The sequence below is a fragment of the Lycorma delicatula genome, chromosome 3 (assembly GCF_047948215.1).
Source record: "Lycorma delicatula isolate Av1 chromosome 3, ASM4794821v1, whole genome shotgun sequence".
Lineage (NCBI taxonomy): Eukaryota > Metazoa > Arthropoda > Insecta > Hemiptera > Fulgoridae > Lycorma > Lycorma delicatula.
In genome coordinates this window covers 168160728-168437572 of record NC_134457.1, presented here as the reverse complement: position 1 = coordinate 168437572, position 276845 = coordinate 168160728, and the positions used below count along the sequence as shown (strand labels likewise).

The 276845-nt window shown below is 30.7% G+C and overlaps 3 protein-coding genes across 7 annotated transcripts; 2 read left to right on the top strand and 1 right to left on the bottom strand.

Moving 5' to 3' along the window:
* The first annotated feature begins 818 nt into the window (after positions 1-818).
* Positions 819-9721, top strand: slim (scruin like at the midline). The gene is made up of 2 exons (XM_075360977.1): positions 819-2236; positions 4771-9721. Exons 1-2 carry the CDS (start codon positions 1463-1465, stop codon positions 5272-5274), a joined length of 1278 nt encoding a protein of 425 aa, XP_075217092.1. The 5' UTR covers positions 819-1462; the 3' UTR covers positions 5275-9721.
* A 126808-nt stretch (positions 9722-136529) lies between these two features.
* Positions 136530-252181, bottom strand: Ocrl (Oculocerebrorenal syndrome of Lowe). Of its 3 annotated transcripts, none has more exons than XM_075360974.1 (20): positions 252046-252181; positions 248839-248925; positions 243727-243907; positions 216717-216851; positions 213753-213910; positions 197311-197450; positions 196445-196615; positions 189917-190079; positions 188196-188374; positions 185884-186105; positions 180950-181085; positions 176199-176378; positions 168518-168614; positions 160310-160447; positions 157675-157772; positions 156682-156862; positions 150801-150928; positions 148542-148653; positions 145916-146117; positions 136530-144839 (listed from the first exon to the last, which is right to left on the bottom strand). In XM_075360974.1, the coding sequence occupies exons 2-19, from the start codon at positions 248902-248904 to the stop codon at positions 145954-145956; spliced, it is 2649 nt and encodes an 882-aa protein (XP_075217089.1). In that variant the 5' UTR covers positions 248905-248925; positions 252046-252181; the 3' UTR covers positions 136530-144839; positions 145916-145953. The 3 variants fall into 3 exon arrangements, with proteins under 3 accessions (XP_075217089.1, XP_075217091.1, XP_075217090.1); XM_075360976.1 differs by having other exon boundaries at positions 136530-137175; XM_075360975.1 differs by having other exon boundaries at positions 145953-146117.
* A 271-nt stretch (positions 252182-252452) lies between these two features.
* Positions 252453-275570, top strand: LOC142322186 (thymidine kinase 2, mitochondrial-like). Of its 3 annotated transcripts, none has more exons than XM_075360972.1 (5): positions 252453-252591; positions 259716-259890; positions 262689-262867; positions 266233-266351; positions 273420-275569. In XM_075360972.1, the coding sequence occupies exons 2-5, from the start codon at positions 259756-259758 to the stop codon at positions 273713-273715; spliced, it is 729 nt and encodes a 242-aa protein (XP_075217087.1). In that variant the 5' UTR covers positions 252453-252591; positions 259716-259755; the 3' UTR covers positions 273716-275569. The 3 variants fall into 3 exon arrangements, with proteins under 3 accessions (XP_075217087.1, XP_075217086.1, XP_075217088.1); XM_075360971.1 differs by having other exon boundaries at positions 252570-252697; positions 273420-275570; XM_075360973.1 differs by lacking the exon at positions 252453-252591 and adding an exon at positions 252652-252668.
* Positions 275571-276845: the final 1275 nt, after the last annotated feature.

The following is a 276845-nucleotide window of genomic DNA, read 5'->3' as shown; positions in this document are numbered from 1 at the left end:
TGTTCGGAGGACTATGCCGTGAAACGGGGAATGTTCCATATTTGCAATAGATAATCGTTTTGCAGATATGTTATTGACGATTATAGTAGAATACATTGCATGGATTCCTTAACAATTCCATAAAAATGGTATATGTAATTTTAACAGGAATTTTGTACATTACAATGTGAACCATTCGCAGAATTTCATTGATTTAGTTACAGGGACTGAGCAGCCAAAAACAAAATGCGCTGTAAATCAGACATAACAAGGAAATTTCAACGAAATCCGCTATTGCGAATTCTTATGAAAAAAGTGAAAATGGATGATCGCAATCTGTTTCAAGCAATTTTGTAAGATACTACCGGTTTTTGGCTTAAGCAATAAATATTTGTGTTCGTATTTTAGTAATCAATATTTCAAATATTATTATCGGTTTCAGCTTTCATTAATTTGTACTTAATAATTTCAATTTGCAAAATTTCTGTAATTTAAAAAAAAACTTTTTTTGAGCATTTTTTATTAATCTGATTCAAATGTACCGTAATAATCTTGGAATTTTAAAAATATTTTTCACTGCAATTTTCTGCCTGAAAAACGCACAAAATAAATCGGGGTAGGATGATGGCTGACAACCTACGAAAGTGGTATAAACAGTTATGAGCAATTTTGTAAAACGGGTATAGGAAAGCAAAATAGATCACATACTCTTACTACAACCGTTGTGAACTCTTGCTACTTTCGACTCCTGTTCCATTGACTATCCCCTCCACAGTACTTTTAACAGTGGTAACACTACTACAGACAAATTTATGTACTTACGATTTCTAAACTTTGAAGAGATATACATTTGTTTTTATATTCTTATTATTCTGCAGGTGCATTCTTGAGCTTTCTGATACAGCCTAATTCTTTTGCGAACGACTAAACCTGAACTACAATGTGAAACTAAATTACTAAATCACTTGATAAAAATGCCAGCTTACTATATTCCAAGTAAAATTTAACCGCGTATAATAATAATTATAAATAAATTATCAATTAGTATTTTACAAATTTTGAAAGTTCTAAGTATGTCAATAGACGTCATTAGTGACAATATTTCACTCTTATGCATATAGCAATCAGGTGTAGGCACGCAGAAGGTAGACGAAACCAGGTGTTATCGTAGAAGTTGTGAACTAGGATTACTGCTTCGGTTGATTTAAGTGTTAGTTTTTTGAAACAGATGGTTTTGTATATTTCATCACTTGTATTTTGTGCTGATACTGATTAAAATGGTGGCTGTTCCGATTTTAATGGAAAAGCGGACAAAATATTGTTTCAATGAATATCAGCAAGACTAACATTACTTTCATTCTTAACCTCACTTTTTTCTGATTGTTCCTAATTTTGCTTAAACTTATGAACAGAATTTATTGTCTAGGTGCTTAATACATAAAAATTATTACTCTTTTTACTGTATATCTGTAAAAACCGAAAGATGGAGAACAGTGAAAAGGATGTAAAATATAATTCGAACTGTTATTTTTCTAAAGGTTTTACGTTTCCCAAAGTTATTTACAGTTTCAAACCATATAAGTTTGTAAAATGTCTGCCAGTTACTTCTAGAAGTAACAATAACGGACAACAAATTCCAATTCCTAGAAGTGGCCATAGAATCGCGTGTGACAATGTGAATTTGTATTCTTATGGTGGTTTTAATCCAAAGGTTTCTCCTGGCGATCGTCGCACGGAAAATGATGAAGATTGGGATAATTATAAACCATTATTTAGAGAAGTTTGGAAATTAAATCTTGCTAGTAGAATTTGGACTAAATTAAGTTGTGCCCACATACCAGATGTTTTGGCTTCAAATGCTGTCACATTGGCTGGTAATGTTTTAATGGTGTTTGGTGGAACAGGTGTACCATTTGGAGCACATTGTAGCAATGATTTATATCTTTGTGACTTATCTAAGCAGAATAATCTTTCTTTTACATTTGTAAAGGCTTCAGGAGATGTACCATCACCTAGGTATGGACAAGCAATAGTATTTCATAATAAATATCTATATACAGTTGGTGGAACTACAGGTTACGAGTACTCATTAGACATTCATTGTCTAGACTTACAGAGCAAAGTGTGGGAACAAATTTATGTGTGTAATACAGGATGTGAAGAACCTCCTGGCCGATATCGTCACGAACTTGCATTTGATGGTAATAGAATATTTGTTTTAGGAGGAGGCACAGCAGAAGTTGCTTACGGATTTGAGGTAAGTATTAAGTGTGTGTTATTTTAAACTTTGCTATTTTAAAAATGTAATGTAAAGTTGTGTAAAATTTATATTCCTCTTAAAAAGTTACAACAAAGTAGTGTAAGGTAATTGTATACATAGATAGAATATACAATACAAATTTAAAAATGCAGTGAGTGATGTGCTTTTATTATTTATATTTATATATAATTGATAATAAAATTATATAAAATCAAAACCACCAAATAGAGTACATTAAAAAGTAACAACTTAGTGCTTTTGTAGTCAATACTTCATTGTCAGTAGTTAAAATTATATATACAAAAAATATGCATATATAGAGCATAGAATGTTAAATGCTCTATGCTTATTTGTATTTTTAGATTTTATATATACAAATAAGAATGGGAAGAAAATTGAATAAAGAAATCAGATATATAAAGGAAGCTACAAAAATGGTTATAACAATGATTTCATTGATAAATTATATGTCTGAAAAAACCTCACTTAAAATCACAAATAATCATAATAATAATGATAACTGTAAAAATGTTTTAAGTTTCAAGTTTTGTAAAAATAAATATAACATTTCTTATAAAATGTCTTTCAAAATAAAGTTGAACTTTGTGGCATACATAAAATTAAATGCCATGATTATGACCATTATATGTATATATATAAAAATCACCAGATCTTCAATAATAATTTTTCAGAGTAACTAAATATAAACTAACACAATACAACGGTTCTTTATAAAGAACCAGTTTAAATATAAATAAAATATATTGATATTTATATATCAATTTATATATAAATTGATAGAATTGATAACATGGTACATAATATTTCAATAAAATGTATCACTCATGTCATGGTATGGTAAAGGATAGAGGTTTTGATATTAAATGACAGAGCACCATAAACAGATTTATATGTAATTTATAATTTTAAACTGCTGATGATGAAATATTGACTTTGAAAGTGCTAAAATTGGTTCTTTTTAGTGTACTTTATTTGGTGGTTTTGATTTATAATTAATTAAATACAATGGGAAAAATAAATCAAAACACAGACCCTTTTTGATAGGCCTCTAAATAATAGTAATTTATAAATGATAATTAACTTATAATACAATAGTAATTTACTTATAAATATGAAATTGATTGCCTTAGATGATAGTATTTTATATCTTCTGGCAAATAATTATTTGCCATATTCCCGGAAAATAATTATTTATTTGCTGTAACCTACTGATTCTATGAGTTTCAAAGAGGCTTAGAAGGACATCATATTCGGTAATAAATTTAAGAGAAAAAAAATCTATATATTGCCTTGTTACTAAAAACATTAATACTGTAAACAATATTACATCTTACGTGTGCATCTCTTATTTGTGGAATACCACCCTTTATTAGGTTTTTGCGTAGTGCCATTTATTGGTTGCTTTTTCCTTGTTTCACTATTGTTAGTAGTACCTGTCTTAAAAGATTAGGAAAATTATCTTAAGTATCACCAAACAGATTAAACGTCACAGTTGCAAACAAAATGCAACTGCAACCTAAAAGTATATTAAATAACCTGCTTTGGTAACACTGAATAGATTGTTAGATAGGCTGAATGACATTTACAAATAGATATAAGGCACTTGAGCACTTATACAGACACTTGCCATCAAAATCAAATTCCATAAATCATATCATTAAAAAGGAAACTGATAAAAAACGTGTATTACAGCATGCAATTTTTATAAACATATAAAAATAAACCTCAGCACATATGAAATAATATTAAATTTGATAAAAACAACATATTAGACAAATACAACATATAGGTGGTCCTTTTAATCCTGCCCTTAACCTTTTATTGGTTTTAGATGAAAAATTAAAAATTCTCATAGCACTAAGGTGACAGCAACTATCCAATATATAATTTTCCTAGCTTTTGATGGCAACAGGGTAAGTTTAAAAATGTTAAATGTCAGAATAGAATGTACAGCATTGTTACTCGAAGTTTAGAAAGCATAAATACGTAGATCCAAAGTAGTTCTATCTAGAATATGAATTGCTAAAAATAATAGTACAATGGAAGGGATGATATATACTGGCAGCAAGAAGTCAGTCGAGCAGTCCATCCCCCATTATTCTTTAACTGAGCTTTCAAAACTTTGATAAGTAATACATTTTTTAGTATTTTTAAATAAAAGAAAATGGTGGATGGTAAGTTTGAACTTTCATCTTTTTATATGAGAAATGTCACAGAAGTAGCTTGCTTATTGCTTTATATGGATAATATCACAGATTAATTAAATATTATTTATTGTTGTAGGCTCAGTAGGCAGTGAACATCTCTAAGTTATTTGAACAATAATTTTGTTAACATTCAAGGATTTATAAATGTGTAGGAAAAACTCTTAGCATTCTCTAATATAAAAATATTTGAAGGATCTATTCAATGAATAAGTAACTTTTTTTTATCTTTAGATATTGGTGATTTTTACCTCATTTTCTATGTTGTGAAATTAATGATTTTTGTTCTGTATTTTTAATTTGCAGGTAATTCCATCTTTCAATCTGATGATTAGGGGTTGGGAAAGCATCAAGACTGTACCGGATTCTGAACACAAATATCCACTGGCAAGACGATGTCATAGCTGTGTACAGTTTAGTGATATCGATGATAAACTTTATGCATATATTATTGGCGGGTATAATAAGTATATGGTATTTAAAGATGTTTGGCGTCTGGATTTGACAACGTTTCAGTGGAACAAACTGTGTGATAGTTATCCATATCCTATATATTTTCATACTAGTGCTATAACACCTAATGGTAAGGTGTATACGTTTGGTGGCAATGCAAATTTTAATCCATCTGATTCAGTTTCTTGTCGTACAGCTGATGTTTATGCTATGTGGGTTACGATTCCAAAATTGAAAGAAATATGTTGGGAAGCTTTGTTGTTTTACAGTAATAATTTACATATGTATTCAGATTCTTTTCTTTTTAATTCTGGAATACCTAGTGAATTTATTCAAAGGATAAACAACAGCAGGTAAATTTAAAAAAAATTATTCTTTTATAAATATTGTATTTATCTAATATTATGTCATTCTGTTGCATTAAAATATAATAATTGTAACTTTTGCAGTAGTCAAACAATCCGATTGCACATTTGTCAACTTTTTAAATCTTTACAGAAGATTCTACAAAGTTCTTAAATTATTTTTATGAATTACGATTCTTTTCTTGATATATCAAAATCTAATCCGTATGAACTGTGAATTTTTTTTTTAAACTTGAGTTAATAAAATTTTGTTCTGGTGAAATCTGCATTACATGCTCTTTCTTTTCTTATGTAGCAAGTTTTTTTGTTGTTCTATTACACTATTTCTTATCAGAAGCAGAAGTTATGTGGAATTGGACCCCAAAAATATAAAAAAATACAGTAATTTACCTTAGAAAATATTACTAACATATATTTCACTTGAAATATTGTTTATGATCTATCTGTGAAACGTTTATACTGAGTTTTATCTTTTCGTTTTGAGAGGAGAAAATCTTCTGGATTTTAATTTAAAAATTTGACAGGTGTGCTGTAGTTTTGAACATTTCACTATTAATTACTATTTTACATTAATCAAGTAGGGCAAAATTTAATGGCAGAAAGCTTTCAGATTCATTGTATTATAATGAGTATATGTTTTCAATATCATCAAAGTTAGAAATTTGTATTTTTGTTAGAGGGTGTAACCTTTTTTTAAAAAAAATTGTAAATTTTATTAAAAATTTACAAAATCTGTGAACACAGTACTCCACAGTTGTGCGGTAATGAATTGTTGGCTGAATCATGTTTTATGCTGAGATCATAATCTAAAGTTATGCTTATAAAATTACAGTTCAGCTTCTCTTAATTGAGATTGATGCTGTATCAGCCTAAGTTTTTTTGTTGAAAAACTGTACTTTGGAGCAATGATTTAGCGAGAAAAAATATTTACTGAACTCACCTTATCAGTTTAGCAGTCTCCATTTGAACTTGTACTGAGTGTCAACATTGGCATCCTTGTGTTTCTGGTGTATTGTTTAATCAGCTGAACGTCTCCCCTTTTGCAGCCTTATATAAGAAACTGGATTAAACATGCACACAGGAGGTCCAATGCTGCTGATGAAAATAAGTCCACATGACCTTGAAATCATTAACTTATTTCTCTTTTCAGTGTGTATCTCATTCATTGTACTAAAAGCTTGTTCACTTTCTGCTGTTGAAATGGGAACGGGTTAATAGTCTTGATAAAAGACTTCAGCTCAAGTAAAATTTCTCCAGTCTCTATATATGTAACAATATCATTTATGTTTCTCCTCTTATCAAAACTGTGGAAAAAATCGCAAAGGCTTCCACTACTCTCATCATTATAGATGATATCCAAAACAGAGGCAGAGGGTCAATTATTTCTGTACGGTACCTCTCCATCATTGATATTTTTGCTCTTCTTTCAATTTTATTCTGGCTGGAACTGACACTTTCAGAAAATCCTCATTTGTGCCATAAGAGTTAAGGTTTAACACTTTCTTCTATAACATCTGTTGTTTGCATTAAGTTTCGTTACTTCCCAAAAAAAGAAAATAACTTAGGAATCTTCTGTAAAGAACAACACATAAACATATTAATAAAACATGTTTTACACAAACACTGTGGTTGCTTGATTCATCAATAATAATGCTGACTTTCCTCACATTTTTATTATTGCTTGTTCTGTTTTATTTCTCATTTCATGTGAAGTATGGACAATAATATTAGCATAACTAAAATTTGTATGTAAGTAAATTTGTAAATACCCTTGGATACAAAGAGTGGTTAGGCAATATATAAGCTCATAATCAAGAAAATGGTGGGATAATGAATACCGTTGCTACATTGTCAATGTGACTGTGGATAGAGTTCTATACTAGTCTGCAGGATAGTTGCTCATCATGAATATTAACCACTTTGCAGCTATGTTTTGATTCAAAGCCAATTTTTTTATAGAAGTGCAGAATATCTAAGATAAATATTTTCCACAACGGCATTTTGGTCCAACTAAACCACCGTTTGTAGTCAGATTTAACAAATATTTCTAACAAAAGAAAAATATGAAAGTAAAATATCCAAAATAAATATGAATAAAACATTTATTTCAAGTTCTGAATTTCCTTTAATATAATAATTCTTGTTGAGTATTTGTGAACTTTTTTATTCTTAAAGTTTTCTACATAGAATCCTATAATCTTACATTAAAAAAAAGGTTTGTTAAAGTAATGTGTTGACAGTATTTTATTAGCTTGTTAGTACATTAACTTGACAGATTTTGACAATATTTCATTATCAGAACCTTGTAAGGAGTTCGTTATTAACAGCATTATTGTTGATTTAAAAACTTTGCAAAGTGCAATAGACAAATAACAAGGATCTGTCATTTGAGTCATTGACAAAGTGAAGTCAGAAAAGTTGGTCATATGGAAGTCCCCTGCCAATAAATCTTTTTTTTCTTTATAAAAGCTATATTTTGGATAATGCAATGTACCATTGCAATTTTTTTGGGTCTTTAATTAGTCCGTCTCTACCAGTAATCAATTCTCCATTAACTTATTTTCTTATTATATAAGTAAAGTAGTTTTCTGTTATACAACTAAAATTATTAGAATTATTATTATGTGGCTCAGCTGATAAATTTTGCACATATACGCGTAGCACAGGAATGAAAAGAGATTGGAATGAAATAAAAGTACAATACCTTAGCAATATAATCCCTATTTACATTGATACACTTTCCCTAACATGTGACAAGTTTTTGTATACTGTCACTGAAAAATTCTGGCTGACTTTCTCAGATCCAAGTGGCCACAGCTTCCTTCAACTCATTGTCGGTGGTGTAATGATTACCTTTGAAATCCCTCTTTAGATGAGGGAAGAACTGAAAGTCACACAGAATGCAAAATAGGCCAAACTTAAGCTTGCAGAGAGCCATCAGAGAGTTTGCATGTACCCATCATGCACATTTTTTACAGTACCCAATTGCTTGATAATATGGCCTACTTGTTTTTTTAGATGTGCCTGATGAATAGCGATGTATTGCTGAGTGATTCGCCAGTCACTTTGAAGCAAATCATCCACCTCCTTTCGTTGTTTCTTGTCAGTCATAGAAACTGATCATTAGCTGTGAGGTGTGTCCTCAGTTGTCACATTACCAGCTTCCTATTTGTGAAATTTCAATGCCCACATATTCACAGTACTCCTGTTAACAATTTCACTACCATAAACCACTTTTAAATGAAAAAAAATATTTGTAGAATTTACATTTTCTGCTGTTAAAAATTTAATCACTGTGGCTGTTTTAACCGTGTTGAAATATTGGCTGTACTCTGCTCCATTTTAACTGCTACTGAAAACAAACTGGTAAACGGATTTCAACACATTATCGCAGGTTTGTAGAGGTGGATTTTAGCTATCATGTGCTGCCACACCCAACTCAATAGTACCTTTTGTCTCCGTGTAGCACACTAATGTGCAAAATTTATCAGCCAAGCCTCATTTGGTTCAGAAGTCATTATCAATTAAAAATATCCCCTACAATGATTCTTTTTAAGGAATTATAAATACATTAGATAAAAGGAAATAATGAAAATTATTTCTCTCTTAAGGTAAGATAATGTTTATTTTATCTTTACCAACGAGGAATTCTTAGTAGAAAGTTGCATGAGGATACTGACTGGTATGTGTATAGTAGGTGGTATTGAGTTAGGCACACAATTTCAGCTTTCAAAATCAACTTAAAAAACTTTTTGACCCCAAAATTAATGTATGTGGGCAATATTGAATTACCATAATTAGAAATAATTCAGCATAAGTAAACAAATATTGGATATAACATTTATTCTAGATAATAGGTCAAGTGTAAAAAGAATTTTTTCCTAAAACAGTTGATAAGATGTTAAACTGTATCCCGTACAACTATGGTTCTGGGAAGACCTCTCCTCAGGATGTCATGTCGCACAAATTTAAGGGTTTAAAAACACTCAAACTGAAACAATGTTTAAAAACCTTGTTCTCATAGATGGAAATTAAACAACCCTGGGTGTAGTTTCAAGGTATTCTGTTCAGATTTATAAGAGGGTAATAACCATAGCTGTAAATGCTTGTGAGAATTCATTTTAAAAAAATTTCAAGCTCTACTAATTTTGGTAAGTTTATTCATGAGAATAGAATTGGTTTGTTGGGACCGTAATAATGAAAATTATTAAGGAAACATTTAATTTGCCTTCTGTTTATGCTAAATTAAGTAATTATAGACAAATGTGCACTGTTTGCATCGAATTTATTAAAATAATAATAGTATTGTAAATTCTGTATTGTAATTATGTATTTATATTGTATATTTTAATATAATTTTGCGACGTAATCTAACTAGCGAACTATTCACATTAACATATTTTGTGCTGTAAGAATTAAAGTTTATAATGAAATATAATTATTTACATGATAGTTGTTTTTTAAATTTATCCTTTATACTGTTTTCAGATTTATGTAGTCAACAGTAATATTTTTTTCTACAATCTAATTTTTAAAAAAACTGGCTCATGCAGATACCACTTTTAATGTCTTTTCAAAGTTAATTAAATATATTATGAATCTTTAAATTTTCAAGTTTAACAATCAATATTTCAAACAATTCTTCTCGTAATTTTACAATTGTCATCATCTCAGTTCTGTTTTATGTCTTCCATTATTTGTATTCTTTGTCTGGCATTGAATCTTCAAACATGTTAACCAAAACTTGCTTGCCTAGACATTCTTGACATTTACCATCGTACACAATTATAATTATCTGTTTTGCATACCAGAACTTCCAACAGATTTTTATAATCAACTTCAAGATTGGAACCATCAATCATTGACTTTATGTTCTAGTGGTATAAACATTTTGATCTTAACTAGCACAATGTCAATTTGGATCAGAAGTACGAATTTTGAAATGAAACTTACAAAGTTTTTCAGTTTTTGTTTTCAAGGCTACAGATCTTTTTTCATCACTAAATTCCTAATTTTACAAGCAGGCGATAAACCTAGAATACCACAAACTGAATCTACCTTTTTTATAGTTTCTGGTAAATCATAACATCCTTTATTTGAACTTTCACCATACCTTTCTTTGTCCACAGCAAATATTTTAGAGTTATCATGTTGGATACAATGATCTTCCTGGTAAAATATTGACAGGAATGCTTATAATCATAGACTAATAATCCAAAGTTATCTCTATTGAGATAACTTTGGATAACTTTGAGATAACCTTTTGTTATAGGCATTTTACTTCTTTTTTTGTTGAAAGGATCCAAACAAGACAAGGCCAAACTTCAAACATTTTATTTCATGATAAAATGAAATAAAGTAAAAGTAAATAAAAGTAACCTCTGAGTTTATTCGTAAAGAAAACAACACTTTTTCTTCTTCACTATAAACTTAAATTGATTTATGTCTTTAGGAAAAACTCCATACACAGTTTTATGACAACTTCATTAGTAAAGAGCAGACAGTAAAGTGGGACAAATATTTGTCAAGGGGGAAGAAAACACAGGTTGCAGATGCTTCAGTGAGCCTGTGTAATCCTGTGTACCTATCTAAGAGAAATTGTGGCTCATTAGCACTGTTAACTAACAAATAACTGTTAACAATATAGATTGTGTACAATACACACAATGAATACTGTATATATAGGTATAGTGCAGATACATTTATGCATGGAATTTTCAGATTTTTATGAGGTCTCCCAACACAGATATTGCAGCTGAAAATTGAAAAAAAATACAATTTTTAAAAGAGAGTAATTTTTAAAGGGTAAGGCAACTTACCTTTGAATTTTATGTAAAATAACTATACTGTTATGTTTAAAAGCCCAGAAAAAAAATTAAGGCTGAGAAACTGTTCAATTTTTAAGAAATTACCCTACAAAAATTTTTTCTATTCATATTCAATAACTTTGGGATACAAAGTGTACATGAAAAAGATCATATTAGCTAGGTAAACAGGCTTTGATTTGTATGCCAGAATGTACTGAACACATTGTAGTTTATTTGAAATGTCTAGGATAACCCAGTGCTGAGTAATTTAGAAAATCATACATGCCTGGAACACAAAAAACAGCATGACGCTTAAAACAAAAATGGTCGCAATTTTTAACAAGTTGCATCTTAACCAGGGAATGCATCTATGAAATATGATATATATATATAATATTTATATATATAAATATATTATATATATATATATAATATATATATTTTTTCCGAGATGGTCAAGCAATCAATAATTTTTTTCTTCACTATTTGGTGTGGATTGACCTAATTTTGTCTTAATCATTGTGACTGACTTCTGAAAAACATTGTTGATTAATTCAGTTCAGTTGTCCATGAAATATACAACTGGGTTGATCAACAGTCTTTTGAGAAGCCAGTCACATAAATCATGAAGATTTCATGTTTAACAGGACATTGTTTTATTTATCTGGGCTGTGAATTTGCTCAACATCAAATGTATTGAATGACTGAAAATCCTCACTGGATGTTTGAGGGTCTACTTCAAGAAGAGAAAATCTGTGTGTAGCATGCTGTTTCTGATAATCATAAGTGTCGGTGGGGGCAATATATTTTGGTTGGGCTGCCGATACAAAGTACACTATGAATTTTAGAAGAATTTTTTGCTTAGTTAACAGATTGTAAAAAATCTGATGTGAACATGATTTTATTGTATGCCTGTTAAATTACATATACACATTTTTTGCTGTACTTTAATAAACATATTTCATTTAAAGGTTAGGTACGAGCCTCCAAGTCTTTAATAAAGTGGGTAGTTACACAATTTCTGAAATATTAGTTTTTATTAACATCAAATATTTATACAATTATTAATTCAACAATCTTACATGAAATATTAGAGGCCCTTTGTTACTCATATTACTAGATAAGTATTATTCATATCTTGTGAGTTGCCGATTAAAAAAAGTTTCAGATTTCTGGTGTCATATAAGTAAAAGTTAATAATAATTAAACTATTCTGTTTAGTGAACTCTGTATACTGATTACAAATGTTAATTTCAACCTTACGGTGTAAAATATTCAGTTTTTATTATTAAATTATTTGGTGAATAATCAAAAATGAAAAAGAAAGAAAACATGAAATATATCTAAAAAAATGAAAAGAAGATTGAAGAGGAAGAATAAAAAGATTACGAGAAGATGATAAATATAAAGAGGAAGGAAATGTTAAAAACAAATAAAGAACAAAAAGATTAAGAGAGGAAATCAGAAGAATTATACCAAACCAAAGGGTGATGATTGGCAGCAACAAAATGATGATCAACTCTGATCAATCGGGTCGGAGTTGCCTCTGAGGCATGTATGCCTCAGTGTAATGTTGTTCTTGTGAGGGTCTATTTTTTGGTCACTCTGTCATTAACTGTAATGTAGATTAAATTAAACGGAAATCTGAGAATAACTAAAGAAAATTAAACTAGAAAATCCAAAAATAATACGATACATACACACATATGTAATAATGCCTATTACATTGTATATACACATTTTTAAAAGTATATTAAACTATTTCACTAATAACTTTTGATTTTTTTATTGTTATTAATTATTGTAAAAATAAATTTAAAAAAATAAAGGAGATGAAGTCTGATTCTTCTAACCGATGTTCCTTCCCCTTCTAAGATCCAAATATTTCATTTGGCTATAACTCTGGAACCAATGAAAATACCACCTTTTCAACGATTTATCATAATACCACCTATGATAAATCATTGAAAAGCTCTCGATGATGGCTTATTATTGCAGTTAAGGTCCATAATCCAGAAAAATTGAATTTTGGACACTTTTGGTTCAGTCAATTGCAATCAAAAAGGGAGATGTACAACTAGGTGTTACAACATTTCTAAATACAAAATGTCAACATCCTATGGCTAATAATCATTTTTGAGTTATGTGATACGTACGTACATACAGACGTCACGCCGAAACTAGTCAAAATGAATTCAGGGATTGTCAAAATGGATACATCATTGAAATCTGAAAACCGAAATTTTTCGCAATCACAATACTTCCTTTACTTCATTTAAGGAAGTAAAAAGATGAAATCTGACTTTGACCGATGTGCCTTCTTTGGTAAGATCCAGATATTTCTTTAATTAATTAAAATTTTATTTGGCTATAACTCTGGAACTATTTTCTGGAATGAAAATAAGTACCACTTATGATATATCCTTGAAAAGCTCTCAATGATGGCTTATTACTGCAGTTAAGAAAAAGTTCAAAATCAAAATTCTTTGGGATTTTGAGCTATTTTTGGATGCTTGATTTAGTCGATTGCAGTCAAAAAGGGAGGTGCACAACTAGATGTTACTACAGTCCTAAATTTAAAATTTCAACATCCTACGGCTAATTAATTGCTTTTGAGTTATACAAGATGCATATGTACAACCTAAATTTTTTGCGATCACAATAGTGCTTTTGCTTCATATAAGGAAGTAAAAAGAGTTGCACAGCTTCTTGCCCTCAACCTCAACACGCAGTGATATACCACAATCAAATGATTCACTAACACGCATTCATATGGCTTTTTACTGAAGAATGAATTGTCAGCAGCAGGTGGTGACCTCACACTCCTTGAATCCTGCTCTATCGATGGACTTACAGTGAACAAATAATCAACAGCATATTACTTTAGAACTTATATACTTTACTTATACAACTTTTGCAAATGTAAATACAGAATTTAAGTTTTCATTTCAGTAATAAAATGTTGCATGTTGCAACTGTATAGTCTAAGCGGTTCAGTTTCAAGTCATCCGGCATTAAGTGAGTGTGTGTGCATGTGCACACATGCACAAACACACTTTTGAATACTGATTTGACCTCTATAATTTTACGAAGTCTTGGAAGCAACTAAAAATTAGTACTTAGTAGCAGCCAGTTACTAACATTAACAACACATGAAAAGGGGGTCCTAGATTTTAGGTAATACCTGGAATGTTGCGAGAGAAATATCTATGAAATTAATGGATATTGAAGTAAGGCTAAAAGCCAGCAAGACAGGTTTCTTGATCATCAAAATTATACATTGCTTCTTTCTATAAACATACATTTATTTAAATAGTAACCCTGTTTTTAGTTTAAGGTATTACAACTTCATACATATTTTATTTCCAAATTTTCCAATAGAGTAAAGTTGGAAGTAGCCACCATCTTCACTGTGCTTCCACCCTTTTCACTGTGTTTCTTGCAACTGTTTTCAGATTTTGTGGGTTAATATTTAAAACAGCTTGTTCGATATTGACCATCAGTTGTGGCTTGTTGCTGTAGGCTTTTTCTTTCAGGTAACCTCAAAGAAACAATTCTGGAGCTAAGACCAATAAAGCGATCACCAAAAGGTTTGTTAACGAAATGAGAAGTTGAATGTGTGTAGTGTGATATTGCACTGTTATGTTGGAACCAGCAGTATTGATCTTCCTCTTCTGAAGAATGTAATGAATTGCAATAAAATATTCTTATATCTTCTGCAGTAATGGTTTACTCGAAGAAAAGAGAACCAATAGTTTTTTTTTTGTTTTATCACACACACTACATGCCCATCTTCAGTGGGTGCAATTATTTTTCTTGATACATGTGGGGATTTTCAAGGCTCCAAATCCTACTGTAATGGTTGTTTACGTAGCCGTTAAGATGTAGCCATGCCTTGTGTGTGAAAATATTGATTCCATAACATGAATACACTCACGCCACCAATCTACCTGTAGGCTATTGCATTGATATGATGTTCACTTTTTGGACAAATCCATTCCCGTAAACACAGGGAAGTTGAGCAGTCAATTCAAATATAGAAGGTGGTAGTGTTTTAAATGGAACACTGTATTTCAAAATAATTAACATATAATTATGATCTGTGAGGCAGCATTTAGTTACACTGCTAAACTATAGAAAATTTAAAATGGAAACTATATTCAAGTAACATATTATTTCAATTGTCTTGGCAAGACAAAATATTAGAATAAAAACATCAGCACTCTGCTAATTCTAACCAAAATGATGGCAGGTTAAATACTAACATAAAAGTATCTTGGGATTCATTACACTGTAATAATATTAAAAACTGATAATATTAAATTTTAATTACAGAAACTTGAAATTTCTTTGACTAGTTAAAAACTTAAAAAGTCTAAAATATTTATAAACCTATGTATTTTTTTATGAAAAATATCATTGTTCAAGTTGCAGGATATTTTTTCATCGTAAGAAATTAATCAGAACTAATTAATATTTAGTATTAAATTTTTTACAAACACATTAATAATAAGAAAAAAATTAATTTACAAAATGTAAATTATCAGTTCGAATTAAGAAATTTGAAGCTTCATGAGTTATAGTAGAAAAATTAAGTTAACTTTTATACGTTTTAATGTTTAAGAGATTGCAGCTCCTTTGGTATTTCGTAGGAAATACTTGCAAACAATTAGGGGTATCTATTTTTAAAAAAAGTCAGCGCCGCTATTAGACTATTTTTAAAAAAAGTTAGCGCTGCTATTGGAACAACTGAAATTATTTGAAAAATTACATTATTGTAATTTTAATGCTCAGGGGAAAATAAGTGAAGGTTTCTAAATTAAAGTTTTTTGTAGCTCTTATAGTTTTCTTTGATGTTAATGGTAGACTACATAAAATGAACACTACATACGATTAAGCCTAAAAAACCTTTTAACCTTATCTATTTTTGTCAGATCCCAATTTTTATGCAGAATTATGCTGGAAGTACATAAACCTCAGCAAGAAGTGATATTAAAGAAATTTCCAGAATATGACCTTCAGTAAAGTCATATTAGATATTACTTAGTAATTATTATTTAGTAATCTACAAATAATAAATTTGCAAATCCATGTTAGCTGTAGCATCATTAAATTCCTTGGCTTGGACATTGTCAAAATATATTAGTTACATTATTTATAACTATAATTTAGTTATAGTTATATTATTAGTTATTATCATAAAAATGATCAGTTATTTAGAGTACAGTAAATCACATTATGTAATCAGAAAACTAGCTTTATATATTTTTTGCTGAATCCAGCACAATCAATTTATTTATTAGTTATTATCATAAAAATGATCAATTATTTGAGTACAGTAAATCACATTATGTAATCAGAAAATTAGTTTTATATATTTTTTGCTGAATCCAGCATAATCAATTTATTTAAGTATGAACCACTTCATAAAAAAATTTACTGGTTAGATGTGAATGATTAAATTTTTTATTAATTCCTCTTTCCTTGCCTTAATGATTCTCATAAAGGGTTTTAATACAATTTTTAAAAAATGCAGTAAAAAAAAACTAAATCTCTGTTTTCTTCTTTTTTACTTCCATTCTTTTGTACTTAACATTTTGATATTTCTTAACAGTATCTTCCATGCTAAAAAAAAAACAATATAAATGAAATCTAACTAATGTTGCAAATCACATAAAGTACACTTGTTTTAAGATTTTTAATTTTTAAATTGTAGTAAACAAACATAGAAATGGTCATTGCAATTGTATATCATAATCACTAAGTACTGAGAAAACAGTAAACAGTTAAATCAAAACTCTAATGTTACTATGATTGTATCTAGATAATTAGCTTCTGCCCTAGGAAATGTTAAAGATAAAATTACACTTCAAAAAGGAAGGCATAAATTGATTTGTATAGATGATAATTGCAATGATGGGGCAGAAAGATTCAAAACAGAAAACTAGTGAAACCTGTGGTAGAACTAGAAACTGTCGCAGATTAGTTTTTAAAAATGAATATATTTAAAAAATGGTAAAAAACAGGAAAAAATCCTTTAAAAGAAAGGAAAATATTAGGCTTAAAATGTAATAAGGTCAAATGAAAATCTATACAGTCTATAAGAAACAAAGAGTTATGTGTGCGCACATGTTTCATTAGACATTTAAACAAACAAGTGAAAATAAATTAACCAAGAAAATTCTTAATAGGTTTAAAGGATGGAAGAATTAAAAGAACCAGACAAGAAGGAAGGGATATAATGAAGAAAAACATTTAGAAACAAAATTTATAGTTTCTAAGAAGCAAGGGAAGATGATTTTTTTTTGGGAGGGCGATAAACGCTTCTGCATTTTCACCGCCTGGAACAAACATAATACAAAAAACATATATTTCAATAATTATTAAATAGTTGAATACAGATGCACAGCCTTAAGAAACAGCAAGGTATTCGATAGCATTATCATGAAACAATACAATAATTGTTAGCTTCTAATTGAAGCTTGGATGTTAGCGCCTAATCTAAATTTACAACGCAATGCCACGTAACACACTCAGTCCATAAGGATGTATTGTTGTTATTTGGCAGCCACAGGGAATCAAGAAGTAAACTTAAAACATAACAAAAATTACTCAAAGTGAAAAAATGAAAACAGTATTAACATAACATAACATAACATCAAAGTCAATATCTAATACTTTCAGAATTTTAAAGTCATTCTCCTTCCCTTAAAATTTTGTTCACAGAAGGGATATCTATTTGATTGGTTAAAGGTTCGTTTTATTTTGCTTTTTTTTTGAGGGTGAAAAATGTCTGTACGTTATCATCGCCCGAATTTTTTTTTTAGGAAAAAATAAATAAAAGTAATTAAAGCTATTACATAAAATTAAAACTTGAAACTACTATCACAGGTAAAAAAAATAAAAGAAAATATAATTTAACAAAATCCGGAATGAGTATAAAAAAGGCCCATTCTCGGATAACAAAAACACTAAAAAAAAGAAAAAAAACACTAACTTAAAACTAGGTTAAAAACTATTTTTTTATATTTAGAGTTAATGATGTTTAGAGCCTTATTTATAGCGTATAGTTCAGCGGTAAACACACTCGTATACCGGGTTGATCAAACATATAAGTTTTTTCATTGACAACAAAATGCACAACCAACGGTATCGTTTTGTTTCGATCCATCAGTGTATACCACCGCATCTGGTTTCATCTTGGAGAGAACACACTGAAACATTTGCTGGAAGACAATAGGTATTGTTGATTGTTTATTGTATGTCATAAGGTCAAAAGTAAAATTTATAAGGTTTATTCTCCACGGAGGATATGAGTAAGGATACGTAGGAAAGAATGACGGTGTGTCAACATTTATATGCTGCAGCAGACGTCGGGTACGGACACCTACAGGTGCAGTACAACGTGGATGGTCCTCATACTTTCCTAGATTAGGATTTCTGAAAACTGAGTCAAGAGCCGGGTGATTTGGCTGTCCTCGGAGACGAGCAAAATAAGATAATAAAAGCTGGTCTCGTCTATCCTAAAGTGATGGTTCACCACAGTCTACAAGTAAGCTTGCGACAGGACTTGATCTAAACGCGCCTGTGGCAAGCCGAAGGAAAGCATGATGTACACCATCCAGCATTTTAAGCATGGTTTAACGAGCTGAAGAGTAGGCAACACAACCATAAAATAAATGGGAGGGAACAAAGGAATAGTAAAAACGTATCATACATGACTTTCGGCTCCCCAGTTGATGTTAGTAAGGACTCGCATCATATCTAGAAGTTTGGAACATTTTGTTTTTAATTATTTTATGTGTTTGATCCAAGTAAGACGGCTATCAAAAAATAAACCTAAAAACTTGACGTAAGTAGAGATAGTAATAATCTTTCCGTTCAGAAAAACTTGCGGAATAGAAGGGTTTCGTAAACGAGAAAATACTACACATTTTGTTTTTTCGGATGAAAATGTGAAATCAGTAATCCTGGACCAAGCTTCAAGGTGAGATAAGTGTTCTGCAGTAGTCTCTCTGCTGTGGGTGTTGAACGGCTTGCAATGTAAATAGCAAAATCGTCAGCAAATAGAGAACATGAGACAGGAGCCTAGACACATTTGGTAATACTGTTTATGGCTACAGAAAATAAGGTGGCACTTAATACACTACCTTGAGGCATTCCATTCTCGAAGATGACACTACCTGAGAGTGAATCGTCCACACCAACACGAGCCGTTCGGTGATTTAAGAATCCCCGGATAAAAGCAAGCATATTGCCCTTGATTCCCCATCTTTGAGGGTGTTAAGAATACCACGTAGCCAGGCTGTGTCATACGCCTTTTTTTATATCAAAGAAGACAGCGATGAGGTGCTGGCGATTAAGAAAAGCGTTTTGCATGGCTGCTTCTATTGACACTAGATGGTCAATGGAAGATCATCCTTGTCGGAAACCACACTGTTCTGGAGATAGAAAACCATGTAAGCCTGCAGTTTACCATTCTCTCCATTATTACACAAAACGCTTGTTAATGAAATAGGGCGGTAGCTTGAGGGGTTGGTTTGGTCTTTGGTATAATAAATGCTTCTGACCAGTCGGGTGGGAAGACTTGTTCGGAGAATAAACCGTTGAAAATATTCAAAAATTGTTGTAGTGCCGAATTAGGAAGGTGTGAAAGCATGGAAAGATGAATGTTGTCCGGTCCAGGGGAAATGTCACGTGAGTTTTTTTAAGTGCATGTAACAATTCTTTAAATACGAATGGGGTGTTTAATTCACCAATGTTTAACGATAATATTTCTATCTGTATCTTGAACCTTTGAAAATCGTTATTATAGGATGAGGTGAGAGACACCGAGCGTAAAGCTTTTGCTAGAGTATTTGCCACAGCCGAATGTAATGAAAAGAGTTCTCCTTCATCAATAAGACCGAGAATAGATTGTTTCGGTGATCCGAAAATTGCACGGATTTTTTTCCACAAAGTAGACGTGGGAGTAGTGCTCACGTATTTTGTCCATTAACTCCTCTCAGCGTTTAAGAATACCCGACGGCATACCGCTCTAACCCTGTGGTATACATTTACATATTCAGCTGTAGGCCTACGATTAAATTTGCGTAGTGCCTGCCGTTGATTCCTAATAGCATATTTGCAATCATCGTTCCACCGTGGAACGAAAGGACGTCTAGGATTACCCGATGTTTGTGGGATATATCTGTTGGCATTCTCAAGTATCATGGACGTAAAAGAGGAATATTGGTCAAGGATGTTCGTACCATCGTCATACTGTGATTGGAAGGATTTATGGTATCCATTCCAATCTGCCTTATCAATAATCCATCTCCAAGGTCTTCTTTTAATCTCGCAGTCTACATCGAAACCAATAATAATTGGTCTGTGATCACTGCCGTGAAAGTCATCACAAACAGACCAATTAAGATGAGGGAGTAAATTCGGTGAGCATATGGAGAGATCGATGTTAGATACAGTACCAGATGATAAGGACATGGATGTGTATGATCCATTAGTCAGTAGACAAATGTCCAAGTCTTGTCTCACTCTGTTTATCATATTTCCTCGAGTGGAGCAGAAGGTTGAGCCCCAGGAAATATGGTGGGCGTTGAAGTCTCCTACTATTAACGATGGAGATGGTATTTGCGCGAGGAGATTTGATACATCTAAAGCACTGAACGCAGTGATCGGTGAGAGATACAGATTGCAGATATGCAATTTGAAGGGGAATAGAGACCTTTATTGCAATAGCAGGAATGAGAGTGGTTAGTTGAATCCGGGTAGCCGACACCCCATTCTTCATGAAAATAGCCACTCCACCACTCTCCCTACTGTCTACTAGGCAATCGTATCTCTCACAGAAGTATCCTCTGAGTGTAATTGGGTCATGTTGTAGAAGGTGAGTTTCTTGGAAACACATGATTAGTGGATCATGTGCGTGCGCCAGTACTCTAATATCTTCAATGCGGGAACGAATACCTCTAACATTCCACTCAATAATGTTCATAAGTATAAAAAAATTAAATAAATAAATTGCGGAAATTATATAAAAATTAGCTGTACGTGATTCGGTTTTTATTTTTTGTTTTAAAGAACTACGATGCCCTAGGGTCGGGTGGTTCTTCAACCATATCCTCCAGTATATGAGGTGATGGTGGAGGAGATTTATTTGAATGGGATGCTGCAGTTGACACCCCAGAAGGGGTGGTTATGTGGGTTCCCTTTACGGGGAGCTTATTAGGTGGCTTACTGCCAGCTGTGATAGTCGCTACTCGTGCCGGTACGACTTTGGGAACAGGAACTTTCGTATGTATCACACTGTTGGATTCACTAACTGCGACGAAGGACTTTTTATTCATTTTTGTCAGCTCTGAGATAGTGACTGTAAGTGAAGCTACTTGATCAGAAAGCATCTGAACAAGTTTTTTTAAGCTCATTGCAGGATCCGCACTGCTGATTATAAACATTTGTACGAGTTTGTTTCGATGTAGCGGTGGCAAAAGATACATCTGGTTTAACCAGATTCCGTGAGTTATTTAACTTTTTGTATTCTCTTCGTGCGGCCGGGAAAGATAGCTTTTGCTCCGTACAGATTTTGAGAATTGCCTTTTCTTCTTTAAAGGTTGGGCAATCTTCGGAGCGGGCTGTATGTGGACCACTGCAGTTTGCACATTTTTCACTGTCTTCGCAGTTAGTGTCATTGTGACCTTCTTTAGCACATCGAGCACAGATCTCATTTTTCGTGCAAGATGTTGTAGTGTGACCAAAACCTTGGCATATGAAACATCGCCGTGGGTTGGGTATGAATGGTCGTACCCGAACCGAGAGGTAACCCACTTTAATCTTCTCTGGTGGAACAGGGATATTGAATGTTAGTATAAGAGACGGTGTCGGCCGTTTCACTTCAACAACAACTTGGTGGCAAAGCTGATCAACTATTTCAGTGATATCTATATCTAAAAGGTCTTGACAAAAAATTCTACCCCGGCTCGTATTTAACGTTTTGTGGCTTTCTGCACTTATATTTATACCACCCATATTACGGAGACGTAAGATAGATCGACTCTGTTCATCGTTGAATGTTTCGATCAGAATCGATCCGTCAGGTAAATTCCTGATATTCTTCGGGGAGCCACTTGCCACTTGCAAGTGGCTCCCCGAACTACCTGTTAACTATAAACTATAAACTACCTGTTATAGTTTTGTTTATTAAGAAAGGTGAAACCTTTTGGAGGGAGCCACCTTCCTGACTATTTCGGAGAACAAAGAATCTAATATTTTTAGAATTCAAGTCTAAAGATTTGCAGTTTTCTTCAGTAGGACTTTTATCCTCGTCAGACAAAGCTGATCGAGGTCTCTTCACAAGGCTAGATTTGGTGGATTTTCAGATGGACCACCAACCATCATTGTTTTTAATATTGGAACTGAAATTTTGGTCCCACGAGTACCGGCGAAAAATGGACCACTCCAGCACGCGTACTGGAGCTAGAGCTAAGTACAACTGGGTTCGCCCTGGTGCTCAGAGGACATCGTTCAAGACTCACTACGTGGAGCCATTCACCCATCGGCACGATTTGTTCCCACCTTGGGTTACGGTTGCGTTTCATAAGATGTCGCAGCACCATCGAATGTAAATGTAAGAAATATCAGTGTAGGATGTTGTTGTATAATTGTGTAAGTGTGTATGTTGTAATTTATGTAGTGTTCTTGGTGTAGTATATGTGTATAATGTAAAGTGTTCTGCAGCTCACTGTAGTGGGAAGAAAAGCTGCAGAGGCTAGGCCCGTGGGGACGCCAACCCCCAAAGTCTTAAAGAATAAGACTCCCAGTCGGGGGTTAAAGGTTCGTGCTAACTCCATCTTTCTTAAGGTAAATTTTTATTTTATCCAGTTCTTGGCTCCACTATTTAACTTTGATTTTTTTAACCTTTTCACAGTAAGGTTTACAGTGTTCATTGCTCGTTGAATTTATTTTATTTTCACACAGTTTCTACACTTCTGACATCTTAAACGTTGTGTTGTGCCTCGCAACATGTCATTTTACCTCTGATCATACTACCTCAATTGGACTTAAATCAGGATGGTAAGGGGAAAGCCACAGAACTTGATGCCCACTTCTTTCCAACAATTTGTCAAATTGGTATCATTTTCTGTTACTTTTGTTTAACTTAATTAGTTCATATAATTAGGGTTTAAGCATGAGATGAAAATGGAATATGATGTTTCTGTAGCCAAACAGTTCCCTTGCTTGTTGTTTCTTGCTTGATGACACTAGGTTTTTAAGAAACAGTATTATGATACAGAGCATTGTCAATAACTAGTACAGACTCAGGAGAAAGGATAGGAACCAATTTTTCTTCAGCTCATTTCAAATAATTTTTATTCATGCTATCAAGGTAATCGTCACTTTCTGATTTCGCTGTCCAAGTTAACATTGCATTTGGAATAAAGCCAATTTGGTATGAATTATGGACCTTTATTTATTGGTAAATGAAGTCTGCACTGCGCCATCGGCCCATGATCTTGCTAAATATAAATAGGATTCATCTAAATATATGATCACCCAGTTACATTTTTTAAAATCACTGATTGTCTGCAAATATGAAATCCTTCTCTGCCTGAAATCCTGTTTCTCAATTAAAATTTTCCTTTTGTATTCTATTTTGTGCCACTTAAAACTAGTTTTACTTCTTAAAACTAGTTTCACTGTCATTAAAGTTAATTTAAATTTTCAATTCTTTACAGAGTTTGTGAACTGTTGGTAGTTCCTCTACCTTTGAGCAAAATTCATTCACAGTTCACATAACCACACCTTTATCAAAATCACCAAATCCGATAACTGGTTTAGAACACTTCTTTTTCTTTTTTGGGGTGATGAACGGCCATTTTGACTCAAATTGAGAAGTTTTATTTTTCTTTTTCTAAGGGTTTAAACCTGAGTTCAAACTTTAAAAAGTTTAAATTGTAAACCATGATAAAAACTTTATATATTAATTGACTATTTAACAAAATATATGACACATGCTAAAAGAACTGTACCCAGATAGATGCAGAACCACAGAACTGAACTTAATATATAAGAAAAGCAAAAGAGAGACAAAAATAAAATAAAATAAAAATAATTGTATTGTATTTGAAATATGGTGTCATTTCTTAATACTGTAAACACAAAAACACATTTGTTTATAAACAGTAGTTGCATCATGTTTATGCCATTAAGAGATGACTAATCATGGTGTGCCAATGTTTCAGGAAACAATAGTATAGCAATAGTACAGCTTGGGCTGATCATCCAAGCTTGCTTTACATGACAGCTACTGTAAATAATGAATTTTTCTTGCTTTAAAAGAAAACTTCATTACCTCACACAACATGAAACAACTATTGGTACCGCTGGTGATGTACAGCAGTAACCATTATCATTATTTGTCATGCTTTTGTACAGTTTCTGTAATCTAAGTCATCTACTTTTGTAGCTTCTCATTAGATTTTGCAAGGTACTGAAAAATGTCTTCCACAATCGAGCACATTGTACAATATTGAAGGAAATGGAATTGGCATGAAATGAGCTTAACAGAGAGTTTGTTGCTTGCAATGCCACACTACTGCTTGAGGAGTTATGATAGCCTTGTCACGTTATGATTGAAACAAGATGCCTATGGTGAAAAGTTGTAATTACTAAGTTTAATAAAATCGGTAGTAAATAAATAAGATCAAAACCAATAAAGTCCTGAAAATGAAAAGGGAATTACATTAAGATTGGAGTCATAAATTATTCACATACACACTGGGAAAGTAGGGCAGCAAATGATAAGGAGAATTTTGGAGGCTGCATATAATGTAGGTCAAGAAAAATCTTGAGGTAGGTGGTGTTATAAGAAAAATATTACAAAAGAATGTGATTGAGACAGAAATAATGGGAAGAGATAGCTTTGTTTCACACACACCTTGTCAGAGGCAGAAAACTAGTTTTTAAACTAAGTAAAATGGGACAATGTCCCATAAGTAATATTTTGAGAGAGCAAAGAGAAGTAACAGATCAGTCCTTGTGGAAGGATATGATGAATTCAGTTTGTTGAAAACATAGTTTTGGTAAAGTGTGGACAAATGATAGATGTGGTGCTGAAAAACTAAATGAACCATGTAAGGAATTTTAGATAAGAATTAATTAGGAAAAGACTGTAGAATACTGGAATAAAGGGAAAGAGGCCAATATCAAGGCAAGTCAAGAGGAACTAGATAAGTTGTAATGAAACTTCTTGCTTGTTAGAAGATGATTAAGGGAATATCTATTTAAGGGGGATGGGTTGAAAATATGAGGCTGAGGAGGTGTTTAATGAAAGAAAGTAACATCTCAGAAAGCAGTATTCAGATTTTGAAAATTGCAAAGTTAAGCTAAAATGCCGACCGCTAAAGCCACATCAAATAAACTATCATCAGCAGATTATCTAACATTAGAGCAGTTTCACTGCTTGCTGAACTGAAAAGACAGAACAGAAAAACTCTTTTGGTTAAGAAATAGGAAGATAAGTATCACATAGGATTCTTCTTGACCTGAAATAACTTTTTTTATTAATAAGGGCTGCTGTTGGAAGGGGTGATAGAAGGAAGCAAAGGGAAGGACAAATAGTGAACATCAGATTGGATATAGATTAAGAACTAAAAAAAACACATTGACATTAAAAATTGTAGAGTAAGACACAAAAGCATCCACTACTTTTGCTTTGTGAAGACCTCCTTGATAATAAATTTGTTACTTTACTGAAATTAATTTTTTTTAAATTAATATTAAAAAGCTTTTCATATTATCCCTTTGCACTGTTAAATTATATTTACATTTTGTTAAATATAAATCACCTAGTATGGAATTTACAAATTTACGCAAGTAACCATTTTATGTTGTTTCATTTTTAAGTCTATTTGGATCTTGCAATGTCTACTGATTAATGTCTATTTAGATCTATCTTATGATAGAGGTGATGTGAAGGCATAAAAGATAATTTTAGCAAAGGACAACAAAATATGTATGTATGCATATTAATCTTCTGCTGTTAGCTACTTCTCTTCATAATACCATAATACATTCAAACTTAAGGCGGATTGAGTTAAAAAATTACTATAATTTTTAGTAATCAAACATTAAGAACATTATAAGATAAAATGTACATCATAAGACTGAACATTATGATCAATTATTATTGTTGAAAATTAAATATTATTATGTTTGGTTGAATAATAAACTACTTACCATGTAAATGAATAAACTAACAATACAATCACAAATATAATAATAAAAAATGCGATGAACATAATCACAGGGATTAACAGCTTTAAAAATGATTTGATGTGCTTGATTATGAGATTCATATTGATGTACTCCACTAAATTTGTTATAATTGGTGGTGTATTTGTCACTGCAATCAAACCAAATATTCTATACTTCAAGGATTCTAATTTTAAATATTTTTTATTAAATAAAAAACAAAATCTACAATACTTTAAAAATAATTATGTTTTCTTTGTTTCAGTTAACCTCACAAACCACCAAACCAATTTGACTGATTAAAAGCTTACTTTTCTGTAATGACATAATTTATGACATAATTCATGTAATGAAAAAATGCAGTTGTTATTACACCATACCACTGTAGGTATTTGGTAGAATTTTAGAGTGAGGTTGGACTGTATGTTCGTAGGTGATCAATGATGAACAATGCTTTATTGCTAGTTGAATAATGGTTTAATGAATTGTCGTCTTGACAGTTAATGAAATGAATTGTAACATAACTTTACATATAAAAATAAAAAATATAAAATTAAATACAAAATTAAAGCTATGTTCATCCGAACAAAGAATGGAGTCCATCCGGACTAAGCGTATGATGTGACCGCCTTGGATCAGATTCGAGCGCTGAATACTATGAGTAACACTGATTGTCCATATGGATGAAAAGAAAAATGCGACCACACTGGGCGGGATTCTAACATAGAATGTTAGTACAGCTTAATTTTCCAGTGAGTGCTAGCACCCACTAGATTGCAACACCAGATGGCTCGACGTGGAATGGAACAGAATTAAAGAGTTGAAAATGAGTGAATAACATTTGTTTTATATTTTTCTTCATTCCTTTTTCCTCAAAATTGCCACCAGAAATTTTAAAACTATGGCCTACACCAATCTGTTTGTGAGGAAACTGTTTTTTATTAGCTCCACTGAATTCAGGAATCTGATTCTTTAAAAGTACCCCTAAGGTTTAGTGAATTTGCAGACTCTCATAACCCCAGGAATCATGTAGAGAAAATTTGAAGTATTCCATTATTAAACTGTTCTTTTCTAATCTACCTTGAAGAAGTGAGAAGCTACACAGTTGCAACAAGATCCAGACTTCTTAGCAATTAAATAAGCTTGAAATACTGTGATCAAGCAATCATTTTTCTTTTAAATATTCTGATTCTGAGATCAGTAAACAAACTAGTGTTATTATAGAAATTCATGTCCTGATTTAACAAAATTTAGAGTTTATTAATAAAGACATAAAACTGAATTCTCACTTATATATTCACAATAATCTTCCGATATGTTAGCAAACATAATCTTATAACCCTTAACTGGTCTTTTTCTTAGCTCATCATGCAGCAGCAGTAAAAAGATTTTAATGAAAAGTGGAATGATTGATAAATATTTTTTATAAATTATTTATACTAGGTCCTTTTTTATTTCTCTTTTTAATTTAATGATTTAGGATACATCAGCATTATGCTAAAGTATTTGCTACATTTGAAAACAAATGTTTCAAATTTCAAGCAGACTTCTGCACTCTTTTAAGTGAAACAGTTTCTTTTGTAGTTCTCCTGACCAGGTTGCAATTTAGCAAAAAGTTCCAAGAGAAAAATGGGACAAAATTTGAATATAATATTAGAAAAAAGATTTTTTTTAGAATATTTTTCAGGAAACTATCCTGTCTGAAGGATAACCTCCTACGAATAATAAACATTTAACAAAACTGCATTACAAATCCAGTTATTCTTAAAAATGTTTTGGTTGTATTTTAGTAATACACAAGGTATGATAAAAAAATAAGAGAATTTTAATTTTTATGGAAAAAACTTACTTATTTTTCTGTATTGATATTGTCTACTTCAAAGTAATCATTTAGAGAAGCATTTTCTTCCAATTTTCAAAACATTTGTGAAAAGCATTTTTTTTATATTGCCTAAGTTCACTGTGTGATTTTTTCTTTATTTCAGCAACTTCTCAAACCATTGCCCTTTAATGTTGTTCTTTTTAATCACTGGAAAAAAAGAAAAAGTTGTAGGGTGCCATGTCTAGAGAACACAGAGGCTGTGGTATCAGTATGGTGATATATTTTTGGCTAATCACAAGTTAACAGTAAGGTGTGAACTTGAACATTATTGTGATGAAAAATTCAAGAACTGTTTACCCACATTCATGGTCATTTTCTTTTGACTTCTTCACAGGAACAGGGTAAAACTGCTAAGTAATAGTATTTGATGACCATATAGCTGTGTTAAGAATTCAAAATGTGTCATTGTAATTAAAAAAAAAAATAGTAGTAGAACCTTAAAATTTGATCAAATTTTGCATGCTTTTCACCTTGGTTCTATAGGAATATAAATAAATCATCCAGTGGAATGATTAGACCTTTGTTTCAATATCATGATCCATATTCTGTTATCTGTTATGAGATGTCTGAGTAATTCTGAGTCATCCAGTAACACCAGTTAATTAAACTTAATTGAATAGTAGGCAAAATTAAAAAGTACCTGTTATTTTTTATCCAAACAAAATATTAAGCATGACCAACAGCATTACTGCAGTGTATCCGTACAGTTTGACAGATATCCAGATAGGTAGGCAGATTTTTCTAGAAAATAACTTCAGAGACTTTTTAGTCAGCGTAGGCTATCTTATGGAAGCGTTCAGACAGAGAAAAAACTGTTAAAGCTCCAGCCATACTAGATTCACATAATGAGTAATTTACAAGAATCAGAGAAGGACAAATGACTACAGCATATTTACTCGTTTCATTAAAAAAGTTTATGGCTATTTTAGATAAAGTTTATTTTAAGACTGCTTTTGTTTTATTCGGTTGCATAAACTACTTGTTCCGTTTCACATCGAGCCATCCGGTGCTGCAATCTAGTGGGTGCTAGCACTCACCGGCGAGCTAAGTCGTATGATCATTCTACATCATGATCCCACGCAGTGCGGTCGTGTTTTCATTTCAGTCTAAGTGGACTCGTAGTTTGATAATGTCAAGTTCAATTATGACTAAAGTGTCATATATTCTTAAGTTTAATGTAACTACTGTAATTCAATCAAAATGTCAAGGGTGACAAGAAATTAAATATAACGATTCAAGAACATAGCGATGCTTCATTTCATCATCTACCATCTCATCAAAAATACAGTCTACATTAGCTCTAAATTCTACCATTACTTTTATTACACATAAATTACTTACTACCTTTAGTGCACATAAATTTAATATTTTCTTGAGTTACCGTGCACACTCAATTTCCTAACACTGAGGAAGAGAATACTCTCCACCACCACCACCACCACTAATCTACTCCAAATCCTTTAATTTCCAAGGGCAAACTCCCTGAGATATTGCAGGAATTACAGTATTATCAGGCTGAAAGATAATCCTTTTACCCACACCCAGCTGCATTAATTTTTCATATAATTTAAAAATTGGAATAAAAATTAATTAATTAGACGCATCAAATTAAACATTTCTTTCTGTGTCAGTTGATTATTCAAAGTGAATAAATTACTTAGATTAGGCTATTGATAGGAGCTAGAAAAAGGTCTTTTAGTAATCACTGAAAAAGAAGACATTCAAATTGTATATATATATATATATATATATAAATTATTGAAAATAATATCAGTGTGACTTGAACTTTATATAAAAGTCCTGCAGAATTAAAATACCAGGGAAAAATTTTCATGTGACAGTGGAATACCATTTAAGGCTTGATGAGTAAAAACAGTGACTCAACTGATTTTAAAGAACTTTTAAATTGATGTCTCATTACATAGACCAGGCGGGGATAGTAGCTTATCAAAATGATACTTTTAATCTGTATGTGAGTGTAGCATATGTTAAGTACAAATCCAATGTATTATAAATTTTATAATGATCACTATTTTACACCAATATAATAACAAGACTTATCAAGCATATTAGAATTACATTACCTTCAAGAAATATCCATTTAGTTTTCCAAGATAAATTTAAGGCTTTTTGTTCTACTACACATTCCCATATTCCTGAATAAGTTTCATTTAAAGGACCAATATTTTCTTTATCAACCTGAAAAAATTATATTAATGTAAATAGGTAAAAGAGGTCAAGTAAGAAGAAAACTAACAATAAATTTTTACTATTCTCTAAACTTCAATATTTAAAAGTAACATTAAACTACAAGGATGAAAACAAACCAGCTTATTGCATCATCTGATCACATATGATTTTATAAATTTCATGTTTATATCTTAAAAATAGTTCAAATATAGTATCTACTTTAAAGATAATTAAAAATCAGGACTAATAACTGAACCACCTTCGTAATAATACATAATTCATTGTTGCAGAAATGTTTTACAGTTCTCAGACCATCTTCAATCTTGATTTCTAATAAAAATTAAATTAAGTGCTGTAACTTGTAAAATTGATACAATGCGATCTATTGTTTTATTGGCTCATATTGTTTTAATTATACTGTAAATTAAATTATATTGTAATGTTATATTATATGTTATCCTATGCTATGTTATATTATATTGTTTTAATAATTTTTTAGGAAGTTAATTTCTTAATACTGATGTAAATAATCAATTAAATACAAAAGAGCGTGTTTAAAATATTTAAAAACCTTATACTAATGCCAAAGAAAGGTACCAGAACACATAAATGTTACCTCAGATAAAGCAGCTGCAGAATAAGTTTTCCAAATCTTATCATTATGCATCCATATTAAATCTAAATTACCATAAATGTAACTGAGTAAAATACTTTGACATTTAAAAGTAATATATTTTGATACAATAGCATGTTTGGTATATTTATAATCTTTAACAGTAACAGCTGTTATTTTAATTATAGACTTCATCTGTTTATTCTGTGACTGTACAATACACAAATATAATCCTGAATCTGTAAGACTAGCAGATTGTATATCTGTAATGAATAAATTACAGAAAAATAAATCAATGTAAATTTAATTAAAAATTAAATATGAATAAATAAAAACTACCATTGATGCTGCTGAAAAGAAAATGTGGAATTATATATAAAATGTCCATATTACACAGTTAACAAAAAAAAAAAAAAAAAATATATATAGCAAACTTTTTAATGTGAATGAATGAGAGATTTATTATAGGTAGTGCTAGCTGTTAATTTTATCCTTACTTCACAATCTTTTAATTCTAATGAATGTTATACACTTTAGGGAATAGCATTTTCATAACATTTCTAGGTGTTATGAGACCATCAGGTTGTAAGGACATTACAGTATACTTGTTAAATTTAGGAAGCAGTAGGAGGTGGTCATTCTACCAGCTACAATTTAACCTTCAGAAATACAAATATTTTTAATATAGTTATAATATAGATGTATTTTGTACAAAATACGTTAATTTAAAATGGAAATAACAAAGTATTTAATTTTTCCTTAGGAAAATCAGAAGAATGTAACTTCTTTTCTCTTAAATGGCAATTATTATTGGTAACTCATAACTAAAGGAATATGTGTAATTTAGGGTTTTTCTATTAATATCTGAAGAATTTTTATATGTTATATAATGAGGATTTTTTTTTTATTACAACTTCTTTTTTGCGGATATTAGTTCAATGTAGAATTGTGGTGCCAAAAGGAATGTAGGCAATACTAAGTCAGAATGGCTTGATTATTTAAAAAAAAACCAGAACCAGCACAAGGAAAAAAGAATAAGTATCGGAAATTCAAAGTAATAAAAACTATAATCACAGATTGGTGGATCCAGTTTTATAACCATTTGGAAGTACAGACTTTGTTAAGAAATGGTCTTCAAAACTGAAATTACACAAATAGGATCAGGATTTTTAAAGAACTGGTTTTCAGGAAGTGAACTTTGGTTTCTTATTTAAAGTTACTATGTACCCACTCATAGAGAAGCTATTTCTTTTTTTTTAGGGGCTGGGCTTCTAAGAAATGCCTCTGCAAATGACCTAAAACTTGGGCAATGTTAAGAGATAGTATGATACTAAAACAAAATTCAGTGAAATTTTGAACATCATTATACTGAAACATCTGTCAGTAAGTAATGCATTAATGTTTAAGATTATAGTTATTAATATGTAATTAGTCTTCTGAATATAAATATTTTGTAACTGATAATGCAGTTTTATGTCCACTTTATTCGCCTCATAAATATATTTTTAACAAAAAGAATGTAAAAAAGTATTAATGCTGTTCTGAAAAGTGTTCTGTATATTTTTGTTCAGATAACCTAAAGCCACACATCAATATTTCCTGTGTAAGAGAAAGAATTGTTTATACTAAAGAAAATATATACATACTTCTGACATGGTCAGCATGGCATATTTACTAATTCAAGTCTTCTATGCAGCAGCTGCATCTCACTCTGCATGTTACTCTTTCACATTATGTTATTATATTTACAATTCAATCTTTTTTTTGTTAAATTATATTGAAGTATTTTGTTTTCAGAAAAATAATTTAAAATTAATACTTTTTATAGTCCAATTAAATTCCTTTTCAATTACTGTATATAAAATAAAACTGTTTTATAAATCACTTTTATTTATTAATAACTAGAAATATTAAAAAAAAAAAAACTGTAATAAAACTAGATCATGGGCAAGACGATTCATTTCTTTTTGAAGTCCTTGATCCCTTCTTTCCTATTATCAGTTTTTAAAACTGATAACAATTAGTTATTAGTTTATCAGTTTCCTATTATCCTATTATCAGTTTTTAAAACTAATAACAAGTAAAGTTATAGTTTACAACTTGTAGGTGAACAAGTGGACAGGTCTGACCCTGCTAGGTTCTCCAAGCTGAGGATGCCAGAACCTGAAAAATCAGGGCATCCTTGGTGTCTGGTAGGGCTGACTGTGGACTGACAGGGGAGAATTCTGTCCTTTTATCTGCAGTGGCTGCATAATAAACTTAATGATTGAAGTGCCTATTGGATATAATTCAGCTTCTTAAATCTCCTTTCCAAAAAAAAATAAATAAACTTACTAATTACTTCTTTTTCAGGAACAATAAATTTTAGCTGTTTCTCAGTTTTAAGCGATTTGTCATTTTTTTGCCAAAATAAAAATGACTCCGGTGATTCTTTTTTAATTATAGTTAATAATTGGCTGGAGCAGGCAACAGTAAATGTATGGCCAATCAACACTTCAACATTATAGCTTTGATGTTTCAGTTCTTTTAAAATCACTGAAAGTGTACCTTTAAAAATAAAAATTATACATTTAATATCTGTTCTATATCATTATAAATAAAAATTAAGTACTTTTTCAAAATAAGTATCAACAAGAAAAAACTTAACACCTATACTGTCAATATCACTTGCTTAACAGCAGATTTTCAAAGTCAAATTTCCTGAGTTCTTAGTTACTTTTATACAGATCTGAATATACAGTGGATATCAGTGTACTTTGGTGGTAGGGTTCAACTAACCACATATCTTTGGAATGGTTGGCCTGAATCTGTACAAGACTACACTTCATTTACGTGTCAATACAACCATTCTCATCTCATTGGGCCATGGGTAGGGTTGCTAATGTTCACTAGTTGAACAAATTAGAATGTACACATTAGAAATAATAAAGCTACACAGCGTAATAATTTTTTTTTTCTTTTGAGCACAATCACATAACAGATGTTACAATATGTTCCAAACTAGAACAGACTAACTAAACAGAACAATAACTTAAAATGTTAACTATCATGGTGATGGGTAGATTATACAAGGTCATTGTAAATCAGAGTGAATCCGTTCATATATAAGCCATACAACAGAAATATGAACAGTACTACAATTGTTGTTTGATAGCCAATATTTATGGGCTATTTCATTTCAGTTTTGGTTGTTATATAATTCAATGACTGATGTTCTAGTCAAAACCTTAAAGATGGTGCAAATCCTTAAAGAGATGCCCAATAGAATTTTCAAGAACAGTTAGTATATTGTAAACCCACCGGGTTGGTCTAGTGGTTAACGCGTCTTCCCAAATCAGCTGATTTGGAAGTCGAGAGTTATAACGTTCAAGTCCTAGTAAAGCCAGATATTTTTACATGGATTTGAATACTAGATCGTGGATACCGGTGTTCTTTGGTGGTTGGGTTTCAATTAACCACACATCTCAGGAACTGAGAGTGTACAAGACTACACTTCATTTACACACTCATACATATCATCCTCATTCATCCTCTGAAGAATTATCTAAACGGTAGTTACTGGAGGCTAAACAGGAAAAAGAAAGAAAGAAAAGGTAGTATATTGTAAAGATGAGACCATAATTAGTTTGTTTTTTTAAAAATAATTTGTCATAAAAATGAATAAAATTTGATAGATCTTTAAAAGGTGAAAAATATTAACAAAATCCATATTTATGGCAAACCTAATATAATCGATTTGGTAAAAAACCAATCCTCCAATAACAGTGAAATTTTCTGTACAATCACTTGAATCAATGTACTAATGAAATATGGAAAGAAAACAGCTACAGTATATGATTAGTGTGAATCATATCTCAAAGTTAGAAAAGCAAACACAAATTAATTTTCCCATTTACAGTGATATTCCTATCATCATGGAAATCATGAAAAGGTCACAGCATGATAAGGTGCAAGGTGATAAAAATCATGGAAGGGCATAAGCCCAACATCAGTCCATCTTTGCCCACATTTGGACAACCAGATTCAGTACATCTTTGTCCACATATACTAAATCTGCAGCAATAGTTTAACTGGCAATATTTTCAAAGTATGAAACCATGTACACATTTATAATGGATGGGAGCAGCTCTTGATTTTGATTCTTGCTCTTGACAGTTTAATAAGGACAGCTTCAGAAATTAATTCTTCTCCAGAAAAATTCTTGAGTAGAAAACTAATTTTTGTGCTACGTGTGCAAGTGTCCTAAAGAATAATCTGTTCAGCAGATCACTCAATGAAGGTAATAATCTGATCTTATAACTGGATATCAAGAAATAGGATAATATAATAGTTTGAACTATTGAATAGTAATTGTGATAGAAGTGATATACAAAGATATAACATCAAAATTCAGTTTATTGTATTCTATTCCTACCCAAGATTCACAGTTATATTAACATAAAACAAGATACAATTTTCACCTAACTTTGTATCAAAATCAGGTGAAAATTATAACTTATTAATATTGTAACTTATAAATATTTAGATAGAGGTATGAGATTAATAGTAATTAATTAAACACATGTTTAAAATATTTTCTTCTGTTGAAAAAATAACATATAGAACATTTATACAAAATACATTTAACATATATATATATATATATATATCACATTATATGTGATATAGATTGCAAGCTATAGATGTGCAAGCTAGATTGTAAGTTAGAAATGTCAACTTGAAGAACGTGTACATACAGATTAAAAAAAATACATCATCTGCAGAAAGGAATTTTTTAAAAACTACAGTTACATCAGTTTACTAAATATTTAATAAATTAATAATTACCAGGCGATAGTGATCCGCAGGGAAAAGAGTTGCATAAGCCAGAGCTGGTTGCAGAACCACTACAAAATTGACCAAATACTGAAGGTTTTGGATTTGTACATGAACGAGTACGTATACCAAGTCCACCTCCACAAGATACACTACAGTCCCACGAAGACCAACCAGCCCAGCCACCATTAACTTTTCCAAGTTCACCTCTATATATTTCTAAATAATAAAAAAGTTGAGTGCAATAAAAATATAATATGCAATAAGTACAAGAATGAAGTATAAACAGAATTAATGAAAAAATTTTACTGTTGTAGTTTAATTTTTCTCAAATTATGCTCAAGTTGATATATATTTTTTTGAATACCATTTCCTATGGGTCTCTCATGAAGTACTTAGTGAGTTGCAAAATTTATTGAGTTAATTTAAATTTATTTTAATAACTTATTACCAGATATAAAACTGAATTCTTCTATAAAGACCAAACAAATCACATATATGTACAAACTGTTTAGTTTGTTCTTCATGAAACGGTGAAAGTGTATTAATTTTGTTGCATGAATTTTTTCCCACCAGCTGTATTAATCTTTATTCAACAGTATCCTACTCCGGTTGGGAAAGAATTGATCATTCTACCTCATAACTTTAGATCTAGTTCACTTGGCAGTGTTTAGCAGACTTTGCACAAAAACTCATGGGTTACATTGGTGAGGCTCAAACTAGCATAAGTCTCAATCACTTATACATATACTTTTGATTAACATGAACTAATAATTATTGATAAAGAAGCTAAGATTAATAGAAATATGAAAAAATTGGCATCTCAATGAATAATTATTATTAAAAGCTCTGGGTAAGATAATAAATTACACCTTCACAACTGCAAATCATCACAACCTGTGTGTTGTGATGAACAGTGATATATAAAATATGGGCAAGTAACTGAGAATTACAAACTTGAAGCTCCCAACTAAATAATTCCTGATCAGATAAAGAAAAAATGTAAATTAAATTTGATTACTTATCTGAAAACCTTTAGAAGTAGGGATGGCCCTTATTAGGCATGCAATTGCCTTTCTTTTTCTACGTAAACTAAATATAAACATTATGACTTAAATTTTTTTGTTATATTTACCTGGTGGGATACAATTGGAAGTCCATATCAGTTCACCGACTTTAACACTTATGGAAAAATAATAAATCAAAAATAATGGCTCATCCAAAGTATTAGAAATATCATACATGAATACATCATTTCCATTAACTGATAGTTTAATAACGTAATCTGTCCAACTGCAACACAAAAACCAAAACTAAACAGTTTTTATAATAATAATTAAAAGAAAAAAATTTTCTGCCTAAAATTATTTTATAATCACAAAAATAAATAATTAGAATGTACATTCTAATTGTTAACACTTCTTTTTGTCTTCATCCTTTTCATGAAGGAACTATTTTGTAGTTCCTCTTTTATTATACACAACTAAAACTGCAACTGTTATGTTGCCTTTAGCTTGCGATCTGTCTACTAAATGTTCACCTACATCTATAGTATCCTGACATGAGACGCAGTCATCTACATCAAATGTGGCCTTACATGAGACACATGTCACTTCAAATAAGCACCTTACTGTATACTAGTTAAGGAAGATGAGGATGACTGAATAACCATATACTGCATTACATCAATATGCCAAGCTCAGCCTGAATTATCAGCAGCATGCAAATGAACATGATATTCATCCCTACAAAATGAGTAACATCTTAACTTTACTGGGACTGCTGCACAGTTTACAGCATTACTCTCAGGAAAAAAGCAATTCTTATTAGTCTTTATAAACTACAAATACCTGAAGAAACCTATTTCATAAACTGAATACAACTTACAGATCAAGGATCAAATTTTTTTGATCCTTGATCCTTCTTCAAATAAGTGCCTTATTTGAAGAAAAGATTTTCAGACAGCATTTTCAATTCTGTAATGAATTTTCTCATTTTATAAGATTTTTGGAAGAATTACACAATTAAATTGGCTAAAATATCATTGTAAGTGCTTAGAATAAGATAAATAAAAAACTAGTTATCCGATTTAAAAAATCAACAAAAAGTTAATGATTTATATACTAACTTAATAGAAACTCAATATTAACTTTATATGAATATATTCTATAGATCATAGCCCATATTTTGCTTTATTAAACAAATAAACATCTGGCTAGTATATGAATGTACAAAATTAAATACTGTCCATTATAAAAATCCATTATTAAATGTCTAAAAGAAAATTACCTCTCCTCTTCTTCTCCTACTGCTTTAATATAAAGAAAAAAGGACAACAGAGTAAGAGAATATCACAAAAAATAAAGTATTAATATTACTCTTAAAAAAAAATCATTAATTGTGCAAATGTCAATAGAAAAAGAATGACTATCTTTGAAAAAAATACCGTAAATAAAGGGATGATGTTAGAGAATGCAATAAGATTTGGATTTGTAAATGAACGAGTACGTATACCAAGACCACCTCCACAAGATACACTACAGTCCCACTAAAACTTATGGAAGGGTATAATTAAAGCAAAGAATCGCAAGCAAGTTAAAATGCAGTAATAAAAATGAAATAATATTATTATTATTTTCTACAAAGTTTATGTAATGTACAAAATTACAAATTTTCAGAGTATAAGTTAATTAACACAATACTATCAGCAGGATATTTTACAAACCATATTTACTCACATAATTTGAAATTTCACTAGGTAGGGTTTTACCAATTTAGAAATATAGAACTACTTTTCCTTCTATTGTTTATATTTAGAAAAAAAAAATACAGAATGACTTATTAAAATATAGGTCACACTGGTTTTATTCCTAACCAGTGGTTGCAGTGAGTGGGCTATTAGATATCTAAGCGGTTAATCACTAAATAAATAAATATGAATCCAAGTAAATCATAGTATAATAATTTTAGATTAGCATTTAAAGTTTGTACAACATGTAACACATTATTTATTAGAAATAAATGGCATCCCAGCATAAATTTTTACGCTGGGATAGAATATTGAATAACAGATTTATTGTGGGCAAAAGCAAAAGGATAAACAGGGCTTTACAAGGATCAAAAGATGGGAAAATACCCTTATTTAGATAAAGAACTTGTAAAATACATTCAAGAATTGCCAAATTAATATTGTACAATCACTCATATTATGCTACTACCGAGGGATTGCACAGATTACATTATTAAACTTTTAACATAGTAAAAAGAAAAATACATATATAAAGAGTGAGTCAGGAAAAAAGGGAAATAATTTGGAAACTGATTCTAGAGCTTAGAATAAGGAAAAAAGTTCATACAAACATATGTTCAAAAGCGCTTTATCAATTTACAATTAGTGAAAAATTTCACCCGGATTTCAGTATATGGTAATGAAAAGGAAAACATTCTTCAGGTGGTATAGCTTAGTTCTAAAATGAGCACACAAAGAATTTCTACACAGCATTCCACAAAGTACAGTATGGAGAACATTACAAGCTGCATGCATTCTTATGTTCAGAAAGTTCAATACCTCTAGCTTGATGACCATATCTGAAAACTGCAGTTTGTCAGTAGGTTTACAATAATTATCATAATTACCAGTTAATTTCTTGATAATATTTTCAGACAAAGCTACTTACACATAATTGCATAAAAACAAAGAATTCAATAGATGGGCTGAAGAAAACACATACTGTAGTTAAATTAAATTTTCAGCAATATTTTTCAGTGAATGTTTGGTGTGGCATGATTGACCAACAATTTATAGCCCTTTTGACACTAGAAAGTGGCACTGAGAGAAATTATCTGGAATGTTTAAACAATGAATTTCTTACATGCTTGAAGATTTCTTTTTGGCAAAACAAAGTGTATTATTACCAGTTTGATGGAGCACCAACAAATTTCAGTAATGAAGTAAGACAATACTTAGATGAAAAATTTACTGGCAAATGGATTGGATGTAGAGGGTAAATTGAACAATTAGATCACTGGACCTTACTCCCTTAGATTATTGATTATGGATGAAAAGCGAGGTTTACAAACAAAAGGTAGACACACGTGATGTACTGGTTGCTTGCATTCTTAATGCTGCTGCCCTCATCAAGGAACGCAAAGATGGAGAAAGAAAATGTAAGGAAATGAGCTGAAAAGTGCATCCGATGTCAATAGTGGAATTTTCAAACATTTATTATAAACTCATACAGAATAAACCACAGTGATTTTTTTTAAAAGTAAATTAAAAGTATTTTAATTTTCCGAAGTTCTAAATTTATTGTACTAAAAACAGTTGTTTTTAATTTTTACAAATTCATACCATTTTATTCTGTTTTATTTTTAATAATAAGGGTTGATTTTTTTTTGTTTTTCATAGACTTTTGTTATATCAATTTTCTCAGAATTAAATTCGCTACAAGTTTTAATAAAAAAATTTATGCATTTATTACCAAATCAACAAAGTTATTTTACTTCAAACCTAGAAATTTGTTTCTTGGCAGTGAATTTTTCTGTTTTACTTTAGATATCATGAAAACTACAAGCGATACAGTCCCTGTTTTATTTGATTTTTCAGGTTAAAAAAGACACAAAACCATCATTAACTTTACTTCCTATATAATCCCTTAAAAGTTTCAGTATGATCTCATCTCAACAGCAGAACTGAAGCTGGGAGAAATCTGTCACTAGCCATAACTTGATAAAGTGTTTTAAGAGACATGTTTGTATGACCTTTTTTCCTTATTTCAAACACTACAATCAGTTCCCAAATTATTTCCCTTTCCTTCTGAATTGTTCTGTATATAAAGTATAAGGAATCAATCAAATTGAAATTTCTATTCCTTTATAGAATTCACTTACCCTGCTGTGGACTGGATTAAAATTATTAAAAATAATAATTCTTTTCATGAAATCAGTTACTAATTTCAATTTTTCTTAATTTCACAACTGTCCAAATAAATGAATATTTTTGAAAATATAATTTTTGTTTCACATTTTTATTAATTGTTTACTTTAAAGAGAATCTGTATAAAACCAGTAAATAAAATTTATCATATAACTTATTCATCTTGAATTTTATTATGAAAGTTGATTAAAAATGTGTGAAAATTACTCTTAATAAATATGGTAATACACAAATCATCAACATTTTTCATCAGTGACATTTTTTAATTATTATTAAATTAAAATCTATACCGTCAATAATCTATACTTCATTATTCAATTAAAATCAAATTTATGGGTATTCAAATAGAATGATTGCATTTGATAAGGTATTTGTCAGGAACAAATTAATTGTATTAAACAGGTTATTTTTATTTATACTATATTTACTACCTTTTATTATCAAGAAAACTATGAAAACGTATGTTAAATAACAGAATTAAATTGTTTTGATTGTTTTGCTAACTATAAACCTGAAAAATTGAATTCAAATTGAGAAGAAATAAACACAGAGTAAAACCATTAAACTAATTAATTAGGTGTCATTTGCAGTGCTGCATTCATACATACAAGAAAAAAATTCCTGATGAAGCAGAAATTCCAGTAGCATTTTTTAAAATGACACTTCATAAAGACTCATTTATTCCATGTTATAGAATATCATAAATTAATTTGATCACAAATATGCATTTACTTTTATAATGTACTTTAAACAGCATAAACTATGAACTTAATTTTAATGTGTAGAAGCTAAATGAACAAATAAATCAAATATTCAATGAACTAAAATGAAGTGTGAGGGTCACATGCATATTCAAACTTACTGCAATGTATCTCACAGGATAAAATAAATTCTGTGAAATACTCCCAAGATATCTAATTGTGTTATAAAACAGATTGTCTTCTGTGGTACTGAATAAAATGTGCTCAAACTGAAAGAAATATTTTAAGAATAATATTACAAACTGAATAAATAATAAATTCTTACACAAAACAGTTTCTTACCTTATTGAAATGTTAGACCATGAAAAACTATTAACCAAACTATAATCTATCTTGGTTTTAAGTTTTTCTTGGCTCCCCCTTATAAAATAAATATAAGTATTAGAATTATTCTGTATAAAATTTATTTTTATATTACTACTATCTGCATACAATTTAGATTCAAGTAAAGTGTAAAATAATATGCTGGCATTTATTTCAGGCTCTGTAAAAAAATTCATAATATACATACATTATATACAACCTTAATCAACATATTGTCCAGTGTGCTACAATAAATAGTTAATAAGAGCCTCTTATAAAGAAACCAAAATAACAAACTTAATACAAAACTTACTAAGCTAATCAATAAGTTTTTAAAATTCATGCATACATCATCAGTTATAAAATTCCATGATGTCAAGTAATGGATGAAAAATAAGACACTATACTATAATGCCTCCTCTATGAATCATGAGACCTTGCCGTTGGTGAGGGGGCTTGAGTGCTCAGGGATACAGAGTAGCTGGACCGAAGGTGCAACCATATCGGAGAGGTATCTGTTGAGAGCCAGACTAAGGAATGATTCCTGAAAGAGGGCAGCAGCTCTTTCAGTAGTTGTTAGGGGCGTGAGTCAGGACGACTTAAACGGCCGTATCAACATCACTCAGTCCTCTGAGTACTGCGCAGCTGAAAGCAATGGAAAACTACAGCTGCTTTTTTTCCAAGAAAATGTGGCTCTCTGCATTTTCACATAGCAATAATGGAGGCGCCTTCCTTGGTAAAATATTCCGGAGGTAAAATAGTCCCCCGTTCGGATCTCCGGGTGGGGACTACTAAGGAAGGGGTCACCAGAAAATTAAAAAATAACATTCTACGAGTCGGAGCGTGGAATGTTAGAAGCTTGAAAAAGGTTGGTAGGCTAGAAAATTTAAAAAGGGAAATGGGTAGGACAAATGTGGATATAGTAGGAATTAGTGAGGTTCGGTGGGAAGAGGAAGGCGACTTTTGGTCAGGTGATTTTAGAGTAATTAACTCAGCATCAAATAATGGGCAGGCAGGAGTAGGTTTCGTGATGAACAAGAAGATAGGGAGGAGAGTGGAGTATTTCAAAACGCATAGCGATAGAATCATTGTAATAAGGATAAAATCAAAACCTAAACCGACAACGATTGTTAACGTCTATATGCCTACAAGCGCCCATGATGATGATGAGGTAGAGTGTGTATACGAAGAGATTGATGAAGCAATTAAGGAAGCAAGGAAGGAAATATAGTGGGTGAATACGGGCTGGGCAAAAGGAATGAAAGAGGGGACCGACTTAAAGAATTTTGCACGAAGTATAATTTAGTAATTGCCAACACCCAATTTAAAAATCATAATAGAAGAATATACACTTGGAAAAAGCCAGGCGATACTGGAAGGTATTAGATAGATTATATCATGGTTAAGCAAAGATTTAGAAATCAACTCGTTGACTGCAAAACTTACCCTGGAGCAGACATTGATAGCGACCATAATTTGGTGATAATGAAATGTAGATTGGGGTTTAAAAACCTGAAGAAAAGGTGTCAGATGAATCGGTGGAATTTAGAGAAGCTTGAGGAAGAGGAGGTAAAGAAGATTTTTGAGGAGGACATCGCAAGAGGTCTGAGTAAAAAAGATAAGGTAGAAAATGTAGAAGAAGAATGGGAAAATGTTAAAAAGGAAATTCTTAAATCAGCAGAAGCAAACTTAGGCGGAATAAAGAGAACCGGTAGAAAACCTTGGGTTTCAGACGATATATTGCAGCTGATGGATGAACGTAGAAAATATAAGAATGCTAGTGATGAAGAAAGTAAAAGGAACTATCGGAAATTAAGAAATGCTATAAACAGGAAGTGCAAACTGGTGAAAGAAGAGTGGAGCATACAGGAAAGTTAAGGAAAATTTTGGGGTACATAAATTAAAATCTAATAATGTGTTAAACAAAGATGGTACACCAACATATAATACGAAAGGTAAAGTCGATAGATGGGTGGAATATATTGAAGAGTTATATGGAGGAAATGAATTAGAAAATGGTGTTATAGAGGAAGAAGAGGAAGTTGAAGAGAATGAAATGGGAGAAACAATACTGAGATCTGAATTTAAGAGAGCATTAAAAGATTTAAATGGCAGAAAGGCTCCTGGAATAGACGGAATACCTGTAGAATTACTGCGCAGTGCAGGTGAGGAAGCGATTGATAGATTATACAAACTGGTGTGTAATATTTATGAAAATGGGGAATTTCCATCAGACTTCAAAAAAAGTGTTATAGTTATGATACCAAAGAAAGCAGGGGCAGATAAATGTGAAGAATACAGGACAATTAGTTTAATTAGTCATGCATCAAAAATCTTAACTAGAATTTTATACAGAAGAATTGAGAGGAGAGTGGAAGAAGTGTTTAGTAACCCTAAAAATTAGGGTTCAAATACAGAGATAGAAGAACAATTGCTAACATGTACAGGAACCAAACAGCAACAGTAATAATTGAAGAACATAAGAAAGAAGCCGTAATAAGAAAGGGAGTCCGACAAGGATGTTCCCTATCTCCGTTACTTTTTAATCTTTACATGGAACTAGCAGTTAATGATGTTAAAGAACAATTTAGATTCGGAGTAACAGTACAAGGTGAAAAGATAAAGATGCTACGATTTGCTGATGATATAGTAATTCTAGCCGAGAGTAAAAAGGATTTAGAAGAAACAATGAACGGCATAGATGAAGTCCTACGCAAGAACTATCGCATGAAAATAAACAAGAACAAAACAAAAGTAATGAAATGTAGTAGAAATAACAAAGATGAATGTGAAAATAGGAGGAGAAAAGATTATGGAGGTAGAAGAATTTTGTTATTTGGGAAGTAAAATTACTAAAGATGAACGAAGCAGGAGCGATATAAAATGCCGAATAGCACAAGCTAAACGAGCCTTCAGTAAGAAATATAATTTGTTTACATCAAAAATTAATTTAAATGTCAGGAAAAGATTTTTGAAAGTGTATGTTTGGAGTGTCGCTTTATATGGAAGTGAAACTTGGACAATCGGAGTATCTGAGAAGAAAAGATTAGAAGCTTTTGAAATGTGGTGCTATAGGAGAATGTTAAAAATCAGATGGGTGGATAAAGTGACAAATGAAGAGGTATTGCGGCAAATAGATGAAGAAAGAAGCATTTGGAAAAATATAGTTAAAAGAAGAGACAGACTTATAGGCCACATACTAAGGCATCCTGGAATAGTCACTTTAATATTGGAAGGACAGGTAGAAGGAAAAAATTGTGTACGCAGGCCACATTTGGAGTATGTAAAACAAATTGTTGGGGATGTAGGATGTAGAGGGTATACTGAAATGAAACGACTAGCACTAGATAGGGAATCTTGGAGAGCTGCATCAAACCAGTCAAATGACTGAAGACAAAAAAAAAAAAAAAAAAAAACTATAATGATCGAATCGAACCAGAAAGGATATTTGGAGTAAATGCATATCCCTAAATAATAAAAGTCTGCAAGAAGAACTAGAAAAAAAGGAGAGGAAGATCCTCAGAAATATCATAGGGCCAAAAAGAGATCAAAAGAATGTGTATTAGGATCCAAAGGGCTATACCAGACAACAGATAAACTCACAACCACTTTTAGAAAAAGTACGGTATGCTTCTATGGTCACATAAAAAAAATGCCCACAGAGAGGCTAGCTACAAGAATATTAGAATTTATAGAAAATAGAAAGACACAAATAAACTGTGGTCGAGGACATGAAAGTTAACAGATAAAATTGCAGGGGAATGTTCCAGGATGTCAAGAGGTACCAAGACTGCACAAAGAGAAAGATAACAGAATTGAACACAAGGTCAGAATGAAAAAATACCTAATCCAGGAGGATGAAGAAACATTAAGAAGAGAAGAAAAAGAGATGGCATGGTCTGTTACAGTCTGTAATGAACAAGAAAAACTGAACCATCTTGTAAACATTGTAATGGTGAAAACTTCCATATACCTGCTGCTAGTGAAATCCTTTACAAATGAATTTTGTATTCTGCTGTGTTATTCTACTCCACATAGAGTCAGACCACAGACCAGCGTCTTCCACACAAACTAGTATTTATCCGTTTATAACATCTGTATCAGTCAATTGAAATATACATTCCCTTTTTGTTGAAATGTAATCCATGTCTTGTAGGTTATTTGTTGGTTGGGCAGTTAAAGTCTAAAACCTTTCTAACTCCCATTCCATGCCTGCTCTTTAATTTCTATATTTATTTTTCTGATTACTTTATTTATTATCTACAAGTAATACTTCTGAAGTGCATACGTTTGTGCTATGCTATGCGAGTGTCAGGAAGCTGGTAAAACTTGTCCAGAACCAATAGATGAGGTTCAGCTTCTGCTTGGGAAAAAACTGGGAGACATTATTTGTTCCATACACAACAGATATAAAAAGATTATTTACTGCATCACAGTCTTTTTCAGAAAACAGGTTTTAAATTATTTTATCAATCATATCATCTACAGAGAGACTGAGATACACTAATCGCTCTATATTTCTTAGTTACATGTAACCATTATTTCATGACTGGAAAAAGTAGTCATTATTTTTTTTTAAGCCACTACAGCTGAGAAATATTTATGTTTTTTTTATTTTAGAATTATTTATCCATAAATCTGTATCTTCAGTAATTAAGGATTTGTATAGTAAGTCTGTTCTTGTAGATCAAATTAACTATTCCCATAGTCATCTTTTTGCAACCACATAAAAACTAAAATCTCGGTATTCTTAAATAAGATGAAATTTACAACCATCAAAATCTTTGAAAATGAAGATACAATTATTATTAAAAAAAAAAACTACTAATTAGTTTCTAATTTCCTCAATCATTTTTGGTGTACTTTTGTAGTAATCCAGTTTTGTGTAGTTTTTTCCATGAATTCATCAATTTATGCTAAGATAGATTATTTAATAATGTTGCCTTTGTGCATGAACTGATATTTTTTTCTGTGAGGAATTTGTTTTTTCCTTTACCAACAGAGTTCAGATTACAATTAAGACAACTATAATTAAAACTTATATAGTAACACCTGTTTATACAATGTTTCTTTGTTTGTAACGCATTAATTTTTCCAGTAATCTACACAAACTGTAATTTTTCTGATAAATCTATTTTGGAATCTCAGACCTCATTTTAAGTTTGTTAAACTATACTATCTCTTTTTTTTTTAATTGCGTATAAATTATTTAAATGAAACAGAGTTTTTGTTTAGACAAAATTATACAGTAAAGGATGTGATGTCCAATTAAGAGAATTAAATAAATTGGCAATCAACTTCAGAAAAGTACAATGTTTGATTTTTTTTTTTTACAAATATTTTAATGAAATAAAAGATAAAATTTTAAATCAAAGTAGTTTAAAACTTTAAGAAAATTGATAACATTTTGTACTTATATATTTTAAAAATATATAAATACAGTAAACTTCCTTTAATGCAGCATGTTTAAGACTTAGTATGTTGGATTACAAAATGTTTTGGATTATAGGATGAATGTCAAAAAAAGGGGAGGAATTAGAACTACACAAAAAAATGACAATATATCACGATTTTTATTATGTATTAAAACAGCTAAAATAGCATAAAAAATTCTTCAATACAGAATATACAATAAAACCAAACAGTGCATTGTACGCCTTGAACAAAATGAAAACATCATTTTAATTCTTTAAACGGTTTAAATACAGTAGCATAAAAAATTACAGCATTCAATACAGCACAGTAAAGTGCACTGTACAAAGAAAAATGAAAATGATTGTCTTTCTAATACGAAATTGTGCAAGAAGGCTTATCTAAGTCTGTGGGGTTGTTCTTGTTGGTAGAATCAATCTTAAACAAATGTTGAATATCAGTTTGCTTTTTTAGACTTTCTCTTCGTTTTCTTCTTCGTATAATGTGCAGTTTCATTATTTCAGCATCACTGAACAAACTGTTACATTCAAAAAATTTAATAAACATGTTCAAGGCATCAATTCCTTGATTCTAAGTGATGTTATTTGATTCGTCCACATCATCTTCATCTGAGTCTTTGGGAGCTGTTGGATTGATCACACACTGAATGATTGCCTAATCTGTCAGAATTTCCTTTGTTGTCTCATTTTTATTTTTGCTTGAACCCACTCTAATTTCTTCTTGAGTCAGTTGTGACATAGGGTTCACTAAAAAACATAAAACCTCTTCTAATTCATCATCAACAGTTTCACTTTCAGTAATTTTGACGTTACTTCAGGCCAAAGTTAACGCCATGACTTTTTCAAAGTTTTCTGTTTTACCCCACCCCAAGTCAAAACAGTAGCAAAGGTAGCATTTTATTAGAGAACTGTCCTTGAAAATCCTTAACATCCTGGCATTGCAGTTCAATGCCAGTAAATTCAGTACAAAGTAATGTCTGCAGTGACAAAGTTCTGAATCATCCCTTGATCCATTGGTTGAAACAAAGATATAACATTGGGAGGAAGATACACAACTGAAATATTATTACCAGACACTAATTCTTCCTCATCTGAATGAGTTTTGGAGTTGTCTAAAAAGTAAAATAGCCTTACTGTTTTCAGACATTTTCAATTTTTCAAAATTGCTTTTAACAGGTGGCACGAAGTCTTTGAAGAACCAGTTTTTAAACAATTCTTGATTCATCAATGCACTTGAATGTGCTCCATATATCACACGTAAGGGTTTCACGCCTTTTAGGGTGCTAAGCCTCATTGACTTCCCTATCACAAAAGGTTTTAGTTTGTTAATAAATTAGACAGAGCAGTACTGTTAATTGATCTCTATTTTTCTTAAAACCTTTTACACATTTTTCGTCACCACCAGCTGGGGTAGAATTTGGTAAGCAATGTCGCAAAAGACCAGTCTAATTTGCATTATACATTTGACAAGTTGTCAGTTAGAATTTAATTTTAAACTCTTCACCCCGATCTGAGATTTCAGCTTGTCAGAAACAACTGATTTCCTGATACCATGACAAGTCTTAAAATTATTTAGCCAGCCTTCATAAAATTTACAGTCCACATTTATAATGTTCAAATCTTGTTGAAATTGTTTTGCTTTTTCACTAAGCATACGAGCTTGGACCAGACGTGATTGCTTGTTATGTGATCAATTATTTTTTTCCGAAAATCATGTTGAACTATAGGATGCCAGATTAAAGGAAGTTTACTGTATTAATTAATGTAAATCCTAAATATATTAAATTCATATAATTTTCACAATCTATTAAACATATAATAAGTACTAACCATTTGATAAAAAATGTAACATTATTTTGTTAGTCTGAAACTTTTTCGACCAGATTGATGCAGGATAAAAACTTACAACATTAGCAGCATTTGTCACTTCTATTTGACATGCTGAAATATACATTAATAATAAAAGAATTAATAATAATAATTTGTTTATTATTTTGTTGAAGATACCAACTAATTGATGCTTAATATGATCTCAATAACAAAAGCATAGTTTACTAGGCTCAAAGTACTATACAGCTTAAAGTAATGGAAAACTACAGTTGTATTTTCTATATTTGTAGAGGAATACCTATTCTCTCTTTATACTATTCCTCTGACATGATACCATCCTCTTCGACAGAATATTCCAGAAACAGATAGAGATGTAATTGTTTTGTTTAAAATTTTGTAATATAAATTCATGTTGATAAATAATTTTTTACAATGTGGTGCTGAAAGCATTATATTTTAAACGTTAACTGAATACATACATAATGTTCATAAAAATAAAAAAAATACACAATTGTTGTAACATATGTGAACGCTTGTCTCCATAACTGTTGCCTCCCATAAGCCACCCATACGAGGGGATCGTGGAGGTATAAATGTCCTTTAACAAGAAATCATTAACCTTGTCGCAATGTTCCCTCGATCTGAACAGGTCATTCAATTCCTTTAATTCACGCCTTGCGCTTACAAAATTGCTAGCATTGTCTGAATATATTTGATGACACCTTCCACAACGAGCAATGAATCTCTTCAAGATGCCAATAAATGCTTCGGCTGTCAAGTCACTGACAAGCTATAAGTGAATTGCTCCTGTTCCTTACAAAGATTTTTGTATCTTTTTCATAAATTGGGGGATGGCTACTGACATTAAGCTTAAGGATTATATATTGTACAAGTATAAAGAAAGAATTAAAGAAAAATGGACTCATTATATTAAATGTTATCGATAATATAAAGTGAAAATAGGGAGTGCTACAGTTCCACAGTACCTGTACGCAAGCTGCCACTGTTTCATAACACTGAAAATTACAACGCTAGAATTTATCCAATGTTTATCTTTTATTGATTTATTTTTGTCTATTGTTTTCTAATCTCAAACAAGTATTGTTTTAAAATAAAAACATTGTGTTGTAAAATCTTTTAAAAATAAATAAGTCCACTATTGACAAAATTTAAATTAAAATTTTTCTTTACTAGCATATATTTCATATTTCTAAATTTGTATTTTGGTATATGCGATTTAAATATGTCATTCTTATTAAGTATTTAAAATTTGATAATTTATAGGGCTCATTAACTATCTGTACCTCCTTTTTTTGGGATTTGGATTTATACTTCGGTACATTAAATTGGTTTTACATCTGTGAAAACAAAACATTAATTTTGAATCAAAAGATAAACACTCAAATAAAGGATAAAACCAATTATTAAAAATAATTATACATGTTCTATGAAAATTAGATACTATTTTAGTCTCAAAAAAATTGGCATAAGTGGTCAGAAACTAGAACGGAATGAAGTGGTCAGAAACCAGGAATGTACAATATAAGAAGTATGTTATGAAGGGTTTTGTAGATGGAAATTTAATAATCCAATAAATTTTGTGTGATTCAAGCCATGGCTCATGGGATTCAAACTAATAATTTTTGTTATAAATAATGCTGAGTAGAAAATTTCATGATTAATGAATGAGCTCTTTGATCATTTTTGTGTAAGTGGCCAGATAAACAGAAGCAAATCTTTTATGTATTAATTTTTTGTGTATATAAAAAAAATATACCATTACCTTTACAACTGAAATTAATTCCAATGACATTAGTAGATGAAAATGATATATAATCAAATGACCAGTTATTTAACAGCTGATAATGAAAAACATTTAATGGAGTCCATAAAAAGAATGGTTTAGTACTTACTTCACGAGTAAGTGATATACCATCATTAAATAACTTTAACTTAAAGCCTTTGTAACTTCCATATCTTACAGTATTTGGAAGAATACGTTCCTTAAGAATAACCGATTCACCTAAAAAAAACATAATTAATTAAAATAGCCCAATAAAAAAAAAAAAAATGCACAATAAAAATATGATTTAAATTTAAAAAGTTAGTAAGAAGTGTAGAATCTCATTTTGGCTAGTCTTCCATACTTATTTTCTATTAATTTTTTATTTATTTTACTTTTATGTTTTAACCATCAATAAAAAAATATAAAGGTCAATTGTTTTTTTTTTTTCAATAATAATTTGGTCAAATTGTATCTACCAAAATTTTTAAACACTCATAACTCTCGAACCTGTGAAGTGATTTTAGAAATTCAAATTTACTTTTTTCTTTTAAGATACATACTTGCCCATTATGTGGTTAAATTTTCAAATTTATCATTTTTAGGGCTTCTAAATTTTTTCTTTAGGAAAAGAAAGAAAGAGGTTGTGAACTGCTTCTTCCCATATAGGTAGAATGTTTCTTCATATGATTTTATATTTTACTGTTTCAAAATGGTAATAATTACAATTAAGATTTTATTTACTTCTTATTCTAATAAATTATAAACTCAAATTTTATTTACTTTTTATTCTAATAAATTGTAAACTCAAATTTTATTTACTTTAAAATTCTTTGTAGATTAGTTTGATTAATATCATTTTTCAGTAAGTTCAATTTTAAAACTTAACAAAATTTGTATTATAAAATTAATTAATAAAAAATAAAAATAAAAACAGAATTCAACAAATTAAACATAAAGTTAGTACCTCAACCAACTGCTAGGCAGCTTAATGAGATTCCCATATGTAAAATGGGATCTCAAGAGCATTTAAGAAAATTGTCTCATGATCATACTTCATCTTGAGTTTTCTGAAGCATATACTTTGTGATAATATAGGTACCTAAGCCTAAGATAATATATATATAGGTACCTAATATATGCAGCTATAAAATATTTTTATATCTTATTTTTATATGTCGCATTTTATTGTTGTATTATATTTTTGTAGATCTTATTTTATTTTAGTAAAACTTCTATTACCAATTTTGCATTCATGAAGTAGGATTTGTATTATATAGATCGTAGGATTCTTTTTTTTTAAACTTGTGTTGGCTGGCACAGACTACAAAAATAGTTATTTGTTGTAAATATATTTACTCTAGTTATTAAATAAAAATAAAATTATTTGTAACTTTTTAGTACTATTATTTGTTTAAGTCAGTTTTTATTTTTATACTTTCTTTATAAATTATTTTATTTCACAATTTTTAGTGGTGTTTAGAACCTAAATACTAAAATAAATAAATGCATTATATATATATATATATATATATATATATATATATTATTATTATGCTTTTACAGCCAACATGGGACCACTTAAGTCAATTTTAGTTGGATCTTTTCTGAGAAAAGCGTGTTATTTTACTCTTTCGAGCTGCCCAGTATTTCTTCATCCGTTCAGATCTTGCTTTCTTTTCTTCATCCGTAAACACCCTCTTCGATGTATTTTGTCGTTTGTCTGTCTTTTGTTTAAATCTAATGCTTTTATCTTTTAGCTTTGTAATTTTTCCAGTTTTATTATGTAGGTCAGCCAGGGAAATTCCCAATTCTTTCATATCTTCTCTAATTTCTTTGATCCATCCTACTTCTGGCTTTTGGAACCAGAGCTTTTCAATGATATTTCTTGACAGTCTTGTTTGCGGTGTCCTTATGAGATGACCGAAGAAAGAGATTCTTTTTTTCCGCATAGTATCAGTAACAGGCTCTATTTCTCGATACACCACCTCATTTGGCACAATCCACCATTGGCCTTCTTTTTGGTGTTTTTTATTGATACACGTTCTGACAATTCTCCTCTCTATTTTCAGAATTTTTTCAATTCGGTTTTTCTGAGTGATTTTGAAAAGGGTCTCGCTTCCGTAGGTGACTTCTGGCTGTACTACAGTTTTATAATTTTTAAGTTTTGTTTTAGCAGAAAGGCATTTTTTGTTATATGTTGACCAAGTTAATTTTTGGGATTTAATCATTTTATTTGTCCTGTTTTGCCATGTCACTTTTTCATTTAAATTATAAGTTATTATTTCCCCTAGATATTTAAATTGTTTTACTATTTTAATTTTCTGATTGTTTACCGTAATGTGCTCTATTACCAGAGGATCTATGGCCATTAGTTCAGTTTTTTCGAAAGAGATATGAAGCCCTATCTTTTGTGCTAGGTTTTGAAGGCTCATGATTTGTGTTTTGGCTTCTTGAATATTATTTGCTAAAAGAGCGAGGTCATCTGCAAATCCTAGGCAATTTAGTGTGATGGAGTTTTTCTTAGTACCCATTTTTATATTTTTGGGATTTATTTCATACCATTTTCTCATGACAAATTCAAGGGCGCAGTTAAAAAGGAGTGGTGAGAGGCCGTCTCCTTGCCTCAATCCAGTTTTTATGTAGAAGGGTTGACAGAGTTCACCTCTGAATTTCACTCTGGACTGGGTATTGGTTAAGGTTAATTTTATCATGTTTACGAGTTTAGGGTGAAGGCCCAGGTTTCTCAGAATATTCAGCATGGATGGTCGGTGTATACAATCATAGGCCCTTTTAAAGTCGACGAAGGTGATTATTAGTTGTTTTTTCCGTCTTTTATATAAGTCCATCATAAGTTTTAGGGATATTATTTGCTCCGGGCAACCTCTCCATGGCCTAAATCCCCCTTGGTATTCCCCAAGTTCCAGTTCAAGTTGGTCTTTGCATCGGTTGTATATGATTCTCGACAGGATTTTGTATGTGCAATCCAGGAGAGATATGCCTCTTTAGTTTTCAGGATTAGTTTTATCCCCTTTTTTATGTAATGGATGGATGAGGGCTGTGGTCCAGTGTTCTGGAAGTTTTTCTTCGTTCCATATTTTCACGAGGCATAGATGTAGGGAAGTTTTGACTGAATAAACTGATGAGTGTTTCCAGAGTTCTGCGAAAAGCTGGTCTTCTCCGCTTGCTTTGTAGTTTTTTATTTCATTTAAGGCTGCGAGAACTTCTTGAATTGTTGGCGGGTTGATATTTACTGGTGAAGTTTTAACTGGAGTTTCAGTGTCAATCTCAAAAAGCTCTGGGGGGTCGTCACAGTTGAGGAGTCTATTGAAGGTTTCTGCCAAAATTTCAGCATTTTCTTTATTGGTGTGGGCCATATTTCCTTTTTTTCCTCTCAGCATAAGGGTGGGTGGTTCATATCTTTGAAGAGCCTGACCAAAAATTTTATAATAGTCTCGGAAATTAGTTTTCTTGGAACTTTCTTCTATTTGCTGAATCAAGTTTTTTTGGGCTTGTCGTTTGGTTCCTCTTATAATTTTGTGAGTTATTTTCCTTTGTTTGGTGAATTCATGGTTAGATTCTTCAGTTTTCTGGGTTTGGTGGTTGATCCAAGCCCGGTGTCGGTCTTTGACTGCTTTGTCACATTCTTCCTTCCACCATTGGTGTTTTTTTCTTGGGTTTATAGAGGCTAGTTCTTCAGCTATTTCTTTCAGTTGGGATGTCAGTTCTTTTAAATTATTAGTTAATTTGATTTTTTTTGTTGTTTCTTCAAAGATGGCATTGTTTATTAATTTATGTGGATCATAAGCTCTTTTGTTTTTAGGTTGGGATTTTTTCTTTTTATGCGGGGTGAATTTTATTTTAACTTTAATTAAGTAATGGTCCGATCCAGTATCTGTTCCTCTCAAGACTTTAACATTATAAATCTCCTTGTGATAATTCCGGTCCATGCAAACATGATCCAGTTGCCATTCTCCTTTTTTCCAATCTGGGTGTTTCCAAGTCTTCAATTTGTTTGGTTTTCTCATAAAATAGGTGGATTTTGAGATCATATTATGGTTTCTGCAAAATTCGACAAGTCTTTGGCCGTTCTTGTTAGTTTTCTTTTGGGCAGGCCATTTTCCGATAATATCACGATATCTTCGTTCTTTACCAAGTTGGGGCATTAAAGTCCCCTATTAAAATCTTTGTGTGGGTCTTATTTATGTTGTTTGCAGTTTGGTCAAGAAGTTCCCAGAATCTGTCCATCTCTTCTCTATCTTTTTTAAGATTGTTTTTGTCATTGGTGGGAGCAAGGACATTTATTATGGTGTAGAATTTATTGGCTGATTTTAGGGTTAAGGTTGAAATCCTGGGGGAGTAAGACTTAAATTCTATGACTGAGTCAATTATTTTAAGATTGATTGCAAATCCTGTTCCGAACTGTGGGCAATTCTTCATCACACGTTTCCCGGGGATTCCTTTGTAAATTCTGTAACCCTGAGATTCAAACGGCTCTCGATCGGTGTTTCTCATTTCTTGAAGTCCTGTGATTAGGATATTTTGTTTGTCCATTATGTCTGTTACAGTTTTTAGTTTGCCGGGTTGAGTTAGAGAATTAATGTTGTGAGTGGCAATGTAGTTTATTTGCTTGTGTCTTATCCTCAATTTTGAAGTTGTGTTGTTTTTGGGTGTTTCCAAACGCTCCGATTCATTGTTATCTTTTAAGCAGCTGCCCACCGGATCCGAGTGCAGCCTTCTCTGGTATTTACCAAACGGTGGATTTTTTCTTAAAAGACCTTCCATATTTGACTTTCAAAGGCAAGTCAGCCTTGGGTGGGAATAAATTCCCGAGTTACAACTCTGGATGTGATCCAGAGAGGTGATTCCGATTTAGTTCACCAGTAGAAATCTCCACGTTTCTAACTGGTTATCCAGACGAACCAACGTGGAGGCGCAAACCGATTTTTTTAATTGAGATTTTAAGTATGGAGAAAGTTTAAATCGGTTCCGGAATCATTTCGTCCAATATAGTACCTATATATATATATATATATATATATATATATATAGGTACAACTAAAAATTGTGAATTAAAATAATTATATATATATATATATATATATATATATATATATTATTAAAATACAAATAGGTCTACTTAACGTACTGCTCAAATGAGACAATGTTTAAAGGAAAGTTGCCAAGAAATAAATGATCGTTTAAGGAAAATAAAGAAAAATGCCATAACTATTTTTATGAAAACTAAACAATGATAATATAAACTGTTATTAATATCCTAGTCACACAGGGAACAGAGCAAAAGGTACTGGTGTGAGTGGTCAACAGCAAGTGTGTTGAGCCATTTGTTTTTTTTGTATTTTTCCTAAGATTATCATTGAATTTGGTTAAAATTTATATGGAACCATTTTGAAGGTACTTTTACAATTAAAAAAAAAAATTATCAAAATCAGTTTGCTAATGTCAGATATTATTGCCTTAACATACATTAAAAAAAAAAAAATTGAATTGATAAACTACTTTTTTTTTAAGTATGTTTATAAAAAAATGTTTAAATTAGATAAAAAGATCATTAGCATTTATTTTTATTCTGAAATCAATGTTTAGATCATTACTAATGACCTAATGATAATTATGGTAATAATTAATTATAATAATAATAATTATGCTAATGATGCCACTAATAAGCACAAATGGTCTAGTTTTCTGAATCATCGATAAATCTTAAATTTTATATTTTACTATTTATTATTACACAGGTGTACAACAAACAACACTGGGGTTTTAAAATTATTTAATATCTCTATACATTGACTTACAGTAATGAATCATAAATATAAACAAAGTGGACTCTTAAATGTTTTCTCTAATAGTGTTCAAAGTAGCACAAACCCAACCGATAAGTTCATCTCATTCTTTAACCTGCATGTCTGTAGTAATGGAAATGATAGCTTCTCCAATCCTGTACTTGAAAGGGATACATCAGTAGGTAATGAAGGTACACAAACAAGATCCTTTATAAAACCACAAAGAAAAAGATTGACATGGGGTCAGATCGAGTGCCCTTGGAGGCCACTGTAAATAAGCTTTGCCATCAGGTGCATGCTGACTGATTCAGCGGTTGGAGAAAACTTTATTCAACCATACCAATCCCGTAGGGGGAAGATATCAATCTTGTGATGTTACCAGTTGCAACACCACCCCGTTCGTTTCAAGCCCTGAGGAGCTTTACCAGAGGTCGTCTTTAGACCCTCCAACTGATTAGATCTTAGATCAAACTGATTAGATCTGATTAGTCATCAGCCAGGCCTCGGTTGGGATGCCACTGATGTAAACGCCTCAGCGGACATTTGTATCAATAAATACATATCAAATTTCGCCTTCACGTAGGCCTCAAATGGACATCTTCACATCCAACCTAATATGATACCCTTAAACTAACTAACTGAAACCGCGGAAGCGTGAACCCCGAGCCTAGTACAGATTTGATAACACCATTCGTGACTGTGAATGCCTCAGAAAATGAACGAGTTTAAAATTAAATCAGTGTTACACTCATACCAATCGAAATTATTGCAAAATTATACAACATAGAAATTCAGACTTACACCCAAATAAATCTACCAATTTAGATCACCTAACAAGGGGAACGTAACCTCATTCCAGTCCGTGCAGGAACCGGGGACAAACCCCGCACCACCACCCGATCCCATCATGGTGTCTTGTGTGGCATAACAAAGTTACAATCAGGACCGTCACCGGCAGAGTGAAGCCACGCCCCCGGTCTCATGGGTTACCATACCCCGGCAACACAGCCACCCCCACCAGCAGGAGCCCCAAATGGAATCAAAAACAATACCAGTATAACTGTGGCATGATGCCAATGCGCCTACCTCCAACCAATCCAGTGCCTAATCCAGAACCCTAGCCACCTGGGATCATTCCATGATTGAGTACCTAGATCAAACTCTGTCTGCAGACCTACACATCGCAAGGGTGCAAAGAAACCAGCCGATATAGACCATTCCTCGTGGAGACTCCACAGTCTGAGTGTCTCACAAGCATGAGCAGCTCGGAATTCTACCTCGTTACGCAAATCCCCTTCATTCAGTAGCAGCGCGTCGTCGGCATAAATGATGACACGACAACTACATGGCAACCTTAAACACAACATGTAATCTAATTCTATGATCCAAAAAAGGGGACTCAGAACACTGCCCTGAGGGCATGCTTTATTTAAGGTTTTACGAACCTCCGAGCCGCCATCACGCAGGAAAACGTCTCGATGGCTGAAATAACTTGAGAGCACTTCAAATCCATTTCGTGTACACCTATGCTTCTGCATCTGAAACAGGGCGGAGGGCCACCGTAAGTTATTAAATGCCCTGGATATGTCCAGAAAAATCTCTAATACATATTTACATGGACTGGAGGAAGCTATATCCATCACCTTTAGAATGGCATCCTCAGTGCTCTTGCCTGGTCAGAAACCATACTGGTTGTCAATGATCAGTGGCCAATCTAACATTAATACACAAATATAGGACCTTCAGTTTATTCAACCAGCTTCATACAGAGATTTATCAGTGAGAAGATACAGTCTTGTTGCCAAATAAAATTCTCTGATTCACCTTGTAGTTGAGGAAAGAGCTGTCTGTGCAGCATATTCGAATAAGCAACTCTTTACCCTTGCTTCGACAAAAAATATGGCTGTAAACTTGTCATTGGGATATTGCAGAGAAAAAAATTAATTTTGAGCAGTCCCTTTGTCATTGAAAGAATTTTTAGAGATTTTCTGACCCCAGGTGTATTATGTGCGTTAACTTTTCCACTAGGAAAAAATGTTGAATCATGACTGAACACAATATGATCATGTTGCAACATTTAGATCGTGAAGTTGGCATGCGCAATGTAGTGGGTAAACTTTGAAGTCTATAACAGCTGTAAAATTGGTATGCAAGCATATGCAAGCTTTTTTTTAAAACATTTCACATTGTCATTACCAGCACTGTTAACACACAGCTAGTTTCTTAACAAATATTATAGGACTATGCAGGAAAGATTCCCTTACACATTCAACATTTCCTTCAGTTGACTCAAACTGTTCCATTTACACAGATATCCGGTTGTTTCGAAGTGATTATGCCATTGACGAATATTACTGTCATTTGTAGGATCACAATTAAACTTTCCACAGTTTTCACACAGTGCATTGTAACTACAAATTTGCATTTAGTAAACTGTAGTACACAGAAGGCTTTCTGTTTAGGAGTCACTAACTTTACAAGAATTTAAAACCTTTCTTCTCTTTTTTTTTTAACTTGATGATTTTTGAAATCTGAAGTACACTCTCAAAAAGTACAGTATTCAAGCTTTAATTTTTTTAATTTGTCTCTAAGCCTCTTGGTTGCAAAATTAAAGTAGTTTGAATACAATTATTTTTTATCATAAAATTCAGGTGTCCCTTTAATTTTTTGTACTAATGTAGTATATATTTAATTTTAGTTTAGTTTGAAATATCAGATCATAATTTTTGCCTTTCTTTTAATCAGCCAACGCCTTACTAGACCGCCTGAGCACTCCCAATTTTCTGTGGGCCTTCTACCACCCCCCCTGAAGATCTACAGTGCCCACAAGGGGGCATTATCGCCCATGTTGAGAACGTTTGGTCTATAGCCATGCATACAACTAAAACTGTCCTTTTTCCTCTTTGATTCCAGCTTCAAATTAGCACTATACACTTTATCCAAGAAATATTATAAAAAATTACCTGATATTCTTTTTTTTACACCTAGTACTTTATTTTGATCCATTATCACATAGTACGTCAAAAACATTTTTTTTAATTGAGTATATTTACTTCTCTTCAGATTCTTTTTCTAAAGTAGGTAATTTTTTACTTCAAATATGAGTTTTATATTGAATATTTTTGCTAGTTTTCCAGTTTCATGATTAATGATTATGTTTGTTGACTCAACATGATGATTTCTTAAAATCCTGAATGTTCTATGGTTCCTTTAGTGTAAAATTTTGCCTTCAAATTTCCACAAATGAACAACATCAGCAGATGTTAGATATTAAGGACTCACAGCTGAATTTACCCAAATCTTGAGATCCTGGAAAAGTTCTTGAAAAATTTGCTTCAAAACTCAAAATATGTGTCATATCACCTGCAGAAATCAGAGTTCACAATGTTTCTCAAAATGAGGAAATTCCCACAATTTAAGTAATCTCTTTGCTCAGTAACTTCATGTGGTAACCTCCTATTACTGTCAAAAACCAATTATGCTCATAAAATTAGAAGTCAGTAAAACTAATGCTGATATCCCATAAAAAAACTGACACAGGAGGACTATGTACTGTTTATTTTTAAACTTTAAAATTGTGTACATATAAGTAATTATACTTCAATTTATTTACATATGCCAATAAGTGGAAGGTCATCATCCTCTCATCAGACAAGCTAAGTCTATAAACAATTTTTATCACTATTTAAGATGCATAATTAGAAATACGGAAGTATCTTTATCAGCCGGCTTCAAAGATTGGAAGATATGAATTTTATAAGGATGAATCACGATACCAAAATGAAATAAACTATAAAAATACCCTGCAACTGTTCAGAGTGACTAGTTGTTATGTGGTTGACCACATTGGACTTCAACTTCTCTGTCTCTCAATCATCTACCATTTTTTTTTTCCACGTACCATCATCATTTGATGATACTCACATGATGTTACACCTCTGGTGCCTCCATCCCTTTCCCTAGTCTTCTCTTTTGTCCCTTAGATTTTACAATAACATTTGTTTGTTTCAAAGGTGTTGAGATCTTGATTTTTGGGAGATATTTGTAAAATAAGCATTTATGGTTAATGTCATAGTATGAATGTTCTGTTTCTATGATGTGGTGCTATTAACAACACTTCTGCCAAATATTCCAACATTGAGTTGATAATTACTTCTGAAAGGCCTTAGGAAAAAATTCCTAATAATTGGAAAGCGAATCATTCACTATTTAATAATTTCAATCAAATAAACTGTATATTCAAAAGCAAACAAATAATTATCTTACATTACGTTTGACTATATCCAAACACATGAATACACAATAACAGTATTTGTAAGTAGTGAAATATATATACATAGTTAAATTCAAAAATAACTTCTAAAACATTTGCATTAATTTACTACCAGAAAGTAAATTTAAAACTTTTCATGAAGTTTAGGAAATTGGTTAAGCATGTAATGAACTATAAATATAACATTTTGGAATTGTGTATAAGAGAATGAATAAAGAAAAAGGATAAGCTTTTAACCTTATCTATTAACTTCATCCTTCTTCTTCCTTGCTTCCTTTTTCCTTCTTCTGACCTCTCCAATGCAGTTGTTAAGATTCCACTTTCTCTAATCACTTGTCCTAACCAGTTTTTTTTTCTTTGTACTTCCTGCATAATTGCTCTTACTTCTTTAATCCTGTTCATTATTTCCTCATCTTGGAATATACTCTTATATGAATTGTCAACAGATCTATCTTATTTGAAGCATTTACCTTTTTCCATCTACTTCTTGATTAGTGTTTTTTAACAGAAAGAACCACGTAAAGCTACTTGAAAATGTAATCCAAACCTGTAAAATTTTTAGAAAACTTAATACTTAACAACTAAAGAACAGAGACAATAATTATTATTTTTTTTTTTTTTTGCTTGATGATTTCACCATATAAAGCTTGAAGCTTGTGCATGGGAATTGAATATTAGTAACACATGAAAAGTGCCATGTCTGACCGGTATTTGAACCCAGGACCTCTAGATGAATGGCTGAGACGCTACCAAAATAAATAATAAATAAATAAATAAAGTTGATAACTACTTACCTTCTGTACTAAAGTGTACTAATCTCACACTATCATTAATGCCACCAATATAAAAAGTAAAAAAATTACTAGAATTCCTTGATTTAAGTGTAATAGCAATAACTTCATGGTTAAAATTCCACGGGTTCCATTTTTTCATCCAAAAATAAACACCAAATATCTTTTGGTCTGGCAGGACTATAAATTTTTGTTCCAATTTGCTATTTTCTTTTATAATTATTGTACACTGCACTGAAAATAAATCAATGAACAAACTGGTTCAATAGTATACCAAACATGATTAAACTTCAAAATTATTAACAGACTTGCCTTTAAATTAATCAAGCTTTTCCTTCCAAAGGCCTTTGGAAGCTAAAATCAGCTCCTTTTTCAATTGAGTCTCCATAACAGTTTTGTTGATTGCATATGTCTTAAAAAGGTAAAGAAATCCTTTAAATTCACAATCAAATATTATAGTTGATATTTTATCAACTATTGATATGTTACAAATCACAGTTAATATGTTGTCAACTTTTGTCTTAAATTTCACATTGTTTAAGGGTGTTGATGAGATCTTGATTTTTAGGAGATATTGGTAAAATAAGCATTTATGGTTAATGTCATAGTATGAATGTTCTGTTTCTATGATGTGGCGCTATTAACAATACTTCTGCCAAATAGTTCAACACTGAGTTGATAATTACTTCTGAAAGGCCTTAGGAAAAAATTTCTAATAATTGGAAAGTGAATCATTCACTATTTAATAATTTCAATCAAATAAACTGTATATTCAAAAGCAAACAAATAATTATCTTACATTAAGTTTGACTATATCCAAACACATGAATACACAATAACAGTATTTGTAAGTAGTAAAATATATATACATAGTTAATTCAAAAATAACTTCTAAAACAATTGCATTAATTTACTGAAAGTAAATTTAAAACTTTTCATGAAGTTTAGGAAATTGGTTAAGCATGTAATGAACTGTAAATATAACATTTTGGAATTGTATATAAGAGAATGAATAAAGAAAAAGAAGAAGCTTTTAGAAATAGCAGTAAATATAAAACAGCTTTAACAGTGGAAGTAGAAGAGCAGCTGCCGTCTTACAATCAAGACAAGTATCATCAATGGTTTGCTAAATTAAGAGAAGTAATGCAATTAAAGGCCATATAAATAGTGAACAAATTTCAAATACTGAATGAAAATTTTAAAAGAGGGCAAGGATGACAATGTTTTTTCATGAAAGGGCATAGACTACTCAAGAGAAAACATAAATTTGTTTGCCAACATTTGCCAGATTCCTATCAGGAAAAATTATGGCCTGTCAGAACCATACGTCAGAAATGAGAAGAAAATATTTTTAATAGGGCAAATAGGAAATGCCAATCAAACTATATTATATTATAGTTTATATATATATATATAATTTAATAGAAAAACTCTTCCAAAGCGTGTGAATTTATCAGTTGGTAAAATTGCATGGTCTAAAAAAAGGATGGATGGGTGGACAATGCACTATTATTACTAGTAAAATGTGTATGGGAATGCATATCTGTATGCTTCCAGAGAGCAACAGTGTTTTTTAAAATTACTTCAATATGAAATGTCTCGAAGAAGATAAAACAGAGCAAGTTTGTATTCATGGTGGAATGACATCTTTACTTCAGTTAATTGAAGTTTCTCTGGATTGCCCTTTCAAAGCGCATGTAAAACGTTTTTATTTGAAGTGGATGTCTATTATAATCCGTGAACAATTGCTACAGGAACACTGAAAAATTTTAGTCTCACCTTAATGTGCAAGTTGATTTTGGCTTCATGGGACTTTTATTTTAAAATCTGATTGTGAAGAGCATCAACAACTGCTGCATTTCTAATCTAGGCTTGATGTTAATAAAGATTGTGTCACATGGGATGTTTAAGACAATCACAACATTTCTGAAGAAAAGGAAAATGCTTGCAGGTATGTGGGAAAAATGAGTGCTTATCACAGCTACATTTTTTTTTATACTAGAATCATTAAATGCTTCCTTACACTGACAAACTGCCATAGCCTCTGCACTATCGAAGTCATTTACTACACCTTTGATGACCTCAAAATGTTCATTGAAAAACAGCACAGCTTCAATCCACATTCCCTACCGAGTTATCAGTGGTTCGGGAGGTAAAGACACATTTGGCAGTTTTTCTTTAGAGGCTGAATTGCAAGCAGGTGCCTTACAAAACTTTGTTGATCTACCTTTCTTTGTTGATGTAACCAGTTTTCTTACATTCCCAAATGTAGATTGTATGTTTTCAGAAAGTCGATGTACTCCGTGAGCAAAGCATGCTACATGAATCAAATTAGGATAAAATACTGGGAGAGCTTTGGCTGCCTCGATCATATAGGGAGCAGCATCTGAGAGAAATATAACACTCTTTCAATGGCAGAAGATTCAGGAAATATTTTTTTAATACCCTCATTCACAAATCTGGCGATCATAGAATGATGTCTTTTCAAGGTGTTTGCAGGCCACCAAGTAGGAACAAGAGGCCTCTAGTTTTAATGCACTGACAATTAAATTCGCAATGTAATGGCCACAAGTGTCAGCTGTAGTTTCGTCAGCTGAATTCCAAATAATGCTATCCTTGAGTTCATTTCATATTTCTTCCAGAACATGCAGCTAAATTGTCGGTATGTAATTTTTACAAAATGTTGATTCATCTGGTATATTTTGATTCAAGCAATATTTTCGCAGAAAATTTTTGAAGGTAGGATTTGTAAGTCTGTGAAGAGGAGTATTACTTGTAAGCAATGCTTCACACAAATCCATACTAAGTGGTTTTTTTTTTGTTTACCTTCGGAAGTGAAATCACTGCTACGTGCTGCTGTTACAAGTTTTTGCGTGGGCATTTCTTTTGCAATCCTGTGATATGAAGACTTGTCTTGACATGCTGGTCTATTTGAAACTTTTCTGTGCATGAAATATTTTTCTCGCATACTCAACAATTTAAAACATTTCCATCGTACATAAATGTTCCAGGATATTCAGCTATCCAGAAAGACACTTTTTTTTTGGGAGCATGGTACACATTAAACGTTTCACAAACAAATAAAAAACTAAACTGATGCAATAAACGCATCAACAATAAAATGCATAATTTAATTACCTCGTGGGAGGAGTGCTGCAATAGGCATGCACGAATCAAAATGGTATCGTCCGTCCTTGTCTCGTGTGAGTCTGTGTTTTACTTTGCCTCATAATAATATTATCCTACCAAAACAATAGATGCGTGGCTGCTAAGTGTGTTCTAAGAACCGTGTGGCTAATAGGTTTGGTCAGCTGCAACGTAAGATTTCATTTATTAAGTAGGTACACTACTGAAAAATATTGTAAATATAGCGAAAATATGCATATCACTAGATTTTAAGGAAAATATGCAATAACCAGTGAAAATGGGCTTAATATGCAAATACATATAATCTGGTTTCTATACATAATTGTTGATAGTTCACCACATTTATACTTGTGAATGCATTTATTATATCTTCAAAGAAAAGTTACAATAGAGGTAAGCATATTTGTGATTGAATAATTAATTTGTCAAATTAATTAAAGAGAACAATTAAACCTAAAGATGAGAGGCAACCAAGAATAAAAATGAATGAAGATTTGCAAAAAAAAGCAGATCAACCATAATAATTAATTTTACTATGGAAATTTTTTTTGGGGTATTTTCTAAGAAATTCAGTTGCCTCAAGCTAATGGATCGGTTTGTCAATTTGTGAAGCAAGTTGACTATGATTCTCAAATTAGTTTATTAATTTTGAATGATGAATGAATAAAAAATGGCAATTTTTATAATTAATAAATAAATTTATCTCCATGGCGGAGATCGGAGTGATAGCATCTCGGCCTTTCATCCACAGGTCCTGGGTCCAAATCCCAGTCAGACATGGCATTTTTCATATGCTACAAAATTTCCATTTCATATTCCCATGCACAAGCTTTCAAGCTTACGTGGTAAATTAACTGTAAAACAAAAAAAAAACTACAAAGAATTAGATTACAAAACCTACTCTCAACAACTGATCATTCCTTTTTTCTTTATTTTAAACACTTATTTTCACTGATAAGAAATGATAATTACATGGTTTTTCACAATCAGGCACAGAACACAAGTCTACAGGTGAGCGTTTATCTATTGTATAACACCATGGTCCAGCAATGCTCAAGGATGGATTGCGACAAAAATTTGAAGCGTTAACAAATGAATTTTCAGGATAAAGTGGATTCATTCTAAAATTGTTTGGTATCTGAAACAAGTGATTTCATATAAATTTTGTTGTTGAAAAATTGTAATGTGTAAAATAAAAATAAAATGCTTGCAGCTGAAAGCACATTTAATAATGTGGTTTCTGCTGACACTAGATGACTTTTTGAACATCACTGGCACTCATTAGCAAGTGATGATATTATTAATTAATATGTTTTAAAAGAATATGCTCCAGTTTATAACAAAACCCATTTTTGAAAACGGGTTTAAAATCATTCAACAGAGCAGATATTTTCTGTAATCTCATGTTTTTATTTGTAATATATCCATTTCAATTAAATCTTTTAATTACAAGAAGAATATTTTCTTTCACCTTTTTTAAATTTTAATTAAAAATACAAGGTGTGTTCAAAAAGTAACAAGAATTTTTGTTTTTCGGAAATAATTTTACGTATTCTTCTACATTAATGTTATCCCCTTCAAAGTAGTTCCCATTAGATATTATACACTTATGTCAATGCTTTTTCCAATCCCCGAAATACTTCTGGAACTTGATCTTTGAAATAGTGTTAAGCTCTTTCAGCTATCTGCTTTTAATCTCATCTATGGTTGTAAAATGATGGCCCTTTAAGGTACTCTTTGTTTTTGGGAATAGAAAAAAGTCACACAGGGCCACGTCTGGCGAATATAGCAACTGGGGGTATCATTAAAGTGTTTTTTTTTGGCTAAAAATTGACGAATAAACAATGAAATGTGAGCAGGTGCATTATTGTGGTGTAAAAGTCATAAATTGTTTCGCCACAAATCCAGGAATTGTTTTTAGATTACTTCATGCAAACAGTGTTGAACTTGTAGGTAATACTCCTTATTGATTGTTTGACCTTGTAGCAAGAACTCATGATGCGCTATGCCATTCAAATCGAAGAACATGTTGAGCATAACCTTCACATTCGACCATACTTGTCAAGCTTTTTTCGGTCTTGGTGATACAGAATGCCTCCACAGGGACGACTGAGCCTTAGTTTCAACATCATATTAACCCATGTTTCATCACCTGCTATGAGACATTTCAGTAGTTCTGCATCATTGTTGACTTCATTTAGCGACTCCTGAGTAACTTCCATTTGCTGCTGTTTTTGTTTGAAATTCAATTTTGGAACAAATTTTGCTGTCACACAATTCAAACCCAAAACATCTGAAAAAATTTCATGACATGAGCCAATTGATATCCTAACATCATCAGCAACTTCTCTGATTGTGATTTGGCGATCATTCATAATCATTTCTTTTACTTTTTCCATGTTTTCATTGGTTGCTGATATGCTGGGACGTCTGGGGAGCTAGTCATCTTCAACGTCTTCACGACCTTGGAAACACTTATACCATTTGTAACCCTTGCTTTAATCACAGCAGACTCACCAAAAGCAATATTTAACATTTTTAAAACATTGCTACATTTCATTCCATTCTTATAGAAAAATTTAATACAAATTCTCTGATCCATTTTTTATACAAATAAAAAATTGCAGATCGTACCAAAACACATGTTATCCTTTTAACTGCTGACAACAGACTAAACATCCAATATGGCTAAAAATGTACAGATACTTTTCAGATATTTTTACCAATACAACAATGAAAAAATCCTTAGAATTGGACTAATTCAACCCGCGAAATTTCAAAATTCTCGTTACTTTTTGAACACACCTTGTATACATTACAAAAATGTTTGTATGAAACATGGCTATAAAAAATATATTATCTCACTCAATTTGATTCTGATCTGCAACATCAGCACAAAAAATTTAAAAGTAAACCAAGTAGAGAAAAATTTATATATAAAACATAAAATTCAACATTCTAAAGCAGAGATTATATCTGTAAAAGGTCTTTTACAAATATAAACCAACAAATCATTAATTAAATATTTTAATCAATCTTAACAGTAATTGGGTTAAGTTTGAACACGTACCCAAAGCCCTCATCAGGGCCCTTCAGAGGTATTTATTGTTCAGGTTTTTTGAAGGGTGCATGGTGAATCCAATACTGAGCACAGAGGATGATTACACCTACTACACCTAACTTATTAATTTATCAAGTAATTAAAGTATTACACTATGCTGCTAGATAGGAATAGGTTAATATGCTAATAGTGAGCTAAATGTACAAAATAGTAATAATAAATAACCTGGGTGTGAACAGACAACTTTCTAAAACCTGGGATGTTTTAAGAAATAGTTTCTTGAAAATAAAAAGGTATGAAATAAAGAAAAATTGACAATAATTAAAAATAGAGTAAGTAAACTTGGTTTTCCCTTTTATTAATACACTAATTTCAGCTGGTCTGAATAAATTTCTGATAAAATTTTGGGATTTAATTTTTTTTTATTCAGCAAAAGGAAAATAGGTTTATACAAAGAAAAGAGGTCCCATATAATTAAGAATATCTAGTAATGTACAAGGCTTATCAAGTTAAACAATTTCGCTTATGAAATAAATGGTCATAATGTTTATTATTAAAAAATGCTCCTTTTTTTTTTGTAAAGATGTAGCACCATTTTTAAAAAAAATGAATAAGTTATTTCTGGCCACAATTGCTATAGCAATGATTGCTGTAGTCTGTATCATTTGCTAATGTACAACCAGTATGGTTTCCGACCAGGCAAGAGTACTGAGGATGCCATACTAAAGGTGATGGATATAGCTTCCTCTAGTCCATGTAAATATGTATTAGGGATTTTTCTGGACATATCCAGGACATTTAACAACTTAAGATGGCCCTCCATCCTGTTTCACATGCAGAAGCACAGATGGTACACAAAATGAATTAGAAGTGCTCTCAAGTTATTTCAGCCATCGGACAGTTTCCCTGTATGATTGTGGCTCGGAGGTTCATAAGACCTTAACTAAAGCATGCCCTCGGGGCAGTGTTCTGAGTCCCCTTCTTTGGATCATATAAATTGATTCCATGTTGCGTTTAAGGTTACCATGTGGTTGTTATGCTTATGATGACGACGCGCTGCTACTGAAATAAGGGGATTTGCGTAACGAGGTAGAGTTCCAAGCTGTTCATTCTTGTAAGACACTCCAACTGTGGAGTCTCCAACATAAGATGATTTTCATCCCAGATAAAACCACAGTGATGTTGCTTAAGAGCCGATTGGCTGCTTCCTGACGAATCCAGGTTTGGATGGCTGGTCTCCCCATTCGGTACGTTACGACTCAAAAATACCAGGTTGTTATACATGATGAGAATTTTCGGTTCGAGGAACATCTACAGATCTACAGTATGTAGTAAAAAAGGCCGCTGATGTTTTTTATGGAATCCATAGTCATTCACCCCGATTGGGGGTTGAATTACCGTACCATGGGTATCCTTTACAAAGGATACTTGCTGGTGTCAGCAAAGCTATTATGCTGTATGCTGCACCTGTCTGGGCTCACTTCATGGCTTTTAGGTATTGCATGGACATTTTGCTGTGGGCCCTGCAACTCCTCTTTGCTGGCTGTTATAGGCGGTTATGGAACATTCTCGCGAGAGGCAGTCTGTGTTATAGCCGGAGTCAAACCAATAGATATCTTGGCTAATGAGCGTAAGTAACGCTACATTTCCAAGATAAATATCCTATTGACGTCAGAACGAAAGCAGGTGATTGAAGACCGGGGCCTTGCGTCTTGGCAGGTCAGGTCGGACAAATCCCTCACAGGTCGCTACACACATGGTATGTTTCTTATAGTGTCTGATTTAGGTGCAATTGGATGGGTCTCCCCCAATCTGTATATCACACAGTTTCTCTCCGAGCGAGTTTGGCTAGGTTTTGTTTGAGTCAATGCCTGGATTGCGGGACTGATGATATGTTAGGGAACTTGAGAGAATACACTCCTTTCTGGATCTCCGTATTAACTGGATGGTCCGCGAGGAGTGATCTATAGTGGCTGGTTTTCTTTGCGCCCTTGGAGTGTGAAGTCTGCAGAGGTGGTTTAATCGAAGTACTTGAATGCGGTAGGATCCCGAGTGGCTAGGGTTCTGGCTTAGGCATTAGATTGGTTGGAGGTAGGCGCATTGGCATCACGCCACTGTTATTTTGGTATTATTTGTGATTTGATTTGGGGCTCTTGCTGGTAGGGGTGGCCGCGCCGCCTGGGTATGTTAACCCGTGTGACCAGGGGTGTGGCTTCACTCCGCTGGTGGCGGTCTTGATTGTGACTTGGTAATGCCACACAAGACACCATGATGGACCAGGTGGGGTGCAGGGTTATCCCCGGCTCCTGCGCAAACCGGAATGAGGTTACGTTCCCCATATTAGGTGACATAAATTGGTTGACTTACTTGGGTATAGGTTTGAATTTCTATTTTGCATAAGACATAATTTTGATTGGTATGAGTGTAGCACAAAAACTTTAAACTCGTTTGTTTTTTGAAGCATACACAGTCATGAATGTTGCTGTCAAATCTGTACTAGGCACAGGGTTCACGCTTCTGTGGTTTCGGTCAGTTAGTTTGGATATGAAGCTATCCGTTTGAGGCCTACGTGAAGGCGAAATTTTATTTGTATTTTACTGATGTAATGTCTGCCAAGGCATTTACATCGGTGGCATCCCGACCGAAGCCTGGCTGATAACTATGAGATGTAATCAGTTAGAGGGTCTAAAGACAACCTCCGGTAAAGCCCCCCCAGGGCTTGGGGGTGGTGTGTCAACCGGTAACATCACAAGATGGGTGTCTTCCCTCTACGGGATTGGGATGTAGTCTGATTACTGTCTCTGGTCTTTCTGATATGTCTAGAGTTTGTTGTTGCACTGAACCTCCTTTGGGCCATCCTTTGAGCTAGCGGTTACATACAGCCATTAATATTGAACATTGTGTTAGTCTTAAGTATTGCAACATCCATATTATACTAATTAAACAAGACTCATTATTTGTTCTTCTCAGTCGAAGGGTGCATGGTGAAAGAGTGGCAATGACTACTGCTGATCTGCTTACATCCCTTGGGAGGTGCGTGCTGTAATCTGTGGTATTGCGCAATTGCTTACTCAGCTGATCCAACAGCGGAAAAGAGGTGTGAGTGACAGGAAAATTAATAGGCCTCTGACTATCTGTAGCTCGCTGCAGGCAGTCTGTTTTAGGTTCACCCATTTGAGTTAGTAGATAGATAGCGAGCTTTGTTAGATTTTTATTTCTTTAGGCGGCAATGTCAGAAGGCAAATCTAAGAAGCAACCCAAGCCTAAGCAGGTTAGGACTGTTGAGGTAAGGACTGATGACTCATCAGCCTCCTCTGGTTATGAAGAAAGTCAGGCAGGTACTCCCACCCAGGTAAAGGAAGATGTTGTGGCTGATTTTCTGAAATCAAAAGATAAATCTGGTAGCTCCATTCCTTTTTTTTTTTGAGGGATTTTAGTGAGCAGTGTGAGATTCTGATGACCTTTCTGAAGAATCCCAGAAGTCCTCAGCTAATGTAAAGTCAAAATTGGCCACAAAATTGAAAGAATTCAAAGTTTTAAGTCTGCATTGGCAGAAAGATATGAGGCATAGCTTCTAAGCCAGTCCAGATGAAGGAAGTAAGTGGTGCTTAAAGATATTGTTCCTCTGCCGGTAACTGAGCCTCCATAGGCCCAGCAAAAATGTTATGCAGGATGTTATCAAGGATAAGCAAGAGGCCAGTTTGTCTCAAAAACAACCAGAGGTACTGTTCTTTAATATGAAAGAGGAACATGCCAAAACTAGTAAAGAGATGAGGGACAAATTTCAAGTTTTTCTTTTATCAAAGAGGTTGAACCTGAGAGAAACTATGAAGGGGGCCTGTTGTGGTTGCTAATAACAAGGAGACAGTCAAAATTGTATTGGACTCGTTAAAGGACAAGAAAAGTGACATGAGAGTTGATCCAAAAAGAAAGGGGTGTCCAAGAATGATAGTTTATGCTATTGACTGGCATCTAGCTGAGGATGAGGTGATGTCTGTCATTATAGAGCAGAACACACTGTTGGATGAGGTTGTATTTAAATCCAAGTGTCTGCATTTATTTAAAATGACTAGGCGCAATGCAGAGCGCTACCAGAGGGTGTTTGAGATGGGTCTTTCATTGTTGAAGACCTTCCTCGCTGAAGAGAGACTGTTCATTGATTTTACTTCTTTCAGAGTCAAGGAGTACATTGATGTTCAACTGTATTTTAAGTGCTGTTGGCATTGTCACAGGGCTAAGTTCAGTGATCTGCCTGTTACCTGAGCTCACTGGTATGAGAAGATACATAAGCATGAGGATTGTCCCAATGGTCATCCATTGCGTATAAATTGTGAAACGTTGAGGAAAGATCATAAGTACTCTGTTGATAACAAGGAGTGTGGATCATATTTGAGAAAGAGATGTATTTTAATTCTCTTTATGGTTTGTTATGGTCAGCTGAATGTACAGGATGCTTATATTGTTCAAATCAAGCTAGGTGAAGTGGCCTTACATTGTAAGCTAGATTTTATATTGCTGCAGCATCCATATATTATATCTGGTAACCTGCCGGGTTTTGTGGGATGGAAGTGATTTTATTGTGGTTCTGACAGCATGTCTGCTGTTTTGTGCAGAAGAGAAATAAGTTGTCATTTTGCAGCAGCTCCCTAACAATCATGTTGTTGTTAGGGTTGATATTCAGAACTTACATCTATCTGTTGTAAGTTCATATTTCCAGTACCAAGACACTGCTGAGCATCATCTTGAGGTCTGGGAGAAAATTCTTCAGTTTTCAGAGTATAATTCTATTGTTATTGGCGCTGATATTAATGCTAAATCTCTTATGTGGCATATTGATACCAATGAGAGTGGTGAAGTGGTTGAAGGTTTTATTGTCCAACATGACTTAGAGGAATTTAATGATTCTGGTGAGCTCCAACATATACTGGTATGGTGGATGGTAGGAGGCAATTTGTTAGCACCAATATTGATGTTGCAGTTGGAAGATACATTCCTGCATGTGTCTGTGGTTGGAAGGTTGTCGGTGACTGCTCCAGCAACCATCGACTTGATTGTCTTCAAGATCACTGGTGGCCTGAATGGTAGTGATTAATAGGTGTAATTTCCAGTTCAGTAGGGGTGTTTTCTTCACAGGAACACCAATTGGTAGAGGTTTCTCACAACTCTTTTGGCCAGGCTCTGTGTCTTGGACAGGGGTCAAGATGGTCTTGATCTTGAGTAACTCGAAGGTCAAATTTCAGCTTTCATCGATGTTGCCAAGCGTTCCATTCCCTGCAGGGAATGGAATGCTCTCTCCTGGGTCGTAGAGAGGGTGCACGGGAACTTACTGAGCTGAAGTAATCTGTTCTCCATTTACGGAGTCCTCTCAAACTGAGAGTAACCCTGAGCAGTAATCAGATTTGACTTCGAGGTATAGGTAGCTCAAATGTTATTATCACAAGGTAAGACAGGTCAAACATGATTCTTGATGTTCCTTTGTTTAGGAACAAGGTAACAAAGACCTGTAGGGCATTGTTTACTGAGTGCTAGGGAATAAATGAAAGAAGGACATTCTTCTGTCTGTTCTCTCAACCAGACAAGAAGTAATCTCACATAAAACTAACATCCTATATGTACTTTGTTAGATTTTTTCCGGACAATAATTTAGCTGTAGAAACTGCTTATCAACATCATGTTCAAAACAATGTTGATTCTCATCATGTGGATGTTTTGTCTTCAGAAGTTACTGAGGTGGAGGTGCATGAAATAATCTGTAGCTTTGGTAGAGGTAAAGCTACTGGCTTTGATGTAATAATGGTGCAGCTTCTTGCTCATTCAGTGAACGTTTGTGTGGGAATATTCACTAAAGTATTTAACAAAATGTTATTCCTGGGCTATTTTCCAATCTGTTGGAAAAAGGGGATAGTTGAACTGTTGTTTAAGGGTAGCGGCAAGGATCTCACTGATAGTTCCTCAAATCTGTCTCTTACATTATTGCTGGTTATTGGTAAGGTTTTCGAGAAAATACTAGAGCTGCATGCATATTAATGAGAGGTTGACATCGCAATGGTTATTGATGGAGGAACAGTATGGCTTTCAACCTGGTAAGGGGACAGAAGTTGTTATTTTATGAGTTAAGCACTGACAAGAATAATATTACTGGGTATGTCTTGGGAGTTTTCCTTGACATATTCGAGGCATTTATCAATCTGTGGTGGCCTTCTGCTTTATTTCAATTATAAAGATGTGGGGGTACCGAAAATGAATAGCTTCTTTTGGCATCCAGACATTCTATTTCGTGCTGGATGCCATGAAATGGAGAAGACACTGTCTGTGGGTAGTCCCCAAGGCAGTGTGCTGGGGCCCTTATTGTGGGTTGTGGAGTTTGATTGTTTGATGCAGCTGAGATTGCTTTGTGACTGCTGTGTTGTTGCTTATGCTGGTGACAGGCTGCTGCTGGTCAAAGGATGTTTGCAGAATGAGGTTGAACTATGCGCCTCTCTGGTATGCAGGATACTTGAACTGTAAAGTCTTTAACTTAAGATGGCATTCAGCACAAATAAAACCAAGATGATGCTGCTGAAGGGTCATTTGGCTATGACACGGCGAGTCTGTGTTTCAGGTTCAGAAGTACCTCATCAAATTTGGTATGTTCAGGTTCCAGAAGTACCTCATCAAATTTGGTATGTTCAAGTTCAGAAGTACCTCATCAAATTTGGTATGTTCAGGTTCAGAAGTATTTCGGGGTGCTCCTTGATGAAAATGTTCATTTTAAGGAGCACTTACAGTACACTGCAAAGAAGGTGTCTTCTTTGGTATTTGACATGGTTAATCAGGATTGGGGTCTGAATTAAGATTATGAGTATCATCTATAAGGGTGTGTGTGAGGCATTTATATTGTATGCCACACCTGTTTGGGTGAATAGGCTTAAATTTAAAACTTATAGGTACATTCTATTGAGGGCCCAGTGACTTTTGCCATTAACGGTGACAGGTGGTTACTGTACAATTTCTTGTGAGGCTGTCCTGGTGATTGCTAGAGTAAAATGTATTGATGTTCTTGCGCTTGAGCATCAACAACACTATTTCACAAAGAAGTTGAAGAACTAACTTCTGCTAAAATTAGAAATTGAGAATGATGGATTTCAGTTGTGGCAGACCGGTGGGATGAGATGGCTGATGGGCATTACACGCATGGTCTTTTCCCTGATGTATGAAGTCTGTGGGGCAACTCTTGGGTGTCTCCTAACAAGTATATAACTCAGTTACTTTCAGACCATGGTGCTTTTAGGGATAGATTAGCTCATTTCAGCCTGGCTGATTTGGGTCTATACCCATGGTGTGGCATATTAGATAATGCCTTCATGTTTTATATGTCTGTCATCAGTATGATGGAAGATGATTAGAGGTAGTGGGCTAGCTCGGGGCTATTGGTCTATTTTAGATTTAGATGTTAACTGAAAAAGCTGGGCTGAATGGTCAATTGGGGAGAACTTCATGAAATATTTGGTTCTTCAGTGAGTTGTAGAGGGCGTGTAGGATGGGGAGTTCGAGTTACTTGGGTGGTTAGGACTGCTTGGTGTTGTTCTCTTGTTGTCAAGATAGATGCTCCATAGTTTATTTTTGTTTTGTTCGAACAAAAACAAAACTATGTGTTCCTTTTATTTTGCTAATAGGAGTATAGCTCAAAATTTAAATATTTTATTTCTACTCAGTTCTGTTCATTTGAGTAATTTGTTTTTGGTTTTGTTTTGCGTTTATTGATAGTATGTTCTTTCACCGATGGAAATGTCATTTGCTATTTACATCAATGGCATCCTGATGGAGGCCAAGCAGTTAACTGAGAGATGTTATTCAGTCTGTGGATTAAGATGACCTCTGGCAAAGCCCATCAGGGTCAAGTATGGAGGGTGGCATGGTGACTGGAATTGTCACATGGTGGGATCTTTCCCTTTGGGGTCAGGATGTAGTCTGATTACTTGAGATCAAAAAAATTTTATTTACAAAAGTATAAGAAAAAGCCGGTTTTTCTTAAACAAATTTTCTCTTTTACAATACTAATTTCACTGGATAAACGCAATAAATTCATAACTCGGAGAGTATATTGTATTCTTTACAATAGTAATAAATCCATTAATGACTTGCTTTTAAATTGTAAGGAAACTGTTCTTCCAGAAACCATCAGTAATTCAGTATAGGAGCCACAAATAAACATTTTCTGGAAAAACAATTTCGTATGGAATTTGAAAGCAAGTCATAAATAATTCTTAATTAAAAAAAAAGAAGTGTTATGTTTGATCAAGGTAATAGAAAAGAATGTGTTTTTCACAAATGAAGTGAATCTTGCACAGTGAATTCACAAATCCATTTATGAATTCACTAAATAAAAGACACCCTCATTGAAAAGAATAGATTTCTCTGATAAAAAGGCAGAAAATTCATTTTAGATAAATGGTAACAAAATTATAAAAAAAAAAACCATTTAAAAAAATATGAAAAAAATAAACTGTACTGTGGCATCAAATTTTAAGCCACAATTTTTTTTTAACACCAATTTGATAAATTATTTATTATTATAAATCAGTAAAAATAATAAAAACTTTAAGTATATTTATACAAACTTTGTTAGGAACATCAATGGACCAGTTTTGACAAGTCTTATTGCTAATAGTTGTCTGTAATTCTCCCATGAAATCCATGCCGTTTCCTGATTTACGACATCCTGTAAATTAAAAACAGTATTCTTGAACTGGATTTAAAGATATTAATATACAATAGAAGCTATTAATATACAAAATCTTATTTAGAAGCCGTACCCTTCAGCTTCATTTATGCTCCCAAATCTTATATTCTTAAGGGGTCCTTAGCATTTTTATGTTATGCATATGATGTAAGAACTAGTCCATTATCTAAACATTCAGTCTTTGCTGAATATTAATAACTAACATAAAAAAGGTGAAAATCAACTTAGTTACATAACAGAGCAAAATTAAAATGGAAATCTAATACATATTTGATGAAATAACAGAAAAACATGTTTTACATGAATTGCAAAATAATGCAATAATGCACAGACATATTAGAAAATATGATTAATTAGAAAATGAAAACTTTAATATTTCCATGCATTTATGTTTTTTAATTTGCTGTATGTGAATGTGATTATAAAATATTAAAAATAATATCCACCTCTATAAAACTAATATCTATTTTACAAGCTGTCACAATAATTCTTAAGTCTACATGAAAGGAATTTAAAATGCCTCCATTTATATCGTAAATAACTTGCATCGTTACCAGACAACTTATTTGTAATTAAACTGGAAGATTTTCTGTTAAAAAAATAATATCATTCTGATAATGTTTTAAAGGAGTAATTAAATAAACCTGAATTTTATGCATCTTCTTTTAATAATCAAATATTTTCCAATTAATGCCATAGAATCTGTTATTTATTCTGTACTGAAATATAATTTTACATACGTAGGTCTGTATCCTCTTTAAAATTATAATTTATGTATTAATATCAGCTATTAACAATTACATCCAAATTTATCTGAATAGTGGTGGTTTTCTTCTTTTTTTTTACAAAAAACCAATATGAATAACTGTATTTCTTTATTCAAAGGTTTAATGGGAAGTAGATGGACTGGGATGAAAGAAAATCTGAATATCCTCAATACCATTAAGTTTTTTAATTTCCACTGAATATAAAACATAGTTTGAAAAAATAGTTATTGTATGGGAATAATTAAATTTCTGTTAAACTATAAGAGCAGATGAATATCTATGATGCCATGGGACAAGAATGGAAATGAAGAAGAACAATTTTTTAAAAACAAAAATTTGAATGTCCCTATAAACTTAAGAGGGCTATGAAGTTAGATAGTCTGGGTTTAAGAAGCCTGAAAATATTTGAAACCATTGTACATTTTTCCCTCAAATTAGAACAAATAATACTGCAGTGGAGTGATAACATCTCAGTCTTTCATCTGGAAGGTCCTGTGTTTGAATTCTGGGCAGACATGGTATTTTTCATATCCTAAATTTCCATTCTCAACAATACAACAATATTTAACTTTTTATTAAAATTTACAAATATCAGGTACCATAGGTGTTGAGGCGCCCAACTGAAGATGAAAATGTTTTCAATCTTCATTAATACAACTTTGCAGTCTTTTGGAAACACTTACACACTCTGCGGCAAAGTTCTCTATCACTGTCCAAATCATAGGCGGCATCGTAAATGTAACCTTTCAGTTCATTAATAGCATGAGGCTTTCTAGAATAGACTTCTTGATGACACCACATATGAAAAAATCCATTGGCGTAATATCTGGTGAATGTGTAGGCATGTCAATATCTGCCTGTCGACAAATCACTCTTCTGCCAAATATTTCATTCAAATAATCGTGGACTGCAGTGCCATAATGTAGTGAAGTGCCATCATGTTGAAATTTTTTCATATGCCACGAGTCCTGGACCAAATAATTTTTAGCATGTCCAAGTATTTATCTCCTGTCACTGTTCCTTCAGAAAAGTATGGCCTGATTACACCAAAAGATGATATTGCCCCCCAAGCACTCACACCTGGTTGATTGAGATGTTGCTCTAACAGAAGATGTTGGTATTCAGTATGACAGTAAGTGCAGTTATATCTATAAACTTGTCCACTTAAATTAAAATTGGCCTCATCAGACTACACTATTTTAATGAATAACTACGGATCTTGTTTCTGTTCATTAAGCATCGATTCACAAAACTGAAGACGTTACTCTGGGCCATTTTCAAATAGCCCATGAAGTAAATGTGGAATGTAGACTTTAAATTTATGTTTGAGTAACATTCTTTGTATGGACTTTGTGATAACTACAGCTAATCATCTCACTGATTTTCGTGGACTTTGCCTAAGTGCTAATCATACGCGCAATTCATTTTCCTCTGTTGTGAATATTATTGGGCAGCCGGATCTTTGTGCATTCATAACAGATCCATGTTGTTCATATTTATATTATATGTTGTACACTGTTTGTTTAGAGGGAGGGTTTGTTAATAACTGCAGCAGCACAATTTTTATAAAAGTTTTTAAAGTGAAAATCCTTTCTTCTTTCGTTAACTTCGTAACAACTACTTAAAACCGAATACCAAATCAGACACTAAAGCTCAATTCAATACAATGAGATACAGATCTAGACAGTTAGTCGTCTTTGTCATTGTATTGCCAATTTGACAATACAATTAAAAAAAAAAATTATTTTTATATTTATATTTTTATTTTTATTTTATTTTATTTATATAAAAAAATAGTTATATTATATTTATTTTTTACAACATTTTTAATTAAAAAAAAATTTTTTTTCTATTCATAATTATTTTTTACCTCGTGTCAAGTGACTTTTGCACCACCTGTATTTTTCACAAGGACTGATGAAATAGTGTATGATAAGTATTTCAACAGAAGATAGCATAGTAGAGTAATTATTTAAAAGATTCATGTTAATAAGGGAAAGATGGCTTGTTTTATATTGAATTGTACAAAAATATAATTTTATCAATCAACATAACCCAGAAATATTATCAAATTAAACAATTTAAGGACGAAAACAGTATTGCAAATAAAAAAGTTAAAATGATACAATACATTAAAAACAAAATAAAAGTATCAATTGCAAAAAAAAAAATTACTTTCAAAGCGGCATTTCCGTAAATCACATGACGCAATACTAATCTTAAAGTCTAATGTTGCATCCACTGCATAACAATACACATCTTTTTCTCCTGGCTCCATCTGGCGGCAATAATTCATTGCTTCAATTTTTGAAAATTCACCATATATCTAAAAGAAAATTAAATAACAAATTTCACTGAGTGTAGTGTATTCTCATTTGATAAACTGAGTACATAAAAAATATCTTTGACCATATTTTAATTTTCACATGTTAATTTTCTGTCCTACATGAGCCTGTTTTATTCATAACCTATGGTTTCTCTAAATCTTCGCAAGGTCATTGGCTTCAGAAGAAAATAATTCACACAGAAATATGTAAAGTGGTATTAGCCATAATTCACACTTTTTTTTTTTTTTTTGTCTTCAGTCATTTGACTGGTTTGATGCAGCTCTCCAAGATTCCCTATCTAGTGCTAGTCGTTTCATTTCAGTATACCCTCTACATCCTACATCCCCAACAATTTGTTTTACATACTCCAAACGTGGCCTGCCTACACAATTTTTCCCTTCTACCTGTCCTTCCAATATTAAAGCTACTATTTCAGGATGCCTTAGTATGTGGCCTATAAGTCTGTCTCTTCTTTTAACTATATTTTTCCAAATGCTTCTTTCTTCATCTATTTGCCGCAATACCTCTTCATTTGTCACTTTATCCACCCATCTGATTTTTAACATTCTCCTATAGCACCACATTTCAAAAGCTTCTAATCTTTTCTTCTCAGATACTCCGATTGTCCAAGTTTCACTTCCATATAATTCACACAAAAATAAATAATTTAACAAGTAAATTGTAAAAGAAAATTATAAATAGTAAAGAAAATGTATATATAAATAAAAGTAATTCAGACATAAGTACTGAAATTTCTCATCTGAATATTAATTTAAAACTAGCTTGTATAAAAATTACAATTCATATTAGTCAAACTGACAACAAAAAGTAAAAATAATTTATCTACTTCAACCATATCATTTAACATACTGCCAGTCTGCCAGTTCTGTGCAGCAATTCCATTTTTGATTGTATATATAAGCATCACAATGATGCTTATATATGAGTAAACATTAGTTATATGACTTATAATATCGACAATCTGCAGTAGAAATACACGACAAGAGAAATCTACTGTGGCTCGTGTGAAATTGATAGGCTATTGGGGCCAATATTTTCACTGAGACTTCATGGACGTTTGTCACTAGTGGAACATGGGTGGCTATAACAATTTCCTTTAGGAAAACGCCCACACCCTCATGTCCTCTTCCCCCGGTTTAACAGTCACATCTTTTGTAAACGTATCCATGAAAAGGACACATCATTCTGGGGACGGGGAGGAGTCTTCTATGTTAGAGGATTTTCTTCCTTTATTTGGATTTCAATATCTTCACGGCGAGAACGGAGACTCCAAAGATTCCATTGAATAATTTTTGCACCCATAGAAAAATACTTTTTCCTGTTGTATTTTAAAAAATCTGCATGGAGATTTCTTATCAAATACTATTCAGGTTTTCTTTTTCTATTTTTGGCTTCTTTTCCATTTTGCTTCTACGAACACTTTACTGGCCCCTATAGCCTCGAGATGGTGGTGGGGGCGTAGAAGCCTGGGAGGCCAGAGATACCATACCAGGTGACGAGGTTTTAGTAGATCCCTTCATAGGGATCTTGGTAGTTTGCTGCACTATTGGTGAAGCAAACATTTTCTTTGATGGTGGATTTTTTGAAGTGGTTTTCAGTAGACCACTTTTAGACGTTTTCGCAGAAGTAACCTTCTTACTTGTACTCAGTGCTGTAACAGCAGATGTGAGCAATTTTACTTGGTCTCACAAGGTCTCTATCATGTTTGTTAATTCTTTGCATTATCCACATTCATTATCTTGTAATTTTTTTGAGAGAGCTTGTACAAAACTAACACTCAGTTGTACTGAATTCCTCTTGTTGAGTGATTTTTTATATTCCCAACGAGTCTCATGAAAGGACACTTTCTGCTTGGTAAAGATTTTTAATACAGCCTTTTCTTCCTTATTTAGGGGGTATTACAGAGACCTAGCTGACCTTCACAGTTAACACAGTTTTCTATTTCAGTTTTCACAAACTTGTTCCTCCATGCAATGATCTTTGTTGTGACCAAAACCTTGGCACTGAAAGCAGCATCTTGGGTTCGGTATAAATGGTTGCACACGGACAGATAGATAGCCAATTCTTATTCAATCAGCAACAGTTAGAGAGTCGAGAGGTTAAGATAAGTGATAATGATGGCACATCAACACCATTCTCTTTTCTCATGATCCTCTGCACAGATGAAACAGACTGCATAATAACATTTCAGATATTTCTGATGAATCAATATACGCCAAGTTACAGCAAAAGATCACTCCCTTACTGGAATTCAGTGTATAGTGGGGCTGAACTTTCACTTCGTCCTTTCCTACATATCTAAGAGATAGGAGTTTCCAACTCTGTTCATTATTGTTAACCTCAATCAGAAGGGCGCCATTCCTAAGCTTTTTGATGGATTTTGTTAAGCCACAAGTTGCTACTACACACTTATTTAAAGAAATGGAGAAACTTTAATAAAGGATCTATCTACCTTCCTCTTTATATCTAACCACAAGGAAACGTACATTAGATATTTTATCTTTCTCTGTTACATTTCTAATTTCTTTGTCGTTTGTTACATCTTTGGCTGACAAGGTCGGTCGAAGTCATCACTATGCAAATTATCCCAAGAATCTCGTGTTAAATACACATCTTGTTAAAACTGTGCAACTGAAGGAGACATACAAACCAAAATGACTTGATTACTGCAACCGGCTTCTCGAAAACATTGTTGTGGATAGATAGACCCAGTGTTGTATTTCATTTCAGGCAAGGCATGGTTTCATTTATTTGGCTATGTTAATTTGCAGAACACCAGGTATTCGATGGCGAGGAATCCTGATGAGATATTAGAGTGTGCACTTCACAATGAGAAAATTGGTGTTTGGTGTGCCGTTTCCGGTAATTGTATAGTGGAACCAATATTTTTTTTAGTTTAACTCACAATTTTTGAAGATTTCTATGCATAATTAACCAATAATGAAAAAGAATACAGCTTCTTCCAACAAGACAGAGCAACATCTCGCACATCAAACATTTCACTGAATCGTGTTCATGCAGCTTTCAAAAATGAAAGCTGACGCTGTCAGCAAAGGCCTCCACATTCCCCAGAGTTGTCTACTTGCGATTTTTTCCTTTGGGGCTAATTAAAGGAAAAAATTTATGCATCTAATCCTCACAATATTATGAAATGATGGTGAACATTCAATGAAAAATCAACAAAACAGACAATATTTTGCATCAGACGACTTTCAATAGGACCAATCGAGCACAAATGTGCATTGATGCCCAGGGTGGTCATTATGAACATCTTTTGTAACAATAAGGTAAATAAATGCAACATTTAAATTGTATTTTATGTTTTTCTTATTAAATTTATCCATATCATTCATAAAATTTCATTCCTACATAACCTACCAATCCTGCAGAAGTTACATTATGGGTTCAGTTTTATGTTGCTCACAACAAAGTACCCTGTATTTCCAATATGGAGACTTTTATGTCCAATAATTAACTTGACTTAACTTCTCATGTAGCAATAATTGTTGGAAACATCTTGCACTCATTTTTATTGACAAGTCCATATGGACTTAAAATACAGTTAATCCAGTATTAACATTGTGTTCAGTGTAATACAGGAAGCAATTCTACAGTTTCAACACTTCTGTAGCTTGCAAGTAGTGCTGTATCATCAGCAAATGCCAACTATGATGACTAATTTTCTGGGAGGTTCATTTGCAGAGGGCAATAGAACTGGGCCTGGTACTGAGATGAAGAACTTCTCTTTGTGTAGTCATTGGGTTTGATCTCACAAAATTATCATTCCTTTTACAGTTTGCCTGAATTCTAGAATACATTCTTATAAGCATTTCTTTACTGGGTTATTTGTTATGGAAGACATGCCCAGATGAAACTGTGCATCAATGTTTATTAATATTTAAATTATTATAATCAATAACTATGATAGAAACAGTGATAATACTAATTAAGATGATTATATGATGATTTTAGAGAAGGCCACAATTTGCCTCCAGGCATGCCTGAATATGTTTCAGCATGCTTGAAAATATACACACACCAAAGGAGTGACTGCATTCACAAATTTTATGTTATTTTTCAGTTTGTCCAGGGTATGAGGAATGTTCTTGTAAACAATCTCAAAAAACTGAATAATTATCCACTTACTTGATATAGCATATCAAACTTCAATCTTTTCATCATGTAAATGATCATTTGGTGTTCAAAATCTCATGAGAAATATTCACAAACCAAACCCTACTACTGATATATCCCGAAAATGTAATCACGATTCTTCTGAAAAAAAATTTCTCATTTATAAAATGCAAAATTTATAAAAATCCAACTCACAAAAAATCTTTTTTTATTTATAAAACCACTGACATTAATAAACATGCTTAGGAAAATCAATATTGTGTAACTGCATGTATGTATGTAAAGTGATCAGTATGCAATACTTTCTTAAAAAATGTTTGCATTTTAAGCACTGCACTTTGAAAAGTTATAAAATTTAAGAAAAGGCAATATCAAAATATTGCTAACTAAAAGTATTCATTAAAATGCATAAATGTCACTATCATAACGCAACAAAATCTAAAAAAAATAGGTCCATCTCAACCTATTTATATGTAAAGATAATTTATATGTAAACATATACTATATAATAATATCTTACAAAGTAATCAGGAATTCCAACCCATGGTACACAAGGAAGTCCAGAATTTGAAATCCATTCAGTTCCATTATAAACTTCATTTCTACGAAAACACTCTGGTGGCAAAGGTTCTGGTATTGGATACTGAGCTGTAACATAGTTAAGATAGATTTGAAAGAAAAATCATTAATTTTTAACAAATAGTTTATTGAATCAGAGGGCAAAATAAGTGCTATTTGAGAGGTCCCAGAAAATGAAAATTTATCATAGCATATGCTCTTACCTCTAAAAAACTACAAAATTATACTCATTGTAACCAAGCAAATAATCAGTAAGTAAGATAATGATCAAAGGCTTTAGAACCCATACAATAATAAAAAAAATTTTTTTTTTTTTTTTTAACTATGCTTAATAAATGATAAAGAAGGAAATAATGCAGCCTTGTAACTTCAATATAATGTTTGTAGATGATGTAATAATCTAGGAATAGATTTCTTCATTGGTGGGCAGCAGATCGAGGGACACTAGAGGCGGATCTCGGAGCACTGAGCCCCCACAATGTGGTTGCGATGATGCTCCGTAATCTGAGCAGCTCGGAAAGTGTAGCCCGATTCGTCTGCAACATTCTCAGGACCAAAAAGTTGACCTGGATAGTCCTGAAAATTAGGTAGCACCTAATCAGGCTAGTGTATTAGGACTCGACCGTAAGTAATGTGTTAAACGGTTCCGGGTCGAGTCCTGGTAGAAAGGGGGCTGGTTTTAGTCGGTAGTCTGCTGATAGTGATTGGATAATACCATCAGCGGGAGCCCAAAACTCCGTGCGTAAATGCGACGCCCAGCAAATGCGTACACCCGACAGGGTATATGCAAAAAAAATAAAAAACCATATGATTGGAGTTTTATTTCTTTGAAATTATGCTTGTTTTATGGATATGTCATCAAATATAAACTAAAAGAGTAAAATGATAATTTCTGGATTTTTGTTAGTATATGTGTAAATAACTACAACAAATAAAAAACCTATGTATTTTGGCAGCCATTGTGAATGTGTTACAAATACATTCTTTTATTATGGCAATCATCAATAAAAATGCGTTTCACCATTTTTCATTAAGTTGTTTACATTTATTTGTTTTCATTAATTTACTATAAAAAAACTCATGAAAATCAGTTTTCATACTTGTCTATATAAAGTGTATCAGTTGAATTTTGTAGGGTAAAAGCATACATTTTTATGTAAACTCTGTTCAGCACTGGCTTCAGACAACCAGAGTGGTAACATAAATCTCATTCAATGGATTATCATTCTCTGTCACTATATCTTCTTATTTTTATGTGTTCAGTTTTCTTTTTTAATGTATATCCAGTAACTTTGAAATTTTTAAACCAAGTTTTGACTAATGGAAAAAGAATATTGCAATTAATACCAAACACTTTGAACTTATGCTGGACAATCATAAAACTGTGACCGTTATTATGAAAGAATTTCATATGAAAAAAGCACACTGAACTACTGAAGTCCATAACTTCATTACAACTAAATATTTTGCAATGAGCTATAGGCTAACAGTAAGCATGTCATTCCCACTCATACCAAACCAGTTAGAATTCTTGTTAAATCATCTGATTCCCTGAAGCTTTTAATTATTTTTTTATTTTGTAAGAAGACATTTAAGAGGACATCTATATCATCCATCAGTCCTTTTCTTCTATTAAAAATTAATTAACACAAAGTTTAAAATACCACAAAACTTATAAAATAAAAAACTAAAATAAAAAATAAAATTGATCATGGAAAAACAGCTTAAAGAACAGATTAAAAAGTAAAAAGAAATATGTTTTCAATTTTTCTTTAAGTTTTAGCTTTTTGAAGTTAACACAAAATTAAAAACATCATACTAACCCTTAATTTGGCACTGACTTCATTCTAATTATTACTAAGGATTACTTTTTACATTTTAGTCCAGTAAAAAATAAATAAAATTAAAAAAGTTGGACTAAAAAAAGTTAAGCCTGTTTTATTTGTTGTAAGTAATTTAAATTATTTTATATTTTAATTTTATAATTTAAAATACGAATTGGTCTGTAAAAAAAAATTCTAGCTGCATGAAAAAAAAAAATATCAAGAAACCTCCATATGTATAACATGAAAAGGAATTCAAAGAAAAAAGAAAATAGACTGCTGCTAAGCATAAGCTTAAAATTGTTTCCTTGCAAACAAATATTTTTCTTAATTTTGCCCAAAGAGTCTTTAACAGTTATACACATGCCTCCAATATTATTTACTACAAATTAATATATAAAAAAAAATTTCCTTAATAAATTCTACATATAGTAGAATTTATTAAGTCATGATGTCATCTAAACTTCATACCTTCAGCAGAACAAAAAAATGTCCAATGAGCAACAGTATTATAAGTGCCAACAGCAAACCATCGTAACAGCTTAAATTCTTTTTGAGATAATTTCACAAGATTGAATGTTCCTTCTTTTCCAAAATATTTTATAAAAAATGAACAACCTTCTACACTATAACAAAAAAAGGGATAAATAAATATATCTGATTGATTTTAAACAAAAATCCACATTTGTGGAATATTAGGAATATACAAAGGATATTTTTAAAATGTCTGATGACTTATTTAGTAAAAATTAGTTAAAATAAAAAATCATCAGGTTTCTTTTTAAACAGTCAGAATTAAGATAAATATTAAGTTAACAGATCGATCTTGGTTAAAAAATTACTATCTTATTTTAAATGATGCACAATAAAATTTTCCCTAAGATTAAGCATTAAAATAATTGTTAGAAGTAGTAATACAGTCCTGATTTTCTACTCTTCCATGAAATTCCTTATTTCCTCAAATAATTATCTGATGATAATACTTTTTATTATTATTATTATTATTATTATACTATTCATAAATAGTAGCATTTCATGATCAAAATTACCAAACTGTTCTAAATTCAAATTAATTTAGAATAAATTAATTACTTTAAATTCATTATTTATTATAGTATAATAATTATTCACACACATTATAAAAATTTTTCAGATTAAAAATTGTATTAGAAAAGAAAGAAACTCAGAGTACGTTAAATTAGTTGACAAAAAAAGAAGAAATTAAATGACCAACAAATGAAACTTAACTTTTACACAACAAAAGTAAAAGTTTATATGGTTCTACCTAAAGAAGAAGACACAACAGGTAATGTGGAACAAAGATTTATTAGATGAAGAATTTTAGTTTACAGTTGTAGGTATCTGAAACATGAAACATCTAGTTATGAAATAACTATCTTTATATCTGAATGCAGATCCTTTTTAAGATGCCATAATAGTTTCATCTTTCTAGGTGATGCATTTAAAGTCTTGAACATACCAAATACTTTAAAAAACAGAAAGCTGATATTCTTGCAGGTTTGTAATAAAAACAGAAATGCACAGCATTTTAAGATTCAATAAAAAAAAACATACATACGTTAATTTATAATTACTCCACACCCAGTATGAAACTGAGTACTCAATCATTTGTTTGAATAAAATTTTCTCATTAGCATCTTTTGATGTCTGTATGATAACAGCCAACTCATTAATTTCAACAGTGAAAGAGACCTGTAAAAAATGTATATATCTTTTAATAAAAAAAAACATAAAAGTAATGTAAAAGAAATACTCTCAATTAAATCAGCATTTGAAAATATTAAGCGTACAATAACTATAAAAAAAATACTATCTATTTCTACTTTTAAAAGAAAACGTAACATGTACTTATTTCCTCCCTTAGTGAGTGGAAACATATTTTGTTAAGTCCATAAAAAGGATTCCCTTGTTCAGTTTCATGTCCTTCTTATTAATGATAAACAAACTATGTAACTCTTTTCTTCTTACTTATGTAAGGCATATAAATATGTTAGTTAATCTAGTTGAGTTCAACAGCTGTTTTATAATATATATTTTGTCTCTATAATACTATTGTTAATTAATTCAGTTCAGTTAAAAATGTATTAATAGTCAGTTCCATACAGTTAAAGATGTAGCTGAAGTTAAATCAATTAAATAAAATATATTTTCAAAGTTAATTCAGTTCTGTTAAAGATGTAACTTAAATGGAATCTAAATAAAATACTTTAATATTGTTACCACATATATGCCTTATTTAATATCGGCAGATGAACATGGTGTAGCGCCTCAGATGTGAGCTGGCGCACAGTATAAGGACGCGCTAATACAAGCAACACTACTACTGTGCAGATGATCGCGCAGTTCTCCCACCATAGTGGCGTTGCAGCCCCACCACTCTCAGGCTCCAATAAATGAGCATGCATGAGAGTGAATTTTCAATTCATCATTGACCACCACCTGGAGAAGACCAAGAAGAAGAAGATGGAAGAAGACAGAAGAAGTTCCCTGGCCGGCTCAACGTGGGACCTCCCGGTGGATGCCAACATCCCTGCAGAAGCAGCAGACATGGCCGGTCCGCCGAGGGAGCCACTGGATGCAGACGCTACCTTCCCGCTCCAGCTCCAGCTCAATCGCCCTGGCCGAGGCAGACTCAGCAGCAGGAGTCCGGCCCAGTGTGGAATCGCTCGGGGAGAACCGCCTCGGCTGTGCCGACAAAGGGTGACAAACGTCGACCTGACACTGTGGGGCTGTGGGGGCCACCACTGCCACGCTGTAGTGGGGACCCAACTGTCACTGAGGGAAAGCCCGGTCTGACTTCAATGGACGAGCCGCAACTCCCCGACTTTGCCAGAGACCAGCTGCTGGACCCAACAGCTCTTCTCAGAGCTAACGCAAAAATCGGCTATTTTTAGGGCCACCACAAGGTTATGAGTTATGAACTGTCGAAGCCATTTAACGACAACAGCCCTTCTCAGGGCTACCATAAGGTTAATAATTACAATGAGCCGTCGAAGCTAATCACCGACAAAACAGGCCCTTATCAGGGCTCCCATAAGCTTAGTAAGTACCATGTGCCGTCGAAGCCATTCGGCGAAAATATAATACTTCTCAAAATATAAATATTGTACATATTAATTAACATCAACAATGTGAAATAAGTTACTAATAATACAATATTAAAATAAATGAAATGTATCTAAATCTATTATAAATTACATATAATAAAAATATAATTGATCACACTAACAAGGTATTTATTGAAAAACATTAATGATTCAGCAACATAAGTTCTGAATACTGGAAGGTGCATTTAGGCACAGTTATTCGAACACCCTTAGTTTGTTCCTCTACACTATCTGCACATTATTTCTTTTGGCTATGAAGCTGTAAAGCATCTGAGGTATAGCAGCAAAATGTCACTTTCTCTGAGAGTAGCGGTGTTCATAATGCAGCCAGTTTATGTGATGCATTTCACATAAACATTTGTAGTACTGAATATCAACTGCATTTCTGTGAATTTGAATGTTGATGTATAATGTTGGATGAAGAAGATGATAGGACACAATTTCATTCCTTACTTTCTTTAGTAAGCAAGACGAAAGTTTGTTATTCCTGAGAGTTATGCTATTGCTAGGAGTTATTTATGATTCATGTCAGGACATTTACAACTGTTTGGTAATGGCTTATACTGAGGGAGTATGCCAGCATTATTTATTTTATTAATTTAATAAAGTTCATCATTAAATAAATAAAATATAAATATACACATCACAGGAGTTTCTAACATGCACAACCCAATGATTGCTAATTAATCTGACTATTTTTAAATCAAAAACAACGGGTCCTTTCTCTTTACTTTATCACTAGAAAATTCTACCACACCTACTTTTTTCTCAGTGTTTCAAGAATATTTTTTTATCTAAAGTTAAGTCCTAGAAATTTCAAAAAGCATAGAAACAGTAAAAAGATTTACATACTTTATATTAGACTTTATTGTTCAAATGTATTAAAAAAACAATTTTAAATTATTAAAAGAGAATAAATTTTATAAGTATATTATTTAATAGTACAGGATAGAAGATAGAAAGGGAAATGGAACTAACCTTTACCAAAGGGTAATCAATTAAAGCTCCTGGTGTCATTTGTATAGAAGCAAAATGAGTGGCTCTTACTGAAAGTACAATTTCATGACCGGATGAAGTTTTTTTCATTAACATTTTTTTAGAATAACAAAAACCAGTTGTGACAGTCTCTTCACAAAAATCATCTGTAAATTAGATAATTAATTCATACAAAACAGAAGAAAACATTTACAGTGCAACTAATCAAAGAAAAGTACTAAAAATATTGCAATATAAAGTAGTAACACAAAAAATAATGTGTAATAAAAACATTTATCAGTAAGTTCAGTAATTATAGAACAGAAAATTTATTGCACAGCTAATGATTAATGTCTACAATAATAATAATTATGCAGTAATAACTATTATTTACTTTACCTCCAAATAAAGTTTATTACAGGCATTTTATTACACTCGTACAATAAAATATTATAAATATATATACGAGGTGTGTGAGAAAAGTAATGAGATTGTTAACACTGCGAGCAATCTGGCAACGCCGTGTCTACTGGTCTGTGCTAGACGGGTTTGTTCATCCTTTCCACATGCTCAGTACGAGTTTCAACTCCGTTCAGCCAACACATTATTTTTGACAGCGCCATCAGTGAAGTTCTGTTTTTGTTGTGTGTTACGAAAATGGACGTTGTACAATCAAGTTTTGTGTTAAACTTGGGGAATCCGCGAGTGTGACCTTTGAAAAGTTGAAACAGGCCTATGGGGAACATTGCTTATCAAGAGCACAAGTTTTCCACCGGCACAAATCATTTATGGAAGGCCGAGAACACGTTGAAGATCAACATCGCTCAAGGAGACCTTCAACTTCAAAATGTGATGAAAACATTGAGCATGTGAGGGTTCTTGTGAGATCAGACCGTCGTTTAACGATAAGGATGATGAGTGAACAGTTAAATTTAAACACTTTCATCATACATGAAATTTTGACGGACATGCAAACGGTTTGTGCGAAATCGATGCCGAAAAACCTCACAATGGAACAAAAGGACAATTGAAGAAACGTGTGCGTTTATCTTCTTGAGAGGATTGACAATGACCAAGAATTCTTCAGTTCAATTTCTTCAGTGTGAACACAGGTGATGAATTCTGGACATTTGAGTACGATCCTGAAACAAAGCGGTAAAGAGAAGAGTGGCACACTCCGTCATCTACTCGACCGAAAAAATGTCAAATGAGCAAATCAAAGATCAAAAAACCATGCTGATTTGCTTTTTTGACAGTAGGGGTATCGTGCATAAAGAATTTGTTCCTCCAGGTCAAACTGTCAATCAAGTGTTTTACAAAGGGGTCCTTGAAAGGCTCAGGAAAAGAGTGATTCGCGTGAGACCAGACACTGCAGACAAGTGGATGCATCATGACAATGCCGTGTGTCACACGGCCATTTCCATCAGGGAATTTTTTACCTCAAAACGCTTCCTCAACCCTTCTATTCACCTGATTGAGTTCTTGTAACTTTTCCTTTTCCCGAAATTGAAACACGTCTAAAAGGACGTCATTTTGGAACTCTGGAGAAAATTCAAAAGACTGTGACCGATCAGTTAAAAATCTTAACAGTTGAACCCTTCTAATGCTGCTACCAGGAGTGGAAACAACAACTCCACCGATGTATAGCTGCCCAAGGGAATTACTTTGAATACTGTTGTTTGAAAAAAATAAAAACTTTGTTAAGTAAAAAGTCAGTCTCATTACTTTTCTCATACACCTTGTATTTAATTACCCATTTTATAAGTTAGAATTATTTTTATGATAATTATTATTACGTATAATATGCACATAAATGAACATCACTAATTTTGAAACCAGTCAGTTAAAATAATAGCAAACTTTAATAAAGAGTGTATAAATACATGTTAATGAACAGTTATACAGTGTTCAGTTTTAATCAGCTCTTCTAGTATAACATTTATAAAAATTTCAATTAAAAATCCAATCACTAGTATTAGTGCAGAGGAGCAGTTAAAAATGTGTCACAGACCAACACTCATTTAAATTTTTTAGTTTAATTTATTGTATAGCCTCATATTAAACATTATATATCTTTTTACAAAACTGATGGTTTTTTATCCTGTAGCAATGATGATACACTATAAAAAAAACAAGTCTAAAATAACAAAAATTTAGCTTTTAAATAAATTTATTTTCAAATTTATTTTCATTTATAAAGAGCAGATTTTTTAACAGACAACTGACAAAATAAAAAATAAGAACTTACTATTAATACTCAATGGAAAATTCCAGACAACCTGTGATGAAATAATACTGTAGTATAAATATTTATTCATACTTGTTGCATTCTGTTTAATTTCATTAGTAAAAAATTGATGAACAAATAATAATTCAGTTTTATCTTTCATCTTGAGACAAACATGTTTATTATCCCATTCTAATATTAACTTTAACCATTTCACATATTCTAATAATAAACCAGAATGATACTTCCATAATGGTTCCTGAAAAAATTTATTTCATTAAAAAATAAAAAAATAAAAATATTTATGTAATTTAAAAACTTACTTAACCCTTAACAAGGTTTGGGATTGAGTTATTATTGTTGGCAGCCAATTAGTGAGCTGTGTACTGATATCTATAACTCAGTGTGATATCTACTAGATTGTGGATATTGGTGTCCTTTGATGGTTGGGGTTTCAATTAACCACACAGTAATATTCAGTATAACCACACAGTAATATTCAATTCTCAGTAATATTCGACCTGAGACTGTACAAGACTACACTTCATTTACATTCATACATATTCTTATTCATCCTCTAAAGTTATACCTTACGGTGCTTCTGGAGGCTAAAACAGAAGAAAAGGTGAAAGTATGTTATCTACTGAGGAGGATTAAATACAAATCAGATCAAGAAACACATTAGAATATTTTCAACACTGTATTCAATTAAAGTGCCATAGCAGCAATGAGGAATACCACTTACACTTGCAAAAAGATATAAGTTCACATTTAAGCCAGTGACTGCATCACCCTGTCTGATATCTACTTAGGCCCTAAGTTCCTTTAGTATAGTATTACTGAAACTCTTACGTAAAAGAAAAGACATTAAAAAATGTTCCATTCATTCTCCACTACTTCATATCATGAAACATATAAAAATCAATGAACAATATAGAAACTTTTTATTACCTTACAGATTAGGTAATAACCATTTTTAAAAGTAGATTAAAATTGCCAGATTTTACATTATTTAGTGCTACCATTATAACATGTATGACAAGAATGATTTCCATATCACAATGCTGCTAAAATGTAATGGGAGTGATGCTTCGATGACTATGCTGCTAGATAAGCTATACTATGGTAGGAATATTTTTTAAACTGTGGTGGGAATAAGCAAACTGAAAAAAGAAATACACTACATTTAACACTCAGATGAATCTAAAATTATTTTAGTGTGAGTATAGAGTAAAATAGAGTAAATTGGGAATTACCAATTTTTTACTACGTATGATGTTAACTTCTCAGAAGAAAGATTTTTTTTACTTCATTTAACAATGCATGATACATTTATAATAAACTCATTTCATGCTCGACAGCTTGTAATTTTAATCTGATCAACTCATAATATTTTTTAATTTTTCACTATTATAAAACAAGTAAAAGTGTTTTTCACAGAAAGGCTTCAACAACTGTCTCTGAGAGTAAAGATTTTATTGGGTACAGAAGTACCCAATAGCCACTGGCTTAAAAACCCCATTAATAGAACAGTTACTTGATATTTAGTAGAACAGTATAACCATATCCTTACTGGTGACATTTATTATAAAGTATATATTTATTTTATAGACTGAGAACATTAATAATCTTATTAATAACTTACAAAAATAATAATTAAGAAATAAATTTAGAAAATTCATACTTCATTTTTCCCAGGCACAATTCCAACTTTGCGATTAGTAATAATCATTTCAAAACCTACATTCCATTTTCTCAGTTGTTCACCAGATATGGGAACAGGGAATTCAGACAATGCTATTTTTAACTTTGCAGTATTCCACTGATCAGGATGCCACAGTTTAACTGCAAACTCCAAACTAGTCACATTATCTGGTAAACGATTAAATTGATTAAAGTAAATTGAATTATCATTGTCATTTGTAACTACCACAACACCAACTGAAAAAAAAAAAATAATAATAAAAATATATATATAAATATGTAAACAAATTTATTAGAATGTCAATTTAAAAACCATGTATAATGATATTCATAAAACAAAACACATATCCTCAATTAGAAAAAAAATTATGTATATCACAAAAAAATTACAATTAAAAAAGTATTGTTTAGGCTTATCTTAACCATATATAACAAATTTCATCATTTTTCTTATTTTACATCTACCTGTCCACAAGTCCTTCATAGGTTAGAGAAGAAGAATTAAGTGGATATTTTAATGGCAGATATAAAATAAACAAGAATTTTATGACGATATAATTTGCTCTTTTAACTACTTTTACTAAAACAACTTTAACTCTTTTAACCATTTTAAAATTTAAAAACCAATTTAATTCTTTATAAACATTAAGTAAACATTAGTTTTTTTGTGATTTTTTTAATGATAATGGTTTATTCAAGGAAATGAAAACAAAATACTGTTAAAACATTTTTTCAACTTTAACATCACACTTACTTGGAGTATCACAAAATGGTATATCACAATATTGTTTGCTGTAAACTGTACTTTCATTATCAGTTTCAATACCCTCAGTTAACTGGATAACACACCAAGGTCCAGCTGGATCAGCATTAGGATTTCTACAATTGTTACTGTTCAAACCATCACCACCATCAGGAAATATTTTCTATCAAATCATAAAAAAGATTAATACAATAAATAATTGCCAGATCAAGATAAGTTATATAAAATTCAACAAACAAAATACATCATTACAGCAGATATTAGAAGAAAATACCTTACATCAACATTCTGTGTAATTGATAAAGTATGATTTTCAAAACATAAAGTTGCAACCTGTAATTCGTAATGTGGTTCTTCCAATACAGATTCTCTTTGACATGGATATAGAGTGAGGGAGGACAAATTTTGAATATTTTGTGGCTTTTTCAGATGAGGAACAAGCTTTTTATCTGCATTGCTTATAATAAAAATTTAAAATTCACACTGCAATAAGTTACAGAAAATTTAGCTTATGTGGAATGAATGAATCGTATAATTTTACACCAAATTATATATAAAAAAAATAATTCTTTTATAATAATTTTATTATAATTATATATTTATATGTCAATGATATAGTATTATATAGATCTTTATTACATAGATTTTTTTCTATGAATCATGAGACCTTGCCTACGGTGAGGGGTCTTGAGTGCTCAGTGATACAGAGTAGCTGGACCAAAGGTGCAACCATATCAGAGAGGTATCTGTTGAGAGCCAGACTAAGGAATGATTCCTAAAAGAGGGCAGCTCTACTTTCAGTAGTTGTTAAGGGTGTAGGTCAGGACGACTTAAACGGCCATTCAACATCACTCAATCCTCTGAGTACTGCGCAGCTGAAAGCAATGGAAAATTACAGCTGCTTTTTTTCCAAGAAAATGTAGCTCTCTACATTTTCATTTAACAAAGATGGAGGCACCTTCCTTGGTAAAATATTCCAGAGGTAGACTAGTCCCCCGTTTGGATCTCCAGGTGAGGACTACTAAGGAAGGAGTCACCAGAAAATAATTAACATTCTACGAGTCGGTGCGTGGAATTTTAGAAGTCTAAAAAAGGTTGGTAGGTTAGAAAATTCAAGGAGGGAAATGGATAGGATAAATGTAGATGTAGTAGGAATTAGCAAGGTTCAGTGGGATGAGGAAAACGACTTTTGGTCAGGTGATTTTAGAATAATTAACTCAGCTTCAAATAATGGGCAGGCAGGAGTAGGTTTCATAATGAACAAGAAGACAGGAAAGAGAGTAGAGAATATCAAAATATGTAGAATAGAATCATTGTAATAAGGATAAAATCAAAACCTAAACCGACTACAATTGTTAACGTTTATGTGCCTACAAGCGCCCATGATGATGATGATGAGGTATAGTATGTATACGAAGAAATTGACGAAGCAATTAAATAAAAGGGGATGAAAATTTAATAATAGTTGGAAATTGGAATGCAAGCATTGGAAAATGCAAGAAGGAATTACAGTGGGTGAATACGGGCTGGACAAGAGGAATGAAAAAGGGGACTGACTTATAGCGTTCTGCACGAAGTATAATTTAATAATTGCCAACACATAGTTTAAAAATCATAATAGAAGAATGTACACATGGAGAAAGCCAGGTGATACCGTAAGATATCAGATAGATTATACCATGGTTGAGCAAAACTTACCCTGGAGCAGACATTGATAGCGACCATAATCTAGTGATAATGAAATGTAGATTGGGGCTTAAAAAAAGGTGTCAGATAAATTGGTGGAATCTAGAGAAACTTGAGGAAGAGGAGGTAAAGAATATTTTTGAGGAGGACATCGCAAGAGGTCTGAGTAAAAAAGATATGATAGAAAATGTAGAAGAATAATGGGAGAATGTTAAAAAGGAAATTCTTAAATCAGCAAAAGCAAACTTAGGCAGAACAAAGAGAACTGGTAGAAAAACCTTTGATTTCAGATGATATTGCAGCTGTTGGATGAACGTAGAAAATATAAGAATGCTAGTGATGAAGAAAGTAAAAGGGACTATCGACAATTAAGAAATACTATAAACAGGAAGTGCAAACTAGTGAAAAAAGAGTGGATTAAAGAAAAGTGTTCAGAAGTGGAAAGAGAAATGAACATTGGTAAATTGATGGAGCATACAGGAAAGTTTTATTATACAATATTTGAAAGTATTATAGTTCATGGGGTATATTGGGTACACACCAAGTGCTATTATGGGGTAAGATATGTAGAAGATATTTGATCATATTTAATCCAGTTATAAATAATGAAAATTTTATCATTTTAAATTGACTTAATAATTGTAATGATAATTTAAAATTTACATGTGAAGTGGAAAAGAAAAGAAAAATACATTTTTTAGATATCGAGACTGAAATAAACATAAAGAATGTTATAGAAACATCAGTTTAAACATAACCCATAACTAATAGCATTACTATACATGTAAATTCAAATCACCCGTGGTCACAAAAGGTTAGTAGATATAAAACTCTGATTTTTAATGCTGTACATTATACAGGAACAATGAAAACAAACTCAAGAAAGAAATAGATGAAATAAAACAAGTAGCGGTATTTAATAGTTTTGATAGTGAAATCATAGAAAAGAAATATAAAAAGTAGAGAATAAAGTAACATGACACTTTTACAAAATTGCAACAAGTAAATAACACAGAGATTATTAATAGTTTTTTTTAGAATACAATTATACAAATAAAACAACACAAAGGATTACTAATTCTTATGATAAAAATAAATGTAAAAAAGCTTACAAATCAAATAACCATATTATAGGAATAACAATAAAAATGGTGGAGAGGATTTAAAGGGAATATATAAAGTTTACCGTAATGAATGTAATAAAATTTATCTTTATGAAACTAACAGCTTTGTTAAAAAAAGATTTATGGAACATTACAATGTTTACAGAAACAGAAAAAGAGGTGTGTCTACTATGGTCAACCATTTGTTGCAATATAAGCATAATATTACTGATAAGAATAATTTAGAAATTTTGAAAATTTATAACAATAAAAAAAATTTGATGTGGACACCACACAACTTCTTTGTACGCCTATTAAATTACACAAACATTTTTTGCTATACTCACTTCAACTTATTTTATTTGAAAGTGAGATACGATCCTCCAGTTCTTTAATAAAGTGGACAGTTACACAATTGCTGAAACTAGAGAATGGATACACAAATTAAGATCAGAAGAATTATATCAAACTAAGGAGCAATTAATGATTGGCAACAAAAAAAATAAACAAAATGATGATAGACTCCGACTTAGGGAGTATATTGTCTGACAAAATCAGAGGAGGAATGAACTAAAAGATAAGAATTTTTTTGCAATTTATTAAAAATCAGTCGTGTATGCCTCAGTGTGTATGTTGTTCTTGTGAGGGTCTATTTTTCAGTCATTCTGTAGTTAGCTTTAATGTAGATAAAGTAAAACGGAAATTCCAGAATAAATAAATAGAACTAAACAGAAATTAAACAAGAAAATCCAAAAATAGTACAATTCTAAATTATAATTTTCAATTAATATAAAATAATCAGATGTTTCACCAAATCTATTACATATACACATATGTAATAATGCCTAATGCCTATTAAATTACATATACACATTTTTAAAAGCATAATTTTTTTTTTCACTAAAAACTTCTGATTTTGTTCACACTTTTTTATTATTATTATTGAATAATTATTTGTTGTAAAAATGTTTTTACTACGGGTTATTATTAATAAATCAATATATTTAAATAAAAACAAGTTAAAAAAAAGGATATGAAGTTTGATTTGAACCGATGTGCCTTAACTTGTAAGATCCAAACATTTAATTAATTAAAATCTGATTTAGCTATAACTCTGGAACCAATGAAAATAAGTACCAATTATAATATGTCGTTGAAAAGATCTCAATGAGGACTTATTACTGCAGTTAAGAAAAATTAAAAAATCTAGAGTAGTTTGGATTTTGGGCTTTTTTGAACACTTTTGGTTCAGTCGATTGCAATCAAAATGGGAGGTGCACAACTAGATGTTATAACAATCCTAATATCCAAAATTTCAACATCCTACCCCTAATCGTTTTTGAGTTAGGCGAGATACGTATATATGTATGTACAGACGTCACGCCGAAACTAGTCAAATTGAATTCAGGGATGGTCAAAATGGATATTTCCGTTGAAATCTGAAAATCTAAATTTTTCGTGATCACAATACTTCCTTTACTTCGTACAAGGAAGTAAAAATGACTATACTTAAAAAATATTCTATTTATACATTAAACAAAAATAATAAATGTTTAACCAACAGATTGTTTTTGAAGATGATGTTTTAATTAAAGATGATGTAGTGGGTTGTAGCAGTTGGCAACAGTATTTACGAACATAGTTGTGTGAAGTTTTAAATTTACATATTTCCAGTAGTGAAGTTTTGTAGTTACAAATTTTGTGGTTGTTAATGTTTTGTAAATTTTTAAGATTTTATTTCTTTGTTGTTTTTGTTATTTGTTGATGTAATGGTAGAATTATGTGTATCAACTGATGATGTGGGATTCCGTGAAAGTCGACTATTGGTATTAATATTTTTAGGTTTTTCTCTTAGTGCGTTTGGTGGCTAAATTGTAGTTTTTTGAGTTTGATTGGCACAGTGGTTAGTGGATGAATTACTTGAATTTTCATAAATAAAATCTAATAATACATGTAAATTACCTCTCCAATAAAGATATTTTTCCAGGGTATCCGAGTATCCGACCAATTTAAGCAATTTACATCAGAAATTGTTTTATAATTTAAACCTACATATTCGACTCCTGGGCCAGACATTTTACATCCTGAAAAAAATTACAATAGCTGTTATAAAAGCATTTTACCTGTGAAAAAAACTATTTTTTTTATTTAAAAAAAAATTTAATTTCAAAATTCCATTCACAATTTTTTTTATATATTTTACAATTTATATCTATGAGTAAAAATATAAAAGGTTTTCCTTAATCTGTACAACAGTTTATATTATAAAAAACATTTTATCCTGTTAAATTCTAAATTATATTTATGTATTATGACTCTCATTTACATTACTTGTTGTATTCTGATATTTACTTTTGTGAAAATCAGGAGAGGTGAAAACTAAAAGATAGCCATTTGTTTTCAAAAACAGAAATAATCCAAGACCAAAATCTATAATTGGTTTTTTCTCTCTCTCTCTCTCTCTTTCTTATTAAAAAACTTTAGTTATTTTCTGAACAGACTTCATATTAATTCAAAGCCAGTCAGGAACTAAAGTGCAGAGATGATTTTGGCATGAATTTAATAGGAAATGACGTTGAAGAGTTCCTCGTGAAATATTATTTTGAAGCGAGTTGATATTGGAATAACATGGGAAAAGTTTTTGATAAATTTGCTGGTGGTAAGTGAACAGAAGAGAATTTGAGAGAGTAAAGTCAGCAGATATTGAAAGTCCAAATCGTTCGCGTAGACATCAATCAGAATAAACATATCAGCAAAAGTGTTTTATGTATTCTACACTGTGACCACAAATTTCACACGTATAAAATTCAATTTGGTAATAAACCTTTTGATATTAATTAAGAAAAACAATTAGAATTATATGTTTGATTTAATAAAACTCTAAATACAAATCACATTTGATCAGCATAATTTTTATCTTAGCACTAGTGTTAAACAAAATTTTTATTACTGGAATGATGAAAATCCAAGGCAAAGAAAGGACACTAATAATAACTGCTACATAGTGCCAAAATTTCTGTATGATATAGTATATCTTCATTTGGAATTACTGATCAATACTTTTTTGAAGAACACAGTACTTGTTACTTCTGAATGATACCAAGAAACGTTTGTAGTGATAGAGATGCCTAATAAGATTCGTAGTGGATTCTGATTCCAACAGGATGATACCACAGTAAAAACTGCTCGAGAAACAATGAACATTCTGAGAAACATGTTTCCTGGACATCTCATTTCCTGTTATGGAGATATAATTGACAGTGTGTATCTCCAGATCTAACTTCTGCAGACTTCTTTGAGGGTACTTCAAATCTGAAGTGTTTATAAATGTACCATGTATCAATTAAGATTTGAAAAAGATACAGGAAAGGAATTCAAGAAATTAGAAAAATTGATAATGCACTGTTAAGAAAAGTTATAAGCAATTTTTGGACACAACTTAATGAATGTGCTCTACATCAGGGAGATCACTTAAAAAAAAAAAAAACAGTCTTTAGAAAGTATGTGAGATTTGATAAACTGTATATAACTACTGTACTTTACATAAAAGTATCTTATTTGTATTACACCTAATTCCCTCATGGGATCACTATAAACAATGTCACATTCCCACTCCTGCACCCATATGTAATTCTATATATATTTTATGTTATTATTTTATATAACAAAAAACTCCCTCTATGAATCATGAGACCTTGCCATTGGTGAGGGGGCTTGAGTGCTTAGTGATACAGAGTAGCTGGACCGAAGGTGCAATTATATCAGTGAGGTATCTGTTGAGAGCCAGACTAAGGAATGATTCCTGAAAGAGGGCAGCTCTACTTTCAGTAGTTGTTAAGGGTGTAGGTCAGGACGACTTAAACGGCAATTCAACATCACTCAATCCTCTGAGTACTGCGCAGCTGAAAGCAATGGAAAACACCTGTTTTTTTTCCAAGAAAATGTAGCTCTCTGCATTTTCATTTAACAAAGATGGAGGCGCCTTCCTTGGTAAAATAATCCAGAGGTAAACTAGTCCCCCGTTTGGATCTCCAGGTGGGGACTACTATGGAAGGGGTCATCAGAAATTTAAAAAATAGCATTCTACGAGTCGGTGTGTGGAATTTTAGAAGTCTAAAAAAGGTTGGTAGGTTAGAAAATTCAAAGAGGGAAATGGATAGGATAAATGTAGATGTAGTAGGAATTGGCAAGGTTGGTGGGATGAGGAAAACGACTTTTGGTCAGGCGATTTTAGAATAATTAACTCAGCTTCAAATAATGGGCAGGCAGGAGTAGGTTTCATAATGAACAAGAAGACAGGAAAGAGAGTAGAGAATTTCAAAATACATAGAATAGAATCATTGTAATAAGGATAAAATCAAAACCTAAACCGACTACGATTGTTAACGTTCATGTGCCTACAAGCGCCCATAATGATGATGAGGTAGAGTGTGTTTACAAAGAAATTGATGAAGCAATAAAATGCATAAAAGGGGATGAAAATTTAATAATAGTTGGAGATTGGAATGCAAGCATTGGAAAAGGTAAGGAAGAAAATATAATGGGTGAATACGAACTGGGCAAAATGAATGAAAGAGGGGACCGACTTATAGCGTTTTGCACGAAGTATAATTTAATAATTGCCAACACATAGTTTAAAAATCATAACAGAAGAATATACACATGGAAAAAGCCAGGTGATACTGTAAGATATCAGATAGATTACATCATGTTTAAGCAAAGATTTAGAAATCAACTCGTCAACTGCAAACCTTACCCTGGAGCAAACATTGATAGCGACCATAATCTAGTGATAATGAAATGTAGATTGGGGTTTAAAAACCTAAAGAAAAGGTGTCAGATGAATCGGTGGAATTTAGAGAAGCTTGAGGAAGAAGAGGTAAAGAATATTTTTGAGGAGGACATCGCAAGAGGTCTGAGTAAAAAAGATAAGATTGAAAATGTAGAAGAAGAATGGGAGAATGTTAAAGAGGGAATTCCTAAATCAGCAGAAGCGAACTTAGGCGGAACAAAGAGAACTGGTAGAAAACCTTGGATTTCAGACGATATATTGCAGCTGATGGATGAACGTAGAAAATATAAGAATGCTAGTGATGAAGAAGTAAAAGAAACGAACAACAATTAAAAAATACTACAAACAGGAAGTGCAAACTAGTGAAAGAAGAGTGGATTAAAGAAAAGTGTTCAGAAGTGAAAAGAGAAATGAACATTGGAAAAATAGCTAGAGCACTCAGGAAAGTTAAGGAAAATTTTGGGGTACATAAATTAAAATCTAATAATGTGTTAAACAAAGATGGTACACCAATTTATAATACGAAAGGCAAAGTCGATAGGTGGGTGGAATATATTGTAGAGTCATAAGGAAGAAATAAATTAGAAAATGGTGTTATAGAGGAACAAGAGGAAGTTGAAGAGGATGAAAGGGGAGAAACAATACTGAGAACTTAATTTAAATTACAAGATTTGAATGGTAGAAAGGCTCCTGGAATAGACGGAATACTTGTAGAATTACTGCGCAGTGCAGGTGAGGAAACGATCGATACATTACACAAACTGGTGTGTAATATTTATGAAAAAGGGGAATTTCTGTCAGACTTCAAACAAAAGATGGATGAAGCAGGAGCGATATAAAATTCCGAATAGCACAGGCAAAACGCCTATCAGTCAGAAATATAATTTGTTTACATCAAAAATTTATTTAAACGTCAGGAAAAGATTTTTGAAAGTATATGTTTGGAGCGTAGCTTTATATGAAAGTGAAACTTGAACTATTGGAGTACCTGAGAAGAAAAGATTAGAAGCTTTTGAGAATTTTAAAAATCAGATGGGTTGATAAAGTGACAAATGAAGAGGTATTGCGGCAAATCAATGAAGAAAGAAGCATTTGGAAAAATATGATTAAAAAGAGAGACTTATAGGCCACATATTAAGGCATCCTGGAATAGTCACTTTAATATTGGAGGGACAGGTAGAAGGAAAAAATCGTACAGGCAGGCAATGTTTGGAACATATAAAACAAATTGTTAGGGATGTAGGATGTAGGGATTATACTGAAATGAAACGACTAGCACTAGATGGGGAATCTTGGAGCTGCATCAAACCAATCAAATGGCTGAAGACAAAAAAAAAAATAACAAAAAACTAGTAAAAAGTTTCAAAAAAGAGGACTACAACTTTTTCCATACTTCTGAAACCAGATTAAATGCTAAAGAATTATTATATTTAGAAAACCAGGTGTGATATAGAGACAATTATTTGTCATATTATAGAGATTATGATTTTTATGTCAATCTTCTGAGAAAAAGTATCATTAGATTCCAAATTTTACAAATAGTCATTTAAGATAAAAAAAAAAATATATAATAAATTTTTACTGTAACCCCAATATTAATGCGAATAGCAAGATGTCTGTTAACTAGTTATTGTTTCTGTAGACAATATTTTAAATCACTTTTCTCCCAGTGGTTTTATTTTTGAAGCTGGTTTATCAGATCACTCAAGATGGTGGGTTTTAAGTTTTAATAAAACTGAATAGTTTTTATTATATATATTTAAAGTCAAGGAGAATACATTTATTTAATGCAACCATATTTTAATGAGTTTTGTTGTTGCTGGATTCATGGAATATACATGTTATCTTAATATAATATTCAGAATTTGAAAAAAAGTCTATTTTCAAATTAAAATTTCCCATTCTATATTCAACCTCTCTAACTTGAAGGAAATTTTTGTAAGTTAGTTTCCTCTTTATTAAAACATCCTGTTTGTTAGCTTGTATGTGGATTGCCCATCTATAGTTCGGGTTACATGTATCAATTTATTAATTTCTTTCATTTTTTTGCTAATATAATAGGTTTTTCCATTCATTTTTCTTTGCCACCCCTGAGGTCAATTTTCAAATGGAACAATTTGCTGCTACTCTAATTAAGTATGTTTGAGACCTCATGTACTGAAAAGCTTTTGAACTTTACTTTTTGGTAGAATATGAGAACTTCCTGTTTTGTGCTATTTTATTAAACAATCAGTGAATTTATGACAAACTTTGTATTAATTTTTTTTAATACAAAGTTTAATGTAGTTTATTATAAGTTTATTATAGTTTAGTGTTTTATAAAGTAAGATTCAGTCATATGTCAATTATCAGAACGCAGATTTCCTGGATGTCCAATTATCTAAACTGCTTATATATGCACTAGGTAATTTAAAAAAGTAATACTATTTAAAAAGTCTGAAATACTATACTAAAATATGCTTTTGCTTCAACGGGTAATGTATTTTATATCTTTGGTTTTGGTAATGTATCTTTGTTTTTGGTTAGTTTGTTATTGACTTTTTTCAATTCATAAAGCAATAAACATATATAAATTTAGGCTTATGTTAAGCTAATTATAATTAACTTCTGAAATGATTGATGGAAACATATTAGTAGGTCAGCAAGAATTATGATGTAATGATGTTTGTTTTTATTCTGTATATTCTATACATATTACAACAGATAAAAACAAATGACATCATTATTATAAATCTTAAGCTGCGTATTTTTCATAATGTCATGATGAAATCCTACACTCACTGGGATATTTAATCCTATACTGTTAAACCTTTATAAATTCAGTGATCATAAGTCCCATATGCAAAATTAATTTAACTCAAAATGGGAATTGCAGTGCTGCTAACAAAGTGTTGATATCGTTAGGATTCTTTAACATCATGTCTACAACAAAACAAAAACTAGTTGTTTTATCAATGAAAGAAAAGTAAAAAGAAAAATTAAACTGGTTTATCGGGTAAATCATTAGCAGATGAATATTGTGTAGGCACATCAACTATTTCAGGCAAGAAGAAAAATGAAGACCCCATTATGAATAATGTGTCACAACTTGGAAAAGAAGGGCAAAGTTTTTCCAGAAAGACAATGAAGAGAGCATCAAATGAGAGGTAGATCCAGTACTTTTCTTGTTGTTTATTAATCTGATACACTCCCACAATACCCCTTTAGAAAATCTGGCTGGGTGCAGCAGCAATTTCTACAAGTTCTTTGGAAATCAACTAAAAAACATTTATTGTATTATTTTGTAATTATTTAGTTTCTCGGTTAAGATATCGACACTTAAACAAAAAGTATATCTACTGGCATTTAATTTAGTATTATAATATATTTAAATATTACCTATAACAGTATGAATAAAAGTATTTTATATGCTTCACCAGTGCTACAAAGGCTTTGTATAGAACAGTTAATAAACATCAACCAGTTTATTTCTTAAAATGATTTATTCTTAAAAAATAAAAATAAATATAAAAAAATTGCACCTAGTAGAACAAAAAAAGCTAAAAATGTACCCAAAAACCCTGTTCTTTTGGCTCTGGTCATGTTCATTTTCAGTCACAGTCATGTTCAGAATTAGTCTAAAAATTTCAGAATCACAATCTAAAAAAAAATTGGGTGTATGACAGGGCTCCTTGCAGTATGCTATCCCAACTACTTGGATGCATGTCCAGTGGTATACACTCTTTTATAATTAATCTCTACTCGAATCTTTTTCTTCAATGTCCATCACACATCATAATCTGCCAAACCTGTTCTATAGAGATTTTGTTATTTTTAACAAAGCATTTGTAACTTTCCTTACTAAGGTTTGGGTTTATAACATAAAAATGTTCTTTTTATCCAACAGTTTGAATTGTTCATAAACAGGAATAATGATACCACCACTGATATCTCTTTTATGAAGAACTACTATACTATCGTACTATAGATTCACATGATCATATGAATATATTTGGCTGGAAAATCAGTTTAGAAATAGTAGAAAATATAAATAAATAATCTTAAAAAAAATAATGACAAATGTCAACTCACTATGGTACTGACATATTGGCACTGAACAAACTTCTTGAACAACTTCAGAATTTACTATGTAACACCATGGGTTAATCATCTTTTGTTTTGGATTACGGCAATAATTTTTGGCGTTCTTTGCAGAACCATCAGGAAAATCTGCATCCACAATATCTGATAAAATCTACAAACATAAAAATTATGTAATTTTTTAAAAAAAAGGTGTATACTCTTTATTTTAATAATTTTTTTACATATAAAATTTGTTACTAAAAGACAAACTGATCCACAAATAATTAAAAAAAGAGATCTATTTCTCCAAACACAATAGCACATCTTAACATACTAACTTATTAAATAAATTTAATGAAGCTAGGAATGAGTTTTTTATTTTAATGTCAAGAAGCCCTTCATCTGCTCCTTAAATATGTCAATTTCCAACTTGAACATCAAAAATAAAAAGTTTTTTTGATCAGATAATCTTTCAACTTATAAACATGTGATTGGCACTTGTTGGTAGATATATGGTATGTTAAGGATGGATGGAAATTTTCTATTTGGATTTTTTTTCTGAATGAAAAGCACTTTGGCATTATCATTACCAGAACACAATGCATATGTTTTAAAAAACTAAATGTTAAAAATTCACAATTAAAGGATAAATAAAAACAGAACATTTTAAAAACAATTAAAATACATCTTAAAATGAAAAAAGCCTTTATCATATTCTAAAATCAAAATAAAAACACAAAGATATATCACATTACATATCTGATTAAAATAATAAAATTACAATCTGCTTTATGGCAGATGACGTAAATAACTGAAACACAGTAATTAAAATATTAGAATATAGACTGATGGCCCTAAGGAACCATAAAACATAAGATAACTTCATAGAATAGTTTGAATCTTAGCCCTCAGCTTAAACTTGCAACATAATGCCGCATAACAGATACAACCCACAAGGATGTAGTGCACTGTCTGTTGGAATTCGCAGCAAGCATAAATTGGTGCATCTGTTTCAGTCATCAAATATCCATGAGTGAGCCTAGTGTGTCCTATTCGCAAACAGCAGATAATAACCTTCTCTCAATGGTGATTCCTATATGAGGAACTCCAAGGTAATATGGTGTTTTTAATTGGGCAAAGTTTATTGTTCGTGGTAGCATCCCACTCACTTTCCCACACATCATGAACCACCCTATTCAGTAAACAGGCAAGATCGTGAGAAGAAATGAACCTGGTAAAAAAAAGGCTGAAGACAAGCCTCTTTTGCCACACTCTCTGCAGACTCATTGCCTGAAATTCCTGTACAGCTGGGGATCCAGCAGAAACTTACTGTTGTGTTACAACTCTTCATCTGTGAAATTACATACTGAACCTCACAAACAGGGTGTCTGGAGTATATGTCACTAATTGCCTGTAAGGAAGTCATGGAATCTCAGCAAACTTGAACATGTCAAAATTTTGGGCTAAGGCCTTATTAATGGTGTACAGATCTACAATGAAAATACTGGTGATGCTGGGAAGGCCAAATATGTATGTTCTGTTGCCAACCACAAAACCACAACCAATGGAAAATTAACGTTTCTAAAGACGTCTGTATAAACTGTAACATCAGAATTCATGCTATTTATAATATTATAAAATTCATTTTGCACAATGACCAGACTTGTGTTCTATTTATTACATTGAAAAACATCAAAGCAGTAATTAATGAGAGAAGGCTGCCAAGGTGGGTAATAACATATGGAGCAACATTAAGGACTGTGAGGTAACTGTATATTTGGAGCTGAGAAAAGGCAGTGAGCTCAGATACTTAATGGAGCAGTAGATCTTGGCTGTTTTTTGTATCGAATCAGATATTGGTTAGAGAACATTACATTAAATATTGGATGAATTCATGGGCTCTAATATGAGCTACGTAAATGTAAATCATTTGATTACATTTATTCGAAAGGGATTGCTCACCACTTTTCACCAGTAGACTTACCACAGGGATTGAACAAAAAGCACCTGTTGCAAGACGGATGAATGGATGATGGACGGAATCTAGCATTCTAAGAGCGATGGACACATCCTAAGAGCGATGGCATGCAGATGAATAGTCCACATAGCCGTAGTCCAAGTGGGAACAGACTAGAGCTCGATAGAGGTGCAACATGCATACTCGATCAGCTCCCCATCGAGTATTAGATAAGACCCTCTCATGTCCATTCAGAAATGGTTGACCTGAGACTACAAGACCATACTTCACTTACGCTCATACATATCATCCTCATTCATACTCTGAAGTAATACCTGATGGTAATTCCCAGAGGCTAGATAGGAAAAACGTAGATACACTGAGCAGGTGTAGGTACATTTAGTATGTTAGATACACTAACCTGTTGTACATTAAGCAGGTATAGATGCATTAGCAGGTTACCTGATTTTCTAAAAACAATATTAAAATATTGCATACACTTATTTGTTATAAGTGAATTATTGCTTATAAGCAATATTGTATCTAAGCTCTATAATTGTTATTATTATTCATTACTATTTGTAGTTGTATAATGTATAACAGATGTGATAATAATTTTAAAATGTAACTGTAAACTATATATATAATTCTTTTTGCTGGTATCATATTTTATAAAGAATCATTCTTTCATTATTATCTTATAATTATACATTATTATACAACATCTTAAATCACCTTACTTTGCATGTTACATATTTATATTGTTAAATTTGTTAAGATTACAAATAAAAGATTATTAAAATTATCTCATTTAAATTTATGAAGGAAAAATCCTTGGGATTTTGATGGGCAGTTATGTTCACTCTCATGTTCTCATCATTTATAATAAAAAAATCATATGTCTTTCTTCTTACTTCTGTAAGATATATTATATATGTTAATCTAGTTCTACAGCTGCTTTATAATAAGAAAAGATACATATATATCTATTGTAAAAATAGACTTCTTTTTATGTAATTATTAAAGCTTTTTTAGTCTAATACAAAATGTTATATAGTAAACAATTCAGTTCTTAAGTTGTAAAACTAATAAGTACTTAAATATATTAAAATAATTCACTTCTTATAAAATGTTAAAGTAAATGTATATAAAAGGACTTCTTCAATCATATTATAAAATGTAACTTAAACTGTGAATACATAATAATAATTATAACCTAACGATATAAAAGTTTTTAATACTATAAAATATAAAATAAATAAAATGTATTTAATTCTACTACAATAAAAATATAATTAATCACAGTAACGGGTATTTATTTGAAAGTATTATTAAACCAGTGATATATGCTTCAAATACTGAAAGGTGCATTAAGGCACGTGTTTGAACAAGACTTCTTTGCATGTGTTCTTCTCCTGCCCCAGATTTGAGAATGCGAGAGTGGAATTGCTGAGTAAAATCCATAGAGAGACTATGTTCATGCCTGAGGAAGTCCAGGCTGCGCTACTAGAATCTGAGAGTAACTAGAAGGTGATGTCTGGAATTACAAACAAGGTCATGGAAGAAATAAGGGTCTGGGAGGAGTCTTGGTCAAGAATGAGGCGTCAAAGGGTGCAGGGGTGGACAGGGCCTCAGCTGAGTGCCTAGGGGGTTCCCCATGCATGTGGGGATTGCCTGGATGTGATGAGGCTGGGGCACTCAAGTGTGTACAAGTGGCACTCAAGCAATTGTGTACTCAAGTGGCCTCCAAGCAAGTAGTGTGAAAGACTTGTGTGCTTGATGTGTATGATGGGTGTTTGTTGATCTGTTGTGGTGTTTTTGTGGCATGATTCTTGTTTTTCCTGCTCTATGCATGATTGTGTGTGAGAGCATATCACCCCTCTTGTTGATGAAATGTTACCTTAAGCTGTTTCAGGAAGGGTGGGGAGCCAGGGGTGGAGGTTTAGTTGGTAGTGTGCAAGCATACATATGCACTTAATAACACCTTGAGGAACCTGTTAGCGAGCCCGACATTGCCTAAGCGCAAGTTACTGAACACAAGAACAGATCGATTCATGAAAATGTACCCGATGAAGATGATAAACGTGTACAATCCATCGTTCAATAAGGAGAGATCTAGTTCTGCTTCAGTCAATCAATATTGACTTGCAGAGAACATGATGATGAGCCCCAAGAACGGTGATGGGCGTTGAAACTGCCAGTTATTAAGCAAGGTGTAGGAATTTGGAAACCAGACTGGATAGATCATCCTCATTGATATCAAAATTTGGAGGAAGGTATAAGTTGCAAATATTAATTTTGAATGGTACCAAAATCTTCACTGAGCCTGCAGTGATGTTTGTATGCAGTTTATATGGCTAACACTATTTGCTTTAGAAAAACAGCCACACCTTCTCATCCACTGCCCTCAGTTTGATAGTCGTATCTTTTGCAAAAGAATCTGTGAAAGGATACATCAACCTGCAGACGGAGTTGAGTCTCCTGCAGACAACAACTTTCCTGTTATATACAACTAAGTGTAGATTATTTGTCAAACACTATCCGGTTTTTCTTTTTGCTATTAATAATTTTTGGAAGTGCTGTGTGCTTCAGACACTTCATCTGCCTACATATTCTCAAAGAGACCTTGAGATGAAGGTGGCAACTTGGAAGCCTGGGAGGACAGAGGTTCCATACCAGGCAATGATTTTTTTGTAGATCCTTTAATTGGAATCTTACTGGGTGATGTAGTGACTGAAGTGGTTTTCGTGGCCTTTCCACCAAAAATATCTTTCTTCTTACATGCACCCAACAATGTAATAGCAGAAGTGAGAGCTTTCACCAGGTTTCACAAAGCTTGGATCAACTTGGTCAGTTCCTTGCACGATGCATGCACTACCGTCATGTCCTGTATGTCTACAACACGCACAAACTTGCTCTTTGGTGCAACCAATTTTGTTATGCTCAAACCCTGACAATGAGCCGGCCTCCGTGGCGCGAGTGGTAGCGTCTCGGCTTTTCACCCAGAGGTCCCGGGTTTCACCCAGAGGAATCCCGGTCAGGCATGGCATTTTTCACACACACTACAAATCATTCATCTCATCCTCTGTGCATTAATGCTTAACTGCAAACCCAGAGGTTAAACAAAATAAAAAAAAAAAAAACCCTGACAATGAAAGCAGCATCTTGGGTTAGGTATGTATGGCTGCATGTGGACAGGGAGGTAGCCAATTTTTATTTTCTCAGGAACAGTTTGTGCAGAAAGAATTAGGATAAGTGAGGATCAGCACCATTCTCCTTCGTCGTGATCCTCTGTGCAGAATTCACAGATTGTGGTGAACTCTTCTGATATCTCTGATAGTTCAATATCAGCCAAGTTATGGCAAAAGATCACTCCCCTGCTGGAGTTATATGGAGTTGTGTGTGTTATGGATGGTATGTGGCTCCACTATCATTTCCTCTTTTCCTACATACCTAAAGTTTCTCGTTCTGTTCACCATTATTCACCTCAATCAATAGAGCGTCACTCCTAAACTTTTTTTTATTGATTTCAAGACACTACATAGAGCCATCCACCCATCTGTACAATAGTTTCCACCTTGGGTTACGAATGCGTTTCACAAGGTGTTGCAACATCACCGAGTGTAGGTGCAAGAAGAAATGGTGTATGATTTGTTATGTAGAGGGTATATGTTGTAGTTTGAGTAGTGTACTTGGTGTACTGTATGTGTGTATTGTAAATTATTCTGCAGCTCTGTGTAGTGGGAAGAAAAGCTGCACAGGCTAGGGCCGTGGGAATGCCATCCCCCAAAGCCTTAAAGAATAGACTCCTCATCGGAGACTGGATGTAGTAATGAGAAAAGCCCCTCGGAGCCAAAGACAGGCAGAAGAAAAGAAATTTATATTTGTTGAAAATTGAATCATAAATGACAAAACTCTCAGAAAATTACAAATAAAGAAACTTGATTAGGAACTCTATATGTAATTTCTTCCATTAATTGCAATGAATGAAGTAAAAATTACTGTTACATGACAAAAATCATTTCATAAAAAATATATTTGTATAATGAGTTGTATAATTTATTGAATAATATAAAAGTAAGCAATTAATTAAATATATCACACTAAATAGAAATACCTGTTTCACTGAATCTGTTGAGTTCCAGTACTGACATGGTATACCAGAAAGAGTTTCAGATATATCACCCATATACTCAGTACCAGCATGTGACAACTTGCATCTTTGAACATGCCCTTCTATTAAAAACAAAAAATTTTAATTCATCCTTTAAAAGAAATAGAACACAATAGATGAGAATTTATGTGGGACCTGCAACCTCAGTCATGATTGAAATAATTCTGTTATTGCACAATAAAAATTTTAAAATAAAAATATTAAAATAATAAAGTTGTGTATTAATTTATAAGAGTGTTGCTCTCTGTTGCCATTTTTATAAGACCGTCTGCCTCAAACAGTGTCTGATGATTTATCAAATTGAAATTTTGTTTGTATTTATATATGTAACATTTTACTAATATATCTAATTTTATGTCACCTTCATTAATTTCTAATATGTCTAAATTTGTATTGCTTATATAAATACAAACAAAAACAGTGTTTGAGGAAGACGGTCATATAAAAACTGTATAAATTAATACGCAATTTTCATTTTTAATTTTTATTACGCGTAATGAAATTATTTCAATTGTGACTGAGGATGCAGGATCTCAAGAAAGAACTTTCATGAAAAATTAACATAAGCTATGTCTTGTCTCAATATTCTGTACTAGTTCGTTTTTTTTATCTTTTATGAACCCACAGGATCACTTCAGTCAGTCCAACATCAAAGTCTCTTCGAAGGAATTGTTTGGGCCTTGCGGTCCTCCCACTACTTTTTCATACATTCCTATCTCCATGCCCTTTCTGGAGTTGAAAATGTTCATGTTGTATTTCTTGCTGATTGTGAAGCGAGTGTATTTTTCCTTGATTTTTTTGTTTAACTTTATCTTGTCTGTGGTATCTTCTGGTGTAAGGTCAATTTCTTTCAGATCCTCTCTTATTTCTCTGATCGATCTGCATCCTGGTGTTTTTCGAGTTGAGATTGTGCAGCACTAGCTGTTTCAGAAGTCTCAAATCTTGCGTCCTCATGATGCGGCCAAAGAATTCTAATGTCCTCTTACAGATAATATCAATGATAGGTTCTAACTCTATGTACACAACTTGTTGGGTATGGGTCTACTTCTGCCCGTCTTTCTGGTACTTTTTATTGATGCAGGTTCTTCCAATTCTTTCGATTTTCTGGAGCTGTCAGTCTTGGCTTGTTCATTCAGATAGAAGAGTACTTCTGTGGCATATGTGGCTTCCAGTTTTATAACTGGGTTGTAATATCTTATTTTTGTATTTATGGATAGACATTTTTTACTGTATGAGTGCCAAGTTAATTTTTATGTTTTAGTTTGTGATTTCTTGTTTGGATTGAGAGTTTTTTGTTTAGGTTGTCTGTTATTATTTCTCCAAGGGATTTAAATTGGTTACTATTTTTGATTTTATTAACGTTTATGTTTACTTCTTTTAATTGTGTTGGTTTTTGGGGCATAATTTCTGTCTTTTGAATAATACTTCAAGGCCAATTTTATTTGCAATGTTTTGAAGTTCTAATAACTGTGTTTTAACTTCATTGATGTTGTTTGCTAGCAGTGCCAAGTTGTTGGTGAAACCATAGTGCAGTCCTGTTTTGATCTCAAATGGTTCTCAGAGTTTGCCTCTGAATTTCACTTTTGACTTAGTGTTTGTGATCATGTTTATTCATTTAGGATGTAGTCCGAGGTGTCATAGAAGTTTTTGTAGGAATTATCTATGGATGCAATTGTACGCTTTCTTGAAGTCTACAAATGTTATCACCAGGTCTCTGCTTCTTTTTCTGTTGTAATCCATTATTACCTTGAGATTCACGATCTGGTTTGGACAGCTACTGCAGGGTCTAGGCAGTTTATATAACAGAATTTAAATATAATTTAACAATATAGAAGAATAATATGAACCTTGAAAATATTAATTTCAGTAAAACACACACAAACACATACAAAAAAATTATAATATGTATTAATTACTGGATGATTATGATTTTAGGTTCAACATAAAAGGACTAATGAAATGATATTCCACATTTTCAGTGTTTTGCTTAGAATTTCCTGAGATTTATCAATCTATCTGTAAGAGATGTTGTATATCATTCAAATTATCAAAACTTGCATGTCCACAGGGTGTCCAGAATGCTTATAAAGCAGGATGAGAAGAAATACCATACAGGTGCTTGGAAATATCTGACAAGTTGTCAGGAAGTTGAGATACTGAATCACTTTGTGAGATGATCTCAGTAATAAAAATTGCATCAGATCAGATCATTTGATTATAAGCAATTGGATCATTCCCATACTCCACAGCTTTGTGTATTTATGATGGAATGGCAAGATAATAAAAAATGGTTGTTGGTGCAAACATTAGATTTCTACATAAACATACACAAATATTTATCCTGTGCTTTAATAGTGGTTCATTAATGATGGCAGCTAAGTTGAAATGTTTAAAGTTTATAAAATATGATTCAAATATTTTCCACTTAACTTTCTGGACAAACCTCAAATATATTTATAATAATGAATGAATTACAAAATAAAGTATGAACAGAACACAACAGTTTGTTTTTTAAATTATTTTATATTTTATGAGTAAAAAATAATTTTTCTATTAGTGATATACAAATTTTATTAACATAAATATTATATATGTCTTCCCCAATCTGTTTCAGAAAATTGTGAAACACTTTTAAAATTCTTTGATTTAAAAGGTTACTTCTGACTGAGTGACACAGACTACAGAGTAATTACATCATTCCACCTTTCGATATACACCACTAATTCACCCCCTTCAGAGCCTCATCCCCTTAATAAGATTCATAATAAATAAATAATTAAGAACATCAGATTGCTAGAATCTGTTTAACCACAGGTTCACCAAACACTTTGATAAATAACGCTTGTTAAGGATGCATACTCCTGTAACTCTTTGTAAGTGTTCTCCCACTAATTCGCATAGGAAAAATAAAATGTCAAAACATATTTTAACTTTTGGGACAAGTAAACTAAATAATGTACTTAGATGAGGTCTAACCTTCCTTGATTCCTCAATTAAAAAAAACTACAGTTTTGAAATATTCAAGCAAAGCTTTTAATAGAAATATTCTCTATCTGCCATGCCTCTACCTGAATCCAAGTAGAAATATAGATTTTGATGTATTATGATGCTAGAATAAGAACGATAATTAATGTTAAATATATAGTAAATAGAAAAGTGCATTGTTTCTTACAAAATATTTTATCAATTTGTTAACAGAAAAACATCAAACACTTCAAAACAACAACCTCAGAAATTACCAACATTTAGCTACATAAGTAGAAGATGAAATGGGGGAAAATAGGAAATATTTGCTTAAATAAAAGATAGTGAAAAACTAATAGTAATCAAAGATGAAATGTCACAGTAGGATAAGGAAAGGAAGTAAAAATAATTATGGTGTTTGGATTGGTCATAGAAACATAAAAATGGGCAAACTTTTAAAATTCTAAACAAAATATAAACCAATGATTAGATTCTATAAAGAGCTCAGTAGGAAGCTCAGCTCTACATACAAAGATACTTCGGGTCCCAATTCAGCTTTACCCTTCCTGACAGGATTGAACCTGTTTGCAATGAACACTTAAAAAAGTCATTCACAGCATCATAGATTCATTTTCTAACCATCTTATAAATACATATTACAAATCCTCTTAACATTGATAACAATCTAATATTCTACAGATACACAAAAAGAAAGAGCATCCCTCAACACAAGTCAAATCAGGCACAATTTTTTACCATATTCTTAATATATTTGGCTACTTCAACAAACTGCCAGCAATAACATCAGTTGATAGTAACAGTCATTAAGGGTTGTTGCAAAGACAACTAAAAAATTTTTGAGGTTTTTCTAAAAAAATATGTATTAAAAATTCTATTATATAATTTGGCTGTTTGTCACTCAAAAAGTATTTTTTTAATAACAAATAAACTGAAATAAAATTCACACCAAATCTTTCAATGAAAAAAAAATATCATGTAAAGCAAAAATAACCTTTAATGTTATGATCAAACTAAAACAATTTTTCTAGGGGAGATTTCTCCAGAAAAAAAATTACTAGGGAAAAATTTAGTTTAAGAATATCACGAAAGTAAAGAATATGACTGAAAAATAAATTATAATTAGTAAAATTAAGAAAATGTAATACAACAGTAGCGGTAAAATTATTATCATGGTCAAAAATAATCATCACAAACCCATGTTACGACATACCAATATTATTTTAGTTTATTGAACAATTAAACTTACAATAAAAATCGGAAAAAGAAATTGTGAAACTACTAATAAATGTATATTATTGGCCCTCTGCCCTTGGTTAATAAAAAAATATTTAAATTCATTCAAGCAAGTTTAATAAATAAGATGAATTTGAGTTATAGATAAAAAAAAAACAGAAAAATGTGCCTACTCATTAGGATAACAGAGAAATATATTTTATTGATGTTTGTAGTTAAAGAAAATAACAGAATCACTAATTCTCAAAATTGAAGATTGATTCTGGAAAGTTTGTAAGGAAACTACAGTAGTTGTATTAATAATCTAACTGTTACTTGACCTTCACCTATTACTCATTACTTCACCTATTTACTCATTCTTGTAGCTGCAGGTATAACATCAAAACCTACTATTATAAATAATATTTTGCATATTTGAAAAATATCTAGCAGTAGGTTGGTAAAGACATTAACTTGGTAAATCATTAGGTTTGGTAAATCATTAACTTAATTTTTAAGGTAATTATTTAGTTGAGATGCCTCACCCCGAAATCACACAAAAAAACATATCAAATTCATTCAAAATGAATATTTATTCATTTAATGATGTATTTTGGGTGTAGGGAAATAGAAAATTGGTAAAAATGTACAGTGATACAAAAAAAAACGAAAACTCAACAAAAACGCAACAGAACTACCAAAAACGAAAAAGTAACTGAACTATTAACGAAAACTGCAACATTAACCACGAATACTCGAAACAAGAAAAACGCAATCATCAAGTATTAAAGCATCGAACCTAACCTAATTAATTATTTATTACTTCCTGGTAATCTTCTGTTTTTTTTTTGTTTAACCTCCGAGTCCACAGTTAAGCATTACTTCAGAGGATGAGATGAATGATTTGTAGCGTGTGTGAAAAATGTCATGCCTGACCGCGAGCGTAGGTTAAGTTTGGTTAGATTATATTATCTATTTTCACGTTTATATCTTTAGATATAATGTTTCACTATGATATAAGTATTTTTTCGATGTTCATTGTGTTATGTGTTATTTGTATCACTATGAAAATTTTTACTAATTTTCTTCCGACACCCAAAATACATCATTAAATAAATAAATATTAATTTTGAATGAATTTGATGTTTTTTTGTGATTTCGGGGTGAAGCACCTCAACTAAATAATTACCATAATTAACTTACTACTTTGTTTTAAAATCAGTATCACAGGCAGGATAATTAATTCAGATAATAAAATATGTAACATTTTTCTCATGAAGCTGTAAAAGTTGTATTCAAGACCGATTGATAACGCACTTTTAACAATTAAATTGTTAAATAAAAATCCAGGGTCCAAAATTTCACAGAATACTTGATAAATATTATGTATCGATACGAATCTTCACACAAGTCACACACTTAACAAATGAAATTAAAAGTAAATGTTAGAAAAGCGAACAAATGCCGGTAGGTAACACGATCGTGTAATTAATTTAATAAATATAAAATTATTTTAAAAACATGTTTACTCATACTCAGTTTAAAAATAAAATAATCTAAAAAACAAATTGATAGATATTTTTTATAAGGTGCCAATATTTATAACCTGAAAATTCTAATATATTATCTTCTTTCACGGGTTCATCAAACTGAACATACATATCCAGACAACTCATACGATTCAAATGCTGTTAAGAATGTAGTTCTTACTGTGACCGCAAACAACGCTGTTTGCACTCTGGAAAAACTATTAACGGTCACTATTAAGGGCCAAACAACCTTCACAGCCAAAAACAATTTTACTGCAAACTCGTGCGTAACGAAAATATTTACTGGAAGCACGTTTCCATCTACTAATAATTAAATTTTTCCTATGTTGACTTCGTAGTAATAAAACAGTTCAACGAATTCTTTGCAAAGATTGGCTTCATTAAAAAAAAAACAAAGACAGAAAAGATTTATTTCCAAGAAGTATTACGTTAAGGAAAAAATTATACAGTACTTATTCTACCTCTGGCAGTTAAACTGTAATTTTTACTTTGTGCAGTTTCATCCCACCTCTTAACTTGCCACCACACATTGTTAAAACATTTTCGTAACTACTGACTATTTCATTGTAACCCTTTGTTCTCTTTTAAGCGTTTTTTCATTAGTTAAAGGAAGTTTCACAAATATTTAAATATTTGCTTTATGTACTCATGAAGCAAATATTTGTTTTGATTTCAAAGTTTGTAGAAGGGGTAAGATAAGAAATAGTTGTCAAAATGTAGAATGGTTTTTGGTTTCTGTACATGTACACAGCAAGTTCCAGAGTGACAGCAGCACCCAAACCAAAATTCATCTTCTGATACAGTTTTTTCAACTGGAAATTCATTACATGGTGTCATAAAGGCGATGCAGTTACCAGAATGTATCGCTGTATTGTTCACTCATTTGTTGGGTGGCCTTTTATTGTCAACATCATTTTCTTGTATTCGCCATTGTGATGGTACATCAAAATTATTTATCAGGTGCAAATTGTTACTCAATTAAAATTCATTGTTACTCAATTTAAAAACCACTCCGACATTCCAGAATCATGAATTAGACGTATTTTTACTGTCGGATCCCAACATAACTGTACCCTTCTGATAGAAAGTATACTGATAAGTTATGTGAAGGGCTTCTAAACTTTCAGTTTCAGAAGCATCAGATTTACATTTTTCAATGCAAAATGACCTGTTTATTAGGTCATTATTTATTTAGCATTATTTGATCAATATTCTTCTATGTAGACTCTGAAAGCTCAGTTTGAATTTCAGGACAAAGCACGGAAGATGTCCATTGATTGGAACTTTCAGAATCCATTACAGGTCTTCATGTGATATATGAAATTAAACAGTATTATAAGTTAAGGAATTCACATATCTCTTTGGAAGATTTTTTTTTAATCTAGCTCTTCAACCTCTGCTTTGACTGGAAGATTACAATTTATTTTATTTTTTTTTATAAATTTGTTCTTTCATTTTCTAGGATGCTAACAAAAAATATAAACACACCAGTCCATATGATTAAGGCTCTGCACTGGGTACTCCCTAAATTTTGAATAAGTGCTAGATTTCTTTCCAACCTATGCACCCAAACGGACGCAGCATAAGAGGTCATACCTTTGAAGACACCTCGGTACACCATGTACAAATGACGACCCAACAGCCCGTAATATTTCCGAGCAATCCTTCTAAGCTTGAGCATCACAGTGATGGCGTCTGCCGCTACTTGCCTAATGTAGTTGCTAAACAGCAACTTCTCATCAAATAAAACACGTAGGTACTTATGAACTCGAACTCGGCTGATAACACAGCCTTTATACTTAATATGGGGGTTACGACTGTACGATAATTTGTCTGCACACTTGAGAAGCATAAACATCGCCTTAGGCACAGAAATCTTTAGATATTGCATGTCCATCAAGACCTCTGCAATTGACAAAACCGCCTGCGCCCGGTAGTCTAGCTGTAGTCGTGAATTACCACTAACTAAAAGTAGACAGTCATCAGCGCAAGCCTAGGCCGTGACCACTTCCGAGAATGTCAATCCCAGAAATCCGTCGAATACCAGCTTCTACAGCAAGGGACCGAGAACAGAGCCCTGGGGCTTCCCCTGGTGACCCGACTATTCTAGAACTAGGTGCGTATCTTTAAACAGAGACGTGCGATCAGACAAGTAGTCACGCACTACGGCCTGCAGGGCTACGGGAACATTGCGGCGTTCCAGATCATAGAGGACAGAACTCCCGCAAGGAAGGAAATGCTGCCTGTGTCAATAAAAATTGCCAAACATTTTTACAGCCGGCCCCTTCCTCTTCGGCAAGAGCAATTTAAAATGCAATCTTCGGTGCCAACTTCTTTCATGAAGTCATACTGGCCTCGATTTAGAAGTGTGTTCATATCGATGTTTTCCCGGGGCCGTTCCACAACCAGCCTTTCCAGCAACTTGCCATTTACCGGCAAAGGACTATGGATCGATAACTGCTGATCTCACTTGGATCCTTTCCTGATTTTAAGAGCTCCCTCACCGAAGCTCCTTCCATCAAGCTGGAAAGCAACCCCAGCTTAGGCACCCCGAGAACAGTCTCCCAAGCTTCTCTCTTATGACAGGCAGCAGATGATAGAAAATATCCGGGTCAATTTGATCAGTCCCCGGTGCCTTTCTCTGAGCCTACCTATGAGATTCTTCCTCTGGACTCAGTATTTCTTGTTCTCCTCTCGTGGGCGATTTTCCTAACGCCTTACTGGGCTTGAAAGGATCAGATCGTTGATCCATTCCTTTTTTGTCTGTATCTCTTCAACAAAGAAAATTCCAAATCTGGTATCAGAATCGAGTTCAGGGCCAAAAATCCAGTAATTTGGTACCCCACTTGCCAATGCTGAAGGGGTCCTTTTTTAAAAAGCTATTATCTTTTTTCGGATTTTACCTAAGATATTAAATTGATAAGGTTTTTATACAAACAACCGAACAAACACATCGAATGACTCTTGATATAAAACTACCCTAATTTTACTACGTGATTATTTTAATAAAGAACTTTTTTTATACATTTTCTTGTTATTTATTCCAAAATTATGAATTGTATGATTTATGATTATAGTATTTATAACAAAAATATACCACCTTAACGTTTAGATTGATTTTTTTAATTTTGTTATACTAAAACACCTTTGTATTTTTGTGATCACCCGTATTATCGAGGTACATAATAAAAAGCAATATTGTTAAACACCATACAACCCAAAATTTAAAATAAAAATTTCTGTGCAAAAACAAATTATTTCTACAAAAAGCATTCATTGAGATGAATTTTATTCTTATGTTAATGGCTAAAAAATAATAGATTGTTATTGTAGCGTAATATTATTGCGTATTACTACTTAGTCTACCAAACTTTGTCGATAGGAAGGAGTCAGGAGACTCCTGGGACTATCATGGTTTACCCCAGATAACTAAGTAAATTACATGCTCCGAGAAGACGGCAATGGGCAGAGGTTGCATCACTGGCCTCCCGCATCTTAACTGCGAAAGCGAGAGAGACAGAATTATGGGGAGAGGACTGACGGGCAGAACATCTGACTGCAAGACAACCATCAAGTCTGCCAGGTACTCGGATTGATTAACTTGTAAATAATGACTTCGTCCATGTGTATTTTATAATTTTGTATATTAATTCTCGTAACATATCTTCTTGTATCTTGTAATTCGTATGTTTATTAGATCTACTACTGTTTGTATTGTGTATAAAAATGCACTGTCGCGTTTTGGTAAAATGAAGCTAACTAAACTTGGAATAAGGACCTCTATACTTTGCTATGAAATGTATATATTGTGCCGCAACTTGTTGGGCACTTTCTATCACGTTACGTGTGTTATTGTTATGTTTAGTGTAAGATCGGGTAATGTATACATATATGCGTTCTTCGATTTGTTGTAGTTTTAAGGATCCTATTCATTTTGTTACAGATGTTTTGTACTCTTTGTCATATGGTCATTGGAATTTGTTGCTGTATATATTACACATAAATGATGTGCTGTTGCATCCTGACGAGATGAAGCTCACACTGAAAAATGCTTCATGGGTAGGCGCAGACGTATGAATCAGGGACGAGGGCCCCTACACTTTATACTTTGTAATGAAGATGTTATGTATTGTATTTTACCTTGTTTATTGATTTTTTATCATGCATTATTATGTTTCTTACAAGTTGTATAGTGCTTGTTGGCGAGTAATTAGGGTTCACTGTTTGGGCTGGTCAGGTACCTAGCATTGTTTATTAATGTTGCTGTTGTTTTATTATTATTTGTATCATCATTACATTGTACTGTTATTATATTGTTTTATTGTGCAACATATGTTGGTGTACACCATTTACGGTGCAAACTCATTACTACATGTGTTGCAGTATGACCTACTAATAGAGCTGTATTATTGTAAATATGTATAATAAATTTAATAATTGTATTTCATCCCTTTTGTAATGTTAAGTGACTTGGTTAAATGTATACTGAATTGTGTCGGTAAATAAATCTTGCTACAGATACATATAAGTGTGAGGTACTATACCTTATCTCACTGAAGGGCAATGACATATATCTTTGACTGACTGGAGCTAATGAAAGTATATTGTGTGGATGTCAAACTCCACTAATGTGAATTTAAAAAAAAATTCGAGAGGAACTGGCGAAAAAGATTCTGACACCAGGGGGTTGAATAATGGACACGTGCAGGGCCAGGCAGGCAGCCTCTTTGCTGAGGACGTTCGGGTCCAGCAGATGGCTGCATTAGTACGTTATGATGACGCATTGAGGACCCTCATGGTTTGTGAGGTGGGCGTACAATTCAAGGGGGGGGTTGCGTGAGGTGGACTAAGACTAAGTGATAGGGAAGGGAAGGGTAGCCCTCTTGAGGAGAGTCACCATGGCAACCGGGAGGTTGCTATTACAAAACTTTAATTTGGTGATTAATAATTTTTTTAATTTTATTTATAAATTTTAATTTTTTTATTTAATCGTTGGAAACAGAATAAATGCTATTTGTTCATCATTTAAAAAAAAAAAATTAATAATCGGTTCGTTTGAAAATTTAAAGCAAGTTTAATAAAAAAATTTAATTTAAATTCGGTTTTGATTCAAAGTAAATAAATAAAATACTTAATGATCTTTAGTTATTATATAATTATCTTAAAATATAATAATTATATATATATTATAATTATTTAAATCTTAATTTAATTTAATAAATTTTAAAAAATTGGTAAAAAACCCGGCCAATAAGATAATAAAAAATAAGCCAATAAAATAATTGCAATGCTGTTTTAAAAAAATAAAGTGCAAATGGAAAATGTCTGAAACGGTTTACCTTCAACCAGGTGACAATAAAATATTCAGTACATAAAACACATTTTCAATAATTTTCCGTTTAATAAATATGCAGGTTTTTTAATTTTTTTTTCAAAATTATAAATTTGCATTTAATACAATAAAACCTAACAATTACACATTTTATCATTCACCTAATTACGATAGGAGAGAGCGTAAGTCTGTGATTAATATGTAAATAAATAAATTTTATCATAGGCTACACTACAATATGAAACCACAAAACTACAAGACCGTAATAACAATTTAAATTGTTCTAAAGCAATTAAATTTTTGCTAAAATTTGTTAATTTTTATTTTAATCTTTAAGATTAAACCAAAAAAAAAATATATATGTTACGTCGACGAGAAAATGGAGTAACGCCAAACAACATAATTATGAAATTTTTTTCAAAGGTCAAACATGAAAAAAATAAATAAGAATAAAACATTAAACAGAGTGTAATACAATAATTAGGTTTATTCTTCTTTTCTATATACAATTTAGTAAAGTAGTAGTTGTAAACTTGTGTGTATATGAATTTGCAGAAAACTCTCTTGGTTTCGACAACTTCGAACTTGGCAACCAAATTTTTTGATAGAATAAAAGAACAACACGATAACGAAATTCCAACGAAAAACAAAATTGATAAGGCATTTTCAAACAGTAAATTTTTTCAAGAAGCAACTCTTACTTCTTGAAAAAAGTTTTTTCAAGAAAGATAGAAAAAATATAAAAAAACAACCTCGTTGACATGAATGTGTCTTGGCATATGTCGGGATATATTTATGTTAACAGCATAGAAAATATGAAAAAAGAACGAAAATCAGAAATGACTTTTCGATTTTGAAATGATGTTACATCATTTCAAAATCGAAAAGTATACAAATAATAATGATTTGCTCAAATTGAATGAACAAACAAAAACTGTAGCAGATCTACGTAAAAAAACAAATAATGACAATGAAAATGAAAATTGGTGGGAAAAAATTAAAATTTTCATTTTTACCACCAAAATTAAAAAAAAAGGACAAAATTTTTTTACAAGTCTTTTGTTGACAAAAAAAATTGAGAATTTAAATTTTTTATTTTAACAAAATTTTTTATCTAATCTCGGTCCAGCAAAATCCATTCCATTCCAGCTCAGATAAGGCGAGTATTGTACTGTCCAGTCCCATTTATCCCAGAAAAGACAAACCCAGTTCTCTATATTCAAGTCCAGTTTGGTTCGGAGTCGGGTTAGGTTAGGTCAATTCTGTTCAAGTTCAGCTCAATCTTTTCCATCCCTGTTTAGTGCAGTTTACATGAATCACCTTTAGGGAAATCAAGTCCACTCCACTTCATTCCAGCATCACGTTGCGTGATGAGTGGTTTTTTAGTGGGTCCCACTGCACTAGGCGGTGAACCCCACACACCCAGTATGTACGGGCTACTGGGCGTTTGGTTTATTTTTCCACTTCCAACGTAAAAAAACCCTTCACTTGAAGTTCATAAATTTTATTTTTTTAAGCAATCACTGAAAGATGGCATTGCTGTCAATTTAATAGATTCTATTGAATTAACTAGTCAAAACTACAAAAATGCATTGCAATTACTAGTTGATAGATTTCAAAATGAACGCGTAATTATTGAAAGTCATGTCAAAGCATTATTTTATTTTCCAAAAATAGAGAGGGAATCATGGGTAAACTTAAGATCGTTGTTAGATTCTACTAATATTCATCTTAGAGCATTAAAAACTCTTTAACAGCCCACAGAGTCGTGGGACACATTACTGGTTCATTTTTTTACAACTAAATACAAACAAGGTTTGGCAATCGCAAGCACCAACACAAAGAATTGCAATATTGTCTGAATTTACCAAATTTATAAATAAAAGATGTCAAACCTTAGAGGCCATTTCATCAGTAGATAAATTGAATCTTCTTATTACACGGAGTTCAAGATATGACTCACAAAAACCTAAACAATTTAATCTAATCATTTTACAGACCAACCACCTATTCAAGATTTATTCAAATGTAGTATTTGTTCAAATGCTCATAAGATATTCAATTGTCCAGAATTTCATAGGTTTACTCCAACTAATAGAATGAACAAGGTCAAAAAATTAAATCATTGTTTTAATTGTTTAAGAGCTGGTCGGCATCAAAGATTACCAAATAACTAGTAGTTGTAAGATATGTGATCAGAAACATAATACGTTATTACATAATGAAACCTTTAATAGTAAACACGCTTTCATGAGTACAAACATTCAAGATCAAACAAATAATTCTAATTTGGAGGACAACTACACTAATTCCATTGCCGCGAGCCATACGTCGAGCGTAAAAAAGTCATTTAACTCAAGTCCTGCTATCAACAGCATTAAGCTTAGAGCAAATTGTTCCTAATTCGTTTGTTTAGAGTGAAAAGTGAAGAATAGTTTTTTATTTACCATAGAAAGAGTTTTACCTTTACAAAAAAAATATGTTAAATTAAAAAGTGTTAGCTTTTTGTTATGTTCACAAAGTTTTCCTTTTTTTGGATGGGCGGGAGCATTAATGATACAGAATACTTAAATCTTGTTTTGTATTATCATCTTAATTTTTCAACAGTGATAAAGCAATCGTGAGATTGTAGTAAAAAATATTATATTTAAATTTACAATAAAACTTATTTTACATGTAAATGTATACAACTTTTTTCTTTTCTTTAGTGTGCAAGTTTTATAAATTATAAATTTCGCCAATGTATTTTAAGTTGGACGCCGACTCATAGATACAGATTTTTATCAAATTTTTCATTTACACTGTTACTACCGGGTTTTCCCTTCAGATAGTTTAAGTACAACCACGTCCCTGCAAAGTTGGATATTTTGCTATCGTTGCTTACCTTATTTACTCAAAAAACGTTTACTTTTTTTTATTCCGGTCAGGTAAACCGCAACCCTTTATTTTTTCCGTTTTAAGATAATCTTAATGCTACACTGATTTGTTTATGAAACATATTTTAGTTGAAATATTATCATTATTAAATAACTTTTGTTTTGTATTTATTTAAAAAATATTATAATTACTATATTTAAATGTAAAGATAAATATTTACTATATTCTATTATATTAAATAAATATCTATATATTTATTATAAATTTCCAATTATTCCCCTTTAGGACAGCGCGTGAACTTCAGCCAATCATGTCTTTACCACTTTCTCCCCAAAACCTCTTCATCCGTTCACTGTTTCTTCTTCTTCTTCACCTCCGTCCAGCTTCTTCTTATCGTTCCTCTTCACTGTTCTTGCTCAATTTTCTTACTTTTAATTTCATCCCTAAATTTCCTTTTGTCCTTGATTTTTTCATTTGAGATGTTCAGCCTTTTCAGGTACTATATTTTTGCAAAATACAGTATTTAATAATATTTAACGATTATTTAAATATGCTTATAAATATATTATTTTTTAACAATCATGAAAAATTTGATATTTTATTTTATTGACAACATTTATATTGAAATATAACATATATTTATATTTCTAGGCTGAGAATTTTAATGTGCGGTATCTTGCTTTCCATTAAACCGACAGATTGATTATTCTCGGGCAAAACAGCATAATATTCCGTCCTACGAGAACCTTATACATTTATGTTGCCATTTTTAAACAATTGCAGACATATTTAAAAGGATTATCTTAGATTTGCCTAAAAATAAATTTGAAAAACTCTTTTACATTACCAACAGTAATCTTTTTAATATTATAAGCTTTTAATTCGGGATCATCGAAAAAGGCTGCAATGTAATTGTGATAAAGTATTTATTGGAGGTGCAAAATAATCGGGATATCGAATTTTTTTAAAGGTGACCGGCTGTGACCTGGGACCGATACGCACAACGTGAGTTGAGCATACGAGTGTTGTGTGTATGAGCCTACTATCACAGGGAATGTTTATTTAGACATGCTACAACTGTACGTTTTCCCGCAAGTTGATCAAATTGGACAGATTGCTGTAATTTTTCAACACGATGGTGTGCCCCTGCACTTTAGCCTAGGTGTTCGATGCGCTCTCAAGAAAGATCCCCTAATTGTTGGTAGGGCCGGTCGAGTGCTTTGGTCTCCGAGAAGCCCAGATTTGACACCCCTAGGCTTTTTTCTATGGAATACGTTAAAAACATTGTCTGCTGTGAAAAAATTATATAACACTTTAGATAACGGATCACCGCTGCTATTGCCACAGTTACGCCTGCGATGATCCTGCGGACCTGGGCATTAGTCGATTATCGGCTGGATGTTTGCAGAATGACCAACGGAGTTCATATTAAAACATTCTAAGATATGTAAAAAAAATGTTTTAAGCTGGTAAATTAAAAAAAAATACTCTTCTGATTATCTCTAGTAGTTTCTGAAATAAGATTTTTTTAAATTGCTGCAACGTTTTTCGAAGACCTATGTTAAAGGATTTTCTGCAACCTGAAGCTGGCATTATCAGTGCAAAGCGGATGGTACTTTGTTTTGATAAAACCGTTATGGCTAGACACAATCTCATTTGTGTCGTTCGTTGCAAGATACGCATTCTGTCTGGAAGGACCTTATAATACTGTTTTGGGTGGAATTTATGTAACATTTCGTGTTCGCTTTGTAAGAACATCAACCCTTTTTTTTTTTATAAATTATTTCGTTTCCTTTTTTTTCCCCCACCTTTCCAAGTGTTATGTGTATGCAAGTTTTTGGTAAATTAAATAACGATCCGTGTTAAGGTTTTCGGAATCTTTACTTTTTTTTTATTATTTGTGTGATTTTTTTTGAAGCCGACTCTGTAAATGTACACGGCGATTCTTTTACTATCCGATAACTGTAAAAGATGCCTAATTCAAATAGGTTAAAAACATTGTCTACCGTGAAAGCCCAGTTGTTAGAGGAAGGAAGTTCCTTTAACAGAATAAGCATCCTTGTTTATCTTGAAAGAGTTAAAAATTATTAACTATTTTAACATTATGCACCGTTCAATTAGAATACCATTTATGAATAAAAACTATTTAATTTTTTTGGATTTTACCCAAGATTTTGAATTTATAAGGTTTCTATACAAACAACCAAACAAACACATCGAATGACTCTAGATATAAAACTATCCCAATTTTACTATGTGATTATTTTAAAAAATAACTTTTTTATAAAAATAATAATAGATTATTGCTATTTATTTAATAATAAATTTTAATTTTTTTATATATCGTTTTCATGGAAACAGAGTAAATCCTATTTGTTCATTAGTTTTAAAAAAAATTATTAGTAATCGTGTAAATTTAAAATTTAAAGCAAGTTTACGTGTTAAGAAATTTTCATTTTCGAACCAAAATTTTTTTTATAAAACTTTAAAATGTTTAAAATTGGTAGGATTTTAAATTCTGATTTGACAACGGTAAGTAAATATATAGAATATTTAATAATAATCTTTAGTTATTATATAATTATCTTAAAATATAATAATTAATTATAATTATTTAAATCATAATTTAATTTAATAAATTAAAAAAAATTGGTAAAGAATCCAGCCAATAAGAACATTCTGGTGCATGAGTTGTTTTATTTGATTGAATTTTATTTTAACAAAATTTTAAAATAAAAAGAAAAATTTTCACAAATCCTTTCTGAAATTTTATGGTATATAAAATCTCAAGCCACTATAAAAGTTTGTGGTACAAAAATCCATGAAATAATTAAATTTTACTTACGTAACAAATGTGCAAGTTCCACTTATTTTTTTGTTTATTGCATGCCAACCATGTTGAACATCTTATCTAGCGTGTAATACATCATAAAACCAAAATTAAAAAAGTTATTTTCTAGGAGTTTCTGGTAAGCAGAAAAACATCAATATACCACGGGTTCATCGATTATATTAAAAAGATATTCTTTGGAAATTTACTGTTTTAAAATCTAAACTTTACGAATATATTTTTACCTTTTTAATTAAAATACGTGTCGTATCGCGGATACAGCGTATACTACAAGTGCAAAAGTGGTAAACAAAACTTTGGGAAATAATTAAAAAAATATAAGTAATTTTCGTATTTTATGCTGCCTTCTTCTACCGAAAAAACTTTTCCTTTTTGTTTTATTAGTATTTTACTATTTAACTTTTAAAATTAGGTAAGATATATGTTGTGTATTTCTCGCGTTTTGTTTTTCCTAATATCAGTTGATTGTTTTAAAGTATTTTTAAATTTAAACGATACAACTTCGATTCATATTATTACTGAATTCTATATTCGCTTAATCGTATTAATGCTAAATTCTACAATCACAAATTTTTCTCTAAGATTAGTAATAGCATATAAACAACATCTTGATATAAATGAACAGCTGTTTTTATTTTTTACCTTGCTTTTTATTAGTGGGGAAAACTAATAAAAAATTAAATATTTTTTGATTGAGTTTTAATTATTTTTCTTCCTGGTTTATCACCGGAAAATAAAGTTAACAGCACAGTTCAAAATAACACAATAGACAGTTAAAAGCAATGGTCCAATAAAAAAAATTGCAACGCTGTTTTAAAAAAAAAATAGTGGAAAAGAAAATGTCTAAAACGGTCTACCATCAAACAGGTGATAATAAAAAATTCAGTAAACAAAACACAATTTTTGATGATTTTCCATTTAATAAATATGCAGGTCTTCTTTATTTGATAACAAACAATTATTTTCAAAATTATAAATTTGTATTTAATACAATAAAATCTAATAATTACATATTTTCTCATTCACCTAATTATGATAGGAAGTCTGTGATTAATATGTAAATAAATAAATTTTATCATAGGCTACACTACAATATGAAACCACAAAACTACAAAACCGTAATAACAATTAAAATTTTTCTAAAGCAATTAAATTTTTGATAAAATTTGTTAATTTTTATTTTAATCTTTAAGATTAAACAAAAAATTAACAAATAAAACACAATATCTATCTTAAAACTGCATCCATTACACTACATACTCGTACACGATACAATAAATCTAAAAAACAAACTGAAACATGTTTTCACAATTCCACACACAATCTGTTCTATTATGTTATATAATTCTTACGTTCCTTCACACGGCTTAAAACAGCCATATCATCTTAAAACTGAAACTTTTTCCAAGGTTCAAACATGAAACAAATAAATAAAGAAAAAACAAACGGTGAGTAGTAGAATAATTATTCTTCCTTTCTACATAATGTAATAAAATAATAGTTATAAACAAATCTATAACCATATATATTTACTTTCTAATTTTGCAGAAAACTGTCACTAAATTTGTCTCGAAAGAAAACATTTCAACATTAAATTTAACATCCAAATTTTATAATAAAATTAAAAAGGAAAATGATAATGATATTGTCACAAAACGACAAAAAACTGTTAAAAATGAAGAAACATCATATGAAGAAGCAAAATATCGTTTTCAAAAATATATTATAAAGTATTTTTCAAAACATAATGACCAAATAAAAAAATATAATGAAGAAAACAACCTGCTTTTGGAAAATATCTGTTTGCCGTGTTTGACCCACTTAAACGGCATAGAAAATAATAAAAAAGGAAAAACCCCAAATATAAAATTATTTGATCGCATAAAAAAGGAGTATAATTCAATGCTAAATTTATACGGTAATAATAGTAATTTGTTATTAAATCATTATAATGGTAATGAACTAACATTATTCAGAAACATACTAAGACTGTACTTGATGTACATAAAAAAATAAATAATGCTCATGAAAATAAAAAGTTTTCATTTTTTATAAATGAAAAGTTTTCATTTACTCCACCCGATTTTTAAAAAAATTTCTAATCGATTCCAGCTCAGATAAGACCAGTTCAAGGACAGTCCAGTCCAAACGAAAACTAGCCAGTCATTCCATTCCAGTCCCGCTCAGTCCGTTCCAGTATGGTCAAACCAAACCAATCCATTCCAGCCTTGTACTGCCCAGTCCAATTCAATCCAAATTATCCAAGAAAAGATAAACCCAGTTCTCAGTTTGGTTCACACAAGGTCAGGTCGATTCTAACAGTTTTTTGTTGTTTCGTTACAATTTCAGTGCAGTTTACATGAATCACCTTTAGGTGATGCCATTCCACCATCATGTTGCATGAGGGAGTGGTTTTTTAGTGGGTCCCACTGCAGTAGGCGGTGAACCCTACACATGCAGTATGTACGGGCTACTGGGCGTTTGGTTGAGGAAAATTTTTCCACTTCCAACGTAAAACAAAAAAAAAGTCCACTCCACTCCAGTCCAGCTCATATCAGTCAAGCAGTCGATCGAGTCCAGCCCAGTCTATGCCATTCAATTCAGGCGTGTCCAGTTAAGGTGATTCCAGTCCAAACAAAAACAAACCAGTCATTCCAGATCAGTCCAAACTAAACCAGTCCATTATAGTCTTGTACTGTCCAGTTCATTCCAATTTAGTCCAGTAAAGACAAACCCAGTTCTCTATACTCAAGTCTAGTTTGGTTCAGGCAGGGTTGAGTTAGATTAAGTCAATTCTAATCAAGTTCAGCCCAATCTTGTCCAGTCCTGTCCAACCAGTTCAGTTTAGCGAATCAAGTCTAGTCCAATCCAGTCCGTTGAAACGAGACCAGTCCAGTCCGAATCAGGTGGTTTACAGGTAGATTCAGTTAAAGTAAGGACAGTTCGGTTCAGGTGAGGCAATTCAGTTCAGATGGGTCCAGTCCATTATAGAAACAAATTACGCATTATCCACAATGAATTTATTGATTTAGTTTTTTGAAACTATTATTTACAATTCCATTCCCCAGTTATGTATCTGCAATTATACAATTGAATTGAAATAGAACGATAAAAATTCTTATTTAAGATATGTATTATATTAAAAGAATTTCCCCTCCACCACTATAGTCAACCATTTTGGTTCCTCTCTTTAAACGAAAAATCAGAGCACAATTCTAAATAGCAGTTTATTGTAAAATATTAAAAGTGAAGTTAAAAGTGCAACTGCATTCTATTAATCAGCATCAACTTAAATAAGGTAATTGTTGTGATTATTTATCTCTTAGAAAAAAAAAAAAAAATTACAAAAGCTTATAAACATAGTTTGTTATGCTGTAATAACAAACAAAACCAAGTAATTCTGTGTACTTATATAAGAGTGAACAAAAACTTGACGTAAAGCATAAATGGAGTGATAAAATAGTGATGTGTTATCTTGTTCTCTCTCTCATGTAAGAAGATAAGAGGTAACTTTTCAACATTTCTCGGTCGTTCTCAACAACTGGTCTGCTAGAAAAAAACATGCGTACTCTATCATAGAAAAGAAACACTGTTCAGAAGCAAAATCTTTTTCTTGGAATGAATAAAAAAAAATGAATGAGACATTTAAATATCACCTAATTAAAAATCATATTTGCAAAACAATGTTTCTAAAGATGCTGGGTATTAGAGAAAAGAACTTTATATCATGGTTGCTTAGACATTGCAAGTACAATTACTTTTCAGCCACATTCTTTAGTTTATCTTCATGAATTATTGTTAAATGAAAATAATGAATAAGATAATAACCATGACTCTTTAAGTACCATTCACTAGAAAATAGCAAAATGGTTTACCTCAAACTTACAACATCTAAATTTGTCTGCAATCCTTAACCAAAGATATAAGTCTCATTACTGTTAAAGCATCCACTTAAATGCACTTATTGAACAAGACAGTATTTGGGGACAATAAAACGAAACAAAATACAATTATAAATACAATAAAAAAGAAGCTTCATTTTTATAATGTTTTTGTAATTAAGTATAACTAATTACTCTCATAATTGTATTTATAATTTATTGTAATTGATGTTTTTAATTTTTTTAAGGACTAGGAAGTTTTCAGTGATAATACCAACAAACATGAAGTGATCTGGTCTGTATTTTGCAGAGTAATGAACAAATTAAATATTGATTTCTTTCATCTGAAAAAAAAACATTTAATTAGTACAAATAAAAGATATACATAGTAGTTGAGAAAAACTGCCGGCCCCATCAAAGCAGAATGGATTCCTCTAGACTTGAGAGTAGAAGAGTTAAGAGTAAAACATTGCAGCTAATGGCAGTGATATTTTCACTTCCATTCTATACAATTTTACAAGTACACATTGCAAAGTCAAAATTGACTGAAATTGTTATTTGAAGTAATGGATGAATTTAGTTTTTATTTATGAATAAATAAATAAATAAAATTGGATGAATTTAATTTTGTTTTTTTTTCTTGATGAAATTCACTACAGAAACTTGAAGCTTGTGCGTAGGAATATGAAATGTAATTTTGTAGCACATGAAAAATGCCATGCCTGACTGGGCCTCCAGATGAAAGGCGGAGATGCTACCACTCGTGCTAGAGAGGCCAGTTATATAATTGTTTTGTTTATGGATGGAATTGTGGATTGTGTTTTGGTCCTAAGAGATCAATTTGAAATTATTACTTGGGCCAACCATGGAAGACTAGTAATGTATTTGCATCTTTCTTCTGGCACGATTCCCCTTTAGTTTATCCACTGAAGGGCTGTCAGTGCTAGAGTGCCTTTTGATCTAGCAGAATGTGCCTGAAGGGACCCTAGTTATTAAAGGGTGCATTGCTTCCCTGCATCAGAGGGAGTTGCATGTGCTAGCAACAGGCCAAAATTGTTAATTGAAGGAAAGAAGGATGAGATGGCTGGTAAATTTAGTTTTTACAAACTCTTACCATCTTCTTTGTCTTGCATTGGGTGGGTTGGGGCTGGACCAAGTTCGATACTATAGTATGTAGTTCCTTCTTTAACCTACCTTTCTGTATTTTTGGTTATAAATAATTACAGACCATAACATTTACACATTTAATAAAACCAAACTTTGCCAAAACAGAAATATCAAGTATTCATTATTATTATTATTTATTATTAATTTGAAAGTATGTGAAAGTACTGTGTATTGTTGTATACTTTCAACACTTTCACTGTGTTGAAAGTATTCCATTCACATTGTTTTATAAACATATTACATCCTATTTTGTGAGATGTATTATCAGGGGCTAAACAAAAGTGAGGTGTTTGAAGTATGTTAACATGACTCATGCTGACCTGAACAAGTTAGAATATGTTTAACTAATAGATTACATCGTAAAGATGATTTAATAAAAATTTAGTTTTGTGGTAAGTTATATCCTTAAAGTGTGCCATTTTAAAGTGCACTACAAGGTTTTTTACATTTATATCAATATTTATTTATCTTAAGTGAGACTGGATATAAATTACATTTTTTTAACAAAAATGTTAAAATTATCATAATTCAATTGTACAAATGGTAGATTATCAGAGTCTTATAGAAAGGAATATTTTTTTTTTTTAGTACTTATAATGTAACCTGGAATTGAATTATGCATTTGAATTATTTATATGGAGAAAAACAGTAATAAAAAAATTGTATATGAAGCACAACACAAAAAGTATTGTGGTGTCCATGTACAAAGTTAATAATAGCACCTACAAATATAAAGAAAATAAATACTCTGGGTTATTGTCATTCCAAGTTAACAAAGCTGGGAAAAAAATTGTCCTTAGTTTTTAATTGTCTTTGAAATGAAGCCATTTTTTTTTTTTTTTGAGGTAGCCTAACTGTTATTATAACATATTATTGATAAATGGGGCAAAAAGCACTGACATTAGGTTTTAGTTTTATTGTTAGAAAGTATGCTGTATTCTTTTAATAAGCTTAGGCAACTTATCATTGTAAATCTATTATTGTTGCCATTGAAGTCACAAGAAAATATATTAGACATATAGAAAATAAGATGTATTTTTTCCTCCTTAAAAGTAGTTTTCCAACCACTTAAATGAAACTAAAATAAAAGAATGAGAAAATGAACTAACGGAACTTTTGAGAAGAGATTATTGTTGGAGCAATAATTCCAACAAAAGAGAGAAAAAGCAAACTTTTGTATGAAAGTAATTAATGAATGAAGGGCAAAGAAAAGGATGCAGGATGGAGATAATAAACGAAGAGAATGAATATAACCACAAGGAAATGCAGAATTTAGAATTTTATAAAAATGCAGTATTCTGTAAAGAAAAACAAACTTACCTGCACTTAATTCTTTCACTTAATTTTTCTTATAATCAATTACCACTTAATAACTAACCTCTTCATTAATACACATTAATCGCACTAGCACATTATGTTAACAGAAAAATCTGAAAAGTAACAACTGTAAGGATTAATTTTACAAACTATTTCAATTAAATTATTCATTTTGCTATTTTAAATTAAAAGATAATTTTTTACTTTTAATTAATAGTTTTATAAAAAAAAAACTAAACCAATTTGTAGCTGCAAAAATCCCTACAATTTAATCTCACAAAAATGAAATTACAATAATATAATTTCTAAAAAAAAATATTTATTTATCTAAAGTATAATAAAATAATGAGACATATATATTACACTTCAAAGATTGTTACTTAAAAATTTACACTTTAACATAATACACAGGGTATTTCATATAAAGATTAATTAATAATAATCACCAATATGTTTTTCAGTTAACCAGGTTTTTCTTTAGCATTCACTATATCATATTTATAAGAAACATTTCATCTTACTACTATATTAAAATTAGTACAATGCAAGCAAACTCTAATCACTAATTAATAAATAAATACATATTATAGGCTGAAATAAATAAATATAATCTCATTAACAAATCACTATAAATACTAAAAGTAAAATATATCAAACTACAGTGTACCAGTTACAAACCAGTGTACAAACCAGTGTACAGTGTACCAGTGTACAAACTTACATTACAATTAACAAAAACAATCTGAAATCTGCCCATAACAGAATCTGGATTAAATGCAAACTTCTTTCTAATGGAATCTATAAAATAGAAAGGTTTTAATTTGCCTGTAATTGTTTTAAAGTGTCAAAGAAAACTTATAGGAAGAATCATTAGCTCTAATACATATCCTTCATAAGTTGTCTATCATCTCATTGATATTTAATTTTTATATGGTTCTGAAATAATTATTTTGTGCTCTCTTTCTATTGATGGCTCAAGAAAGAAAAAGTAGCGTCTGTTCTCCCTTCATAAACTCAAATCGTCTATGCGTGTAATGAAAGTACAAGACAGACAATCACTGCTTGCTTCTGTATCCTTGTTCCTTGTTTTCCTGTAACTGATTACAAAGCAATCCGTGTGATAAGACATAATTCAAATCCATCTTTCATAACCAAACACTATAATGGCATTCAATATGTTATATTTTATTAGTTCATGTTCACAGTCAGCTAACTCTAGACACAAAAAATAATTATTTCTGTTTGTAGCGTGTTACAAACAGAAAGAAATAGAGTCCTGAAACAAAAGATCAGGACTCTACTGTACTTGAAAACAGGTCAGTTAAGCTAACAGATTTTTACTGAGTTCTGTAGTATTATTATCGTACTAAATTGGTGTCATGTATTAAGCAAACAGTGAATATACAGCACAACAATTTTTCCTATATATTATTAAGATTCATAAAATCTATAAGTATAACATAAAATAACAAAACTAGTAATTTTGTTCAATAAATTCAGTAACTAAATGTACATATGCAAATAAATATTAAATGTAACAGCCTTATTCTAAATGTACAATGTAATCGAGTACACTTACTTGTACTTACTAAGGTGTTAACTTGAAAAATGGTTTTAAAACGGACAGTTTCAAATGAAATAAACAAAATTTTTTAGTTAAGAAATGTATAAATGTTATATAGAAGTGTACTTTATTTTTGTTGAATCCATATATACAAATTTTTAGCCCTCTAAATTCTGTTAAGGACAGATTTGACAGAAATACATTAAAAAATATTATTCCATTATGAGTACATATATGTACACAAATATTAATGTTTGTACTCTGTTTATAAACAAGAAAATAAATATTACATACAGTGGAATGATCTATCTTTTACAACTGATGAAGATTTGAAACGAAACAGTTACTGTAGTTACAGAATACAGTGGCATAAAAATAAAAAAAAAACAGATTTTTTAGCTCAGTTTACTTGCAATGCAAGTCTTTGTATTACAAATTAATTTTAAACGTAAATATATTATTTAGTATTCAGCTAAATAATTTATATTTTTTAAATTTGGATTAAAGGTTCAACTACACATGGATATAGTTCATAATAAAAATAATGTACTCTAGTTACAGTACACAGTGTCATTAACAAACTCTAGTTACAGTACACAGTGTCATTAACAAAAAACTGATTTTTTATTAAAAAAAAACTACTTTTATTTTTAAACTGAAGGTTTTCACTCTAGAAAGGTAACTTGAAAAGTAGAAAGGTAAGTGCAGAAGGGGTAAAAGAGTAAGGTAATTAAATTAACTATTTTTAAAGAAATAAATCAGAAAAAACTAATTTCATTAATGTGATTTATTGTAAAGAAATAAACTACTGATAAAAATTCCACAACTAAAACTCATTTTAAAACCAAGCAAATCAGCTTAAAACATGATATACATAACATTTTTAATAAATATAAAGACTTCCTCTTAATAAAATAATATAAAATAAAATTAATCCTGCAACATACTATACTAATACATACATGCTACTAACTAAAATATGTAGGATTACTAATTGATAAATTATTTTTAATTAAATGAATGAAGTGCATGAATCTTCTTAACAGCTTACTGAAAATTTAGAATATAAAGGGCAAATACTAACACACAGTAATGATTATAAAACAAAAAAAAAATTTAAATTAGAACTGTAACATTATTATCAGTCGATAAAACGTATAATTCACAATACAGAAATATACTTACTAGAATTTTCTTCATAAAATGATATCTAAATTTTGAGCACAATTACTTACAAAAGAATTTATTCAATCTTTTCTATAAATTACAACACATTATTTACACATGATGATAATTTCTCAAAACTAGTAAATAAATAACTTGTTCCACAAAATATACAGCAACATAACAAATAGTAATGCATAGTAGTAGTAATAATAAACCATAATGGTCTTTATGGTAAAGATAACTAATAAAAAAATGGAATGCAGTAATTAAAATAAAACAATGGCAAAAAAGTTAAATAAAAAAAGTTAAAACTTGTCTTTGGAATGACTGACCTGAACCTAACAAGACAGGGTTCAGTAATTGGTCTAACAATCTATTGTGAGGCAATTTAAAATTATAAACAAAATAAAATATATCACTGTTATTTACATAACATACATCACTGGAAGAAATATTCTACTGGTAATTTATTAAGGAAGAAAATAAATAATTTATTTTCTTCCTTAATAAATACAAGAATCGAATTTAATAATAATAATATGAATACTACCTGGGTAGGACATACCAAAATAAGAGGATTATTTAAAACAGTGCCAGGGAGGGTGCAAAAAAAAGATTGGAAAGTGAAAAATGGTTCAATAATTCTGTTACCCCAAATCCCGGCCCAACCCGTCACTTTACCAGCATCTTGAATTCTCTTCGGATTCAGCCAGTAAAGGTTAAATTACTCCAATAAGGTAAATTTTGCCAATTAACCTTTCCATGGACATAAAAAATTGCTTCATCAGTATTTTTCCAATGTATGGAAACTTATGGGACACCTATAGGTGATCATCTTAAAGTAAATGGAAATATTACGAAAGGTTGAATGGGGATAAAAGAAAATATAGACAGACATGATGAAAGGGAGTCAAGTTTTTTAATATGTCAATGCTTACTATGAGATGGGAGCAGAGAGTTCTTGGGGATGCAAAATAATTTGATTAAAAATAAACAAACAGCAAATTATATTGGAAAAATAATGTAAATTACATAAATTCTAACATAAAAAAGGTCTGTTGCAGTAAGTGCGTCAGAAGGGCAGATTTCCAGTTTTAGTTAACTTTGAAAATGTACCCAAAAACCTAGTTTTTTGCTTCTAACTCTGGTTTCTGAGAACCGATTCACTTAAAAATCAATAGGGTTTACATTACTACTAGGTTTACATTATTCTACCAAGGTTCATTAAAATTTGTACCCAGTAGGATGAAAAAAGCTGAAAATTTATTCAAAAATTGATTTGCTTGAAAATCATAGGACTCTATTCCCAATAGGTTTACATCAGTACACAAAGTTTCATCAAAATCAGTTAAGATTTATCTACAGTGGGACAGGCAAAAAATCTTATACATACAAATGTATAATATAATATAAATGTGAGATATTATGGGGTATTACACATTCACAAATAAATTAATATTAAAAGGTTAGGGGAATCTGCAAATATACATTTTAATAGAGCAACAAAAGCAAACATCTCGAACATTTTATAGATCAAACTTCAACAAATGATTATACAGAAAGTACAAGTAATACACTACACATTATATAATAAATAGTATGAGTAATTCATTATCTATTCAAAGTAAATCACAGATTAATTACTTTAACTATAATTGTAACACTGAGGGTAAACTGAATACTGATTACAAATTACAAAACTACCACCACTTAAAATGTTTATATCAATTCTAAAGCATAGATTTCTGGAACAAATTAAAGAATCCATTTCCAATAGGAATTAAGAATGTAATAAATTAGTGTAAAATATATAACCAGTCAATAATTCTGAATAAAGAACTAACAAAAAATTCTGAATAGTATTATGTAATGGGTTGCTTGAATAGCATTAGTCGAGTGGAATGGAATTTTTGAAAACTTTTTATAAAAGCTCAATTAATGTAATACCAGAAAACGTGTAATATTTATAAAACTACAGGCTATCATCAGACAGTAGAGCATAAATATTCTGGCTAAAAGGGGTGGAAATGTTCAAAAGATGTCTGAACTCCAACTGATAAGAATATTTGTTTAGACTGACTGTCAACATCTAATGACTGTTGTCGACCATGAATTTGTACATAAGGCATACCAGAAAACAAGGAACATTATTTTTTTCTGTGAACCTCATGAAGACATGAGACTTTCAGAAAAAAGGCCCAATGCTCAGAAGTTATAACATGGATACTCTATGCAGGCAATATATCTACAATCAAACTATTATTAAATCTGTCAGATAAATATCAAAGAGGAGCAAATTTCAATGTTCTCAAGACATGCACTTTATCTTCAACAGTAGGTAACTGAAGCCTTAATTTGCAAGTATAATCAGATAATATATGATACAAAGTTTAATATACGGCACCTGCTGAAACAAAACAGTTATTTGGAAAAACATGCAAGGAGCTCATCCTCCTAAGAAGAAAACTTCTGAAGATAGCAGAAGTTTGCTCATGAATATTTATAATCATTGCCATTGTATGACAGCCATTATACCTGTCTTATGTACATTTTAAGAAAACATGTTGAAAGGATGCAGAAAACATTTTGAAAGGATGCAATAAGTGAAAACATTTATAGGATAATTCACAAACTTTAAAATCAATCGGTCCACAAATATTTGATCCCATGACACACTCGCTTAGCAAGTGAACATCCAAAAGATTGGATTTAACTTGTTAGAGTCACTAGCAAGAAGAAAGCATTTGTAATAAACAAGATTAAAAAAAGAGAGGATTTTTCTTTTTCTGAGTGACTGAATAGTGATCAATGATTTGATGAAGAGAGGCAAAGGTTAATTGTAACACCAATTTTAGTGTACAATTGACCCAGAAAACAAAAAAAGATCTTTTGGCTCTACTTCCATTTACATCAGAAGTATTCAGACTTCCAGAAATTTTAAGACATCAAAATATATGTGAAACATCTTTTGAGATATTTATCATGAAGTAAATAATGATGAATATGATCATAATACTTACAATCTTTTTTTTATGGTAAAAGGGAATAATAACAGTTTCATTTATTTGTCATTAAAAAAATACAAATTTAGATAATAGCAAGTTATTAAATGTTACATGCAATCAATCCATTGATCAGATTAGCTGACTCTTCCAGGGTTGTCTTGAACCGAAACTTCTCAGTATAATACAGCCACTTGACTGTTTACCAATTAAACAAAAAAAAAAATTTGCCTCTCTTCATCAACCTCAGAATTCCCTTTCTTAATGAAAATAAAAAACATTACATTGAAATAAAAGAAACGATAAAGTATGATGTACATACACATATATTTTCATTGACAACGTAATGTTTTTTATTTACAATGTTAAAACATATGTTTACGTAACAAGGTTTTTTGGTTAAAAATATTTTTATTTTGGAAATGAATTACTTAGTGGATTTTAACAAATAAGTTTATCTAACTATGTTTTCTTCTATTAATGAAAATATTTTTTTTTTTAAGAATATTTGTTTCATTGTAAGGTTTTCTGTTTATTAATAAAAGCATTATGTTTATATAGCACACCTTTTGTGTTTTTAATACTGTTAAATTTTAAAACTGCTTTCCTTATTCACTCATTTCTCATAAACTACAAACAAAGATTTAAAAAAAAAGATAACTGTTCTTCTTAAACAAAAAATAAAAACATTTAATAAAAATGAAAAATAAAAATTTAAATTTTAGAAATTCACAAAATAGTTAAAAACTAAGGACTATTATCATAAAATGTATTGATTTGTGTTTTTTAAAAACATTAATAAATGATAATTATGTTAAATAGGTAGTTATTTTTCCTTTATGTGCAAATACAGGTAAATCACTATTGTAAAAAATTTACTTCAATTACATTAAAACAGACCTACTTTCTTTCTTTTTCCTGTTTAGCCTCCGGTAATTACCGTTCAGATAATACTTCAGAGTATGAATGAGGATGATATGTATGAGTGTAAATGAAGTGTAGTCTTGTACAGTCTCAGTTCGACCATTCCTGAGATGTGTGGTTAATTTAAACCCAACCACTAAAGAACACCGGTATCCACGATCTAGTATTCAAATCCATGTAAAAATAACTGACTTTACTAGGACTTGAACGCTGGAACTCTCGACTTCCAAATCAGCTGATTTGAGAAGACGCATTCACCACTAGACCAACCCGGTGGGTTAAAAACAGACCTACTGATGGTACTTTACATAACTCTTACTTAAAAAAAAATAATAAAACTGGAATGACTGACCTAGTTTTTCAATTATATGAAAATGAGGAAAACTGATTTATCTCCTTTTACGCACTGACCATGAATTTTCTTCTCAGGTGTTTTACAAAAAGGAAAATTTAGAGGACTAGTTAACTGTGTATTGCTGCTGAATCTATATCACTTGGAGACAACTTTTCAAGAGTCGAACATTTTTGGATTGAAACATAGAATATCTAAAAAATTAATTCATTGACCTTTACTCATAAAGTTCTTGTGCTCAAAGAATGCAATTCGTAAGAAGTTTAAATGACACTGTTGTTCTAATTGGGAGCACCAGCACATCCACTTGAGCCCTATCTCATGTAATAGCAAATGCAGTAACCTCACTCTTTAATGAAAATAATTTGATAAAGGCTTAATGAAAGTAAATTTTGATATCAACTAAAAAATATACTTCCTGTAACGTCAACCTTACATGTTACTGTGATAAATTCAATATATCAAAATAACTGCACATGTAAATTAATAATCTATAAATATTTAAATTGTTTCCAAACAGCTGGGTTACAAATAATTTGGACTACTTGTGTAAATGTATGCTTTTTAGACCATTTTATTGTGAAACAAATAAAAATCAAATTTTTACATTTTACATATTTAAAACTGTTCTACTGTTATTTTTCTTCATTCATAAGAGAAATGTATTAATGATTAAATTTTACTGTATTACAAACCACTGCATAATTTTTTTTCACAAAAAATTAACTTTATGTTCTGGCAAGTGCAACTAGAGACTTAAAACTGAAGCCACAATTTTAACAACGCAATAAAAGTTTAAAAACGGATTTTTACTGTAATGTGGAGATGCAATAATAAAGCTTCGGGAACATGCATGAAGATCAGAAACTCATTGAGAAACTGTTGCATTTGGTCTCAAGATTAAAATTACTGTATAAAAAAAAACATTAATGAGGAGATACTGCATTCTTATGAGAACTATTAATGAATGAACTTCTGCTAATTAAAGTCAGTAATACACAGACTTCTGAAAAAACATTTTGACAAGAAAAAGAAAATTCTGACTATAAAAATAATACAGCAAGTTTTGGAACAGATATTCTGCTTTGGAAATATTACAAAAACAAAATGATGATAGCTATTAAGTTACAATATATTGCAATTATTATTCAATTGTACTGATATTAGTTCAATACATTTCTTTTAGCCTCCAGGACCTCCGTTAGGTATTGCTTCAGAGGATCAGATGAAATGACAATTTTGTATCGTGTGAAAATGCCATGCCTGACTGGGATTTGAATCCAGAGGTGAATGGAGGAATTGGTTGTTATGAAAAAGATGTCCACAATAGAAAAGGAAAAGTAAAACAACAGACTGCATATTCATTTTTTACCTTTATCATTTTTTGATTTGTACACTAAAAGATTAGTTTTGTTTGATAAACCATCTCCTTACAATAGATACATTACCAAGTTTAAGTTACTAACCTTCTTTTTATAGCTAAGAAGATTATCAAAATAAATAATAACAGCTGTTTAACAAGTGTTTGTTAATTAAAATAATAATAACCTTACAAATATGACACTGCATTTAATTCTACCGTTCTGAAAGCTGGCTGCATTATGTTAAAATTCCAGTTATTTTTATGGTTTTGAAAACTAGTGGGATTTGTAAGTTTTCAACCAAGACAACCATTCCTCCTCTACATTTTGCTGTTCTAAATATTGCCTCTCTTTACCCAATTCTTCCTATACATAATTATTAATAACACATCTGCAACAAATAAATGTTTCTTATTTTTTATTATATAATGCAGAGCCTCACTACAAACTGAATGCCTAATTCCAGTTTCCAGTTTGATCTAGTCTAGTATATCAGGTCAGCCAACCCTTGAAATTTTTGAACTCAACTAAACAATCTTATTCTTTACACAACCAACAATTACAAACAGCAAATAGAATTTATCTCAGATTATGTAGAATCACAGAACAGACATCAAGTAAGTTTTGACAATGATATCTAACCATATTAACTGGTTGTCTGAAAAATATAACTGTGATAACTTAGCAAAACAAGAAAGATTTAAAAATGTGAAAACATTTATTATTCAACATAAATGACTGGTAACATTAAAAAAAGTCTGTGTTTGTATTAATCCTATTATTAATGCACATAACTGTTGCAGAATGGCACAATGTTCCTACACAGTTTCAAATTTATGCTGATTAATAACATATAGTTTGTATTTCTAAAATATTATCACATAAAATAAATTATAAATTAGAGATAAAACACTTTAATAATCTCTAATGAAAGAATGTTACTTAGTGAATGACTCTGTAAGCTGCTAGATTTAGTTAACCCAGCAAACATATATATATATATATATATATATATATATACATATATATAATAATAATATTTATTTACAATTATCAATAATTTTATTAACAATGAAAGCACAAAATGGCTATTATACCCGTAAAATATGCAAAAAATTCTTCAATAACTGTATATAAACACAGTTTAGTGATGTTACAATGCATACTTACACATAGCAATGCTTCACACAATAAAAATTTTGTAGCAAATAGTGAATATAACTTTGTTTAATTGTAATAAATTAAATAATTTCATTAAATTATATAAAAATAGTTTGATCAACAGCTCCACACAATCTAAATTTAGTAATTTAGATGAAGCTAATTTATGGATAATTTTTTTAAACTTTACTTCACTAAAAAAAATATGTAACTTAACACAAATAATAATACTGACTAGACTGTAATGATGAAAAAAAGAATTAATATACAGTGAATGAGCTAAAATAATTGCACAATTCTATTTACCGTAAGAATAATTTCATTAAAATAATTATATTATTACTTTATGAACAGCCCATTATCAATTCACTTTGGTCATTTACCAAAAAATGATAAACAAAATTTGCCTTCTTTCTATCCAATGTTTGTTGATTTGATCGTGTCCTTGACTGTAAATCACTCCGACTCCTAGGTGGATCTCTTAAAAATATTGCTCCAAATAAAGTAGCTAAAAAAAAACAAAAAACAAAGAAAATATGAAAACAGAGGCAAAAATGCAAAAGACTGGTATTAAACTTTAATTAAAAGCAGTTGGCCATCAACAGAAACCCCACACTTCCTTTTTTAGTAATATCAAACTTTCACTTAAAATTAAAATAAAAAACAGCATTTGAATATTTAGCTATTATATTTGTAAAATAAGAAAAAAATATGAGAAGGTTGACAATACAACAAATAACAAAAATAATGCGGCTCAACAATTTGAGATCAAATGTAAAAAGATGTCTATGTCCATCTGCATATGTTATAATTACAGGTAATATACAAATATAAAGGGATGACAATGAACAATGTAAAACTAGTTTACTCAATTCAAGCATTATAGCACAAATAGTGAAACTGTTTGATCATATACTGGTCAAAGTCGATTAAAGAACCAAAGTTTGACTTAAAAGAAGAAAAAAACCATAAAAAAGTAATTAACTAGCAGAAAAGTGAAAAATATTCTCATTGCTTTTAAATGAATTGCTTTTTATCAATTATAAATAAACCAAATTTTTATAAAATGAATAGGAAGTTATTTACTATTCTTTTTTAAAATAGTTATTTAGTTTGCAGAACTAGTCTATTTCTATGAACAGGTATATTCTTATGTTATTATTGCTCCTATATTTAAGTAAGCAATTTCTGAACTACTCTTCCTATAACTTATGAATACAGAAAGTAGACAGTAGATAATTAAGTTGAATTCAAGTTATGTATGCCATAAAGTATCACAGACAGTATAGAATTCTTGTTAATGTGACAAAATAAGTAATATTAGTGATGTGATGGAAGTTCAAATACCTGAATTGTTATTCTTGGTCTTAATTTTTAAGTTTGTATTTTTTACATTTATTTTCATTTTTTTTATTAATACGTTTAAAAAACATAAAAACAAATTTAATTAATAAATGATTAAAATAAAAAAATTTGTAAAAAAAGTAAAATACACTTTTAAAATTTTGAACTATTTTATGATTATTCCAACTTAAATATTTGACTTTCATTGTAATTAATCTCATCTGCTGAGAAGTTTATTTAAGGGAAAACATATTTGAGAATAATCAGAGAATAAAATAATCTTTTCTCGTCATATATTATACCAAAAGTGTTAATGGTCATGCTAAGTAAATTAATGATGTCATTTTTCCAATATTCTAAAACGGTTAGAGAGCATGGCTTCTTCGTCAAATGTTTAATTCACCATACCTTGCATTGAATGTACAATGAAATATTCAAAATTTAAGATAACACCTTACCTGCTTGTCTGTAGACTTGAAATTACACAGTCCTGTTTTAATGTAACGTTTGTGACTGTGTTGTACTGATCTGGCTCCAGTGACCATTGGTTGTTTTCTAACCTAAAAAACCAGCTTGGGAGTAAGAGATTTTTGACCAATTATGAATTATTGCCACCGTAGATGGTTGGTTATTTTAAGGAGTTTGATATATCAACATACCGAACTGGCATTAGCGATCTTGTGGAACACAGGCTAAATACATAGACCTTACTGGTGACTATGTAGAAAAAGAAATCAAAATGTGCCCAGAAAAATGTTTCTTATTCAGACCTTTTTCTTTTTCCTGTTTAGCCTCCGGTAACTACCGTTTAGATAATTCTTCAGAGGATGATATGTATGAGTGTAAATGAAGTGTAGTCTTGTAGATTCTCAATTCGACCATTCCTGAGATGTGTGGTTAATTGAAACCCAACCACCAAAGAACACCAGTATCCACATGGAAAAATAACTGGCTTTACTAGGACTTGAACGCTGTAACTCTCGACTTCCAAATCAGCTGATTTGAAGACGCGTTAACCACTAGACCAACCCAGTTGGTTTCTTATTCAGACCTGGAATGTTTCATCCCCACCCTCATGTATATAATATAAATAAAACCAAATTTCAAGTTTGTAGTATTTCAAAATGATGTAAACTGTTTAGAAAATAACGTTGAATATTATATCCTCCTATCCCTAAATGTGTTTGAATAGCAAAAACTAATTCACTCCCTTTTTTTAATTTTCTCAAAATTTAATGCCACCAATGCCAAAATATATACATTTTTTGAGCCACTTTCGAACAATTTATGTAGTCAGTCTAGGCATGTTAATCAAAATATAGGTTAACATACGTGTATTTGTATAAACATTTTTTTGGAAATTTCTCTAGTTTTTGTACAATTTTTTTTTTTTTTTGATTCATGGGTTGTGAAACATCGACATACACAAAAAACCAGACATCAAAATTTTGTATGAATCTACATATTTTCCTTTATAGAGCTCCTACATAGCAGCAATAGAACTGTAGGGAGGAAGTAAAAGTAAGGATCTTTTTTTAATGAAACACTGTTAAAAATTAACAATACATAAAAAGAATTTAAAAATTACCTATAGTTTTAGCATCTAATCCATTATCATTTGTATGTGATAATAGTTCTTGTAAGAAAGAACACAAATATAAGAAAACATTTTTACTATGATCAGGCAACTGCATTACAATCTGAAACATATATATTTTTTTAATAACTGAACTTAATTAATACATTAAATATATTATAGAATGAAAATAGCAAGGTAACCACTACTCATGAAACCAGTTTCAATTCATCAGTTGAAATTGGTTTTAACTCATGAACAAGTAATAAACAGTACATTTCCAACAAATCGTACAGTGAAAATTTAAAACCAAATGGCATATGATTATAGTTTTTTTCTAATGAATGATACTGTAAATTAGACAACACAAAATATTTGATAGGCCTGGAATATTTAAAAAAAAATAAAGAAATGAGAAGTTAATTTTGTGGAAAATTAATAAAAAAATAAAATAACAAAACAGTTGTTAGTGTGGTCAGATTTTGGTTTTTGTCAAATTGCATTTGTTGTAATTTGAGAACGACATTACTAAAACCAAAATTTTGATGACAATTGGATTAATAATTAATCAACAAACTGCCACAACATCTGTTCAAAAGAGAATAACAGACTTCAAAACTGCAAACAGTGTTTGTAGTAATGTATACTGTCTCCATGATAAAATACTATGCAATCAATCATTTTATCATGTACATCATCTGTCTTGAGCACAGTTACATTGAGTAACCATGTTTCAGCAATTTTTAAAAGTTAGTTGATATTTGTCTAGGTATTGGCTACATACTTATTAACTAACCTACTGGTAGGAGGCATCAGCATGCAATAATTGTTTTTGTGCATACAGAACACATGGTCTTTGTGATTACAGAATGTGTGGTGTGATGTGATGTGTTCAATGTAAATAATCATGCTGTTTTCAATAGCATAGCAGCCGTTTATTGTTGAGGTGTACTTCAGGAAGCCATATGATTTTATTGAAGAACAATATATGAATCATCAATCGCTTTCAAGAGATCAGAGTATTACTGACAAGAATAAGTGTGCTTCAATATTGACATAGGGAAAATGGAAGAGATATCTGCATTATTTAAACAGTCTCCAAGGAAATGTTTGCGTAAATTACATCACAGACAGGAATACGGTACGGGAGTGTAAAAAGGCCACTAAGAAATTAAGTCTATACCGAATACATTGTGTAAAGGAGCTAAAACCTCCAGACACTGTTAAAAGAATAAGGTACTGCCAGTGGTTTATTAATCAGGTGGAAAGTAATGGGATGGGCATACTGGGTGATGTGTTTTTTAGTGATGAAGTGTATTTTCACCTTAGTGGTTACATCAGTATTCAGAAAAGATATTGGTAAACACAAAATCAACACATTTTACATGAATTGTCACTGCACTCATAGATGGTAGGGGGGGGGGGTGGTTTGGTATACAATTTCTCGATGATGAATAGTGGGCCAGATTTTTTTTATGAAACCCTTGACAGTCTGATATACCAGGATATAATTATGCAATTTATAACTGCTCTCCAGCCTGATGAACATTGCTGTTACCTGCAACAAGACAGGGTAATGAGCCATACATCCAAAAACACCAAGGAACCTTTGGAAGAAAGATTTGGTGATCGCATGATTTCAAAAGATCTACGAACCCTTGGTCCTCTGACTTATCGTCACCAAACTTTTTTCTCTGGGGTTTTTGAAACGTCATATATATCATGGAAACCAACATTCTCTAAAAAATTTCATTAGTCCTGATGTTCTACAAATATGGTGTGAAGGGTTCAGACCTGCCTTCAAGAAAGTGGTGGACATTTCCAACACTTTCTGTAAGGCATTACCAGTTGTGTATAACTACTACATTCCATGAATCAAATCCAATGCGAGTATTTCTCGCCATAGTGGAATTATAGTGTATAGTATCATGATGTGCATGATAAAACGATCGCACTGTACTATAATGATAAGTGTCTTATACTAATTGGCATTAGTATAAGACATAGCCAATAATTTATTTGTTAATAATATTGATTTCTACTATTCCTTTATCACTAATTTAGTAAAGGATTAATCTTTTTTAATCTTTTCTTTAAAGAATATTGTTGGACCCACACTACAACTGTTTCTACTATAATTTCAAAGTAAATTAAATTTATGTAGTTTTATAATGTGTACTAACAGACCATGCCATAAGATTATTTGTGTTAATATATATATATAAAAAACACAAAAAAATTTTAACTGAATAAATATTCTTACGTATTTACCTGTTTACACTGCATGTAGTTGCTAGCTGCTCCTAAACAAACATTGTGTAAATTATATGGTATGATAGGTTCAGCTGTTGATTCCAATAATAGTAACAAAGCCTCAGCCACAGAATGAACACTGCCAGCTGTTTTTATTTATAATAATAATTAAAGAAAAATAACCTTTGAAGAGTAATTAGTTACAAAAAAATTTAACTAATTTCTTTATTTAATTTATAATTTCTTTAGACCAATAACAACACTGAACCAGTTGCACTTAGATCTAATCAGGCCTTAATTTGAAAGTAATTAATAGCTTAAATTTCTTATAAATGATTTGCTAGTTCTCAAAGAAAATTTATCAGGAGTCGTATGGCCACTGTGAGTGGTTGTGACAATTTGCTATTTCAGTATAAATATTGTTTTAAGAGATTATCTTATTTTCTCTGTAAAATACTGGAACCTGTAAGCAATATTTTCAATGACATGTACAATGCTGGACTGCTTTCCTGCCTTTTACAACTCCGTTAATATAGCCATTCTGTTATCCTTCTGTGCTGTGCTAGTTGTGAGTGATTAGTTGGTAGTTGATAAATGTGCTAGTCATTGTTAAGTGTTGTTACAAAATTACCGACATGCATAAAACCTGTGATTTAAAATCATATGAAATTAGAAATGAGCTGTTAAAAAATTTCTTTGATTCAGGTGATACTCAGAACACAAAAGTGACATTAAGTCAATGTCACTTGGGTGGGTGAAGAGTTCAAGGCATTCGTTAATGTCGAAACACGTGATGAAAATAATAAGTGGTGAAATAATAAGTGATGAAGGTATATCAGAACATGAGCATGGTGCTCAGAGAGGTACAATAGTAGAAGAAGAGGGGATTGGAATAGAAGAAGAGGAAAACAATGATGGAGAAGAGGAGGTGTGGAGAGAATGGATAGAAGATGATTCAATTTTATCTAAATTCATATGGTCTAATAATTCAGGGTATAAACCACCACCTGGGAAAAACCCAACTACACCACTAGAATATTTTCAGCTTTTCTTTACCGATGAATTACTCTATGAAATAATGAAGGAAACTAATGCAAATGAAAAAATCATGAAAAACAACTCTTTGAGAAGAAGGTCCATGTTGTGGTCATGGAAAATTTGGATGAAATGAAAGCTTTTTAGGTGTCCTTATCAATATGGCCATGAATTATAAGCCAGAACTAAATGACTATTTTTCAGTTGATTGGACTGATTTTCATCTTTTTTCAAAGGAAAGGTTTCTTCAGATATTTTGGAACCTGTATGTCAGTCCTCCCACAAATGGCCCAATTCAAGGTAATTTAACACGTTTTGGAAAAGTACACAATGTAGTGTTGTATTTAGGCAAAAAATTCTGGGAATATTACATGCCAAAGAATGTTGACGAGAATACGGTAGAATTCAATGGGAAAGTAGTTTTTAAAGTTTACAATACAGACAAGCCAGTTAAGTGTTCTTTCTGAATCAAGTTCAGGTTTTATTTGTGCCCTACTCATATTTCAGAAAAAACACAACTGACAGAATGGCATGACGAGACTTAGGTGTCACAACCGAGTCGATTTGCATTCAGTAAATATAAAGAAACCTATGGTAACATTGAAGGGCTAATGTTTTTACAAACAGGTTTTACACTCATTTAGATTGGCACAGGCATTAAATGATATGAAAGTGCATTTAAAAGGTAAAATTACGAGGAAATGAAGGGGCTTACCAACAAGTTAGGCCGGAGAGAAAGACAGTTAAAGGAAAAGGAAAGAAGATAAGTAATAAAAGACAACTTCCAAAAATCAATTTGAAAAAGGGCGAGATCATAGCCTTAAGAAAAAATAATATGTTGAATCTCTTGCTGTAGAAGGACCCCAATGATGTTACAATGTTAATCATGTTGTATGATAATAGCACACAAAATGTTAGGCGCATCTTAAAAAAAAGAGTTGTAGAAAATATAAAAAAGCCTACTGTTTAAGCAAGTACAATCAATCAATGGGAGGTGTTGACATTGCTGAACACTACATTTCATCGTACAGTTTTACCAGGAAATCGCTGAAGTGGTGGCAGAAAGTATTTTTTTGGTTACCCAAAACTGACATAGTCAATCCGTATTTACTTTACAACATGAACCAAGGGCAGGGGAAAAAATGAGACAGATGATTTAGAAGGGAGCTAATCAAAGGATCAGTTGGAAATGTGAGAAATTCAAATAAACGAGGTAGACCTTCAGACATACAAGATAACGAAAGATTAAATGGAAAATTGAACATCCTTTGGTTGCTACGACCTTTTCTTTTTACTGTTTAGCCTCCGGTAACTACCGTTCAGATAATACTTCAGAGGATGATATGTATGAGTGTAAATGAAGTGTAGTCTTGTACATTCTCAGTTCGACCATTTCTGAGATGTAAGGTTAATTGAAACCCAACCACCAAAGAACACCGATATCCACGATCTAGAATTCAAGTCCGCATAAAAATAACTGGCTTTACTAGGACTTGAACGCTGGAACTCTCGACTTCCAAATCAGCTGATTTGGGAAGACGCGTTCACCACTAGACCAACCCGGTGGGTTTTGGTTGCTACGACCTGGTAAAACAAAGGACTGTCTTATATGCAGTGACAGAAGTGTTAGTGGGGCAAGGAAACATACCAAATATATGTGTAAAACGTACACTGTACAACCTGGATTGTATATCAGACAATGCTTTGAACAGTACCACACAGCCAAAAGACTCAAGGAATAAAACATTAAACAAACACTTGTTTTATAAATTTTCTGTTTTTTATTCAAATTGTTATTCATTTAATATAATTTTTTTTCTTCGGCCTCATAACACAAAGCAATTCTAAACTCATTATTGGTATTTTAATCCGTCAGTAAACCAAAACAATTGTTATTATTTCAGTTTTGTCTTTGTATTTATCTTTATTCATATAATATTAAAATAATGTTTTTGTGAAGCCTAAAAAATTACTCAACATTATGTTTTTTTTTTTTAATTTTAGGATTGTATTTGCATTGTATTTTAAGATTGTAAATAAAAAAGAACTTGTTTAAAAAATCATCGCGTTTACTCTTCTGTAAATGCTCTTTCAATGTCTCCATTTCAGGTAATAGTCGAGAAAATGGTGGTCGATATGGTAGCTGAGCAATGGCAAACAAGTGAGCAGCCATACGACCTGAGAGAACTATGCATGTTGAACATATTACAAGTTGTTCAGGATTGCAGGTGGCCACTGACAGTGGCCTTTCGAGCGCAAAGGTTAATTTACTCCAAATCAACATGGCAAAATCTGACAACAGCTTAAACAGAAAGAAAGAATTGCCATTTTAGTGAAATGAATTTAATTCCTGACATGTGTATTCTTTCACTGAATAAATACTATCCTCAAGAATTCTTACTGCATTAAAACTGAAATCTAATATTACTACATAACTGAAAAGAAATATGAACAAGAACGATTGCATTTTAAATTCTATTAACATAAACAATAAACCAATGAGACTGGTTTTTTCACAGCAACCTACAGATATGCATAGACACACCATCTTTGACTGACCTTCTTGTCATTAAGAGTCTGAGTAACATACTACTGCGACCTCTCACTGCTACTCTAATAGAGATGTTGTAAGTGAATATGTGTATTCCTTTCTTGTCATAGAAAAGGAATTGAGAAATATTGCACAACAGTACGCCACTTCTTTTTCTGTTAAACTCCGAAAATCTCATAATTTATGAGCTTCAGGAGGTTTTTGGAAATTATATAAAATGCAAAGATTTTGTTGCATAAAATGTTTTCTGACAGTAGAATAAATGTTTTAAGACAAAGAATGCAGCAGATGGAGTAAAGATTCCTAATGAAAATGATCAGAAAAAAAATGAATTTGTTTCTATTGGGAAACTGCTTGCCTAATAATTGAAAAACTGCAAATCAGAACAATTTGTGCAAAAATCTCCCCCAGCAACTGCAAGACTCACCAAAAAATGTGGCAGCTAATCTTTTGCAACAAGTGGAACTCAAACCACAATTATGGAGTAGTGTCACTAGTGATGAGAGAAGATTTCTCCCGTATGGTCTGTCCAGAAACAAAATATCAAAGCAAGCAATGATGTTCATGGGATCACAACACCTAAATCAAAAAAGTGAAATGCTTTTCTGCTTTTTTTATTCAAAGAGCATTGTTCATAAAGATTGAGTGCAAACTGGAGAAACAGTAAATCACTACTTCTAGAATGAAATTCTTCATACACTTTGAAAACTAGTTCTCTGCATCCATTTTAACATTCACAATAATTGGATTCTTCACCGTGATAATGTGCAACTGTTTTTACAGCAGTTTTTGACTTCAAAAGGCATTTCAGTATTATCACATGGCCATTTTATTCACTGGATTTCACCCCACACAAATTTTTCTATTTGCAGAAGTTAAATTGGTGATCAAGAAATGCCACTTTCCCTTAAAGCACGTACAAATGGTTGAAACAAAAGGTCTTAGAAGGAATTCCACAAATGCTACCAGCATTGTCAGAAGTGTTGAAGTAAGTGTTCGCAAGCCTTTTTTGAAGATTAAGCTGAAGTTGACTATTAATTTTTTTTCAAATCAGTCCCATTACTTTACTCTCTGATATCATGTACAAAAAAGGCAAGAGAAAGCTTTTAAGTCTTGATTAACTAATAAGAAGTATGCTGCAAATCATATTTAATTATATTTATAAAAGTTGTCTTATTTCCATGTTTAATATGAGATGAAATGATGTATATAACAATTTCATGAATAATGAAACGAGTTACCTTCAGCCAGCAGTTTCTTTATTTTTTCATTTGTGAAATAAAAAAGGTTTAACATCCCGTATTTACCTGCCCATATTATAAGGTTAATATTATCTGGAAAGCAGAAAGGCATAATTTTTCCATAACCTCAGCTTTCCTATAATAAAACAGTTTATTTGTAATATCTGAATAATCCCAAGCCTCACCAGGATTTGAATCCAAAACTTTTCGTTTAAAAATCAGATGCTACCCCTCACCATAGAAGTCAAAATAAATTTACAAAGAGAATCATAATTTTTAAGTAAAGCTACTGATGTAAATTTGATGGGTACTATCTCTCAACAAAGAGTGTGATGCATGAATGAATGAAAGCTTTGTGTTGCAATATAGGTCAAGTAGGAATACAGTTTGTAAAGATAAATTATTATTATTTTAAAAGAAAAGAATATGTGCTATTTTATTTTACCAAATTTACTAACAGATATTTTCCATGATAAATAAAGCATTTTTATAAGTTAAACAATTTTGGATATAATTCCCTTTGTGTAGAGACTTAACACATACTTATACACCTACATGACTCTAACAGACAGTGAAACTGTCACAGTAAAAATTAAATAGTACTAACATTTTAGCTCATCGACCAAAACCATAATGACCTCATAACTTTGAAAATACTTCAGAGTTATGGAATCATTAACATATTTTACATATTAAAAATATAAACATTATTGCTTATAATTACAGAAATAAATTAACCAAACTTAACCTACGCTCACTAACCTCGATTAATTAACAGTAATGTTTTGATTATTTAAATAATAAATAATTGCAATAATTACTGAATTTATTATTTAAATACTCAAAACATTACTGTGTAAATTAGTCAAGGTTAGCGACCGAAGCGAACATAGGTTAAGTTTTGTTAAACTATATTTATAAAATACATAAATATAAATGGTTACAAAAATGGTAATATAATAGTTATAACAGGTGATATTAACAATAACCCAAAGGTTTGCAATTTATTGGTTAACAGGCTAATATGTAAATATCAATAAACTAAATAAAATTACATTATAGCAAAGGATACGCAAAGGATCAGATGAACCATTATCTAGCCAGTTACGAATTTGAATTAATTCTGAATGTAGCCCAGGATGCTCAAACAGATGCTGCTGTTTCAAACCATGTCTATACAAATGATCCACCAAAAACCAGATCTCCTTTGGTATGGCATAAGGGTGTGAATGAGGCACTTCTTTGGTGTTTTCCTGGAATACAAAAATTATTTTCACACAATTTTACAAAAATGTAATTTTGAAAAGCTTTTCCTCTAATGAAATTAATTCAGCAAACAATTTTCTTTTAAATATATATATATATTAGTTTACATTAGTATTAAAACCAATATTTGAAACAAATTTTTTTAGCATCATAGAGATTGATTTTTAATCTTATCTTAAATCTATAAAGTTTAATAATAAAATACTTAAATACTCTGAATAATTCAGATACACTTTCATGAGTGGAAACATATATACAGAATAGTGAATAATCTGTCTATTAATCTCTGACAAACAATTCTTACTTTTTTAATGATTCTTTAATCATTACTTTTGTAATGGAACATTTCATCAAAGAGCTTCATAAAGCTAGCACTGAAAGTTTTTACCCAAATGTTTTTAGGGAGATTAGTGAACTATTCACGCATGGCGACTGCATAAATTAACTTCTAAATAACCCTGCTAAAATGGTCAAAGTAACTTTTCCTTGTATGACCATAATATATAAACAAACTACAAAATATTTAATTTTGTAAAAGTTAAACAACTGAAATACATTTATAATGCAATGAGAAGACTTAAAAACAATTTTGGGTTTCTTATATAGTTATTCTTTTGTACATAAAAGTATAAAATATGATATAGAATCAAAAACTTTAATTATAAAACAATAGAGCAAATGTAACCATAACTATGCAGTTAATCTTATGAAGATAAAAAAAAGAATAAATGCAATTTATGATATAAACTCCACAACTTATAAAACATAACATTAAAATAACTAAAAATCTAAGAAATACCAATTCCATTAATTTTCCAACGGGCACTTCACGTATTGGAACAGTGACATGTACAAGGGCTTCAATTGAAGAACCAAAACAACTTCTCTCATAAGTACCTGTTTGGAAAAAAAAATTATGTAAAGAACCTAAACCTGGTGTCAAAGTATTATAAAAACAATCAAATAATTTTTTTTAAAATTTATTTGTAATCTAACGTCCTCGTAAATTTTATGCTTAAACATACTTTGCTTAAGATGTTATGATTTATAAAAAAAAATAATCAATACTGTAAAAAGCCACAATCAGAGTTATGAAGCTTAGAAATTACATAAGCAAAAAAAAGGAAACTGTTTTCTATCATTTGTCTACAAAAATAAAAACACATTTCTTCATATTTAATGAATTCTTGATAAAAAAAATGTAAAATAGAAAAAAAGAGGCTTTAATTTGCTATATATTAAAAATACTATATATTTGCTATAGTATTTTTTTACCTGATTCAATTTATTTATTTTTTTATAAAATTATAACATCTCAAGCTTATGTGTCTCAAGCCAAACTATGAAACACTCATTTAAAAAAAAAAAAAAAAAAAAAAAATCAAGAAATATTTCCTAACTAATTAATGTAAAAGCAATTGCTAGTTTTAAAATGAATGATATCTAAGTAGTTCAGTTTCTATAACATATGTTCACAAAATACTTTTGGAACTAACCCACATATTTTTATTTCACTTGAATTTCTTTATTTTTTATGGTGTGCCGCAAAAGTTACCAGCAAAAAGTTAATTAAGTCCTTCAATGGGTAATTGAAGAGTCTAATTAACTGTACCTTGTTTCATAACTTATTTTTGTTGGTATGTAAAGTTAAACCACAGAAACAAAATCAACCTATCTACATCAAGCACTAAGGTTCAGCAGGATAGAAATTCATTTTTCTCTGGGTGAAAATCCCTTTTGTTTGTAATTATTTGACAAAACACAATCACTATCAAATGTATCAAACACTCGTACTGAGTATAAGAGTCATTCTAGAATCGTGCTAGAAAAATATGAAATCTTTAGATACCTTATAACAACAAACTAAATAAACAGAACAAATATGAGACATATTCTTTCACAACATGCTTGAATGGCATATCTTAAAAATGTTGATGATTATGTGCTATAATATTTGCTTCAGATAAATTTGAAATTGCTAAACAGCTATAGAAGTATTCTAGTACTAGATAAATTGATTATACCTTTTTAAATACAATTAGTTTTCATTACATTTCATGAAAATTACAGATTATAAGAAAAAAACTTCGGAATACAAAAATGTACACATCCTTTAAAATATCAATTTTAATGTCTGAATAACAATTAAAAGTTTTTAGTACATTCAAGTGTCCAAAAATATACAAAGTCTACATATGTTAACAAAAAACAATTGTATTTAAAAAATAATATTACTGGCATAAAATAACACTAATAAAATCAGAGTGTAATGTAAATGTAAAGACTTATGACAAATTTTGGCTGTTCCACTAATTCTGTAATATGCAACGGTCACATTTCTCACTTGAACGAAGTCTGAATTATTTCTACAGATAATCAGAAAACCTGGCTTTACATAAACAGCACCTCAACTAATAACATTTTATACAATCCTTGGATAGGAAACAAAGAATCCTTGAAAAATTTTACAGGTACACAGGTGACTACCCTATCGGCTGTAAAAAGGTGTCAGCATGATCACAGATGGAAACAGAACAACTAGCCCAATGATACTTGGCTAAAAGTGAAAAAATAGAAAGATAAAGAAGGGGAGTGAAAAGGACGGGAAAATAAATTCAATTTAGGATATGTAGAACAAACTAAAAATGATTGAAAATAGCATAGAGGAACACTGGGTATTTATAAATACATTATACCAGAGAAATTAACTATATCCTACATAACCTGGAAACTGCTACAAAATTGATTTTTATTGAAAATGACTGTTAGAAAAATACAAGAATTAGATAATTGTAAAACTTACTTTATTAAGAACAATGAAGAAACTTCACTGTTGAATAACAACAGGGGATTAATATCTTGCTGCCTGTTAGAATTTTAAATATGCTAAAAATGCTTTAGTGAAAGTTTTCAGTCATAAGAATTATTATCCCCAATCTAAAAATTTTAATCATGAAAGGAGATGGATAGTCTCTTTTAAAAGTTCATGCTCTCTTTATCTCTTTTTTTAGATGTTTTAAGAGGCCCCACTGTCGCGCAGGACAATGTGAATTTGGTTTAGCAATTTAGAGAACTAAATCTAAATTTTTCAATTGGGATTGCACAGAATGAAAACAGTTATTTATATTCTGTTGTTTTTATTCTTATTCTAAAAGCATGGTATTAAAAGTATCTATTTTCATAAATATATATCTCCTAAGTATTGCATATTTGTCAATTAACATTTTATTTATTTTATAATGACCATCTAGGTTTATTTTAATTAAATTTTTTTGTAAATGTGTATTTTGGAGCATAATCTTGTTTTCTAATTTATTTCAATAACTGCTTCTATTTGTATCAGGACGGTCTTAAATAAAATAATCATTGTTAATTTACATTACAATTTTGTGAAAATGAAAATCAGTAAAAATATTTACAGATTTTATACTAACCAGTAACAGTAATGAATATGTCTTTGCCTCCCTCAAGGTGCAGAACAAGGATATCGTAGAGCTTATCTTGACCAGAGTTTAACTTGCATGCTGATTTTTTATCTACGTACACTTCAAGTTTTATATCACACTTCTCACCTATAAAAAAAATAAATACATAAAAATCAAACAATAATAATATTTAAAATTATTATTCAATTCTTAATTAAAATAAGTTATTTACAAACCAATAAATCTATATTTTATAAGTGTGTGTTTTTAAAATATTACATCATTCCAATATTGGGTAGCAATTTTCATATTCAACCATAATAAATTCCAAAAATTCTCAAAAAAAAACTGTTTTGACAAATTAATAAAAACTGAAGATGCAAGATTCTGTGAAAATTGATTATTCTTGAAATATAACTTATCTATTTATGTTGATTTATATTTCATTTAATATTAAACTGTATTAGCACAGAGGTCAATATGTTAATGAATTATCTGAATTTTCAACAAAAACTATATATATATATATATATATATATATATATGTTAATGAATGTTATTAACATATATTAATATAGGTCAATAATATTTATTATACGCCAATTATAAGTCAATGTGTTAATGAATATATATAATTTTTTTTTTGAAATTTCAAATAATTTATTCACATATTGACTATTGTGCTAATAAAACTTTTACCACCAAAACACAGTAAACAACAGATAAGTTAAACTTTCCAATCAATTCCAAGAATTAATTTTTGCAGCAGGATCCTGCATTTTCAGTTGGTACTTCATTCTATAATTACATTAAAATAAATTGTGTTTTTAATTTGTGAGTTTTGAAATTGTTAAAAATGTTACTGATTTATAAATTTTGAAATAATTCTACTGAAATTTTGAAATACTAATAATTTTGAAATTCACAAATTCTACTGTCCAGTACTGGAATGATATATTATTTAAAACATTAAATAATGTTCCCTTTGTTCTAATGTCATTACTGCAACCATTAGATTATATTTTATGTTTTTAATTAAATCATCATCTTCAAATGTGATTTGGTGATTCATCGATGTAATATTTCTCATGTATATTCAATATTTTATCATTATTGAACTGGTCATATGATATACTTAACATTATATATACCTTTTCTTGTTTTTGTAAGCTGTGTAATATTCAGGAAATATTTTTTTACATGATCTGTAGGTTTTACCAATAAAAATATTATTACATTCATTGCATTTAATTTTGTATATACATTTAAATTCTACTGACTCATGGTCACAAAAAATGAATACATATAAAAACATATTTAGAGCTATTCATTAAGTAAAAAATAATAAATATAAACTCAAAAAATAAATAGATGAAATAAAACAAATAACAATATTAAATGGTTTTGATGATAAAATCATAGAAAAAATCATGAGGAGTCCCATTAAAACACAGTGTCTTTAATATGCCGGAGTTAATTGTTATCTACCTTAGCCGTCCAGTCACCTTGCCACTTTGCTCGAAAAGACTCTGTTTTATACAATCAATAAAATCAGAAGTAGCAACATGAGTGGTGGAGGTTGATTACATGTGTCTTTAGGAGTGGAATCTACATGTTCATTACCTGAAATTCCTACGTGGCCAGGAATCCAACAGAAACTCACTTGTGTTGTGATGGTTCAACTCAGCGACTTCATTATAGATTTCGGTGACTAAAGAATGTCTAGCGCAAAAATCTTCTAAAGCTTGGAGTGCACTACATGTGTAGCTACAAATAAGGGACGGTATTTTGGGCTAACAATATTCAATGCCTTATTGAAAGCATACAGTACGGCAGTAAATACACCTATAACATTAGACCAAACATATAGGTTCTGCTATTAAGAATAAGTACGTATCCAATGGTATCATTCTGTTTCAAACCGTCTGTGTATACTATTGCGTCTGGGTGGAGAGAATATGGTGAAAACTTTGGTGAAAGACGACAGATGGTGTTGATTGTTTCTTGTATAAAGATCAAAAATAAAATTTATAAGGCTGATTCTCCACAGAGGATATGAAAAGGGATATATTGGAAAAATAGAAGGCATGTCAATATTTAAAAGCTGTAGTAACTGCTGGGTACGTACACCCATAGGTGCAGTATAACGTGGATGATCTTCATATCTTTATAAATTAGGATTTGCAAGAAATGCAGTTAAATACGGGTGATTTGGTTACCCTTTAAGATGGGCAAAGTAGTAGTGCTAGAAGTTGGTCAGATCTATCCAAAGTAATGGTTCACCGCACTCAACAAATATGCTAGTGATAGGGCTTGATCTGAAAGCAGCTATAGCAAGACAGAGAAAAGCATGATGTAGAGCATCTAACATCTTCAGTGCAGTATTATGCACTGAAGAATAGGTGATACAACCATAATCTAAATGGAAATGAACTAAGCAATAATAAAATTGCAACAAACACGTTCTATCATCTCCCCAATTGGTGTTGCTAACAACTCCCGGCATATCTAGCAGTTTGGAGCATTTTGTTTTTAATTGTCTGTTGTGACTTACCCTTGTAAGACGGCTGTCAAAAAACAAACCTAAAAACTTAATATCACGAGAGATAGAAATTTGCTCTTCATTCAGAAAGATTTGTGGTATAAACAGATCCCGCAAGCAAGAAAAGACTACATATTTTGTTTTCTCAGGTGAAAATGTGAAGCCGATAATCTTGGACCAAGCTTCAAGGAAAGATATTGCATTCTGTGGTGTGCATTCAGTGGCTGTAGAACAGGACATAATATATATGGCAAAATCATCAACAAATAATGAACATGAAACAGGTGGTTGCACACATTCAATAATACTGTTGGTTGTTTGATAGTAAATATCAAACAAGGTGACACTTCCTTGAGGCACTCCATTCTGCAAGGTGACGCTACTCGATAAGGACTCTTCAGCACAAACACAAAATGTTTGGTCATTTAAGAAATCCCTGATATGCAAGCATACAGCCCTTGACTCTCCATTCTTTAAGAGTGTTAAAAGTAGGAAAGCGTTTTGAATAGCTGCTTCCAGTGACACTAAATGGTTAATGGAAGAATGTCCTTGGTGGAAACCGCATTGTTCTAGACATAGAAGGCCATGTCTTTCTAAGTACCATGTGAACCTGCGGTTCACCATTCTCTCCGTCACTTTACATAAAACACTTGTCAAAGAGATAGGGCGATAGCTTGAGGGGTTTGCCCTGTCTTTACCAGGTTTAAGTTTTGGTACAACAATGACTTCTGACCAGACTGAAGGGAAAACTTGTGAGGAGAATAGACTATTATAAATAAATACACAAGAGGTGTTGTAGCACCGAATTAGGAAGCTGTGAGAGCATACTGGGATGAATGTCAGGTCCAGGAGAGGTGTCACGTGAGTTTTTAAGTACATATGACAATTCATTGAATGAAAATGGAGCGTTTAATTCACCGACCGAATCACCAACGTTTAACAATAATACTTCCATCTGTAATTTATACCTCTGAAATTCATTAATGTATGATGAGGTGAGGGACACTGAACAGAAACAATCTGCCAAGTTACTTGTCACTGTAGAAGCCAATGTAAGGAGTTCTTCATAAATGAGTCCGAGAATGGATTATTTTGGTGATCCGCAGATTGTACGGATCTTTTTCCACACAGCAGACATGGGAGTAGTGCCTGCGATGGTGTCCACGTATTTCCTGTATGACTTCCTCCTAGAGTTCAAGAATACTCGACGACATATCGCTCTAGTCTTACAGTATAAATCTACATGTTCATTTGTAGGCCTGTGGTTAAATTTGCCCAGTGCCTATCGGCGATTGCTAATAGTGTTTTGGCAATCATCATTCCACCAACGAATGGAAGGACGTCTTGGGTTTCCTGATGTTTGTCGAATATATCTATTAGTATTCTCAAGCATCAGAGACGTAAAAAAAAGTAACTTGGCAACGGCGTCTGCACCACTGTCATACTGTGATGGGAAGGATTTATGGTACCCATTCCAATCTGCCCTTTCAACAATCCATCTTCATGGCCTTTTATTCACCTTGGGGACACCAATATCTATAATAATTGGCCTGTTGTCACTGCCGTGAAGGTCGTCACAAGCAGACAAATTAAGATGAGGGAGTAAGTTTGGTGAGCATAAGGAGAGGTCGATGTTTGACAGCATACCAGATGATGAGGACACAAATGTTATGATCCATCATTCAGTAGAGATAGCTCCAAGTCTTGTCTCACTCTGTTTACCATATTTCCCCAAGAGGAGCAGAAAGATGAGCCCCATGAAATATGATGGGCATTGAAGTCTCCTACTATGGTGATGGGATTTGCGTGAGGAGATTTGACATTTCTAGCACTCAGAGTTCGGTGAGAGATATAAGGGGACTGAGACTTTTACAGCAACAGAAGAAATTAGGGTACCTAGTTGTAGCAAAAAATTAGTTATAGGTAATCTGGTTTTTCATTACCGTTTTTTGTTTTAAGAAACTCTGATGTCCTAGGATTGGGCGGTTCCTCTACCATATCCTCCAGTAGACATTTTCTGATTATTCCAAAGAACTACAAAATTAATATTTTTATATTTATGTCTGATACTTTACAATTCTCTTCTGCAGGACTTTTATCCTTGTCGGACAAAACTGACCCAAGGCCTTTTCACTAAACAAAAATTGGTGATTTTTCAAATGGACCACCAACCATCCCATTAATTAAGATTTTTTATTTGAATGCCATTCAATTTCTAATGAATTTATACCCTTAAAAAATCATGGCTTTGCAGCTTACCAATTATTAATGGTTTTTCAAATTCACCTGACAATATAAGTCAGTCTTTCTTTTGATATCTTCCCTCTTGTACATTTTTCTTCTTTCAGATTGTTTTACTGGCAATGCCCAGAAAAAAAAGACCAGTCTCATTATAATTAAAAATGTTTCTTTCATTTTAAGTCATGCGTATTTCATTTAATTTTTCCTTCCACTCAGATACCAAATTCTCACCTACACCCCAGTTTCACCACAAACATTTTTTAATGAAATGTTATGTCTAATTTTGAATTTATCTAACACTTACTGTAACAAGAGTTCGTTAGCAATTAATTTATAGGGATTCTAACGTATCAAAGAACCAGAGACGGGAATGTTATTAGCACGAGCCCAGCAAAGCCAATCATAAGTCAAATTGTAAACTACTAGGCCTGGCATTTTAAGAAATGCATGTCCGCTAACTGATTGTCATTTTCAGTCCATGACTTTAGTATATAAAGTATATTTAGTGTATCATTTAGTACATCTATTTTTCTTTAGCATATGTTAATGTACTGGTCCGATTTCAACATTCCATTCACAGGCATAAGTGCTCCTGGCCCTTCATGTGTAAAACATCCCCAAAACATCTTTTTGGCTGGGTGTTTGGGAGCTTATTGCAAGTGTGCTGGCAACTGCATCAGCATCTCATCTGCTGATTTACAAATGTAGGCTACTCTCTCTCCTTGGACAAAGAAATGAGTCTCTTCTGAAAAAATAACTTTTTTCCACATCTTAATAGGCCATTCTTCATATTCCTTTGCCCTTTGAAGTCTTTTTGTCTTCATAACCTGGGTCAGTAACTGCTTCTTTTTAGATTTCTGAGCATTCCTTTCCACTGCCAATAATCTTCTATGAACTGTCATATCAGAAACATTAGTCCCATTGGCTCTCAAGTCCCTATTAAGGTCAACAGCTGACAATCATTGAATAATTTTGCTTTTAATTATTAGTAATCAATCCTGTGTGGGTATGGACAGACGGAACCTGTTTCCTTAAACCTTTTCACAATTTCATTTACAGTACCTAACCCCACATTACAGTCACTGGCAATCTGTCTTTGAGTCATTTGTATGTGTTGGGTCAGAGCAACAATTTTTGACTGCTTTCAAGGGGTTATATCCATTGTATTAACTACAAACGAATAACCAACTTACAACAGAAACTCACAAGGTCACCAAAAACTAATTGACAATTATAAAAGCACAAAAACCACTAATTCTGTTTGTATATGAACTAACAACATAACCTGAAACACCAAACAGCAAGTAGTTTGCCAGAGAATGAAAATTGCCTACAATAGAACAAAAATTCCCTTTGGATTAATTTGTTCACTACTATATATATTTTTAAATATTTTATTTTTTACACCAATAATATTCACATCAGTGAACTCAAGTACGCAGTAAGAACGAATCAGTAAGAGTAGTACTATATTTGTTAACATTATCAAATAATTGAACATTCATGTAAGTGATAAATTTGGGGAGATATCTTAATGATTCATTCTAAACAGTGTGGCCAGCAACAAAAGTTCAATAATAATTTCTTTGCTAATTTAAACAAAATAAGACAGCTGATGAGGGGGATTTTTTCTGTTTAGATTAGCTGAGAAATCAGAACAAAATATCCCTAGTCTAACTATTTAATTTAAATTAGAAAAAAGAGATAGTTGATCTTATCAAAATTGTTATATATAGCGAATAATAAATACTGATTAATATAATTCGATTATCAGATTTTAATTGATAAAGTGAGTGCAAATTTTTTTTAACTATGGTATTTTTTTCAAGACAATTTTTTTTATCTTAACTTATATATTTTTTAAAATTTAGAATTATTTTACTGAAAAAACTGATGATGAGGCACTCCAAAATATGTTCTTGAATACAGAATAAAAACATAACATAACATTAAGGTAAGAATGTACCTTAACTTTTACTAGATACATGAATTCTTCAATTTAGATAATATTATCACACAAAAAGTAGCAATGTGTTTTTATATAATTTGTAACTAATGTTACATTAACAAATTAACATGTGTGACAAATTTTTAGGTTGAAATTTGTCATCACATTGCCAAAATTAAACTCCTGCATAGTGTTAAAAAATACATACTTTCTGAAAATAGGAACTGATTTTACTAAAAAAAAAATATTTTTTTTAAACTTCTACATTCACAAAATATATATAAAATATAAATAGAAATTATATAATTAATGCTGAATGCAGCAGTAACCAACTATGTTTATCATTCTTCTAATTAAGAAAATCTGACTACTGAAAATATGTAAGGAAAGAAGACACCTGAAAGGATTTTTTTTTAGACCGGGCTAAGTAAAAAGAATATGACTTACAACATAAAATCAACTGTTACCAGTACATCTATTCATAGAAAAACTTTGCAAAATATCTCATTTTTTAAATATAATTGAAACTAGTTTTTTCCATTACTTGTTTTTGACTTTTTACACTGTGTTCAATTTACAGGCGGTAATGCCACTTCAGTACTTATCCAATTTAGTCTTGACTTAAACTTTCATTTAATACAACTTAGTCAGGAATTTAACATGTCATCTAAATAAAACCTGACACTTAGAATTTGAAATATTAATATGTACTCTCATGAAGATTATTTTCTATATATACCTAAAAAAACTAAAATTTAAACATGGCAAAATAGTGAATAAATGTGGTTCTTCTTTATTGGGTTTTTAACTAATTAGCAATAGTAATCAAATTATAGTTCATTCAGTGCAATTGAAAAAGCTATTTTTAAAATGAATAAGATAAAGTAGCAACAATCATGTGGAGTAAAATAGAGAATGCAGTTAAATATATGTATCTAAAAGACTTTTTAAATTCAATGAAGGTTGGCTCATTAATATCTCACTGGTTACTGCGAGGGATTAGGAAGCTTTACCCAGTAGATACACCAGTAATTTGAATTGTGGAGCCTTTCCTTACAGAGAGAAATGATGCAATGGCTTTTAAGGACCTGATGTCTTCAATATGAAAACCTAATACAATCAAATTGATAATACGGAAGAAGATATCAAAGATAAGATAACGGAGTGAGTTGTAGAAGGGCGATTTAGTCATCAATCAGGTTTGATTGGGGTTGTTTACTATCTCGACCAAGACCCAAGACTTCTAATTCAATTTATCAAGACTTCTAATTCTTACTTGATAAATATTCAGAAAAGAACTTGAACCATAAAAAATTATTAGAAAACTGCTACAAACCCTAGTAATAAACAGTTTTATTATCATAGTATACTTCTAAAAACCCAAATTTCAATGTAATAGAACAGGCCAGTGAACTATCCCAGACATAAAATGATTAGTTATTAAAATATAACAATACTCATAATTAAGGCAAACAACAGACTTCACCTGGCATTATGAAACCCATATATGGTTCAATGTGAAGCCAATCCTTGCAGTAGCTTGTGTCATCCAGTTTCTTAATAAATTCAAACTGCACCGGAACCTGCACAAATAAAAACGTTAGTTGTTCCTTAATAAAATAAAATGCTACCTCAACAAACCCCATAGTTATAATAATTTTATTTTCAGTTCCTGGCAAATCTCTCATCAAATTAATGTTACATTAGCCATGTGATTAGTATAACAATATTGAGTATAATGACAACCCCCTCCCTACAGTGATGTGATTAAGCAATTCAATGTAAAAGATTTTCCCTTATTTGAACAAATCTCAAAGAAAAATTATTTAGGTTTTTTATTGGTTAACTGTGTTAAGAGAATATTATAAGGGTAAACTAATCTAACTTTACTAACAACTCTACCTGTTCCACAACTTACTAGAGCAAGTTTAAGCAACTGAAAAGTTTATAATACATATTAGGAACTGAAATTGAACATAGAAATCCATCATCATAGAAATTGAATACAGAATGGAGATGTTTCAAATATAGCCCTGCATTTTCCTCATCTGACTCCTCTTTCAGCCACCCTAACTACTCATGCTGTATCATTTTCAATGAGTTTGAAGCTTTATAATATATAACTCATTTCATAATAATGGTAAAAAAATCAGAGGTGGTGTTTTTTCCCCTATCAGTTTTTTGATAATCACTATATTTTCTTTTCATTATTGAATTTCTTTTCAAAAACTTCAGAAAAATACCTGTTTTGTCAACTTTTTAACTTGAATTAAACACTATTCTTATATGAAGTATGCAGAAAAATTAAAAAAATATACCCTATTAATTGCTTATTACCAAACATTTTCTTGCCAGGTTTAGAAGTTTTTCACTCATCAGATTTCCAATAAACAATCTCCCATTAATATGAGAGTCATTGATATAGAAACTGGATCTGTTTACATAACCTTTATTGATATTAGATAAAATTACAAATAAATTTTCTTCACTGGATAGGTAGCTCCTAATCCCATCAAAAAAAGAAGTTAGCTGCCCCAAAAACCAATTGTGCCCATAATGCTCAACTGTGTTCAAATCTTTCCCCTCCTAAAGCTTCTATCAGCAAATCAAACGGTGACAAGTATGGACTGTACGATGGATATTCAAGAGGTTTCCGATGAATTTGATCGATTCTTAGCTGCTGTACGTAGCTGTGCATTGTTGTGGAGGACACTGTGAATCAGTTGTCCATGTCATTTGTTTTGATAAGTAGCCTTGATATCACCCAACAACTGGCCGCAGCATGTGTATACTGAATTTACCATCTTCGTTCACATAGAAAATCAATCAGCAGGCCACCTTTCGAGTCCCAGATCACAATTTCCAAAACTTTTCCAGCTCATAAGAGTTTCTTGATAGGTGCCCCCTTCCCACTTTTCCAACACTTCATACTAGTTCTCTTCTTTTCCAGGGTACAGTGGTGGAACCACATTTCATCAGTCATAGTAAAGGCCAAAATTGCCTCTCCTTCTTCCTCAAAGAGACTCAGAAGCTGCTGAAAGATGTATTTCTGAACATTTCTCTGTCTCAGTAAAAAAATGTGGAACCCAACTACCCAACACTTTTCTGATTAAATTTTATGTACAGTAGTCAAATTTGAAAAGCAAATAATCTTGGAAACGAACTATCATATTTTCATTAAGAATAATTAAAAAAATTTTATCTGTAGGGTTTGTGTTTGTTGCCTTACAAAAATTTCTTGCAACTGTTCAAGAACATTTCTTTTAATAAATGATAAATGGGCGTGATTTTAGAGCCTTATTTTCAAAGATGTTTCATTTTCTTATTGTAGCTTATGAAATTCATGATATTGTTTTAAATTTTGAAACACTACTTGCAATATTTTAAATAGATCTGATGAATCTCAAATTTGTAATTTTTATATTACTTTTTATTTTATTTTATAAAGACAAGATTTCTGCAATTAGAATTTGTAGTAATAGTACACACACTCTTGCATATATTACAGATTCAGTCTGATTGTACTATATGGTTCATTAGACAATCTGGATTAACATGCATCCACAGATATACAACGAATACAATACACAAAACAGAATCAAAGTTTGCCAATCATCTCATATACAGGATTATCACAAAGTTCTCCCAGGCTTTTATAACCTAGTCTACTAATAAAAATAATGAAGTTCGTATAAACATATGAAAGTTCATATAAACATATGTCCTAAAATGCTTTGTTTGCAACTTATAGCTAGTGAAAGATTTCGCTCAGATTTCAATTATGGTGGTGAAACAAGGTCATAGTAAAATTTCTAGGATGTTAATTAAGGAAGAATTAGTGATTTCTTATTGTTTCTGACCAAAATTGAATAGAATAGCTCCCAGAACCATATCTGCAGTAGTTTTTGAATAATGTGGGGTGAAAACAAATAAATTGTGGTAAAAATTCTTGTTTTTCATGTTTGATGCACAATAATGTTAAATGGATAATAAAAACACAAAATTTTTAAACAAATAGAGAATTTAATTCTGAACAAAATGGTGTAAGAAAAGTTGAACAAAATAAAAAAAGCAGAAAAATTTGAATTTTATTTAGAAACAGTACGCTAGACCAAGCTGCATTATAAATACTAGTTTTTAATGTTCAAAAATAAGGCCGCCATTTTCTTGCCATGCTTCTATACTGCTTTTGTTGCTCTTTTAGTTTTTCAGGGCTCTCCTTAAGTTTCTCAGCCACATCCATAATGCAAACAATTAATTCCTCATGAGTATATATTTTTGTTTTATATACAGTAGTTTTCATCATTCCCAGACTCAAAAATCTAAAGGTGTTAAATCAGGCAATATTAGTGGTCAGGAATGTGGAACTCCATGACTGATCCACTTCTCAGGGAAATGATTTAAGTGAGTGGAAACAGCACGAAAGAAGTGGGGAGGCATGCCTTCATGCTGGAAGTATACTTTGCGTCTCAGCGCTAGAGGGGCATCTTCAGGGAGTTGCAGCATTCTACTTGAAGATGGTGCAAGTAGAATTCAGCATTTAAGTGGTCAGTAAATAAGAATGGTCCAGCAACTGATTATGAAGAAGGCTGCACTATACAGTGTAGAAAATCATCAGTGTTGAAAATTGTCTTCCACCACTTCATGAGGATTTACTTCTGCACATTGCCTAAGTTGTTGACGCTATTTTGAGTGAAATTTGCCTCGTTGGTAAACAAACATACTTGTAGAGTTGTTGATTTGTATTCCACCAATTGCAGAACTCCAAGCAAAGCAGACCGTCTCCTGGATGCAGATGTTAATCTGGCTGTTTATAAGGATAAAACTTGTTTTGTTTAAATGTCCTCCAAACCATCGAATGCAAAAATCTGATCTGCTTAAAAAGACATTGTGTACTGATGCCTGGACTGCATCAGTAATAATTTCATCAATAACGGCGTCATACTGGATAGATCGTTTGTAGCTGGTATCAATACTAGGTAGTGAACCTGTTTCCCAAAGATTGTGAAAAGTCACACTAATTGTTTTGGGATCTGGAATCCTGCGATTTGGCAAACATATTTCATATTTTATTGCAGCAGCTTAGCATTAGCAATACACCCAAAATGAGTACCATATCAGCATATTCCTCTATTGTAAATAAGTACGGCATTACTTAAATGCTAATTTTCTTTTTTTAATTTTTGGTGCGCACTCCTTATTTTGGTTAATGATACTCTTTATTTTGACTTTCTCCTGTAAATCTACAGATTTCAAAAGCCTGTTTTTCCGAATATCATTTGGGCAAATCTAATGACAATATTACATTCTAACAATGTAATATTCATTTTCCAAAATGTTTCTCTTACTTTCAAATACACTATATTTTGATTTTCTGAAATTATTTTCTTGTTTATTTCATTGCATCTTTCATTCAATCATTTCATCTTTCATTTGCTACTTGGCAATGGCTATTAATTAAATTTCTTATGTCTATGTCATTTTTTGTTTGTTTTACAATCTCTATGTTCATCCAACAGTTAAAATATATTTCTTGCTATCAAGTTTCATATCAACTATTATATTTCTATCTAAAGTTTCCTCTCCTGCCTAAGTAGTTTCTTTTAAAAATGAATTCATCATTTCTAACTGAAATTATTTTTGTGCCATAATCTATATACGAGGTGTGTGAGAAAAGTAATGAGACTGACCTTTGACTTACCAAAGTTTTTATTTTTTCAAACAACAATATTATGCCCTTAAAAGTAGTTCTCTTGGGCATCTATACACCAGCAGAGTCGTTTCCACTCCTTAGCAGCATTGGAAGGCTTCAACTGGTAGGGCTTTTAACTGGTCGGTCACAGTCTTTTGGATGTTCTCCAGAGTTCCAAAACAACATCCTTTTAAGATATGTTTCAATTTCGGGACAAGGAAAAGTCACAAGGACTCCAATTACGTGAATAGGGGGGTTGAGGAACTGTAGGAATGCGTTTTGATGTCAAAACTTCCCTGATGGAAATGGTTATGTGACACGGGGCATTGTCATGATGAAGCATCCACTTGTCTGCAATGTCTGGTCTCACGCGAATCACTCTTTTCCTGAGCCTTTCAAGGACACCTTTGTAAAACACTTGGCTGACAGTTTGTTCTAAAGGAAAAAATTCTTTATGCACGATACCCCTTCTGTCAAAAAAGCAGCAAATCAGCATTGTTTTGATCTTCGATTTGCTCATTTGACATTTTTTTGGTTGAGGAGATGACGGGAGTGTGTGCCACTCTTTGCTTTGCCGCTTTGTTTCAGGATCGTACTCAAATATCCAGGATTCATCACCTGTGATCACACGATTGAAGAATTCTTGGTCATTGTCAATCCTTTCAAGAAGAAGAATGCACAGATCTCTTCGATTGTCCTTCTGTTCCATTGTGAGGTTTTTTGGCGCCAATTTCACACAAACCTTTTGCATGTCTAAATCGTTTGTCAAAATTTGATGTACAGTGAAAGTGTTTAAATTTAATTGTTCACTCATCATCCTTATTGTTAAACGACAGTCTGATCTCACAAGAACCCTCACACACTCAACGTTTTCATCAAATTTTGAAGTTGAAAGTCTCCCTGAGCAAGGTTGATCTTCAACGTGCTCTCGGCCTTCCAAAAATAATTTGTGCCAGTGAAAAATTTGTGCTCTTGATAAGCAATGTCTCCATAGACCTGCTTCAACTTTTCAAAGGTCATACTCGCGGATACCCCAAGTTTAACACAAAACTTGATTGCACGTTGGTCTAAATTCCGATGCTCCATTTTCGTAACACACAACAAAAACACAACTTCACTGATGGAGCTGTCAAAAATAATGTGTTGGCTGAACGGAGTTGAAACTTATACTGAGCATGTGGAAGGGATGAACAAACCGGTAGATGCAGTATTGCCAGATCATTTGCAGTGTTACCAATCTCCTTACTTTTCTCACACACCTTGTATATTCAAATTTAAACTTCATATCATTTCCTTTCAATCTGAATCCCATCTCTTTTTACACGACTGCCCAAAAAGGAGTGTAATGTATTTATGGTGTATGCAGTATGTATGTTTCAACTGTAGCAGCTCAACAGATTTCAAATTTAGATGTATAACCGTCCGCATTAGAATTCTTGCATTACTGGGAGTGTCATAGGCTATATAAATATAAAACAGACAAAAAATAAAACAGCTTTTCACCAACAGTACAGAATCTAACAATATTTCTTTTCTTATCTTATTACTTCTCCGATTTTTACATTAAAAGTGCTTTCAAGGATTTCCCTCATTGTCAGTTAATCAAAAAAAATTGTTAAAAATTACACATAATAAAAACATTAAAAATTGCTGCATATATTGTAAAGTATGTAGTTAAAAGTTAAAATAAAATAAAAATAAAAGTAAAGATAAAAATTGACTGTGGCTAACCACACATACAGTTCTGTACTTCTTATACTGTACTTACAGTACATAAGCACTACTTGTACTTATATATATAACAATGTTTAAATAAATTTAAAAAGTTTGAAAAAAAAATTATACTGTAAAATTGTCACCTGCACGCTCTCTTTAATTATCCTGTATTAAAAAGCAATGTTTTTTTTCACAATGGTGTTTTTTAATATTTATCTCTTGTTCTACATGTGTTTATAATTTTTTTTTAATTTCTTCAGCTTCATTATTAATAACTGGGATCAGAATTATTGATACCTTATTCTAGATATATCTTACAATCCATTTAAATTTTTCACAAATAGTTAGGCAGTATCTGATACTTTCCTGTTATCTCCTAAACCCTTGTGTATGATTTTCTTTTATGATTAGTATTAAAAGGATCTTGTCAATAATAAGTTTATACTTGCTGAAAGTTCTCTGTACTAACTTCCCAGCTCTTTACACCCACTTGCACTTCTCCTACACTGATATTCTTCCACTGTCTCACACTATTAAATTGTCATCTTCTATTTAATTAATTATGTCATTTATTTCTTTAAAGATCCAGTCTATCTTTTGTATTCTGCAGACAAGTTTGCATATAGATCTGCACAACTGACATGGGCTTGAGTTTTCAATTTATTCTAATTAAAATAGTTTTTATTATGATGCCTGTAATATATGTCAGTTGCTTTATCAACTCAGTGTTATTTTGATACTTAATATTTTTGTTTTTGATTTTAATTACTTTACAAATTTTCTATGAGATAACATTCTCTACAATAATTTTGAATTATTGTAAATTCTGAAATAGTGAGATGTCTATGAAGTTAAATATAAGATACAAAATTTAAAGGTGAAATAATTAAAGTTTCATCAAAGGTGAAAAGCATTGTTTCTTTTCTGTTTCTCTCCCATAATGGTTTTTTTTGAAGAATAGCTATTTAAACTCGCTAAGAAAATAATAACTGTATTTTTTAGTAACTTATCTACAAATTGACCTTAAACATTAGATGTAATAAGTTTTATACAAAGTTTATATAAAATATAATAATATAAGAAATAATATTATATTACAATATAATAAAGTAGTAATATTATAAATATAATCTAACCAAATCTAACCTATGCTCGCTAACCTTGACAAGCAAGCGAAGCGAGCATAGTTTTGCTAGATTATATTTATAATTTCTGCAAATGGTAATACTTTTATTATTTAGAGAATGATAAAGTAGATAAGTATTGAATTTTTAATATAAATAAATCAATAAAAAAAAAAAAAACAAACCAGCAACTGTTGGATTATCTAAAAATTGTCATTAATATTAAATTTTATTTCAAAGCCAATCTCTGTGGTGGATGGTAGCAAGTCAGCATTTGATCCAGACATCTGAAGTTTGAATCCTGGTCAGGCAAAGTATTTTTCATACACTATAAAACTCCATTTCTATATCCCTGTATACAAGCCTTTCAAAGTTTCTGTAGTGAATTACTGAATTAATTCATTAACATTAATAATAGATGTAATGAAACCATTAATATAAGAAAGTATTATTAATAAATTATATGAATAGATTAACATTAAAGCTAATGCAGATATAAACACACATGCATGTTGGTATTTTATAAAAATAATTTAAAAAAAAAAAACAATTAGTTTAAATAATTGTTTAAAATAAAACAATTTACAATGTTACATATTTTATATGTAACATAAAATATGTTACATTTTATTTACCTGTCCAGTATTTGCAATAATTAGATCTTTAGTCTGAGGTTCCAGAAATCGAAGTACATCAAATATAACTTCAGTGTTGTCCACCATCACTTGTGGTAAGAATTCATTTTCCAATTTATCTAATTTCTTCATTACTTCTTCATGTATTTTTCTGTATCTAACAGTGTCTATCACTCGGATCTGTAAAAAAAAAAAATCAAACTAAATTACACTAAACAAATGAGTATAGTTGTAAAATACTAAGAAAAATTATAAAACAACATATTTTTAAATACAATTTTCTATTTTTTAAATACATTAAACACAAACAGAAAATTTTATAATGTAAACATAGTACATTTAAATACTTCAGAGATATATTTATTTATAAATCAACTAATCTTCTAACAAAAAATGTTGACAACACAGTTGTAGGACTTTCCCATCGTGTGGCTTTTTCCTGATGTACAGCTTACACACACAACTTAATTTAAAATATTTATAATTTTATTTAAACACAATATTTTTTGTTTAATTAATTTGATTATTCTAACTAAAGCACGTGCGCCTACCATATGTCACTTGTGTGGTTGTGGCGGTACCAATGACCACATTAAATAAATTTTTACATTATACATTTGTTTCATTCTACCGCTAGCTCACCTATGATGTCAGAACACAGCAGACAACTACAGCAAAATTTTGATTTCATTTTTCGGTTTACTGGGATTCTTACAGGTCAGTTCTTCAAGATTCGGTGAAAACTCTATATGCCCTATTTTGAACGATGCCATTTTTTGGTTTTCTGGGGTTAATTTGTCAAGATTCGGTGAAAACCAGATATACCCAATTTTGACTGATCACCATACTTTTCCTTCTATATAGCTATTAGCTGCTATATAGACAGGAAAGTAATATTACATCAGAAAACCAACAAACAGAAGGTAATTTTAAAATAATTATAAATCGTAGAATGATAATTGAAATAATTATAAATACACATATAATTGATAGAGAACACAGTTACTGATTCACTGCATTTTATCCTGACTGGTGAATTATCAACTTATAAGGTCACAAATGGTTGCAATTTACTGTCTTGCCTAGGATCCTACTTAACAATACATGCATGCACGAACAGATATATACATACACAAACCCATAAAATTTTTTCTTTGTCAACCTGCATATATTTACCTCAATATAACATTTTTATACAGAGTAAAATGTAATCATTTGGTAAGGGGTGAAATTCAAAAATAAGCAACAATATTCTACACACAAGGACTTGTATGTAATTCACTTAACATTGAGTAACTTAGTAACTGCAAGTGAATATTAAATGAATAAAAGTGCTGATCAAATTTGAATAAATAAGTTTAGAAAAGAAACAAAGCTGGTACTAGACTCATAAACATTAACAAATTTTTTTGCAGAAGTTTGTTGCAAAATTCATATTTATTTGATAGTCCAAAAGTTCCACTATAGCAAAAGACTAGTCTTCAAGTGATTCAGAATGAATTTATAAGAGAAGGCAAGCTCTGCTTCAGAACAGAGAGAGGCAAAGATGTAGTCTACCTTCATTGCTTTTTAACTTGCATACAGAAGGAGCAATACAGGAATTGAAGAAAATTTTGAGGACAAATTAATTATCCAAGGAGAAAAATAAAAATTTTACGGTTTGCTGATAATATTCTTCTTTAGGTAAAAACTAAGAGTAGTCAGAAGAAACATTAAATGACATGGATTTAATGCTGAGAGGGAACTTCCGTCTTAAAATAAATAAGTGTAAAACAAGGTAATAAAATATGACAGAAGAAGGATAATGAGAAATTAAATATTAAGATAAGGGAACACAATATACCCCACACATGAGAGAATTTTGTAATTTAGATATTAAAAATAAGAATCAAATTGCAACAAGGAAGAGTTTCTTGCAGAAAATAAATCTACTGGTATCAAATATTACTTAAAAATTAACGTCTGTTTTCTTAGAAAGAAATTTTTGAAAATATCTGGTGGGTTGTAGTGCTACACTGTAACAAAATAAAAACAATTGGAAAAGTAGAAAGAAAAGGAGACCTTTGAAACGTGGTGTGGTCAGATTATGTTGAAAATTTGATGGACTGTTAAAACTTGAAATACAAAAAAGAAGAGAGAAATTTGTGGCAGAATCATGTAAACAGAAACTGGGTTGGGTTAGCGGGCCATTTATTAAGGCATTAAGTTTAATCAATTTGATGAAACAGCAACATGTAAAAATTTCTGAACATGACATAGAGAATTGAAATATATGACACTGATAATTGAGGATGTACTAAATATGATGAAGTTAAAAGATAAGCACAGAACAGAAAGGAATGGAAATAGCATCAAATCAGTCCACTGACTGATGACTCAATAATGAAAAAAAATTACAGTTGGATTTATAATCCAAAATGAAAAAAATAAATATTCCTGAATAATTTTGCTAAATCAGCTAGAAAAAGTAGGTTGCAACTTAACAGTTGGCATGATTATGTTTCAATCATTGCTAAGATCTTATACCAAAAAATTAATGTTTGTGATGTCTAGCGGATGTCAAACTACTTTTGAAATTTAATATGAATGACTAGTATGTAAGGAAATTAGTTTTTTTCAGTTTTTACATGAAATAGACTTCAGTAAACCCCTAACAAATATTATCACCATATCTTTAATTTTCATAAACAATCACAAATAGCTAATATCAAATTAAAAAAGCAATCGTATTAAAATGATACTTAAAACAAAAATTTCAGGTAATTAAGTTCATCATCAGTTAAAGTGAATTGAAGAGACTATCAATGAGGGGGTACAGAGGTGAGGCACATACAGCAACCTTATTTAATCACAGCCATTGTTAGACAAGTGATTATACCTGATTACTTTTACCTTCCCTATCTGTGTGGGGCATTCAATGGGTTATAGAGTTTTACATGATTAAAGTAATCTATCTACTTTGTTTAAAAGTAAATGCCCAGTAAAAATGTCTATCAGCAAAATATTTTATTAGGACACTTATCAATAACAGCAACAAAACAAACAAGAAGAGCAAGGAAACACAACTTAGGAATATTTGAAAATAAGCTTATCACAAATATTAATAATAGTAGATCAGAGAACTAAGAGTTTAGAGGAAAAAACAGATAATGTGTACATTAAAAACTTAATGGCTTTACTTAGTTTTCTAAAAAAGAATTTTACGGTAGGCAACGTTTTAACAAATAGCTAAAAATGTTAGAAAGTTTTAAATTTTAATAAAAGTAAATAAATAAAATAAAGTAAATAAATAACTTTCAAACTGTTGCAGCTAAAAACAATCATACAGTGACAAAAATATCCATGAGAGTAAGGTGATGCAGGCTTATTTTTTTCTCTCTATAGTTAATGCTGTAGAAATGAATTCTGATTTCTGCACCATATTTAGATTTTATGATTTAGTTACAATATTACTATTATGAACCAATTTAAAAAAAAATATATAATTCATTCTGCAATTAAATCTGGATGTAACGAACTGACAAAATTGTTTTCCTTCACACAAAATGAAATTCGAGGGTTATTTTTTTTTTCAAGGTCCGATCGATTATGAAATTAAAAACACAGTGAAAATAACAAATTTTTTACTTGTAACAAGTACTTACATAGTTACGCTATTTCTCTACATAGTCGCCACTCCGATTTAAACATTTGTCGTAGCGTGGTATCAACTTTCCAATACCCTCGTCATAGAATGGAGCCGCCTTTGTTTTAAGCCATGTTTCTATGGTCTGCAGCTCGATGTCTGTACCAAAATTTTGTCCTCCTAGCCAGCGTTTCATGTGAGCAAAGAGGTGAAAATTGGATAGAGCCAAGTCCGGGCTATATGGTGGGTGATCAAACACTTCCCAACGAAAACGCTGCAGGAACTTCTTTGTTACAGCTGGAGTGATGGTCGTGCCATCACTTTCTGTTGGAGAAGGGAGACTTTCTTTGGTTTACTGAGAGAATGAGAATGCATCCACTGTTGGGATTGTTCTTTTGTTTCTTCAGTTTCAAATGGACCCATGTCTCGTCCCCTGTGACAATTTTGTTCAAAAAATCTGCTCCTTCATTGTGGTAGCGCTGGAGAAACATTAGGGAGACGTCCATTCTCATTGTTTTGTGATGGTCGAACAGCATCTTGGGAACCCATCTCCCACACAGTTTGCGGTACTGAAGTCTCTCACTCACAATGGTGTAGAGAACTGACCTTGAAATTTCAGGAAACGAATCACTCAATACAGAAATTGTGAACAGACGATTTTCTCGAACTGCCTCATCCACTTGCTCAACGAGATCATCGGTTGACACTCAATTTCTTCCCTGACTGCCTGCATCCTGAACATCTGTACATCCTGCTTTAAAGTTCCTGCACCATTGTTGCACTTTGCTGTCACTCATTGAAGTTTCACCATACACATTACTTATTCGTCGATGAATTTCAGCTGCATTACACCCCTCAGCCTGAAGAAATAGAATTACCGCACACACTTCACACTTGACGGGAGATGCTATTGTTGTTGACATGTTTACGTGCTAGCTGCGTGTTCAGAACTAAACAAAGTGATGCGGTGTGATTGAAGGCCATACTAGAGACGCTGCGTAACACATATGCGCAAAGGTTCATCCGATTTTTATGAGGGTTTTTATTTTGCGGCCGATCGGACCTTGAAAAAAAAATAATCCTTGTAAATTAAGGAAAAGTAACAGCTAAAATGATATACACTTACTTCTGAACTGAAAACAGCACTAACTGGTTTGTGATCGCTGATTCTTAGCTGCGGATGGCTCTTGTATGACAACTGCTTTATAGCTTCCCCACGCCACAACACTCGATCACACCAAGCTGGAGCACGGTTCTTCTCGCTGCACACATTTTCCCACATCTCAGCGATCAAAACACTCAGCACCCACTGACAATGACAATGTTAATCATGTTTTTCTAATAATATTACATAGAAATATATGAAACTGATAATAAGTTTTTTTTACTTCGGCAATCTACTTCCAACTGAATGATAATGAATAGATACAAATAACAAAAGGTGGCTCACAGAATAGAATATATGAGAGAAGATTAAATGCTGAGGTACTTTTCTTTTACCAAAATTATTTTTTGAGTAAAGGAAAAATTTCTGTAAAGAGTTACGAAAACATTAAAACATAAAAAATGTTTAATATGTTTTAGATGGATATCTTTCAAATTTATTTTTATAATTTTTAACATTTGTAGGTAAACAACTGTTTTGTTTAAAACACACAAGTGTTTTGAAAAAAGTTGAACTTCTTACATTTGTGTTTAATTTTAACAGACGTTATTTACATCCATTTTCTCAGAATTAAATTCTCTACTAAGTTAACTAGAAATTTTTACTTGTTGGTAAATTAACAAAGTTATTTTATTCCAAACCTAAAAAAGTATATTTTCCAACAAAATATTTTCATGTTTCACCCTGTTTTTCGTGAGATGTTTTTCGTGAGGTCTGAGACCAATTTTAATCAATCTCTTAGATTAAAAAACCATAAGAAATCACCAAATTTACTGTTAATCTATATCCCAAAAGTTTTACGGTTTACTTTCACAGAGGGCTAAATATTTCACCAGTCGAAAATCGCTAACAAACCGTTTCCTGACCTATATTGTTTATATGAACTTTTTTCTCATTCTTGGCTGTAGAATCATCTCCTGAGAGATTGCTGTGGGGTGTGGAATCATTCTGGATATTGCAAATACAAAGACTTGCTTTAACCATTTCAAGGATCAAGCATTTCCCATGCTTTAGGAATTCCATGTCTTTAAAGAATGTTACCGTACACTTGCCTTTTTTATTTTAAGAGTTTAATTGTATTTTTTTGATTACTTTATTTTCTAATTTTTCTATTTAAGCTACCTTCTTAATTTCATTCCTTATTAAGCTTTCTTAATTTTTTATATCTGCTTTACATTTTTAAAATTTAATAAAAAGAAAACATCTTTTTTGTATGGGATGTTATTGCACAATATGATATTAAAAGTTTTCAGCAGAAATATTGAAAAGATAAAACTTTTTTTTTTTAATATTTTTATCAGAAAAGTAAAATTAACATTTTTTGGTGTGTAACTCGATACAGAAGGATTTAAAAAATCATGAATTTCTTTGAAAAAATAAACTATGTAAAATAGCAATAGTATTTCAGTCTTTGTTCTATCAATTAATAGATCTCATAGCAAATTTGAACTTTAGCTATAATGAACTAATTAGAAATAAGAGAACATTTACTTTTATACAAAGGATGAAACAAAATTTCTAGTACAATTTTTCTATTTTACTACATATTTCTTAAATGTTATTTACGGTAACAAACAAAAAGTAGCATATAATAATGTTTTCAGTTATCTTATACAATTAACTAGTTGATTTAGCTCCAACAGATAAGGTGAAACATTAACTTCTATAGGCAATCTTGTGAGGAGACTGATCAGTAAAGGCAAATCACAGATTGATAAAGAGAGTCAAATTGGAGGTAATAAGTAAGTCTTTCATAGTAATAAGGTTGTTTAATGAACTTGGAACTTTTGTGCTATAACAGTTCTATACTGAACTATAACAATATTACATTTTTTAAAATATAAAGACAGGCTTATGATGTTCACTGTAACTATTGTGTTTATTTCTATGCAAATATAGTCAAATGTTGGTAAATTAAGATCTTTCTGCAAAATTGCTAATTCTGAATATAAAAAAAAACTAATGACAAAAAAGTTTGCCTTTCACTGAAAATTAAGTATAAATTAAAATTAAATATAGTTAATGCAAACTGAAAGAAATTATAACATTAAAAAAAATTCAAACATGTATTATCATAGCAAAACATAAAACCAATCAACCAACATTCATATCATTATAATTTTGGATTGTGAAAGTTTATTTGTATCACACTGCAATTTTTAAAAGGGAATTCAGCTAAACTATCATTTAAGTTAACTCTTTCCAGCACAGTGTTGAGAATAAACAAAAGTGCCTTGCTGCACGGAATAATTATTTCACTATAAATTTATTTGAAATTTCAATATTACATTAACTAACATGACTTAAAAATGAGAATATAAAAAATATTTGAATAAAAGTAAAACAAAAAAGAATGGTGGTCCAAATTTTGAACCACAAAATTTACTACAAAATTTACATCTCCGCCTTGTTGTTCTATTTAGTTGATGTGATGAAGCAACAAGTCTCATGTCATTTGGAATGTTAAATTTCTTCTTCTTTGATACAGTCTGAAGAGAAACTGAATGTCGTTTTCCTTTAGCCTAAACATAGGCTGCTGACACTAATGATCTTGAAATAGCTCTATGAAAATCTTTTCAAGTTAATACATGGAATATTCAGAGCTTTATGTAATACATAACTACTTATAAGAACAACATTTATGTAATACCAAAATATTCTACGCAACCACTTTTGGTTTTTTCTATTAACTTCGTATGTTTCTTTTTAATTTATAAAACTTGTCCATGCAATTCATAGTAAACTGTAGTTTGGTATAACAGTAGGACAAGGAACTTGCATCTCTGAACCATCCTTCTCTTTTCTTATTACAAATGTTGTTACCCGAGGATCATGAAAATTTGTAAGCATATGAACAGTTCATTTATCTTTCCATTTAATGACTGCTACTCCTACATCACTGGTTTGCCATTCATATTCATTCCTTTGCATCAGCTTATCATCTTTAAATTTCGGCAAAATTTTGCCATTTTGATTGACTGTGCCACATCAAGATATCTCTTTGTTTCAACTGAACTTGTAAGTCGTGGCTGTTAAAAAATGATCAAAATATAATTTATGACTTTTATTTTCAAGTTCACTTGAAAGTCTTAAAATTACTGATGGCCCTAGGTTAAGTGTTCTTTCATTATCTGATTTATCCATGCAGATTTCACTCCCCCAAAAGTACCCAGATTTGTCTGCTAAGACCCAGATCTTGTACCCATGTTTATTGACTTATTGAGAAGATATTGTTTCAGTGAACTACAACCTTTAAATCTTATCAATAGCTACAATTTCTGAAAGGTGGAAAGGCTTTCTTGAAATTAGCAAATACTTCAATCGGGAATGGCCTCAACTTACATATTTTATCAAATGAACTATCTGATCTTGATGGAATTTGACTGTTGTCATCAAGATGAACACTGTCAAGTAACCAAAGTAACCAAATCAATTAACAGGCATCAGCTGAGTTGTATAAGAATCATGTATGTCTAAATCCAATGAACAATTAATCCCAAATTATAGAGATTATAATTCAGGAGAGGTTTGATACACATAAGAATATCCATACCTTAAAAAGTTTTTAACTCAGCTTTTGAAGACTGTTTGAAATTACCTGAATTTCCTTTATGCAGAAATTGTTGAAATATATATAAGTTAGTTTGACACACTACGTTTGCAATCACTCTGTCAGTAATAACCAAGGAAAATAATTCTATTGGTTCAGGTGTTTCATTTACAGCAACAATGCTTGGATCTGGTTCAGTAAAACTACTAAAAGAAAGCACAGGGTCTAATGTCCATGTATTTCCCCAGTTAACAATTTGTTTAATTATGGTTTTTTTTTGCGAAAAGAAAACCTAGATGTCAATATTTGGTTATATTGGATTCCTACATTTGGCGAAACAAGCAGTAGGATGCAGGCCATTGCGTCATTGAAACTTGGGGTAGGCTGCTGATATCCTGTAAGAGATGACCTACGTAAAACCGAACATCATGTAGTCAAGATAATAGAAGGTATGTGTGTGTGCTGCTGCTGCTGATCATTTGTGGAAAAGTGTTCACAGCTTACGCTTGGATCAGGTATCAGTAAAATATTGTGCAATTTATCCATGTCTTTGTCTGAAGTTGTTTCAGAGTTAAAATTTGATTTGCTGGCAGAATCATCTTCAATGTCACTTATGAAGTTTGTATCTGAAGGTATATCACTGTTCAAATCTTTGTAGATTTGTTCTACAGTTAGTTTTTTATACCTATCTACATTATGTTCACTCATCGTGTCACATCTAACTGAAATTTCACGGCACGGTGGTCCAAAATTTAGACTCTCACTTACACAGTTATAACAAAAAGAGCAAGCACTTTTCAAGTATTTGATGTACACCAGTAAAAAGATAATAAACTGAACTTTAATATTAATATAATTTCAACTATAATAGACTAAATAAATCTTACTAAACAATACCCACACATGTAACATTGTTGTAACGCAACACAACTGGTATACACACATTCTATCAGATTGTTTACATCGAGCAGACAAAGCAAACAGGGGTGCCAGGCACGTATATTGGTTCAAAAATATTGTATAATGTACAATACAAAGTGGTTCATAAACTAAATCAACATGTCAAAACTGTATTTACGAATAAAAAATTTGTTTATATTTTGAACCAACATGCAAGTTACTGCTGCAAAATGATGGAATATTATTTGAGCCGCATGCTGAAAAGAGTTACTCCATAAGATTAACTTTGCTATTAGACAAAAAATATTACAGTTTTTTGAAGATTGAATTACAGTGTTTATTTAAACTGAACTGTTTATTTTTATTTTTAAATAATTTAAAATAAGACAAATAGAATAATAAGAAATAAAAACATCGATAAAATTACTCATTCACCACATCTAACCTTGAGTCCCAATCATCAGTGCCCGGATCATATTTATAAGTTGGACGGAATGTTATATCACCTTCTTTGTAACTAGAAAATACATTGCCTTTTTTATGTTGCTGCTTTAATTGGTCACATTCTAATATTGGATTGTAATTGCTGATATCGACAAGCTCCTTTACCACATGCGGATCCATCTCCGTAATGCGATAATTAAGATCACCTAACCAATATATCTGACTGTAAAAAAAAAAACAAAAAAAACACTAATTCCTCTTAACACATATGTTATTATTAATGATAGCATAATAATTCTACTCATAAAATTATTACCAATGAGTTTTAAAGAATAACCTAAAGAATGTGGACTGGTCATGTGTAAATGATCAGGTTGATATAAATTTGGCCTTTAACTTTTTTTTGATATCCTTAAAGATAATGTGAATCATACTTTAAAAAGTTACTTTAAAATATAAATTAGTCAAGTATTGGATGACCAGTATTTTATGCACAACACAACAATCTATAAAGAAATTATTTAAAAGGGTTAAGAAAAAAATGGTGATGAATAATCCAGCACTATTATAAATCGTACAGTAATTGTCTTAAGTAGAATTCAAAATGAAAAGAAAATGATTATTTTAATTTGTTTAATCATAACAAAACTAATGTATAATAGCAGTGACAGACAATTAATTAATAAAAGATGAAACTGGAGTCATTAACTTAAATCAGATTTGTTTGCGTGTTTCTTTTATTCTTCCCTACTTGCACTGATGATATGGAAGATATTAGTAAATTTAACTGCAACAAGTCTCTAGGTATTGTGGCATACCCACCTCATTCATTGTTAAGCAGCTTTGAAGAAATAGTTTCAATACTCTTCACCTTCTAAGAAAGCTGCAGTTGTGCATCTAGGACACATTTCCAGACTTTTAAAGATAGCCATTGTTGTTCCCTGTTTAAAAAGGGCAACAAACAATTATAGACCAATTTCAGTGCTTCCTATCTTTTCCAAAACAATGAAAAGCAGAGGTTAAATTTTTTGACTAATAAATAATGTCTCTTTGAGTTTATAGAACGCAAATCTACTGAGACACTTTGCTTTGCTATATTTGAAAATTCAAACAAGTGTAATACGAGAGAAATTTCTGTGGACATCACCAAGAAATTTGACTCTGTGAACTATGTCATTCTATTAGATACTTAATCAAAAGTTGATTTTGGGAGAGAAGCTGTGATTGGTTTGAGAACAATTTAAGTAAGAAATCTCATTATGTCAAAATTCAGAACTACAATTGTACATTTAAAGCAATAACCTATGATTTCCTCTGGGTTCTTAGTTGAGTTAGGTTAGATCTAATTCTAATTTAAGTAGTCTTGATTCTGAATTGTTTAACGAATCATTAACTAGCTTTGTAAGTGAAACTGCACTAAACTATAACTCAAAAAGTTTGCCAACCCTAAAAAATAATATGCAACAAGATTATGTTTTATTAAAAATGTCTACTTTTAACCAGTTGTCGCTCAGTAGTAAAACCAAATATGTACAGTTTAGTTTAAGACATCTTTCTCATTGATATATTGTATTTTAACTGTATATGCTGCCTTCTACTCAATGATACTGTGTAGAGTTTGTATGTCATTTAAGCATGCTGACAGTATTTTTAAATGTTTGAGTTTGTTTATCGATAGGAAGTGTGCCTGGGATTTTCAGATTAAGACTGTAAATAGTTATATGTTTTCAGAACTACAACATTTTTATTTTTTAAGCAATATGTATCCTGTAACTGTGTTTTAAGAAAGGTTTATTTTTCAATCATTCATTCTAAATTCCATAATGGAATTTTCTTTTGGAGCAGAATGTGTTTTTCAAATATTAATACTACTATAATTGTTCAAAATAAAATTGTAATATTAAATGTAAATATATACGTATTAATTGTAATATTAAATGGAAATTGGGATTTTTCATTTTTCAGCATCTTGAAACTTTTAGATATCTTTTTTATTTATACTTCTTGAAAGTAGAGATTAATGCAGTTATTTCAGCACCCATACTCACAACCTCATTGGTTACTTAAACATTCTACAGATTTACATACTCCTTAATTTTTTTAGTCTTATCATGGGGGAAGTAAAATTTTCATATGAACTTCCAAAACTTTGAGTTTTCCATTGCATTAGTGTAAACTGAAGCTCAGGCCTTACTATATACCTTATTATATATTAGAAACAAGTTGAATTTAAAAAAAAAATTGTATATCAAATATTGAAAAAAAAAATTATAATATTTAAAAATGATAATTTTGTCTTAAATTACTACTCACTCATGATCCTTGATACCCTTTGGTGGCAAGAATCTGGCAAATGTAGCCCTTGAACAGATATCATGAAAGTCCTGATTACGTCTTTCATATTCTTCAACATGTGCAGCAAGATGTGAATTAACAAAACACATGGATGTACTATGTAGATCAAACCTTACACAAACACCTCCTTTATTACCCTGAAATTACAAAAAACAAGATAATTAATAGACTGAAGTACTAAAATAAAAAAAAAGAAGTTGATACAATCAAAATTACAAATGAAACACGATTAGCACACCATCAACTTTGTAATTCAATCAGTATAAACATGACATGGTTCAAGAAATAACGGCAGAAAATGGCTAAGTAAAATAACACCTTTTAAATAAGCAGTTCTTCTGCCACAAGAAACAGTTCAGTTACCCAACTTTCTAAAATAAGGCTTCTAAATAGACTAGTGCAGAACTAAAAGTAGTTTAGAACAGTTAATATGCTAAACTAATAATATCATATTTGATTTTGTAAGGTTGAATCTGTCAGTTCAAAGGAATAAACACACGATTAGCTTAGAGAGGTCAACCAAAGGTGGATACAAAATCAACGACAGTAATAACAGCTGTCTTCTATAGTGATTTATCAGCATAAAGCTTTGAAAATAAATAACTATATGGTGCTATTAAACTTATATACTTTAGAAACACTGGCAGAGCTTACAGAAGTGCAGTGTTCATTACTTTTAAGAAAAGGGCTGTTGCTAGCAGTTTCAAATGCAACTTATTACAAAATACTCTGTGTGCTCTACTTGTTTCTAGATCATACAGAAAAGAGTTGAATTTTAGTTAACATCTCTACGTTAAGTAGCAGCAATTTTTGGACTACAATACAACATCATTCCTCCAAGCTAGACAGGATCATGTGGTCCAGGTGAATGAAAGTTTGAATAATTCAGTTATGTTGTACAGCCTTCTAAGACCACAATAATGTAAAATGTAATGGGCAGAAACTTATTTAAAATCACGCATATTATTTGAATATATGTAATAATGTTAATAAATTCAAACTTTGCTTATTACACACGATAAATTTTAAAGAAATTAGATCTTTCAGATATCTTCTAATAATAGATGGATGAATTCACTACATTATTACTGCTAAAATAGCAAATGCTTACAAAGAAACACATATCTAACCAACTGATGGCTCTATAATCTACAAGCCTTAATTCACCTCTAAGTTAAGTATAAAAAATGCAATTTTTCCAATTTATCTTCACATTATTGAACATTAAATGCAGTGAAAAACTTTGTGGGAATTTTTTCATTTCAAAATTAGCTGCAATTAAAAATTCATTAGGTAATTTTATATAAACATAAATTGGTTATTATAAATTTATTATTTTATAGAGAAAATATTTCAATTCAAAAGCAATCAACCAGAAATTACATTTTGAAGATTGATGTAATGGGCAATTAAATAAAATATGTATGAGCTTAACCTGCAGAATTTGTTGCATTATGTCACATAAGTTTTAATATTACTTTACAACAGTATTAGTACTATGTATACTTTTAATTAGTATTAAATTAACAGTCAGTTCGATGATAATAGTCAATTTTCAAACATAATAAATAAATTTCTATACAAATTTATATTTTGTTTTGAATTATACTTGTATATTCATTTATTTATCATACTGAAAGTAATTAAAAATTATAAATTAACATATTAATGATACACACCAGTTTACCCATGATACCAGTTCCAACAGTCTCTGTGGCAACAGCTCTAACATATGCAGCATGATGTTCTTGCACAAACACCAATAACATCATGCCTACTAGCCGAACCAGTGCAATTTTTCTATAAGTTGCTTTAGGATGTAAACTGTTCATTACTGCAGATCTAATATAAAACATTAATGAATACAAATAAATAAATTTTGGTATATTATAAGTCACTTGACATCTAATGAAGGGAATAAGACAAGATATAGATTTCCAAAAATCATTTCTTTGATACAAACATTTTTCAATAAGGAAACTGACCTACCAGGAATATTTATTAAAAAACAAAACAAAAAAACACCACAGTACAATCTAATATGTGAAAAAAATCTATTAATTTTTGTTCTATTCAAATCTCCATAATTAAAATTTTTTTATATGATACATACTTGGATTTGTACATTATTGATTAAACAAGGCAAATTAATTTACTTTATATTTAGGCTCTTGAACTCATAAGATTGTTCTGCACTGTTTAAACCATTCATTAGATATGTTGAAAAAATTTACAGGCTCATTTTTTTTTAATATCCATGAGAAAAATTAGATTTTTATTTTTGAAATTTATAGAAGTGGGGAAGATCTAAGGAACTAAGAATACACTGGAAATTAAAGGATGTGAAGCATGAAATCCCTATGGCCAAATCTACATTCAACAAAAAGATTCTGTAGATCACCCAAATTAAAAAAATGTTGGGTGTAATTTCACTGCATACATGAGGTATTTACATGAGGCTGATGATCAAAGCATTTGTCTCAGTGAAAAACTGTATAATATTTAAATACATACTTTAAGACAGTCATTAATTGTTTTTATTTTAATTATTACACGCTCGAACATACTTTTCTACATGTATTAACTGTATCATTTTTCATGTAGGTTTCCTTAAAACCAACATGAAATTACAGAAAGGTAATAATAAAATACAGGTGACTTCAAGATAATCTGTGCATAAACTTACGCAAACAACCAAATTTTTAAATTACCAGTAAACATTGTTTAAGCAAGTTTAGAAAAGTGAGTTGATTTTTCCTTTGGTTTTTCTAAATAAAATGCAGGTTTACATACTAAACAGCAAATTTCTTAGATATTTATGAACTTTATAATTAACCTATATAAAAAAAGGTATATTAAAAAGGCCAGTATTCTTTAAAAGAACAGCTTAAATCCTGGGTGTACAAAAAAGAATATCAGGGTTTTAATTTGTAATATCTCTTATATATATGAATAAACAGTTTGTACAGTGTTGATTTAAGGCTAGAATCAAAGATCAAAAAGAATAAATTTAGTTGCGTGCATAGCCATAGATTGATTGCCTACCTTTCTGCTTGATGTGCTATTAGCAAAAATGGCGACTCCTGAACAAAAAGCTTTCTGTGTTTTGCAGTTTACTAAATATGAATCTGTAGTTACAGTTCAATGTGTACACCACAGAAAGTTTCTGATCCTCTAAGTGACAAAAACATTCGTAGATGATGTCTGTGTAAAGGGTAGAGTACAAGATGACCAAGGGTGTCTGAAAAAATTGTTAAATGTGACAGGGGGACTTTCCTGCATAGTACTAAAAAAATCTGTTAAGAAGGGCAGCCCCGAACTAGTAATACTTATGATGACGGTGTGGAGAATATTTTAAGGAAATGTTTACATCTGTCCATATTTTTTACAGCTGTTGCAGGTTATGACGTCTTACAAACTATGCTGTGCATGATATGACTTTCTTCATTATATTGCATTTAGTGATCAGTAAACATTTAGTCTTAGTGGAAAAGTTAACATACATAATAATCGTATTGCGGGACAAAAATTTCCCATCTGAACTCTTACAATGTGAAAGAGATTCCCCAAAACCAAAAGTTTTTGTGCAATATCCCCAACGGCAAGTTTACCAGCTGATCTTATTCACTGAAGCAAGCATAACAGGAGTTGCTTATTTGCTGGCTCTTCAAGCAACAGGAATTGCTTTTCATGGCTCTTTCCTCAATTACAAGAGACACCAGAGAATTTTATTTGGTATTAAGATGGTCTGCATCCTCACTCGCATAACTCTATATGGTTTGGTTGAATGATTTTTCCACAACTGCTGGATTGGTTAATATGGACTTAATGACAGAGCTATTTGTGTTGGCCTCTTGCATATATGCCTCTACTACCTACAAATCTACCCCATTTGAGGCACAGGATTGATTCATCTGTAACTTCCATTACTTCAGACAGGCTGATTAAAGTGTGAGACAAACTTTCCTATCAGGTGAAAGTGTGCCATATAATGAAAGGTGCTCACATGTAGGAAAAAACTAAGTTACTCTAATATTTTATTTATGATTATTACTTACTATAAGTCAAAGTTAACAGATATTAAATCCTGAAATTCTTTTTTAAATACCCTGTATAAGAGAAAAACAATCACAAAATTTATACTTTTCCTATAACTGACTATAAATTTATTAAAAAACTTATATAAAAAAATTCATCCTACAAAAGAATGTTATAGCTTTTCAGTGGCAACATCTGCCAGTAAGTAACTTAAGCAACTTAGTGGTAACAACTGCCTAGCTAGTAATTTTCAATGCATCATCTTTAACTTATCTTTACAATATCATTAATTGCACAGATGTCAAATTTCCTACAATTCATAACCACATTCTTGCTTTATCAGCTTGTAAATTTTTCTTCCTAGAGTTAATAAAAATTCTCTTTCAACATTATTCTTAATATTTCCATGAAAATAAAAATATAATTATGAACTTTCTGAAAATAAAAGTTAGACCTACAATTTTTCAAAAATTATTTATAAATTAAAACTATATTTTTAATGTAATAATTTTCTAAAACTAAATAAGAAATGCTTTAAAAAATAATAATTAAAAAAAAATATTTTCTGAATAAAGAAATAGAATACACACCATTTTGAAAATAATAAAACTAATAGAACAAATTGTAAAAAAAATAAAATAACTAGAAAGGTAATAATATTAAAAAAAAAACTACTGTGTTACATAATAAAACGATCCTTTACTTTTGTTCACTATATACAGGACGTTTCATAATGTTCTTTGGAGTTTTGAAAATTCATTAACAAAAAACTATTTCACTCATAAGAATAAAACAAGTACTATACGAAAGAGTACTTCAAATAGTTTTTTCCACATATACTAGGCAGTTAGTAAACCATTTGCTCGCTAGGTGTCGACATTAGAAAAAATGGCTGCCACGGGAAGCGAGAAGTCATTTTGTGTGTTAGAATTTCACTTGTCAAAGTCAGTAATTTCTGTGCAATGTGCGTTTCGGTTGAAATTTCATAAGGAGCCACCAAGTGACAATTCAATTCGTGCATGGCATATACAATTCAGTCAAACTGGTTGCTTGTGCAAGCAAAAATCAACTGGTCGTCCATCAACCTCAGAAGTCAATGTCGAACGTGTGCGTGCAAGTTTCATTCGCAGCCTGTCAAAATAGACTGTGGCTGCAGGCAGAGAATTAGGAATTCCGTAAACAACAGTGTGGAGAGTTCTCCATAAACGTTTATTATGCAAACCGTACCATCTTCAATTAATCCAGCGTCTTTCTGATGGAGATAAAACATGTAGGCTCAATTTGTGTTTACAGTTACAGGAAAAGAAGTCGTTAGATGAAGGTTTTGTAAACAAGATAATTTTCAGTGATGAAGCTACTTTCCATATTAGCGGCAAAGTAAACCATCATAACGTGCGAGTTTGGGGAACTGAAAACCCACACGCTTATGTGGAACACATTCAGGATTCTCCAAAAATAAATGTTTTTTGTGCGATTTCTCGTGAGGCAGTGTGTGGACCGTTCTTTTAAATGGAAACGACAGTAACCGTCATGATATAGCTGGATATGTTACAATTATGGCTTATGCCTCAGCTACTCAACGACTTCATTTTCCAGCAAGATGGTTGTCCTGCCCATTTTCATAATGAGGTTCGACAGTACCTTAACACAACATTACCTTGGCGCTGGATAGGACGTGCATCTGAAGAAGACAAACACATTATGCTGTGGCCACCAAGATTACCAGACCTCATGCCAAGTGATTTCTTATTCTGGGGTATGTGAAAGATAAGGTGTTTATCCTACCAATGCCGCACGATATCGCTGAGCTAAAGGATCGCATAATCAGGGCAATCAACTCTATCGAAAATGACATGTTAGAACGAGTTTGGCAAGAGCTAGACTTTCGTGTTGATGTGTGCCGTGTCACCAGAGGAGCACATATTGAATGTTTATAGATTTTAACAAAAACTGTTTGAGTCCCTGCATCACCTTGTACAACTTTCATTTAGGTAAGTGAAATACTTTTTTTGTACTGAATTTTTGTAACTCCTAAGAAAATTATAAAACGCCCTGTATAAGAAGTAACATTGTTACACCTATATTAAATAAAGACCCTGGTGTTGACTGACATTATATGTGCAAACTAAATGTGAAGAGCACAGAATATACATTTCCATAGTCTGAAGCTCCTTGAAGTTTTTTCTGGTTTTCTACTGAACTGATTTTAATGAATCTTATGAAAATAGAATTCATTATGAATATACTTATAAATAAACATATTTACACAAAAAATATTTACACTATTTTTCAAATACAAAAATAATAATAGTAATAATAAATTAAACCAAATAAGTAAACAAAAACGCCACTTAGGTAGAAAAAAAGAAATGAGTACAAAATGGATCAAGGAAAGAGCTGTGTAATTGTTTGGTGAAATAAAATAAGGAAGGATTACATCAATTGATTAACTACCAAAATTTAATAAAAGATCAACAGTAATTAAAAGTAAGAAAATGATTTTGAAGCATTGCTAATACCAGGAGTACATTAATTAACAGTTATTTAAATAAAGGAGAAAGATATTTAACATATCTCTATCTTCTTAATGAATACCGAATTGATGTAGAAATTGATCTGAAAATCCAAAGTATTGATGAGTTAGAAGTGGTGAGATGGCCCAATTACTTTAAATGAATTATTGAAACAAAAATAAGGCTTATCATTGTGGGAGAGTAAAAGAGGAGGAGTGCATATTTAGGACTGTAAGATCAGAAATATTGTGACAAAGGTAAGGATGCTTTTCTTGATAATTTAACATATTTTGCTGTGAGCAAAGTAAAGGTGTAAGTGTCTTACAGAAATACACAAGTTGATAATTGCAAAGTATCAAAAACAATGAACGTAAGTGGTTGAATACAAGAGTACAAAAGAAAGTAATGTAAGTTTGTATGTCCGTATGCAAGTTTTACATACGGACTTACAAGGATTTGAAAATAAAAACTGGCTTATAAAAAGAATATTAGAACCCTCTATTTCTTACTGCTGCAATGTATAAAATACAGAAAAGAGTATGATGATTAATTGGAGATGATAAAAAGAGCAATGCTATTTGTATTAAAGGAATAAATTAATGCTTTGATATCCGTAGCTAGAGAAGATCCAGTAATATTCATTGGAGAAAAGAAAAAGGTCACCTTGTTATGAAGGGGATTGATCTTTATAAACATAAGTAAATAAATAAATAAAAATTTAAACAATTGCAAATTTGAACTTTAAGTCTGGGTATATTTTTAATTCTTACTTTCAAATAACATACCACATAGTAGAAAGGATGTATATAGAAATTTTCATAATTTAATCATTGGGAAACTGTGAATTCATATAGAATCAATTTTGATAAAAAAAATTACATCAAAATGAAATCAAGGAAAACGACTGCAGGTGAACAAAAATGTTTATATGACATTAAAAAAAAACTGTATTGACTACCATATTAATAATATAAATGATTATCACAGAAAAACATGGAATAAGTTTTTATACTTTCTTACTCGGCTGATATAAAGCAAAAACTCTAAATACACAAATACATACAGAATTAAAAGTTTCAAAGAGTTAGAAAACTGATGTGAAGTATTTTTTTTTTAATATTACAGAATAAACAGAGCACTGAATAATAGAGAAAGAAGCTATGTAGAGGGAAATTAAATCCCCAAGTGAGCTCTCATACCAGAAGCTAGCGAGCTGATACATAACGCAACAGGTTAACATCGACTGTTACAGTATACACCAAAATATTTAGTTTATCAATTCCTTGGCATTAGTAAATACCAAAGAGAAGAGAGCTTTCACAATTTTTTTATGAAAAGAGAATAGGTGTACATCAAGTAGACAAGTAATACAGTAGGAGAAGGGGTTCATTTATATAAGAGTAAAGAGTACTGATCATTTTCCAGGCAAAGGAGGTATATCTAAGACCTGCATTCTAACCAATACATTTAATTAATTTGGAGACCAAATAGAAATTTCTGAGTATAACAGAGGACCAGAATGTCAAAAGCAACCAAAACTAGCAGGACGTGTCAGTTAACATAAATAAATAGGCAATAATAAAATATTAAGTACAGACATGGTAAAAGAAAATTATGAAAAAAACAATAATAAATAAAATAAATAAATCAGTTTACCTCCATTCATCTTCACGTGGTGTATCATTAAATAAAAACGCTTCTTTACTGAGATCAAGTTCTTGAAAACCAATAGCATAAATATCAGGAGGCTCGGGATCACACGCTAGCCATTCTGTTAAAGACCCAAGTGGTGGTTGACCATTGACATTCCAAGTAGCTATATAAACCCTGAGAGTCATTTACAAGAAAATTTAATCAATACATAAAATGTTTGTATTTTTAAATTAAAATAAAAGTAATTGAACAAATTACTAGATTATTCTACAATACTATTAATTTTACTGGATACAAAGTTAAAGAATGATTAATTAATGAACTGATTTGATAAAAAAAAGCTTACTGGCAGCTTTACTGGCAAAGTTTCCAAAAAAAAAAAAAAAAATTAGAAAATTGCTTTTTTTTGAGTTGCCAAATCCTGGTTTGAGAAACACTGTAAAGTATTATAGTCTGTAAAGTATTAGCACTACATTTGACTAGTGCAGTACACAGCACAAAAAAAAAGAAAGCTTCATTCAAGTGCAGTTTAATGTATTAATTAAAATAAAATTTGTTTTTGAAGATGGATAAATCTTCCTTCTTTATGTACATAGTTGTGGCTGAAATATGATTCAAGAAATACGAATTCAGCAGTTTATAAAGAAATTAGAAATGGCAATTTTCAAAACTCATTTGGAAAAGTTGGTGTTTATGAAAAATATTAACAAGACCAACAGACTTAATAAATTACAAAGAAAAAAAGAAAATATAAAAGTAACTGATTATGTAACACTAAGGAATGACAAACATTAAAATAAAAAAACAAAAGGATCTGGTCAAGTGGAAATAAAATAACACTAAAAGGTCCATAACAAATTATTTCTTACTTTAAAACTTGAGTAAATGTGTAATCATCTTCCTTCATTGCCATCTGATATCTTATAACACTTTCTCTAGCAGCTATTGGTGTTGTTCCCTTTGCTATACTCTGCCGAGGTACTGCAATTTCTGGGCTGTCCAGCAGCAACTAAAGAAAGAAAAATACCTATTTTCATTATTTGATGCCTTTCACTAATGTTTTCATATTAAGAATGTCTCATTAGCAATAAAAATGATTTTACATCATATTTCATAAATCATAAAAAAGGGAATGTATCCTATCTAAATCCTATTATTTATATTAATACCACTTAAAAACTTGATAAATCTTACTTTTGAGTTATTTTCTCTTTTCTATAATTTATTTTTTCCATAAAGAAACATACCTATTTGAAATTAATTTCAATAATTGCTACTGCTAATTACTGTTATTAAAGTTGGTTTTAATAGTAAACAAGAAAAATAAACTTATTGTAGGTTTAAATAAAATTACACCAGGCTAATTAAAAAGTACTAAAGAAAAGATATGTTGATGTCTATAATAATGAGGCCAAAAGAAAAACGTTATTTTGTTTTAAACAAACTGTAAAAAAGTTGACAACAAAATTGTAATACTTTCCTGGGATTGGTTATTTATCTAAATAGAGGAAAAACAATTAATGATAAATAAAAAAATTCCTAAAATTTATTTTTTGGGGTAAGGGATGACGTTTTATTGTGAAATTATATTATATGTTTAAAAAATTTAAAAAAATCAGTATTTTTTTATGTTCTCCCAACTTCAAAATCAACTTCCAAGAAAATATTTTATTTTATCTAAAATTACTGTACTAAATGGAAAAAACTAAAAAAAATTTCACTGAAAAATTTACAACCAATAAAAAGTTACCTAAGGTTTTTAGGTAAATTTTACATTTTTTTGGTCAAATAGACCAAAAAAGAACAATATTTTTAACTCTGATCAGCTCTGCCACCCACAACATTGTCCCCAAAGTAATTTTTTTTTGGAGTTACTTATACTACTACTACTATGCATAGGAAAAAAATTTGGTTAAAAATATACAATAAATAATGATATTATTTCTTCTTTATTTTTTTTTTTTTGAAGGGGAAAATTTGAAACAAAATTACTTTTAAAATGGAAAGATCAGCATGCACACATGTACTAATATAAATATAGCTTAATACAAAGTGGGGTTATGAACATTACCCCCAATTTTTTTTTTTTTGTGTGTGGGGTCCCTGGATCATGAAATATTGAGGCAAAAACATCTCAATTTTTAAAAAAAAACCCAATTTTTTCTCAAAAACTACCCCATTTTTTTTTACTGATTACCATACTTCCTTCTTGAAGCATAGCTCTAGAGCTATGATGCAATGAAAGTAAAAAAAAGAAGCTGCTAAGCCACCAATTCTAATATAGCAACTGCAACATCTGCCAAAATAAATCAAGAATGTGATCCTAAAAGAAACATATACAAATGTATATACAAAATTTTGACAGTAAATACTTTATTTTTTAATAATTTCAACTACATAATTAATAACACTAAAATCAGACAAGATGTATTAACAGATCAGATTATATTTTTTTCATTTCTTAATTTTCTAATATTATGGGAGGAAAAGTTTATATAAGCCAAAAATAGAATAAAAAAGGCAGACACTACAATTTACATTTCAGTGAATCTTATGTCAGATTTTACAATAAAAAGTCAACAATTTTAAGGCTTACATGTAGTTTATTCTCATGTAGTCTATTCTGTAGTTAACTTTTTAGTTTCAATGCACTTTCCTAAAGTATGTCTACAGAAACAATAATTAAAGACCGTTACTGTCACATAAGAAAAAAATTAATTAAGTAAATAAAGAAAAAGAACTGGATGTATAATAAAATGAATGAAACAAATATTAACAGCAAATATTAGATAGAATAAACCATTAATCCCTTTACCACAAATACTAAGATAAAACTTAGTAAAACAAAAATGTTAACTTTAAAGGATAATCACAATTAAAAATGTACACATTACAAAACATATAGTATTTATCATTATATTAAAATAGAGTAAATAAATTATTAGGTATGAGTACAATCTTAAAAACAAAACACATAATAATCATTTAAATTCATAACAATGTTACAGGCAATATTTTACTAAGACTAAAATAGTGGTATATGACAGAGCTTACTGATTTCTTGAAATGAATTTAACAAAAACTTAAATGTTTAAAAAAATCAAAATATATATATTAAAAGCAAAAAAAAATTCACGACAAACAACCAAAGTACAGAATCAAATAAGACTTCTTACCTTATCTTATTATTTTTCTTTTTTCATTTATACACCAATTGCACTTTTGGGGAATTCCTCATCAGTTGGTTAAAATTAAAATTTTTTAAAAACGTTCGAAATCACACATTAAATATTGTTACACATATAATATATATATATATGCAGTCAAACAATTAAAAACGTAAAAAATCACAAATTTAAAAATTCCTTAACTTATACATGTTTGTGGCTAGCCATTAAATATAACACTACATTAATATAACATAAATTCTACCTGACATTGAAAAAGTGCTGCTATCTATAGCAGCTTTGATAAGAGAATCATTATCAAACTGCCTGCAGATTGATCAAGCTAAATTTCCATTTGTATTTGTATACATTGTATTTTTCTAAAATGTCCAATTTTTTATTATTATCATTTTCTTTTTTGATTTCAATTATTTTCAAATTAGATTGTAAGTCAGTGAAGGAATGTTTATTTACTAAGATGGTTGGCAACATTAGAAAATCCTACTTTTATCATTTTTATAATATCTACAATGTTCTGAAAATCTTGCTTTAAATGATCTATTAGCTTTCCCAACATAAATTTTATCATAGTCATTGCATATTATTTTATAGATGCTATGTAAACTATTAATATCATAATTATCATTATGGTTTCTTATTATATGATTCACTTATACGTGTTTTATATTTTTCAGCATTATAAACATTAATTAAATTTTTAATAGTACTATTAATGTAAGAGTATTTTATATAGATATTGTCAATGTTGCTGTGTATATTATTTATAGGTTTCAATATTGTAACGTTACTAGATTAAAATTTTTGTTTTCTATAAATATTATCAATTAATGAGGTGTTATATCCATTTTTTATTGCAATACTTTTTATATTTATTTCTGTATCTAATTAAGTTTTTCAATATTATCAGATGATTATCAAATTCTTGTAAATAAATTTCAGACGTAACGGCTGATAATGGAAACCCCATCAGTAAAGTATTCTCTTGTGTATAATATGTTATTATTAAATTCAAAATTATTCTGTTGCCATATATTTCTAATAATGGTAATAATAATAATATCAGTAAATTTTGGGTCCTCATTATTTTTTATTATACAAATGGTGTGATCTATAGAAATATTAGGGTGCATGTTGGTTAGGTTATAACTTATCATTCAAGTATTTTCATTTATTGTTACATTTTTTAATTTGTTAACCATATCATACACATTGTTTATATTATATTTATATGGTACATCAATTTTAGATCAAAGTATTTTATCAATTATTTTGGTAATAAAGTAACACAGTACAGATTTAAAGTTAATTAACAGATGCATTTGGCTACCTTGCTCAAGTATTTTAGGAAGACCAGTAAGTTTAGAGGCAAATGGTTTAAATGAATATAACATAGTGTGATACTTCAATTATCATAATCAAAAATTGCTTTTATATTTTGTAATTAAAGTTTTTATAATCATTCAACATTTTTAGTTGGGTCTTTTATTTGTTTAAAATTATTATCAATTATGTACTTTTCCTTTAAATTATTATATTCTCCAATTAATGTAGTGACTGGCGTATCTGTTATATCTGATTTTAGTATAATACAGTTATTCTCCTTAAATTTATCTTTTAAATTATTAATTGCTCTCTTATAAAAAAGTTGTTTCTAATATATATATATATTTTTAATTTTATGGATATTATTAACAATAATATTACGTAGTTTTTCTTTATTTTTATGAATTTGGTCGATTTTATTAATATTCAACTCAGAATTAATAGCAATACTTTTGATAATTTTACTCTTATTAATATCTGATAAATTAAATTTATAAACATTAGCATATTAACACGTTTCATTATCATTAAAATCAATATTCATTAGATTTACAAGGTCATTATAATCACATTTATAATAATTTTATCAAACATGGCTTGTTGATTATATAATTAATAATTAAAGAAATAATTAAGAATTAAAGAATTGTTGGTAAGTGGGTTCTTTAATAACTAATTATATAATAAAATTTACTTAAAATTTCATGTGTAGTCACTAGATTTAAATTAAATAGTTTTTCTATAGCCTACACTTTCTATGAAAATTATTATTATAAAACTTTTTATTTCTTTTATTAATATTTTCTATTTTAATTAATCACCTAATTTTTTTAATTTGAGATAATCTTAATCTGTACTTAATATATATTAATTCTGATCAAATTCACCATATAATCAAACATAATATTTCCCAAAATTTTTAATAAATAAAGATGTGTATAACCTTGTTTTATTTCTTGATTTATTCTAAATATTTCTGCAAAAATTTTGTTTTGACTAAATGTTTATTATACTGATTATTGTTTATTTTTATTTGGCATACTTAGTGTTATATTTAACTTTAAACACGTTTTATTGAAATTTATCAAATCTATAACATTATACAGTTTAATAAGTAATTTGTAAAAGTAAAAGAACATTTTGGCCTGGTCGTATAATTAATTTAGTAAAATCAGTTCTTTTATTGTTCATATGTACTAATTTATTAAAAGCAAAAACAAAATTCAGCATAAGCCAACAATATTTTTTATTTTTTCATTTATACTAATAACACTATCAAGGAATTCCTCATCAGTTGGTTGATGATAGCGAAAGAACTATTGGTGTATAAATGAAAAAATAAAAATAACAAAGTAAGGTAATAAATCTAATTTGATTCTGTACTACGGTAGTTTGTGCTGAATTTTGTTTTTGCTTTTTATCAATTATGAATGTCGACCAGGCAAAAATGTCCTTTTACTTTTACAAATTACACATTATCCTGTATAATGTTATACATTTGATAAATTTCAATAAACCATGTTTAAAGTTAAATATAACACCTAAGTATGCCAGAATAAAAATAAAAAATTCCCAATATAATGAAAATTTAACCACTAACAAAATTTTTGCAGAAAGATTTAGAATAAAATAAGAAATAAAACAAGGTTATTATAAGAAAAACTGTATAATTATTGAAATTTACAATACACATCTTTATTTATTAAAAAGTTTGGGAAATGTTATATTTGATTATATAGTTAATTTGATTAGAATTAATATTTATATATATTTTATATATAAATAAATAATTTTATATTATAAATAAATAATAGATATAAATATAGATTAAAATTACTCCAAGTTAACAAAATTGGTGATTTGTTTAAAATAGAAAATAATAATAATAATAATAATAATAGAAATAACATTTTTTATAAAAAGTGTAATGTTAGGGATGTAGAAAAAAAAACTTAAATCTATTGACTATACATAAATTTCAAGTAAATGTGATAATAATGACCTTGTAAATCTAATGAATGTTGATTTTTATGATAATGAAAAGTTAATAATTGCTAATGTTTTCAAATTTAATTTACCAGGTTACAAGAGTAACAATAATAATGTTACAAGAGTAACATTATTAAAAATACTGCTATTGATTCTGAATTGAATATTAATAAGATCAACCATACTGATAGAGATAAAGAAGGACTATGTAATACTATTGTTAATACCTACAAAATTAAAAATATATATAAATAAATTTCCTGAACATGGTTCTGCTGGTATATTTTAATAAAATAATAAGTAATATATCCACCTTACCAGCAAATAAATGTCAAGTCTTAGAGATCTTTCGGTTTTTTCAAACCATCATCAGGAATTCAAATATTATAATTACGTCAAAAGTTAAAATACATATACAGTCATGACTGTTTGCATGTTAAAAGTATACTCAAACATTATATAAGAGTATACTGTTAACATGCAGTCATGACTGTATACACATTTTAACTTTTGGCTTAATTAACTTTTGACTTAATTATAAAATTTTAAATCCTGATGATGGTTTGAAAAACCGAAAGATCTTGAGGACAACAATATTTGCTGGTAAGGTAGATATATTACTTATTAATTACTTTTAATTATTTTATATACGTATATAAAAAAGAAACCACTTTTTAATAAGAGAACAATTTATAATTTAAAAGATAAATTTAAGGAGAATAGCTGTATTACACTAAAATCAGATAAAACACATACGCTGCTCATTATGTTAATTGAAGAATATAATAATTTAATGGTAAAGTATATAATTGATAATAATTTTAAATAAATAAAAGATCCAATTAATAGATTTTTAAAGATTACATAATGTTTAATTACAAAATATAAAGCAATTTTTGATAATATGATAATAAATTGAGGTACCATACTAGATTATATCCATTTAAACCATTTGTCCCTCAACTTACCGCTCTTCCTAAAATACATAAGCAAGGTAACTCAATGCATCTGTTAATTAACTTTAAATCTGCACCGTGATATTTTATTACCAAAATAATTGATAAGATACTTAGATCTAAAATTGATTTATCAAATAAATGTAATATAAAAAATGAGTATGATTTGGTTAAAAAATTTAACAATACAACAAAATACTAGAATGATTAGTTATAACCACATGTACCCCCGTATTGCTACAGATCACAATTTGTATAATAAAAGACAAATTAAAAAATAATGAGAACCCAAAATTCATCGATATTATTACCATTATTAGAAATATATACCAATAAAATTATTTTGAATATAACATATATTATACCAAGAGAATATTTTACTGATGGGGTTTCCATTATCGGCCCCGTTATGTCCGAAATTTATTTGCAAGAATTCAAAATAAAATAGTTTATGCTATGATAATTTATTCTTGGTCATGATTATTCAACTTTCCTGAGCCAACTAGGCCCAGTCCACTATAAAGATTTGCCAATGATTTGAGATGGCGTTAATCCTCTAGATATTACACCTGCTGGATTATCTCCTGAGCTCACATGCTGCCATTGATATTTACTCATAAGCTCATGTATTTCGTATACTCTATTTGAAACGAATGGTTTCCAAAGTGAAGACGAGGAATTAATCCACGAAAGCACAACAGTTGAATCTGTCCAAAGCACATATTTAAAGAAATTGATCTGAAGCACGAACACAACCTTTTTGAAATAATCTAGATAAGAGAAGAGCACCGCATAATTCTAATCTGGGTATGGAGATGCGTTTAATTGGAGCAACTCTTGAATTTGAACACAGCAGTTTGACAGAAATGTTCTTGTGTTTTGTTACTGATCTTACATAAATGCATGTACTATAAGCTAATTCAGACGAATCACAAACTCCATATAGCTGAATATCGCTGACGTCCTCTCCAACCACTGTTCTTTGAATCTTCAATGAATGTAACATAGGCATTTCTTGGGAAAATCTGATCCAGGAATCTGCTATGCTGTCAGGCAGTGATTCATCCCAGTCCACCATAAGCTCCCACAATCATTGAAGAAATAACTTGCCCTTAAGAATTACAGCCCCTAGTAATCCAAGTGGATAAAAAATGCAGGCAATGTTAGACAGGATTTTTCTCTTTGAAACTGGTTGCTGAATATCGGATATCTTTATTAAAAATAAGAAATTATCGAATGAACCCTCCCAGGTAACACTTAAAGTCCTAATAGAAGAGTTGTCTGAATGAAGAGTATAATTTGAATGATGATATTTATCTGGTATATTTTTAAGAACTGACACATTGTTTGAACACCATTTCCTGAACTCAAACCCACCACAACATAACATACTAATAATTTCCTTTTGTAAGCTGATTAATGCTTGCAAGTCATCCAATCCTGTTAATAGATCGTCCACGTAAAAATCTGATTGTGTAACACGTGACGCCAGTGGATATCTTGATTCTTCTTCTATGGTTAATTGTCCAAATATGCTGATGCTGTATCATAAGTCACAGTTGTTAAACAATAAGATCTAAGTTCTTGCTCAAGTGAATATCTCCATACTATTCTCTGTAGATTGACATCAGCATCATCCACCTTTATCATTCTGTACATTTTTTCTATGTCCGCTTTAATGACATATTTATGCTTCCTAAATCTAAGAAGAATATTGACTAAGTCATCTTGCTCAACTGGACTAACTTTCTGAATATCATTTAATGAAACACCATTCGAAGATTTACTTGAACTATCGAATACCCCAGATAATTTAGTTGTGCTGGCTTCATTAATTACACAATGATGGGGAAGATAATAAATATTGCCTTCATTGATTAGAGCGGTATCCTCAGGTATTGGAGTCATGTGACCAAGGTCTTCATACTCTTTCGTGAATGCTACATATTTCTCCTTTAAGGTTGGATCTTGAAAAAGCTTCTTTTCTTGATGTTTGAATCGTCAAATTCCTATATTCTTGGAATCACCTAACTGTTCATTCTTCAACGGCAACCTGATGACAAAACAACCATTTGAGTCTTGTAATTTTCCAGGAAATGGTTTTCCACTTCATTTTGTTGTATAAAGGTTTTCGTTGGTGCGTCAATGTTCTCAATCTTCCAGAAATTTTGCAATTGATGATCTATTTTCTCCATCACTGTGAGGTTACAGACTAAATTCCCTGAGTTTGGAATATTTGATTGAAATTTACTGGACACTATCCATCTGAATACAGTATTTTGAAGTGTTGGTAGTGAATCTGCAAATTTTATTTTGCCCTGTCGCAAAATATCAAAAAATAGTTCTGCACCAAGTAACATGTCAATATGATTCGGCTTCCAAAATTCAGGATCTGCTAATTACAGTATTAGATAAGTTTTGGGTGATTGTTGGCTCACACAATCCACATTTGCAGAAAAAGCATTGAACCGAGAAACTATTGTACATTGGATAAAATGAGTAGCTATTGTTGAAGATTGATTTACACCATTTATTTCAGAAGTAATTGCATGCTTCTTTAATTTTAGCAAACGAGCAGGCCTTCACTGACAAAATTTGATTGGGAACCACTGCCGAGTAAAATTCTTAATAAATGTGAAATCCCAAGATTATCTTATACTGAAATTACTGCTGTAGACAATACAACGGAAATGTTCATTTTAATGGATGCTGATGTGACAAATTGCTGAATCTGACCCTTATTAGCTGTACCAGTATTAATTTTATTATTATCTGTATAGTGCAACAAGGTGTTATGCTTTTTATTGCATATTTTACACGAACTTGGTTTACATTCTTGTGTCTTGTGACCTGAACTTAAACAGTTAAAACATAAGGAAAGCATTTTGACCTCTTTCTCACATTCAAAAACAGAAAGCGATTACTTGTCACAAAAATAAAGTTTATGTGGTTTATTACATAAAGAACATTTTTTAATTGATAAATGATAATTTGATGAAACAGCATTAGGCTTATTTGAAAATTTAGTATTATTTTGGGGTTTTTTTGCTAAAGATGAATCAAATTGTTGCGGCTTATTGTTTTCTACTGATTCTAACACTTGACACTTATGCTGCAAGAATTGCTCTTACTTGGACATAGTAGGCAATTTATTAGCATCTAATTTTTTTTCCCACTCACATAGTGTAAAAAGATCTAACTTTGAAGTAACCAAATGAATTAGTAAAGTATCCCATTGGTCGGTTGGCTGACCTAAACTATGCAAAACAAGGATGTGTTTTAATGTAGTATCCAAAAGATATCTTAAAGAAATTGAGCTAATTTTATCTATTTTTTGAAGATTAAATAATGCATTGACGTGTTTGTTGATTAAGTATTCTTTGTTGCCATATCTACCATCACAAAGTAATTTCCAAGGTGCCTTATAATTTTCACCTGAACTTTCTAACTATTCAATAATTTTAGCTGCTTCACCCTTTAAGCAACATTTTAAATAATGAAATTTATGGATGTTTGGCATGCTTTGTTTTGAATCAATAATTGATGTAAATGTATCGTGAAATGATAGCCATCGCTCATAATCACCACTATAGCTTGGCAATTGGATATCAGGGAGTTTAACTGAGATACATGGCTGTATTGCAGATTTGCCATCACATTCTTTAACATAGCCGTTATTACCATGAGCCTAATCTTTCACACTTCAGGTTAAGTCAAAATAGTCTGACTCGAATTTATCTCTTTCTAATAATTGTTTTGAGGATTTATCAATACACTCTATTTCTGTTTGAATTTTTTCAAACTCTGGCCAACATGCTTCAATTTTTTCTAATCTAAGCTTTAATTGTGTGACCTCTTCTGGTCTTGAAATAGCATTGAAATAATTTTTAAATCTAGTTAACTTTGATTTTATTATACCACGCTGTTTTACTAATATTTTTATTTCTTCTATTTTAAATTAATATGGAATAGGAAACTTGAATAAGAATAATAAAAATAAAAATGCGAATATGAAAAAATACTTCAGGTCAACTTAACTAACATTAACGTATTATAATAACATAGATATTCTTGTTTTTGATAATAATAATCTTGCATAGATTATTCTTGTATTTGATAATAGAGCAAAAATTACATTGCGACATGTAAAAAAATAAATGATTAAAATAAAACTCTAGACGAATATTATTATACACAAAGACGAATAAATAAGTTGAAGGTTATTATCACTTACGTAATTAAATAACAATAATTAGGGCATATTGGCGTACGCTGAATAATAATTATATATAGATAGCTACTAATCTTAGTTGCCTTATTACGGCTTATCTTTAAACTGAAGTGCTGCGGAATGGAATGCGTGAATCACGGATGATGTCATCAGCTACGCAACCAACACAGAAGACTTGCACTAGTCGATCAATTTAATAGCATATATGAAGAAACGAACCCAATAACAATTATGAAGAATTCATAATAAATAACACATAAATTAACACGCAGCCAAATAAAAACCAATGTTTGTAACGGTTTTTAACATTAGTTAGCACATAAAATAAACACAGTAATTTATGCACAGTTTTAATATAAAAATATGGGCCCAATAATATTACCAATACCGGACTGATGATCACAAAATATCCGACCCGGAGGACTACAATGTTGTTGATATGTGGATTATCAACAACCTCTCTGGTAACTCAAAAAATTGCACACTTGGTTTTAAATAAAGAAAGTTTAATGAACGCAATTATAAAATAAACAAATAGTAAAAAATGGACTGTATCACATGCAACGATATACAATAACACAACAATATGCAATATAATAAGAAGCTGAGTGCCACAACGACACACCTACATTTGAGAGGCAAAAAACTCACACACTAATACTGAAAAGACATGCACAGCTAGTCATCCCTACCACCGCCACTCCAGCAGCGCGCTGCCTTCATATTGGTAGAGGGTGAATCAGGTAAGACTAAACAACAATACTCTTACATTAATAATATTATTTAAAATTTAATTAATGTTTATAATGATGAAAAATATAAATCAGCATATAAGCCAAACAATCATACAAGACATTAAAAAGGCAAAATGATAATTATAATATTATTAGTTTATTTGGCATCTATAAAATAATATGCAATGACTGTGATAAAATTTATATTGGGAAAAATAATAGATCATTTAGAGCCAAATTCGCAAAACATTTTTGATATTATAAAAATAATAAAGTAGGATTTTCTAATGTTGCCGACCATCTAATAGTGAATAAACATTCCATCACTGACTTAAAAACTAATTTGAAAATAATTGAAATTACAACAGAAAATTATAATAATAGTAATAATAAAAAAATGGATATTTCAGAAAAATGCCATATATACAAATGGAAATTCAGATTAATCAATCTGCAGAGTTTGATAATGATTCTCTTATCAAAGCTGCTTTAGATAGCAACAGTTTTGTCAATATCAGGTACAATTTATATTATATTAATTCAGTGTAATATTTATTGGCAAGCCACAAACATATAAAAGTTAAGGAATTTTTAATTTTTTAAAATGACTGCATATATATGTTATATATATATATATATATATAAAAAATATTTTAATGCGTCATTTTGAGCTTTTACAAGTTTTAATAAAAAATTTTAATTTTAACAAACTGATGATGAATTTCACAAAAGCCCTATCGCTGTGTAAATGAAAAAAGAAAAATAATAAAATAAGGTAAGAAATCTTATTTGACTCTGTATTGTGGTTGCTTGTTTGTGCTGAATCTTGTTTTTGTTTTTTATCAATTAGTACAGAGGAAGAAATGGACAATAAAAAATTGATTTTACTAAATTAATATTATATATATATATATATATATATGAAAAAAAATTAATTTTAAATATCATTTAAGATCAATTGATCAAATTGGTGAAAATTTCTCTTCATGTTCTTCTAACCATATAAATGAACACTACAAAAGATTTTTTTGAAATTCTGAATATAACGGCTTAAAGTGAAGTAACAATGAAATTTACTATTTTTTTAATTTCTCTGTAACAAATTAAGATGTCAACTTGATTATTGGTGTGTGTAGGCTTCATGCGAATATCTAAAAAAAAATGTCTAGATTATTTAAATTTGATCTTGAAACAGGAGAAAAGTAAAAGGTTTTCAAACAATTATTAAAAATTTTCCCCATTTCAGATTATGCTGAACGAGATATTCTCTTGATTTGGACTTGCAAATACTCTTTAGATAAATATCTAAAAACAATTTTATGGTTTTTTGAATTTTAATATTTTTAAAAATATTTATGTATTATTTTTTAATACATAAATTATTTTTACATTTTTGTATTTTTATGTTATCACTATTGAATCAATCTAAATTAATATATTTTAAAATTTTTACAAAAAAAAAAATACAACTATGGTTATTAAAATTGAATATGCTTTACAATTTTTTTACTTAAGCTTTATTGGCTAGCATTGGCTTATAGCCAAAGCACGTATAGTAGCTGGAACGAAAGCACTATGAGATAGTGATAGAAAAACAAATAAGCTTTAAAAAAAGAAAATTTGTCCTGAAAAGCTGCTGGAAATTCAAAAACATCAAGAAAATGTGAAAACAAGAAAGAAGCTTGTCAGAGATTCACCAAGGTAACTCAATATTAAACATTACTGGCATCAGAGACAAGTTTGAAAAAATGGAATTGTTCATGATATCCATAAGCAACATTCTGAAAATCCACTGACACTCACCACAGCAGCAAGAAAAGAATAACTCCTGGAAACCCTTCTCTAATCCCCAAAGAAATATGTATGACAAAAAAAGCAATGAGACAGGAATCCCAAAATCAAGTGTCAATTGCATTCTGAAGTGATTCCATTGGAAAAGTTACATTCCAACAATAACTCATGCTTTCAAAAAGATGATCCTGACTGGAGAGTTGAATTTTGTGAATCATACCTGAAAAAAATATGTGGTTTGTTTCCAAACAAAATTGTATGGAGCAATGAGGCCATCTTTGAGTTAAATGATTTAATCTGTACAATTATTAAGGGATACAGTATGTGAGAAAAATCAGCAGTGAGCATTCTAGGAACATTCTCTTTTGACAAAACTGTCACTGCGACGTTTACGTTCACTTGCTGCAGGAATCTGTCAATCCATGTATTGAAGAGATGTTTGGTAATGAAATCAATTACTTTCAGCAAGATAGAGCATCTTCCAACGATCATTGTTAAATAAGGACCTAACTCAATGTAATTTATGTAACACAAGAATTAAAAGGAGAAAGTAGCATCGGATTTTCATGCATCATCCTCATATGATGGAATTTTTTTATATGGGTAAACTTCAAAGAGAAGGTTTACAATTCAAGAACCAACAACAGTCAATGAGTTGAAAGACAAAATTGAAAGAAAATGTCTTGCAATTCCAATAAAATGATTCGTAACATTTGCAAATTTACTGGTCTGTGATATCATCTATCTGAAAAATGATTAATTTGAACATTTACAAAGGAGCAAGAAGACAAGATTTATTTTATTTTATTAAAAGTAATTAAACTAATATAAGTTTAATATTTAAATTAATAAACCCAGCAACTAATATAATCATTCAAAAAGCGTGAACATTTTTCAGGGACTACTGTATAGCAATGTAATAAAGATTTTAAAAAGTTAGCAAAATCTATCTTATTTCTTTCTAAACAGACTCTTTAAAAGAGCTCAGGTCTAAGACTGGAAAAAAATGAATTTTCTGACTCATCAGGAGGTAAGAAATGAAAGCAATGAATGTAAGCTTTATGTATGACGTTTGCTCTTTTTTCAAAATCAATAAGTTTTACTTTTGAACATTGTTAAATTTTCCTAGATCAATTGTCATCTCATTTATTTGTCATTAAAAAAGTTAAAACTAAAGAAGAATGTTTTTGATAATTTTTCAAACAACAAACTGTCCTAAGACATATTTAAAATGTTAAATTTCAAAGTTAATTTAAAATTATATTCAAGATGATAAATAAATAATTCAAACATATATTTTTTTGTAATAAATATAGTAGTAATAGTAATATTTGTTCATGGTAATAAATTTAGGTTCAGTTTGAATAATAATAATAATTATATACATCTCTTTGAAAATATAGAGTTATTCATAATTAGTATCAAAGTTTTAAAGCTATGTAATATTTCTCAAGTTTCATGTTCACTGATTAATTGTATATGAAATGAAAGAGCTGTCAAAAGATGGTGCAGATTATTTAATTAATATAATCTTGCAATTATAATTATTTTTATTGTAATTGTAAATATATTCATATGTATAACATTAGCCAATGAATCGTCAGGAGCCGAGTAAAATGTAAAGAGCCGAATGCATCTGTAAGAAGCTGTGTGAACTATGTGGAACCGCTGAATCATCAGGAGTTGAATGTGAATCCAACCGAAGCTGAAGGTCTTTAAATTTTAAAAGTCCTAATTTAAATGAAAATTAATGTATCTCATTAACAGTGAATATTAAACAACATGAATAGTACCTAAGCCTATACAGAGCAACTCAATCAGTTTTAGCTGTGCACAAGTTCATAAATTGTTTCCTTCACCTTTAACTTGAAAGTACTAGTAGCAAAGAAAGCACTAGTACCTTCCAACAGAAAGAATTCTGTGTTTTGCAGTTTGCAAAATGTGAATTTGCAATTACCATTCAACATGCGTTCTGTTTGAAGTTCTTTTGTGACCCCCCGAGCAATAATAACATTCGTAGATGGTATAAATAATTTGAAACCACTGGCTGTATTTGTAAGGGGAAGAGTACAGGATAACTGAGTATGTCTGAAGACAATGTTGAACGAGTAAGATAATCTTTTGTGCACAGTCCTATAAAATCTTTCCTCAACTGCAATATGATCCAAAGAACTTTATTTGGCAACAAGATGGTATGCCTCATCCACTGGCATTACGTGATTCGTTGAATGAAATTCTCCCCGACTGTTAAATTGGTTTCCGGGAACCAGATGATAGGGTTTGTTTGCTGTGGCCTCAACATTCACCTAATCTGAATCCTTGTGATTGTTTTTTCTTTGGGGGTTTATAAAGGATCATGTACGTGCCACCATTACTAGCTGACCTTCCTGACTTAAAACACTGATTGAAGCAGCTATCTCATCAATTACTCCAAACTTGTCAATTAAAGTATGGGATGAACTCTCCTGTCGGCTGGATGTGTGCCGTGTGACGAATGGTGCTCACATTGAACACTTACAGAAAAAAACTGTCTTGAGTTGCTCTTTTATTTCATGTATAATTTATCAATGTAAGTTTAAGTAAAACTTAATAAATATTACATAACTTTAAAATCTCTATATTCATTTTTAAACACACAATATTTTGTCATTTTTATACTTTTGAGAAACCTGGAATATTCATAGAAAATAAAAAACGATGCAATATATAGTTACAGTGCATAATGCTCAAACTGTATATATTTATATGGTAGTAACAGTTTTTCACATTATTACTTCTTTATCTTACTACACAACAAATTACAAATAGAAAATACAGTAAATAATAAATATTTCATTTTCTCTGAACTAATTTCTGATTAATTTACTTATTTTTGGCTTAAAAAGTAACATATTACCACAACAATAAAAAAGAAGAGTACATATTTTTAGTACAAAATGTGTTAGGTACTAACCAATGATTAAAACAAACACAATAATTTCACTGCAATAGTTTTAATTTTCTGAAATAACTATAAAGACAAAACTAACAATGAGTATATGTAAAGTGAATAAAACAAGATAAAAGTAACACTAACTGATAAAAAATAAAATAACAAACCGCATCAGTAGCAACCTCTTCCTTCTCATCTCCAGTTCCAGTACCTCCCCCACATATTCCTGCTGTTGTTACATTACTGGCATTAGTATTTGTTGCATTCAAATTGTATTTAGACAGCCACTGAAACTCTTGTGTTCCACCTCTCTTCTTACCAACGTCTGTGAAATATAAATACCGATACATGTTCATTTTATTATTAGACCACAAAGAGAAAAACTTCTTGGAATTAACTTTGCAAACTGTATTAATAAGGAATAATCACATGTTTAATTTTTTTAAATAAATTATTAAGCAAAACAAAAACCTGATTCCAGTATATTAAATATATAAACCGGTGTAATAAAATAAAATAATCTATTAATTCTTATCATTAACAGATAATTTATAAATAAATAACAATTTAGTATGATTTATCTAAATTTTATCAATTTAAATATTTTGTTAAATTTAACCAATTTCTCTCTCTCTCTCAAATATACATGCACACACATGCACGTACACAAATTGATTAATTAATAAATGTTTTTAAAATCTGTACTGTACATTTATTAAAAATAATACTGTACTACTCCAAAACTTTACATGAATGACTAAAGATTAACAAGCTACAAACGTTTCATTAGGTTTTGTTTGAAAAAATCTAGTTTCAATGAAGGTGATTATCTGAAAATTTTAAATATGTACTGTTAAGTATTTATACAAAATGAAATTATAAAGGTAAGACCTACAATTAAAGCAATGAAATGTTAAATAAGTAAAAGACAGTTTTGGTTTAGAAATAACTATCATCATGGCTAACTCCTACAATTAAAAAGTATTTTGATAAAGTAAAAGTCAAATAAAATGAATACTTCTTTTCATATTGAAACAGTAATGACATATAACAGCAAGAAGAAATAAATTTCTGAATGTATAGAAGGAAGGCTGCCATCTACCAAGAAATTATCCAACAGTTCATAGTCTTACTGCAAGAGGATGTGAATGCTGGTTGCAACAGGACAGTGCCACTTACCATATAGCTCACTCTACTATGGAAATGTTATAGGATTTTTTCAGTAAAAGAATCATTTCTAAATGATTGTGACCACCAAGATTCCCTGATCTGACTAGTCCAGACTTTCTGTGGGATTAGATAAAAAAAATTGCTTTTAGGATTAATCAATACACACTGAAGTAGTGAAGGCAAACATTACCGATGCCATCCAGGAAGTAGATAGGAAACAGCTAACAAGAGAAGCCAGGAAGGGAGATGGTCATACAAGTTGACAAGTGCATAAAAGTGGATGAACATCATTATCAACACCTTCTATAAATTATTACGCAAGTTTTAGGAATAAACTATTATTTATAAAATTAAATAAGTGATGAAACCTCTTTTAAGTTGAACACTCTGCATTACATTATATAAATTATAATATTATCTTCACTTGTAATATTTTTTTAAAAATTCTAAGCAATTATTTCCTCCAATCTGTTGCCTGAAAATTTTTATCAATAAATATAAGCAACCATAATATTACATTAAAAAATTCTACAAATAATTTTTTTTTCTAAACAGTTTTTTAGTTGACAGTGAGTAAGATAATTTATCCCCAATTTTATTTAACAAATATGCTGAAAAATATTAACAAAGATGGTGAATATTTTAGGAGTTAACATTATAAATATTAAATGGTATTCAATTTTTATTATTAATGTAATAGGCGATCTACTGCTGCAATTAGTTAGTTCTTAGATGGTACCACTGAAATGCTACATTGCAATAAGAAAAAAAATAAATAACTTAACCTATGCTCACTTTGCCTGCTAGTTAAGGTTAGCGAGTGAAGTGAGCAAAGGTTAAGTTTGGTTAGATTATATTTACAATTTTATTTGTTTTCTTATTTCAATATAGAATTTCAGTGGCACCATCAAAGAACTAACTAACTAATTACAGCGGTAGATCTCCTACTACATTAATACCGCATTTTTTTGTGAATATCTTTTATGTCACTCATAGAACATAGATAAAAATTATTTTCAACTTATCCCACTAAAAGAAACTTTTTTGTTGTAAAATCAATAGCCAGACCATTAAAATTTATAATTACAATATTCTGTTTCTAACTGAATTAAATAAAAAAAAGAAATTCACAATTAAACTTTTTAAATCTTACGCTTTGACAAATATGTAGACTTTTGAAAATTTATTTTATAGGTTTTTCTGATAAGTCCCAATAATTCTTCCCTTTAAAAAAAAATCTATACTGTTTTCATAGACTGATTTGAAGATTTTTCTTTTTGTGATCATTATTCCTCAATAATGGATTAACATATTTCATAAGAATATAGTACTTGTTGTCAATTGAATATTAACCGTTTTTTATTATTTTTAATGTACATAATACCAACATGAAGTGAACTGTTTGAAAAATTATGAATAATATTTCATGTCAATACTGTGTGAAACATCTTCTACACAAAATTAATAAACTTTTCTGTTTTCAATTTTAAACTCAACAAAAGAATCGTTAACACACATAAAATAGCCAAGATATAAGTCAAGGGAAGTTTTTTCTCTTAAAAAAAGTAAACAAGCAAAAAATATGATAAAGAATAAAAAATTTGTTAAAGAAAATTAATTAAGTTCAATCTGAATCCATTTTCACTATAGAAATTAGAGATTACTTTTCACTTTAACTAATGTATATGAAACAACCAATAATTATAAAATTGAAAAAAATAGGCAAATGTAAATAGACTCAAAGTCTGATAATCAAAATGAAAAAAAAATATATGCATAAACATCCTACCAATCCTTAAAAGGTTAAAACACAAAACCTGGCTAAGGTTTAATATTACTTTACAACTAACTTAATGGATAAAATTAGTTGAACAAAGTATATGGGATCCAGACCCCAAGCTGCAAAGTCCAGAAAGTGCTGTTAATCTGATAAATAAGTTTAGGAAATATGAAATACTTACAATCAATAGCTCTGAAAAGATCACCAACAAAATTACTTGTCTTCATGCCAGGTATCATTTCAAACAACAGTTTAAGTTTTTTTGAAGTTATGTTAACATATACATCAGTTCCATCTTGGTGTTTACTTTCTGCATCTAAAACAAATGAAAATAAATAATTTTAAATTCCATTAGTTGGGATCCATATAGCAAATCATGCCAGTAGCAACCCCTACTAAGTGGATGGATCAAAAAGTATATGACATTTGTAATAATTTAATCCTCTTCCACACCCTGGACAATCATTCTGAAAAAAATTATATACACCTATACAATTATAACATATATAAATGTTAAAAACTCTTATTTTTCTTAGTTACAAACTTTGGGAAAAATATAGTCAAGAATTTTTGTTTTTCTGTAATCCTGTTGTATAAATGTTAAACTAATATTTATACAATTTTAAACAAAAGCAAATTTATAAAATGGTTTATGGAATGTTTTTTTGGAAAACGTTTTATAGAATGTGAAATCTTTAGAATTTGTATTTTTTTTTATTAAACGATATTAGTACCTCAACATTAGACAATTCTGAATAACAATTTCCTATATAATAAAGTACATGTTTTTATTTGCCAATGTACAGAAATTTTTATCAATTAAAATACAGATATAATTATTTAATAATGTAATAATAAAATAATTCACAACCTCCTATTCTCCTCAATGAGTTTTTTATATACATAGTATGTATACAGAAAATATATATACAGCGTGTTTCTAAAATGGTGGACTGGCTATACTTTTTCAGATTCTAATTGTAAAACTAAAAAAAAAAATTCTTAGAAAAATAGCGATTTTTCCTTTGTTCTCCCTCTGTCCACCATTTTATTTTTATATAAAAATGTATATCTCAAGTTTGGATAGACAAATCACATTAATATTTGGTAAGCATCTTGGTAATAAAGTTTTAAAATTATTTTTAAAAAAATCAGGAATTAAATACCTTGGCAAATTACAAAATGGCAGCCATGTTTATTTTTCAATTCATTATATCTCCATAAATACTAGTTTCATCAAAATTTACATTGTTTGCTGAAATATTAAGCCTTTTAGTTTTAACAAAATGACATTTTATTTTTTAAAACCGGTTAACAAATACCCAAGTTATGGCAGAAAACTGATGTAATTTTGTGTCTGTTTTTTCATGTTCTCCACTTTACTTTCGAATCGATTAAATAGTAATTGTTTTTATTTATTGTTAATTCTAGTATTGTAAATCAGTATCAAATTAAGTAATAATTTTTTCACAATAATAGACCTAATAATTAAAAAAATAAAACTACCTGTGATAATCTTGGATTAATTATTGTAGAACATTAGGTGTAATTAACAGTTAAAGGTTATCAGAGATGTTCAAAGTGTCCACTGTTAGAAATTGCATAAGTCTCCAGTCTTTCTCTGAAGATTATCTTAACCGTTCAAAAATTCCACGAGTATTCCTAATTTCTTAAAATTCATTTTGGATTCTTTGTTGAAGATCCTCAATGTTGAGGTGAATAAAAAATATGTTTCAAATGGTCCCAAAGGTAGAAGTCAAGAGGGTTTAAGTCAGGTGACTGGATAGACCAGGGCACTGGCCTTCTGCGGCCATTTCTTATTGAAAGTTTCATGCAGGAAATCTGATATCAACTGACTGAAATGTGCTGGAGCTCCATCGTGGTGAAACCACTTATTTCCTCTTAATTGTAAAGGTAGGTCTTCCAAAAAATGTGGAAAATTTTCGGTTAAATGAGCAAGGTAATTTTTTCCATTTAAACAATTTGGTAGAATGACGGAACCCAAAAGATAGTCATTAAAAATACCTGCCCATATGTTCAGGGAAAATCTTTGTTGATGGTTACTTTGGAAGATACCATGAGGATTCTTATTTCTCCAGCTGGTTGTGATAGTTTTGAACACCATTCCTATTGAAGGAATTTTCATTTTTACATTAACATGATCAACAATAATAGTCGCTGTGTAAAATTATTGAAAAGTGAAAAATTAGTATCAATTGTTTTATTATTTAATATTAAATCTTATTGTGAGAAAATTATTACTTAATTTGATACTAATTTACAATACTAGAATTAACAATAAATAAAAACAATTAATATTTAATTGAACTGAACATAAGTGGAGGACATGAAAACAGACGCAAAATTGCAACATCAATTTTCTGCCATAACTTAAAAAATAAAATGTCATTTTTTTTCAAAATAAAAATCTTAATATTTTAGCAAACAACATACATTTTGATGAAACTAATATTTACGAAGATATAACAGACTGGAAAATAAACATGGCCACCATTTTATAATTATAATATTTAAATTTGCCAAGGTATTTAATTCCTGATTTTTTTATAATTTTAAAATTATAAAAAATAAAATTCCCAGTACTAATTAGCATATATTTTCTGGGTGCACATAAAATTCATCAAACTACTTTTCATTCTAGTAACATCTAGTATTAATGGACCTTATTCTAGCTATATTTCAGGAATAATTATGAACATAACTTTATTACCAAGCTTACCAAATATTAATGATTCATCTATCCAAATTTGAGATATAGCTTTTTTATAAAAAAATAACATAATAGTGGACAGAGGGAGAACAAAGGAGAAATCATAATTTTTCCTAAGGATATTTTTTGTTTAGTTTTACAAGTAGAATCCGAAAAAGTATAGCCAGGCCACCATTTTAGAAACACCTGTATATACATTCTTTAAAACATGTTTTAAGGTTTTCAGATCCTTGAACAGCACAAATTAGGATGAGTTAACTTATAAATTTAAATCTTCAAGCTATAACACACTAGTAATTTGATAAATATTAAACTCAGTATGTGATAATCGGTTAATGCAAAATCAGTTGTTTAACAACTGAATTTATAAGGTTCTGAGGTTCAAATCCTAGTAAAGAGGTAGTTCCTTTTATGCAGATTTGAATACTAAACAGTGGATATGAGTTACTTTGGTGGTTGGGTTTCAATTAACCACATATCTTAGGAATGGTTGGCCTAAGTCTGTACAAGACCAAACCCCCTCTTTTACATGTAATACATGTCATCCTCATCTCATTGGGCACTGTGGGAGAAGGTTGCTTATTGTTCTCTAGCTGAACAGACTGCAATATACACAATAAGATGGAATAAAGAAGAATCAAGTGATAATAAAGCAAAACTTTTTGATCTAGATAAGGTCAAAGTACAATTTTTTTTCAATTATTTATGATTAATTTCAAATATGTGCAAGTTCATAAAAATACTTTAGATAAGTAATAAATATAATAATAAGATAAATAATAAAAAGTTCTGAACTTGTAAACAAAGTACATGAATTACAGCAAATAATGCTAATGCCTTCTGAATTTAGCATGAACAGAGATCAGCTACTTGTACAGAAAGAGTAAATAAACATTATAAAGCGGCATGTAAATTCAGTGAAAAAAATTACACAATTGTCCATAAATAAGTGTTTATTGGTCACTAAGATGTAATAAACCAATACATATTTTTATACAAAATAAACCATCAATTAGGTTTCTCAATAAATTTTGAAAGTTCAGAGATTTCGTATTGCTTCTTCATTTATTTATTTCAAACCTTAATCTCAACATCTACACATAATATCAACATCTTCAAATAATATAGCTACTCTATGCACAAGTACTATAAGCACCTTTGTCTCCTCATATTTTTTTTTTTTTTTAACTTCTATAAACTCCCTTCCCATTACTAATTAGCAAATATTTTCTGGATGCATATATAATTCATCAAACTACTTTTCATTCTACTAACATCTAGTATTAATGGACCTTATTCTAGCAATCTTTCAAGAATAATTATGAAAATCATAAAAAGGGAAAGAAATAAAAATATATATATATCACATCAAACATTTATTTTTTGAGGAGTCTCATACTACTAGGTTACAGATGAGCAGAGTCCCGATCTGGCTCTAGATCTTGTTAACCGAATTTGAATTAAAAAAAAAAAAAAAAAAACCAGTAGAGGAAATATTTCTTCTTTGACTAATTAAAACATTTTTACAGAACTCTTTTGAACTATTATATACATTATCACTATAATAGTGACAGTAAACACTAGTTATGAAAAATATCCTTGATATACAGAATAAATTTATATTTAACAAAGTTCCTCATCTCCTCATAAAACAGACAACTCCTTAACTAACAAAATGCACAAAAAAAAAAATGGGCTTCAAATTTAAAGAAATGTTTTAAGAATGTAAATTATACGCAAGAGCTATAATTGAGCAAGTTTTTGTTATACAAAATAATAAATATATTTCACAAGTTAACAGTCGCATAAATACTTTTCATAAAAATAATTACAAAATTAGTAATAAATGAATTAATAAACATAGTAAAGAAATATAAATGGTGGCTGGAAAGGATAGCAAATGACAGTGAGGAGAAATTGGAAGATAAATCATTTTATTTCTACAAGAGAATAAATATAACAAATACTGCAACATAATTTTAATGACAAATCATAAACAATAAATTAATAAATTTTTTTAACTTACAGTAGAGTAATAAAAATATGAAATGTAGGCTAATAAAATTAATAAAGACTTTTCTTGTTAGATAAATGAATAACTTTTATGTACACAGACAGACAGTATGCATAATAAAAGAAACTATACTTGAAATCAATAAAGTACCTTAATTAAATAACTTATAAACTCCCCCATACAAATGCAGTATACAGAGTTCCTACTACAAGATCACATATATGTGCGCGCATGCGCATGAACCCACACACAAGATCCAAAAATGACTACTTGATCTTTATACATTTAATACTAAAAAACATTAAGAGGCAATATTAAAAGAATACAAATTAAATCTGCACAGATCATAATATCTTTGACTGAAAAATAGAACTTCATCAACTTTCATTAATTTGTACTTTTATTCAACAAAATAAATGAAGGTGCCTAAACCTGTATGTATGTATGTATGTATGCATGTATATATATATAAAATCTTCTAATATCTTAATATTTTTTGTGTAAAATGGTGAAAACTTTTGTAAAATTTATAAGAATATTCTAAGATATGAATCATCATGTTTTAATGCACAATAGATATAAAGCACAAACAGATATGATAACTTTAAAAAGACTTTTGTCTTAGATATATATATATCTGTCTGCCTGCGCCTGAACTTCATAAAAAAAAAAAATAACGCTAAAATAAATGTTATGTTTATATTAATAAAAATTATTTCCCAATACTTTTTGGTACTTCATTACAATTTGTTTTAATTTAATTAAATTCTTTATAAGGAATATTTTAGCTGCAAAATAAATATTTATTTTTAATCCTCTCTTCAGGTGTAATTTTTGAAGTACCTTAATTTCTATATTTTCTATAAACAGTCCAATCTATTCTCCTTGTAACAATAACTGAACAGAAGATCACTAGATTAATGTGACACACAAAAAATTAGAAAAATTCTATTTTAACTACCTGAAAACTGATTTACAGTCTTTTGTAGTGTACTATTCTCAGAACTATGAAGGTATGAATTACATTCTATCAAATAAATAATCAATTCTGAACATCGCAGTACTTACTCTATGTTTGTAATGATTTTTAATGAGTATATCTGACAACAGTCACTAAAATATCCATCTACAACAATAATACTTATCTACAAGAATGAAAATTTGGATGATTCTTCAGATAATCACTGGTAAAGTATTTATTCATTACTAATTAATTTTGTTTCAAACTTATCTGGTCATTACCCTGATTCAAAATGTTTAAATAGCTACAAAAGCAGGTATGCAAATTTAAATAATTTCATCACATACAAAATTTATCTGTTCATTCATATATGTTTATATCTTATAGTATAATAGTTTTCCTAAATATTCAGTTTATTATTATTATACTACCTACTTCTACTATTTTAAGCAACATTTGAAAAATTATTTTTATTTTTGCATGTTCTTAAAATGTCTGTTTAAAAGGCCTATTTTTAATGATGTTTGTTTCTGTATAATCATTACAATTAATTCTACGAGGGATATCTCTAAAGTAAAGACTGCTGGGAAATTTCTTTCCTTAAGGTTGGCAAACCTGTGTTGTTCATGGCCGTGCTAGTAATGCACACATTGGATTGTTGCCTTAAGTTGTCACGTTGTAGTATCTTTGATTATGTGTAGTTATTACGTTATAAAATGATTAGGAAAATCAATGTTGCTGCTGACTGTGAAATACATGGAGTCATATGTTTTTAAACCACCAAAACATTAAGCTGACTGAAATTCATAGGCAGTTGGTTGCTGTGTATGGTAATAATTTAATGAATAAAAGAAAGATCCAGAAATGGTGTGAAAAGTTTAGAAATAACAGAATTAATGTGCATGATAAAGAACATTCGAGGAGGCCCTCAATAATCACAGAGGACTTGTTAAAACACGTTGATGAAGAAATCAGAAAAGATAGTTGTTTAACAATTTCCGACCAGATGCTTCTTTTTCCTGATGTTTCAAGAGCTGTTATCAGTCACATTGCTCAAGACTATTTAAGTTTCAGAAAGGTTTGTGCATGTTGGGTGCCACACTTCTTTACAGAATGTCACAAAAAAATTCGAATGGGATCTGCTTTGGAATTTTTGATGAGCTACAGAGAAAAAAGGTGATTAATTCAATTGTTACCAGCAATGAAACATAGATTTACATGCAAGAGAGAAAATGGCAGTCAAGTGAATAGCATCACCTCAATCACCAACGAAGGTCAAGTCGCAGCCATTTGGACATAAACCGATGGCCATAGTCTTTTGGGATTGGTTTGACATACTTCTGATTGATTTCATGTCACGTAGAACTACTATAAATGCAGAAGCCTACAGTGAAACTGTACATAGGTTACAGTACACTAAACAAAGTTGGCGACATGGGTGGCTGACGACGGTATTGTCCTGCTGCACGATCAGATGTTGCGGGTCTGACATGTGATTTACTGAGAACATTTGATGGGAAATGAAGGATAGAATGAAGCTGGTGTATCGCTACAATAAATGTCTTAATTCATGTGGCGATTATATAGAGAAGTTGTGTAAGTTATGTAGTTTAAGAGAAATAAAAAATATTTCTAGTTTTCAGAATAAATTTTTTTACAATGAAATGGTCTTTACTTTTAGAGATCTCTCATATAAATCCTATACATGTTGTATTTGTCTTGTGATGTAATTTTATTATAATTTAAATACTTTATTAAATTGTTTCTACTTTAAATGAATATCCTACTTCTTATAAGAAGCAAAAAACAATCTGATTTACTGGATGCTATATCTAGTGCTAGTAAAAAGATTAATGAATAAAGGCTCTGCCTTTATATTATAAACAATATGAAATGTCTAAATATGATATGTAAGTAATCTGACAACTTATAACATACGAGGGGTTTTTTTCAAGGTACGATCGGTTGCGAAATAAAAACCCGCACAAAAATTGGATGAACCTTTGCGCATATGTGTTGCACAGCGTCTCTACTATGGCCTTCAATCACACTGCATCACTTTGTTTAGTTCTGAACACGCAGCTAGCACGTAAACATGTCAACAACAATAGCATCTCCCGTCAAGTGTGAAGTGCGTGCGGTAATTCAATTTCTTCAGGCTGAGGGGTGTAATGCAGCTGAAATTCATCGACGAATAAGTAATGTGTATGGTGAAACTTCAATGAGTGACAACAAAGTGCAACAATGGTGCAGGAACTTTAAAGCAGGATGTACAGATGTTCAGGATGCTGGCGGTCAGGGAAGGAAGCGAGTATCAGCCGATGATCTCGTTGAGCGAGTGGATGAGGCAATTCGAGAAAATCATCGGTTCACAATTTCTGTATTGAGTGATTCGTTTCCTGAAATTTCAAGCTCAGCTTTCTACACCATTGTGAGTGAGGGACTTCAGTACTGCAAACTGTGTGTGAGATGGGTTCCCAAAATGCTGTCCGACCATCACAAAACAATGAGAATGGACGCCTCCCTAACGTTTCTCCAGCACTACCACAATGAAGATTTTTTGAACAAAATTGTCACAGGGTACAAGACATGGGTCCATTTCGAATCTGAAGAAACAAAAGAACAATCCCAACAGTAGATGCATTCTCATTTTCCCAGTAAACCATAGAAGTTCAGGCAAACCTTCTCCAACAGAAAGTGTATGGCTACTGTCTTCTGGGACCGGAATGGAGTTTTCTTGGTGAAATTCATGGAACATGGCACGACAATCACTGCTGCCTCATATTGTGTGACTCTTCAACATCTACGAAGGGCAAATCAGAATAAGCGGAAAGGAATCTTGTCATCAGGGATTGTCTTTCTCAATGACAATGCTCGACCGCACACTGCAGCTGTAACAAAGAAGCTCCTGCAGCGTTTTCATTGCGAAGTGTTTGATCACACACCATGCAGCCTGGACTTGGCTCCATCCGATTTTCACCTCTTCGCTAACATAAAACGCTGGCTAGGAGGACAACATTTTGGCACAGACCAGCGAATAAACATGGCTGAAAACACAGGCGGCTCCGTTGTATGAGGAGGGTATTGGAAAGTTGGTACCACGCTATCGACAAATATTTAAATCGGAGTGGCGACTATGTAGAGAAATAGCGTAACTATGTAAGTACTTATTACAAATAAAATTATTTTTATTTTCACTGTGGTTTTAATTTCGTGATCGATCGGTCCTTGAAAAAAATAACCCTCGTATTATAATACACCAACTTGAATAAAAATATATTTTTATTTATAATGGAAAGATCTGAAAGTTACAGCACCATCATATGGTGTTTTATCTGTTGACAGGTCCCTGGCAGCACCATCCCACCCCGTAGGGGAAGCATTGTGATGCTTATGGTCACCCCCCCCCCCATTCATAGTCCTAATGAACTTTAATGGGAGTCGTCTTTCGCTCTAACTTTTTACATCTCATAGTAATAAGCCAGGATCATTGTAATGCCACCAATGTAAATGCTTTGGTAGACATTTGCATCAGATTTTTAAACTCAGCTTTTGCCTTCGCTGGAGGCCTCATCCGGACATCTTGAATGTTCTAAATCATTGCCCTCTGAACTAGCTAACCGAGCTTGCGGAAGCATTTCATGCTTCCGCAATGATATAGGAATGATCCTATAAAATTGGAATTGCTAACAATGAGCCCAAACGGGCGCAGTGTACAACATTATTGCCTCACAGACACCTTTGTAAAGAAAACGCATGGTACGATAATTCAACCCCCAATCAGGATGGATGACTCGACAGACACCAAAGAAGGCATATCAATGGTCTTCTTTGCAAAAAACTGAAGGTGCTCCTTGAATTGAAGCCTCTCAAGTATAACACCCAGATACTTCTGAACGGTAACATACCTAATAAGAAGGCCATTCATCACAACCTGCAGGTTACGGGTCGCAGCTAGACGACCTTTAGGAAACATCATAGTGGTTTTCTCTGCACTGAAAACCATCTTATGCTGAAGACTTCTCAACCTGAGAACCTTACATGCCTGCATCATTCCAAGCTCTATCTCAGCACACAAGTTGCCCTCGACCAGCAGCAACCTATCGTCGACATAAGCCACAATGTGGCAGCCACTGGGCATCTGCAACCACATGACAAAGTTGAACTCAACAACCCAGAAGAGTGGACCTAAAACACTGCCCTGTGCACAACCTTTTGACAGGGTCTTTCCTACTTCCGAGCTGCCGTCACGAAGGACAACGATTCTGTCGCTGTAGTAGCTCGTGAGAGTTCTAATCTCATTTAGCATGCACCCACGGTGCTGAAGTTGAAACAAGGCAGAAGGCCACCACAAGTTATTGAAGGCCCCAGATATGTCCAAAAAGATGCCAAGCACATATTTGCACTCGCTGAACAAAGCCAGATCCATTATCCTAAGAATTGTGTATTTTGTGCCCTTTGCGGGGGAAAAACCGTACTGGTTGTCCATTAGCATATGGTTAGAAGTCAACCTACAATTAATGCAAAGGTACAAGACCTTCTCAAAAACCTTACAAACTACAGGCAAGAGTGTCAGAGGGTGGTAACAGTGGGGTCGTTGTTACCACCTTTGAAGAGCAATTTCAACACACTACGTTTTCAACATGCTGGGAAATATCCAGCAAAAAGCATCCTATTAAAAACCCTAGTCAAAGGACCAAGAATCACCAACAACAAGCAAACAAGGAGCTCCACTGTGATACCATCATATCCAGGGGCTTTAAGCCAGGCTACAAATTTCTTGGCAGACTTCTGCCTCAGTAATCTCAGAAGACAAATTCTCAGAGTGAAAACCAACAACTTCCTTGCGAACACGTTGATGATACGAGGTTTCACCAACCTCAGTATCATCTGGAAGCAGATCGTTTACCAGAAGAGTGAGGACACGATCTTTGTCTATAATAATTCCATCCTAGGTCAAGAGAATTGACAGGTCTTTCTTCCGCTTACGACCAAGTACTTTATAGACAACACCCCATTGGTCTTTGTTTCCCTGATCTTGTACAAAAGAGCGCCAGGAATCTGGCTACAACTATCAGGCTATAGAAAGTCTGTATAGACTATGAGGCTAGTCAAATTCTGTGGTTACATCTACACCTGTGTTACCTCAATGTGTAGTAAGTCTATTTTCAATTACTTACAACCAATTATGGGTTGATTTTCATTCAGAGTGCTATGATGTAAACACTGTTTTGATAAATACAGTCTATGCTGAAAGACAATCTAAAACAATAATAAAAAAATTGCATGCCAGATCCATCCTGTGTCATATGCAAATATTTTATCACACACATTGTAAATTAAATTCACGTAATGTACATACTACTACAATCGTTATTAATTTTTAATGCAATATATTATATGATCTACTATGAAAACAAATTTAAAAAATGTAATTGTCATAAATAATAAAAATCTTCTAGTAATGCCATAAAAAAAACTCCTTCGGCATGCTGGAAGGCAAAGGTAGATTTCACCAGGGCAAAACAGGGATACATGAACTTTGATTGTACGAGCTCATATGAAGCATTACTTTCCATTTTTACGGATACTATGTTTTCTCATTAAACCACATGCTATCGCTAAATTTATCAAGACTTCTTAATGATTTTTCCTGAACTGCTTGGCATCACACATATTTGAGGATTAGTGGGAGATTCTAGGTTTGTCTCTTTGTATTGATAAAAAAAAGACAATGTTTTCAGAAAGTTTTATTTAAATACATGTATAAATGTAACAACAGAAATGTTAAGAAGATGATTTTAAAGTACAACAGGCCTACATTACCCACATTAAGAATTACAACTTACATTAGATCCCCCTACCTTGTTTGAATAACCTTTCTTCTTAAGTCCAGGCATATTTACACACTTTCACATTAAACAAGGATAACACAATCACACTTCTTAGTAATAAAATATTCTCACTTGCAAAAATTAAAATATACGCAGTATAAATCTGTTCACTTCAAATTCACTTAATACAACAATGGTTTCATATGTTCAGCATCTTCTTAAAATTCCAACAATATTTTGGTCATCCCTTGTCGTAATGGTTGGTCATATCAAAAATTGTTTCAGACCAAATTTTCAGGTAATATTTTGAGGACTAATAACCACTTTAAACGGATTCAATCCTGTGCCTATTAAGGGAGATATGAAATTTTTGTCCTTGAAACCCCATTTATTCCATCCCTTGGCCCTTATGTTTAGAGGTCATTCATTAATCCTCTAAACATTACCTAAAACTTTTGACTGAAACAATTTTTGATATGGCCAACCCTAATGGCAAGAGATGGCCAAAACAAAATATCACTATAACTTTCTTATTAAGTAAAATATCGAATTCATTTAAAGTTCCTACTATTCTTTGGATAAGGACCTTAAACTTATCTAAGTAAAGTTTTTTTATATCACCAATCACTAGTCCAGGGGGTGGAAAAAAATGGAATTTTTAAGAGAAAAAAATTATACCTCCCTTAATAGGCACAGTATCGAATCAGTTTAAAGTGGTCATTAATCCTCTAAACATTACCTAAAACTTTTGTCTGAAACAATTTTTGTAATGACCAACCCTTACAACAAGAGATGACCAAAATGTTGCTGGAATTGTAAGATCGGACTTGTTGTTTGCTAAACATGTGAAATTTTTTTCACATGCAATCATTGTGATACTGAGTAAATTTGAAGTTTTTCTTAACTTTAAAGTGGACATTTTTTTATCCCCTATTTAGCACCGTTGAAATCTACCTCTGTGCGTTCAGGCATGCCAAAATGGATTTTTTTTTTGTTTTGGTCATCCCTTGCCGTAAGGATTGATCATATCAAACTCGTTTCAAACAAAATTTTTAGGTTATGTTTACAGGACTAACAACCACTTTAAACCGATTCGATACTGTGCCTATTAAAGGAGGTATGATGTTTTTTGTCTTCGAAACCCCATTTTTCCACCCCCTGCACTAATGGTTGGGGTTATCAAAAATCTTTACTTAGATATAAGTTATAGGTCCTTATCCAAAGAAGAGTAAGAACTTTAAACAAATTTAATATTTTACTTAATAATTAAGTTGTATCAATATTTTGTTTTTCCCCATTGGTCCGATGTTCCCCATTAACGAACTCTACCGTGATTTTTTATCGTTACATTCTGTGTCAATTTAAAAGTGATTGGTGCAAAATTACGGCAGCGATCCACAAGAAAGTGAACACGATAACTGCCGTAATTTTTGGACTTACGGTGGTTTTGGTGTCTGGGGGATGTGGAACGCGAAGATATGTCAAAATTTTCAAAAGTCAAATCATGGTACTCATTACACAATAGGTAACTTTCTTATGAAATCTACTTAAAACTTACAGATGTTATTCAATGAAAAATATTATTATATAAGTACTTAAACTTGGTATTATCAACTTAGTATTTGATTAACATTGTGCATTTTGCAATTATTCTGCTGAACCTTGACAAGTGAAGATATAATAAATTAACAAAATATTGAATTATAAAGGTCTAAATAGTGAAAATCATACAACCTAATAAACTTGCATGCAACGTGTAATCATACAACGTGCTTCACATGCATAATTGAATTACTTTTCCACATAATTTTGAAATATCATAATGTATACCTCAAATATAATTCAATTAATAAGGTAAATTGATAGGTATAATAAATTTAAAAACTAACAAGATAAAATTTCTATATATAATGAAACAAAAGCCACAGCACGCACACTTTTACACAGAAAATGTTTAGATAATAACATTTAAATCTTATACCAAAAATCAATTATCTATTTTTACATTACAACACATACTATGTGTGAATTTGTTTATATTAAAAAGTAACATTTATTAATAGATAGGTATTAATTATAGGAGCAGCAACTTGTGTACGATTCATTTTAAAGAATTTTGTTTCATTATTGTTGGTCTAAGATTAGAACAGACTAAATTAGTACTGGAGGGGTTCTTCTTACTAGGATACTCACAGAGTCGGGGAGCTAGCTCACAGCTGTAAATTTTGCATTGTCAATTAAATGAACTTAAAACAAAGGGGCGGCGAGTCCTTAAATTGCAGCCCATAGGGCCATGTTAGAGAGACTTTATAACTTCCCACATAAGCAGTAAAATTCACAATGGATTAAGCAATCTAGTTGACCTTCATCAATACTACTTAATACTAGAAAGGGAATTTAAATTCATATAAGAAAATGAATTTTGAATCGCCACTATCAGCCTCCAAATGGCAGAGTCTGATCTCCACTGAAGACCTTAGGGTGATGAGCAATCATTTTCACTAGGGCTGAAGAATAAATCCCCGGCATTTGCAAATGTTAAGCAGTAAAGTCCAGGAACGCTCCTCAGTTGCTGACACAGAATAACGTCGCATCTTTTGCCTTGGTAGTTGGGAACTCTGGATGCTTCAAGGATAGGATGGTATTTTACAATTTTCTCTTCTGCAGCTGCATGGAGCAATCCTACTCAAACTGCACGCTTACATTGACCACAAAGAAACTGGAAACATTTTTCACAATGATAACCGGCCTCAGGTGATCTCCGCTCCTGGTGATATCAGGGTCAGTGGGGCTGCAAAACGTTTGTTCCACAGCTACCACAGTCCCCTCCTAGGAAGTCAATCCATCGATGAGAATTTGTTTTATTTCATTGTGTCACTTAATATATTTTGCTTTATTATTCATGCAGTTGCCCAAAACATGGCCCAGAATATCCAATGATGTATCATCGCAATTTCTGCATTTCATATTAATTCTGAGCTCAGCCCGTCCACATGCGACCCTGGCTCTGAGTGTGTACGACCTCAGGTTAAGGGCATTTATGAATTCATAAGGAGTCCCTCTTCATATTCAAGAGTTTCCCATCCAAGTTTTCTTAGAGTAGGCAACAACTTTAAACATTACCGGGCAGGCGCTCCCATCGATCAACCTCCTCAGTTTTAAATTTAAGCTTCAGCTGGTCAAACTCACCAGCTGAAGGGGCCAAAGAACATCAAGTTTAGAAAGTTTGTTACAGAGCTTATTTTCAGCTCCAGAAACAAGAAGAATGCTGTGTTTATGAAATACAAATGAATAAGCTAACATATAAATGGAATTAGTAGTAAGTAGGTGTAATTAGTGTAGTAAGTAGACAAGGGTTGTCTGAAACATTTTGAACCTCAACATGAAAATGGCAGCATGCGTCAACAAAAGTTAGGGAATGATTCACGCATGCATTGAAAGGTACTCACTAAAATTTCAGCCATTTTGGATGCTCAGTTGTTGTTTGACAATCGTTTGAGTAAGTCATTGTGAGTGTCTTTGTGAAAATGGAAAAAAATTGAATATCGTACCATGATTAAATACTTGCAATTGAAGTGTAATATGCCTACACAAATTAAAACCGAGTTAGACGCTGTTTACAAAGACTCTATCCCATCATTTGCCACCATGAAATGATGGCCAGCTGAATTTAAACATGGTCGGTCATACCAGCTTGGTTGATGATGATCATTTGGGACGGCCAAAAACTGCAACCACCACTAATGTCATCGAAAAAGCTCACCAAATGGTACTGGACAACCGATGAATTAAGGATAGAGAGATTACAGAGGCTAAGGGCATATTGAAAGAATGTGCTTGTCATATATTAACTGAAAAATTGGATAAGCATAAGCTATTCAGTGTTTATAGCTATTCAGCTCTATAGCGTTGGGTGGTGCGTTTTCTCAGTTTGGACCAAAATCACATTCAAATAAACATTTCCAAGGCCCTGCTGGAGCAGTTTCAGCAACGTGAGTCAGTTGTGTCGATTCATAACTGTAGATGAAATGTCGATCCACCACTACACTCCTGAGATGAAACAACAGTCAAAACACTGGACTGAAAAGGGTGAAACTGCTCCGAAAAAGAGAAAGGTGGTTCCTCGGCCTGGAAGGTGATTTTGTTTATCAATTATCTTCAAAAAGGTAAAACAGCAATGGGACAGTATTACTCATCATTACTTGACAAGGTGAATGCAGAAATTGCAAAAAATGATCACTTTTGAAGAAGAAGAAAGTGCTTTTCCATCAGGATAATGCATCTGCTCACTCTTTGACGATCACCATAGCTAAACTTCATGAACTGCACTTTGAATTGGTTGACCACCCATTGTATTCACTAGATCAGGCCCCAAAGCGACTTTTTCTTGTTTCCTAACTTTAAAGTTTTGCTTGGAGGAAAGAGATCTTCATTGGACGAGGAGGTTATCGCATACGTAAATGCCTATTTTGCAGAAAAAGATGCCAGCTACTATTTGGAAGGGTTAAAAAAGTTAAAGCATTGGTGGGAAGTGTATCATCGACTTGAAAGGAGACTTTGATGAAAAATAAGGCTACATTTGACAGAAAAAATATATCTTTCTGTTAGGCTCAAAACTTTTCAGACAACCTTCATGAATTGTTACTACGGGTATACTACTGAGATATACAGACCTAGTAAACGTTCATTGCAAAACTTCTACATCACACAACTCTAAAGAAAACGAAAAAACAAACCTATATTTATTCACCTCACCAGGTTAGGATGTGTTAATTAGAACCAAATAATTGTTTAAGCATCTTAAACAATTCTTATAGGTTCTCTATAAGTTACTGCAGATTGATTGACCTGAAGCACACATCATTATAGAGTAAGTAGAGGACAATTTTATGAGTTGTAAATATAAAAACAGCATAGTTAAGAAGTAAATATACCTATCTCTAATGGAATTTATATTACATTTGTTTTGCAGCAATTAACTGACTATCAGCTGCTGCAAACAATCTAATATGAATTCCATACAGCACAATAGTCATGAAACAGAATGTATAATGTAAAAATAAAAATAACCAAGTGCTGAAGTGCTTTTGACACAGGCCTAAACACCCATTTATTATTATGATTATGGATTAATGTCAAATTATTAATACAAAAATTATATTACTTTATGGCTTTAGGACTTAAGCACAGATGCATACTGTAGCTTGGTAGTTGTTGCTAAATAATAGTTGAGGTTATCCTTCATCTATTTAATTAAATAATTATAATAACACCACATTCAAGTTATAAGAGAGCAGTAATAAAAATATTAAAGTTGTTACGTGAAAACATAAGGACAATGGAAGTAATCAGCCATAAAGATGTTGGTCTTTCAGTTACATCCATTGTAGAAACATAATTACACGTCATGTTGTAGTTTGTATTAATTAATGGAGAAAGTAAATTGCTTCAAATATAATCAGTGATAAAAATGTTAACCAATATTTAATTTAAAATCATTTTATATTAAGCAGTAGTATTAAAAAAAAATAATAACACTTTTTACATACCTCCACAAGCAAATAGATACAGATTCAGATGACAACAAACAGCATCACAATCACAAAACTTAAGAATCAACAGAAAATATATAAAACTATCTTTAAGTAAAAGATTCTGCCAATCACAAATTTACCAACTGTAAGAATTTTTACAGACATTTCAGTCATGTTAACATTTAGAATTATTTTTTTTTTACATAATGTCAGTTAATATTCTCTAACTCTTAACATCATAAGTGTAAAAATAAACTGACTAGCAGAAAACTTAAAACAATTATTAATGTTGAAATACCACACAATAAGACTGGAATTTATTATAAAACAGACTATACTATTTACCTAACAAGAGAAAATAGCTAATCAGAAACAGTACATTCATGAGACTGTTGACGTTCCATGGATAACCAATTTTCAACATCCACTAAAGTCTTAAAAACAGAAGAAGGTACATTTTCCTGTGATTCTACAAATCTGCGTAGTACATCCAAGGCAGCAGTAGCTTCTTGAAGAGTTGGCAATGGTGCTGCATCATCTAATTCCTCCTCCAATTCTGGACTATTTACACCATCATTTTTTCTTTCAATTGACTGTATAGCTTCTGAACCTGTTTGGTTCTCTCCTACTACAACATAATCATCAACTAATGCATATTCCTGAAAAGTGATGTCATCAGAAAAGTTTAAATTTTTCTTGATCATATTCCAGTCATTGATATCTCTTTCATTAGTCAATTCCAGAAGTAAACCCTTAGTAGTTGTTTCCCGACCTGCAATACGCTTCTTAAACCCAGCATCGCTGAAACACCGGCATATTGTTTCAGTATTGACATCCATCCAAGCTTTATGAATTTCTCTAACACTATCAAGTAAATTCACTTCTAAATTTACTTTACAACTAATCATACTTAAAAGTTTTCTAATGATTCTCATTCTATAAAGTATTTTAAAATTCTGCATGATTCCTTGACCCATAGGTTGAAGCACTGAAGCCACATCAGGAGGGAAAAATATAACTTTTATGGCTTTCAGATTTTGTGATGGAATATTTGAGTGGGCAGGAGATTTATCAATAAATAAAACAATCTTCCTGTTTTCAGAATTAAACTGTTTATCAAGCTGAGCTAGCCAATTTTCAAAGATTTCACTATTAATCCAAGCCTTTCTATTACTTTCATATTGTACTGGAAGAGATTTGACATTAGAAAAACATTTAGGTTTTTTATGCTTCCCTATTACTAGCGGCAATAATTTTTCTGTTCCGCACATGTTAGCACCTAACAAAACAGTAAGTCTGTCATCACTGTAGTTGCCCCCATGGCACGATTCCCCTTTAAGTGTTAAAGTTTGTTCAGGAAGGCATTTAAAAAACAAACCAGTTTCATGTGCATTAAAAATATCACATTCATTATATTCCATCAAAATGTGGTTAATGTTGTTTTTAATCCATGCCTCATTTTCCTCCAAGAGACTCAAACTTGCAGAACCGCCATGAACTGATTTGTAAACTATACTATGCCTTTGTCGAAATTTATCTAGCCATCCTACACTAGATTTAAAATCCTTACAACCTAACTGTTTGGCAAAATACTCGGCCACCTCCCGTAAAATAGGTCCAGAAACGGGAAATTTAAGATCTCTGGTTTTTTTTAACCATTCTAAAACAGTTTTTTCTAAAAGCGGATACTTGATGGGTTTAAGTCTTTTAGCTTCTGAATTACGCGAAACTTGACAATTTTTTAAAATTGTATCACGATTTTTATAAATTGTAGACAGTGTGTTTGCTGGAATTCCAAACTCTCGGGCAATTTCTTTTTTTTTCTTTAAACCTTTATCAACCTCCTTAATCAGCCTCACTTTTTCATGTAATGGAAGAGTTTTCAATTTTCTTTTTTCTGTTGTCATTTTCCACTAAACCACAGCGTAAAATAACTGTAATAATGCATAAATGTATTCACACAGTTTAGAAAAACATCATTAACGGTACTTATTCGCGTAAACACAATTTACTATGTTAATCGTAAATGATAAGCAGATCATACATGATTAACGAAAATACTGACACAAAATAAATTAATAACTTTAGTCTAACAGGTTTTCGTAAACAACACACTATTTTCAATTCTTAAATAAAAAAAAATTAATTCATAACTAAATACAACTGTTTTGAACTATACTCTAAACAGGAAAGCAGCAATTTAAAATGCTACCAAGCAACAAAAACTTTAATCGATTTGCAATACATAAAATTCTAACAAATAATACTTCAAGATTAGATATCGCGAAATATCAATATAGTCATACTGCGGTCATAACAAGGTAATCACAGAAAACTTCGACTTCCAGAGAAGACAACTACAAAAAATTCGACTTAAAAAAGTTTAACTGATATTGTAAGAATTAACCTTACGTACAACGCCATTTCACAACACTTACAGTGTGACCAATATAAAAATCGAAATTATTGTACTAGTTGATCATGGTTAAAATAGCTTAGACTGAAAAATAATTAAAACGCTGAAACCTATACAGTCATTTTATCTTATTTCCTTTTTCCAACAGTTACTTCCCGAGAAAATTTGTAAAACTACACATTGTTAATAACATATGAAACTGTCACGGATATTATATTAAATTTTTTTGCGAATTTAAAAAGAAAACAGAAAAATTTAATATGTATAAAGTTATTGTAAATTCTACATTAACAATGGCTAATTTTTAGTGGAATAAAAATTAACAAAAATTGTAAAAAAAAAATATATTTTCGGATAATTTAAAACAGTAATAGTAACCGGTAAATTACGTTTTCGGGATCGCTGTACAAATGTGGTTAACAAAATTTCAAAATTCAAGTTTTTATATCCAGTTTGGCAATTATTATTTTAAAAAAAAGAAGTAAAATATTTGTTTTTTTTTAAATACAAAAAACCCCGCTTAGAACGCACCATCGTATCTAAGCGGGTTTAAGGTCGCTGTGTACGACCTATACTTCTGTAAAATTGAAAGCTTATATTTTATTTTCTGATTTTTTAAAATGAAATCAATAAGTTTTAAAATACACAACATGAGTGTTATCTTTAACAGATATGAGATAATACCATAACAATGATACACAAAATTCTGGATAAATACAGTAGTTCTATAGTACTTACAAATATTTTAAAATATAATTTTTTAATGGTTAAAATTCAAATACAAATTTACTCAAAAAAACAATTTTTTTAAATTTCTTCATAAGGCCTATTTTCAAAATATAAATATGAAGAACTTTTTCGGTTATATCTTTTTTATATTTTTGTTTAAATTTAACACATTTTATCTAAGATACAAAATTCTTAAAACTAAAATTAGTTTGAATGAAAAAAACCTTTGAAAAACTACTATTTTATAACATGAAAAACAGTTTCCTTTTCTAACTTTTACAACACAAACGTGTAAGCCTACATACAGTTAATATTTTATACACTAAAATACTCCTATACCCAGTCAACTAGCATAATATGGCTTAAGCTTAAAATCACCTTTACACAATTATTTAACCACTTAATCTCAAGATTATGTCAATTGATCATTTAATTACATAACACTTTGGCACTTTTTTCTACATCGCAAATATGGAAATTGTATCTAAAAACAAAAAACCTGGTCCGTTTCACTTGGTATCTTGTAACATAAAAAAGTTATATTGACTTCTTTCCATAAAAGAATATCTTCACAAAAGAGTATTTTTTTTCATTCTACAATCTAAACTTTTCAAAGGCATCAAATTAACTGCACTTTTTGTTTACTTTCTTTATCAGATACAATCAAATACTAAAAGGTGACCTGCATTATTAATCAAACATTCTAATTAATCCAATATAATATAAAAATAACTTTAAAAATAAAATATAATAAAAAAATACATAATAAATAATATAAATTAATATCTCAGTAAAACTGATGAAAACTCCTTCATTTTACTAAAATTTTATTATCAAAAAGGTAGTATATATTTTTCCATTTCAAGTGCAGATTCATGAAAAAAATATTCATGAAAAAAGTGATCTTTTTTTCACCAAAAAAGTGTTTTAGTGAATCACGGCCAAGTGTTCTCATTTACAAGTGCTGCACACTCTTATGACAAAAACAATATAAATTTACTCTTAGTTCTGCTGTTTGTAAATATAGTGATGCTAGAACAGCACTCTCCAACCAGTTGGTTCATCGGCATGAAATAGTTAGAGTACAGAACGTTTAACAAATAAAAACAAAAGACCATGTTCTTAATACAATCAGGTTCTAATAAGAGTTGTACAATGTTGTCTCTCTTTGTAATTACAGATGGAAAAAATACATATCAGGTTTTTATAAGAATTTTTTTTATTTTTTCTCTTTTTTTAATATATATATATATATATATAGAAAAGATAGAATGTAACATCTGATAAAACATAATTTCAGTATAAGAAGTACAAAATTGAAGTAGCAAATGAAAATAAGTTGACTGAAACATTCAAAACCTATGAGGGTTAAATATTTTTAACCCCACTCAATCACATATAACAAAAACAGAAATCTTTCAACAAAATAGAAATAGAATCCCATTAAACATCTTTTTTAGATAACCTTAATGCACATTAGGTGTTGTCCATCATGGACCTTCAATTTTGTTATCAGAGGTGTTTCTAAAAAAAATCCTTCTGAATATAAAAAACATAATAAAGAATATTTCAACTAAGATAAGAGCACAAACACCATAAAAAATTAAAACCTTTTTAAAGTTATAAAAATTCTCATGGTCTAAATTTTTATTACATTCTTCTCTAACATTTAGCCTAAAAAAATATTTTTAAAAAACCTTCTTATGAAGAGAGAGATAAAACCACTCTGAGAAAATATTGGGCATATCTGCCTGCACATTATTTAAATTAGATTAAGTTAAACAAAGTGCTGGTTCCATAAAAATTGCTGGAGCCATTTTTGAGTTTTAATTATAATAAATTTATATAACGCAAAAATTAAATGTCTGTCTGTTAACACTTGAAAGCCTGAGCATCTTTTGAAAAACTCCCAACCAATAAAAATGAACTATCCCATTGCTCTAGATTGCTTTCCAGATTATCTTTCTATCACAATAAATGAAAATAAATACGACATTTAAAAGCAATATCAGATATCAGTAAACATTACTATATCTATTCCAGTATCACTACAACTACAAGAGTCAATTATACGTTTCAAGTGATATTACATCAGTTATTAAAATCAGGTTAAAGTAACTAGAATAATTCATTTGCACAGATTGTATGACTAAAGTTTTCTTATTTTTTTGTAATTTGATGTTATATAACTGCTGCATTTTAAACACATTATGAGTGATAAAATGAAATGAAATTCTTCAATTACAAATTCTTGTGCCTAAATTTGTTCCCAAGATTACACATTTCTGTTATAATTTTTTCTTAATTTTTAAAACTATTTAAAAAAATAACATTTTGTCATAAAAAATATTTCTAAACTGGACTATTGTTCATTCAAACTGCATTTTATTTCTAATAAAATTAAAAAACGAATTAAATGTTTGAAAAGTTACAACTCAGTGTGGCCTCAGGGTAAAGGAAATTAAACTAACCAAAGAATAATTACTCCTAAGAGTAGTTATTGTCCTAAGAGAACAGAAGTGACAGATAAATACATTTTAAATAACATGATTTAAAATGTTAATTTTTTCAAAGGTGGATCTTGCTCATTTTGTACTGAATCTAACAATCTTAGCCCTACACAAAATTGAGTTAATAAAATGAATATTAAAATGAGGTTCAAAATGGAATTTAAATTTAAAAGATTGTGGAAGGTTTGGCCAGAGCCAAAAAATAATCTTACTGTATTATAAACATTATAAGAACACATTACAGGGATGTTCCCTGAAATATGGCTTAACAATGAGGTTTCTATTATGTTACCAGGTTTCTTTTGTATTTTTTAATATGCTTTTGGAAAAAGGATTTAGAGATGAAAACAACACAAAATAAGAATTATATTTTAAACAACATAAAATTAAGTATTTAATAATATACTGCAAAAGTCACATTCAATACAGTAAATGGAGAAGTCTTAATGACAAAAATTAGATTTAATTGTAAGTAAATTGTAAAGGGTAAAGTATCTAATGTGTAGCTACCACGAGACAGACTGAAAAATGGGTTATGTCAGGAGTAGATTGTATCAAGAGATCATGAGGTGGCTTAATGATATAAAAGTCCCTACAGTACAACACATTTCTCCATCCTATCAAACAAAATAGCTCTCACCATTCTGAAATAAAAATTTTTATGAAAAATTGTTATACATTTGTTTATCAGCCTAGGAACGAACCTTAATGAAATTTTTTTAATAAAAACTGTAAAATGTGTTTGATTGTAACTGTGTCACAAACTGCCTAAAGTTCAAGATAAAACAATCTTGTTTTGCTCACTGCATTAGGTCTTCACACTTTTCTGCAGACTAATTTAATTTCAAAATTTTTTTTTCCAATATTTTCTTTATTATTTTGATAAAAATTTTGTAACTTTTTTTAATAAATAATGTTACAGAATAATAATAATTTATTTTCCAAACTAAGAATACACTTTTTAAGTCAAACAATACAATATCATTTACAATATACCACAGAGTTACAAATTAGACATAGCTTATGAATGATATAAATACTTCTGTTGACCTACAACAGTTTGTACTCATAAGTTCTAACTGAACTACAATAAGCTCACAAGAGTAATTATGGTTTTCTAATTTAAAAATGTGATTCAATAATTTATTATGAAATAATAATTTTTGTGATTTAATAATAGTTTGGAAAATTAGGTACTCCTTGAGGACAAGAGTCCTGTTTTAGGAATTACCATCAATTTATAATTAAACCATTGAAGAATATTAAAGATGTATTAATGAGGTCAGAAGTGGCTGAGTAGCTATTTAATAATTACTAAAAATGATAAAAATATTAAAGAGAGAGAAAATCATTCATTTTGTCATTACAAGTAAAAAGGTGATTCACAAAACCATAAGCTTTATGCTTCCGTAGGATAATTTCTCAATTTTAGTCACACTTTCATCATAAAAGAACTCAAAATTTTCATTCTGAATGAGCCAACGCTTATGAGAAATTCTGAATGGATTTAAACCTAAACTATCTTTCACACAACTTGGCAAAAAATGATAAACCTTTGGTGTCATATAAGTGAAATCTACAAAAACACTCCTAGGGTCTAGGAAGTACAAAATTATCCTTGCTTTGCTTAACTCAGTTAATTAGTCTATATTTAAGAGCCTTTTCTCCACTCCTACAAAAGAAACGTTTAAGTTCCTTAAACAAGTATAAATGCCTCTAAAGGAGCAAGTTCAAGGTACAAAAAAACAGCAAAAAGATACAAAAGAATCGTACAATAATTTATTTTTTAGATCCTCAAGAACTTTTATTTGATACTTCATAATTCTAAATTTTGTTTTTCAGTTTAGGAAAAATAGAATCTACTACACACCACTTTTTTTAACCACAAGCAACTTGATATAACATCGTTAAACATCATCAATTTACATAAGAATATTCAACATATGTATTATTCAAAGATCATATAAGTGCTTTTCAAAAATCGGATAACATTTTTGTTCTATTATTTTTATCGGTCTTTATTAAAAAAACTGTTACCAAGATGTGTCAAAGTAACCTTGATACACATTACATTAATAAACCATAATATCATTCATTGATAATTGTGCATATAATCACTGTAGCAGAATTATTGATCTTAAAACAAGTATGAAATTTCATCTAGTAAATGTTTTAAAATATTTAATTTAACCAAATAACAATTATAACGTAGCACTTTTGTAAAATGTGAATACCATATAACTGACTGGCAAATTCAATTATTCTTTTCTTCTTAATATTTTAACAGATTAACCGGTGATAAAATAATACGAATGCTTTAACATAATAAAAGTATTTAATTTTAAAATCTTCAATATAACAATAAAAAATTAATCATTTAAAATTCAGATACTTAAAATTCTTTATTCTATTAAACAAAATGTTTACTTTGGTACCTGATCAAGTGATATTTAAGTAACACGCGCATATCATTTTATAATTTTATTTTATTCTACTTATGTTATCTGTTCTACTTGCAGAAAAGAGCAAGAAAATACTCATAAACTTTTAAGTAATTATAAATCTGCATTTATTTTTATTTTAAATTAAAAATTTATCCTTTATAATGTTACCACATATATGCCTAATTTAATATAAGTGGGCGAACAATATAGCAACTCAGATGCAAACGGATGCAATATACAGACGCGCTGATACAAGGATCACTCCCACTGCGCAGATCTCCCACCATAGCGGCGCTGCAGCCCACCACTCTTACGCTCTAATAAAAGAGTGTGCACAAGACTGAAATTGCAATTCATCATCGACCATCACCTGGAGAAGACCAAGAAGAAGTCCCCTGGCTGGTTCAATGTGGGACCTCCCGGCGAATGCCAACAGCAGCAGGCCTGGCCAGCCCGCCGCTGGATGCAGATGCTATACATTCCCGCTCCAACTCCGGCTCACCAGGCTTCAATCGCCCTGGCCAGCAGACTCAGCAGCAGTAGCCAGCCCAGCATGGGATTGTTAGGGAAGAACCGCCTTGGCTGTGCCGGTGAAAGACAACCGATGCCGACCTGACATTGCGGGGCTCTGGGGGCCACACTGTAGTGGGGACCCAATTGCCGCTAAGGGAAAGTCCAGTTGGATTTCAATGGATGAGCCAGAACTCCTTGACTTCACCGGAGCCCATCTTCCAGAACCAACAGCTCTTTTCAGAGCTAATGCAAAAATCAGCCCTTTCCAGGGCCACTACAAGGTTACGAATTACATGCCGTCGAAGTCATTCGGCAACAATAAATTTATCCATTTTCTGTTCAAGACATAATTGCTCTTTTTTTTCAAAATTTAAGCTCCATACTTTTCAGTAACGCATACTCGTATCAATAATTGTATTTCATATACAATCTGATATTTATTTAAAATTAAGTTCCGCTTACACGTCTTAAGTTTCAATTACCTAATTATAAGTGATACAAATTAAATAATACAAATGACATATAAGAATCGCTAATATGATGAAGTTTCCTAGATAACAGCAGAATCTTGTTTCTTTTCATCTAAAATAGTCCTTTCTAAACTGAGTAACACTGAATGCAGCTTCCATTAGGATATGACTTTATACATCAGCTAATGCCAGAGTAAGAATTAAAAAATTATATATTTGGTATGTTAATGTTAACATTTTTTGTTAACCATAAAGAAAGAAAAAACACATAAATCTTACAGTTTTACTTAATTTTTAGAACCACTAACACATTTTTAACAACAAATCCAACTCCTCGCCCACTCAGCAAAAATGATTGGAAGTTTTAATAATTAAAAAAGAATTAAACACACAAACAAATTACCTTTTTGTTAACAATTGACTAAGCATATATATGTAACTTTATAAGTTATGAGCAAATAACTTTTTTGTTTTTATCTAAACATAACACTGAGATTTCTGTTAAGGCTTTATGTAAATTATAACATTTTTTTATAAAAATGAATTTTTCACTTTGTTTTTCCTTCAAGTTTACTACTTATGCAGGGATCACAGATTCATGAGCATGTGTTTTTTAGGAAACTTAGTAACACAATTTAAAAGTACAGTAAGGAGTTTACTACATCAGTCTCTGATATAAAATTAACTAACTATATTTACGATAATTTATGACAAGAAATTTGGAGCAGAATATTACTATACTCAATATTATGCCATAGTAAATAAAATAATTAGAAAACAGCAATATCTTTATAAATAAGAATATTAATTATGCTAAACATCTGAAAAGAAAAACCATTTTTATATTTTTTATAATATGTATGGCAACATGGACAACTTAGTGTGGTAGAGAAATCAAAACAACCTTTTTTATTAAAAAAATGAAAAAAATTAGGATATTTATAGAAAATGATAGAAGGTAAAACATGCACAAAAAAGACAAATGATTGTAGTAAATACATCAGACAATAATAATAATATTTAAAATGTACTCACCAATATCACATCGAAAGTCAGTATCTATGGCAAGAACCCTGTCAATTGTCAAATCAGTTACAGTTTGAGGTGGTACATGTGAAGTTAACAATATAAACAATCCATAATTTCCATCTTTTTCAACTAGTGCTAGAATTCGAGATGTACGTACCCAACCTTGCATTAAACTAGCTTCATGAATCTGATTAACAAAATAGTTAAGTTTGACTCAACAGAAAAGTGAAATTAACAATACTGATGAAACAATAAACACAGATAAACGATGTATAATGTTACCACTAAAATAAACAATGTAACTCTAATAAAGCAGTCTTAAAAGTGGACTCAGCTTGCCATCCTAGGTTTACGCTAAAACTGCAAGTCACAAATATAATCTGAATCTACAATGGCATCAATATTGTAATATTACTAAAATTATACAGTTTTTCTACTGACACTATAACAGTGTTATGTATGTATAAAAGTATAAAAATATAATGATTTGGATCCTGGGTGGATATAAATATAATGTCTTGAAACTTATGCTTCCAGAACATCTACAACATCTCAAAAGAGAGTACAATCCTGTAAACCAAAGGGGGTGAAAAGAAGGTATGGCACCAATGACCAAAGAGACGTTTAATAAAACACTTCCTGTAGATTGCAGAAAAGTTAAACATAGGTTTCACTGCATGCTGTTGTCATTAATGGATGACAATAGCATTTTATGCCATTGAAAAAGGAAAAATTGGCAATCTATCCACTAGTGATTAGAAAAAACTTTCATTCCGTGCATACCAAGTGATAAGCCTAAAAAATAAAAGATCATCTTTTTCTATTAATTCACATAATGTATAACAAACTACCTGTAAAGTGTAACTCCTATTAACAACATTTGTTAATAGGAGATTTGTGTTGAACACACTTCTTCAAGCAATTTTCCTTGACTTATATAAAATGTTCCCTTCTAAAAAGGAACAATATGAATAAAACTCTCTTTAGTACTATTATAATCCTAACTAGCTTTTTGTTTGAATTCTAAATAAATGCTATACACACATGCGCTCGCTTATACATATAGTCAATTACTTGTATTACCTGGTTAAAATTACTAATTTAAAATGCCATTAGCTTTACACTGATACTAGAATTAAGAAAAAATAATTAAAAACTGTATTCTTCAGAAAATTCTAACTAAGGCCAGATTGTCAAGCTTCAGTCATAAAATAATCAAAACCACCAAAACCTCAAAAACCACAGTAAAAGTGCGATTAGAAATCATAAAATAATGATGAAAAATGTACATCATTAATAATTCAATTAAAAGTATTGGCTTATATTTTAAATGAAATACGGTAAAGTACACTGTAAATAATGTTTTATTACTTCAGGAGTCAACAGATACAAAAAATATTTATCAATCCTGTGTGTGTAATTTATTTTAAGTACATAATTAGGAACTTAATAATATTAATTATACCTGTTTTTACTCTAGATATTTTAACTCAAAATAAAAGTGATACAAATGACATATAAGAATCGCTAATATAATGAAGTTTCCAAGATAACAACAGAATCTTGTTTCTTTTAATCTAAAATAGTCCTTTCTAAACTGACTAACACTGAATGCAGCTTCCATTAGGATATGACTTTATACAGCAGCTAATGCCAGAGTAAGAATTAAAAAATTACATATATGGCATGTTAATGTTAACATTTTTTGTTAACCGTAAAGAAAAGAAACAAAGAACCTATAACTTTTACTTAACCTTACAGTTTTACTTAATTTTTAGAACCACTAAAATTTTAACAAGAAAATCCAACTCCTCGCCCACTCAACAAAAATGATTGGAAGTTTTAATAATTAAAAAAGAATTAAACACTTAACAAATTACCTTTTTGTACACAAATGACTAAGCATATATACATATAGCAAATTGCATACTAGCAGCAAAATATAATTATTTTGTTAAGATAACTGCCTCCACTCACTACGTTTTCATTTACTTTGTTAAGCGCTTTCAGATTTTACCTTCAATAACTAAGATAATAAACACACATCCCTTTAATTTTTAACATTTTTTACAAAAATATTTTCTGGAAAATATCACTGCAAAAGTGCTCAAGAAAAGTAAGTGAAAACAATTAATTTTTAAAAATTACATGAACAAAGATGATACGAAGATAAAAAAAGCCAAATTCTTGCCAAACTCAGGAAAACCAAAATGTTGACCATCAAATCCAACAAATGTTGGGTTAGTCATCTAGCTGGCCAACTTGATAGAATGATAGTAATGGAAAAAACCCTAAAATTCCCAATTCCACAAAGATAAATTCATTATATCATGGTCACTGATATCAGGAAACAGTTACATTTGAATGAATGAAACAGACCTAACAATGATCCCAAAAAATTGTTTATAGCATTTTCATAATTATATTATGCATTATTATTAACTAAAATAGAAATACAATAAAAATTAGCCATCTACTATTATGCAACAATACAAATAAAATTAATACAACACAGATTTAAAATAAACAGCAGATTACATAATTCTATAAAATTTACATAGTGTAGAACCTTACTGACGTCAAGGAAATTAAGGTCAATGTGACCTCAAATGTGTACTAATTCTAGAAATTAACCTGCATTCTGATAGTGCTCTGCAAGTGAAGAGGCTGACTGGAATGACAACAAAATGGCACTCACTTGGGAGATATAAGAAACTTACAACTGTAGAACAATTACAAATATCAATATTAGGTGATAAATTGTAAGACCATTTGATTCAATAAATAATACTTCATAAGTATTACACAGCATATAATGCAACAACCAATAAGAAAGGGCCTTAGGGTTCCATTCCCTTTTTAAATAAACAATCTGCCATTATCAAAATTTCAAACAAATTTTAATTAAATTAAAAAACGTATGTAGAAAAATCATCATTACAGTGTTAATGAGTTATTAAATAATACTAATTAAACACAAATATTAAATTTTACAAAAAACTTCAAATCGATACTTTGTTTAACTTTTGAACTTAGAATTGTACAGGTACATAAATGTACTAAAACAATGCAACAATCAATAGTATTAATATATCAGGCGGTCTACTGCTGTAGTCAATTAGTTAGTTCTTAGATGGCGCACTGAAACACTATATTGAAATAAGAAAATAAATAAATAAAATTATAATCTAACCAAACTTAACTTACACTCGCTAACCTTGACTAGCAAAGGTTAGCAAACAAAGCAAGCATAGGTTAAGTTTGGTTAGATTACATTTATAATTTTATTTATTTATTTTCTTATTTCAATATAGTGTTTCAGTGGCGCCATCTAAGAATAACTAACTACAGTGATAAATCACCTACTACATTAATACCCAATCAACTGAACAGCCAAGAGTGTTGAGTTTTGTCATGCAGGTTTAGACTTATGTCAAAGAACTCATAATCAGTTCCCACTACCTTCTGTATGAGATAAAATAAGAGTCTTGTATTTAATAGATACACCTTGTATTTGTTTCGCTATTATTTCATACAATTAAATCATAAAATCAATTATTATATTCTATTAATATCGAATGAACATAGCCCACTTCTCTTTTTAATAAATTAGTTGTTTTACTTTGTGATGTTCTGATCAAGGTATCTCACAGTTTCCTTGAACCTTCTAAGAAAATTCTGGGGACTTTCTTTCAACACCAGTGGGAACAGCACAGCTACCTATATACTACTGATGGGATCTATACACTTCACAATTATGTCCTGAATTACAGAAGATTAGAGAAAATGTATCAATCTGTAATTTTCTGTATCAATAGAAAGTGATTGGTTACCACTGCACTTTATAAAACATTTCAAATGAAAATAAAATAAGAGGTTAGTCTGAGCTCTGCAATTCAGATTCTCATTCAGGATCCTGATGCAAAATATTATTGCAAACAATGACTGATTTATACGTATATTCTTTTTTTTCTGTTTAGCCTCCGGTAATTACCTTTCAGATAATACTTCAGAGGATGAATGAGGATGATATGTATGAATGTAAATCAAGTGTAGTCTTGTACAGTCTCAGTTCGACCATTCCTGAGATGCGGTGTTAATTGAAACCCAACCACCTAAGAACACCAGTATCCACAATCTAGTATTCAAATCCGTGTAAAAATAACTGACTTGACTTGAATGCTGGAACTCTCGACTTCCAAATCAGCTGATTTGGTAAGATGCGTTCACCACTAGACCAACCCGGTGGGTTTTATATGTATATTGGAATATAATGACCCCAATGTTCAGAAAAAAACCATTTAAGAAGGTGATAAGGCACTCATAGAAAACTCCTATTTTACAAAACAAGATGGTACTTGGGAACATCCAAACGAGGTACGATTCATAAACATGGTTCAGAGAAGAGAATAACAACTGGAATTCAAAAATTAACAGTTAAATTTATGATCAACTTTTTTTATATGATTTTTAGGTTAAGAAACACTATGCTCATACACAATATCATTGATGATATCACACAAACTAATAAAATCAACCTACAAATATTATGAATTACAAATCAAATGACCAAATAGTAGTTCTATCACACTGAAATCGGGATCCTGTATATAAAAAATTTAAATAATTCTGGAACAATATGCTTAATGTAAAATTAGTAGCAATAATAACAGAAGGAAACGTAAGAACTGCAGGAACTTGAAAAGAAAAGGTTCTCACCGTTTTGTTCTCCCATCTATGACCCTAAGTAATAGAGAAGAATGCTGTGGTATTGAAATACGGGGTGAGAAGAGAGTAATGCATTCAAGCAAGTGATAAGAAAAAAACACCTGAAAAAGAATGCCTAGAAAAAAATTCACACAGAAGCAAATGGGTGAAATGAAGAACATGGATCACAAAGTGAATTACAATTTAGATCAGGGTGGAAAAGGTTTCTGAAAGTTCATTAACCACTGATTATGAAATAGAACCTGAACCCTATGAATGAAAAAAAAGTAAATCAATGATCCAGTATTTTTATGTTATTAATACATAGATTATTTCTAAAACATGTCTTAGAATTATTTTATGTTAAATACAAATATTCAGTTAATTAATTATACTGAAATAAAAGGATACTGAAGCAACATTTTCTCCTACATTTAATTTAGCTTGGACTAGTGGCAGCAACTCCTGACTGGCCATGCTGTATTAATTTCCCTCTACCTAAAAATAGATCAATAAAATCATTATAAATATAAAGTTTTAAAAATAAACTTTTTTAAGTTCACAGATTTAACCTTAACATATAGTTTACACGAAAAAACAATAGATTGCCAAAATGTTTACAGACTTTAAGGAAGTCAAAATAAACTGAATAAAAAAATATTTCATAAAACAATTATACCAACCTTGGTTAAGTTTAGTTAACTTATTCTATGTATTTAAAAAATTTACCAGTCTCCAGACTGGTATTAAGTGCTGGTTTTTTAAAATTTAAAACACTTTTTTAACAGTCTATAACTTTAACTTTATGTATTCTGACCTTTGTCTTTCTATACAAGTTTACTATTTTTTAAACTTGCTTACATCACTAAAATCTGCGTGCAGTCCCACCAGCCTAATTTGTCTTCACGAATTTAACAAATAGTAATTTTTCTCAGATTTGCATTAAAACAGATAAAATGATGTTATCTATATCACTTAATTTTCAACATTTTCCAATAACACCACGTTTAGAGGTCTCTATTCTTGCCTTTTTTGATCATGGTCCATGTTTTAATCACACACTTTAAACTCATTATAATTTTCATACCTTAATTATTAGCTTATTTAAAAAGACTACACATATTATAAATTTGTAATCCTTCGGAAAAAAGTGATACCACAATTAATTTCAATTTTTTTCTATTTGAAGAAATTATGTCTATTTTTCTGTCTCTCTTTTTGGTTAATCACTTGAGAGAGAATTCAATTTATTTGTAATAAAATGAAACATCTAATAAAAAACACTGAATAACAAAATACAAAAGAATTTAACAACCAAAAGTATATTTTATTTAAATATATAATGCTGGTTAATGGGAAAGAAGACATTTTAAAAAGAAAAAATTCCTTATTTATTGTTCTTGCAATTTATTGGCTTAATTGACATATTTTGAAAAGTACTATATTAGTAGAAAATTTATTTTTGAATAGTATGAACAATAACTGCTTTCTGTTATTTTTTTGTTAAAAATCAAGTTTACCATACATGAAATGCAAAAGAAGTTAGCCTGAATTTTTTTATATTTCAACAACAAAAAACGACTATAGTTTTAAAGAATAATCAATAAATTAATTTATACCTTAGTCAAAAAAGCAGTTTACTTGTATCCAAAACTAGTTTCTAGATGCAATTTCTAGTTAACAATATGCAGAACATAATTTTTAAATATTTACCAAACCCTATTTACCGAGTATACTGTACTGAATAATGTGTTGTAAGTGATTTGTTAGATTTTTAATCTTTTTTTTTTATAAACAGTTAATGGAGTAAGTTTGCTATTCAGATTTATTTACAATTTATTTTTTATGTAATTTCTATGAATTAGTGTTGAAGCCTGCTAAAATATAAATTTGATTTACTGTTAATTTCTTGTGACTATAATTTGTTAAACTTACTTTGAACGTAAGTCTGTATTACCACTAAATTTTTAAAGCGATTTTTACTTAATGTACTTATAATTTTAATATCCGGGGACGGTATAAACACTATTTTTTCTTTTACTGCAGTCTTTTTTAACATGATTTTTTTTTTAATTATGAATGCAAAAACTGTACCGATAAAATTGTTTAGAATCTTTGTGAAACAATAATATGTATTGTTTTTACAATATATTATCTACACTTATTTGCCTTTTCAGCATATCATGTCCTTCTAAGAGCTAGCCTGTTGTAAACAAGCTGCTATGGTTCAAAATATGCTGTCTTGAACATTGTAGATCGGTAACTGATATTAACAAACAATGCAAAACTATTTCAAAAAATGATTATGTTTCTAAATATTTTTATTATAAAACAAGGAAAGAATAAAAACTAGTGGCACCTGGTAGATACTTTAGTAAATCAACAATCAGTAGTTTATGTATCAAGATATTCAGATCACCATTCAATTTTAATAACAATAAGTGATGAATTTAAAATCAATATTACAGAGATAAAAATGTCTTCCATCCCTTAGCTTTATATATTCAGCATCTCTTATTTATAAGAACAACAGAGTTACATCAAAACAACATACAAGTTCTATACAGTGGTTAAACCATAGCATCAAAAATGAAGATGAATGGAACTGCTTAATCACACAACTATTTTTCTTATAAATTCACAACATAATTATTTTACACTTAATTCAATATTAGATACACCCAGACCACAATTTAATTAAAATTTGAAAAAAATGTATTTATGTGAACCATACAAACCATATACACATTTTCAGATTAGTTAAAATTAATATTAAGCATATTTGCAATTATTCACAACTGTAGTATTGAATTATAAGATATAACGCATTTAAATAATTTGAACATATAATTACAATAAATAAATATTACTTTATAAAGTAATGATGTTACATTTATATGTTATGTTTATAAAGTAATGATCTTTAAACTTACAACAAAATTAACATTTTATAATCAATTATTTGAAACAGTTTCAGACATTATCAAAGTTAAGAGTGATTGAGCTATGTTACAGTGAAAATGAACAATACCCACAATGATGGGGTGGAATTTAAGATTAACAGAAAATGGATTTATTTAATCAACAAATATTAACTAAGTGACAAGAACCGAGTGAACTTCCATACATTTAAGAACTGCTAAAACATTTTTTTTACCAATTTTAAAACATATTTATCAAAGAATTCTGCTAAATAACTAGTAAAATACTAACCCAACTTTTAATTATATTGTTACCTATATAGTTAAATTTGGTATCTATAACATAATACAAAATATTCCTACAGGTATCTTTCTCAAACAAGAAATATAATCTTTTTTTGTATGTAGTTAATTAAATGTTTAATCTCCGAAGAAAATAATAAATACTGCAAATATACAATTTACCAAAAAAAAAGCTAAACAAATTCTGAATATAATTTTTTAAAATACGAGCTCAGGAATGTAGCATTACACACAATAAATATAGCAACATAAAAGATATATTTTACTACTCCATATACGTAATTCTCAATACACATTTACCAGTGAACTGACTCCACACAAAACTTCTAACCTTACGTGATAATCAAAGAAACACATCACTTATCAAATACAATTGAACACCCATACATCTTACCAGCAAAACTGAATCACTGTAATGACATCTATCACAAATTTTTCTTGTTCAAACAAACTAAATTCCCCCACAAAAACAATAAACATTCCCAAAATACATACAGCTGACAATAATTTAATGCTCCAGATTACTCCGGAAAGAAATCAGGCGAGCAAACTTGAAATTTAAATAATTCATTCCTTAAACAGAAAATATTTCAGTAGAGTACTACACTTCGACTTAGAAACCTGGAGACTGCAAAAGTTTATTGAACAGTAGATTCTGTTTCTTATAAATTGTTATAACATCTAATTGCCGGATTAAAAAAAAAAAAAAAATTTTTTACAAAAATTAAGTTTTAGTTTATTCATTTCCATAAGTTTGTGTATTCCAATTAATCTTTGACTAGAGTTTGTTTAAATAATTCCATTTTTATAATGTAGTAGTGAATGGTCAAACTGTCAAAAACGCGCCAAAACTAAGTATTGGTTCGCTAGAGTTTGACATACGGGAAAGATTATTTGATGTTGGCTTGCTGATTGATGCGTAGTTTCAGCCGTATTTGAGGTATGCAATTAATTATATGTGGGTATGCGTTAGACATTTCGTATTTTATTGAATGTTAAAGGTATTTAATGAATTATGTAAGTTCAGTAAAGTATCTTCAAAAAAGGTAACAGTGACACATACAGAGTTGTAGTTGTGTTTTAATTTCTAAATCGCATGATTGTGTAATTTTTATTGTCGCCTTCTCGTGTTGTAGAAATAATGGTTTTAAACATTTGTTCTGTCTTACAATTATTCTGTGTTGAACAGATTTTGTTTCGTATGACTGCCCATGCAAATTGACATGGAGATTGAATGATCTAATAACCTTCGTTTTTTTTGTATGCCCGGTATTTGTAATTTAATGCGTTCAAGTTTTCGAACAATTTTTAATTTTTAGAAGCCGATCATTCTTTGTGAAAGGTTGTTACTGATTAGAATTTTAATATTTAGATTATAGTTGGACATTATTTTACAACCTATTCAAACAAATCCAGCCCAAAAGTGATCAGTATTGTGTCAGATAGAACCTGTGCAACAGTTGTGGCTTTGCCAATGGTAAATTTCCAGATTTAAATATACAGAAAGGATATATGGGATTGCTTTGAATTATAAGTACAGTTTACACCCATGCAAGTGCATCATAATATTTGTCATTTAAGTCTGATTATTTTTTTACGATACTGTAAAATGTGTATAAATTTGTGATGCTTTTGCCATGGTAGTAACTGATGAAAATGTACAGGTTTTTATCATTTTATTTAGTACCAATCACTACAGATATATCAAAATAACAGCATCGTGTAATTTATTGTAACATGCTACATATAAACTAAAACTACTAAATATCAATATGTTTAATGAGGAGGTAGAATTTTGTAATTAGGAAGAGATGTATCAAATTGTGTATTAAATTTAATGTGAGCCTGATAATTATATTATTGTGCGTTTGCTACTTTGAAACCTTTTAAAATATGATCCTTTGATATATATATATATGTGTGTGTGTGTGTGTGTGTGTGTGTATAGACTATTAGCCTTGTTATTGAATTTTGTGAATTTGCTTCTATGAGAAGGTTGGCAAATGTAGTATACAATGTTATTAACCCCTTAATGGTTCTACTTTTTAACAGAAAATCTTATTATTATGTCCATATCCTACCCTTAAAGGGCATTTGTATGTGAATCTGCTGCCTGTGTATTCGTCCCCCTTAGCTGAGAAAATATTTACATGATCGAACATACTGCCTGTAAAAAAATCATAAGATTTTTTCTTAAATGTTTGTTAACAATAAATAAGAACAGCAATAATAATTATAAAATATTACTACTGTAATTCATTCATTCAATATCGTATTAGATCTTAAAACACAACTATTTTCGATAAAAATAAATCAGTACTGAAAATATTATCGATTATCCATTTCGTATATATGATTTTTTTTGGCCTTGTAGTTACAATTAAACATGAATATAAGCCAATCATGTGGGTCAAATCGAATGGTAAACATGAATAAAAATTAGAAGGATTTTGTATCCTATATGCGAATCCTATATCTCATGCATAGATCCTATATCTATATGCGAATCCTATATTTCATGCTCCTTATCGATATATTGATTTTGAAGCCACCTTCTCTTTTGATTTAATTTCCTAATGAAAATTGTTGGTAAGTGGAAACTTTAATTTATACAAATACTCTTGATGTTTTGTAAATTGAATATAATAAATAAATTAATTTTATTTATATTTATACTTGCAGCTTTCATAGAGTGAATTTGCTTATGGATCCTGATGAAAATGTTGATTGTGCAATCTTTAAAAGATGCCTAAACTGACCTAAACCAGATTTAATTGGGAAAATTTGCTGATATTTTTTCGCTTTTCCTTGATCAGTTTTCAACATTAAAAAAAAAAAAAATTTACACAAGAGGTAATCAATTTTGGACACCCAATAGTTCCATTCTGAGACACCACCCACCAAGGCAAGCTGCCGAGAGGGCCTAGCTGCAGAGGTGTGCGTTAGGCACACTCCAACAGCTAGTATTTTTACTAAAACCTTCATCATTATGCCTATTCTTTTTTATATTTATGTTATTTGTGTTTAATTAGAAAGAATTGACCCATTTTAAGACCTTATTTATATACTTTTACTATCTTACAGTGTACTTAAATAATATCACGTCACAAATCCAAACACCAACAAGTAAAAAATAAGAATATATTAAAGTCGTTCCAACATAAGTAATAAAAATAATATGCCCAAATAAAAAATAAAACACACTGTATATCAGTAACTGAACTTCCATTCAATGTAAACAAGTATGGTAGGTGCTAGGCATAGGCTGGAAACAGCTGATAGAAATGATAAAAATACATATACTAGGTGCAACCACAACAAATTAGGAAACTTAACATACCCAAACACATTGAAATAACTTGTCAAAAAAATAGAATAAAACTGGACAATATGTAAGAATGGATTATTTCATCAAGGACACTTTTCTACAAAAAAAGGTGATGACAAAATACTTTGTCATGGGCAACTTTTTTCAATGTAACCAACTGATGGATTACCTTGTCAAAAACTGACAAGGGGTTAAATGCGTAACAAGCCAAACACAATGTTTCTGGAACATACAAACTGAACCACTCCAACTGTACATTGTTCCTTCATTATCAAATTGGACGTCGCTTCAAACAAACAATTAACACTTCAGAGCCCTTCATAAGCCACATTTTGTATATGCCTAAATCCACCAACATTGGCATTATATCTTTGATAACATATTCTATACTTACATAAAAAAAAAACTACCACATCTTGATACATTTGAATCATATGAAAAGCATAAACAATTCAATCACATTCTAAACGTAAAAGAGATAATTCAAACCATACATAATTTTTACTACATTCTAAAAAAATATTTGCGTAACTCCAAAAAGGTCAGTAATAACATAAACTGGTGCTAAGGTAAGAATAGCAGCCATCAAGGTGGGCATAAGAGCAATTGAAAACATTATATTTATTTAATTTTGTTTTTAACTATAAAAATGTTACGACCCTAAGTAATTTACATCACCAACAGTCATCAACAAACATAACAAGGTAGATAACTACAGGATATGTTTATATAGCCAATATATACTAAATGAATAGTAACAATTTAAATACTCTTCTACTATATCCTTACTGCATGTCTTCACAACACTACAAATTACCACCAAATCACTATCAGCTGATGCCAGTCTTTTTTTTTCTCCCCTGGGGTGGATCCTGTAGTCAAGTATTTCACAGCCCAGGCGAGTGTCCTTTACTCTAACAGGCCTCCATGTCTCAGCCCACTGGTCAGATCTCACTTTGTGCCCGCCTCAAATCCCCAGAGTAGGATCCACCTGGTCTGGCTATGCCGTCCCTGGATCCCCACTCTGGGAGCCGGGACTCGGTCTTTATGCCAATGCCTCTAATGCAGACACTCCAAGTTTGTGCATCCCTGCCGGGACTTAGTCTTTTTCACTTGGGGATGCAACAGTCTCCATGCCTCATTGCTACTACTGCTCACTTGTGCAAGCACGTGCGAATGGCAGCTCCGCATAGAGCTTCCCTCATCCCCGATCCTTCTGAAGAACCCTTGTCATGAATCCTGCAATGGTATCAAAACTCTTGGGGCTTCACATCATGGTGGCAATGATGTTCTTCACGCTGAGTGATCCAGTAATCGCCGAGCAAGCTATGCGGTATTCATCCCACGGCAGGCACCAGAACACCACATGTTCTGGGATATTCAGATCACCGCAGTAATGGCAATAGGAGTCATCTGCCCTCCTATCACACAGGTAGGCGTGGAAGACCCCCAATTGATGCCAGTTAGCTGCACCTGTTGTTACTGAAGTTGGTGACTAAAAATGTTTTGAATTTCTTTTATCTGTAGTTTCTTTTAATTTGGGCACGTAGGTAGATCTATTCCTTGTTTATGTTGTGTAAACCTTAGCTTATACCTCTTGGTCATCAGGCCAGGATGTGATAGAGTAAAAATCAAGATTGTGATCACAGACACAATCTCAAGGAGTTTATGACATTTAAAATATAATTCATCACCTTTTTTCTATACACACACACACACACACACACTTATACACTTGTAATTTATTAATAAAAAAGGTGTTAACTTAGTTAAATATGTCGAAAATGCAAATAGTTTGTTTCCCATGAATCACCACCTTATATTGAAAAACTGATACCTTTAGTTAATACATCCCTATTAAACAAAGTTGGACTTTATAATAAAACTTTTGGAAATAAAACACTGCAGGAATATGTCATTTATCATCAGGGATGTGGATTTTAACATCTAATAATTGTGTGTTAACATTAGTCCTATTTACAGTTATTCTATTCAGAATTTTGTCTGTTATGTACCTATAACTATAAGAAATAATCTTGGTAATTTTCTTGTAAAATGTGAATTTATATTTCAAAAAGCAACTAGTTTATGGTTTTACCTATTAGTTGTATATGTTTTTTTAATGCACTGTATCTTTCTTCTAATTATTCATTCACCCTTTGCATGTCCTCTCTCAAAAAACATAACTTCACTGCTTAGAAATCATTTATTAATATGTTAGAAGATTTAATATTTATTTAATTTGCCTTCACCTTCCTGTAGTTTGTATCTTTTGTTTGACTTGGGAAATTAAGAGTTATCGGGATTTACTGTAAGATTACACTGGGATTTTTATGCTATATTTAGCAAACTGGCAACAGTCTGGTACATTTTTTTATTAACTGAACTGATGTAAACACCAAAATCAAAGGTTACAAAAAAATGTTAAAATTTTCATTTTTGTATGCATATGATGCCATTTAATTGTTATATTGCAATTTTATTACAATTTTTAATGACAGTGAACGATTATAAGTTATTCATATCTCACCACATAGAATATGCTTAAGCCTGTTGCACATTTGTCCATAATGTTTACTTTTTTGTAAAATTTTGTTATATATAATGGATAAATAAAATTATTAATAAGCTGTTATTTTCAGTGTTTGAAGTAAAAGCATTTAATGATATATTTTGAAAATAATTGTATTTTACGGTTAATTTCTCTGTCTATATATATATATATTGGTATCCCCAATACGGTTTCGCATGTGTTATATGGTTTTTTTTCTATATATGTTTATATGGTTACTTGCATAACTTAAAACCTTACCTTCATAAGGGTAAAAATATTTTTTGCTTGGTTCTTAGCATTACCCAATAAACACCAGTAGGATGTGACTGTACTTTGTTTCTCATTTAAAAAAAATTATTTTATGTTTTCTAAGTCAAATGACCAGAGGTAGGTGCAGCCAGTCACATTGCACATACAGTAATTATGTTGTGACTGTGTTGGTAGAGCCACCATGACATACACCATCACAAAACAATAAAAGTTTTAAAAAATCCAACAAGTGTTTTTAGATATTTATCTGAAGAGTTTTTGCAAGCCTACATCTAGTGACTGTCTTGTTTACTATATTTGGAAATGGGGAAAATTTACAATCATGTTCAAACATTTTTTACCTTTCTTCACCCCTTTCAAGGTTGAATAAAAAAAATCCCTTTCGGCATGCCGGAAGGCGGCGGTAGATTTCACCGGTGCTAAGTAGGGGATAAAAGATTTCCACCTTAAAGTTAAGAAAAACTTCAAATTTACTCAATGTGATAATGGTTGCATGTGGAATAAAGTTTCACATGTTTAGCATAAGACAAACCCCATCTTATAATTCCAACAACATTTTGGTCATCCCTTGCCGTAGGGGTTGGTCATATCAAAAATTATTTCAAACTAAAGTTTTAGGTAATGTTTAGAGGATTAACGACCACTTTAAACCGATTCTATACTGTCTATTAAGGGAGGTATGATTTTTTTTGTCTCTGAAACCTCATTTTTTCAACCCCCTGGGCCAATGGTTGGTGATATTAATTTACTTAGGTAAGTTTTAGGCCCTTATCCAAAGAATAGTAGGAACGAATTCGGTATTTTACTTAATAAGAAAGTTATAGCAATATTTTTTTTTTTTTTCAAAAAGCCCCCTATTTCCACTCCCATTGTTTGATTTTGGCCATTAACAAACTTGACCAAGATTTTGGGACAAATTATTTTTAAGAAACAATTTGAAAGTGATTCATTTATGCTGTAACAAGGTGCATACAAATTTTCATCAATTTATCTTCAATAGTTTTTCCTGGGTGTTTATTATGAATCACGACGAGTTTTATATATATATATATTAGCATGTTTTCCCATCATGGCTTCGCCCACAATATCAATGCCCTTCTGTCTAACCAGGGGGTTCTGCCCATTGTTCATTAAACTCACCACTAAACATTTCATAGTATTGTAAAATGTTTGCTTTTACCTGAAGAATTATAATATGTAATATTTGTATTAAATATTTTATCTATGTATTTATATTTATTTCTATTATGTGCGAACTAACTTATTTGGGATCTGAATACTTTCTGTTCCTGTTATTTTAACATCCAAGCAATAAGTTATCATTTATAAATATATAATGAACATATTTTTAATTGAAATATTTAATTGTAAGTTCCACTTACCAAAAATTTTAAAAGTTATTCCATCATCAGGGATGATGAAGTAATGGCTCCAAAAGTACTCTGATATATACTTTTAAAATTTTTGGTAATTGAACTTTATTTTATACAATTATATTAATACCAATGGTGCCAAATGCTTAGTAAATTAAATTGAAATATTTAACTTAATAATTTGTAATTCTGTTTCACTTAAAATTGATATGTAAGCTATAATACCTTACATTCAGCTATTTACTTTATACCTGATATTCTGCTTATATTCAGCAGTTTTTTTCTTTTTTTTTTAGAAACAAGATTCTATGAATATTTTATTTCAGTGTAAAATACATAAAAACTTTGCAGTTGAAACCTGTTTTAAAAATTTATGTTAACTAAAACACATTACTCATGTGATGTTCAGACACTTTAAAAATAATCTTTAGAAGATATGGATGGTGTGACCTTCAAATTATGTGACGTGTATAAATGTTTGTGAATACGTTTATTTTTTTTTAGTATCTAGTTTTTTACTTTTATTTACTTCTTTTCAGTATTCATTGTGTTGTGTTGAAAAAAATAGATATAACACAAATGGCTTTGAACAGTACTGCATTAGAAATATCAAAAAATAGACCCCTTCGTGTTTCAATTGAAGGAAATGTTGGTTGTGGTAAATCAACCTTGATAAGGCATTTTAAGAGCTATATTGATGTAGATGCTAAGTCTGTAAGTATTTTATGTCTTATTAAATAATGTGTATTTTAGATTTTAAAGTTAATCGAATCAGCTTCTGAAAACGGCTATAAAAATAGGTTTGTTTTCCAAATAGATCATTAATTCAAATGGCTGTTTTGAAGACTGCAATTGTGTTAAATTGAACAGTTAACATTTTAAACCTTATTTACTCAGCTCAAATGCACCTAACTTTTTTAGGGGTGTATTTGTTTAAACAATGTTACTTAAACAAAATCTGATAAACAGTTAATTTTGTTGTATAGTGATTAAAACACCAGAACCAATAGTTGTTTTCATTAGCTTGAAATGTAAGAATGGTGACATTTTTCTAATACAAGTGTTCTTTCTGGAGATTTACAAAGAACTATTATCTCTCAACATGAAAAAGATAATATATTTTAATAAAATGATTTATTAGTATTATTTTAGATGTATGTAAAAAAAAGTCTTCATTCAGTTTCCTTGATATACTATTGTTTAAACATAAATGATGTTAAAATTTTTGGGGAATATCACTTTCAGTTATAATATTGATAATTATGATTATTTTATATAAATATTGCAGTATGAAGCTTGTAAACCTAAGTTATTTGAGCAGTATATAAGTCTGATATGAAAGTTACGCAGCCATTAAATAAAGGGTTATAATTTATGTTAGTGATAAAATATGAATTAAAGTGGTGAAACCTTTGTTATATTAAAGTGAGAACATCCTGCTTGTATGAAAAACTGTGAGCAAACAGTAATATACATTGTCATACTTAGTTTATCTCAAGACAAACAATAAGATAATTATTATTAATAGTACATGAAAAAATATATAAATAGAATTGTTTTAATCATTATGACTGGTGATTTATTGCAAAATAATTACATTCTATTCTATGTTTGTTCCAAACTTACAAAAATGGGATACCTTATGTTTAAATATGATATTAATGTTTGTTTACTTGTATTTCCAAGTAAACCCATAATTTATCATTTTAATTGAAGGTTCTGCCTAAGTATTATGTAGTACAACATAGTATTCTGCAGACCATGTGAAATGTTAGTGTTTTATTAGATGATAAATTCTAACAGATTGATCAAATTGATTTAGTTTGCTACAAAATAAAGTCATCCTATTTGCTTGGTAACACTCCCTTTTGAAACTCTAACCTTGACATCATTACTAAGTAAAGGGTAGTTGTAGCTACATATATTCCTGTAATATATTTTATTTTGAGGTTCCTCCAAAACAAGTTTTCAGGTAAAAAAAAAAAAGAAGGAAAATAGGCTTCTACTGTTCGGTACCCAGAAATGTGAATCTTTTCCTTGCATTTATTAGTCTTTTAATTGAGGTCTGGAATGAATGGTTTGACGAAAATTATAATTTATTTTTTTAATTTAATTTGAATTTTATCTGAGTTAAAAAGCTTAAGTTTTGAAGAGGGACGATAAGACCCTATAGATCTTTATTTTGTTTATAAAATTTTTTTTTTAGTTTATTTTTTGTAGGCTAAGTTTTGTTGGGAAATTTAGAGTTGCGCCAGTTGTAAGTCCTAATCAAAAATATTTTTTTTTTAAGAAGACTTTTCATGTAACAGCACAAACTTCAGCCTATGACAACAGATTTTATTAAGCTTTTATTACCAATTTTCCTCCCTCCCTCGCGATCCTGCTCTGTTCTTTTCTTTAATGGTTGTAGTACACCCATTCATTCAGGACAAATCTGATCGAAGTAATGATTTTTGTTAAACTAACAAACAATTTCAGACAAATTTTGCTATATGAGAATTTTTTAAATTTTCTCTAAACCATTAACTTCAGCTACACATCAGTATTGCTATGTATATTTTAATTATATTTATATTGTAATATGAACTTTGTTTGGTATCCAGTTATATCCAGACCTTATTAAAAAAGTAATTAATAGGCCAACATATCTAGTCATTTTTAGAACCATATAAGCTTTATTTCCTTTAAATGTTGATGGTTTTTTTTTCATATTACTTAGTCTTGAAAGTGTCAGTTCTAATCCACAGAATAGTTAATTTGAATTATCTATGTTTTGATATTAATATATCCTGTTTAAATCATGTCTATCCAAACAAATTTGTTAGAGCATGTTTCTAAGAAAATATTTTAGCTAATTTTCATGAAGTAATTGCCTAATTATTAAACTTTTTTTTTTGCTCTTTAGAATTCTTAATTTCTTCAAAAATAAACACAAACTTGTAAAATGTTTAATTTTACTTAATATTGAAGCAACTGTAAAATAACTCTGTTGCCTCAATGATTGGAAAATTGCTCTACGTTTTTATACATCATTTGCAAATTGCCTGCATTTCAGATTTCATCTCTGTTAAATAAAGAACATGTTTTGACCTATACCTGTTGATTTATCATTATTTTCAACTTTTTGTTATTAATATCAATCTTTATTTTGTATTGTTGTAATTAAATATAACTGATTTACATTTGTTATCTTTCATTAATTTTACAGTGATATTAACTATTGCGTGGTTGTAATTTAAGAATGAATACATACCATTTGAATTTCAAGGCATGTAAACAAGTGTCAGTTTACCTACATACAGTGCTTAAAGTAATTAAATTTCATTTAATTTTTAAATATTTTAAAATGACATATTTATCACAAATTTGGGTTTCCTGGATTATAACTGTGTTCTACTGTATTATTTATGTATCATATACTTTTTCTAGTTAAATAAATATATATCTAAAGTATTTGTAAGCATAATTTTGTATTACGTATATGAGCCTTATTTTTCCCGTTTTTATTTCAGGAGCCTCTTTCTGATTGGAGAAATGTTCAGGGCCATAATTTATTACATTTGACGTATGCTGATCCAAAACGATGGAATTTTACTTTTCAACATTATGTTCAGTTAAGCCGTTTAAATTTACAAACATCACAAAGTAATAAAAAAATACAACTGTTTGAACGATCACTTCAAAATAACAGGTTTGTTTTTTTGGTAATGAGAAGTCATTAGATTCACCTTACTAGTTTGATAAACTTCTCCATTCCTTTCTGTTATATGTTAATCTTTTAATTTCAGCATGTTTGGTATACTTTATGTCATTGGTTCCCAGAATTTTTCAATTCTCATCAGCCTTGCTGAATCCAGATTTTTCCCAAGACGCCCTATGTCAAATTCTAACAAGAGAAGTTTGCAAAATAGCCTACAATTTTTTGGAAGGGTTAGGTAAAAATAAATAAAACACATTTTAGATAAAAAAAAGTAATTGAAGAAGTTCCCCTAATTATAATAATTAGTGGGATGGATGAGGCTGTTTATCGCTGCACCCTTTTTCAAATTGGAATTACATTAGACCCAGCCACCCACATTTTTTTTCTCTACATTGATTTTCATACAATACATATTGTGCAGTTGTGCAATATATAAGTTGTCAGCAGTTAAAATATAAATTTTATCACAACTGCTGAAAACTCAGCTTTGCACAAATATTGAGTCACAAATGGAACTAAAATATCACTGAGCTTTACCACGTAGCAGTGAATGTTAATTTTTTACTGCCATCCAGAATTCAGTTAATTTCATAATAAACTATTTTCAATATATTGTCACAAGAGAATTAAATCAAGATTCCCATTCTCCTGCAGCAGTGTCATTAAATTGATCTTCAATCCACACAAATTCATCGATTTTTATAATTTTGAAAATATTTCTCAAAGCAGTAGTAATAATAAGCTGTGATAAGTGTTCCTCAAAATGGATTTCTTACTTCAACAAAAATCAACTTCAGTGGAGATCAAAAATTGCTGTAACAAGGAGAAACATTTCTTGCCTCAATCTTTATTCATTTTTTTTTTTAAAGCCAAAATCTTTGCAATTAACTTTAAAAGGTGAATGTTAAAGATATTCAAAGCATTTAGCTTTTCAAAAACATCACATATGAGGTGTGATTGGAAAGTTTTAAGACAGATGCATAGTGACCATACGGCCCTTCAATAGCAGCATTATGGTGGTCTTCTCAGGGCTAAATACCATTTTATGTTGATTGCTCCACAACTCTAGTACTCTATAAGCTTGAGTTGCCCTGAATTCAACCTTGATCTGTGAGTCTCCTTTGACCAGCAGAAGCCCATCATCGGCATAAGCGATGACACAACATGCGCTGGGTAACTGCATGAGAGTCAAACTTCACAACCCAAAGCAGAGGGCCCGGCTTACTTCCTTGGGTGTCACCCCTTGGACAGCATCTTGCTCACCTCAGTGCCACTATCATGAAGCACTACTGATATAAAAGTAAACTTGCAACACCCTCTCTCATTCTGTGTATACCTACCGTTGCAATTGATACAAGGCAGAGGACCATCACAAATTGTTAAATGCTTGCTTAAGACGACTCACAGACCGCTTCGGATCAGAAAACTCTCATCCACCACGGAGCTACTCTCTCCTGACCCGAACTACATGGTATAGTGTTCTGCAGCATCCATATAAGCAAGAGATAGCCTCTCCATCAACTCCTCCAAACTCCAATCTAAGACACGGAGTTTGACTTATAATATATTGACAAGTTTTTGCCAGTCTGCCCTCCTGTGCTTTAAGACAGGTATTGTCACTGCTCAATAGGGGGGTAGGTTTGCCTGCAGTGTCTAAGGAGAAGCTTGTTTTGTCTTGAAAAGATCAACACGATATCTTAGTTCAGTAGAGAGTGGCATCCTGGTGAGTAAAGCGGTGTTTTCAGTTCTTGGCAGATTATTGATTTCACAAAATTCATGACAAAACAGAACAAGTTTGTGATAAATTTTCTTTGAAAGGAAATCAGCTTTGGCTACTTTGGAACATTTAAAAACAGCTTTTGGGGATGAATGTTTTATCTGGTCCAACATATTAAAATATGGCCATGAATGAGTCAAAAATGACCTTTGGTTCAGCCAGCCTTCAAAAACTAACAAAAACATTGTGAATGGTCTACAATTTAGTGCAGACTTAAATTAGGTAAATGCTGATGAACTGAATTTAAGTTCAGTCAATTTTAACTGAAGATCTGTATAGTATCCACGAAATTCATTCTGAAATTGGTATATGACCAGCAGAAACAACACCAACAGTTCGTGTCCCAAGAACTGATTATGATTAATTGGTCTGAAACTGACACAGATTTATTAAATAGAGTAATTTAAAAGCAATGAATCATGAGTTTTACACTTCCTTCTGTTACTAAATTAACAAATCCTGGGTGCCATGAGGAAGTTATATTACCATGAGAAAACCATCGCACTTTTGAAAGTAGTTTTCCATCAGACTTATCAATCATAATGATCACCATATCTACAGCCATCAGTAAAATGAGAGGACTTACATTTTGCAATTCTATATGCTACCTTGTAAGGTGCGCTTGTAAAACATTGTTTGTTATTGATGTCTGTTTATAAAACTTTTGTTGATTTAACTCTTTTAGCTTCATGTTAAAGTAATCACAAGATTTAGTAATTGAGGTGGGATGTGTTGTTTCTAAATGACATTTCAACTTACTTGACAGCATGCACTCTGGTGCCAAAACTTTCATTCACTGAACACATTGTATCTTCTCATAGTCACTATCAACGTAAAACCAGTCCAAAAAAACTGCCATCATATTTTCAATTTTTATACTTCTTCACAGTTGCCCTTGGTTGATGATTTGGTTTCTTCATTTTCTCTCGATTGATGCTTATTACTGTTTAATAAAAACCATTCCATTTTTAAAAATGCTTGCAAAACAAAACACTTCAAAAACTTCACTTGAGTTGATCGCATCAAATTCATTAATACAATTTCAAAAAACTAATTTAACACTTAAACCACATTTATTTATATATGGTACCAGAAAATTTGAGAAATTGCTAAATCAATAGAGATTAGTATTCCATCATCTAATAACCTTTTACAGAAGCATCCACAAACAGTAATAGTGGATTGTCATTTATTTGCATTTTTTGTGCAAATAAATTTTATGAAAAAGGCTCAGTGAGTCACAATCACAGATTCATTGTTTTTGATAAATGCTTCAACAACAAAACCATAATGTTTCCCCATTCAAGCCAGGCAGCGACTAAAAGTGGCAGGACTGCCGTTAACTAGTGAGATTTTGCCTGTCTTGGTATCCCCGCCACAAACAGCACAGTTGTTTTCAAATGTGGGAGTTACTTTTACCGCACCTTGTACATCTACTATTTTTCCCCTCTGTATAGTCTTTGTATGTCTGTTTTATGCACTTTAAAAATAATATTTAAAAATCAAGCAATTACACATTTTGTCTTTAATCTACTGTGAAGTATATGTTTGAAGTAAATTTTCACTTAATAATTTTCAGGTATTGTTTTGTTGAAATGGCATACAAAAGAGGGTTACTTGAGAAACCAGAATATATTACACTGTGTGAGTGGTATGATTGGATTGAAAAGAACATGGACATTAATCTTGACCTTATTGGTAATAAAATAATATGGTTGTTTTGTATAATTATTTGTTTGAATATTATTTTTCATCTATAGCATTTAACATCTATTTTTACTTCCTTGTACAAAGTAAAGGAAGTAATGTGATTGTGAAAATTTTCAGATTTCAATGGAAACATCCATTTTGACTAGTGTCGGAGTGACATCTGTACATATGTATGTGTATAACTTAAAAACAATTAGCCATAGGATGTTGAAATTTTGGATTTAGAATTATTGTAACATCTAGTTGTGCATCTCCCCTTTTTATAGCAATTAACTACACCAAAAATGCCCAAAATCTAAAAATTTTGGATTTTGGATTTTTTCTTAACTGCAGTAATAAGCCTTCATTGAGAGCTTTTCAACAACGTATCATAAGTGGTACTTGTTTTTATTGGTTTCAAAGATATAGCCAAATAAAATTTTAATTAATGAAATATATGGATCTCACAAGGGGAAGACACATCGATTTGATCAGGCTTCAATACAGACTATTTTTTTAATTTAAATATATTGATTTAATAATTATTAACCTCTGATTGTAAAAACGTCTACAATAAATAATAATTCAATAATAGCAATAAAAAAAATGTGAAACAAAATTTTGTGTACTTTCAAAAATGTGTATATGTAATTTAATAGGCGTACAGAAAGTTATATGTTATCCACATGAAATTTTTTCTTAAAAAATATATAAATATAGGGAGGGAGAAGATGTGTGTTTGTATCTGTCCTTGAAGTACACTGGTAAGTTTGGAAGTACAGTACTACTACCAAATTAAGAAAAACATTCCCATAACTCTAAATCTGAAAACACTGTCTTTAGGATGTTGACCACTTTGTGTTTTCATAGTACAAATTTATTTTCCAAGAATGGTTTGATCTATTTTATAAAATTTCAGTGTTCCTGTTTGACCAACATTCCAATTGAAAAAATAAACATGAAAAGTTTTCACTAGCAAATTCCAAAATATCACAGCCATATTAATTTTTAAAGTATAATATCATGTCTTACTATGTGTTGCATTAAAAACAACCAACCTATAGCAGAAATTATTTAAGAAAGTCTGTGTGTCTTAATTATGAGCCATATTTCCTCCATTGAGAAACTATAAAAACGAGGTTACACAATGTTAAATATTACCAAAGAAATATCTAAATTTTATTACTAAAATTACTTATATACTATATTTAAGCATTTTTCATTGCACTTTGTGTAGTTAATTGCTCTATTAACCATGTTTGTATATGTATTAATTTACTCAAAACAGAGTATGAGGATGACATGATTATAAAAGCTGCAATAGGTGACAGCACTTCTTCAGACATTTTTAATGTATAATTCAGTCTATTTCAACTCTGTTCAGTAATGTAACATTAGCTAGACCTCATGTATATTTATTCTATTTAAACTATTTATTTTTTAGTTTATTTTTATCAATTTATGTCATATTTATATATAATTTTAACTTTTAATTTTAATTTTTTGTCATTTAATTTTTAACTTACCTATCCATGGAACTCTTGGGGCTTTACCCAAGGCCTATGCTAAAGATAGGAAGTTTTTAGTTAGGAAGCAAATGTTATTTTTATGCAGTCACATAAAGAATATTTTTTCTGATTCAGTTTATAACTATCATAAAATGCTGAAAGCAATTCCTGTGTAATAACATCAACTAACCTGTACACATTAATGAAAATGAGGCACCTAGAAGCAAAGGGGTGTGACAAGTTTTGAAAATTGGAACGAACTAGCACAAACGATAGGGAAAAGTCCAAAAAACTATTGTGTGGCTAAGAGAGCAGTAGTTTGGTAGGAGCTACTATCTAGCGTAATTTATAAAAACTACTTAGTGAAAAGTTCGTTCTGTTTGCCGGTAGAAAGGGGCGATCACTCTTACACCCTTTTGCTTCAAACAGTGTGATTTGCTATTTCTACTGAGTGAATTCTTGTGCTATTTAAAAAGTTTGTAAATGCATTTTTGAGTGGGTTTCCTGAATAATTTTTGGAATATTTGAATAATGGAAGAAAATAAGTACTATCCTCAAAAATGAAAGTTTACATAAGACTAAATTACTACTATTTCTCGATGTTTACAATCTAAAATGATTGATGTAAGTAAACTACTTGTTATAATAACATTGTCATTATTATGGTATTGTTGAACTATCATAATTTGAAATAACTTTTTAAAGTGGTTTTTGACTAATAAGAACACTTAAAAGTTTTGTTTTGTTTTCTAACAGTTAATTTATGATTATATAGTTTTCATTTTCTTTTCAATGAAGACCCAACCACTCAACATAGGCCTACTGATACGTATAGGTCAAACTGATGAGAATTGTTATGGTTATATACTAGTAAATAGACCACTAGTTGAATTTTTTTAATGTTATAATTTTGTACTAGAAAATTTTTCAACATTGTAATCATCATCTCAAGAAGAAGAAGGTACAAAGTCACATAATAAAAGAACAGTAATGTTGGTGATATGTGAAGAAAAGTAGAACAGAAAAAGAGCCAAAATCTGGTATTATTCAGATAAAGAATACTTAGGTTCAAAGGGGAAAATAAAGAAGGCTAGTCAATCAAGAAATGCAATCATAATTGCAGATATGAAAGTAAAAATATTTTAGAAGAGCATTGTAAGGTTTTCAAGGAATTTTGGGCCCGTAAGTCATGGGGTCTGCAAACATCTTTTATAAACAAATGCATAGAAACTAATGTCCCAAAAAACATCTACATGACGTGCTGAAAAGCACAAAAATGTCAGTGTGTGTAAGATTCTATGGTAAAATTGGCAATTTTTTTTTTTTTGAAAACTAAACATTACCCAAAAATAGTACAATAATGTACTAAAATGCAGATTAATGTCAAACACTGGTGTCTCACCTAGAGACCAGTAACAAAATAGAAGAAAATGTTCTTCAAAATGTGAAAAAAAAAGAAAACAAATTTGAAAAAGAGCTTCATTTAAGAAGAGCAGAAAAAGCTAGATATTGCAAAAAAATGCGAAAACAATATGTTTCAATTTAGAAAAACACATTGCCAACTCCAGTCTTAAGGTGTAATACAATATACTATGGAAGGCAACCTGTAACCTTCCAATACATGACCTTGGTGAGGATCATGCTAACCATGTTTATGTGGCATGAAGGTGAAGCATCAAGATCCCAAGTGATCAGATCATGTTTGCCCAAATATGCCCAACAACTATTTCCTTCATTAGAGCACCTTATCACAATTAGCAATAACTGTGGAGGCAAAATAAAAGTCAGCATATAGAGCGTTTTTGGATGTACATTGTAAAAAACACTAACATGGAAACAGTTTGTAATAAGTTCTTGGTCGCAGGACATTCATACATGGAGTGTGACCAAGACCTTGGAATGATTGAAAAATCTTCAGTATGTTCCAGATCATTGGATTTCAGCAGTGGGAGCTGCTCACTGAAAGTTCCAAGATGTTAGGATGTCTGAAAAGTATTTCTTTTCCACTGAAAGTATTAATCAGTCTCTGAAGGGTAAAGTAAAAGGTATTCACAAATTTCATTTGCTTAGATTCAAGAAAGAGGCACCATTTACAGTTTGCTACAAGATATCACTAAATGAAGACTTAAGAGTTTGACACTTATAACAAAAAAACCTAAACTTGTGTGACCAGTGGAAACGTTTACTTGGAAACAATTACACCAAACACCACCACTAATCATAATAACAAAATACAAGGACCTACAATCTCTTCTCAAGTTTTTGCCCCTATCCCACAAGTTTTATAAAAACATAAGCATGGAAAAAATCAAAAGGAAAAGAACCTGACAAAGAGACAAGAAAAGAAGAAAGATGAAACTGGAAAAGTACTACATGCAGCAGTTGCATCTCCTCAACAGCAGAAACTGATAAGAAGAATCGGAAGGTGTGGACATGGAAAATGACAGGATCTATGATTCAGACTAGAACTAAATCAAAAATTATCATCATTTTTTTATGTTAGGTTACATAATCTATCTAGTTATTAATACATTTTTTATTTAAAGAAGTTATTTTTTATTATCCTGAATACCGTAACAAAAACATCAGTTTCCTTATTTGAAAAGGGATGTAAGTAACTTAATTGGAAGCATAAGGGTATAAATGCAAGTAGCTATCACAAAAGAAAATTCCTGTGCCAAAGTTAATTATTTGAATTACTTCATACTATACTTTACAGACTTACAGATATGTATAAATCTCAGTGATATTAAATAAACTATTATAAATTACCTCCAGAATTTTCAATATAATCTGAATTTTACGGTTGTTTTCCCACAATTTTTACTTTTATCACTTATACTCTTTGCTTCTAGGCATCAAAAATAACAAGTATCACCTGATTTCCAGATACTAAAGATCTTATTGAATTGCATCATGCACTAAAACTGACCTAACATTATTTTGGTGGTCTGAGGGTACTGGTTTATTGAACAGGTTTCAGCTGTTAAAATGTTAATCTTATTTCAACCTTTATCACCAATAATTGCTTGGATCTAGTTCATTACCTTACCTTGGATCCCAACATTTTTCTTCCTACCTATTGTAATAATCCAAACATCATCAGATATGCATTTTGTCTTACTGCACATTAAAAATCAGTCATTATTTATAAATCGATTGTGTTCTTTTGAGCAAGAATCATATTTATCTTTGCCATTAAAAGGGTTAATTATTGGTTACAAGAATCAAGTTCTCTTTCTCCCAACAGATCATTATTTAAGTTGAAATAATTGATATTTCATTCCACTCAAAAGTTATCAGTTTATTTCTTCCCAAATCCATCATCAGCTGTTTCAGAAAATCTTGGCATGAATTATAATAATGTAAACTGTCATTTTTAGAAATGGCAGTCTAATGTAGATTCTGGTAAGTCCATACACTTTTACTTTCCTGGCATTATTGCTCTAGAGTTATGTTGCAAGAAGGAAAGTAAGGTAATTAGTAAAAAAAAAATAGAGTGTGTTTTTTCTCAACGTTTTATTACCCTGGGATCCCAAAAAAATAGTGGGAGTATATGTGAGTTGGTGTGTTTGAAGTTTAATAACTTTTCACTTGATAAATCGATTTTGATGAAATTTTGTAAACTTGTAGTGCAGGAGCAAATTGTTGATAAAATTTTGGGGTTAATCTTCTCAAAATTTTGCATAACATAATAGATTAGACCAGTTACAATCAATCACATGTACATGCTTATTATTATTTTTAAACAGATTTTGCCACAAAATTCCCCTCCTGAACTGGTAAGTGAATGAAAGGAAGCAATCTATTATGCAGCATAAATTTTCAAGAAGGACAGAGTAGAAATTCTGGATTCTTAAAATTTAAGTTATCTCATTTAATTCAGCTGTATTAGATAGCTTACGTTGCCTTATTTAGTACTTATCAAAAGAGAACAAATCATCTATGAGAAGGTCAAGTAAATGCTGATCATATCCTTTTTTTTATGTCAGTTGTATAATTAAATCTCTTTTAAGTCCACAATTTGCATACAACTAAAGAAAAATATGTAGTTCACACTGCAAAACTTCCACTTTCCCATCTCTCTCTCCTTTTAAAATAACAAATATATTCTGTATAATTTTTTCAAGGTTGTATCTATATAGGTAATATCTGTGCACAGTTTTTATGCTTGTATGTTACACATGAGGTTTAATAAAAAAAAAATATGTGGAATTTTAAATTTCCCAGACTGTATAAGTCTATTGTCATAATTTTTTTTTGTGTTGATACATTTGTCCCTAACATATATTTACATTGGTAGCCATATTGAATACTTAGTTTATTGTTGGCTGCCAAAAAAGGTTACACATGTTTTGTTGTGGTTGGCAATTTTTAACTTGTGAAAAAAATGAAACGGAATGTGCATTAAATTTTGCTTTAAGAATGGAACAAAGTGTAGCACCATATTGGAAATGTTGGATGTTGCTTTTGGCAATTTTTCTATGAATACGAACAAGCATTTGCAAGTAGTACAAACATTTCCAAGGGAGCTGTGAAGACATTGAAGATGATGAGCGACCTAGACATTCCAGCACATGAACAACTGATGATAATGTCAAAAAAGTGAAAAAAATGGTTATGGACAGTCTGAGAATCATTATCATAGAGGTTGCTGATGATTTTGGCATTTCATTTGGCTCATGAAACGTGTGGCAGCAATATTTGTTTCAAAATTGTTGAATTTTGACCAAAACAGTGCCAAATGGAACATTGCTCAGGAGTTGCTGAATAAAGTGAATGATGATTCAGAACTGCTCAAATGGGTCATAAATGTTTGATGATGTATGGGTATGACATCAAACTAAGCCCAATCATCCCAGAAAAAAGCTTGTCAAGTTAGATTGTAACATGTGTTCTTGTCACTAGGTGTACAGTCAATAAGCAGTACTACCTGGAAGTTCTACACCATATGGCAATTGCACCTGCTTACACGTCACTGCTTGTTTGTGAATTTTTGGCTAAAAGCAACACTGCTATGATGCCTCAGCTTCCCTATTTGCTGGACGTGGCTCCCTGTGACTTCTTCATATTCCCCAAAATGAAAAGAACCATTACAGGATGACATTTTGCCAGCAATGAAAAGTGCTGGCACAAATGTATTATAGCTGAAGATGACAAAATCGGTATTAATGAATAAAGATTTTTTTTTAGAAAAACTAAAATTCAGTGTATTTTTTTATCAAATCTTGAATATATATTTAACATTATTTTATATTATTTATAATTTTGAAAAATATGGTTGATGAATAGCATAATGAAAGCATTCTTTATCTTACTTAAAGTTCTGAATGGTTAAACATAAAATTTAGTTTCAAGATTTTTATAAGTCATTATCAACTCTCATCTCAAATTACTTTTAATAGTTTATCTCATAATCTTCCTTAACCATATCTATTCTTGATGGAGATGTACTTAATTTTGTCTTCAGTGACTTCATACCAATTAGCTAAGGTGTGGCCTAGTGACAGAGCTTTAGATTTAAATAATATTTAAGAATTATTTTTTAAATTTATAATTTCTTTTACAGTGTATTTGAGAAGTAGCCCTGAAGTGGTATTTAATCGCATGCAGCTACGAAACCGACCTGAAGAAAGTACAGTCAGTTTGGATTATCTGACTGACCTTCACAGGCAGTATGAAAAATGGTTAATGGAATGTGAACTGAATTTATTGCCAGCCCCTGTTGTTGTTCTTGATGTAGATAGGGATTTGAAATATGTGAGCAAGATGTACTCACAATTAGAACAATACTTACTGGAAAGGAATTCAATATCAAACAAAAGATTTGAAATCCATATTAATGAAAATGAAGTATGTGTCTAGTGATTTTTACTATTACAAATGATTTTGACAAAAGCAAAATAATGGGTTGCTCCTGTAAAAGAAATAGTTTGTATTTTCATATTTTCCAGAATACATTTTTACATTTATAATCATTAATTGCATATATTAATGGATGGGGTCAAAGATTTATAATACTTTAAGAGACAATTATTAAAATTCTGAAAATCAGTGATTTTAGAAATGATTTCTTTCATAAAGAATCTGGAAATCATTTCCCAGCAACAGCTTAGTAACTGTAGTGCATTATAGTAGAATACTATTTGACTAGAAAATAAAATGTAAGAGAAATTTTCAGAAAATTAAAAAATGGATTATGCAGAAGTTGGATTGATGACCAGTTGAAACAATCTGCTATTATACCTTTATGAATTCTGTGATTTGTAGTGTAAAATTCAAGTAAATCAAAGTTAAAACGCAAGCCAATATGTATAACATATATTAGATAGATTTTAATATTTCCTCTGTACATAAGAACAATTATATAAATATCTATTTAAATAATTAAAATTAGAATGAAACATTCGACTATAATCTGTCAAAGGTAATAAAGTTTGTTGGCCTCCGTGGTGCAAGTGGTGGCATCTTGGCCTTTCATCTGGAGATCCCGGGGTTCAACCCAGTCAGGCTTGGCATTTTTCACAAACTACAAAAATTTTCTTTTATCTCATACTCTGAAGCAGTACCTAACGGTGGTCCTAGAAGTTTTAAAAAGAAAAATGTTATAAAGTTTGACCATTACTTAAAAGCAATAATGTAATACTCTTTAAATAAAGTTTTAACTAAAATATATTAAAATTTTACTAGAAGTTTTACCCGAGTTACAAAATAGCCTGTTTTTGAGAAATATAATTTGTGACCAAATTAGTAAAGTGCTGTGTGGTATTCCTCAGCCATTTTGAGGGCTTCCAAATTCATGTAACTATACAACTTTGACATTCAGCCTTCAAAAACTTTCATGATGATTGATTTATGGCTATTTTTTATTTATAAATCTTAGTCATTCTAATTGTGTATTATTATATTTCTAAAACTGATTTATTTCATTTGCTGTAGTATTGATTTTTTTTATGCCCTTAACTTTTTACATATATTTCATTTTGTCTAGTATTCTAAAAGAAATTTGTTATTGCTAGTCTTTAGTTTAAAGTTGTTACCTGAATAAAATTTACAACTACTGTTTCTTTTTAATATTTTAAAAAATATTTTTTTTTATAAGCAATTTTCTTATAATTTTAAAATTGTATATATAGTACACATTTTTAACGTTTGTTTATATTGAGAGTTAAATCTATAATAACTTTTATAAAATAAAAGTTATTTTGTATTTGTATTGATTTTATATATCTATTGTAAAATATAAACTGTAGAAGATTTATATAAACTTAGTTTCTATGAATTTTGTTAGATTAATATTAATGAATTCTATAAGCATAAGAAAATAATTTTTTCATTAAATTGTGAATTAAATGTGAAAGCAAAGAAAACTTCCTATAAATATGTTCTAGTTATGTATCAATAATTCATATCTTTATCAATAATTGCATTCATAGTACATAACAGTTTCTCATTACATTATCACAAGGTACTTGTATCATCCTTATTAAACTAGTTTAATTCTCTGCTAATGTTCCAATTATTATTAATTTATGTTATAAGTAAATTAAATGTAAATTATGTATTGGTGTTCAAATGTGTCATAATCAGTTTGCTGTTAATTTTTTTTTTATATTACATTTACAGTATTTTGTTGTCTACATTTTTACCTTTAATAATCAGTTAATAAAGAATATGTTGTTTTTTCCATTTACATACATTTTTTAATTCTGCATTTATTTTCTTTATTTTCACTTCCTTGAAAATGTAAACATGTGAAAAAATATTCAGCATGTGTAATAAAATGATAGTGTTTGTGTATGCATTTTGTTTAGTTAAACAATAGTACCTTTTTCATATTATATAGTAGCAAGTAAAATATATATATATATATATATATATTACTTTAGTGAGATTAATCTTTTTAAGATTCATATTCCTCTGTATTATTAAATTATATTGAATAAACCACCTAGTACAGAATATTGAGGTACACATATCTTACCTTAATTTTTCATTAAACTACTTTCGCGGATCCCTGTCCTTAGTCATGATTGAAATAATTCCATTATTGCATAATAAAAGTACTAAAATAATTACAATTTTGTATTAATTTACACAAGTACTGCTATCTGTTGCAATTTTTATAAGATCAAATCAAATTGAAATTTTGCTTGTATTATATATATGTTTGAGGGAGATGTTCTTATAAAAACTGCAACAGATATAGAAGCACTCATGTAAATTAATATGCAATTATCATTATTTTAGTAATACATTTTTATTATGCAATAACAGAATTATTTCAATCATGACTGAGGATGTAGGATCCTTGACAGAATTTTCATGAAAAATGAAGGTAAGATATGTCTTATATCAATATTTTGTAAAAAGTGGTTTAATAGAATTTAACATATTTCTATGAGTTACTTAAAATTTGATGCATGAATAATAATCATACCTGCAGTAATGTAATGCATTCTCAATAGATCATACAACGTCTTCTACAGACTTGAAATAGTTTACGAGTAGTTTCATAAGTGGTTATGAACTATTTTTTAGGAAAACTAAATCAAAACATCTTATATTTTCTTTTAATAAGTGCTCAAGTTCACCTAGTGTTGTTTTTGCAATAAAACATAAAAATTTGATTTAGCATATTTGTATAATTAACAACAAATATCCTAAACTTTTCTATCTTCAAATTTTTTTTTTTTTTAATTTTCCTAGCAGTAGTGTTGAATTATGTATTAAATGGGAAAATAAAATGCTGTTTAATATGGTTTTACTTATTTAATAAACCAGCTTTTAATTTTCATTTTATACGAGCTATGATAAATATTTAAAAGTATTTAAATCAACGTAAAGTCAGATAATATAAGGATGTTATTTTCCCAGGGCTTTTTTGTTCCCAATTTTACAGGCAGATGATCATAAAAAAGTATAATCAAAATTTTAGAAATACAGAGAAAGCAAAAACTTAATGATGTCCGTAATAGACTACTTTTTCATACAA

Excerpts from the sequence above, each read along its gene's own strand:
- Ocrl (XM_075360974.1), bottom strand. The coding sequence starts at position 248,904 with ATGGCCAGTCAGGAGTTGCTGCCACTAGTCCAAGCTAAATTAAATGTA. Across the intron at positions 196,616-197,310 it reads ACATTTACTCAAGTTTTAAA|GGTTTATATAGCTACTTGGA; the intron begins GTAAGAAATAAT and ends AATGACTCTCAG. Across the intron at positions 150,929-156,681 it reads TGGTTCATCTGATCCTTTGC|CTGGCAGTGTTCATTCTGTG; the intron begins GTATCCTTTGCT and ends AAATAAAAACAG.
- slim (XM_075360977.1), top strand. The coding sequence starts at position 1,463 with ATGGAGAACAGTGAAAAGGATGTAAAATATAATTCGAACTGTTATTTT. Across the intron at positions 2,237-4,770 it reads AAGTTGCTTACGGATTTGAG|GTAATTCCATCTTTCAATCT; the intron begins GTAAGTATTAAG and ends TTTAATTTGCAG.
- LOC142322186 (XM_075360971.1), top strand. The coding sequence starts at position 252,660 with ATGAATTATGTAAGTTCAGTAAAGTATCTTCAAAAAAG. Across the intron at positions 259,891-262,688 it reads TTGATGTAGATGCTAAGTCT|GAGCCTCTTTCTGATTGGAG; the intron begins GTAAGTATTTTA and ends TTTTTATTTCAG. Across the intron at positions 262,868-266,232 it reads CGATCACTTCAAAATAACAG|GTATTGTTTTGTTGAAATGG; the intron begins GTTTGTTTTTTT and ends AATAATTTTCAG.